This window comes from Chelonia mydas, chromosome 8 (assembly GCF_015237465.2).
Source record: "Chelonia mydas isolate rCheMyd1 chromosome 8, rCheMyd1.pri.v2, whole genome shotgun sequence".
In the NCBI taxonomy this organism is placed as follows: domain Eukaryota; kingdom Metazoa; phylum Chordata; order Testudines; family Cheloniidae; genus Chelonia; species Chelonia mydas.
Genome location: NC_057854.1, coordinates 55,629,993 through 55,906,954, shown reverse-complemented (window position 1 = coordinate 55,906,954; position 276,962 = coordinate 55,629,993). Strand labels below are relative to the sequence as shown.

General features: G+C 41.2%; 4 protein-coding genes and 1 long non-coding RNA gene across 17 annotated transcripts; 2 read left to right on the top strand and 3 right to left on the bottom strand.

The window, feature by feature from the left end:
* Nucleotides 1-110,072: 110,072 nt before the first annotated feature.
* LOC122461504 lies at nt 110,073-133,870 on the bottom strand. The gene is made up of 3 exons (XR_006283440.1): nt 133,806-133,870; nt 111,734-111,875; nt 110,073-110,741 (listed from the first exon to the last, which is right to left on the bottom strand). It is a non-coding gene; the product is annotated as an uncharacterized LOC122461504 (long non-coding RNA).
* PDC (phosducin) lies at nt 114,624-145,754 on the top strand. Its single transcript, XM_007056694.2, has 4 exons — nt 114,624-114,749; nt 141,867-141,944; nt 143,534-143,694; nt 144,735-145,754. The coding sequence occupies exons 2-4, from the start codon at nt 141,884-141,886 to the stop codon at nt 145,260-145,262; spliced, it is 750 nt and encodes a 249-aa protein (XP_007056756.1). The 5' UTR covers nt 114,624-114,749; nt 141,867-141,883; the 3' UTR covers nt 145,263-145,754.
* Nucleotides 145,755-147,161: 1,407 nt separating this feature from the next.
* ODR4 (odr-4 GPCR localization factor homolog) lies at nt 147,162-185,573 on the bottom strand. Of its 7 annotated transcripts, XR_006283334.1 has the most exons (15): nt 185,227-185,563; nt 181,562-181,686; nt 177,882-178,016; nt 177,344-177,439; nt 175,787-175,893; nt 174,292-174,328; nt 174,021-174,161; nt 172,980-173,075; nt 171,977-172,045; nt 169,820-169,948; nt 167,942-168,032; nt 165,359-165,544; nt 157,853-157,945; nt 151,519-155,098; nt 147,162-151,104 (listed from the first exon to the last, which is right to left on the bottom strand). XR_006283334.1 is itself a non-coding variant. In XM_037906947.2 (14 exons), exons 2-14 carry the CDS (start codon nt 181,658-181,660, stop codon nt 155,031-155,033), a joined length of 1,347 nt encoding a protein of 448 aa, XP_037762875.1. In that variant the 5' UTR covers nt 181,661-181,686; nt 185,383-185,573; the 3' UTR covers nt 147,162-155,030. The 7 variants fall into 7 exon arrangements, 6 of the variants coding, with proteins under 6 accessions (XP_037762875.1, XP_037762873.1, XP_037762876.1 ...); XM_037906947.2 differs by having other exon boundaries at nt 147,162-155,098; nt 185,383-185,573; XM_037906945.2 differs by having other exon boundaries at nt 147,162-155,098.
* Nucleotides 185,574-185,580: 7 nt separating this feature from the next.
* Nucleotides 185,581-259,463, top strand: TPR (translocated promoter region, nuclear basket protein). 7 transcript variants are annotated; one of them, XM_037906943.2, is made up of 51 exons: nt 185,581-185,939; nt 189,609-189,713; nt 190,319-190,392; nt 191,651-191,747; nt 192,115-192,218; nt 194,002-194,166; nt 195,057-195,149; nt 197,097-197,177; nt 200,637-200,724; nt 201,255-201,395; nt 202,116-202,207; nt 204,316-204,513; nt 205,144-205,251; nt 205,887-206,113; nt 211,230-211,393; nt 211,663-211,802; nt 211,897-212,045; nt 212,863-213,025; nt 213,606-213,740; nt 214,635-214,775; nt 214,947-215,115; nt 217,635-217,801; nt 218,915-219,067; nt 219,749-219,865; nt 221,329-221,532; nt 221,645-221,829; nt 222,322-222,469; nt 223,270-223,407; nt 224,338-224,469; nt 226,009-226,139; nt 226,536-226,746; nt 227,403-227,549; nt 228,015-228,213; nt 228,869-229,074; nt 229,905-229,966; nt 234,215-234,423; nt 234,718-234,990; nt 235,980-236,128; nt 237,180-237,263; nt 239,358-239,558; nt 241,115-241,246; nt 241,778-241,868; nt 242,535-242,719; nt 245,282-245,350; nt 245,830-245,921; nt 246,836-246,942; nt 254,238-254,333; nt 254,543-254,699; nt 256,427-256,545; nt 258,186-258,284; nt 259,247-259,463. In XM_037906943.2, the coding sequence occupies exons 1-51, from the start codon at nt 185,789-185,791 to the stop codon at nt 259,300-259,302; spliced, it is 7,104 nt and encodes a 2,367-aa protein (XP_037762871.1). In that variant the 5' UTR covers nt 185,581-185,788; the 3' UTR covers nt 259,303-259,463. The 7 variants fall into 7 exon arrangements, 6 of the variants coding, with proteins under 6 accessions (XP_037762871.1, XP_037762870.1, XP_043377044.1 ...); XM_037906942.2 differs by having other exon boundaries at nt 245,827-245,921; XM_043521109.1 differs by lacking the exon at nt 259,247-259,463 and adding an exon at nt 258,670-258,825.
* PRG4 (proteoglycan 4) lies at nt 257,994-276,674 on the bottom strand. The gene is made up of 7 exons (XM_043521110.1): nt 273,192-276,674; nt 271,499-271,582; nt 269,059-269,198; nt 262,252-262,408; nt 261,205-261,399; nt 260,860-260,985; nt 257,994-259,598 (listed from the first exon to the last, which is right to left on the bottom strand). Exons 1-7 carry the CDS (start codon nt 276,619-276,621, stop codon nt 259,489-259,491), a joined length of 4,242 nt encoding a protein of 1,413 aa, XP_043377045.1. The 5' UTR covers nt 276,622-276,674; the 3' UTR covers nt 257,994-259,488.
* Between the last annotated feature and the right edge of the window lie 288 nt (nt 276,675-276,962).

Here is a 276,962-nt window from a genome sequence, read left to right as displayed (position 1 = left end):
ATACCTCGGTGGGGCGAGGTGAGGGGGCGCGGGGGGGGGGGTGTTGAAGAGAGAACACAGGGGACTCAGAAGAAATACAGCCAAGCCTTCTGAGCCAATGCTACATTCAGAAAAGAGGAAGATATGAGTGGCACAAGTGAAAAGAAGGGGCCAAAACCCAGGGAAGGGAGAGCAGTGGTATAGAGAAGTTCCCACCCTACCTCTGGTACTTATGTGGCCCCATCATCGTAGTATCTGAGTGCCTCACATCACAGCCCCGGGTGAGGTAGAGCAGTGCTGTTATCCCCACTGTACAGATGGGGAACTGGGGCACAGAGAGACTAACAGACAGATTTTCAAAGGTATTTAGGCACCTAGTGGGATTTTCAAAAATGCCTAGAAGGTTAGGTGCTTTATAAAAAACCCACTAGATGCCTAGCTACATCTTTGGGTGCCTAAAAACCTTTGACACTCTGTCCTTAAGACACTGACCTGAGGTCATACAGGAAGTCCATGTTGCGGGGGGGAAATAGAATGCAGGTCTCTCAGGACTAGTTCCCTATCCACTGGACTAGCCTTTCTCTCTGCTAACTGCTACAAAAGAGTGGCCTTTGATGGATGGGAGCAAAACCAAGAAAGCCAGTTCTCTGAGACTTCAGCACACAGTCCCAAATGATTGGGAACAATGTCATGGTTGACAGTATCAAAAGAAGCACAGAGGTCAGGAAGGATGAAGAAAGAAAGAGAATGAGAGTCTAATGAGCAGAGAGCACTTAACCACCAATAAGTGGCAGGCTCTGTCCCAGGCTGGGCTGCAGAGGAATGCCTGCTGTGCAATTTTAGATTTTAACTGAAAACCATTTTGGTTTGTCATTTTTTGTTCTGAGTTTGAGAAGAGGAAGGAATGAGAAAGCGTCGTATGAGTATCAGATGTGATTATACAGCAAATTCTTAGGGTTTCAGCTGTATTCAGGCCAATTCCAGGACAAAGAACAGAAATTGCATCCACAGAGTCACTAAAGTTGACCATTATTGTCATGATTTGTGTTATTCACTGGGCACGACCTATGTGCTCAGCACTGTTCAGAATATGCTAGAAAATGTAGTCCCTGAGCCAATGCATATAAGATGTGTAACTCTTGATAAGATGGCTCAGATATTTAAGTATGAAGTGTATAGTTATTGACCACACATGTTATCACATGTTCACTGTGATGTTTATATCTATGAGTGGAGGCACTGATGGCAATAGAAGTTTTATTTGATTAAGGACTAGAAGATTTGACCCTCCAACTTTCTTTCAAGAGGAAGAGTTGCCCAGAGCTCCTGTGCCTGTTTATTTTCCTTTCCTGCCTGCAGTGGCCCTGATATACCTCAGAAGTCTTAATTTCTTCCCCAACTTTAAAACACTGAATTTTCTTGGTGTTTGATTTAAAATATTCTCCTGTTAAAACTGCAACTCAATCACTGGAGTGTTGTGTTTAAGAGCCTTCTGGAAAGTAATTCGCCTTTCGACAGAAGTGCAGTGTTGCCAACTCTCATGATTTTCTCATGAGTCTCATGATAATTATTGTTTTCTTTAAAGCCCCAGGTCCTGGAGCCAAGTGATATGTGATGATTTCAGCCTTCATTCTTACAGAAAAATGGAAGTTTCTAGCCCTTGTGGCTGTGGAGAAAGCTTCTAAATGTGACCCCAGTGCACCCTCAAGGCTCAAAAAGCAGAATGTAAATTAAAAGAACACCGAATCTATTATTTTTACATAATCTCATTATTTTAAAGCCAATCTCATGATTTTTAGTGAGCCTGATTCTTGATTTTTGAATATTTGGCTTTGGCAATACTGTGAAAGTGATTTGAAAGTGTCAGTTTCACTCCTGTTTAAAGTCATGTTGTAGTCTATTATTTGTAGTAGGGTAACACCCCTAGAGCCCCAGGCAAGTGCAGTATAAACCACGGGCCTTGCCCCAATAGGGTGTTTCCAAAAGTTAAATGATCTATTCCAAGCTTGATGAACTGAAAAAAAGTGATAGCAAGTAATCTAGGTTTTTCTACAATTGTTTCAATTGCTGTATTCAAGAGTTAGTAAGAATATACATTAATTTTTTAAAACTAACTAGTGTCCCTTAAGTGAATTGACACAAGATGTCAGAACAAGTATTAGAGCTGAGTGGGTCTAATATTTATTTAATTTTCTATTTTTATATAAGAATTAGAAATTATTATCTGATAGGAGCACTATAGCTAAGTAATCTGCAAAAAAACAAGAAAGTTTTCAGGTGCCTAAGTAGCCTTTGGAATCATGGTTAAAGTCCCACCCTCACCCCCCCTCGCAATCTGAAATGGCTCCCCTGCACACACCTTGATGGTCCCTGAAAACCTAATTCTGGGAAGAGAACCTTATTACCTTCTGATCAACTGGCAATCAATACAATTATTAACAACTATTATAAGGGGTCAGGCAACATCCTGCCCTTTGGGGATTTCAGCACTTATCCAGTGAAAAATTGTAACTCGAATGACTCAGACATGTAAACATGGATTAATCCCAACACACCAAAGTAAATGCAAATACTGCCTTTTTGCTTTAATTTGCCACTGACCACAGTAGCTGAAAGTCATTGTGACCATGAAGAAAATATCCAGAGATCTATCTAGGCCTGGTGAATATGATCATCATGCAGTCACATGAGAGGATAATGTGGGTCTTTTGCCGTAAACATGCACTTAATTTTTAAACATTTTCAGGTTTTGTTCATATGTTAGGTAAAGTTTCCTCTGACTCTTCCTCATTTTTGTAAACATCAGTGCCTGGAATAAACTCTGTGCAGTTCCTGCTTTCAGATTATCAAGTGTCCTAATGTTCTTTTGGATATATTGAGCTAATATCCAAGGGAGAATCTCAATTTAAAAGCTTTAGGCACTTCCAGTGTTATAAATAGGATTTATAGATTTTCAATTGCTTTTAAGTTTAGATTTCCTTCCACTTAGCCTTTGACATTTAGTTCCTTCTCACAATTGCACTTCTGTCACTCCCTGGAAAAAGCTCCCACAGCTATGGTGACTTAAAGGGATGAGTATAAGCTTCAAAGTTTGAAAGAGTTCCAGGATGTTCTGTAGTTCAATCTATTATGGACAGACATACAGAAAAGACAGGCACACTTCAGTGAAGGCTGAAGGGCACTTACTACAGCCTAACCCGAGCAAAGGTGAAATCCTGGCCCTGTTGAAGTCAATGAGAGTTTTGCTATTGATTTCAGTAGGGTTAGGATTTCACCCAAGACATTTTTAAACTTTCCGATCATAATTAAGCTATCCAGCTAATTTCCCACCACTACATAATAAAAGACCTTTCACTATGAACCAGTTTCTGTCACCTGTTCATTCTTAACTTTGTCCATATAAACCTTCAAGAACTATTTATTTATTTCCCATATGCAGTTCGGTCAAGCCAAGCCAACTGTGTTCTTATCAACAATGTTCAAGGCACGAAGACCTCTAGGAAGCAGAGTCATTTTGTAGTCCTCAACATTGTGTGTCATGGTTTGTGGCTGCCCACGCTGACATAGTGGACTGTCTCTAAAACACCACTGAAATTCTGCGGCAGCACAAATTCCGTGTCCGGTACAAAACTGGTTGAAAAGGCCAGAATTAAGGCCTTGTCTATACTACAAAGTTTTGTCGACACTCAAAAATCAGAAAAATAAGAACCAGAATGTCATGTTCACACTCGCTCCCTCTGTCGGTAAAGTGCGTCCACAGTTGGAGAACTATCATCGACAGTGTGAGCAATGCACTGTTGGTACCTATCCCACAGTCCAGCTCAACACCTTCTGTCAGTAGGGGTTGTGGGAAGGCAGAGCGGATGATGGTGCATCTTGGAACCAGGCTCAATGCTCCATGATGCATTGCTTTCTGTCCCAGCACCTTCCTTTCGTGGCCTTTTTCAATGGCCCTTTTTTGCTGTGCACCTGGCATCTTTGTGAGAAGGGACAGATCCTGCACTGCTCTCCTATGTTCTTGTGACAGGGTGCTGAGCAAGAACTGCTGACTCAGCCCTCTGTCACACCAGCTCCCATCAAGGGAAGGAAATTGGAGCTAGCTAGAGAAAACCTCCGCCTAATTGGGAAATGGGAGACAGCTGCCCGCCCAGTTAGCCCAGGGCTATATAAAAGGCTGGAGGAAGGAAGCCAAGGGAGGGAGCAGCTGAGTGATAGCTCTTCCCTCCTGGGTGCAGACACTAGAACTCAAGCTGTGTATGGTAAAAAGGTTGTGGGAGCACAACTCATAAATAAATGGCACCAGTGGTTATTAAATCCCAGGGTCTCCAAGTGACTTTGTCAGCACAGCAGGGGCAGGAGCCAAGAGTGCCCTGCAGCACGCTCTCTGGGATCTTGTGCCAGAGCAAGAGTTTGGCAGCCCGGAGGTGGAGGAAACCTTGCAATGGCTGGTAAAACAGCAGGAAGAGGTACAAAAAGCTATGCAAACCTTTCAGCAGTCCCACCAGTTGGAGAGGCAGGCCTTGCTTAGCTGGCAAGCTGAGCAGCAGAAGAGCCTGCAGGAGTTTATACAAGAGCAGGCTAGCATACAACAGCAGCTCCTCCAGGAGATGGTGAGTCCCATGGTGTGCGATGGCATTCGGGCACCGGGCTTAGGACTTTGTAAGATGGGCCCTGCAGATGACCCCGATGCCATCTTAGGCACTTTTGAGTGGGAAGCCATGGGGCATGATGGGATAGGACAACCTGGTCCCTGAATCTGGCTTCCTACCTGGCCGGCAAATCCCAAGCAGCCTATATGACCCTGAGTGAAGTACAGGCCAGGAGCTGTGACGTGGTAAAAGCAGCCATCCTCGATTGGGTGGGGCTGTCCGCCGAGACGTACCGCCAGAGGTTCCAGGTGGCAAGGTAGACAGGGGGTTTGCAGCCCTGGGCATTCGCCCATAATGGACTGGGCCACCTGATGGCTGAGACCTGACACCCAAACAGTGGGGGAGATCACGGATGTGCTCATCCTAGAACAGTTTTTACATGGCCTCCCCAAGAACATAAGGGTATGGGTGAGACGGCACCAACTGAGCAAGGTAGAGGCAATGGTAAAACTGATGGAGTATGCAGAGGCAGACTTCCCCAGGAAGGAGGAACGCCCATTTCAGGAAGAAGAAATAGGGAGAAAATCCAGGGAACTCCTGACTGGGAAGGGTCCAGATTAAAAACAGAACAACTGGGGAGCTCCCACTGTGACCAGGCTGCTCATCTGCTGGCAGTGCAGGTGACCGGGACAAAAAAAGGGGGACTGCCTGGACATGGAGTGTGGCTTCGCAGAGTTTTGTGGGTGGACCAATTCTGGAGGGCAGGGGAAGGGGCAGAAACTGACAACCATTCCCGTGATGGTGGGAAGGAGACCCCAGTGAGGCCTGGTGGACATAGCCTTGGCCTGTTCTCTTGTAAGGAGGGGGCTGGTGAAGCTGAAATGGATGCTTCCCGGTGCCAAAGTGAATTTAGAGTGCATCTGCAGGGATAAGAGGCAGTGCCCAATGGCCCAGGTGCCCCTTGAGGTCCAGGGCAGGTTCTGCTGGAAATGGGTCAGGGTAATAGAGAGCCTGCCATACCCAGTGTGGTGGGCACCAACTGGGACCCCTGCCCAAGAGGGAAAGGAGGCCAAGGGAGGAAGCCCACAGTAGAAAAAGGGGGAGACCCACTGGGGAAGGGGGAAGGGATCTCTGAAGCAGAAAACCCTAGACAACGGAGCCCTGGTTGGGAAGGACAGGAGAAGGAAAGGAGAGAGGATGTATCTGCCCCAGGACCCTCAGTGGAGCCAAAGGGCCCAACGGAACTCCCTGGAAGGGGAGCCTGGAAGATGAGATACAGGCCCCTCTTGACGGGTTTGGGAAACCTGAAGTCCTGGATGTAGAGCTGGGATTAAACCCAAACCCCTGTTGGAGGCAAAGGGGGACACACCCAGGGGTATGAATGGTGCAAGGACCTGTGGTAGCGGAGCTATGGGGGCATCCACCACTCACACAATGTGGTTTCTGTGGGTGAGGGATGGCTGAACCCCACAAGGAAGACCCAGTGGGTCACTGGAAGGACAAGGGAAGACTCCCCCATAGGGCCCTCCCCAGTAGGGGGAGAAGAGGACACGGACAGGTGAACCTGGTGGTTGGAGAAGTGGGGGAGGTGTGTGACAGGGTGCCGAACAAGAACTGCTGACTCAGCCCTCTGTCATGCCAGCTCCTATTAAGGGAAGGAAATTGGAGCTAGCTAGAGAAAATCTCCGCCTAATTGGGAAATGGGAGACAGCTGCCTGCCCAATTAGCCCAGGGCTATATAAAAGGCTGGAGGAAGGAAGCCAAGGGAGGGAGCAGAAACAGAGCAATAGCTCTTCCCTCCTGGGTGCAGACACTAGAACTAAAGCTGTGTATGGTAAAAAGGTGGTGGGACCACAACCAGTAAATAAATGGCACCAGTGGTTACTGAACCCCAGGGTCTCCATGTGACTTTGTCAGCACAGCAGGGGCAGGAGCCAAGAGGGCCCTGCAGCACCCTACTACAGCTCTGTTAACTGTCACAAAGACATCACAGATGGCAGTGCAGTTAATCATGAAGTTCCTAACTGAAGAAGATTCCCAGCTGCCTGACATGCTGTGTGATATGGATAGGAGCAACTTTAGATTGCTTTTGGCATTTACAGAACAGCGGCATAGGAAAGACAGTCGCTTCTGGGTTCAGGAAACAAGCACTGAATGGTGGGATCATATCATCATGCATGTGTGGGATGAAGGGCAGTGGCTACAGAACTTTAGGATGAGGAAAGCCACCTTTCTGGAACTGTGTGCAGTGCTTGCCCCAGCACTGCGGTGCAAGGACACCAAAATGAGAGCTGCCCTATCAGTAGAGAAGTGTATGGCAGTCGCTGTGTGGAAGCTGGCAACTCCAGACTGCTACCGATCAGTTGCGAATCAATTTGGAGTCAAAGTCCACCGTTGGAGCTGCGTTAATGCAGGTGTGCAGAGCAATTAATCACATCCTGCTATGAAGGACCGTGACTCTGGGAAATATGCGTGAAATAGTGGATGGCTTTGCACAAATGGGTTTTCCTAACTGTGGAGGGGCGATAGATGGCACACATATTCCAATTTTGGCACCAGACCACCTTTCAACGGAGTATATCAATAGGAAGGAGTACTTCTCCATGGTGTTGCAGGTGCTTGTGGATCACCATGGGTATTTCACTTACATCAACGTGGGGTGGTCTGGGAAGGTGCATGTATATTCAGGAACAGTGGCCTGTATAGAAAGCTATAAGCGGGGACTTTCTTTCTAAACCAGAAGATTACAGTGGGGGATGTTGAAATGCCCACAGTGATCCTGGGAGACCTAGTGTACCCCTTAAAGCTGTGATTCATGAAACCTTACACGGGAAACCTGGACAGCAGTTAGGAGCAGTTCAACAACAGGCCGAGTAGGTGCCAGATGACAGTGGAATGTGCCTTTGGCAGATTAAAGGCACATTGGTGATGCCTTTATGGCAGGTTAGACCTCAGTGAGGAGAATATTCCCATGGTCATAGCTGTGTGTTCTATGTTGCATAATCTTTGTGAAGCTAAGGGTGAAAGGTTTGCTCAGGGATGGAGAGTTGAGGCAGACTGCTTGGCTGCTGATTTAGAGCAGCCAGATACCTGGACTATCAGAGGAGCCCAGAGGAGGACAATTCGAATCAGGGAGGCTTTGAGGCAACACTTTGAAAATGAGAACCAGTAATGTATCTCTCTGTGACTGGTGTTGCAATGTTATATTACATGTAGTTTTCCTAGGAAGTAATGGTGACATCTAGGGCCTTACATTCCAGCAAGCACATGAATAAACTGCCTGTACATTGGTAGTGCCTGCTGTCTCAATTTGTAGAAAGCAAATAAAGATGAGTTACCATTCAAAATCTTTGCTTTTATTGCACAAGAAACAACACACACAAACATCCAAGCACACACAGATGCTTGTTGGGAAAGGAGGTACAAGGGAAGGGCAAACTTTCAGATCTGTGTAGGTCCGGCTATCATTATGAAAGTTATTCGAGGGGGTGGAGTGAAGGGAAAACCGAGAAGTCCCAGAAAGTGGAAAGGACTTTGTGGGCGGAGTTGGGAGGGTGGGGGGAAAGGGCATGGAAAAGAGTTCTGAATGTGCCGCAGGGAAGGGCGGGCATGGATCTGCTCAGTCTGCAGCATTATTAAGGACTTCAGCATCTGCATTTGCTCCTCCATTACTTTAATCATCTGCTCAGTAGCGTCCTTAACAAACTTCTGATTTTCTTTTCTGTCCTGCCTTTCAGCTTCCCACCACTTCTTGCGTTCTCTTTTCTCTGCATTGGAGAAGCTCAGTACCTCCCGGAACATGTCCTCTTTGCTCCGTCTTGGGAGCTTTCTTATCTGGCTGAGATGCTCAGCTGGTGTGTGTGGGCTGTTCCTGAAGGCCACATCTGCCAAAGCACAAGGAACAATGCACAGAAGCGTGATTGTTAAATTCACGCACAACATTGAAACATTTCAGTAAAATACACCTTTTGCAACATAACTATCACTTTATCACTAACCCTTGACAAGCACACATCTCTGCGAATGCCCAAAGCATGGTGAGTGCTGGCCAGGGAGGAGAGCCGCTCTACACAGGAAAAGAGCACTCACCCTGAAAGGGTTGTGGTACAGCCTGTGGTTAGATGTTTGGCTACAAGTGCTCTCCCTGTGAGCTGCCCCAGCTCTGCACAGACAGCCAGAACAGCAGACCTTGAGCAAACCACCCAATGACCACAAGATCCATTAAGGTACGAAGGCGATAGGCCAGGTTTATTGTTGACAAAGCACAATAATAGCACCTGGCAGACATACTACGATGATACTAAGCCCGTGACAATGGATGCAGCTCAGTGAATGGCAGGACTTTCCATTCCGCCCGTCAGCTGGACAAAGATACTCCCTCTGAGATACATCTTTATACCGTGATACAAACAAGTTAGCACGGCCTCTGACAAAGTTAGTTACTGCCCCATGACATGGCTAGTTATCATCTTGTACATGTTGGTTTGATTAAAACATTTCTATTACATACTGTCATCCTGACCTTATCTTTTAGGAGGGGTCAGCGTGTTCCTGTTATCTTTGGGGAATGTTTTTGTACTATCCTTGATATCGGGATGTTCTGGTATCACTTGATATCTGGATGTGTTTGCATGAGTACTCTGTGCTTAGTACTTCCTAGGAATGTGTATTTCTGCAATATCAGCCCTGTTCTTGACAGATTGTGTGAGCAGGTCCTGCCTCATACCAGGCCTCTGATACAAGGGCTTATGTCTCAGGCTCTCTTCCTACTACATTCCTCTGCTTTTTGTCTTTTTATGGAGAAGATGTTTGCCCATCATACAGCTGATGGACAGATGATCAGTGTGTTCCCATTACCCTGGGGAAATGTTTTTGTGCCATACTTGATATTGGGATGTTCTGGTACCACTTAATATCAGAATGTATTTGCATAAGTACTCTGTGCTTAGCACTTCTTAGAAATTTGTATTTCTGCAATATCAGCCCTGTTCTTGCCAGATTGTGTAAGCAGGTCCTGCCTCATACCAGGCCTCTAATACAAGGGCTTATGTCTCAGGTTCTCTTCCTACTACACAGTTGCCTAGAAAAAAAATTCTAAAATTCTCCCACATTTTTCCACAGGCAGGGGGTCATTCTAGCAGACATCTCACTGCTAAGGTTAAGCAGGGAAACAAGGGTACATCTAATACATGCTTGTGGCTTCCACCCGGCTCCCTATGCTGCTTGCCTATGTGCTGCTTTGGTCCCGGCACAAGTGATTGCCCAATAGCACGGGAAAGTTTCCTACAATGGGGGAAGGAACAAAGCTACTCTGCCAAGGAACCTTTGGCAAAGGATTACTGAGTAGCTCCAGGAAACTTTCCTGGAGATCTCTCTGGAGGATTCCAGTGAGATCTCGGCATGCATCAACACCCTGTTCCACCATACTGATTAGCTACACAGGGAAATGTCCAGCTCACAGAAACACAGACAGCCTCCCACATTTCTATGCCCTGAACCCACCTCCACACTACGCAAACCACACCCACTTACCAGGCATCTCCTCTCCTGCTTCTTGCTTCCCGGAGATCAACTGCTGAGACTGGCTAGACACCTCAGGAGTGGTGACCAGTTCCTGGCTGCCTACCCCACCGGACGACCCCGCCAGGAGCTCCACATCATTATCTAACTCCACCTCTTAATCAATGACTTCATCCTCTGGGTTAGGTCCTCTTTCCTCTGGCTTCAGGCCCGCCAAAGTATCCATGAGGCTCTTGGCAGTGGGGATGGGGTCGCCACCGAGGACAGCGTCCAGCTCCTTCTAGAACCAGCAGGTCTTAGATGCAGCACCAGAGTGACTGTTTGCCTCCTGCGCCTTATGGAACATCTGCCTCAGCTCCTTTATCTTCCGTCTGCATTGCAGCATGTCCTGATCATAGCCATTTTTGCACAAGCCTTGAGAAATGTGTCCGTAGCTATCCCAATTCCTACGGCTCAAGCACAGCTGGGACTACACAGCCTCTTCTCCCCATATACTGAGCAGATCCAATAGTGGTCCAAGCAGGAGAGCATTTGCTGTGATAACCAGTCATGGTCACCTGGGAAGATGCAATGAGACCTCTCCATGCTGAGGAAACAGGAAATGGAATTTTAAAAATTCCCAGGCCTTCCAAGGGGGAGGGGCAGAGGGTTGTTTGCCTGGCTGCAGGGCAGTGGAATTCAAACTGCTCACCAAAGCGGTCAAGATGGGCATTGAGACCAGCTCCTGGGGACCAATTAAAGCAATAAAATCAAGCATGGTGTCTACACTGGCACTTTGTTGACAAAAATTTAGAGGAAATAGACTTATGTCTCTCGTCAGGGTGGTTGTATTTTGCGCCAAAAATTGCATCGCAATGTGTATGCATTCACTGTTTTGTCAACAAAAGCTAGTGTAGACAAGGCCTACCACACATCAATTTAAGAGAGAAACAGGAAGCACAGGGGACCAGGTCTTATGTGTCCAAAGCACCTAGCACATTCTGAGTGCTCCAAATAACAACACTCTCCCCAAAATTATTCTCTGTGAAACAATATATGCATTATTTACTATACAAAATAGTTGCAAATTCAACACAGAAATATCATTCCTAAACCATATAAAGAACACATTAATTCAGTGGTTCCCAAAGCAGTGGCCAGTACGTCCCTCAGCCCGCACCGCTTCCAGCAGCCCCCATTGGCCTGGAGCAGAGAACCGTGGCCACTGGGAGCCGCGATCGGCCGAACCTGTGGACACGGCAGGTAAACAAACCAGCCTGGCCAGCCAAGGGCTTTCCCTGCACAAGCAGCGGGACAGGTTTGGGAACGACTGCATTAATTCATGCATTTTTAAAGTTATATATTCCAATTCTATTCATACACTAATAATTTTCCCTTCCAGCAGTGAATCACCCTATAATAAATTTCAACTACAATGATAATCATGGACCAGCCGTAAGAACTTAGTACTTTTTAAACCTACAATAAACATTTTATGAACAGCATATTTATTCACAGCTAATCAAGATCTCAGCTGAATAAAATCAAACAAAATAAGCTGGGCAGTGTAGAGTTGGTGGGATCTCTTAGCTAAAGATACGGCTTCTGTTTTCAGGTTTTATTAACTTCACTTTTTGAGGGTTTAATTTAAGCAATTTTTGAGTTTTATGTCACTATTCAAAAACTGAAGTTTTTCAGTGCTCTCTCTTTGTATACTATCATGAGTAATTGTGTTGTAATGTTCTCTTGTGCATTTTATCATAGCACTGTTTCAAACAGCACTACAGATATTGCACTAGGGAACCTTTAGGGCACACCAACAGAGTCTACATGGATCAATTAATGCCCAGCATGTTTATGCGCTTTAGAATATGTACTCCTGTAGTCCCCATTACTGCTCTGTATAAACAAGCCCTGAGATACAAGCAGCCATTTCCAGTCTTTATTGGATAAACAGTGATTTTTTTGAATTCAGGGTAATTTCATCAGTGATTATCGGTTAAAACTAAAATTAGAAGCCTTAACTGCAGATTACCAGAATTTTCAAGATTACAGGATTTTCAGAAGTAACTAGTGATTTGAGGACTTTTAACTTGAGGACCCAATTTGAGTCACTTTGAAGAGCCTGATTTCTGCCAGGTGTTGTTGATAGCCCAAAAGACCTGCTTCCACTGTCTAGTGGTTCCTTTTAAAATTAACAGCTACCAGCTCAAGTCCCAACCCAGACACCTGGGAAAAACTAAATACCTTCCCTGGGCACCCATAGTGGGCAACACTTCCCCTCTCACAAGCCCTGAGTCTGTGTGTATAACAAAGAAAACTCTGTTAAGGGGGAAAGGAACACGGCATTAATTTGGAAAACACATGAATGTTTATATGAACAGTAAATAAGATACACACATACCCCATCTCCACAGTACTTTGGGCAGTAGTTAGCACTCAGCACTTTTTGAAAATCAAGCCACCTAAGGTCACCTTTGAAAATCTTAGCCTGTTTTATTAAGATATGTATAATATAATAGGGAGTTTTAAACTATGTAGCTGGGTACTAAGTGTAGTGATTGTTAACACCCTTTCAATCTGAAATGTAGTTAGGGTGGAAATCTGGACCATACCCTCTCCCTCAATACAAGTTAGCAACATCCTCTGTAGCCATGCAGTTGTAGGGAAAAAATGGATGATGATCCTTCAGTGCACTCTGAATTTGGAATTCCGAAAGTTCAGCAGAGCCTTGGGAAACAAAACTCAGCTTCAATATAGCTAAAGGTTTTTATTAGACTTTAAATCAATCTGGATGTACCATAGAATGAAGACAGCTTGTGAACAAAATGTTAAACCTGAAAACAAATCACTATATTGTACCTCATCTGATGATCTTAAAAGCATAGATGCTGGAACTAGAGGTGTTGGGGGTTCTGCTGCATCCCCAGCTTGAAGTGGTTTCCATCATGTGCAGTGTTTACGGTTTGGTTTAATGGCTCTCAACACCCCCACTATACAAATTGTTCCAGCACCCCTGCTTAAAAGTGCTTTCCAAAACAGCCATTCTCACAGTCTTGTCAGATAGGTAAGTGCTATTTACAGACTAATAAACTTCAGGACAGATGTTGGTGGAGTTATTTAAGGCAATGGTGATTATGTGGCAGTGTTCCATATAGAACAATGAATCCCTGATTCCAAGTTTCCTTCTCTGAACATTAGACTACAAGCCAGATCAGCTGCTTTTCACCAGCTATGGATCTGGGCCCATGTTCTCAAATAACTCGAATTTTTTTGGGGGGTGGGTGGGGGGCAGGGCGGGGGAAAAGGTAATGGAGGGTCAGATGGCTATTAAGAGACTAATAATCACACATTCAATGGAAACGTCTTGTTCTAAAAGCATGTGAAACCTCATTTTAAAACACTGAAAATCTTTTTTGTAGGAGAGAAAGGAAGTTGGCAAAACTGTCCCACATTCCTTTCTCACTATTTTAAAAGGTTGCACTTCTCTACAGAAAATACACTTCTCCATAGAAAAGAAGATCTTATTCTGCATTGTAGAATTTTAATAGTTTCAGTGAATTATCACTGGATTATCAGTATGACTGGAAACTTCATTAAACAGCTCTTTCACAATCTGCTTGAGCAATACATCATTATCATCAACAAAATGCTGCAATACCTGAGAAGAAATTTTACTTTTACATTCTATATCTTTGCAACACGGTTCTCTATATATTTATTACTTCCTCTTAACAGTAGCTACTACAAATTGCTTTATTTTTACAGTAAAATTATATAAAAAGACTAATCTAAATTTTCCATGCAAAAAAACATATAATGCCACATACACTGATTTTGTATTTGCTGGATGTTTATTGAAAGCACTATATAATGCAACAATTAATCTGTAAAAAAAAATATTGAAGTACTACAACTTGTCTTGTTTTCATAACCTTAGGGTTCCATTCTCCCCTACATTTAAATAACCCACAAAGGGGAGAGGAAACTCCACCAGTGTGAAACTCAAGGAGTTTTCTTTGAATTCTTTCACCGGGAGAATAGGCCTGGTTTGCTCTAGGAGGGAAGACGCTGGTGGGGGCAGGGGGGCAAGGGGGAGATGGCCAATTTAATCTGTGGCTCCTCTGAGATTTACAAGGTTCTCAGGAGAACTGCAGGATGCTAGCATCTTCATGCAAGCATAGTAGTAATATTTCCAGGGATATTGCCGCCACAATTTTTCCCCCAGAGCTTTTAAAGCAGTGGCTTCATAATATGGAAGGAAAAGCAACACAGGCTGATACACCCGGATTACTATCACATGCATGGCTTTCCCTCATAAGTTTGGGTAATAGGAAGAAGAAAAGAATCCAGATGAGTCTAGCCTGTTTTCCCTACCATTCCCTCCCCATCTTCATGGAATTGGAATCTTACCTTGCTCCCAAGGTTGGGCTTACATGGGATGGGAAGAAGTGGGAAGCATATGTAACCCACACACCTCATGGGTGTGGTGTTCTGTCCCCCTCTAGTGGCACTGAGACCACTTAGAGATTAATGAGTCTGTTACAGCCTTAGCTAAGAGCCATGTGGCTTTTAGCTCATGCAGTAGAGGCTCATGCTCTAAGCTTCAGAGGTCCCCGGTTCAATCCCACCCGCCAACGACAGGGTCTGCAGGCGTTACATATACAGGCGAAGTGGTATTCCCCTTTCTATTGGCACAGGCTCTCCTTCCCATAGTCACAGAGTGGTGCATGTTCCCTTTTCCGATCTGGTTAGTATTGTTACCCCTTCTTCTGACACCAGAGTTTCATTCTGGATACCACTGTGGCCCTGCTGCCAAGCAGTAGCAGCTGTCCAAGGCCTTTTAGGTTGACTTTTCAGGAGGAGAGACTGAGTATACTTTAATTGTAACACGCTTTACCTATACATATATAGCAGTCCTGAAATGAGATGGTCAGACGGTACACAGGACAATCCCTTCTTTCGAGAATCTCAACCCAACACCCATGATTGTTTCCAAGGGAATTTACCTCAAGAATTTACTCTAATCAGAGCCCAAGACTCTCCTGCTGCTCACACAGCTCCCTCTCACCTGAAACTGCCTCCACCTAAAAGCCTTGCCTAACCTAAAACTAACCACCTGTCAGCCAACCAGGATGAAGGTGGTCTAGCCTAGTGGCTGGAGCAGGCAGCAGGCCTAGTAGCTGGGATCAGAGCCATTGTCAGTCAATGGGAGCCTAAGCCAAGGGTAAAACCAGATGGCAGAAACTGGATACCAGAGGCTAGGGTCAAGCTGGGGTCCATAGTAAGGAGCCAGAGACAAAGGTCAAACCGAAGGTCAGGAACTGGAGAGAACAGGGTAGAAGGCAAGGAGGGGGTTCAAGACAGGGGCAGGACAGAGGTGAGGCTGGGTGCAAGGCTGGAGCATCATGAACAAGGTAACACAGGAGCAGGCACAGTGGTGGGCATGAGCACTGTGAAGCCAACAAGTTGCTGCAGGCCCTGACTCCTGACACAACCCAGCATGTCTTCCCAGGAATCACATCTTGCTTGCACATGCTAGGAAAAAGATTTTGGAAGACTGCATGTAATAGTGTCACAGGTAAAGCCTGCCATAACAATACTTTCCATCATTAAATTCAATTCTATTTAGACTGAGTCTGTAATGTCTGATGGTACCAAATTATTCTAATTTATATCAGAAGATCCTACTCAAAGTTGTAATCTCCTTTACAAACATAAAAATACACAAAACTCAGGGATAAAGATCCTTAAAACAATAACCACATCCTTCAACCCACACATTCAAACAAAGTCATACAGTTTCAAACAGATATATGTTAAAGCACATTAGGGTGCCTTTAGTGTGCACCAGCAGGGTCTACATGGACTAATAAAAACTTATTAGTGCACTTTAGAAACCACACACACAGACAAACACACTAAGCACATTACACTACCACGTAGGCAAGCCTTTAAGCTCCTAAGTCATTTAGGCCCTTTTGACAATTTTACTCTAGGACCAAGACAAGTTACAGTAGAAAACAGGTAATTAACAGATAAGCCACAGAGAATTACTGACTAAATCAATAAAACAATAGAGGCTACAGGGTGGGGACTACCTGGCTGTGTTAGGGGAAGGAATTAGGTCACATAACAGGATTTCTACCACTAGCTAGTATAATTCTATGCAACAGTAATAGTGAAGTATTCTATTGGAGGAAGGAAAAGCCAATGACTGGACAAAAGCTGATATAAGCCTATAAGCCTATGCAATCATAAGGCAACGTAATTATTTTGGGTTCTTTGCTAATCAGCCTCTTGAGAGATGGTATTTTTCTTTCTTTCTTGACTACTCTTTGTGACTATTTTTCCAAAGATGCAAATGTCTCATGGTATGTATACAACATAATCATTTTGCAACTGTAAATGAGATTCTCAAACTCAGGGATATGATTTTAATGTTGTAAAAAATGCTTATGTAGCAGTCAACATGAAACAAAACCATGCAGTGATATTCAACATGGAAATATACATATTTCTTAAATAGGTACTGTCACGCAGTCTGGAATGGCTCATGACCGTGAATGCCTACATCAGGGCAGTCTGTCAAAAACAAGGCAGACACCCAAACTGGTGGAGTGTTCTATAATTAGATTTCACCAAACCAGTAACAAATGTGAACTCCTGGATCACTATAGCAGTCTTACCATGGAGTCTGTACCCTTCGGCTCTCCAAATTCTATCTTGCCATCCAAACAAAATGGACTTAGTGATAAATGGTCACTTACACCAAAAATCACATCATGTTCAGGTTATTTCCAGTCCCAAGAGACCAGTCAATTACCCCAGATCAATTGGTACTCTAGATCTTACACCAAAGACAATACCTGTAGCCAATCCTGTAACAAACTATCTAAAGGCTTATTACCTAGGAAAAAGGAATAAGAGAGCAAGCAAACATATACCATTGAAATCCTAAGAGTGACAGAGTTGTAGTGATCTGTCAACTCAAAGTGTCTTTCAGGGCAGATCCAAGGGTAAACCCCTGAGGATCTTTGCCTCAGTTTAGTCTCTGGTCCTGTCAGAGTTCAAACAGCAAAGAGAGAGATGGAAAATCTTCCCGTGACTTTGTTTTTATTTTCTTCATTCAGCTTCCAAGTCTACAGGACGAGCTTCCTTGCACGTAGCATTTCCCAGGTCTCATAGCACCATTAAACAGTCCTTTGTATTTAGATTTTCTTTCATGGCCCAATCTGATTTTGATAGTCCTTCTGGATGGGCAGAGAGAGGGGACGATTCCCAGGCCTGAGTTCAGATATTTTCTTATAGTGTGGATCACAGACACTGCAAGTGAGATTAATGCATGCAGCAATTTATTAGCACTTCATGGAGTCGAAACACTAAATACGTTCTTATAAAAAACTAACATCTATTTTGAGCAAAACCAAAACTAACATACGGGTGAACTGGTCTGGTCTCCAGCTATGAGTTTGTCAGTTCTTAGCTTATACCTGCAGCCTGGGCAAGAGCTGGCATCTGGCCTACCAGCATCACAGGTACATTTTGCAACATGTGCTTATTTCACTACAAACACAACAATATGCAACAGCAGAAATCTCCCCCACTCACACAGAGCTACGTAACCTCATTTAGCTCTGTGGAGTCCAACAATAAAGTGGAACAAAATGGATGGGACTTTACTCATAGCCCTTTTCATGTAGTCACTTTATTTTCAAAGTCTTTTAAGGCAAAAGTTGTCTTTTCACCAGTTACTCACAACAGGCTACCTCAAATAAATTCTGTCTCCAACATGGTCTTACCAACAAGATCTCAGTTTTACTTCTATCTGACCCCTTTGGCTCTAGCTGACATCAGCCTAATCTTGGCAAAAATGTATACAGTAAAAAAGTACCTCCCTTTGGCCCCTTACCACTGGCTCTACCGCTAATTACCTTAGATTGCAACTCCCTCAGGGCAAGGATCTCTCTTTTCCATTTGGACAACTCTCAGCACAATAGGGCCACATTCCAATTAGGGTCTTTGGATACTACCATTGTATATTTACATATATGCTTGAGGACATCCATGCGCACGTGCACACACACACACACACACACACACACGCACGCACACACACACAATGATATTATTAACTTCTGGCTGGCTTCCTTTATACAAGGTATGATGTCAGGAGTGCTCAGAGTAGGCCTACACCTATTAATTAAGTCAATTGGATATCAATTGTTTCCTTCAATGGGAGCAAAGTTTGGCCAATACTGAGTGCTTTTGAAAATTCCACCCATAATGTCCAAAGGCCATCTGGGGACCACAGATATGGAATGGTTCTTAATGGAGGACATCAGTCCTCCCAGTTATATTTAATTAAATTGAATTACCCTTTTCTCCTTTTGAGAGCTCCTCCAATTTACCACTCTAGTTTGAATTCACTATATCTAATACAGAAGCACACATTTAACTTACAACTTTTATGTACCAGGACCACAAATACTTCTGTCCAGACCAATGGCCTCCTGGAATACAGAAGACACTTGCAGGGTTTTCACATGCAGTTTCTTTATTTCCCCCTCTCACACCGAAATGGGAGAAGAAAGTGTGCAGACACATGGATCCTGAAGCAAAACACTGCCATGGGATAATGAGTTTTAACCTAAATTGCTATTATTACTCTGGTAGATATGACAAGAGGCCCTTGGTTGCTCTGAGATCAAACCTGGCTGAACAGCACTACTTTTGCAAGACATGCCATGATATCTGAATGATCACAAGCTGTAAGTGTGATAGATATTACAATCCCATGCAGTATCTTTTGGGGCCACTGTATTAAATTTATGAAGAGTTTATGTATGATTGCAAGTGTTTAATACATCTGTTATGTAACTACACTATTAAAAAAGAGAAGTAAATATGTTTCCCCCTTTTCCTGCAATTCCTCAAGCAGATCACCTTCCCAGTAACAAAAATATGATGGCTTTTGACTTACTATACTATAATTTGTAAAAAATTCCCTTTATGAGTTACACATCTTCATTTGTGTATCTCCTTTCCTCACCCAGATCAATTTCTTTGTCCAAATCCCTCTCCCATGTTTTCATCTGGACTGCTTTTTACTTAATGATCCAGTGAAAGATCTGAATTTTAAGCAGAGAAACAAATTAATTTATTTTTTATTGTTAACAGCTAGACTTTTTATAACACAGTAGAGTAATGGGATTCCTCCTCCTATGGAACTGTGGTTTAGTAAAATATGGACTGTCCTTGTAACAGACAAGCTTTCATACCCAGTATCTACACAAGAAAAGTGCCAAAAAGAGAATAGGCACTTAGAAATTTGGTCACTCTTTTTACTATACTCAGTGGAGGACAACTCCTCAGCCAGCAAGGCAGAATCTTTAGCCAGGTTCTTTGAATATTGACCTGAGCCTGAATAAGTAATAAGTACTGTATGATGTAATATGTTAACATTTTATTTTAACTTTGCTTCAATAAAAAGTTTATAAAAAAAGATATAAATACAAGGTAAAATTGGAGAAAGATTATTGAATATTTTTCATCACAAAAAAAGACCTAAAAATGGCAATTTCTGAATATACATGCTACCATATAATATTTTATACCAGAATCTTTCTGTGAAATACATTCATATGCAGCTTATTTCTTAGGCCTCAATCCTGAATTCAGATCCCTGCCCTCACATACAACCCCACTGACTTCGCTAAATTCCTTTCTTTTTTGCAATTCCCCCAAACATCGATCTTTCTCCATAGACTTTCTACTTTTGTAGGAGGCATCAAAGATCCAAAGAAAGAAAAGCGTGAACTTGTTGCCAAGGCACTGGACTGAAACCTAGAATACCTAGGTTCAGCTCTGAGCTCTACCACATACTCACTGTGAGGCAGTGGGCAAGTCAAGTAATCATTGTGCCTCAGTTTCCCACCTGTAAAATGTGGATAATGCTTTCTTTTTAATCCACACTTTTCTTCTTGTCGATTTACATGGTAAGCTCTTTGGAGCAAGAACTGTCTAATCAGATCTGTAGCCACCATAATAATACAAATAAATAATAGACATGGATATGAAGAAGAATAGCATCTAGAGTCACACTCACTTTTGATCAATTGCCCTGGATTCAGAGCAAAACTGATCCCCAGCGGGAGGTTTTATGCCTCTCTGAAGAATCTAGCACTGGTGGCTAGCAGACAAAGACAGTGGACTGGAAGCCAAATCTTGGGCCAAGTCACACTATACATTTTGAACATAAGTCCCTATTGAATCCCACTGAATTCACCTTAATTCCCTTTGAAAGTTCCAGCCTCCTAATAATGTTGCAGGATTGGCACACTTTTGCCACGATATTGTGTCAATGATACTGTGCACAATCTACGAGGTTTTTTCCACTATTCTTTATGATGACAAAAATAATCACTTGATCAGCAGTCATTGTTCCTAAAACATAATCCAGGAACTCTGCTCTATCTAATAAAGCACACACAAAAATTTGTCAGACTTGCACAATCTGTGGTTTACTATTACACGCTTAGTCACTGTACACGGTTATTTTTCAAGAATGAAATGATACCGTTACATCATTTACTGTGCTTTTCCACTACAAAATATTGATCATTGTTTGCATTCATTACGCCTACATTACAATGATAAATGCATTATTGTTGATCTTGCAGTGCTTAGTATTACATTAATCATTCATCCATTTTCACCATCAGCATAAGAGAAGAATATATATATATAAAGGTCAAATCCTTCCATCCAGCACACAACAGGCCTGATCAAAAATGCACTGAAGTCATTGTGTATCTTTCCAATGGCTTCAGTGGGCTTTGGATCAGGTCCAACTTATATACTGGGCTGAATGTTGGGGGCGGGAGGACCTTTCTTGGAAAAGTGGGAAAGGAATCCTGAGATTGCAGTAGCCCCGGCAATACTAATGCTTCCCTTTTGAAGGTGTTTGAGACCAGGACAAACAGTTCAATATGTGAAGCACCAGAAACTCTAGCCCCTCCCCTCTTCAGATTTGTCACTGCCCCACTCCCAAGATGGGCTTTACAGGCTGGCATGCATGGCACCATGCCCAGGGCTGAGCTCCATATAAAATGCATGCAGCCCTCCTAATCCATACCAGTTCTTCTGGCAGGGGAATCTGCACCCATAGAGAATGGGGTAGTATTGGTCCCCAAACACAGTCCATGTTTACTGCATTTGTATATCAGTGTAATTGTGCATTCTGTTTATTGTGAAAAACAGTGGTTGTTAAAAGCCCGTCTCACATGATACTCATTATTTCATTAAAAAATCAAATTCCTTCTTCATCTTAGAAATGTATATCAAACTAATAGTGAATCTCTATTCTCCCCAAGATACACTCATATATATGAGTGTATCAGCCATGTCACATGCAGAATACCCACTGAAATCAATTTGAGTTTTGCCACATGGGAGAATACCCAGGCTCATCAGCCCCCAGAATAAGTTAATGGTATTTAAATCATCAACAGAACCAGAAGGTGAATTTCCCACCAAGAGTAACAAAGGTGCAATGTTTGCCTGAAAACCTCCCCACACACAGGAGGAGTTGGGAAAGGGTTAAATGAATTCTAATTGACTAATGAAATCAGATGACCTTTAACCCCCTACCTGGATTTAAAGAAAGTATTAGTGGGTCTCTGAGGACATTGGCTGTGGGCTGAGCAATCCTGTGGGAGGAAACTTGGCTAAGATTTTCAGAAGCTTGAGAGATCTTAAAAGGGATTGATTTTCAGAAAATGTTGAGCGTGAGGCATTAGAAAATCAGGCCTGCGTGTAGTGTATCAAAAACCGGGCATCCAAATATTGGAGAGACCCAAAATCACCAGTCACTTCTGAAACGCTAAGGCCCCCTGAGGGAAGCCAAGTCTAGGGAGAAGCTTTGAGCTGTGTGTTTAATATTACCCTGATGACCTTTTGCTTTTAACATAGCCAAAACCCAGGAAGGGGTGAGTGAACTTTTCATACTGTGCTTATACAGCAGGGTGAGAAAAGTGCCTGCTCTCAGTAACTGAAAGAACATCTGCCCTTGTTATGGTGGTAGTCTACAGTTCACCATGCTTTCACCCTTCTAAAGATTTGAGTAACAAACAGACAAATCCATTTTTAAAACCCAATTAGTGTTTAAAACAAAAGAATTTTCCATGTAATCGTTCTTTCAAGGCACTGAAAAAAAATATGCTCTTCCAAAATACTATACATCTTTTTCTAATTGAGGAAATAAAGATATGCCATAATTAATACCCAACACATCATTATATCCCAATTACAGTGAATATTTTGCACTTACTGCATTGTAGTGTTTTTCACCTTTTCTTTTCTTTTACAAACAATTTTCCCCACAATGAAATAATATTTACCCAGAGTGCATCACATGGGTATTGTGAAGATTAAGCAAGAGCAAAGAGGTTAAGGTCAACATTTTCAAACATGTGCACCTAAAGTTAGGTGCCTAAATCTATTTTTAGGCACCTAAATAAGTGGCCTATCTTTCAAAGGTGCGGACAACCCAGAGCTCCCACTGACGTTTCTGTACTCTGAAGTTAATGGGGGAGCAGATGCTCAGAATCTTTGAACAATCAGTGTCTAATCTTTATTTAAATATCTAACTTTGGACCCACTTCTGTTGGTGAGAGAGACAAGCTTTTGGGCTTACACAGAGCTCTTTAGGTATAAGCTCAAAAGCTTGTGTCTCTCTCATCAACAGAAGCTGGTCCACTAAAAGATATAACCCCATCACCTTGTCTGTCTAATGTCCTGGGACGAATACAGCTACAACAGTGTAAATATCTGACTTTTCATAGTAAGTATAATTATTCTAGTTTGAATCAGAACGTTGATGCTGCACTTCCTTTCAGATTGTTTTAATGAAGAATTATAAATATTTTCTCTCTCATGAACACACTGTTCCAAAAACTACCATTGGACATGTTTTGCTTTTCAGAATCTTTGATAAGATACAATGGAAGTGTTTCATAAATCGCACTATATTATTCAGTTAGTCCTTCACAGCAACTTTGGATAGTGCTCTTCAGTAAAATTAGTGGAAGGGTTAATTCCTAAACTGCAAGATGCAGGGAGATCATTCCATATTATTTATTTTCATATAAATATGTTTGATCATGAGGCACCCATATCCACCCAATTAATTGCAGCAGGATAATTTAAAATACAGTGGTCTTTATCCTCCATTCACCTCTAGAGTTGTAAATCAAGAGTAACTCCTTTGAAATCAGTGGTGTTACACCAGTACCAATAATAGGAAAGTTGAGCCCAATATAATTAGTCAAACAATATTAAAGATAAAAATCAAATTATTGAGGCAACATTAAAAAAGGATTGGGACGGGTCATATGTAGGGGGAGACAGATTAAAACAGAAATATTGCTGAAAAATATCCTAGACCTGAATTCTGACTAACTTCCAGTAGGTTTGGATTTGGCACTCTCCCTTTGCTTACCCAGGGCTACTTAAACCCTGGAGTGGACAGTATAGATGGTGGACTAGATGATTTCTTCCAATTTATAAAAGTACACCCATTCAGAGCTCACTTAATCTTGTACCAAATGCATCAATGACAATCATAGCTACCGTGTTTCTATTTACTACATGAAACAATAAATACAGCAATCCTGCCTACTACAAAGATCTTCATTGCCTCTTTGTATTACATACAACGATCAGCTTTTTAAAACTTACTTAGTTCATGAACTCAAAAACACAAGAAATACTAGTCGGCAGTGTAAATGGGCACCAAGAAAAGTACTGGCAGAACATTTGTCAATACTAGGGTAAAAGTCAAACCTCAATCAAATGGCCGAATGTACTCTTGAGGAAGGCTCTAGAATGAGAACAGTGCTATTAGTTCACTTTTTACCTTCCACTTCTGCTTGAGGAAAGGGAAATGTCACATCTTCAAGGAAATTGCAAAGAGTTATAGGACATGGTGTCACATGTGCCTTGTCAGAAAAAAAGGGAAGCTCAAATTTCTCGTTGAACTGCAGTCTGGATAGTTTTCAGTGACCAAAGAAGCTGATGCAAGGTGTCTGATTCAAGTATGTTCAGTTAACATATACTACCATGGCACTATGTATGTATTACTATGTGAGTAATTGTCCAGATGCCAAATCTCTAGTCTGACTACGACAGTCCTACATTTTGGAAATCTCTTCTGCATAACTGTATTCACAATGAATTATGACTCATCTAAGCAGGAAACAATTATTTCGACCATCACACTGATCTATTGTCCTCCAGTATGGACACAGAGGTGCAGACCAGAGGGTTACATGTAAAGAAGCCTATGGCTGTCAGACATTGCTGCCAGAATCAGGTAGACACATAAAACTTGTGGAAGGCAGCAGAGACTGAACAGATGCCCTGCATCCAGAGGGTTGAGCAGAGCCCAGCCTAAAGGGAACTCTTGGGGACACAGAGCCAGCTCAGGTTCTTAAAGGACAGGAGCCTGAAGAAAGCTACTGCAGACTAAGCTAAGTGGTTTAGACAATGAGGAATGGTCTGGGAAGTGAGCAGCATACTGTGACCAAGGATTGGACCCAAAAGAAAGGGCTACTGTAAAGGTCAGTTACATACAGATAGGGACTGGGGTCGCCTTTTAGACTACCTGCCTCCACAGGTGGAGAAGCCTGCTTGCAAAAGTTGTGCAGGAAGCGCTGCAGCTGGGGTACAATGCAGAGAGGCCTCTAATGAGACACTCCATGGACTGATCTTGATCAGAAAACCTGCAAGTTACCTGCTTGCCTTTAGTAGAGGACTGATCTAGAAGAGGTAGCCCAGGCATTAGGCCTGGGGATCCTTAACCTCTGAACTGCCTCTAGGGACCAAGGTAGGAACCATTAGTTAAGCCACTATATCTAAGCCATTTGCAATCTTTCCATTTCTTGCCAGCACCAATAAAATATCCTTTCACTTTAGCCATTTGTTTGAGTGGCTACTGGGACTCAGCAAGGCTAGCACTTACAAAGCCTAACAACTGAAGCACCTTTAATGCTTGCCTCCAAGTTGTGATACACCTCCTGTCACTGACTATCTCAAGAGTTATGGAACATCACAGAACCAAGCAGTCAATAAGTATAGTACAGACTGTAGTATCAGGAAGCTGGCACTCTGCAGTGCTTAAAGTATTCTCTGCAGCAGGTTTCCCACACTTTCTGGGCTATTTTCTCCAGATTCTGGGCTAAAGCATACTGGCCCTTTTACCTAGCTAGTCATCATTGTGAGGTAGAAAGGGTAATTTCAATTGTTGGACACCAAGAAATTTTATTTTAAAAATTAATAAAAATATTGAGTTTAGAGAAACAAGAAATGGCTGGCCAGCTCTTACTAATTGTTTCTCTTATTGCCAACTCAGGCATGTCACAGAGTTCTTTTACATACCTTAGGGGACATCCTGATTATGACCAAGCTAATTAATCACAATTATTAACCATGGCCATTGTATTAAAGAGAGGAGAAGACAACATCAAATACCACAACACAAATGACAGAATGCAAATGATAAACAAACTTCCTTCAGGCTTTTTTAGATTCGCGTTAGTTGCTGGCATCCATTTGTTGGCTCCATTGGAGACTGGCTTACATGACACCTTCTGCTTTTGAATATGTAGTCTGTTTAATGCATATACCACATTTTAATTGCCTTTGTTCTTCTTTGATGGAAAAATCCCAGTTAGCTTTTTTTAAATTAGTGACAGGTTTCAGAGTAACAGCCGTGTTAGTCTGTATTCGCAAAAAGAAAGGAAGACTTGTGGCACCTTAGAGACTAACCAATTTATTTGAGCATGAGCTTTCGTGAGCTACAGCTCACTTCATCGGATGCATACTGTGGAAATTACCACTATACATACAGACACCATAAACAATAGCTCCTCCCACCCCACTCTCCTGCTGGTAATAGTTTATCTACGATGATAAACTATTACCAGCAGGAGAGTGGGGTGGGAGGAGCTATTGTTTATGGTGTCTGTATGTATAGTGGTAATTTCCACAGTATGCATCCGATGAAGTGAGCTGTAGCTCACGAAAGCTCATGCTCAAATAAATTGGTTAGTCTCTAAGGTGCCACAAGTCTTCCTTTCTTTTTTTAAATTAGTGGTTAACTTTTTCTCTTTATTCAGTCCATTCTCTGGGATATTCCTTTAATTTTGATCAAAGTTCAACAGAAAATGAAATTCTGTTTTCTATATCAGTTTTTAGCTCTCAGAATAGTCTTTTAAAATTAAATAGCTCTTAGAAAGCCTCTAGCTTAAGTTGGTGATTCTACATGACAATTTTTGGAATAACATTCTTGTGTTCCTGATTTGGGTGAAGGTTTGCTTATGTACTGATGCTAATTAATTAATTCTCCATTAATATAAATATTCTATACTTAAATGGCTTCTTCCATTAGTAATTACTTTAGCACGGTCATTGGATTTGTGGTTGGCACAAAATATTTTACCGTTTACACAGCAATAACATTAGGAACTTTGCTTTTAGCTAACATATTTGCAAGTATGCATTTCATGGGGGTGTTTGTCACTTCAACATCTAAGAAATAAAAGTTTAAAACATTTCCAACTCCACGTTTTTCTGTAAAGCTTTAAGAACAGAAGCAGAGGCCTTCCTTTAAAAAAAAAAAAAAGTGGGTATAGCCCACTTTACAACCCAGATTTATTGATCTGATAATACACCCGACATTCCTTTTTACAGTTAGATCTCTTCCCCAAACATGAATGTTTTACATGGTTTTATGGCCAAGAAGGTTATCTTCTTGATATTTGCTTGCCCTTGGAAGATAGAAACAGAAACCTTTTGGAATTTCTTCGATTAGCTTTAATATTTTGTATTATAACTACCTAAACATATGTATTGTATTTTCAGGCATCCTTGCTATAGCATCCTTGTAGCTACATATTAATATTCAGTAAAGGCAAAAAAAAGTTTGAATGATTTAGTATTTTTTAAAAAGTTATAATAATTTGATTAATATTATTTTTGCATCAATATTCAGGTCTGTCCACCAAATTACGCAGCACCCACTGACTTCATTGGGGGTCAATGGGCAGCCCTGGGCAGAACTCAGATTCCCATTGGGAGGGGATGGAGGGTCAAAAATGCACCTTCACTGGGGCGGGGGGGAAGACTTTCAAAATGGAAAGTTTGGGTTTTTCATTTTAAAATGACTATTTTGAAATTTTATATAAAATATGGTTGAAATGAAAAGGAACCATTTTCATTGACCCACAAAGACATTTTTTCAGAATTTCATTGCTCAAAAACTTTTGAAATACTGGCTTTCATCCCTATTAGAGACCCTTTTATTTAAAAAAAAAAAAACTCAACATTTATCATGGGATCAAAAATCCGTTTTCCAGTGAGCTCTACCCCCAAATGGTTTATTCTGTATTTTCTCCATCTGTTCCCAAACAGACTCAGATCCCTGGGAGGGACAAGGGCTGTGGGTGCTCTTCCCCAGTCCCCTGACATTTTTAATCATGGCCAGGGGGTTCTTTCTGCCCAATATGCCTCCAAACTGGGAATGTTTTTTGAGGCAGGCGAGCCATCTTGCTCACTTTGCCTTGTTTTATTGGGACAGTGACCATTAGAAGCAACTGCTGTTGCTCTATCTTTCATTGCCCCTGCCACAACGTACAGGTCTGCAGCTTTGTCATCACTGACCTAAAGGTAGCCTCAGTTGGTTGTTTTTTTGTTGGGTTTCCCTCTCACATGAGTGAGATAACACGTGATAGTTACCTCGCTGTCAAATCCTAAGTGGAGACAGGGCACTTGGTGAGACAAGGCCAGCACTTCCCCCATCCATGGTTGATCTCACCTAATTGACCTCACTGTAAAACTCATGTGCCTTGTCTGCACTACGATAGCTAACCCACATTAGTTAGGTGCATTATCGTGTAGCTGTGAGATGGTATTTTTACCTGTTAACCCAATAACGAGCCTCTCTCTGATATTTTCAGGTTTTGCATTCCCAAAAATCTCACTGTTTTCAGCCAATGCATGCAGAGCTCTTATAAAACATTCAGTATTTTCCCCTGGTTCTTGAATTTTCTGGTGAAAACATGCACTTTCATAAACCACATTTCTATGTGGTATAAAGTATGCAACAAACATAGTCAGAACCCTTTCATAGCTGTCTTTGGGCATGGCTACACTTTCAAATGTAGAGCGCTTTGAGTTAAACCAGCCTTCGTAGAGCTCAGTAGGGAAAGCACTGCAGTCTGTCCACACTGACAACTTCAAGCGCACTGGCGTGGCCACATTTGCAGCACTTACAGTGGCATTGGGTGTGGTGCATTATGGGCAGCTATCCCAGCATGCAAGTGACTGCAAAATGCTTTTCAAATGGGGGAGGAGTGGGGTGGAGTGTGACAGGGAGTGTGTTGTGTGTATGTGGGGGGAGAGCGAGCGGGTTTTTCAGGGGCTGAGAGCATGTCAGCATGCTGTCTTGTAAGTTCAGACAGCAGCAGACCCTCCTCCCATCTCTCTCACACACAGCATTCCACACTAATGGTTGCTTTGTCTTGGAGCAGATAAGCATGCCGGCTGTCAGAAACGGAGCTTTCAAAGGGCATATCCGCATTCCTACAGTGATTCAAAAACAATGAGAAGAGTGGCCACTTGACTTAAGGGGATTATGGGACATTTCTGGGGGCTAGGGCTCCATACAGATGTTACGCCTGCGGGAAGTGGGGACACATAGCTGCACAGTGTCCCAATGCTGAGGAGCCTACGCAGTGTAACCTGGGGAACTGGGCAGACCCATGCTCCCTAATCCACCTTGTGGGGGGTCTCACTAACCCCACATATGTACACTAGACCAGTGAAGCTAAATGGGGTAGAGACCACAGCACTGGTTGATTCAGGGAGTGCTATCACGCTTGTCTTGGGGAAGCTCGTGAAGCGTAGTCAGCTGCTGTGGGCTAAGCATACGGCGATAACATGCGTCCATGGGACAGTTGGTTCTTATCCCACCATCCCAGTAAAAATCGAGATTCAGGGGAACACCACTGAGGTAGCAGCAGGGGTAGTCCCTAAACTTCCATACCCAGTGCTCATAGGGAGGGACTTGCCAAGGTTTGGAGACTTACTCCTGGTAGGGGAAACGGAGAAAGGGGGAAGCCCTGAAAGTAGTGAGGCATCTATAGTAGACTGTCAACCCCCAACCTTCTCTGAAATATCCCCAGATTTGTTCTCCACTCCCAGACAGTGTAGAAAGATGAAAAGGGAAAGAAGGGCAGCTAAGGCCTTGGGAACCCGAATACTGGCCCAAAGCCAGAGGGTCACTCTCGTAGGTAGGCGGACCCGAGCAGCTGAAAAGGAGGCCACCCAGGAGGGAGAAGCACCTGAGTCTGACCCACACCCTAAAACCTCTGAACCAGTAGAGGCAACAGAGACTGGCCCCCTAGATCTTGGGCAGATTAGCCCCGGGAGAGGAAATTTTGGACGGGACTAGGCTGAAGACCCAAGGTACGACAACATTAGGAAGGAGGTGACCGAAATAGATGGGCTTCCCGTGGAAGGGAAAACCCAGGGACCAGGACCCTACTTCATAATGAAGAAGAATCTCTCATACCGAGTTGCACCAGTACAGGGGCAGAAGGTACAGCAGATCCTAGTACCTCAAAAACACCAGAATGCTGTATTAAGTCTGGCCCATAGTCATCTTTTTGGGGGGCATTTGGGGGTAGAGAAGACCCTGGCACAGGTTCTGTGACGATTCTTCTGGCCCGGAGTACATGAAGAAGTGCGGAGGCACTGTGCGTCCTGCCCGGAGTGTCAGCTGCACAGTACCCGTACCCACTTGAGGGCACCTTGAGTACCCCTTCCCATCATAGAGGTCCCCTTCAAGCGAATAGCCATGGACCTAGTGGGACCCCTGGAGAAGACAGCCCAGGGCCACCAATATATACTTGTCATTCTGGATTATGCTACTCGCTACCCAGAAGCCGTCCCCCTGAGGAACACGGCCTCTAAAATGATAGCTAAAGAGTTGGTGGGGATCTTTGCCCGAGTGGGGCTACCAAAGGAGATATTAACAGACCAAGGTACCCCATTTATGTCGAAGCTAATGAAGGACCTCTGTACTCTGCTCCACATACATACCCTGAGAACTTCAGTCTATCATCCGCAAACCGATGGGCTGGTAGAAAGGTTTAACCGAACCCTCAAGGCAATGATAAGGAAAGTGGTAAGTCGAGATGGGAAGGATTGGGACACCCTACTACCCTACCTTATGTTTGCAATCCGGGAGGTACATCAGGCCTCAACTCGGTTTTCCCCCTTTGAATTACTATACGGACGCCACCCCCGTGGCATACTAGATATTGCAAAAGAAATCTGGGAAGAGGAACCCAATGAGGGGAGAAATATAATTGACCATGTGTTGCAGGTGTGAGAACAGGGTAGCCCGGGTCACCCCTATTGTACGGGAACATTTGGAAAAGGCACAGGAGGCCCAGCGAACCCATTACAATCGCCAGGCAAAAGTCCGACAGTTCCAACCAGTGGATCGAGTGATGGTGTTGGTACCCATGGCAGAAAGCAAGCTTTTGGCCCAATCGCAGGGGCCCTATGAGGTGGTTGAACCCATGGGGGAAGTAACCTACAAGGTGCAGCAGCCAGGACGCCGGAAACAAGAACAAATTTATCACATTAACCTCTTAAAGCCTTGGCACCAATGAGAGGCATGTGTAGTGGCCCAAGAGACCCCGATCCAGGGAGATAATATGCAGGAGCAGATCAGGATATCCACTGATCTGACACCAAACCAGAAGAAGGAGGTAACTGAGATGATCAACCGATACCAGGATGTGTTTTCAACCAAACTAGGCCGGACCACCGAAGCATATCACCACATTATCACAGACCCTGGGGCGAAGATAATTTTAAGGCCCTATCGGGTCCCAGCAGCAAAAAGGAAGGAGATCAAGGCAGAGGTAAAAAGGATGTTGGAACTGGGAGTCATCGAAGAGTCCCACAGTCCGTGGTCAAGCCCGATTGTGTTGGTGCCCAAACCTGATGGCACCACTAGGTTTTGTAATGACTTTCACCGGCTGAATGATATATCCAAATTCGATGCATACCTCATACCCCGTATCGATGAGTTAGTTGACCACCTGGGCAATGCCCAATTTTTCACCACCCTTGATTTAACAAAGGGATACTGGCAGATTCCCCTTGCCAAAGATGCGAAAGAAAAGACGGCATTCTCTACACCAGAGTGTCTGTTTCAATATACCGTTCTTCCTTTTGGACTGCATGGGGCACCTGCCACCTTCCAGCGTCTTATGGACAAGCTCCTACGGCCCCATACCAGTTATGCAGCGGCATACCTGGATGATGTGATTATTCACACCCCCGACTGGGAAACCCACTTAGAAAAGGTGGAAGCGGTTCTGGACACGCTAAGGCGGGCTGGCCTCACAGCCAAACCAGCCAAGTGTGCTATAGGGCTAGCCGAGGCTAAATACCTTGGCTACATTGTAGGAAGGGGCATGGTCAAGCCCCAGCTAAACAAATTAGAAGATATCCAAAATTGGCCCCAGCCGAATCGGAAAAAGCAAGTCTGGGCATTCCTGGGTGTGGTGGGGTACTACCGACGATTTATTCCCCATTTTCCTACCAGAGCGAGTCCCCTGACAGACCTGATAAAAGTCCGGGGTCCAGACATGGCGAACTGGACAGATGCCGCAGAGAAAGCATTCATGGATCTACGGACAGCCTTCTGCAGTAACCCCGTCCTTATAGCCCCAGACTTCAACAAACAATTCATTTTACAAACAGATGCATCTGAAGTAGGATTGGAGCTGTCCTATCGCAGATGGTCGGAGATGAAGAACACCCAATCCTCTACCTCAGCAGGAAACTCCTCCCGAGAGAGCAGAAGTATGCCGTGGTTGAAAGAGAGTGCCTAGCTGTGAAATGGGCCATGGAAACACTACGTTATTACCTTCTGAGACGACGGTTTACCCTTGTGACCGACCATGCACCTCTCCTGTGGATGCAGCGAAATAAAGAGAAGAATGCAAGGGTGACCAGATGGTTCCTGTCCCTACAACCTTTCCAATTCATCATACAACACCGGGCTGGAAGCCACCATGGCAATGCAGATGGCTTGTCACGAGTACACTGCCTGACGTCCCAAGTTGCCCAACCCCGTAGTGTTGAGCAGAGGGGGGGGATATGTAACAGGGTCGGGCCAGATGGTTATAGGAGAGTAATAGAAGGCAGATATATTAGCCCCAGACTAAGTAGGTCCCTTTTCCCTGGGTAAGGTAACAGGGAAGGTTCCAGAACAATCAGGAACCTTCTGGAGACAATTAAGACAGGCTGATTAGAACACCTGAAGCCAATCAAGAAGCTGCTAGAATCAATTAAGGCAGGCTAATCAGGGCACTTGGGTTTTAAAAAGGAACTCACTTCAGTTTGTGGTGTGCGTGTGAGGCGCTGGGAGCAAAAGGCACTGGGAGCTGAGAGTGAGAACGCAGGTTGTTGGAGGAGTGAGGTGTACAAGCATTATCAGACACCAGGAGGAAGGTCCTATGGTGAGGATAAAGAAGGTGTTGGGAGGAGGCCATGGGAAGTAGCCCAGGGAGTTGTAGCTGTCGCACAGCTGTTCCAGGAGGCACTCTAGACAGCTGCATTCCACAGGGCCCTGGACTGGAACCCGGAGTAGAGGGCGGGCCCAGGTTCCCCCCAAAACCTCCCAACTCCTGGTCAGACACAGGAGGAGTCGACCTGGACTGTGGGTTCAGAAAAACGGCCAAGCTGAGGGCTGCCGTGAAGGTCCAAGGCGAGCAAATCCGCCAAGAAGCGCAAGACCCACCAAGGTGGAGCAGGAATTTTGTCACAGGAGACAACTTGATTTTAATACCTGATAAAGAACAAATCTCCAGAGTAGCTTTAACAAACAAGGTTTGGAAAGGAAAGGGTGAGAAATAAAGAACAGATCATCTGCATAAGTACTAACTGGTTATCTGTGTAAACCACCTAATTCCTTCGAAGCCTAGGTAACATCTGAGGACAGCAGCCCTATAGCCCAGAAACACCATATTGAGTTGTAGCATCTCTTAACGTTTTGTAATCACTTTACTTATATCCTCAGGGACCTCACTATCAGGGACTATCAACACCAGTGCAAATAAAATGTATGGAATGCCCCAATGGCATCTTCCCAGGAGTGTGCAATAGAACTCTCTTACATTCCTGCATGTTCTCTTCCACTGATCCTGCCAGCTATGTAGTCTATAACATTGCTCCAGTGTTTCTAGTTTTCTGGGAGATCTCCACATGAAGTGGGTTTTAGCCCATGAAAGCTTATGCTCAAATAAATTGTTAGTCTCTAAGGTGCCACAAGTACTCCTGTTCTTTTTGCTGATACAGACTAACACAGCTACCACTCTGAAATAAGAAGTTGAGTTTATTTATTTCCCTAAATCTCTGAAGTTTTCCTGCTCTCTCCTCTTATATCCCCTCTCTCCCACCATGTGATCTCCATAGTCAGAAATCAGACAGATTAATTAAATGAGACAGAATGGTAAATTTCTGCAACCAAGTCTTCATTGCTGATGTCACAACTCCAGAGTATAGACTGGGATTAGCCCATGTGGGCATGTAGAGAAAGAACACAAGAAGCCCTCCCTCTCATGCCTCTGCTTCTTGGGATTCTGTGCAAGTGGCCACCACCACCAGTCATTTCCATCTAATGCCTCACTAGGAAGATCAAATAACATGAGAGAGAAGAGAAAACTTGGAGACAGAGAAAAATTAATTAACTCGGGCTCTTATGTGGAGATCTCAATCCCTGTAGTTCTGCCAATGCAGCCCACCTTTTCCTTCCCAGACCTTGTCTGCTAAATCTACCTCACCCCACCCAGCACAGATTGAAATTATCGTGGGATATTTGCTGCTTGCATTCAAGTGTGATGTGGCATATGATGGGAGGATGGCTGACAGTTCTCAAGCCCCCAGGGGAATCAAGACACCTCCACAACTCCCTTTAGCAGGTCTGTGGGTTGGGACACATCACACAGTTCTCCCTATTCTGTTCAACAAAAAGCCACCATCCATTATTTCTCTAACGTCCTCCACAAATGTACACTCCAGTTCCCAAAAAACTCCCCTACCCCCTCCAATGAGACTGATATCCCCCAGACCCTGCTGGCCTGGAACAGGTGTTGAAGACAGTAGGGAGAAAGCTCTATGCTGTGTATTGCACTTTGCAGACAGAAGACTCAACTGATTGTCTTTGCAGAGGATCCCAGAGGTGCCTGAACTAGCCCAGGTTGCATCTCTAGCAGATAAGGTTGAGGAAAGTATTGGTCAGAAAATGGGCTACCTACTACAGCTGCCCTTTTCAGTTAAAAACTGAAAACACAGTAGCTGAACACCACTGAAAACTCAAAAAAAAAAATTAAATGAAAAAATTTCAAGGAAAGCAGACACCTTCCACATGGAAGAGGAAATGGAAGCAGAAAAAGAGGGAGCGGAAGAGAAAAGAAAACCCAAATGAAAAGTTTTGATCAAAAATTTCCAACCTTAGTCTACATGTGTAACACCACAAGCTGAGCAGAGCCAGGGTATGAGGAGCACACACTTTCAAAGGATGTCACAGCTCCACTGTGGCATGCCTTCCCCCACATACTCCCAGACTCATTCCTACTGTGCCAACTAGAATGCCTCTGAGAACTGTCACATTTCAGGAAGGAACACACTCTGAACCCTTGCCCCAACTGGCTCTGGTTGTAAAAGTCTCAACAGAGACCTAAGCACAGGATACAAGGCCTATTGCTGAGTGAAATATTGAAGATTTTACTTTGCAAAAAAGGCAATTTTCTTTCTCACTATGGGAGCACAAATACAAATTGTTTCTACCATTGCTGAGAAAGTAACATGCAGCTCTCTATTTCTTTTCTTTTAAAAAGCAGCAAACCCAATTGACTTTTTTCTTGCCTTTTTTAAACAGGTCTGGTTTGCAAGTTGCAACACTCCTTCAGATCAATGCCTAATTATGTCTGACTCACAGATGATGAAGCGAAATCAGCTAACAGGATCAAGAAATGCTGCATCTGCAAACAGTTATAAGAAAAATGATTTCTGTTCCATTTTTCAGTTTTTCCTCTACATTTTAAATCATGATAAAAAGGAAAGAATATTACAGATACTGACTATATTATTTGATAGTATTAGGTCAAACTTTCTTCACCTGGATGAAAAAATATAAACCATTATCAACTTCATTCTCATCGAGTCCCTGTCTTTTCCTCTCCGCTTTTCAATTAAAAATATAATACCTTAAAATGTCTCTTCTGTATACCTCTAAAAGTTAAAGCTAATATAGATTTGCATGCCAAAAGTGGTTGAAACCAATTATTTAGGTAATAAAGTGTATTGTTTTTCTAGATCTAACAAACTTTAACAAGTACTACTAACCCAGTGGAGCAAAATGGCATATGGTGCACGAATCATAGAATATCAGGGTTGGAAGGGACCTCAGGAAGTCATCTAGTCCAACCTCCTGGTCAAAGCAGGACCAATCCCCAACTAAATCATCCCAGCCAGGGCTTTATCAAGCCTGACCTTAAAAACCTCTAAGGAAGGAGTTTCCACCACCTCCCTAGGTAACGCATTCCAGTGCTTCACCACCCTTCTAGTGAAAAAGTTTTTCCTAATATCCAACTAAACCTCTTCCACTGCAACTTGAGACCATTACTCCTCGTTCTGTCATCTGCTACCACTGAGAACAGTCTAGATCCATCCTCTTTGGAACCCCCTTTCAGGTAGTTGAAAGCAGCTATCAAATCCACCCTCATTCTTCTCTTCCATTGACTAAACAATCCCAGTTCCCTCAGCCTCTCCTCATAAGTCATGTGTTCCAGCCCCCTAATCATTTTTGTTGCCCTCCGCTGGACACTTTCCAATTTTTCCACATCCTTCTTGTAGTGTAGGGCCCAAAACTGGACACAGTACTCCAGATGAGGCCTCACCAATGTCAAATCGAGGGGAACGATCACATCCCTCGATCTGCTGGCAATTCCCCCTACTTATACATCCCAAAATGCCATTGGCCTTCGTGGCAACAAAGGCAGACTGTTGACTCATATCCAGCTTCTTGTCCACTGTAACCCCTAGGTCCTTTTCTGCAGAACTGCTGCCTAGCCATTCGGTCCCTAGTCTGCAGTGGTGCATGGGATTCTTCCGTCTTAAATGCAGGACCCTGCACTTGTCCTTGTTAAACCTCATCAGATTTCTTTTGGCCCAATCCTCTAATTTGTCTAGGTCCCTATGTATCCTATCCCTACCCTCCAGCGTAACTACCACTCCTCCCAGTTTAGTGTCCTCTGCAAACTTGCTGAGGGTGCAATCCACACCATCCTCCAGATCATTAATGAAGATATTGAATAAAACCGGCCCCAGGACCGACCCTTGGGGCACTCCACTTGATACCAGCTGCCAACTAGACATGGAGCCATTGATCAACTTCAAATGGCAAACTTCGAAACGGGAATTGACTTTAACCAGTTGGCATTCTCTCTGGACAACTAGGCCCTTATTCTCATTTACATTAAAGTTTCTTTATGTTGCTCTGTCAGTGTAAAGAGTCCTTAAAGTAGGTGCACATGAATAAAATGGATCAGGCACATGCACAGTTCTAGATGAGAGTACTACTAAGGACTGGTCTATACTGGGGGGCGGGGGGGAAATCGGTCTAAGATACGCAACTTCAGCTACAAGAATAGCGTAGCTGAAGTCGACGTATCTTAGATCGACTTAGAATCACTTACTTCGCATCCTCACGGCACGGGATCGATGGCCGCCACTCCCCCCTCGACTCCGCTTCCGCCTCTTGCCGTGGTGGAGTTCCGGAGTCGACAACAGAGCGATCGATTTATCGCGTCTACACTAGACGCAATAAATCGATTCCCGATAGATCAATCACTACCCGCCGATCCGGCAGGTAGTGTAGACGTGGCCTAAGTCTTGGTCTGCACTTAAAACTTATACCAGTATAGCTACATCGGTCAGGGGTGTGACTGCCCCCCACCACCCACAAGTGGCTTAGCTATGCTAACAAAACCCCTAATGTAAACATAGCTATGGCGACAGAAGAGGTCTTGTGTCAGCTTAGCTAATGTCAGTCAGCAAGATGGTGTTCCTGCACTGCCAGAAAAGCTCCTTCTGGCTGTGTACATTTCATCTACACGAAGGGTTATGCCGGCACTGCTATGCCAGTATAGGCTCTGTAGTGTTGACATAATCTAAGGAAAGCCATGGAAAGAATGGCATGTCACACAAACATTGCCTCTGACTGACCCAGGAATAGCACTGATGGTCACCCAGTGCAGAGGAACTCAAGACCTGATCTATTAAGTTATGGAAATTTTTCATTAACTTCCATGTGTTTTCAAGGTGGGCTCCAAGTCCTCGCTCAGAAGGAAGGGAGTGTCTTTGAAGGAGAAGAATTTATTTTTTCAGTCAAATCCCCTACTTATGCCATACTAATGATATGTTTTGTTTCCTGTGAGTCACCTCAGAGTCTGAGGATAAAGGATTAAATGTAACGTGTATCAGGGGAAGGGCACATGTACATACACTTCTTTGTAAAGAATGGTTGTCAAGATTTTCTATTTGTTTGCATTCTTGTGAAAGCATTAATAAATTCTGTTACCTCCTCACTTCCACTTTGCATAACTACAGTGCCACTTGATAATGCACTAACCCTTTTTTATTTTAAAGGTTTAGTTGTTTTTTCCTAGGGGACACAGTGTAATGCAGCAGAGGGAAGGAGGGGACTGTGACTCAGGAGACCTAAGTTTTGTCCTGGCTCTACTACTGACGTGCAGGATGACCTTGGGCAAGTCATTTCACCTCTCTGTGCCTCTATCAAGCAAGTGGGACTAGTCAGCCATGGCAGGCAGTCCACCTAGGCGATGGAAAATTCTGATTTCAAACCAAGAACATCAAATCTGGCTAGCCAGTTTGTAAAAGCTGTGCCAATCATACACCTCTACGGGTCTGCCCTGCTGACTCTGGCTCATGGAACAAGATGAATCAAGCATATTTCAGAGTTGGTTTTTCTTAAAAATACCGGGACATTTACCCCACTTCCCTGACAAGCTATAAAAAGTAGCCTTAATGGAAATGAGAATCAGACCTTTGAAATTCAGGTCCTCATCTTACAAGTTGTTTTCCATAGGCAGAACCCACTGTAAGTCAAAGGGGCTTCTCACAGATGTAGGGATCCACCTACACAGAACAATTTGCAGGACTGGGGCCTTATTTTGTAACACATATGAAATCCGAGCCAGCTTGAACACAATGAAAACACATTAAACATGAACAGAAAATGTAGCAGGCATTGTCCAGGTGGTTAGATTTGCATTGGTAAGCCATATATATGTAAAATACTCTTGTTAGGTGGGTTGTTGTTTTTTTAAAACTAGGGAACGTGTTTATTATCATGTGCCTGCCTCTCCTATGCAAATATTATGCCACATATTTACTGACTTAGATAAGCTTTTCATCATCGTTACTGTGTAGTAACAAATCTCCCTTCCATTTAGACTGTGTATTCTTTATTCCAGTGAAGTAGCTTTTCCTAGTCATTTCTGAAGAAAGTATCAAATTCCCCTTCTATTATTTGCTAAGCTGCAATACATTTCCTTTCAGACTGAATTCTGATTCTCCAAAACAGGTTGATTATTTTAGTGACCCTTTAAATCATCATCCCTGGATAGAATATAATGTCATTAGGATACAGTAATTAGTCCATGTATAGTAAATACCCATTAATAACCATATATAAATGAGTTGGATGGCCCATGTAATGTAGTAATAGAACTGTGGTAAAGGGCATTTAATTAAAAAGTGAATAAAAATATAGGCCTAGAGAGACTTACACAAACCTGCATATGTTCCCATGAAAGTACCTGTCTGGTCAAGTTGGACTCCTGAACAAATAGATGTAAATCTGTGCTGAGTATCTGGGATTAAGAAGGAATCTCTCTTGGGTGCCAGTTGCTTGGTCATTGCCCATTGTGGAGATTCTTGCCCCTTCCTGTGCAGCATCTGGTATAGACCACTGTTAGAGACAGGGTATTTGCCTAGATGGAATGATCCACAATGGCAATTCTTAAGTTTCTATGTAAGGAAAGAAGTAGCCATTGCAGAGCATCGACCACTTGTATTCCACGGTCATGATCGTCCATCCCACTGAAGCCCCTGCATTCTGCAGCCCCCAGATTTTTCTTTCCATCAAAAGGGTCAAGCAGAGAAGTAATTTGGCTTGTGGTTACAGAGGTGCCAATTACTACAGTGATATCAACATCAGACAAGTGGTCCAAACCTCTGGCCCCACCACCAACGAGAAAAGGTACAACGTTCTCACAGCTATTACAGGTAAATACTGTACAATAATATGACTACTATTATCTGTACAGTCAAAACAGCTGATCTCTTCTTCTTTTACACTTACCCAGCCATTTACTCTTCCCTCCCTATACTTCTTTTGCGCCCAGTAGGGACTTCCCTGAGTATTTTTGCTTCATGAAAGAGTTTGTTTTTGTAAGAGATATCCAGTAGGTCCCCCAAGACAAAGAACCATGTACATGTGCATGCACATTTATAATTTTACACACAAATTCCTCTGCTAGAGCACTGAATTTGAATGCACTGAGCAGAAGGGGGGAGGGGACCGTGAAGGAACCATGTGTTAAAAGCAGTATTAGGGCTAAACAGTAAATAGCCTTCCTTTGGAGTCTCAGAGAGAAAGGAATTAAACTAGGGCTGTCGATTAATCGCAGTTAACTCATGCAATTAACTCAAAAAAATTAATCTCGATTAAAAAATTAATGGCAATCACTCACACTGTTAAGCAATAGAATACCAACTGAAATTTACTAAATATTTTTGGATGTTTTTCTACATTTTCAAATATATTCATTTCAATTACAACACAGAATACAAAGTGCACAGGGCTCACTTTATATTATTTTTTATTAAAAATATTTGCACTGTAAAATGCATTGCATTAGGTGAATTGAAAAATACTAATTCTTTTGTTTTTGTTTGTTTTTTACAGTGCAAATAGTTGTAATAAAAAATAAATATAAAGTGAGCCCTGTACACTTTGTATTCTATGTTGTAATTGAAATCAATATATTTGAAAATGTAGAAAACATCCAAAAATTTTCAAATAAATGGATAAGCTTTCATAAGTTACTTGATATGACAATATTGACAAACATTAAAAGTAAAATTCAAAGCGTCCCAATTACTCACGTTATTATTCGAGGGTGATACTCCATCACTGAGTTATTGAGGTAAAAACGTTTGAAGTACATTATTGTTTAACAGCACGATTAATCACATGATTAATTTTTTTAAATCGCTTGACAGCCCTAAATTAAACCATTTCACTCTGTCCCATCCATTCCTCCAAAATCCTGCAGGCAAGTCAGTAGAAACTTGAGACCAATGGTATCAAAAGCTGCTGATAGTTCTATTAATGCAGTGGCCAACAAGAATGGCTGCTACTCTTAAAAATGGAGGATTCCTAGAGAATAAACAGGAGAATCCTTCCTCACCAAAAAAAACACCCCTCTCTTCCACAATGCGAGCACTTACTGATTTTCTGCATTTAGCTATAAAACAGGTACAACTTGGGTATGACAGAGCAAACTTCCTCACTCTCTGCCCTACCAGTATAACTTCACCCTGCTCCAGAACGACCACTTCTCCAAATGAGGGGTCATTCATTCTCTTTACATCTCTCCTGAGACTCCCTGCACAACTGTCGGCGAATGCCATGTAGTTTGGTGGGTCTGTCCACCAGCTTGGGGACAACACAATCAGCCACACCCAACTCCATTTTAGCCTTCAAGAGAGGGTCTGTTATTCTTCTCTTAGACAAGCACAAAAAGTAACAAAAGTGATAGTCCTGAGCTAGACTGTTACTGCAGGGTCCTCTGCTACCCAGGAGCTCACGGTCCTCTCTGCCCTGTTGCAGCCTCCTGCTGCTGCTTAGGGAGGTGTTTGTCTCTCCTGTCCCTCCTTTTCTTACAGACCAGGGTCCTCATTGATATCTTCCAGGTGGGAATCAGAGCCAATCATTAGCTGCTGCTTAGTTGGATTTGCTGATTCCCAACACCTACCTCCTGGGTTTCTCCTTAGGCCAGGGCTTTCTGCTCCTGGCACCACACATCCTTAAAGGGGCAGACCGCCCTGCTGCATGCCATCTTATAAATGGCATCTTGAGATGTGGACAATTATATTAAACCTGATTATCACTAGCAATGAGCTTGTGTTGCACAGTCAAGAGTTGGATCCATATCCAAACTTTTCCAAGCATCCAATTATGTTCAGATCCAGGGGGTTTAGTTTAACTCCTTACAGAGTTGGGATCTAGATTTGAAACATCCCAGTCTGCAGGACTGTTCAAATCCAAGGTCTTGGGTTCAAATATTATTGAGTTGGGACACCTCCCAGCAGTTTGGATTGATCCAATCCCTTTTTATACAGATTTATTTCTCTTTATATCAACCGTATTTCATAGGTGCCCACTGATTTTGACTTCTAAAATCCTTGGGTCAGACTCTGCCTCCTGGGGACAATTCACAGAGTAACATACAGAGTAACAAAGCAGAATATGGTCTCTATGTGGGAACTGTTTCAATTAACTCACTAAAAAACTTGGAATAAACCCCACCTATTTTTAGTCCACACAAGTAAAAATGGTCCATTTGTGTGAAAACCAGTAACTGGGGTTTGCATCAGTAGGGTTGCAAGGTGTCTGGTTTTCAAATGGAACACCCGGTCGAAAACGGACCCTGGTGGCTCCAGTCAGCGGCACATAGGAGGCCCGGGGCTAAGGCAAGCTTCCTACATGCCTTGGTTCCACGTGGCTCCTGGAAGTGGCCACCAGATCCTGGTGGCCCCTAGGTTCAGGGAGGCTCCATGCACTGCCCTGCCTGAGTGCCGGGACCACAGCTCCCATGACCAATAGGAGCTTCGGGGACAGTGCCTGTGGGAACGACGGCAGTGCGTGGCACTGGGAGCCTCTTTGGTTGCCCATGCATCTAGGGGCTGCAGGGACCTGGCAGCTGCTTCCTGGGAGCCACAGTAAGAGCCACTGGGAGCCCACAGGCCCCTCCTGCACCCCAACTCCGTGCCCCAGCCATAAGCCCCCTCCTGCACCCCAAACCCCTCATCCCCAGACCCCCCTAGACCCCGCACCCCCAACTGGAGTCCTCACCCTCCTGCACCCTAATCCCCTGCCCCAGCCCAGAGCCCTCTTCCTCACCCAAACCCCCTCATTCCCGGCCCCACACCAGAGCCTGCACCCCCAGACAGAGCCCTTGCACCCCCCAACACCCCAACCCCCTGCCCCAGCCTGGAGCCCTCTCCCACACTGTGAATCCCTCATTTCTGGCCCCGCCTAGGGCCTGCACCCCCAGCCAGAGCCCTCACACACACCCCCACATCCCAACCCCCTGCCCCAGCCTGGTGAAAGTGAGTGAGGGTAGGGGAGAGCGAGCGATGGAGGGAGAGGGGAATGGAGCGAGCTTGGACAGGGCCTTAGAGAAGGGGCTGGGCATGGGCGTAGCCTCTGGGAAGGGGTAGGGCATGGGGCGGGATGGGGTGTTTGGTTTTGTGCTGTTAGAGAGTTGGCAACCCTATCCAGGTGACAATCAACAATATTCTGAACTGTGAGCAATATTTACTAGGTTTCCATCCCTTTGTCATTTTTTCCTCCCCCCAAAAAGAGAAAAGTGAAGCATGATTTGAATTACTAATGAAATGACAAGGAAAATAGCCTGGCACAGGAAATAACTTGGCTCTGGAACTAATTTATGTTGGAAATAATTTGAAGAAAACTAATCTTAAGTCAACTGTGGTGCTGTATCTCGGAAATGTTCAATTATTCAGACTATCTCAACTTTATTATCACTTTATCCCAGTGTTTGCTCAAACAGTGACTCTGTGGAAACTTTTTAAAAAAACTTAACATTCACACTGATGTTTCTGATAATTTTTTTTTCTTTTCTAAATGTCCTCTTCATCAGCGACTCTCCCCCACAGACCATTTCCTTCTCCTCCACCCCTGATTATGGGTACATTCTGCACGCTCTCTCTCTCTTTTTTTAAAATAAAGTGTTTTGCTGAAAACAATAGTTATTGGCAGGCACGTCAAAATAGGTTGTGTAGAGTTCAGAGCTGCAGTTACTGGACTGGATATTACCAGTTATCTCTGAAACGTCTCAAGGGGTTTTCTCTGCCTCATTCCCACATCATCTAGACTGAAATGAACATAATGGCCTACACACCCCTGTTTGAGAAATATGAGATAAGAAAAACCTCCGTTTATTGAATCCCTCCTTCAAATAAACAAATAAACCACTTTGTTGTAGGACTGCCTAAATCCTGCTTGCTTTACTCATGCAACTAGTTCTGTTGATGTCACACAAGGCTATGAAGCAGGATAGAGAGCACGTAGAAGCTCACAGCTTGCTTTGAATTATACATAGCTAGATCATGCCCACTCAGTGGGTGTGCCAAACTTATATTACAATTGTGAGTGATGCAACAAGGAAACCTGTAATGTGGGGAATTTTCCTCCAAATCACTCTTTCACATGTTAATTAGAAATTGTTTCATCCAGCCCCCTTCCCATACCACAAGGTTCAAGAATGTCCAGTAGAATTGTTCATCCTTAACTGCACAATATCTGCTACTACAACAGATATTTCCAAGGATCTCTGTAGTTTGAGCAGCTTCAATACTAAAGGCAGAATTTATTCCAGGGTAACAGCAAAATATTTTGTTAACAACATATGTCATCCTCCCCACTCTCAATTGTCTCTTCATGCCTCTAGGTAAATTCCACCATTAATGGAATTTTTCTGGGACAAATATGTAATGTTTCATGGTAATGCATTATGGCCCTAAGGGTCATATTACGGCATCCTTTTTGCTGCCAAAAGTTTGTTTGGGCAGTAATAATACTAGAGCTTACAACCGGAAGAGATCACCAGAACATCTAGTTTGACCTCCTGTAAATCACAGGCCACTAAACCCTCCCAGTTACCACTGCATTGAGCCCCAATAACCCAGATTAGTCTAAAGAATTACAGTCCTCCAGAGACTCAACTATTGTGAGCCACAAATGGAGAATAAGCAGCACTGAAGTATACTAATGCCAGAGGCCCCTGCAATGGCAGGGAATTTATTTTGTGAGATATTCACCAGATGATCCTAGCAAGTGACCCATGTCCCATGCTGCGGAGGACAGTAAAAAGTCCCTGCCAATCTTACCGGGGGTGGGGGTGGGGGGTGGGAATTCCTTCCCAACCTTGACTCTGGAGATCAGTTAGACCCTGGGCATTTGAGCAGCTGAGAAAGAATTCTTAGTACCACCTCAGAGCACTGGCCAACCCCATCCAGTGTCCCCGCTCCAGCTGTAACCATCCCTGATGCTTCAGTGGAAGAGGAAAAAAAAGGAAATATGTTGTGGGGAGGGGGTGTCCTTCCTAACCCCTGTGGGATACCAGCTGAAACATGACATTTAGAACATAAAACATAGGACCAAAAGGGACCTTTTGGGTCACTGATCCCAGCCCCCTGCCATAGGAGGCAGTCATGTCATACAATTCCACTCATAAATGTATCAAGCTCTATCTTAAAGCTAACTAGTTATTTGCTCCCACAGCTGCTACTTGCTCCTCTGATGGTTCAAAACCACTTTCTAATTTCCAGCCTAAATTTATTCACAGTCATTTTATACCTATTTGTTCTTGTGCCAACATTTTCTTTTAATTTAAAATAGCTTCAGACAACCTGGTGCTTAGCTTCTGATGTATTTATAGGGGGCAATAAGATCCTCCTCTCACAAAATAGGCTCTCCAGTCCACCGTTCTCTGCATCTGCTTCAATTTGAATTAATCTTTCTGAAGCACGGGTGACTAGAATTGTACACCATATTCTAAATGAGGTATTGCCAGTGTGGCATTAATACTTCCCTCCCACCATTACATTTGACTTTTTCACAATGCCCCACACAATGTGGCCCTGATCCCTGACTGGGACCACTATGTGCTACCACAGTACAAACAACAGGCACCCATCTTATACTCTGAACACCCTCACCCAGTTAAAATGGGATAGTTTCAGATCATTCTCCAACATAACCAAATAATGCAAATAAAAATTAAATCGTGAAAAAGAAAAAGCTAGCATGCATCCCTTCATTCCCAGTTTTGAAATGATGAAGGCATGGATAAATGTAGCAGAATTTGCATCTGACAAAGGATTGCACTTGCCAGACTCAACACAGATGGAAAAATGTCTCCTTAGCCATAACTGAAACCCGAGCATCCAACAGCAGCCTTCAATCTCTCCCTATCCCCTAAATTGTGAAACTTAATAACAAATGGCAGACTCACTTCCTATATAATCACTCCTGATTGGACACTCACAAGTTCTTCTGGCTGTTTCCCCTCAAACTACCAACATGATCTCCATCTTATCTGGACTGGTCCTCTGCCAGCTGGCTCTCATCTGTACCTCAGGCTCCAACACAGAATTATCCATTCCATTGCTCCAGGAGGATCAATTGAAATGGAGGCATAAAGTTAAGTATAATCCACATACTGATAATTTATTCAATGTCCCCTTAGTTATACAAATGTTAACTTGGCTTCTGATGGAATGGAAGGCTGCATCACCCCAGAAAACAGCTTCCATTGATCTGATAAGCAACAGCCCACAATGTGTTAAACCAATGTCCAAAGTGACTTTTCACGTCTACCTATTGCAGAGAATGCATGTGTCATAAATAGTCAGCTAAGGGTAGCATAAAATCCCTCCTTTACCTGTAAAGGGTTAAGAAGCTCAAATAACCTGGTTGGCACCTAACCAAAAGGACCAATAAGCGGAGAAGATACTTTCAAATCTGTGAGAGAAGGTTTTTGCGTTGTCTCTTTGTGTGGGTTCTCTCAGAGCCAGAGAGGGACCAGGGGCAGGAAAAACCACCTCTTAAAACCCTGCCTGAAATAAGATCTAGGATTACAAAAATTGTAAGTAAAGCAAGGAAAGGCGTTAGATTATCTTTCGTTTTAGCTTGTGAATTTTCCCTGTGCTAAGAGGGAGGTTTATACCTGTTTTTTGTAACTTTAAAGTTTTGCCTAGAGGGGAATCCTCTGTGTTTTGAATCTGATTACCCTGTAAAGCTACCTTCCATCCTGATTTTACAGAGGTGCTTCTTTTACTTTTTTTTCTTTATAATAAAGTCCTGTTTTTTAAGAATCTGGTTTACCTATTTGGTTGGTATATTATTCTCAAGCCTCCCCAGGAAAAGGGGTGCAGGGGTTTGGGGGGATATTTTAGGAAAAAACAGGAACTCCAAGTGGTCCTTTTCCTGAATTTTTTGTCTAACTCACTTGGTGGTGGCAGCAGTACCCATCCAAGGACAAGGAAGGATTTGTGCCTTGGGGAAGTTTTTAACCTAAGCTGGTAGAAATAAGCTTAGGGGGTCTTTCCTGTGGGTCCCCACATCTGTACCCTAGAGTTCAGAGTGGGGAGGGAACCCTGACACATGAAATTAAATTATTAGCTGCAACATCTAAACTTATCTCCATACTTTTTAATGTTTTCGTTCTATTAACTAATGTTCTGGTATGTTACTTGCTATAGCAGCTTTAACTTCTTTTTCCTCCATCTAAAACTGATAATAATTCATATATACTTTGTGACAGGGCCTTTCATTTTATTTTGCCTGTAAAGCATTATGCCCATCTATGGCAATATTTAAACAATAAATAATAGACAGGTGCCATTAGTAATAAGTCAGAGTTTTGCATAAGCAGAATTGAGGCTTTCATGAAATATAGGGTTTTCCTTTCAAAACAGTTGTGGCAGCTCAGTTAAAATACAGTAATGTGAAACTAAATAGCATATTTGTCAGATCGTTTTATTGTGCTTTCTTCTCCCAGACATTTTATTGGCTGACTTATTTTCAGAGTCTAAGCTTTCTAATGTGCTCTTTAATTTCTATAGTGTTCATAAAAATTTTAAGCCAACCGGTTCACATTCTATAAAATCAAACTGTCCTCAACACATTAGAACGGTATTTCTCAGTCTCTATCACTCAGCTATCAATGTTCCTAACAATCAGTTTTTGTCCATAACAGTCGGTCCTCCCCGGAACTATTATGACCCACTTGCTCTGGATGGAACCATTGTTTTAAAATACATGTTAAAAGAAAATTTTGAAGAAGAACGGAGAGCCACTTCCTTACCAGGAACCATTTTATAATATTTAGCACTCATGGGGGGTTTTCATCTCTAAGGCACCAATTTAGCGATGGATTTAAGCACATGCTTAACTCCATCCTTACTCAGCGAAAGCACTTATGCACATGCTTATCTATAAGCACGTGCTTAAGTGCTTTGCTGAATAGGAACAGACTTCTGAATCAGAGCCTACGTGCTTTTAAAAGGATGGCAAATATTATTCACAGTTTACAGACAGAGTAGCCCAAGGCACACAGAGATTGAATGATTTGCCACAGTTCATAAGGTAATTCACCTTTCTGGAAAAGCCAGCACACAACCTATGCACCACTTAAATCCCTAGAATACTGGCATATAGGCTTTATGCTGGCCTGTTGCACAGGGATGAATTTCATCCAGAATCTATAGCAGGGGTGGCCAACCTGAACCTGAGAAAGAGGCAGAATTTACCAATGTATATTGCCAAAGAGCCACAGTAATACGTCAGCAGTGCCCCATCCGCACCTCAGCGCCTCCCGCCTGCCAGCAGCCCCGCCAATCAGCACCTCCCTCTCCCTCCCCCACCTCCAAATCATCTGTTTCGTGGCATGCAGGAGACTGTGGGGCGGGGAGGGGCGAGGTGATGGAAAGGGGTGGAGTGGGGGCAGGGCCTGTGGCAGAGCCAGGGGTTGAGCAGTGAGCACCCCCCAGGCACATTGGAAAGTTGGCGCCTGTAGGTCCAGCCCCGGAGTTGGTGCCTATACAAGAAGCCATATATTATCTTCTGAAGAGTTGTATGTGGCTCTGGAGCCACAGGTTGGCCACCCCGGTCTATAGAAATGGCATGAACTATAAGAATACTTAATTTATTCCTTCTCCAAACTGTATAGTCCCAATTTTTCAAATGCTTAGGTTTATAAACTGCAATATTCCTTGACATATCTACATGCCTGCAACCTTAAAATTATGAGGATTTTTGTCTGTTATATAACTTTGTATCTCTAGTAACATCAAGTCAAGATGGTCAGGGATGCAACCCCATTCTCCAGGTGTCCCTAAACCTCCAACTGCCAGAAGCATCTGGCACCGGCCACAATCAGAGACAGGATACTGGGCTAGAGGGACCATTGGTCTGATCCAGTATGGCCACTCTTATAGTCTTTCATTCTTACTGTTCTGTAGAATTAAGTGTCATTAAGATATTAAGTACACAGAATGGTTTGTCAGTTGGCTTAATCAGGGAACTATTTAATGCTAGTGAGTATTATATTGGCAATGAGTTACTAGTAACAGGTTTGATACACAGAAAATCACCTCCAATCAGTAATATTTTTCTGTTAAATTAGTTGATATTACATGGGCTTGATACACAGAATCTGCTGTGTTACCGAGCTGCACAATTCCACAGCATTTCAGTTTTAATGAGGTATGTTTCAGAAGAACAAGCTGATGTCTTGGACTAAAATTACATGGACTGTTACATATTGCACTGCAGGTTTCTCTAAAAAGTGACCCAAGTGTGATCTGTTGAGCTCACAGCCTTTTACTGAGGTCAATCTCTTCAGATTCTGAAACTTGCCTAGTTCCAAACCCACACATCTTAGCACAAGAAACCACACGTTCTGGCATTCCAGTGGGAAACAACTGCTATGTAATCATCACAATTGCATTCAATAGCAAAGCAGTTACCTGAAGTCCATTTAAAGAGTGTTACTTATATTCCCGATCTCTGGGGTAATGACTCACTCTCTGCAGCCTTACCTGATTTGGAGATATTGATGAGATATATCAATTACTCTGAGAGGATCAAGATAGGCTTTAGCACTCAGTAACATTATCCAGTTTTGAAACAATATCTGTAGACAATTAGTTCACCAGAAACCATCAACCTGTTGTTTTTTTTAACTTAAGATAATCCAGCTCATGGTCAGGTTGGTGACGTGCAGAGCATCCCCACCAGCATTGGAAATGGTCTGTGCTGCTTCTTGGCTGGGCACACTTTTTATTGTTATGTTTTAACAATTTCCAAAAGAAAAAAATCAAGGCTCTTTACCAGCTGGAAAGGCCAGAAGGAGGTCAGCACAAAGGAGCAGAGATGTCCACTGCGGCCTGCCTGTTTGTAGGCAAATGCCCACAGATTTTGTGACTAAAACTCAATAAGCTACATTTCTGCAAACATTATGGAAAATTGCATGTAGTAACAAGTGGTTACACACCCAACAACCTAGCTATTTGCATGTTCAGATGCAAGCTGTTGACCATGCAAATGTTGCAGGTGCTATTACAGATGACTTCTGAAAATTTAGCCATAAAAGAATGTACCGAGTTAGCAAGTTGTTGCACAATAGACAGGTGTAAGAGCACCCAAGAAACTTCTACTCCCAGTAATGGGGAGGGGGGAGAGACAGGACTTTTGCCCTTGATTACAGAAGTAAATCTGGCTAACGCTGTACTTATGAAGTTCAAAGTAAATGAAACTCTTTTTCGTAGGATGCCCAGCATTAATTATACTATATTGACTGACATGTTTAGTCTAGAGAGGGGAAGACAGAGAAGGGACATGATAAGTCTTCAAATATGTAAAAGGTTCTTTTAAAGAGGACAGTGGTCAATTGTTCTCCATGTCCACTGAGGGTAGGACAAGAAGTAATTGGCTTAGTTTGTAGCAAGAAAGATTTAGGATGGATATTAGGAAAAACTTTCTAACTCTAATGATAGTTAAGTAATGGAGCAGGTTACCTCGAGAGGTTGTAGAATCCCAGTCACTGGAGGTTTTTAAGAACAGGTTAGACAAACACCTGTCAGGAAAGATCTAGGTATTCTTACAGTATGTCTACACTTGGACCTGCGAATGTGATTCCCAGATCTACTCACACTAGCTCTCATCAAGCTAGTGCACTAAAAAAAAGAGAATGTAGCCATGTCAGTGCGAGCTGCGGGACGTCATATACTTAGGGCAGCTAAGCCAACCCACAACTCATGCTGCCACAGCTACATTCCATTGTTACTGTGCTAGTTCAGTGACAGCTAGTGTGTCACCCTGAGGCCTGGTCTACAGCACAAGGTTAGGTCAAATTTAGCCATGTTAGGTCAATTTTATAATGAATGTGTCCACACAACCAACCCCATTCTGCCGACCTAAAGGGCTCTTAAAATCAACTGCTGTACTCCTCCCTGATGAGGGGAGTAATGCTAAAATCGACCTTCCTGGGTCGAATTTGGGGTACTGTAGACTCAGCGCTGTGCAATTCGATGGTACTGGCCTCTGGGAGCTATCCCAGAGTGCTCCAATGTGACCACTCTGGACAGCACTTTCAACTCTGATGCACTAGCTAGGTACACAGGAAAAGCACCTGGAACTTTTAAATTTCATTTCCTGTTTGGTCAGTGTGGTGAGCTCAGCAGCACAGGTGACCATGCAGTCCCAGAATCGCAAGTGAGCTCCAGCATGGAGCAAACGGGAGACACTGGATCTGATTGCTGTAAGGGGAGAAGAATCTGTGCAGGCGGAACGGCAATCCAGCAGAAGAAATGCTGATATATATGCCAAAATCACACAGGGCATGGTGGACAGAGGCTACACCAGGGACACACAGCAGGGCCGCATGAAAATTAAGGAGCTCAGGCAAGCCTACCAAAAGACAAAGGAGGCAAACGGTCGCTCCGGGTCACAGCCCCAGACATGCTGCTTCTGTGAGCAGCTGCATGGCATTCTAGGGGGGGACCCTACCAGTACCCCAACAATCTCCATGGACACCTGCAAGGTGGCAGCCTCACACAACATAGATGAGGATTTTGTGGATGAGGAAGAGGAGGAGGAGGAGGGGAATGCGCAGCAGGCAAGCAGAGAATCCGTTCTCCCCGGCAGCCAGGACCTTTTCCCCATCCTGGAGCCAATGCTCTCCCAGGGTGTATTGTTTCAGGACCCTGAAGGCGGAGAAGGCACCTCTGGTGAGTGAACATTTGTAACTACACTACAGGGGTTAAAAGCAATTGTTTGTAATGTTTGATTTGCCCTGAACAATTGGGATGCATTCACGGCCAGTACAGCTACTGGAAAAGTCTGTTACCGTGTCTGGGGATGGAACGGGAATCCTCCAGGGACATCTCCATGAAGCTCTCCTGGAGGTACTCCTGAAAGCCTTTGCAGAAGTTTTCTGGGGTGGGTTGCCTTATTTTGTCCTCCACAGTAAGACATTTTACCATGTCAAGCCAGTAGCAAGTAGTCTGGACTCATTGCAGCACAAAGCATGGCAGCAAATGTCCTGGGTTTTGGTCGCATTCATGCAACATTCGGTCTTTATCTTTCTGTGTCAGCCTCAGGAGAGTAATATCATTCATGGTCACCTGGTTGAAATAGGGGAAGTTTTGTAAGGGACCAGTAATCCCCTCGGTTTGGTGATCCCCAACACATTAGACCCCGGTCATGCTGGGCTGTTTGTGCCTGGCTAAACTAAATCATCCCTGAGAATAGCCATGTGAGGGGGGAGGGATGTGCTGTACATTCACCCCAAAACCACAGCTCCTCCTTTTAAACGGCAACCACAGCCCCTCTTTTTAAATGGCAAACCCAACCGGCATTGGTCGCTATGGGAAAGGAGGGCGCTGCAATTTGAAACCATTCCCACATGTTATGAAGCTGGAAGAAGCCAACCCCACATACCCTTTGGCTTACCATGGCTGCCTGGAAACCGAATTCTGTTGCCCAGCTGTGTGTGATGTGTCACCATACCAGCAGGCGCTCAATATAAAAGGCAAGATGCGACCTTGTATCTAAAACACATGTGCTGTCTGCTGTGAATTGCTTGATTCACTGTGAAAGAGTCCCCTTTTTGTTCTCAGAAATGTATCTTCTTAAAATCTACTCTCCCTTTTCCCCCCCTGCAGTTGCAAATGTTTCTGTGCTCCCCGTATCAACTCCGTCCCTGAGGTTATCGCAGATTAGAAGGCAAAAAAAATGCACTTGCGATGACATATTTTCCGAGCTCTTTCAGTCCTCCTGTTCCGATAGGGTACAGCTGAATGCATGGAGGCATTCGGTGGCAGAGGCCAGGAAAGTATACAGTGAGCATGATTGAAACACAAAGGAGGAGATGCTGAGGCTAATGGGAGAGCAAACGGACATGAGAAGGCATCTGGTGGAGCTGCAGGAAAGGCAACTAGAGTACAGACCCCCGCTGCATCCATTGTGTAACTTCCTGCCCTCCTTGCCAAGTTCCATACCCTCCTCATCCAGATGCCCAAGAAAATTGGGGGGGGAGGCTCCGGGCACCCAGCCACTCCACTCCAGAGAATGGCCCAAGCAACAGAAGGCTGTCATTCAAACAGCTTTGATTTGTAGTGTGGCTACAATAAGCAATGTGGCCTTGTCCTTCCCTCCTCTCCCACCCCACCCCATTATCAAATCCTTTGTACACCCGGGCTACCTTTTACTAGTCAACATTGTCAGTGATCTCAAGTTTTTTTTAATAAATAAAGAATGAATGGATTCAGAACAACAGGGACTTTATTTCCTGTGCCAGCTGTGGTAGAAAGCGGGGAGGGGGATTGGCTTACAGGGAAGTACATTCACCAAAGGGGGTGGGTTTGCATCAAGGACAAACACACACAACTGTCACATCATAGCCTGGCCGGTCGTGAAACTGGTTTTCAAAGCCTCTCTGATGCACAGCGCACCTTGCTGTGCTCTTCTAATTGCCCTGGTGTCTGGCTGTTCAAAATTGGCTGCCAGGCGATTTGCCTCAACCTCCCACCCCGCCATAAATGTCTCCCCCTTACTCTCACAGATATTATAGAGCACACAGCAAGCGGCAATAACAATCGGAATATTGCTTTCACTGAGGTCTAGCCTACTCAACAAACTGCGCCAGTGCCCCATTAAACATCCAAAGGCACATTCTACCACCATTCTGCACTTGCTCAGCCTATGGTTGAACTGCTCCTTACAGCTGTCCAGGCTGCCTGTGTACAGCTTCATGAGCCATGGGAGCAAGGGGTAGGTTGGGTCTCCAGGGATAACTATTGGCATTTCAAAATCCCCAGTGGTAATTTTCTGGTCTGGGAAGAAAGTCCCTTCTTCAGCTTTCCTAAGAGCCCAGAGTTCCGAAAGATGTGAGCATCATGCACCTTTCCTGGCCATCCCACGTTGATGTAGGTGAAACGTCCCTTGTGATCCATCAGTGCTTGCAACACCATTGAGAGGTACCCCTTGTGATTTATGTACTCTTTGGCATGGTGGTCCAGTGCCAAGATAGGGATATGCATTCCGTCTACCGCAGTTAGGGAACCCCATTGCAGCAAAGCCATCCACTATGACCTGCACATTTCCCAGAGTCATTACCCTTGATAACAGAATGTCAGTGATTGCATTGTCTACTTGGATCACAGCAGCCTCCACAGTAGATTTGCCCACTCTGAATTGATTCCCGACTGACCGGTAGCAGTCAGGCGTTACAAGCTTCCCCAGGGCTATCGCCACTCACTTCTCAACTATCAGGGCAGCTCTCATCTTGGTATTCCTGTGCTTCAGGGCGGGGGAAAGCAACTCACACAGTTCCATGAAAGTGGCCTTATGCATGCAAAAGTTTTGCAGCCACTGGGAATCATCCCATACCTGTAACACTATGCAGTCCCACCACTCTGCTTGTTTGCCAGGCCCAGAATCGGCATTTCACTATATCAACATGCCCCAATGCCACCATGATAGCCCAATTGCCACATCCCATGCTTTCAGGAATGCCTGTGTCCATGTCCTCCTCACAATCTTCCTCGTGCTGGCGGCTCCTAGCTACATACTGCAGGATAATGCTCACAAAAGCAGTATGCAGCTGAGCGGGCTCCATGCTTGCCATGCTATGGCATCTGCATGGATAACCCAGGAAAAAAGGCATGAAATGATTGTTTGCCGTTGCTTTCAGGGAGGGAAGGAGGGAGGGGAGACTGACGACATGTACCCAAAACCACCCGCGACAATGTTTTTGCCCCATCAGGCATTGGGAGCTTAACCCAGAATTCCAATGGGCAGTGGGGACTGTGGGGTAGCTACCCACAGTGCACCATTCCGTGAGTCGATGCTAGCCACGGTATTGAGGATGCACTCCACCGACCTAGTGCGCTTAGCGGGGACATGCACAATCGACTGTATAAAATGGCTTACTACACATCAACTTCTATAAAATCGACCTAATTTCATAGTGTAGACATGCTCTGAGTGTGAATCACACCAACTGTAGACATATTTATTCCTGCCTTGACACAAAACAAAACACCATGTCTAAAAATCCTCACCTCCAATAAGGTTGCCACTTTCCTTTCCACCTAATAACTCTTCAGCATTGTTTGCACTTGCGTATGTTGATCAGTTATATCTGGTTTCTTTAAAATGTTAGCTCCAAAGAAAAACAAAACAAAATAGGGTTATGGCTTTTTTAGCTACTTGTGAGTATAAAAAGACATGGAGGGATGGTTTGTTTATTTTTATATTAGAAATTCAGGTACTGTCTATCATGGAAGATACTGGTGAATGGAGAACTAATAAACCAATGACATAATTAAAGAGAATGAAACCTAGGGATTTTTAATTCTTACCATTTAAAGCCTTTGGGTTTTAGTTTGTTTGTGTAAACACCTAATGAACTTCAGTTACTAATTAATATTGTGGAGAAATTAAGTCTTTCTTAAAGATGCATCACGCATACCTCTACAATTAAAGGTCGGAAGGATCACAACACAGATGATCCAAGACATCCAGTAGGTCCCTCCAGCAAAACCAAGGAAGATCAGAATTCTCGTGATAATGTAAAAAAAATGGAGGAAAATAAAAATCAGGTCCTCTTTACATATCCTTAAGTAGCAAAAATGGGCACATGTCAGTTTTTAAAAAATTCTTAACCACTAATCTTAAATTCTGGTATTGTTTTGATATACCAAGTAACAAAAAGCCTTCTTTACCATGAGCTAAACTAAACAATCCCTTAAAGAATGTTATCTCTGTTGTTTCTTAAAGAGAGAGACATCAACTGTCGTGAAGTATAGCAAAGCAAACATCATGGTAGCTCTACAAGTCAATCATCACCAAAATGATCCGAGCGTTAGAGAAAAAGAAATAGGTAGTCATTTGCAGACATTCAGGGTGGTTGAGAAATTTGACATTATTACTGGGTGGTGGAGCATAATCTGACTTACCATTTAAATTCAGCCAGATTCAGAACTGGGGACACAAAAATAGTGTTAATTTAAGTCTACATCTGAAAATTGCTAAGCCCACAGGAAACAATGCAGAAAGAGAAAATGGAACCCATGCAGCTAGCATGAATATGGAGTGGTGGTTAGTGATGTGGTAGTGGAAGTTAGTTTCCAAATCAGTTTGCCCATTCATAAAGCCTGAAAAAGAGAAATCTCATGAAAAAGCTTGCCTTGGAAAGACTTCCAGCCTGCCTTGGAAAGATTTCTGGCCAACTGTTGCACTCCAGAAGAGGTTATAATAAAATTGAAGGACAGCCAAGCTTTCTGCTGTTATCTGAACATTCTGAAGCTCATCCAATACTTGGTACAGCAAAAATTATTCAGTTGTGGGGTAGAGGTCTCTTATGACTCAAGACCATACAGCATTCATCCCTAATCATCTGTGAGAGGTCCTCTGCCTTGGTTCAAGCAGCACCAAGCACTGAAAAGACTTCTTGATACCTATCTTCAGCAATTTGAAAGACACATCCAGGTGCACATCATCAATAAGTACAGGTCAAGTTGACTGAGCACTGAACTAGAACACAGGAAACTTGATCTCTATTCAGGTAAGTCATTCCCCTTCTCTCTCACTCAGGTTCCCTATATATAAAATGGAGAGAACGTAAAGTGACTGGGTTGTAAAATACTCTAACTCACAGGCCTATGGGAAGCTACTGTGTACAGAGGCACCTGAAGTTTGCCCAAAAAAGTCTTTACTGAACTGTAGCTATAATATTATGTTTGTAATCTTATTTATGAAGCATATAGAGATGCATGTATATGAAATATTTAAATTAACGTCAAGTTCATCACTATTGTTGCTTTCTAGTTTTTTCACCCCTTTCTCACCTTTTCATGGATCTAATTTTTTCTTTACATAACAGAGTACTTTTTCTTTCAGTTCCTTGATAAATGCTTCCAAGATGCCAACATCCACTGAGTAATCATAAAACTATATAAGCAGAGCCAGAAAAGATTCCTGAACAATTAAATTGGCCTCAGAAAGAACTCATGACCCCTTTTAGAGAAAGTTGGCAGCAGTACTGAGAAATGGAGCATCATCCAAGGGCGCTTGGCTGCAGTCTAAGCTATATTAAAACACGCTTTATGACAACAAATGACTGATTTGCCCACAAAGGACTGCTTGAATAACTGGCAGGAGTTCTGCGGAAGAGAAGCGTATTTTTAACTAGTTTAAACTACAAGTTTAGCTTGCCACATAGCCTGGACCATATTTTGCAGAAATATAGTTAGGTAGAAGGCATAGGATGCTATGATATCTAACAAAACCCTTTGCCCAGCCAAAGGCTGCACTGGCAACTCTCCAGAGTCCAGGCCGTGGTACTTAATTTCACTAAATGGAGATGACTGCAACTGCCCTCAAGTTTAGGAGAGATTTTGGAACAAACATCTCTCCATAAACATACAGGAAATATGGAGCCTTCCAGCAATATGGAAGGTCGCTAGTTCGATTTTGATGGAAAGTCATTTACCATCTGTCAGGTGTTCAATGACCTAGGTCAGTGATTCTCAACCTTTCCAGGTTTCAGAGTAACAGCCGTGTTAGTCTGTATTCGCAAAAAGAAAAGGAGTACTTATGGCACCTTAGAGACTAACCAATTTATTTGAGCATAAGCTTTCGTGAGCTACAGCTCACTTCACATCCGATGAAGTGAGCTGTAGCTCACGAAAGCTTATGCTCAACCTTTCCAGACTACTATAGCCCCCCACCCCACCCCCTCAGGAGTCTGATTTGTCTTGCATACATTAAGTTTCACCTCATTGAAAATCTACTTGGCTACAAAATCAGACATAAAAATACAGAAGTGTCACAGCACACTATTACTGAAAAATTGCTTACTTTCTCCTTCTTTACCATATAATTATAAAATAATCAGAATATAAATATTGTATTTATATTTCAGTGTGATACTTGAGCCTATTTTCAACTTGTGAGCCTCGTCTGAAGCCTGAGTCCCAGGCAGCAGGGCTGAAGTATGTAACTTAGCTTCACGGGGGGCCCCTGTGGCTTTGGGCCTGGGGCAACTGCCCTGCTTGCCACCCCCTAATGCCAGGCCTGCACTTGTGATCCCTATAAAACCCATCCCATAATCCCAGGTTGAGAAACACTGATCTAGATGAGTTGAGTACCTCCTGGAAGACCTTGGCGTAACCCTACGGGTATGCATACCCCTGGTTGAGAACCACTGCTCAAAGTGAAGCAAGTTGGCAATCTCAGTTCAGTTCTTAGTGATAGGATGCCAATGTCACCAGAACACTATCACAACAAGCACTAATGGGCATGCTTGTTGTCGAAAACCAAGGATTGAATGGATTGGATTTACCACTCAACACTAAATGTGGATGTGACATTACCCAGGGTAGAGTCTGGACCAATGAACAGCTGTGTCCCCTCAGTTCTCCAGCCTGGGGTGCCTTTTACACAGCTTTGCTGTGAGAGCAACCACTCCTGGTCTGCTCACACTCAGTCTCCAGCATATAAATTACTTCCAGATATACTGCAAGAGTGCTACAGCCAGTCACCCTTGTTACTCTGAAGTGTAATTCACCAACAAATTCCCAGTCCTAGACATTCCCCCAGAAATGTACATCTTGTACTGCCCAGCTCTCTCCTGATCAACATAAGCTCATATGAAGTCCATCATTTTATTAATAGAAAATGATATGCGCAGATTCTGTTGTCCCAAATGGAGCTCCCCAAACACTTCAGTCCAAACATACTGGTTTAGATTAAACAAAAAACAAGTTTATTAACTACAAAAGGTAGATTTTAAGTGATTAGAAGCAATGAAGCATAAAAATCAGAATTGGTTACAAGAAAATAAAACTAAATCAAAATGTAATGCCTAATTTAACAAGCTAGAGTGAATTCAAAGCAAAGGTCTTTCTTGCCACAGTTTAGAAGTGTTAGTGGCTCATTCTTTCAGTCAGGATCCCTCCCCCAATCCAAAGCTATTTTCTTTGTTCTTCTGGTGTTGTGGATGCCGTGGATAGAGAAAAAGGGAGGAAGACATGATTTGGAGCCTTTGTGCTTTCCATTTTATATTTTTCCTCTTCGAGGATTATCTCCAGCTGAGGTTCAGGAGACAAAGTCTGTGCGGATGGAAATCCCTAGTTGTTTCTTTGTCAAATTGTAAATCTTCATTCATATCCTTTTTCCTGCCAAAGACTGGCTACTCAACAGGGGATAGTCCATTTGATTTTGTTGACACCTGGCTGAGGTGTTGGTAGCCTTTTATCTCTGGGGAACTGGTTTGTGGCTGCTTTTAGTAATATCATATAGTAGAATCTTATAACTTTACTACACTGTTGCCACACATATTTTATCAGGACAATAATGATGAGCAAATTATGAGTTTTCAAATGATACCTCCCAAGGCATACCTTGTACAAGATTTATTATAGTGCTATAACCAGGGTGAGTATAGAGGTACAGACTGCCACAGTGAACTCTCTAGGTTAAATACCTTGACCGGTACTATTGCAAAGGAAGCCTATGTATCCCACTGGTCAGTGGGAGGTGTGTGTACCCCTTTGTGCCCAGCCTAGAGAAAATGGGTCTCTTATAGGCCCAGCTTGCAGTACCTGGATCTTTAGCACAAGCTTAGAGAGGCATATTTTGAGTTCTTGAGGTCCCTACTTCAATTCCAGGTGCGTCCGCCAAGCTAGTAGATATCAAACTTGCACTGTTTCTCGCAGTGCTGTAGCAAAATAGAGGATTTTATCCTCCATTGTAGTTTCTCTTACCTTTCTCAGAAATTTAATTCATTTTAATAAACATATGGGCAGATTAATTGGTGTCTAGAATAGTAACAACACATTAGATGAAATTTGCCCTTTTTCTGTTCATGAAGTATCTATAAAAATACCTTATTAAACTTGGTATTTATCAAATTTGTTCAATAGTCAATAATATTTGGGCTATATATTGTCTGTGAACTGCTTATATTACATATTCCCTCAAACATTCAATACTTGGAATTTGTTTTTCGAGTCTTTTCTTTTACACTAGTTATATAGGTTGTTTGTTTCTGTTCCCTGATCTGATGACCTAACCTTTATAAACTTATTTCCACCTCTGCCAGAAGGAAGTTTTCTTTCATTCCAAAACAAAATTTAGTTTTTTGATTAAACTAACCTCAGTTAGTGATCCATCAAATGCACCAGGCTTGTTATTCCAAGGGGATCCTCTGACACACTTCAAACCAAATGCACTGCTTCAGGGAGAATAAACAAACAAATTGGTTAACTATGAAAGATAGATTTTAAGTGATTATAAGTCAAAGCATAACAAGTCAGGTTTAGTCAAATGAAATAAAAGCAAAACATATTCTAAGCTGATCTTAACACTTTCAATGCCCTTACAAACTTAAATGCTTCTCACCACAGGCTGGCTGGTTGCCCTTCAGCCAGGCTCTCCCCTTTAATCAGCGCTTCAGTCTCTTGGTGTGGTAGATGTAGGTGGAAGAGAGAGGAAGACTACGACAAATGTCTCTTCCTTTTACCATGTCCTTTCTTCCCTCTTGGCTTTGCTCCCCCCTTCAGAGTCAGGTGAGCATTACCTCATCATAGTTCCAAACTGACCAAGGGAAGTGGGGTGACTCCCTCAAGAGTCTAATAGATTCTTTTGTTGCTGCCTAGGCCAGCATCCTTTGTTCCTGTAGAGCTGGGCTGGGTTTGTCCCATACCTGCCCTGATGAGGTGTGAACTGCCTCTCTGCTCTTGGAGAGTTTTTGCCTGGGCTTGCTTTAAGCCATGAGGATACATTTTCAGGCTCATAACTATATACATGAAATTATAATCTATAACGTTACTATAGCATTACTGTAACAATTACTATAACATCACTATACCAATAATGCTCAGTGCATCATGAGCCTTCCGAAGACATCCAGCATGACAGACTTTGCATTGGATACCATACAATCATTTTATAAAGATGAAGATGGGGGTGTACGGTGTTCCCCCGAGGTACAGAGTGTCACAGTGGTTAAGCACTGGAATAAATTGTCTAGGAAGACTATGGAATTTCCATCTTGGAGACTTTTAAGAGCAGGTTAGACAAACACCTGTCAGGAATGGTCTAGATAATTAGTCCTTCCACAAATGCAGGGGACTGGACTAGATGACCTCTTGAGGTCCCTTCCAGTTCTATGATTCTATTTACTTTCCAACAGGTGACATTCAGCATGCTGACATCAACATACTGACCAGTAGCCTTGCATAACTGATACACTCGTAAGAAGTCCTCATCTTCAACTATCCCCACACACATATCCCTCCTGCCTGCAGCTAAAACTTGGAACATGTCATAACATAGTCAACAGTGGTGCCAGAAGAACAGGAAACCAGAAGGCAAAGAGCCAGAGCCAGCAGCCAGGAAAAAGAGCAGAGAGACAGACAAGCAATTATTTTCAATTACTCAGGGTCTGTTTCTGCAAACCTTACTCACACAAGCAGCCCCACTGTGTTTGAGAGTAAGTACTACACTTGAGTAAGGGTTACAGAATCAGGCCTATAGGAAGCATGCTGTGAATTTCTCATCAAGTCTGCTGTTTGTATTTTTAGTAAGTCTTTTTCTGCATTGTTGCTTCAAGGAGCAAAGTTCTGTTGAGCACTGGCATCTCTCCCTGAGAGAACCAGCGATGGGGTGGAAGTGCAGTCACTTGAGCAGAGAGGAGAATTCCAGACCACCCTGTATCTTGGAAATCTGGTCTCAGGCCCAGAGCCGTCTGTCTTTTTCACAAACTCTCATTGCCCTCTGAGGCCACTGCCTCTCCCTCAGTGCACCACATTCCCTCTTCCACAGGCAGAAACCCTGGAACAGGATAGTGTTATTTCAAGGCCTGTAAATGGCTTCCTTAAGGCTGGGGAAAAAAGGGTTCTGAAAAAATAAACAGATAAAACTATTAAGTTACTTGGCTTTACTCAGCCAAGAAATCTAGCAGGAAAAGACTTTCCTTGAGAGAGATCCCAGCATTTTCCATTTACTGACAGACAGAAAATATCAAAAGAGTAACTTTTCTCATATTATATTGCTACTTCCACTTGCAATGCTGGCAACCATCAGGAAGTGCAGAGGTGTGTGAAAAATGGAAATGTAACTCCCATTTAAAAAATAGAACTAACACATTTGTCTGAATGGCAGAAAAGATTCCATTTGGGTTCAGATCTGGTTTTGGTTGGTTTTTAATTTATCCAAACAGATTCACCTATTCCTATTTAATCATTTTTGTCCAACTGAATGCGGAAATCTGTAATCCTAAATAAAAGACTAGTAAAGGAAAGACTTGCTTACTAATATAAGAATGAACTTGAATAGACTGTTAAGAAAGGCACCCAAGAGATAAGTTAGAGAAAAATCTGTGGTGGAAGTTGTTTTATAGACTGAAAAAATGAATGTAGTACAATCCTGCTTGTCTGAAGATTTCGGAAGATTCCAATTATTGGGTGATTCTCCCCAACAGACTTTTAAGTGTGTGCAAGGTTAAATGATTCTGAGTGTACACCTCAGTGCCAATCAGCTACCCCAAGGCTATTTGCTTCTGTAATTCTGACTTCAAAGAGTTGCTAAGAACTAGACGGCTAGAATTTCCCTCTTGTGGTGGTTTTAAACTCCATAGGACTGGAGATTTGGTTTTGTGAAGCTCCTGAGTTCTGTATAATTGAAGCCCTAGCTTTCTGCAGGTTAGCAGCCCCATAGAACCAATATATGTGGGGGAGGGGGGGTAGTTCAGTCCTGCAAAACTCTTATGCATCACCTGACTGAAGCTCCAGTTATTCAGTCAAACTTTGTGGGACTTTTTGCATTAAAGCGATAAACGTTCTAAGGCTAATTATCTGGCTAATACACTATGAGAAGGTAGCTGGCCAGTGGGGATTGCTGATATGTACTTTATTAGAAACCTTTAACTCAGTTGTGCAGGTAGCTAGTCTATGTAACTATGTAACCACATTTCTGAGTTCTAAATTAACTGAAACCACTCAGGAAAAAGATCTGGCCTTTACTGTAGACAGTTACATTAAAATTTCTAGTCCACATGCAGCAGCAGTCAAAAAATGCAAACCAAAATGTTATTCAGATGTATAGAGAATGGGAAAAAAAGTATTAATGAAAATATTACAATTTGTTATATAGACCAATGGTTGCTCTCACTTCAAGTGCTCTGTTCAGTTCCGGTCCCCCCATCTCAATAAGGAATTATACCAAAAACATTTTAGAACCCAACATAAATTGCATATTATCAGAGATTATTAAAGCAGCTCATCCCGTCCAGCTGAAAGTTTTCAGTAGAGTTCAGAGTCTTCATACTTCAGGAAATAGTCAACAGATGGGCCTTCAGTGAAGTGATGGCTTTTTATAAGTCCCTAGGAAGAGAATGAACTTGATCCTAACCTGAGATACTCAAGTATTCATCCATACCTATTTTTGAATAACAACAAACAGCCTTAGAGGATTTATAGAGGGGTTCTTCAGAAATATGTACTAGTACCACACTATGGTCCTGATCCTGCAATGAGCTCTGTGCAGGCTGCTGGATTCACTGCAGCAGAGAACCTTGCAACACAGCCTCAGCGTCTCAGGTGAGAATCTAATCCTCCCAAGGCCTATACTTTCATGTCCCAAAAAGTATTGTTTGTATAAGAGAAGGCATAATGTAGTGATATTTATATATGGCGATTTGATAATTTATAACCAATAGATAGATTGCTTTTTCCCCCTCCTGTTTCAGAGATTTGAGGCTCTTTACTTACCTACCTCCCCTTCCCTTTCCGTTTTATGTTGTTCTGCATTCTAACATTACAGCTAGCTCTGGAGACCACTGTTGTCTAAAAGAGTTCAGAATAGAGAGCTCACAGTCCGTATTTGGTGCTGTACTAAGAGGAGAAAGCTCAGTTAAAGCACATTCAATTGGACATTAAAATGTGGAATCTATTGCCCTTTTTGTAGGCAGCATCAGACACTGTTCATACAGCCTGCTCCCTGGAATCATTTCAACATTCTAACAATCCAAAAACAACAGAGACATGTCCTGAATCATTCAAGTTGAGGCAAAATAAACAGAATCTTACATAAAATAAGAAAGTCCAAGGGAAAGCCAGCATGAGTAGTAAGTAACCTTTTGTTTATACAACTGAACGCTCCTTGACCAAACATTTCTTTTCGATTAAGGAAAGCTAAGAAATCAAAAACAGATGTCTAAGACTCGATATGACCTTATTTCCTGTTGAATACTTAACTCTGTCTAACAGTTCTCTGTGTCATTCTGCTGATGTTCTAGAGTGCATTTACAGTAACCGTATTCACATGGCAGTGACACAACAGGGAATCTGAATGTTTGATTCAGTTTCAATTATGGAACATTTTCTACAGCATGCAGTGTAGTGTCGTGTCTGATCACGTATGGCAGTGTAAACCATCCATTTACTACTCAGACTACTTGCGCCTCATACTAATTGCGCACACTACCAACTACTCATAGTACTTGCACCTCTCTCACCCCAGAGGAAATTAAGTAACTTTCAGAAAAAGATCCAGCCCTTTTCAAAGGTGACATGTTACTCTGCAAGCTGTTAGAAAAAAATATCACTCTGTTTACACTTAACTCTGGATTAAGTTAACTGAGTGAAAGTTTTAATTTAGTTTTTAATTAATTTTAAATTTATCCAGTTTTCTAAACAGGACTAGTATAGTGGTGTATTCATTGGATACTGTGTACTATAACATCAGTAGTGCAAGTAGGGCGGTACTCTCCAGTACACAGTACTGGCAAGAGATTTTTAGCGAGTATGGGGTACTGGAAAGACTTGGGGCTAGCCCCCCACCCCCATCCGGGGAGGGGGGCTGCTTTCTGCTCCTTAAAGGAGCAGAACACTGCTAGGGAGGTCATTCATTCTTTATATGTCTTTAACAGCACAATACATATGCTAACAAACTTAAACAAAGGCCTTTTTTGAGTTTGTTAGCATATGTGTTGTGCTGTTAAGTTGGTCAGGAGTCCTCAAGACAGAAGGGGGGGGCGGGGGAACGGAAGGAGTTTAAACAGTGTTTTTTACTCTGTTTCTCCCCATTGGTCTGAATTATCTGTGTCATTCATCTCAAAGAGGCAGAGGGTCACAGATTTGCAAACCTAAAAACCTGTGTTATGCTTTAAACCACCTCAGCACATACAAGGTTTATGAACATTAAAAAGTTAACTGCAAAGGAACACTGAAGCCCATTAACCTGAATGTGTGCCAGCCAGTATGCCCTCACTGATTAAAGGTGCAGTGACACCCGAACAGCTAAAAATTAACTTGCCCTTTTAGGCTAAACAGTCATATCACTGGCTCCATCTCTCTTGTTACATAACAGATAACAAAAATCCAGTGGGGCTTGGTGGTGCTAGCACATAGGGTCTCAGATACATGGTGTGATTTTTCAGAATCTCTTTGGGGAATAGTCATGTAGGTGAAATAGCTGGTACTTATGATTATACTGTTTCTATGCATGTATATTCATCTTGGTATCTGAAGTTATGAATATTAGCTATGTTCACTGCGTTTGCTCCTGTGGTAATGTCCACAAGGTATTTAGCCAGCACATGAAGAGACAAGTCAAGTTGAATGGTCCATTAAGGAACACTTAGCACACAGTGAACCCTGGAAATTGCCCGTCTACTCTTAATGGACTTTTTGTGAACATTCTAACTGGAACATGGGTGGGGGTGATGGACATGTAACTTGCCCATGTGACTCCAAACACCATCTTTCACAGATTTCCCTTTATTTGGCACTTGGCAGAAGCTAAAAGGCCCTGGCCTGGAAACATCTCAATTTTGCCTCTTTCCTACTCCGGCCTCTTTCCTGCTCCAACCTCTGGATATATACTAATGGGAGCATTCTAACCAAGGACTGAGGACTTTAAGGTAATCTGGAGCCTTTATATTTCCTTGATCCTTTGCAGATGGACTTATGAGTTATATAAGACTGTTCTAGCCTCACTGATTGCCGATTTCCCCCTTGCAATGGACAAAGATCAGATGTCTGCTGACTTTCGCACGAGTCAGCAGCCTTTGATACCTGTGGTATAAGGAACATGGCCCTTGCTTGAGTGGTTTTGTTCTTTCCTCTCCAAATGTCAAAGCCTGTTCCCATTGAACTCAGTGGCAAAACTCCTTATGATTTCAATGGGAACAAGATTTGGCCCCAAGAGATCAGAGAATGTGAGTTTGATCAATTATCTGTCCAGAGACAGTTCTCCTGCATGTTCTGCCAGGCTGATTTTGGTTGCCCCTCCTGTATATCATGCTGAGGAAAATAAGAAAACAATTTGGGCTGTAGTTCTATCAAGATGTACATGGCACACACACTTCTATGCCTCTTTTCCATCAAACCCAGATGGCCCAGCATCTTGGCTTCCCTAGTGCCTGGCGGAGAGCAATACTTAGATAAAGGCAAGCTGGCAGAAGCTTAGTTTGGATATAAGGGAGACACTAATAGTGTGTTAAGGGAAAGTGAGGTGATTGTCCTTCCTATCCTTCTTTAAGAAATTTTCAATTTGGGGTGCTGCTGAATCCTCAATGACACCTGGAAGTACAGGTGGCACCAGGGGCCCAAAGGGTCTGTTAAACAGATGCAGTTGTAAAATTTTAGACAGGTAAGGGGGGTGTTGGAGAGGATGGGAAGAGCGTGGGGGCCCCGGGCTGGGCAGAGTCATGTGGGGAGGTCACATGCCCTCCCATGAGTGCAGTACCGTCAAGAAATGATTTCTACTTGCACCACTGTCTAACATCTAAGCCTATATTTATAGTGTCCTTCACAGAAAGTCACAGGACATTTTACAGCACAGTATTATATATCATACAGTCTGTGATACTGTGTATGTATGCAAGGAAATGTGAGGAAAACTCATTAAAGGGAAAATTCTGTCCAGAGCAGAAGCCCAGCACTAAGTCCTTTGCATCACTTCAGTCCCATTTCGGTCCTTAATGGAGTATAAGTCGGTCTTAAGTTATGCACAGGACCTTCCTTACATTGATGAATTTTACTCTACACCTAGTAAACCAACCATTTAGCATCACAGTACTTCCAGGCTCCCTGCTGTGGAGTCAGGAGCTGACCCCCATTAGAGCCAGAACTCCTAGGCTCCCTCTCCATGGCAGGGAACCTGGAAGCCCTGACATGGTAGGGCTGCTCTAAAGCCAGAGAGCCTGGTATTCTGGGGTCCCTGGTCTCAAGGCAGTCCTGAAAGCAGAGCTACCCCAGAGCCATGGACCCTGGAAGACCAGGCTCCCTAGCAGACTAGCAAGTTGGCAGGGATCCACTGGAACCCTGCCTTGGTTTCACCAAAAGTTTATCAAACCAGAGATATTTCCAAACAACATTTTAGGTTCAGCACATTTGCATTTCATCAGAAATTTTCCAGCAAGCTGTAATCATAAGCAGCCAGTACTTTTTTCAGTACTTTAAACTGGCAATATCAGCACTACCCATACCAGGAGCCTATAGATTGCAGAGGGTATGCATATGTACAGGAGCTGGTTAGAAAATGTGAATAAAAAACGGAACATGTCAAAAATTAGTTTTACATAAAAATTCAAAATTGTCAGAATTTCAATTTCAGAAAATTTCACTTAACTCTAATATTGACTACAAGAATTATTTTAATATGTTTCCCCCAGGAAGATTATCATTGAACAAAATGTGTGCATCAGTAATAACACTTGGCACATATGTAGTGCCTTGTTCTAAAGATCTCAAAGTACTGCTGCCCTTTTTTGACCCAAGCAGCTAGTCAAAATTTGGGGCCCTGTTGGGAGCAGAAATTGGTGATCGTCAAGTATTCTTTAATGCATTTTTTTTTAATTTACAAACATACAAAGCCCCAGCTCTCTGAATGCAGAAGAGATCAAATAGCAGGAACCAACTTCTTTTGATCACACCAGGAGCACCCCCAATCTAAAAGCCTCCTCCCAGGTTTCTTCCAGAGTTAGCCAACCTACTTTCAGCTGCTCCTTCAGGCTGTCTCCATATATTTTCAATTTTTCTGTGTGTTCTCTCTCACCCCACTCCATGCCACACAAAAACACACCCCTGGTTGCAATACCCAGTCACAACCTCCACCAACCTGGTTCCAGTTTCTGGACAGACTATTAGGCTTTGTTTTAGGTGAGGCTCCTTAACTTCTCTTACAACTGTCTTAAATGGGCATAAATTCAAACTTATACATCAGTTTGAATGAGGTTTTAACTCAGCCCACAACAAGGTTTCACCCAACTCATAATTTATAGTCAGTGACAAGCAATGTCTAAACTCTGCTGTGAAGTATCATTTTCCTTCTTTGACAAAAGAGGAAGCTGGAACACACAGATCATAAGCAATTTGAGGAGGTCATACAGAAGTCTGGCAGAGGTAGGAAGAGAACCCCAGATGACAAGACTTCCCCTCCTGCTCTGACTCAGCATTCATATACTAGCTGGGAAGCAGGTGACAGGACCTGCTACATCAGGTCTACACTACTCAAAGTTTCTCATCGACAGGCTAAATCCTCAGGCAGCTAGCTAAGTTGCATTGATAGCTGCTTTGCACTACTGGAGAGCAACACAAAGCAGCCAGAGCATTAGGTAGAATTTGTATCTGTATACTTCCACACCTTGTCTTATCTTATGAGCTGACGCATTGAAAAAAGGAAAGTGAAGGCGTTTATACCTTTTGATTATCAGCAATGAAGAGAAAATTGGCTTTCAAAAACTGAACGAATTTAGTACTCTGGCTAACTCTGTCAGTTTTTCCCCCATAAGAGCTTTGGCCTGAGTCACTGGAATGAATTATCCCCTTCCCTAGGTTTCAGAGCCCGAGCTCCAGCCTGAGCCTCAACGTCTGCATAGCTATCATTAGTGCAATAGTCCAAACCTCACAAGACTGAGTCTGCCAACCCAGGCTCTAAGACTTGCTACTGCAGACTGCTACTCACTATGCAGACGTACCCTAAGGGTACCCACCCACGTAGCCCCCCAGCACAGGTATAAATAGCAGTGTAGCTGGGGAGGCATGGCTTAGGTGAGTAAGGACACACCTGAAGGGCATGGGTAATAGGCAAGTACATAACGTACAGGCTCTCTACTCATCCAAGCCGCACCTCTATTTTTAGCAGTGTAGTGTCCCACCTCTGGAGCCTCTCCCCTCCACAGGAAAAGACTCCGGCAGTGGGGGAAAGGGAAGGCAGCGGGGCAAGGTTCTGCCAGCTCCCTACAGCTGGAGCTCTTCCCCGTAGCAAAGAAAGGCTCCAGCAGTGGGGAAAAGCACTGGTACGGGGTATTCCCTCCTGTCTCCCCCTGCCAGAGCCTTTCCTCACTGCAACAAAAGTCTGCAGCAGCGGGAAACTGCTGAAGCCTTTCCCTCTGCTGGAGTCTTTCACGGACACGTGTAGCTACACACTGCAGTCTGTACACAGCTTGCTTTTCACTGAGACTGCACGTGCACTACAAGCACCGACACGGCTATGTAGCGCAGACTTAGCCTAAGGGTCTCTGGGACCCGAACTTATGGACTTGGTGTTTCTAAGCCAATGCTTGAGTATCCACACTGCATTGTAAATTTGAGTTTACAATAGCTGGATCTGGGTCTCACAGCCATGCCAATGCATCCATACTACACTGCACAGACCTTCGGACTCAAGACTGCGGCTTGACCTGCATCCACACTGCACAACGACAGGGCTTGGAACAGAGTCTCAGCAGGACTCGGACTCCGACCCATGTCCTGAGTGCTTGCCGACCCAGGCTGGAATGACTTGTGTGTGGATGGAAAGGAGGCTTGGTCCCAAGCCTGAGTCAGAGCCCGGGCTTAGCACACAGTGCAGACATACCCTAAGAGCACAGAACTTGCAGCCCTGGGGAAGGGGAGGACTAACATGCCTTTGAGCTCCCCGCACATCCTCCCAATCCTGGGCTGCTCTGAAGGCTGCACAGGCCCTTACCATAACTTGGCCTGTCTATGTTACTACATCATCCAAGGCCACAACACTGCCTGGAAATGCCACAGCCCTGGGTGGTGTGGCCCTGTCCCTAAGGTGCCTCTCCCACTCCCAGCACGCCCCCTACACAGAGACTTGTAAGGAGGCCTCAGAGGGTCAGCCAAAGGCTGTCTTCACTGTGGGAATCCTCCCCGAGCTGGATACAGAGCTTTTTCTGAATTATTCATGCCCTTTACCCTGCGGTAAAAGAGCCAATACACCCACAGTACATCAACTCAAAATTTAGTTGGTCCCTTCACTGATTCCTTCATTCCCCAGCACACAATTACTTTTCTCAAATGCAATGATTTTTTTTAAAGAGAATATTTCCTCTTGAATTTCCTTTTTCTGGCATCATCTGCTATAGAGCAATTTCACAATCATGAAAAGCATATAAAACTCCAAAGGTGTTCTGTTTCCTTTTTTAAAAAAAGGGGGGAGGGGTTGCATCCACTTTAACCTTATGACTTTGCAAATGCATTTGGCTGCACTTTGAACCCCCTTCACCAGGTGTGTCCCAGACTCCCAGCTCTCCCTGGGTGTCAGTGGAACATTCAGGGGAGACAAGTAGCACAGTATGTAACTTGGAGGACCAGCGATTAAATTGTTAAGTGAAGCGATCTCACCTAGCACTGGAAGCCAAATCTAAGAATGCATTGTCATTCAAGCTGGCTAACATCTTGTCTGCTTACTTAGAGACAATTACGTGGGAAAGAGTGGCTTAGGTCAGGGCTTTTTTTTTTTTTTTTTTTAAGTTAATAAACATTCTTCAGTCTTTCCTGCCCATCCACTGTGTTGTCACTAGCAGCATCATAGTAACAATGTGCAAAACAGGAAATGGGCTGCCAAAACAGTCAGAAGAAAAACATGAATACTAGGCAAGCAGACAAATATGTCAACAGCGGAATCCCAGGCTTGGATACTATCTGGGCAAAACTTTTCATCCCTTATAATAGAATCCATTTATTTCACAGTGTAGTAACAATTATTCACATGGCATTTTAATTTTGCTTCACTCATGTGGAGCTGATTTTCAAAGGTATTGAGCACCCGCAGCTCCCATGGACTTTAATGGGAGTTTGTGGGGGTGGTCAAACCTCTGAAAGATCAGCTTGATAAACCACACTAATTTTAGTACTTCAGGTTCTTCATATCCCAGCAGAGGGAGATTGTGCCAGGTTTTAGACATATGTTTGAAATGTGTCCCAGCTGTGGTTTCTCTCTCCCCTTTTGAAGTCCCCTTCCCTAACAATCTGTTTATAGAGTTTTTAATGCTATGGGGTTTGGGAATTGTTTGTTTGAATACTGACTTCACTCTGCCTGGTATCATACTTGCAAAAGCACCACTGACAACTTCCGCCTACCAGCCCCCTCCTCTTCCCCAATCCTAAATGCCATAATTCCATAAAATGTGGTCTCGCTCCTCACTGGTCTTAATTAAGCTGTGTTATGCTCCACTTGCTGTTTTTATAAGGCACATCCATTCGCCACATACTGCATCAACCTCTCTAACTAGGTCTGGACCCCGCAATCAATGCTGGAAGTGCAATTGCACCTAGTGACAGCTACTGCCTCCCAAATGTCACAATTCTCTCTCTCACTCACACTCTCTCACACACACACACACTTTGGCATTATTTTTGGCTGAAGTGCCTAGAGCTTCACCCTTCTGTTATCCATTCATTAGTGAAAATGCATGATTGCATAAACTCAACCCCAAATATTTTCTTTGTATCATTTAATGGCTATACCCTGGCAGAACTAGCTCAGTGCCCTGGGTGCATCAAGCATTCTACCCTAAAGACTCCCTGAGCAATCATTTTGTCAGCTTCTCAAGGAAGAGGAAAGTGTCACTGACACAGAACATAGTTATTCCATGGAGGTCTCTGTAGGAGTGAGTGACAGCAGAAGATCATGCATCTTTTATGTATAAGGAGGAAAAATTGTTTCTGCAACCTTTCTGCTTTGTGAATTTCTTCTCTTGTATGCAGATAGTTGCCTGGACTCCTAGAAACCACTGTGATGTCATTCAGCTGTGGCCAATCCCCTGCCGTCTCGCTAACCCACCTCTGGGGTGCTCATCAATTCTAAAATTTCTGCAGGAGATAGCAGGACACTCATCTGGGACTCCAATTAGAATAATATGGTGCTTTCTAAATATCTGGCTGAATTTGGAACCAAGAAAGGTTTCATTTAGCTTAATATCACTGGTTTGGGGGTTGCTCAACTGTGCAGCAGATCACAGGAAGTCCAAAAGCAGTGAACCCAAATAGTCTCTGCACCCATTCTGAGATAATATAAAAATCCCAGTTTGACTCTGTTTTGCAACACCATGATGTTGCAAGAATGGCTGATTAGAAAACTATTTCCATTTTGCGAAAGATTTTGAGGTTTCCAAATTTGTTTTCATTTCGACATGGCACAAAATCATAACCTTTCGAAATTTAGCACACACACACACTAGACAGACACCTACTCCAGAATAGCCGATAGCCTGGTGGTTCAGGCACTCACCTGAGATGTGGGAGAACCAAGCTCATTCCTGCTCTACCCAATTGTCTATTCTGTATTGGGTGTCTGTCTCTCATGTTTTGACAAGAAATTCCATCCTGGACCTGAGCAACCTTCCAGATGAAAGTTTCAACTAAACTGATACACTTATACAAAAAATTTTGGTTTCAGTGAACATGTATTTCCCAATAAAATGTTTTGTTGAAATACTCTTGCCCAGCTCTACTTGCAACTTTCCACCAATACATGAGGAAAAGAATAGTTTCATTGTGTATAGACCGCTTAATGATACCATTATTTTGTTGCTTTCCATCTCAAAGTTTGAGACCAACTGTTCAAGAATAAAATACCTGAAGCCAACCATCTTCTCTGCAATTGCATTTTTCCCTCTTCATCCCTGAAATGATAATTTTTGAACTTTTTGCTGGAAAATTGTGTGAAGTTTTGGGGAACCTGAGATTCATAGATTTTAAGACCAGAAAGATCCACTGTTTTGATCATCTAGTGTGGCCTCCTGCAGGCCAAAGAACCTCACCCAGTAACTCTGCCTCAAGCTCATGACTGCTGTATGACCTATACCAGGTCTTTTAGAAAGACACCCAATCTTGATTTAAAGACTTCAAGCGATGGAGGATCCACCACATCCCCAGGTAAACTGTTCCAATGGATAATTACGCTCACTGATCAAAAATAAGCACCTTATTTCTAGTCTAAATTTGTCTAGCCTCTGCTTCCAGCCATTGAATCTCTCTTTGTTTTCTTCTGCTAAGAGTCATCTATCAAATACCTCTTTCCCTTAAAGGTATGTGTAGACCACGTTCCTGTCTCCTCTGACCTTCTCATGGATAAACTACACAGACTGAGATTCTTAAGTGTCTCATTGTAAAGGCATGTTTTTCCAGACCTTGAATAATTCTTGTACTTCTTCTCTGCGTGCTTTCCAATTTGTTAACACCCTTTTAGAACAATGAACACCAGAACTGGACAGTATTACAACAACTGTTTCACAAATGCTATATACAGAGTTAATACCACTTCCCTAACTCCTATTTGATATTCCCCTGCTAATACATCTAAGGATCACATTCGCCCTCTTAGCTACCGCATCTCTCTGGGAGCTCATGTTCTTTTATTCTATCAAAATGAACTACATTTTAGGAAATGGTTTTAACTTCACAATCAATGGGACTAAACCTGGCAGTTTAGCAAAGCTTTACTTCAAACTCAATGGCATTTAAAGAAACAGCCTTTTGGGATAAGTGAGTCAGCATATCCATTGCTGCCTTTGCTTTTCAGCTTCAGCAATAAGAAAAAGACTTCCCATATAATTTACCTATTAAAAAAATGTATAGTATGAATTGAAATGTCTAGGGAAGAAAGAGTGGGTGACTCAAGTTGTGGGCTACTGAAACATGAATCTTATTTTAGAACTGTTTAAAAGAATTATTTTTTTTATTTTTTGATAAAAGGGACAATATTTTCTCCAAAAAATCCATTTTTTCAATCTGTTCTCTGCTACATACTTTTCCTCCAACTTAGCCCAAGTTGGAAGTAACCAAAAGTTGTTATCTACCATTCGTTTGGGGACCTACATTGAATGAACTGGTGATCTTAGACCAGTATATGCACATTACCAAAAATGCCATCACAATCAGCATGCTTATTAACACTCTCAGTAGAAAGGTCAAGGATTGACTGGCCTTGAGAGATGAATCCACTCCAAGAGAGGGGTGAGCCTTTTTTTTTTTTTTAGTGTAAACATATTTTAATATCACTGAAATTATATTTGCATCAATATTTATAGAGATCCAAAACTTAGATGGGCTTCAAATAAATAATCTTTTGAAAGTAAACGGTTACATAGTGGCAAGCACAATTGGGGAAACTTACAGGGCTACTGCATGAAGACATAGTTCTTGTAACAGAAATGCTCTTTTCCCCACTTAGATAAAATTATTACCGTAACACTGAACACTAAACTGTCTGAATTTGAATTCAGGACTCCAATTGAAATTGATGGGGCTTATACATGCATGCATCCAAGGAGAGAATTTGGAAGGATTGGTTGATATGGTGAAAAATAGTGTTAAGCATTTTAGTGACGTCTTTACTACAGGTTTCAGAGTAACAGCCGTGTTAGTCTGTATTCGCAAAAAGAAAAGGAGTACTTGTGGCACCTTAGAGACTAACCAATTTATTTGAGCATGCATCCGATGAAGTGAGCTGTAGCTCACGAAAGCTCATGCTCAAATAAATTGGTTAGTCTTTACTACAGTATATATGGATGATCATTTTGCACACGAGCTGATTCAGACAAAGCAACTGCCAGAAAAGAAGCCAACATGCTGAAGCTTCACATAAAATGAAGTTCAGAATTTGGTTTTTAATGACTTCCCAATCCAAGATTAGTGATTGCTGTAGGCCTGGTATGAATTATTACACACTTGCTTATGGGGAATGAGTAAGAAGAGGCTGTACTGAAGTGGGAGCCCCCTCAGGAACTTTGGCTGACTCAGCAAGAATCCTCTCTGGAGCTCTGTGAGAGGGCATACTACAGGAGTAGTTGCATTCCCAGCCTCACCTAGCCAACATTGCTGGCTGACGCAGAATGGGAGGAAAGTACCATCGCCCCATCTACCTCCTTTCCTAGGGCATAGTGCCATCACTGAAAGGAGCCAGCAACATTGCCTGCAGGACTGTGTACAGCCCTTGTGCAGGGCTCCAAGTTGTGGAGAAGAGAGAAAATTCTTGCATCCTCTTCCACCCTGGCATAACTTATCCCTACTTGATAAACCACATATGAATTTTTGCTTTCACTAGAATTGATACATGCCAAAGCACAAGTAATGACACAAAGCAATTCAGATTGTACATAATGCAATAAAATGTTGCCTGAATCAACGTATGAGTTGCCATACCTTAAGCCACAAACTGGAAGAACAGCAGCATGCCTTCTCCAGTCTTAGCTCCCAGATCTATTTACTCTGGAGTCTAGACTAGATTCTACACGAGGATCCAGATTCTCATATTTAATCACTATATAGAAAAATAAATCAATATTATGAGACTGTCTTCTGTTTGTGGGATCCATTAGCACTGAAAAAACTATCAATAATTTCTCTGGCATTTTGTCCTAGTTTTTACCATCAGTAATTGTTTAATGACCTCATGGAATAGAATATAAAGGATATTCCACACATTTTGCATAGAAGTCTGGGTAAATACATCCAGTATTTGACTGGATAAAATGCAATGGGCAGTCAGCACCATCTATTGGTGTAAGAGAGGAATAATAATTATATTTAGAAACTCTGAGGGTATATCTATACTGCAATTAAACAGGGTCCCAGAGCGTGGGCTCCAGCTTGAGCCCAAACATCTAGACCGCAATTTTATAGCCCCGGAGCCTGAGCCCAAGTCAGCTGACATGAACAAGATGCAGGTGTTTAATTGCATACACCATACTGATAGGTGTTATGAAAGAAGTCACTAAAGGGTGAGAGAATTCATATTAAAAGAAACAGGTTGGTACCTCAGTAGTATTGGTATGTATTGACGACTTATAAACATGTGTTATATGTACAAACATAGAAAATGACATTCCCTGCCCCCAAGAAACTTACAAACACTGTATAAGGCAAGACAATTGGTCTGGGGTGATGTGAAGTAACAAAAATACGTATAGATCTTAGACAATCAGTGTTAATAAGATAACATTAATTAGAAGCCCCATTATCTGAAAATGTCAAAGGTTGGATCTTAACTAAATTTCTATTTTAAAACTACAGGAGCAAATTCTGCCTTGATTTACATTCCTTGAAATCTCATTAACTTCAAATGTATCTGCATAGGATATAAGCCAAGGCAGAATTTGGTCATTAAAACACAATGAAGGATTTTTGTGTGTGGTGGGTGGAGAATGAAGTTTCACCCACAAAAATTTGCTGTTCTTTTCATATCTTTGCAGTGTTTTGCATTGCCAGGAAATCTTTATAAATTTTTTATGATGTAATACCACACAAAGAGCCTCACTTTTGCTTGAAATGCAGACCTTTTTCTACCGATGAGAGAAGATGGCAACACACTGTAAAAGTGTGTCACATTGCTCTCTAATGACTAGTGGGGGATGAAGAGGAGGTGGGCTGAGGAGAAGGCATGGTATGGAGAAAGAGGTGAGGACTAGTTGAGAAGGGGGAGACTGAGGAGAAAGAAAGAATTGGCTGGGGGAAAGAAGGGGCTCGTTCTTTGAGAACCCATGGTTCCCATTCCCAAGTACTAGGAGGGCAAATTGGGATCGCATACAGCTAGAGTTCTGCCTCCTCTCCCTGGTCCCATCACCCGTTGGCCCCTACTCTCAGGGCTGCAGCACCTCCCTTGCTTCTATCTAACCGGCTGGTCCACTCGAGGTTACCCAGTAACGAAGTTACTCTTTTAGCTCATGAATTAGATCTCTGGGTTGCAGTACTGAAGATACCACATTTGAACCGAATGGGGATGTTCTTACAAAGACAGGATAGGAGCATGAGAACAAAAAAACATATACAGTTGTAAGCAGTGTCAGGATGAGCTCCACCCTGACATCTGGTGGTGAGGTGTGGCAAGTTGTGAAAAAAAAAACTTCAGGGGCTGATCTCATTTGCATAGGCACACCCACCCCGCCTAGACTGAGGCCATAGCTGCCCAAATGGTCACTTCGGCTGCTGTGGGATCCCCAGTGTCTCTGTTATTGGGGCAGGAAGAATAAATTGTTATTACCCTGATTAGGGGAACTGTGCTTGGAACTGTACTTGGCCTTTTGCTATGATGGAGGGACTCACCATCAACTAAGTAGCACTCGCTAGGCAAGGGTCATGGGTTCCAAAACTGTGTGAATGGAGAGAGACTTGAGACAGGTATTAGTACCTGGTGGTGTGGGCCCCTTTGTGAGGGCCTGAAGCACCAATTGCACCTCTGTCTCTCTCCACTGTGGAATGTCAGAGCTAATTTTGGGTCTATTAAGAGTCTTGCTACAGGTACTATGCTGCATTCACTTTGGCCTTATGGTGCACCAGCACTAAGGCCCCCACTACTATGAGCTGAAATCACTGAGCACTGTGTCAAGTAGTGGGGAGCCGGAAGATCTAGACTGCAGTCGTGCTGTTCGTGAGACGGTGAGCTGTGCAGAGCGGAGCCGTTCGTGAGACAGCGAGCTGAGCAGAGCTGTTTGTGAGACAGCGAGCTGTGCCGAGCAGAGCCGGTCGTGGTGGAGCGGAGCCGTCCGTGAGACAGCGGTGTGTTTGTGAGACGGCAAGCTGTGCAGAGCGGAGCCGTTCGTGAGACAGCGAGCTGAGCAGAGCTGTTCGTGAGACAGCGAGCTGTGCCGAGCAGAGCCGGTCGTGGTGGAGCGGAGCCGTTCGTGAGACAGCGGCGTGTTCGTGAGACGGCGAGCTGTGCAGAGCGGAGCTGGTCGTGGTGGAGCGGAGCCGTTCATGAGACAGCGGCGTGTTCGTGAGACGGCGAGCTGTGCAAAGCGGAGCCGGTTGTGGTGGAGCAGAGCCGTTCGTGAGACAGCGTAGCAGAGCAGAGCCCTGTGGGGCAGTCAGCTTCAGGACACGTAAGGTGCCCCTTACCCCTTTCCCCCACACACAGGCACATTTTACCCAGACTGGGGGAGTAACACTATGCAGATGAACTTTTGAACTCTGGGGCTGGACCTTTTGGACTTTGGGTGATTTGTGGATTGCTGGACTCAAGAGACGTTTGGGTGCTGGGACTCAAGAACCCGAGGGAAAGGGGCATGCCCCAATTTGCTCGGGGTGGTTTTTTTTTTGCTCATGGGTTGTGTTATGAATCCTGTTGGTGGTGTTTCCCCAACATAATGCCACATTGTTTCTCTCTGTTATTAAAAGGCTTTTTGCTACACTCAGACTACGTGCTTGCGAGAGGGGAAGTATTGCCTCTTGGAGGCGCCCAGGGGGGTGGTATATATTTGTCCCAGGTCACTGGGTGGGGGCTCGAGCCGGTTTGCATTGTGTTATTGGAATGGATCCCCTAGATATTGAACCCGGCCCTTGTTGCTGCCAGCTCTGATGGGCAGAAGGGTTACACAGTTACTCCTCAGTTAACATTGTAGTTCTGTTCCTGAAAAATGAGACTTTAAGCAAAATGATGTTCAGTGAATCCAATTTCCCCATAAGAATGAATGTAAATGGGAGGGTTAGGTTCCAGGGAATTTTTTTTTTTTTTTGCCAGACAAAAGACATCATATACATTTTAAACAAGCACTTTAATACGGGTATAAGTTTTAAACAAACAATTTAATACTACAATTATCATTGCTGAGTATGAAGCTTGGTTGAGATAGTGGAGTCAGAGAGTGGAAGAGGGTGGATTGTGCAGCTGCTCCTCTTGCTGTTCTTGCGGAAGTTTCTGAACTCCAAAAAGCACATCTAGAGATTGTTGTTTTGCTTTCCTTTTTTATTTTCCTTGGTAAATTTCTTTATAGCAAGTCATTAGATGACCAAATCCCCTAATCACTTTGGAGCTGTCAGGATCGTCATAACTCAGGATTCGCAAGCCAGCCTGAACCCGCCTCTTCTTCTCCCCGCCCCCACTTTACTCCGCAAGCTGCGTCCTCGCTCCTCCCTCCTCCTTCCCCTGCCCGCGGCAATCAGCTCATTTGCAACGTTCAGGAAGGAGGGGGGAGAAGCGAGGACATGGCGCGCAGGCTCCCCCTCCCTCCCCTATGCCACAAACCAGCTGATTGCCGTGGGCAGGAGGCAGAGGAGGGAGGGGGAAGGAGCGAGGACGCAGTGCTCAGGCTTCCTACTCCCCTTGAGTACTTTGGTACTCAAAAAGTGCTGTACTTTTGAGGACAATGTGCTGTCTTTTTCATACATAGTGCAGAGATTCAGCAGCTTAACTAAGGGTAAAATTCAGTCTTAACTATGGAACTTTAATGACTGCGTCCATAATATAATGCTCTTTCAATGTTCAATGTGGATGAAAGTGTGCAAGACCATTCACATCACTGAAGTAATTAAAGGGGGAAATGGAGTAATATTCACTAATACTGATGAGCACTTACTCACATAAGTAGCCACAATGGGACTACTAACATATGTACTCATCAGGATTGTACATTCAAGACTACGTGGGTTAAGTGTTTAAGAATTTCAGCCTAGACATAGTTTACACATTAGTGTAACATAAGAATAAAATTTCAGCCTGGAGTTAGCTAAACAGAAGAGATGAGTGGCCTATAATATTACTGATACCCATTATATTTCTTCTTAAAGGGTCAACATCAAGAACTTTGGCATTTTTGAAACAGGAATGTAGGAATTGCCACACTGAATCATACCAATTGCCCATCTAGTCCCCTGTTTGATAGTGGCCAGTACTGAATGTTTTAGAGAAAGGAAAATTCTGATGTGGGCAACTATGAAATAACTCACCCAAATGAGAAGTTTCTTCCCAATCTCCTCAATTAAAGATTGGTTTATGGAAGACAGGAAACAATATATTTTGATTTCCATCTAGATTTAAATTAGGGCTGTCAATCAATTAAACAAATTAATCTCAATTAATCATGTGATTAAAATATTAATCATGATTAATCATGCTGTTAAGTAATAATAGAAAATTATTTACATATTTTGGATGTTTTCTACATTTTGAAATATTTTGATTTCAATTACAATTATTATAGCTGGTGTTGCAAGATATTTACCTGTCAGCTATGCTAAAGATTCATATGTCCCTTCATGCTTCAACTGCCATTCCAGAGAACATATATCCATGCTGATGATGGGTTCTGCTAGATAATGATCCAAAGCAGTGCGGACCAACGCAGGTTCATTTTCATCATCTGAGTCAGATGCCACCAGCAAAAGGTTGATTTTCCTTTTTGGTGGTTTGGATCCTGTAGTTTCCACATGAAAGTGTTGTGTTTTTAAGACTTCTGAAACCATGATCCGCACTTCATCCTTCTCAGATTTTGGAAGGTACTTCAGATTCTTAAACCTTGGGTCGAGTGCTGTAGCTATCTTTAGAATTTCAGATTGGTACCTTCTTTGCATTTTGTCAAATATGCAGTGAAAGTGTTCTTAAAATTAACAACATGTGCTGGGTCATCATCTGAGACTGCTATAACATGAAATATACGGCAGAATGTAAGGTGAGATTTTCCAAAGTACTCAACTCTGATTCCAAAGTCAATGGAAAACTTCCATTTACTACAAATCTGCAAGTGGAAAGGGATATAAAATAAACACATCTGATAACTTCACTTAACCTGTCAGCAACAAAGCTATAACATTTAGTTTCCCACTGATATGTTATAGCTCTGACAGAAATATTACAAAAATCGAGCTGGTCAAAAAAAAAAAAAACAGTAAAAAAATTTCACAGTTGAAAAAAATTTCCTGTTTTTAACATCTTTTCTAGATCAATAATTTTTTTTCTAGATCAAAGTATCTCCAGTGTGTTGTAATGAAACCATTTTTTTCATTTCAAAGTTTTTGTTTGCTTTGTTTATTATTTTTTCTGTAGGAATGTTTATCAAAATAGATACATTTTCTAAAACATTTTGTTTTTAACAGATGTGGCATTTGTCATCAAAAAACTTTTCTATAAACTGAGTTGTATTATATTCATATTCACTCTAAGAAGTGCATCCTTCATGTATTGGCAATTCATACGCAGAATTACTTATATAGCTCGTTTAGCAAAGAGGGGTTGAAAAACTGACCAGTGTGTAAATTCCCTGGGCCCTTGTCTATTCAATAACTACTTAAAAAAAAAGCCAGGGTGTGCGACATTTTCAGACCTAGGGACCTTTAGCAACTGTGGGGAAGGCAGGGCGAGAGAGAGCGAGAATGGCTTGATGTTCATAGAGTCATGTGAAATCCATGTACTTGCTTTTGGTGGTTCACTTTACTGATAAACTATGACTTTAACGGCAGTGTAGTCTTGTCCTAAAGATCTGGTATATGTTTCAGTGTTGGGAAAGACATTTTAGTTGTTAAGCTTGCTATTCCCCCTTTAAATTCCATACACTCTGTTCTAGTTGGAGAAATGGTCTTCCTGTAATTTGTCTAATCCTTTTGTCAGCTACTTTCACTTCTGGCCAATTCTAGCTGATATAAGATCTTCTCTATGCCTTTGCTGGTTCTGGGGAACTGAAACAGGTCAGAATAAAAGAGTTTGAAAAAATGTAGATTTTTGCAATAATTATTAAGAAATTGTCTGAATTCCCATTTAATAAACATATTGACATGAAAGCATTTATGCCAAAACCCTTTGTGAAGTTTTTGAGAATTTCTAGTTAACCTCACTGTTCTTGAGAAGGTGTTTCTAAACTTTTTCCTATATAATCTCTGCAGCTTTGCTTTTCATCAGAAACTCATACTGCACAAAGATGGATAAACATTATCCCCATTTGTAAAATGGGGGAAATGAGGTACAGGGAGAGGAAGAGATTTGCCCAAGGTCACACAGAAGTCTAAAGCAGATTCAGGAATAGAAGCTAGGTCTCCTAAATTCCAGTAGACTGGGTTTGTGCACTAGATGCTCTGCATAATTAAAAAACCACAGTCATCACTTTGTATGTCGTAGAATGACAGCTTTTCCTTTGCCTTTTTTTGTTAAATAAATGTACATAACTTCCTACTTGATGTTGTTACGAATTATACCTGATAGGACAGGCACACAACTGCTGCGAATTACACCTGGTAGGACACACACACAAATGCTACGAATTACACCTGGTAGGACACACACACAAATGCTACGAATTATACCTGATAGGTCACGCACAGTTCAAATCTAGGCTGAGGCACATAAACAAAGTCCACAAATGCAGAGTTCCCAAAAAACACCAAGTTTATTACGCTCGAGCGTGGTGCCCTCCTGCTAGCCAGGAGGGGACCCCGAATACAGATTATACAAAGGTTATATACTTTTAACAATGTAAACAGTAGCTGTAGCAGAATTAATGAATATATTAGAAGATAACTGTCACTGATAAGATTGCTATAATGTAGCACTCTCATAAACCTAACGAGAGGAACCATTTTAAAACCAGAGTTCAACACTAGCACAAAGTCAGAGTCTTGCAGTCCTTATTCAATGAAAAATGTCATTGGTGTTAAGTAAGATGTCTGCATGAATGGGGAGGTTCATGTGAATACAGACTGCAGGAGTGGGATCAGAATATATATGTATATGCTTATATTTTGTTCAGGTAACTTAGAAGTTACGGAATATTTTAATTCAGAAGATTTTTTCCCCCACCCATTTTTAATTCAAGTACAAATAACTGGAATTGTGACACTTTCATCAAAAGACTAAGTGTTGTTTGATATGGCACGTTCTAGACGTTAAACATTCAAAATGAGGAAAGTGTTATTCAGAGAGTCTGAGTTGATTCCACCCAAGCAATTAAAGTTCATGTGATCTTGAATTTTTTTCTTTATTACTATTCAACTGAAGTTTTCTTGTTCTGACTAGTCCATTTCCTCCTTCTCAGGTATTACTCATAACTGCTTTGCTGCAGTCTCCTGGAGAAACTCCCATATCCCTGTTTCCCAAAGTTTGTGCTAAGATTTAAAAAGAGTTTTGAACCAAAACCCCCAATTCAAGCACTCTTGAATTTGGATCAAGAGCCAAGCTTTGCAGTTAGGTCTAAAAGGAGATTTTAGACTGAAGTTAAGGAAAACAGTAAGTTTGTGGAGAAATTACTTCATACAGGGACAGAAAAGGGAAATGCCTCTGGCAAACACTCAAGGAAAGACAATCAAAGGCCTCTGTGGGCATTTAAAACATGCACATTGGGAAACAAAGACTGATGGGAGCCAATTTCCTCCTTAGACTGAGTAGCAGTTTACACATTTCATGCCAGTGGCCACACTCAGAGTTCAAAATGCTGCACAATCAACCCAGGCACTACAAGGGGTGCTAAGAAAAATTAAAATGCATAAAATGATCTAAAAAGTTCATTTTCTGGATAGAGGCCTTCTCTACACTGGCATAATACCTGTAGTGCTCATAGGTTGACCAGATGCTAAATACAAAATATCGGGACCGCCGCAGGGGGAGTGCCTTTTCAATTGTTACACTCACCCGGCATGTTCGGCGGTGGGAAATAAATCTTGCCGATGAAGAAAGAAGTACCCACCGCCGAAATGCCACTGAAGACCCGGACGTGCCAGGTGAGTGTAACAATGGCACTCCCCCTGCCTGTCACCGCCGCCTAAGAGGGAAAAAAAAAATAAAGACGCCCAAAACAAAATATCGGGACAAACGGCGTCCCGACCATACTTCGGTTGGGACGTGAGACAAACTGCTCAATATCGGGGTAGTCACCCTAAGTACTCATGGCTTGTACCAGTGCAGTTTCCCCAATTTCAAACTGGAAGGAAAAGCAACACACCGAGTCAGTTTAGACCAGTGTACATCTACATCAGGGGTTTCCACTCATGTAGCTACATGAGTGGCTAAAATAGAGAGAGAAGGCTTTAGATGGGCTAACAAAGCAATGGTAAATAGACTCGGTTCTCTTGAAAACTCTCATTCTAAAAATTAAAACTTGACAATTTATTGGGGTGTTTAGGCACACAGAAGATCCAAGAACTGTTGGAAAAGACCTAACCCAGTAGAACCCTATGACAATCCACTTCCACCAGCAGAATGCCTATTAGAAAGATACTGTTTCCCCAAACCCTAGTATTGTTCATTTGGCACATAAGCGTGACAATGAGGAACAAAATTCTGAATTTAATGAAACACAGATTGGCATGTTCCCAGGAACAGCAATCGTAGTTTTGCCAGCCATGCTGGAAAACATTTTCAGCCCCAATGCCCTCCAGATGTTGGTGCCCTGCTCGCCCACACCCAGGACCAGCCTGAGTATACCCAGTCTAGCACTTTGAGGTGGAGTCTGAAATGTAAAAATTGCACTGAGTCAAAAACCAAGTTTCATAAACTTGGCATTACCTTGATTGTCATTTACACTACACAGCTAAGGGTATGTCTGCACTTTGAGCTGGAGGCATAATTTCCAGTTCAGGTGGACATACCCACACTAACTTTGATCGAGCTAGTGCATTGGAAATAGAAGTGTAGGCTGCAGCAGCACAAGCAGCAGGATGGGCTAGACCCCAGGTATAATCCTGCCTGGGACCCTGGGCATATTCTCAGAGCAGCTAGCCCATTCCACCATAGCTACACTTCTATTTTTAGCACACTAGCTCAATCAAAGCTAGCGCATGGGTCTAGTCAAGTTGGAAAGTACACCTCCAGCTCGAAGTGTAGACATACCTTTTGAGTTGTCAGTACTGGACATGTCAACCCATACTAGCTGTGTTCTAGTAGCTCCCCTTCTAGCAGCTAAATCACAGAGAGGTTTAGGCGTCTCTGGTCTACACTACGGGGTTAGATCGAATTTAGCCACTTTAGGTCGATTTTAAAATGAATGTGTCTACGCAACCAAGCCCGTTCCATCGATCTAAAGGGCTCTTAAAATAGACTTCTGCACTCCTCCCCGGCGAGGGGAGTAGCACTAAAATCAACCTTGCTGGTTCGAATTTGGGGTAGTGCAGATGCAATTCTACGGTACTGGCCTCCGGGAGCTATCCCAGAGTGCTCCAATGTGACCGCTCTGGACAGTACTTTGAACTCCGATGCACTAGCCAGGTACGCGGGAAAAGTCCTGGGAAATTTTGAATTTCATGTCATGTTTGGTCAGCAGCACAGGTGACCATGCAGTCCTCCCAGAATCACAAACGAGCTCCAGCATGGACTGAAAGGAAGACACTGGATCTGATTGCTGTATGGGGAGAAGAATCTGTGCAGGCTGAACTCCGATCAAAGAGAAGAAATGCTAATATATATACCAAAATCACATAGGGCATGGTGGAGAGAGGCTACAACAGGGACACACAGCAGTGCCACGTGAAAGTTAAGGAGCTCAGGCAAGCCTACCAAAAGACAAAGGAGGAAAACGGTCGCTCCGGGTCACAACCCCAGACATGCTGCTTCTGTGATCAGCTGCATGGCATTCTAGAGGGGAACCCTACCAGTACCCCACCACTGTCCGTGAACACCTGCAAAGGGGGAGTCTCACGCAACAGGGAGGAGGATTTTGTGGAGGAGGAGGAGGAGAATGCGCAGCAGGCAAGCGGTGAATCCGTTCTCCCCAGCAGCCAGGATTTTTTCATCACCCTGGAGCCAATACCCTCCCAAGGCGGGATCCGACCCGGAAGCCAGAGAAGGCAGCTCTGGTGAGTGCCCATCTGTAACTACAGTACAGGGTTTAAAAGCATGTATATACTGAGCGTTTTGAGCTTTTTGTTATTGCAAATGACATTACAGAAGAGAAGAAGGTGACAATATTCTTAAGTGTTGTAGGGGCTAAGACCTATTCTCTGCTACGCAGCTTACTACACCCTGTTAAGACTGAGACCGAATCTAACATTGACATTGTGGAAATTCTGGGGTCCCATTTTTCTCCAAAACCACTGGTAATTGCTGAAAGATATAGGTTCCACAAAAGAGACCAAAAAGAAGATGAAACAGTTGTACAATTTGTAACAACTTTGAAAAAGCTTGCGGAACACTGTGAATTTAAGGAGATACTAAATGATGCCCTACATGACAGGATAGTGTGTGGCCTGCACACACTACCTAAACGGAAGTGCCTATTGACAGCAGCTCAGCTGACCTTACAGAAGGCTGTTGATTTTGCAATCTCCATGGAACTGGCTACAAAGGAGGCGCAATCCATCGGTGCATCCCCTAGCGTGCATAAGGTGTTACAAGAACCTATCCACAAAACTGTGGGGAGTTAGGAATGTTAGTGCTGTGGTAAGCCGGGTCACCATGCCTCAGAATGCTGGTGTAAGGAGCTGGTGTCTCGACACTGTAGCAAAAAGGCACATATTGAGTGTGCCTGTAAACAAAAGAAAAAGAGGCCTGTGGTCTGGCCAACCAAAAAAGGGAAATCTGCATACCCTAGAGCAGACCCAGGATGACTAAGGAGACACTTCATCACAAGAAGAAGAGCCACTCCACGTTTTGTCTTTAGCAGTGGGCTCACATGAATACTGGGTAACCCCGTTGTTGGACAGCAAACCCATATGCATGGAACTGGACACCGGTGCAGCTGTCTGGCTGGTCTCCGACACTGTGTATAAAGAAAAGCTACAGCATCTTCCGCTTAAGGCAATGAAAACTGTTCTGAAGACGTACACAGGAGAAGCTGTGCCCATGTTGGGCACTACTAATGTTAAGGTGGAGCTCAATGGACAGACTGCTAAATTGCCACTGTTTGTGGTGAGAGAAATTACCCAGCCATAATGGGTAGGTCTTGGCTTAGGAAGATCCAGCTGAACTGGGCAGAAGTGCACCAAATGACGAAAGAAGAAACGAGTCTGACCGCTATACTAAGGAAACATGCTGCTGTTTTTGGAGAGGATCTGGGAAGTATGAAGGGAATCATGATCTGTGACATTGCACACATATGAAATCAAATTTCAGAAATCCACTCTGTACGGCAATGTGTATGGTCTCTCAAGACTGTCTTTGCCAGTCAAACGTCAAGATATTGCCCAGAAGGAAATCTTTTACTTTGAACAGGTAGAGAATACACGCATCGCCACTACTCAGGTAAAGAAGGCAACTCGCATTGATCCAGGATTGTCCCAAGTTATGGACCTGGAGATGCATGAAACATCTTGATGAACCTCTCCAGTCTCACACAACTATGGGGAGGGCTGCATTATTTCGTCCTCCACAGTAGGACACTTTACCAGACCAAGCCAGTAGCAAGTGGTCTGGACTTATTGCAGCACAAAGCACGGCAGCAAATGGTCCTGGGTTTTGGTCACATTCAAGCAGCATTCGGTCTTTATCTTTCTGTGTTAGCCTCAGGAGAGTGATATCATTCATGGTCACCTGGTTGAAATAGGGGAAGTTTTGTAAGGGAACAGTAAAAGGACCCCATTCATGCTGAGCTGTTTGCATTTGACTAAAAGGGATCATCCCGGAGAATAGCCACGCGGCCTCGGGAGGGGTGAAGGGATCATCCCAGAGAATAGCCATGCTGTGGGTGGAGGGAGGTGTGTGCTACACATCCACCTGAAAACCACAGCCCCTCCTTTTAAATGTGAAACCCAACTGGCATTGCTTGCTATGGGAAAGGATGGCGCTGCAGTTTGAAACCATTCCCACATGTTATGAAGCTGGAAGAAGCCAATCCAGCGTAACAAAAGGCTTACCATGGCTGCCTGGAAACCGAATTCTGATGCCCAGCTGTGTGTGATGTGTCACTATGCCAGCAGGCGCTCAACATAAAGGCAAAATGCGACCTTATACCTAAAGCACATGTGCTGTCTGCTGTGAATTGTTTGATTTACTGTGAAAGAGTCTCCCTTTTGTTCTCAGAAATGTCTCTTCTTAAAATCTAGTCTCCATTTTTGTCCCCCCCTGCAGCTGCAAATGTTTCTGTGCTCCCCGTATCAACTCTGTCCCTGAGGTTATCGCAGATTAGAAGGCAAAAAAAAATGCACTCGCGATGACATGTTTTCCAAGCTCTTTCAGTCCTCCCGCTCTGAAAGGGCACGGATGCATGGAGGCATTCAGTGGCAGAGGCCAGGATAGCATTAAGTGAGTGCAAAGAGCAGAGGCAGGAGGTGATGCTGAGGCTAATGGGGGAGCAAACAGACATGATGAAGTGTCTGTTGGAGCTGCAGGAAAGCCAACAAGAACACAGACCCCCACGGCATCCATTGTATAACCACCTGCCCTCCTCCCCAAGTTCCATATCCTCCTCACCCAGACACCCAAGAACGCGGTGGGGAGGCTCCGGGGAACCCACCACTCCACTCCCGAGGATAGTCCAAGCAACAGAAGGCTGTCATTCAAACAGTTTGATTTGTAGTGTGGCTACAATAAGCAATGTGGCCTTGTCCTTCCCTCCTCCCCCACCCCACCCCACCTGGGCTACCTAGTCAGTTCTCTCACTTTTTTTTAAATTAATAAAGAAAGACTGTATGGTTTCAAAACAATAGTTACTTTATTTCCTTTACCAGCTGTGATCGACCAGGGGAGGGTGGTTGGCTTACAGGGAATTAAAATCAACAAACGGGACGGGTTTGCAGCAAGGAGAAACACACACAGCTGTCACAACATAGCCTGGCCAGTCAAGAAACTGGTTTTCAAAGCCTCTCTGATGTGCAGCGCACTTAGCTGTGCTCTTCTAATCGCCCTGGTGTCTGGTTGCTCAAAATCGGCCACCAGGCAATTTGCCTCAACCTCCCACCCCGCCATAAACGTCTCCCCCTTACTCTCACAGATATTATGGCGCACACAGCAAGCAGCAATAACAATGGGAATGTTGGTTGCGCTGAGGTCTGATCAACAGAGCCAGTGAGTTTTTAAATGTCCAAAGGCACATTCTGCCACCATTCTGCACTTGCTCAGCCTATTGTTGAACTGCTCCTGACTACTGTCCAGGCTGCCTGTGTATGGCTTCATGAGCCTTGGGAGCAAGGGGTAGGCTAGGTCCCCAAGGATAACTATTGGCATTTCAACATCCCCAACAGTAATTTTGTGGTCTGGGAAGTAAGTCCCTTCTTGCAACTGCTTGAACAGCCCTGAGTTCCTAAAGATGCGAGCATCATGCACTTTTCCTGGCAATCCCACGTTGATGTCAGTGAAACATCCCTTGTGATCCACCAGTGCTTGCAGCACCATTGAGAAGTACCCCTTGCAGTTTATATACTGGTTGGCAAGGTGGTCCGGTGCCAAGATAGGGATATGTGTTCCGTCTATCGCCCCACCATAGTTAGGGAACCCCATTGCAACAAAGCCATCCACTATGACCTGCACATTTCCCAGAGTCACTACCCTTCTTAGCAGAAGGGTATTGATTGCCCTGGCTACTTGGATCACAGCAGCCCCCACAGTAGACTTGCGCACTCCAAACTGATTCCCGACTGACCGGTAACAGTCAGGTGTAGCAAGCTTCCACAGGGCTATCGCCACTCACTTCTCAACTGTCAGAGCAGCTCTCATCATGGTATTCCTGCACTTCAGGGCAGGAGAAAGCAACTCACAAAGTTCCAGGAAAGTGGCCTTACCCATGCAAAAGTTTTGCAGCCATTGTGAATCATCCCATACCTGCAACACTATGTGGTCCCACCAGTCTGTGCTTGTTTGCCAGGCCCAGAATTGGCATTCCACTGTATCAACCAGCCCCACTGCCGCCATGATGTCCCAATTGCCACAGCCCGTGCTTTCAGGAACGTCTGCATCGATGTCCTCATCAAAATCGTCCTCATGCTGGCGTCTCTTAGCCCGGTTCTGCACATATTCCAGGATAATGCGTGAGGTGTTTACAATGCTCACAACAGCAGTGGTGAGCTGAGTGGGCTCCATGCTTGCCGTGGTATGGCGTCTGCATGGGTAGCCCAGGAAAAAAGGCGCGAAACGATTGTCTGCCGTTGCTTTCACAGAGGGAGGGAAAGAGGGAGAGGCGACTGATGACATGTACCCAAAACCACCTGCGACAATGTTTTTGCCCCATCAGGCATTGCAAGCTTAACCCAGAATTCCATGGGCAGCGGAGACTGCGGAAACTGTGGGATAGCTACCCACAGAGCACCGCTCCGTAAGTTGATGCTAGCCACGGTATTGAGGACACACTCTGCCAACTTAATGCGCTTAGTGGGGACATACACAATCGACTGCATAAAATCAATTTCTAAAATTTGACTTCTATAAAATCGACCTAATTTTGTAGTGTAGACATACCTTAATTATTTCTAAGCAACTAAAAACTGATTCTCTAGCTCAGGTAGCAAAGACTCATGCTTCTGGATTGCTCAGTCCTGGATTCAGTCTCCACTGACAATGCTACCAAGGGCATCATCTATGCTGTATAGAATGCTATGTCAGTCAGAAACTTACAAGCTGACAACACTGCTCAATTATCGTTGAATTTTGTTTTGCAAGGGTTATCCTTAAGTAATCGGTGATAAAGTGGAGATGGTGTGCAGTGTTACCAGTATTTTGTGCTTGGATACATCTGACAATCTTGATCTGACTCATTGCAGGAAGCCATACCCCAAACCTGGAATGCATAAAATAAATTTACGCAAAGATTAAAAAATGCAAAGGAGTGTCTTGTCAGGGGGAGAGTGGGTGTCAGGGCAAGTGAAAACTCCTTGTTGTTACCTAGTTATGAGATAAACAGAAAAATGTTTGATCAAAGGAAACAGATGGCTGTATTTGATAAATGTGTGGGTGGGACAGGGGTTGAATGGATTAATAAACTAAAAGTGCCTTCAACGCAATTATTGAAATGGAAGTACTGAATTGCTAATAAAAAAAGTAGTTTAAGAACACAATGTTTAATTATGGATTACATAATAAAGCAGTCTGAAGAAGATATGGGAATTTCCATCTTCCACCCCCTACATGCATTAATTGCCTGTTTTACTATCAATTAAGGCCTATAATTAATAGTTCTAGGCCAAGAGTCAAATATCCATTAGGCTGCATAAAAGGAATGACTAAAGAGACAGCTATTGCCTATATTGGTGGTTCCCAACCTTTCTGACTAACAGTTTAGCCAGCAAGGACTTGATATCGGATAACAGTTTAAACTACTGAAGTCTTAATTAAGGCTGTTCAAAGAGTAGAACTAAAAATCTAAGGGTGGCCATTGAGGTAAATTTAATCACTTCAAAAAACTTTTTAAAACAACTTTTAAAAATGGGGTTTGTGTCCAAAAAGACCCTGCCACCTTATCACATTTCCTCTTGCTTTAAGAGACCCTTTGGAAGGTGACCTATAATCTTAAATGGGAGTGAACGATTTACAGAAGCCAGATGAACATCAATAAAACCTTTTCTGGGGCAATCCCCCAACAAGAACCAACTGCTCTCGTGTACCACAAAGTGAGGAGAGGAGCAAAGAAATACAAATTGGAGAGAATGGTCTGTATGTAAATGTCCACAGTTGTATGAGCTCTTAACTAGAGCTGTGTGAAGAATGGATTTTTCAGTTCACTGGCAATTCCAGAAAATGGGAAGAAAATTGCTTTGGGACAAATCACAAATGAATTTTTTGTGCTTTATGATTTGCCAAAATTAAAAAAATAATTGATTTTGGATTGAAGCAAAAGTTTCATTCAAACCTCCTCTAAATGTTTTGTTTTCAAACATTTTTTTTAACATTTTTGAAATTTTAAATAAAACTGAAGGAAATTTCTAAACAAAAAATTGTTTTGAACCAAAAAATAAATAAAAAAATAAATCAGAACACTGTTTCAAAAATGTTGAAAGAAAGCATTTCAATTTTTTTCTGATTTTGTGGGGGGGAGTGAGGAGGTTGTAGGGGTTAGCTGAAACCATTTGCCAAAAGCGACACAAATTCGCAAAATATTTCAGTGTCACCAACTCTGCATTTTGTCCTGAAAAATGTTTTGGTCAAACAGTTTCACTCAGCTCTACTTTTATTTTATGTTATTAGTTACCACCAAGTGAAGATCCATTCACTTAGTATGGGGTCTCCAGACTCTGGTCACACTATTACCCTGAAGTAACAAAGTTCAAGGCTCTTCTGTTCCACACCTTTTCATAAGGATGTGACCACCTTCCAGTTTGTTTATATAAAACCATTGCCAATATCACTTTATCACATCAGACCACCAGTACAGTAAGTTGAAATAAAACCTCCTTTACACAATCCATGGAAGCAAGTCGTCTTAACCTTAAACCCACTATAAATTGTTTCCAGTCAAAATATTTTAGAAAGGAAATCACATCAGCCAAGATAGTCAAACACGAAGTTCTCAGTATGGAATTTTTTACACCTTGAATTTCACCAGGGAAACGTATCCTGGAGGAATTAATCAGTTTTATGGAAAACGAACAATAAGTCTGAAAATATACTACAATGGGTTGTGATTCACAGCTTATATTACTAAAGTGGCACTGTTTATTTAAAGCCATGATAAAGTGCACAGTATGATGAAGGGTATTGCCCTGTCAAAATAAGAGACTCATAAAACTCATCATTTGGTATGTTTTAGCTCACTACAATGAGCTGTGAAGGTTTATGTTCGTTTTATGTCAAAAACATTTGTTACAATGGGAGACTGTGACACATCCATAGAGGCTGTGAGTTCCATTATCCCACAGAGGTGCTCAAACACCAGGGCAATGTGTGTGGTAGGAAAACTTGGATAAGAAAAGGATGATGTAACAGAAATAGTTGCTGGAGAAGTCACCTCTTGGCCACAGAAATCTTTTTTCTAGAAATTCAGACACCTAGTCTTCTCCCTTCAGGACCACATTAACCATTAAACCCAGGTATTGGGCATAGAGATTTTGTGGGTGCCATTTGGAACAGTCGGTTAGACGGACAGCTTAGCCTAAAAGGGGAGCTGCAGCTATGCACTGACTTGTCATGGCGGAGAAGCGTTGTGCTGGCCAGCTAGATATGAAACATAAAAAGAAGTGCCAGATGGAGGAATTGCATAGTCACCTGAGGAGACCCATCCCTGAAATGAAAGGGCTGCTCTTCCAGGCTACACTAGCATTCATACCGTCGCTACCTCTGGTGTGGAGCTGTACAGATGGGGAACATAAAGAAAAGTGCTACAGTAGAAAAAATCATTTACACCAGCAGCAACAACAAAACCCTGCTAACATGCAATGGCCTCACCATTTCTGAGTCTACCCAGCACCCAAGTTTGTCATCATCCAGGTAAATTTAGTGTCTTCTTGTATATCTGTGGAATCTGGATGAATATTCTTATGATGAAAGGACAATATGGATTCTACCATTACTGTATTAGGAACTAAGTACTCATGGTCTGCTGTGAATTCTTGCAAAAATATCTGAGCTATCCACATTGCTCATCATTCAATGTGTGTTCAGTAAACATCTTCAGGGTTGCTGGTGGGGGTATTTTTATGACCCAAAGGACCCATTTTAAGTATTGGGCTGTAGCAAGGAAGGCCTTCACTTGAGCGTCTGGGCCCAAGTCAGTCATGATGTAAATAAGGACAACTCCACTGAACTCACCGAAATTACACTTGCTTACAATAGGACTGAATTTGACCTGTACCTCAGAACATAGTCTAGCATTATAACTACCTAGACAAGCTTCCATGCTATAAGCCTAGGCTAGCTATACATTTTTTAGCTATCCTCAACAGATGCACTCTTAAAAAGTGAATTGAGTCTATAACATTTGCTCTACAGACATTTCAGGGCTCTTGAAAGCAAAATGCAACGTTACTGTATCTTAGCTAGGGAAAACATGTAATTGTAACAACAAAAAAGGCCATGCAGTCCAGTTTACCTATGCACTCTGGAGTTCCTCCGGTGTTAACTGGAAAGTGTAGGACGTTGCCTTTCTCGGTTGCTTAGACAAAGCTCATATAAGGGTATATCAGTAAACTCCAGTAGACCACATAGATCCAATCTACTTTAAGATTAAAAAAACATCTAAATCATATATTAGGAGTAGCTTCTTGCAGAAGCTAATCTTTACACTCAGAAAAGTGTAAATTTATGACTGAACTTCCAAATTTATTTCAATTTTCACCACTAAAAGTGTACAAATGTATTTTTTTTAAAAGCTATAAAATATAAGTAATCAAACTATCTATATAACCACAATATAACCATCATCACTGGGTATACAAAAGGTTGCATTTAATATTAAAGTTAATTAAGCCTCACACAAAGTAAGAGGGAAGTAAGTATTATCCCTATTTTACTGATAGTAAAATAGAGGAGCAGCAAGGATGAGTGACACATAAGGCAGTGACAGAGCCAGAAATAGAATCTGGATACCTGGAAATGCATTCCCCTGTTCTAATCACTAGACAAACAATGCTCGACATTGAACATTGAACACTAGGATTGGTGTTTTCCATTAAAAAAAAAAACACTATCAGGATTTATAATTGTGCTAAAAAAACAACAGCTTGGCTGTTAAAGTTATCAAAAACTAAACTAAATGCAAATTTAACATCTTCCCTGCTTTTTATAATCCCTACAAATGGCTTTGTTTGATAAAAGTAGATTTTTTAAAGATACATATTGCCAATAAGCCCATTAATTTTTTGCATAGGTGTCAGACAATACAATCTCACTAACTCCAGGCCCAGGTATAATAACTGGGATAGGACAAGAAGACGAAATGTCCATAGTGAAATGCACCCTAAAAGACCGAATTTGACTAGATGTCCCTTCAATGAAACAGATTTTGCTGAACGGACTAAGATGAAGTGACATTCATAGCCTGACATGCTGTTCTGTTCTCTTTCAATTGCTGCTTCAAAACACAGCCAGATCATGAAGCACATATGAACAGCAGAAGTTAATTCTTCTGTGTAACCAATGGATGGTTTCAATTGTTAACTTGCTGTGGAGGTCTATCGTCAAATCCAGCAGTGCCTGCAGAGTGGAAGTAGTAGGTACCCAGCCATGAAACCAGCACATGGCACATGCTGCCAGAAGGAGTTTTCCCTGCTCCTGCAGTTCCTGGCTATGTGTTGCATATATTAACATGCGCACTAGCAGATTAGAGGGCCAGATGCTCCCTTTAAACCATACATCCCAAACCCTTGAAGACATAGTGTACATGGCTGGCACACTATAATGAAATTCTACCCTGAAGGATCCCTAAGCCCTATGTCTACCCTAAGCCTCTCTTTGCCTGCTCTTACCCTTGCTTGTGTAACAGCACAACAAAGAGAAAGACCAAGCCCTTGATCCCAAACAATCAAATGCTTCTCTGCCAAAAAAAAAAAAAAAAAATCAAACAATCTCCAGGCAATAAACCAGACAATATATATATATATATATATATAAAAAAAAGTCAATACAGAAGGATCCTGCACAGTTCACATATCGAACAAGCAAGTACTGGAGCAAATTAAAACAGGGGTCAAGGATCAGCACACATTTTCCTCCAAAAACAATTGCTACTCTCTGATTTTAATATATAAGAGCTCAAGACGGCCTATTAGAAGAGCAAAAAGTTGTCTTCTTAAACTAAGTGCCTATATGTTCATAGTATTTATTCAGGAAATCATTTAGCTATTCAGGTCTCAGATTCTCACTCTAAATTGTCATAGCTGTCTTGACTTCATTGAAACTAATGTTAATTTACAAATCTGAGAATCTGACTCCCAGTCTAAAAAGCTAACTAAAGAATAGAGCTAGAAGAGTGCTTATGCTAGGCAAGAGAAAAAAGGTGTAACTGTTAGGTTTTCAAAGCATTTAAATGTTTGTCTTATTTCACAGACTCAAAGTCATGGTAGGTTAGCAAGTACAGACGAACATAAAAATAGACATTGTTATTTTCCATATATTGAATTTTACAGCTAATAGAATGACTCCCCTTTTCTTAACTAGCAGAGAGAAGAGTGTCTTTATTGGAGGCGACCCCATTTATAACTAAAGAGTCACATCAAAGAGTTTTACTCAATATATTGCATGTTGCTTCTCTGTGTTGTTCAACATTCATACATAAGCATTATGGAAAAATTAGAAGGGGCTTATTCCTAAAACTGGAAGTCTTATTTTCTTCACAGGGTTTGCAATAGTTCACATGAGTTAAAATCCCTGCAATGGAGTAGACACAACAGCTGCAAAGAGGAATATTGTGCCGACATGGCCTGCTCTTTTGTTAGTCCACATATCTTCAATTAGTAACTGCAGAATGATACGTCATTTGGAGACAGACAAGCCACGTAGACATGACTGTACAATGAGATGCTCTATGCACTCACTTTTTAAAATAAAGGTCAGTGCATGCGGTACAAAAAAAAAAACCCAAAGGAAAGCATGTCCAACATTTGACATTTTGGGGAGCAGGGAGGGGAGAGAGTGGTTTAGAAGATTTCCACCCAGTCACGCATCAATCTAACAAAGACAGAACAGAAAACATGGCACTAGTCCATTTGATGATTTTGCCTAGCAATTATCTTTTCTTTTGATAGCCTGCTGTACTCCAACGCTTCACAGCTGGGAGCTTTCATTACACAGAAGTTCCACAAGCTATCAAGTGCCTCCTTTGAAAAGAGCCATACAATCAGTTTTGGGAGTTTTTCTTATCCTTTAAATATTTATATTGGAATAACCTGCTGAAATGTAAGTGTATATACTAAAAACCTTGCAACTGGAGAGGATAACCAATTCCACTTCTTTAATTTCTCCCTACCACAGCAAGAAAACAAGTAGAAACCAAAACACACTGCTGGACAGGGTTCAGAATTAAAACATTGGAACACGGTAATGGTTCATTTATTTCAGTACCAGATAGTGGTTTATCAGAGTTTTTGTTTTGGAAGAAGTCCTGAAATATCTTCAGTGGGGTTAGATGACTCAGAGAATGCTTGCTAAGAACCGGACACCCTTATGCCATTTTATTATAAGTAAGGTTACGTTTATATCACAGGGTCATGGAAGTCACGGAATCCGTGACTTCCAGAGATCTCAGTGACATTCTCTGCTTCAGCCCCAGAGGCCGAGGGATTGGGGCTGGCAGCCAGCAGGGCCCCAGCAGGGTTCCAACAACAGGCAACAGCCTCCTCAGGGGGCCCTCCTCAGGGTTCAGGAAGGATGGGGTCGGGGGACACCTCGAGTGAGCATCTGGGGGTGTCCTGTTTTCTCTTTGGGAAATATGGTCAACCTGCAGATCCCAGATGGCATGGAAGGAGGGGGCCCCCCCTGCAGCTTCCAGCTACCGCGGGCAGAGAGGGAACCCCACAGCTCCCAGCCACCACAGTGGTGGGTGAAACCATGGAGCCACCGTATCAAAAGTCACAGACAGGTCACAGCTGTTTATTGCCAGTGACATGTCCGTGGCTTTTACTAAAAATAACCATGACAAAATCGTAGCCTGAGTTATAAGTGAAGATACAAGACAAACTGAAAAGTGTAAAAATAAGATGTAATCCACATTAGAAAAGAGCACAAGCACTTTTGCTCTAAAAAAGAAATGGATTTACACTGCAATGACTAAAATGAAAGGCCTTTCTCATGAGAGAAAATTCATTTTATCTGCTGGAGATGCTGCAGCAGTAGCAGAAGGTTGTGCTAGGCTCACCACCCCATTTGCATGGGCCCCAGATTGCACAGCAGAGAATGTTTCCTGGACCCCAAATCTAGATAGACAGTAACCACCAGCAGCCCAGCCATCACCCCCAGCCCAAGCCTTAGGAGAATGCAAGAGGCCTCTGATGGAGACACAGCTATACTAGAGAAGAAGTAGGTTAGCCTGAGAACTACCTTCCACCTTCCCTCCCCCTCACATGCCAGTCCCTGGACTAAAGAATGACTAGTAGTGTGAGGAGTGTAGGGAGAGTTGTATGTAGCACCCCCCCCAACCAAGTCCCAGCTCAGGAGCCATAATTCCAGAGGTAAAGCCTGAGCCATGGTTAAGCAGAGACATTCAGGTCTGCTGCCAGAGATGCGTTATCATGCCTTCATGTCACTCTACCATGAGCTGCACAGATGTAGACTTAGGAAGGAAAATAAGGACCCTAGAATATTGGCTGATTGCCACCATAGTTGGAGAAGAAAAGTGAGTTGGAGGGAAAATAGGAGAAGAAATTTAGGGTATTTAACTACAAAGAAAATAATTTGCTGAAACAATTGTTTTCAAAAAAATGAAATAGATTAAAATGTAACAAAACTGTATAAATATATAAAAATAGGGGGTGGTCAGTGGCTGGGGAAGGATAGGAATTTAGATACACATGAGCTGGTAGGATGTTCACATGACATTCACCTGACAAACCTAGAGTAACCATACTATCTTTTATTGTTCACTGGTCCTTCCTTTCTCCTATTTCCACTCCTCCCTATTGTTCACTAAAATCACCTGTTGAGCCATGTCCAGTTTTTAGGCCCCCAGTCCTGCAGTAGAATCTAGTAGCACTGACCCCCTGCTTCTTCATAAAGACTCATTGGGTACAATGGGGCTTATTCTAGGTTCAGATGTCTATGCTAGTAGATCGACTGCAGAATCAAAGTCTAAATATAGAATGTTCTTCCTCTGGGAAAAAGTCTTATTTTAATACCACCCTATAATTATGACCAGGGGATTAGTATTTGCATTGATAATATTACTCAGTGAATTAAGTAATTGCTAAGATTAAAATGATTGACTCATGTAAACCTTCTGATAATTTAGATCATTGTATGGCTGTTAGGATCCTGTTATACAATACAACACTGCTATTTCATAAGCAATGGTTTTGATTCAAAGTCGGAAGACTTGAAATTCAGTTGTGAACTGAATTGATGAGAAATTCAATATAATGTTGCAGTGAAAGCTTTTATCCCTTTTTCATATGGCTTTAGGTTTAATCATTTATATAGGAAGATTCCTGTTCTGCTACGCTTAGTGTTTACACAACAAAATTCTTTCTCCTCACATTAAAACCATCCTAAAAACAATACATGAAAGAGTTTACACTGTCTTAGAGACTGAGTTCTCATACTGCTGGAGTCACAAGCAAAGTCACTTTTTAGATGGCTGCCACCAGAATAGGGCTCAGAAATAACTTTTAAGTGAAAAACATTAGGCCACAGTACAAAACTCACCATTCTAGAGCACCCCCATCATGGTACACTGTGGTGCTGCAGCCATTCTACCTCAGGTTCCCCACCAAGCTCTTTGACCTACTCCAACCATAGATATGACTCAGCCTTCTGGCCAACCCACTTTAAAGAGTTCAGCCTCTTCCATGGCAATGGAGTCCTTGGATAAACAAACAAACAAAAAAACACACAAAACAAATTCATCTTTATCCCAGCCAGGCTTAGCATCCAGCCCCCTTCCTTATATGCGAGCCTCAGCTGCAACAACCTGTGTGAACACCCACCAACAGGCACCTGGGCTTAGGTCTACCCAACAATCCAGTCCACGCACACCCTTTTATAAAGGGCCCCGGCCAGCCATAGCTCTCAGAGAGCTCCTTGCCCTCAACCAGGTAGGAGCAGTCTGTCCACTGTCCTCCTCAGTCAGCCTTTAACTGCTGGGCTTGCTTTTCTCAAGTCCACTACCACTACTTAGCACAGGTGTAGCAGAACAGAGCTGACTGGCCTTTAAAAGGGGCTGGCCACATCATTACAGCCACATTCTCAGCTGGTCTAAGTTGGCGAGCTACACCAATTTACACCAGCTGGGAGTCTTGTTCTTTATTTTCACATATATTTTGTCGATACCATGAAGTACTTCTTGCCCTATTATTTTTTAATCTGCTTTGCTGACAAAAATGGACTGTATCCTTTGCAAGACACATAGAACATGAAGAAAGGAACCCGCTTCTATGACAGGTTTATCTCAGATATTGCACCTTTTTGGCTCAGACAGCAGCACACTTGTCTATGGATCCTGACTGTCCCTCTTGAGTCTTATACAGGACACACCTGTTTTGCATTTATATAACAATTTCCATCCAAAGACCCCCATGGCTCATCTTAAACAATGAATTTTAGTTTCAGCACCAGTGAGATAAGTAAATACTATACTGTCATCCCCATTGTACAGATGGGGAAAGAGAGGGCTTCTGTACACAGTGCATTAGTGCACACCAGGTAGGGTATAAATTCTAGCGCACAAGTATGTCATGCACTAAGTGGCCGTGTGGCCCCCACTGGCACACACTAAATTTTGTTAGTGAACATCAAAGGACCCTAGGGAACTTTTAATGTGTACAGCAGAGTCCCCACAGTCAGTTAGTGCATGACATGCTGATGTGCACCAGAATTTACACCCCACCTCGTGCACATTGACGCAAAGCATCAGCAAGCCCTAAAACACAGATTGTGGTATGCCCAAGACTTTGTTGAAAAGAAACAGAAATCGCCAAACTGAAAAAGTTTGAGGAAAAAACAAAAGAAAATTCAAGGACTTTTTAAAAAAAAAGAAAAAAAACAGGTATATTTTAAAGTCATGTATGAAGAAATTGTTCCAGCTCCAAAGAGTTTGCTACTTCTCCTGTGTTTTCAGGGTGGGAGAACCTCATGGTATTTTGTGTTTTGAAAAGCAACGACTTAAGGATATGAAAATATTCCATGATACAAAGGGATAGACTTGTTGACCCATTAGGATTTCCTTCCTATGGAAATGAGTCTGTGATTATATATTTAAAGATATCTGTGTGCATTGCCAGTTTTTTCCCCCATTTGCGTTCAAAATCCTCCTAGCAGACTTGGATCTGAATCACATTATGACATACACCACTAAATTAGTAGCTATGAATAACTACCTCTTTAATGTCTGCATCTAAATCTCAGTCATTTCTACTTTTTTTCCTCAGACAGGTTCCACTGTCTTTAATGCCCAATCATTAAAAATCAATCTGTAAAGGGCACCACTCATGCAAAATCCAAGAATCAGCATGAATGATCTGATTAGAAAATACAGCAGATAAGAAAGAATCTCAAAGATGTCTGGTAACCGTAGAAGATACTTAAAAATTGGACAATTATTACAATGGACATGACTCTCCCTGAATCAGTCTGTAAGATCCATTGGTGACCAGAATTGTACATAATATTCCCAGTGCCTTGTACAATGACGTTAATATTTCTCTATATCTACTGGAAATGCCTCTCCTGATACATCCTATGGTCACATTTGCCTTTTTAACTATCACATGGCTTTGGTAGCTCAGTCATCCTGTGATTGACCAGCCCCCTCAGGTCTCTCTCCTCCTCTGTCACTTCCAACTGATGAGCCTCCAGATTGTAGCAGAAATGTGTATAACTAGACCTTAAGTGCATGACCTTGCACTGTGTGCTATTGAATTTCGTTCCATTTCTGTCACCCCAGTCTTCAAGATGGTCCAGATCTTTCTGTATAATGTTCCGATCCTCCTCTGAATTGACGATGCCTCCCAGCTTTGCATTATCAGCAAATTTCATAAGCACACATTCCTACTTTTTGTGCCAAGGTCGTTAATAAAAACACTGAATAAGATTGGTCCCGAGACCAATCTTTGAGTAACTCCACTAGTAACCTCCTGCCAGTCTGATAATTCACCTTTCAGCACAACCCTTTGCCTTCTCTCCTTTAGCTGGTTTCTTATCCACCTTGCAATTCTTGTACTGATCCTCATCTTCCTTAACTTAACTGTGGCATGGTGTCAAATGCTTTACTGAAGTCCAAGTATATTAGATCTAATGCACAGGTTAGACTGGCATGAACTACCTTTGGTAAACCCATGTTGTATTACATCCCCTTTACAAGTTACCTCCTTTAATTTAATTGTTCTTTCCTTAATATAATTATTCTTTCTTTGTGAGATCTTTGGGCCAGGGACCATATCATCCTGTGCTCATTCATCCATTCAGCACCTACAATTATAACAATTAACATAATAAATCTATGTGTACCCCATGATTTTAAAGTCTACTGAAAATGCCCTGCATTGTTTGAGTTCTGCTGAGAAGGTTCAGAAAGAACTGGTTCTGATTTGCTTCTGAACTCTTCACCCAGCCCTGCTTATAATGCCACTTAGTCTCTGTATACATGATGAAAAAAGGTGCAAATAGTTACCAGCAGGCTTCTGAATCATGACATAGTGAAGCTAGTTATTGAGCTAACTCAGTTTCAAAAAGTACCTTTTTTCCTTTGTCTAGAAATACCTCTAAAAGAAAGTATTTTTTTCTCACTGACAATTGCACAGCTGGCTTTGGTAATTTATTGTTTAAATCTACCTTATGGTGCACACACTGTAAATGCTAGGCTGATAGCACTTGGGAGATTAATGAAAATTCTATAGATCTAGCTGCACTGGCAGCATCTTTGGTCCAACAATAATACTGTCCCTTGCACTTATATAGTATTATTTATCCAAGGATCTCAAAGCATTTTACAGATATTAAGCCTCATAATACACCTATCTAACCTGTTTATGATGCATCCATCACCATAATATCTAAGTACCTACTATCTGAGGATGAATAAAGTTAGGGACAGAGATGTTGACTGATTTGGCCAAGTAGATACGGTAAATTATGAGCAGAGGTCAGAGTAGACTTAGGAATCTAATTCATAGTTCCCTACTCTAACTGCTAGACAACTCTCCCTCACTGTTCGTGTGAAGGGCAGTGATTTTAATACTTGGAAATAAAGTAGTAGAGAGACTATGGCTGTGTCATAAAGGTTTCTGGGCTTCACTCTTGCCCACTGTCAGGAAATAATCTGGTGCCAGTTTATCTGAGGGCCAAAGTGAACCATAGATTTGTTACCAGTTACAGGAGGTCAGTAGAAGCATATCTAACTAATTAAGAAAAAGTCAATACATCTTAGTAAGACTGCCCCCTTACAACTAATAAAGCTGAATGAAAAAAAATTAGAAGTGAATGAGGTGCCATATGTCTAGACATGAAAACTTATCTAAATCTCCCCTGTGCACATATTATTACAAAAGTTTTAACAAGGGCCAACTATTCACAGGGAAAAAAATGTTTTTACTACTTTTTTCTGTTTGTGAAAATGTTGAGTAGACTTTGTTTTTCCATTGATTTATTTATTATTTACAATCATTTGAACATTTCATGTGAACATATATCATCCTGTGGATGTTTTGTGATCTTTCATTTCCATTATTTCTTTGACTATTAACTATTCATTTAGTGTTGTGTGACTGGTCACTTAAATCACATTTTGTTCCTGTTATCTGATTGGAATGCTGAAACATCTATAAATAAAGGAGGGAAATAAAAGATATAGAGATGGCTACACAAGCACTTCTGATGTGAACCTTCCCACTAATACATCTCCAAAAGCATTTAGTGCACTCTGCTTTCTGCAAACATTCTTATGGAACAAACAGTCATTCATAGAAAGTTCATAGGAAATTAATGAAAATATCATCAAAGCAAGTTCACAGCTTTTATTTGAAAGAGTTTTCATGAATACTTCTGGACAGGATTCAGCCAACTCTCAACTCTCAGGATTCAGATATTACTGGAAAAGTTTTCATTTTATCAACAGACCTTGGGCCAATGACTTCAGAGTTGTCCCAGGGCAGAAGCCAGCCCTTGTGGAGCATGTCTACACTGCAGTTAAACACCCGCAACAGGCCCATGTCAGCTGACTCAGGCTTTCAGGGCTCGGGCTACAGGGCTGTAAAACTGCAATGTAGACATTCAAGCTTGGGCTGGAGCCCAGGGTCTGGGACCCTCTCTGCTTGCAGGGTCCCAGAGCTTGGGTTCCAATCTAAGCCCAAATGTCTACAGTGTAGACTCTGCACCAAATTTTACAGCGCCACAGCCTGAGCCCCATGACACCACTTCAGCTGTCATGGGCCAGCTATGTGTGTTTAATTGCAGTATAGACATACCCTGTTTTCAGGGGCTTAACACTACACAGCAACCAGCCATGCTGCATGGAATGATGCCAAACACCATGTTTGAGTGAGCTATTGCTGTTGTGTTAACCAGATGGCTTCAGTTTCCAGAACTGATAATGCAGCGCTTCATCCAAGTGCTACATGCACTTCAAATTTCAGTTTAAAATCATTTTAGATGGTTAGCTGAACTGCTACAGGCATCAGTGACTGATGATTTACAAATCCATTTTGGTGAGGAATTGAAGGAGGGGAATCCACAAGGTTCTGATGTCACTTACTGCAGAAGAACAACTGGAAAGAACCTTAATCAAAAAAACATATTTCTTAGGACTAAAACTGTGTTCAGGTCAGGCCAGGCATCGTTCATTTCAAACATCATTTAAAAGACACTTGTGAGGGGATTTGAGAATATAAACTATATATTCTAATTTTCTTGACAGCCTTGAGTGATTGCTCATACCACTTCTGGGACAATGAAATCAACCACATTGTCAAAACAAATGCCAAGTGTATAAGGATTTTATTTTCTTAAAGCATCTTCGATAATCACTGACAAGTATTTATGCTATTTATAGTACCATGATGCTATGGAGCACTTTCATCAGTAGATATCAAATAACTTTACAAAGGAGGCAAGTATCATTACCCCCCATTTTACAGATGGAAAAACTAAGGCACAGAGAGTGAAGTGACCAGCAATCCAGTGGCAGAGCTGGGACTAGAATGCAGGTCTCCTCCTGAGTCCCAATCCAATGCTGTATCCACTATAGTATTATAAGCATGTATACTGTAGGTATTTATACCACTTTTTCAATATAATACTTTGCATTCCTCTTTAGAAAAATATGGTGAACTATCAAGAAGGATTCCATGCATTTGCATTTCAATTTTAGAGGGTTTTTTCCCCAAAATTAAAGGCAGGTTTGATATTTTAAAGATCATAAAAATCAGAACCAAATCATCTGTCAACAACAAAGTCCCATATTTTTAATTTAATCACTTTTGTGGAACTTTGAAAATTTGATCAAAATAATTTAAATAAGAAAATTGTGATTCAGAAGTCAGCAGAAGGAGATATGAAAACAAATAAAATATTCTGAAACTTACATTATACTCCTTTCAGAGTAGCAGCCGTGTTAGTCTGTATTCGCAAAAAAAAAAAAAAAAACAGGGGTACTTGTGGCACCTTAGAGACTAACCAATTTATTTCAGCATAAGCTTTCATGGGCTACAGCCCACTTCATCGGATGCATAGAATGGAACATATACTAAGAAGATATAGATATAGATATATACAGATAAGTTGGAAGTTACCATACAAACTGTGAGAGGCTAATTAGTTAAGATGAGCTATTATCAGCAGGAGAAAAAAAACTTTTGTAGTAATAATCAAGATGGCCCATTTAGACAGTTGACAAGAAGGTGTGAAGATACTTAACTTAAGGAAATAGATTCAATATGTGTAATGACCTGGAATTGTCCATTTTAATGGCAAACACTGACCTCTATAGGCAATAAGTTTACACATGTAAAATTACTGCATACAATGGCTAATACACATCCTAGGAGACAAAAATATACTCCGTATAATCATCTGATCAAATCTGAAGACAAAAACCATCAAAATCAAACATACTCAGCAGCAAGTTGAAAACTTTAGCAGCAGCAGTGTATTTCACTGCAATGGGTTTGATTACAATCAGAGGTATTTCAGACTGAAAAGAACTGGCAGTATTCAGAGGCAGTGATGTTAAAAAAAAAATACTAATGCGTTTGATTTGCTCGTGCTGGTAAATTGTACCCCTCCCTGCCACAAGAGATACTGAACTCCTAAGGAGGGCAGGTGACGTTTACAGTACCACCATCACCACTGTGGGAAGACTGTCAACTTGAGTGAAATTGCTTCACAGACCCACCAAAACTGCTAAAGCTGGCTGTCCATCTGAGGCAGCACTGGGCTGTGGTGGAATAAGACAATGCAGCACTGTGCTGAAATCAGACACGTAAGCAACATTGTTCTGTTTGTTCCTCATTTTAATCCAAATGACAAAGACCAGAACAGACTGAACTTTCCTGGTTGGCTCCATGTCAGCTTCTATGACAAGCATCAATCCACAATTATTGAAACAAAGGACTATTTGGGCTAAAGATAGACAGCTACAGTTTTCAAAGTGCTCTTACAAGTAGAGAAAACACCCATTAAAAAGCACAGCCTGAGATCAGTTCTTGTAATAATTTCTCTGTGAGTGTGCCAAGCATTCTCCACATTGCTAGCCATACACATTAATAGAACTCATTGATATTAAGACTGTACTTTATCAGAAATATTGAAATCTCCTCAGAAATAAGAAAGGCCAAACTAGATAAAACACAGCAGGAATTAAGAGTACTCACCAGCTAGCGAAGAGGTAGTTAGCTGTAGCCAATTGCAAAATGGCCTCTTTAGGGCTACAGCGGTTTCATTATGCCAAATTTAAAGGACCAGCCACAGAAAAGCATGCAGGGAAAAAAAGTTCCTCTAAGATGCCAATCCTTCCCTAAGGAGAGTTAGTATGAAGTAGGTGATTACTAAAGAAAACTGTAGCTGATATGTTAAAAGGTCTTAGCTCAGTTTCTCATTTTGTGCCTGCAGTTTTCAGTCAATTGCCAGCACTAATTATTACACCACAAAGTAAAAATAACTAGCTTATTTCCCTTGCCCAAGATAAGTAAAATTCAAAAAATAAATTAACAGTATAAATGAAAACAAGTACATTTTATATTAAAAATGTGTCTAGCTTCCAGTGTTTTAGTAATACTAGTGAAGACATTTGCTTTTGCTTTTTAAAAAATATGGTTTTAAATTGGAAAGTATCTGTTTAGTAGCTCCATGTACCACTGTGCAGTAAAACTCAGAGGGGCTGCAACTACCTCCCCCAAAATTCTGCTTGACAAAACCAGCCTGAAGTTTTATTTTATTGTTTTCTGATGTTGTACACAAAACCCTTTTGGTTTTGACCAAAATAATTAACCACAGGTTGAGCTAATCTTGTTTTTACTGCCATTGAAAACATACTTAGGCCTTGATCCTCAAACTAGGTAAGCAGATGCCTATACCAGAGGGATGTTCTCAGAGGGCCCAGCCCCACCCCTCTTGGTCATAGACTGATGTTACTACAAATTCACAGTCAAAGTCTCTCTAGTGGGAGTAGAGGGGAGGGGGGCAGAGGTCATAGGCTTTCTGGTGGGAGAGAAAAGGTCCTGACCAGTCGTGATCTCTCTAATGGGAAAGAAAAGAGCAAGGTTCTGGACCAACTGCTCGCATCCCAAAATCCCAGGCTGCCATCTCCTGATGCTGTCTTCTCCACCTCTTTCATTTCCACGACTGCTCTAGAAGGTGAGATGCAGCAGCATAAGCTGTACAAGCAGGCCCAGAACCATAGGTAATTACTAGGACACCTACCCCATGTTGAAGCCTGTGTTGTCACAACGTCACTTTGCCAGTACCTGAGCTAACTCAGATAAGTCTAGCTGCAATTGCACTCTGTGATTGCAGTGAAGACATGTGCTTAGCCTTTAAAGTTAAAAACAACCCAGGTAAATAAAAGATCAACTCATATCTACTGTGTGCCACCTTGAAACTACTTTTCTACTTTGTTAATAAAGTTTTCCTTTCAATTTCCTTTTGTAGGCAGAAATGTATTTGGATAAGTCTAATGGTGTTTTGGGATTCAATTGGTAATGAATTCCTGGATAGTATTAAAATTAATAGCAAACAACATATTGTTTTACCAACCTGATTTCATTCTTTGATGAGGTTACAGATTTGGTTGATAAAAGTAACAGTGTAGATGTTGTATAGTTAAGTTTGTGTAAGGCACCTGACTTAATACCACACTACTTTTTGATTAGTGCTGGGAAATTTATTTATTTATTTTTGTGTTTGGCGAGCAAAACAGAAAATCAGGGAAAATATTTGGTTCGGTTCTGAAAATGTTTATAATTTGTCAACAAATGGGAAAAATCAATTTCAGGACTGCTTCAGAAAACCACATCTCCATCTGAGTCAGAAAAGGGATTGTGACTTCTTACTTCCTCCCTCCCAGCAGAGGGCCTTAATTGTCAGGCTATAGAGCTGTTATAAATATAAAGGGAAGGGTAACCATCTTTATGTATACACTGCTATAAAATCCCTCCTGGCCAGAGGCAAAACCCTTTCACCTGTAAAGGGTTAAGAAGCTAAGGTAACCTAGCTGGCACCTGACCAAAATGACCAATGAGGAGACAAGATACTTTCAAATCGGGGGGGAATAAAGGGTCTGTCTGTCTGTGTGATGCTTTTGCCAGGAACAGTTCAGAAATGCAGCCTTACAACTGTTAGTTAGTAAGTAATCTAGCTAGAAATGTGTTAGATTTCCTTTTGTTTAATGGCTGGTAAAATAAGCTGTGCTGAATGGAATGTATATTCCTGCTTTTGTGTCTTTTTGTAACTTAAGGTTTTGCCTAGAGGGATTCTCTATGTTTTGAATCTGATTACCCTGTAAGGTATTTACCATCCTGATTTTTCAGAAGTGATTCTTTAACCTTTTCTCTAATTAAAATTCTTCTTTTAAGAACCCAATTGATTTTTCATTGTTCTTAAGATCCAAGGGTTTGGGTCTGTGTTCACCTGTACAAATTGGTGAGGATTCTTATCAAGCCTTCCCCAGGAAAGGGGGTGTAGGACTTGGGGGGATATTTTGGGGGAAGACGTCTCCAAGTGGGCTCTTTCCCTGGTCTTTGTGTAAGACGTGTGGTGGTGGCAGTATACGGTTCAAGGATAAGGCAAGGTTTGTACCTTGGGGAAGTTTTTAACCCAAGCTGGTTAGAATAAGCTTAGGGGGTCTTTCATGCAGGTCCCCACATCTGTACCCTAGAGTTCAGAGTGGAGAAGGAACCTTGACAAGAGCCATTCTTGTGCTTGTGTGCTTTCTTCAGCCTAGTCAGTGAATAACTAAGTACTGATACAAAGTGCAGCAGCTTCAAGAGCAGACCATAAGAACAGAATAGCTTATAACCTCTTGGCCAAGAGGCTTGCTTGCATGTCGCCGAAGACCTGAGTTCAAGCTGACTATTTAAGAATTTATACAATGTGAATCAGTTTCAAGAAACAAAACTAAAAATAACTTGTAGCATAGTGGTTAAGGCCCTCCCCTGCTAGTGGGGAAGTGCTGAGTTCAAGTCCTTCCTCCACAGTAAGGAGTCCATCCTGGGTCCCTCAAGCAAAGGCACTACACTAAAGGGAGAAATGACACCATTTTCTGAAGCTGGACCTGAAAAATGTTCCCCAGCTGAAACTAATCAGGTAAAATTTGTAAATTGTTTCAGAATGACTGAAATTGCATTTTTTGGCAAATAAATTATTAATCTGAAAAAAATTGCCCAGCTCTAATTTTGATTGAAAAATTAGCATTCTGTCCCATATTAATAATACACATATTAAATGGATTAAGAACTCACTGACTGACAGATCTCAAAAAGAAGTTGTCAATGAGGAATAGTCATCAAATATGGGTCTCTGTAGTGAGGTACTACGGGGATTGGTTGTGACAGATATGGCAATTTCCTACAATATCTTTGGAAAATCTTACTGAATTAAGTTTGTGTGTCATTGTGGGCCACTGACTGTATTGTATTTCATGCGGGAGGGTGACCACAGCTCCTCCAGGAACTAAGAACAGTGAGGCATGAGTAGGCAAAGTCACTTGGGTTATAACACCTCTAGAGAAAAAACATCACCTGCAGAGGCTCACAAATACTAGTTCAAACTGGATTCTCCAGAAACCTACCAACAAATAAGACTTTTTGATGAAGAGCCTGAGTTTAAACTGATCAGGGCCTCTATCTGATGCAGCAAACGGACAAGACATTCTATCCAAGGGGGCCCCCCATCCTTTCTGGAAAAGGGTCTGGAAAATTTGGCCTATTGAGGCCCCATAAGACTGATGTGTGATCGCTGGTAAGCCATTAGCCTGGGTATAGGAACCTCAATTGTTTTTATATGTTTTCTCTGTAATGCTTTCACCTTAAGAATAAATGTGCTTGCCTATAAAGATCTTTGTGGTAACTGAAAACTGCAGGCAATTACACTGTTCATAGCTTTCAAAGAGAAAGCAAAGCACAGATGTTGGCCTGTTTAGGCAATCTGGCTTGCTGGGAATATCACAGTATAGGCATGGAACTGTGCAGCTGGGAAAACTCATTTCAGGAGGGGGAGAGATGTAGGTCTCCACCCAAGAGAAGTGCTTGCTGAAGAGCTGGAAGCCTAGAATGGGTGGTCTTAGTGGACCATGAGGGCTAAATACAGGTGCAGCTGACCTGAATTGTGACACGGGTACTTGACCCGACACAGGTACTTGACCCGACGCCATTCAACATTTCATCAATGATCTGGAAACAAATACCAACAAGAACCAATGGCAAATTCACATCAGAAATCCTATACACATATTTAACAGTGAGGATGATTAACCACTGGAACAATCTTCCAAGGGAAGTGGTAGATTCTCTATCTCTTGATGTCTTCAAATCAAGATTGGAAAACACGCTTCAGCCAAACAAGTTATGCTTTAGTCAAACAAACACAAGTTATGTGGCTCAGTACAGGGGTAACTTAATGATGCTTACTGGCCTGTGATATACTGGAGGTTAGCTACATGATCTAATTGTCCCTTCAAGCCTCAAATTCTATGAATCTATTAAAAAAAAAAAAAGCAGCAACATTAAGGCTATTTTCTTGTTTGTTATTTATGCAGACTAGAAATTGCCTGGCTTTCTATTCAGTAATAATTTTGGAACAACAACAGAATGAATATGTAGGTGATTTTTTATGTTATGGAATGAGGGAGAAGTCATATTCTTCAGTAATATGAAGTGTTTGTCCTCCAGATCAAGTGTCTATCTGTATGTTGCATTGAACAGAGGCTCAGCGTAGCTTACGTTATGAGAAACTTTCATCAGGTAGAAGAACTGCCTCTTTATCTACTATGTTGTTTGTCTTGCTTTTGCCTTTGGAATTGGTCTAGTAATGTCTGTGTTCCTCTGCTTTTTAATATGATCTTCCATTAAAATTCAATAACTGTCCCACAGAAGTAAAATCTTTCACACAAAAAGTGGAATAAATGAAGCATCTGGAGTCTCTCAGGGCATCTGGGAGGGAACAACAGGACATAGTTGTAGCACTTCTGAATTTTCCTGAAAACAGATAGAATTACAGAGAAACCAGAGCAGGTGTTATCTTCCATACTACAACCCATACAAAGAAAATAATGTAATGCTACAGCCCACACAAAGAAAGTAATGCAATGCTAAAATAATTACAGTGATATCTCTATGGGGAATAAGTACATTAAGACTGAGCCTAACCACTAGTAGCTAATAAAGAATTCAATTCCTTGTAACCCCAGACACATTAGCTCCCCTACGGGATTATTTTACCACCACGTGGGCAGAGGACTTAAATTGTTTAAACCAGTTTGGTCCAAAAACGCACCCTTAGTACTCTGAGGTTAGCCTGTGGAACAATTGTACAGGACTTCCCCAATTTTAACTGATTCCTGTCCATCGTTATCACACAGGACCAGCTTTAAGATACAGAGCACAGACTGTGGGATGATTCTTGGGGGCCCTCAACTTAATGTGGAGTCGCATCTTGGGGTCACCAGAAGCCACTGCTACAGGAGATGAGGAAACCAGTTGTTTGTGCTGGGGCATACACATAGTTGTTAGTGGCACAGAGTGACAGTTTATGGCTCTGTGTCTTTAAAGAAAAAGAGAACAGACTGGGAATAGAGAGAGAGGAAGTAAAAAGAAAAAGAATGAGGGAAGGCACAGGAGTGACTGGGGCTGAAACTGCAAACGTTGGAGAAGGATTCTGACAGTGCAAAGTAGTAGTTTGGGTGTGCTATGCCTAAAGATTTAACCTGGAACAATAGAATTAAACTGGTCTTACTGTAAAACTAATTCAGTTTGCGTTAATTATTTAGGTCACTTTAATCTAAGCAGACGTTAGTAAAATTATATAGTGATTGACACACCCTCTATGTCACTGCAAGAACATAAGAACAGCCATACTAGGTCAGACCATGGTCCAGCTTGCCCAGTATCCTGTCTTCTGACAGTGGCCCGTATCAGAGTTTCAGGGGGTTTGTACAGAGCAAAGCAATTATAAAGTGAGCCAGCCCTACCTTCCACTCCTGGCTTCTGGTAATCAGAAGTTTGGGGTTGCATCCCTGAGCATCTTGGCTAGTAGTCATTGATGGATTAGTCCTCCATGAATTTATCCAGATCTTTTTTTGAACACAGTTTATTTTTGGCCATCATGACATCCTACAGCAAAGAATTCCATACATTATTTATGCATTGTGTGAAAAAGTACTTCCTCTTATTTGTGGTAAATCTGCTGCCTATCGATTTCCTCAGGTGACCCCTAGTTTTTGTATCATGTGAAGTGGTAAATAACTCTTCTCCATTCACTTATTACACACTATTCATGATTTTATAGACCTCTATCATATCCCCTCTTAGTTGTCTCTTTTCTAAGATAAACAGTCCTTATCTTTTTAGTCTCTCCTCACATGCAAGCTGTTCCATAACTTTGATCATCTTCGTTGCCCTTCTCTGGACCTTTTCCAGTTCCACTATGTTGTTTCTGAGCTGGGACAACCAGAACTGGGCATAGTATTCAAGGTTTGGGCACACCATGAATTTATATAGTGGCACTAGGATATTTTCTTTCTTATTTTCTATTCTTTTCCTAATAGTTCCTCACATACTGTTAGCCTTTTTGAGCTCTGCTGCACATTGAGTGGATGTTTTCAGAGAACTATCCGTGGTGACTCCAAGACCTCTATCGTGGGTGGTAACAGCTAATTTAGAACCCATCATTGTATATTATAGTTGGGATTATTTTTTCCAATCTGCATTACTTTGCACTTATCAATGCTGCATTTCATCCGCCATTTTGTTGCCCAGTTTTGTGAAGTACACGTAGAGAGAACAGAAGAGAAGGGAGCCACCAACATTTAAAAAGCACTCCATAAGCATTTGCCAAATAAAACAGCGACAAGATTTTCCAAAAAGCTTAGCACCCAACAGCTCCCACTGTTCTCAATGGATATGGACATCAGCAAGCCATGGTAAATTGTGTTGGACCACCTTTATACGCTGCAAGTGACATTCAGAAGTACTATACAGCCAAACAGACAGAGTTAATTCACCCCACTGACTGTGCCCATGTTTCTGCAGCAAATGTTAGTAAGGTCACCCACATACTCCCTAAGCACAGAAGCCTAAGCAAGGACATGAAAGGCAGTTTTACTCAGATGGGCCTGGTTCCTGCAAGGTGCTGAGCGCTCTGGCTGCAATCCTTCAAACCATTTAAATGCCTGCTTAACTTTAGAGAGACAAGGTGGGCAAGACAATATCTACTCCTCAGTCATATGTGCACCTTAGGCAATCCCATACAAACAAACAGCTCTTAAGCCTTTTACAGGAATGCTTCAAAATGCTGCATCTTACAGTAGTGTTTTTAAAAGGCATGATATTGCAGTCCTTACCCAGGTACCAGTCCCATTAAAATCAGGCTCCCGGTGTTTTGGACCTTTAAAGCAAGATACTACAATATGTTTTGTAAAAGAGACAGCCCATGAATTCATTTCACACATGGTAGTGACTTGGCCTCAAGTAACCACTTTTTCCTGGCTAAATAGAAACCTATCCAGATTTCTCCAGAGCGTTTTAAATATGCCATCTCCTGAACTACGCAATAAAAAAATGAGATGAGGGAATGGGTTTTCATAACAACATTTTTGGTGGCCTCAGAGGGCGGCCACCAACTCTTACTGGTGGCAGCTCTGACAAATCCGTCTCTCTGTCCCGGCCCCCCATGGCCCTTCAGTGAGAGCCTGCTCCAGGGAAAGTGGGTTGGGAACTCACTAGATGCACGCGGAGTCCCAGGCTCCCCGGGCCCTGGCCAGGCGGGAGCAACCTAGGGGAGTGCCCCAGAGACCAAACTCTGCAGCTGCCTCCAGCGCCATGCCCACCGGCCCCACATGTCTCCAGAGGTGCTGCCCAGAGCTCCCGAGGAGGCTGCACGGTGCAGCGGCACCAGCGCAAACACCAAGGCAGCACATCTCGCTGCCTTTGGTAACATCTATTCAGGAGCAACAGCTAGGTGCTGCAGGGAGAGGCCACTGCTTTCCCCCCCACCCCAATATGCACCTATGCTTTGGAGGCTGTCATGGCCACAAAAAAACGCACTGGTGGCCCATGCTGTTAAGGCACAGCCCTGCATTGGAATCAGAACCACAAGGGAGCTTGTGGGAGGACTGAGCTCCCAGAGGCCTTCATAAGAAGGGGAGACGGAGCTATGGCCCTGCCTCCTCCCTTTAGGTTGCACAGAGACAGCCCCCAAGCACAGAATCTGCAGTTATGGCTGACTCTTACATGAGCCACATATGGGAAGAGGGTCTTTTTGGTATACCTCCTATCTACCCCCATGCACCAAGTAAAGGCCAGGGCCCCTGCTCTTTGATAGATACCACAGTCTGTATTTTCAGTGAAAGTTATTCTTACACTTCACTGTTCATTTATACCACATAAGAGATGATACTTCATTTTGCATAATGTAAAATTTCTCTCTTTCAGACTTGGAGCTCTCAGTTTTTTAAAAATTAACATCTAGGTCTGTATTACTATAACATGACTTCTGCAGATGGTTTTATCATATGTATGAACAGGGTTCAGATAATAATTCAAACCAATTTGAAACCTAACAATTGTTGTGATAGAAGCTGCTGGTATTGTGCCCCACACAGTGTCTATCATCAATATGTCTGCCTTAGACATTTATAATACACCTCTCATGGCAGTATCAAACTGCCATCTGTAGCTCTTCTTTAGTCTGGGTTGGTTTTTCTGTCCCAATTATATCTATATACTAAAACCTTTAAATCCATCTCAAGCCTGCAATTTCATTGGCCCAGTCTAATGAGCAGAATTTGCTAATTCCCTTATGGTAATCCTATTACCTGTCAAGAGCTATTTCTACAGGGGTCATCATTATCCAGAAGCCTAAATCTGACTCCAGATCTACCTATCCTCAAGTGCAATCCCACCAGTGAGTCACATTCTCCTCTGCTACAAGCTATCAAGGACACTAGTCACATTGGAAAATTGGAGCTGAGCAGCTGATCTTAACAGGTAAAGTCTTTTACATGTTGATACTTTTTAGAGTTAATGTTAAAAGGGGAGCAAGATATGATTTTACAATACTTTGTGATAGCTGTAGAGGTGTATTAACATTATGCTAAATGTTTTGCAAAAGATAATTGCTATAGAACTTCATCACTCAGAAAGAGTTTGTTAGGTATCAGAGTAAGGTAAAGCTACTGATATCAAAATTAATACTAGATTTGTACTTATTCAATTACCAGATTTTTTCATACATTGAATGTACAGTATACAAGCTTGTTGTATAGTATAGACTGTCACAAGTTGTGCAGTGAACAAGCATTGGCCTTGCTTACAGCATGGACTATGACAAACTGTTCAGGATAAGTTCTAGATGGAACAGTTTTAGCAAGGAATAAATCTATTAGATGCCTGACTCTGTGAGGTGCCAGCTATGTTCTGGGATTAGCTGTGCATCTATCAATGGCAGCAGGATTGACTCCTATGTCTCCCTGTTTTTTAATACCTTTTATGTTCCTGGGGTGAAATCCTGGCTCTACTGAAATCAATAGGAGTTTTGACATTGACTTCTGTGGGGCTAGGATTCCACCCATTGTGTTTTACTGACCTTAACTCCACACTACTTTAAAATGAGCTACAGAAGGGTGAATACATGTCATTCTTTTACCCCCATGTATATATAACCCCCATGTTCCTTTAGGGGCTCTTATGTTTGTGGGGAAGCTCTTTGTTTTTGACCCCGCAATGTTTTCACACCAAAATTTTCAAACCTAGGTTTGAAAGTTAGGCTCCTAAATCCTTGTGTTAGGTCTGAGGACCTGCAGCTCCCATGACTGCAAATTAGGTCACTTCTATTTAGGTGCCTAAATACAAATTTAGCATTTAACTTTAGGCATTCAGGTTTGAAAGTCTGGGTCCCGTGCTCACAATTTAGTAACATTCATTATTCTTGTTTTATTTTGCTGTAAACTCATAACAGACAAAACACATTGGGCTAAATTTTTCCCTTGAGCACACTCCCTGCTACACCATTAACATTAATGGGGCTACGAGAGTGTAACTGAATCATATGGTCCATTGTACATAACGATAAAGAACATGTCTCAGATTAAATACGTGCTCCTGCACATGTCAATGGGAGTTTTGCCATTGATTCCAGTGAGAACAGCATCTGGCACGTATTTTTGTATGGCTCCATTTGTATATCCAGAAGGAATTGCTGTACAATTCACCATTTTCTAATGTCTCTCTCGATATATGTAAAGTTCAGATCTGCCTTTTCTAATTGACATGTAACTAATTATTAACATTGTGTACTGTTGTGACAAAGATAATCTGATTGGCATCATTGTTTTTCTCCTTAATGAGCAACTTTTGACAATGCAATATCCACATAAAATATACAAACTTAACAAGTTTTTAAATTTATGTAGACTACTGTGGGAATTTCTATCCACAATCAAAATAACTTATCAAGCAGCATCTACTGAGTATGTATACAAAGGAAATACACAGCCCCTTTAAATCAATACAGTCAAATCCATCTTTGAGTCAGGTGTGGGGTGTGAACAGAGGGAAAAAGAATCTTCTCACACAGAACTGACGTGTAAATCCCAAAGCTCTTGTTTTAAGCAGAAGCACAATTGCAGGTCAGTGGAACTTCTTTCCACAAGAGTTTTGGCTAACCACAATCCTTGCATTGTCTTGCCAATGGAAAGAGGAGAAAATTCATATTTCTTGATACACAACTCATTAGTATTGATGAAACTTGGTAAGGCAATCAGATATGGTGATGGACATAAAGAAAAAACATAGATAGAAAATGTACATAAAATGTTCATCCCAAGTAAAAATATGTATAATGTCAGAAAGCGATCAAAGGAAAATTAGACTATATAAAGATTCCCTTGCAATACAGTTTTCTACACAGTATAATTCCATGATACAATTCTCTCTAGCTGGAGTCCCTAGACCATGAATATTCCATGAATGAATAATCAGATTATTCTAAACACTCCTAAGTAGCCAGGAAATTTGGAGGTAAATGTACCTGATAGAATATTTGCTCCATTATGCTCAGTTTATTCTCTTTCATGCATCATCAGCAGTGATAGTAATTGTCTTTCTCATCAAGAACTTTGCAATCAAGTGCTTTGAAATGTTTACTGCTCCTAAAAACATTTGTGCAGTTTTCTAGTTTGGACAGGTTGAACAATATCAGAACTTAAAATCATGTCAGTTACCCTCTTGAATTTTTTCCACCCACTTCAATTGTTAGCTATTAGCAGCTGATTTCGCACATGCTGCTAGAGTTATAGATTAATCCTTCCTCCCATTTCAAAACTGGGATGTTAAGCTGATTTCATATGTTATAAAGCAGGGGTGGGCAAACTTTTTGAGCCAAGGGCCACATCTGGGTGGGGAAATTGTATGCAGGGCTGGGGTGGGGGTTGGGGTGCAGAAGCGGGCTCAGGACAAAGGATTGGGGCAGAGGGAGGGGTGCGGGTGTATGATGGGGCTCAGGGAAGGGGGCTGGGGTGGAGGAGGGGTGCAGACTGCAGGAGGGAGATCAGGGCAGGGGTGCAGGAGAGGTGCAGGGTGTGATGGGGCTTAGGGCAGGGAGTTGGGGGGCAGGGTGCAAGAGCGGTTCAGGGTGCAGGCTCCGGCCCGGCTCCGCTTACCTAAAGTGGCAGCGGCGCACACCAGGGCCAGGACAGGCTCCCTGCCTGCCTGCCCTGGCCCCACGCTGCACTGCTCCAGGAAGCAGCCGGCACCACATCCCTGCGCAGCTCCTGGGTGCAGCAGGGCACAGGGCTCCATGCGCTGTCCTTGCCGCGCTTCCAGATATCTCCCCCAAAGCTCCCATTGGCCTCGGTTCCCCGTTCCCAGACAATGGGAGCTGCAGGGGGCAGTGCCCGGAGGCAAGGGCAACGCAAGGAGCCCTCTGCAGCCCCCCGTCCAGACCACAGGGACGTGTTGCCAGCCACTTCTGAGAGCGGCGAGGGGCCTGTAGCACCACGGGGGGCAATCCCTCAGGCCAGATCCAAAGCCCTAACGGGCCAGATGCGGCCCATGGGCCATAGTTTGCCCACTCCTGTTATAAAGTATTAATTTCCACTTCTATAAATAACATCATTCTGAAATAGAGTGCTGAATGAAAGAATGGAGTGGTGAATGAATGATGTGGTTTAAAGGTAAATTGTCATGACTAAAGATGATTGCTGTATAGCAGCATATGCCATTCTCTAGTTTCCAGTCATTTACAGCATTCGTCTCTAGCTGCAATGGATCTTGAAATCGGCACTGTTTTCTCTGCCTGATAATATTGTTTTTATCACTGGTACAGGACTGAATACATTTATATATTTAATTACAGAGTGCTGAAAAAGCCTCTGGCAGTGCTTCACATCTTAGAAATCCACCTGGTTTATTTTTATCTTCATCTGTGCCGCAAGGGTTTTCCTGTCCTGAAAGCTGAATTGCACTATTTAAAAAAAAAAAAAAAAAAAAAAAAAAAAAAACCACACACCCCACACACGACATCCTGTGAAGAAAAAATGTTAATCGTTACCTGCATGGCCCCATCTCTGTAGTAGGGTAGTTTTCAATACCAGTTGTGCCAGCAACTACACAGACAGGTCAATTTGCTTGTCCAGATAGCTAACATTATAGAAGATTATAATTCATTTGTCCAAAGGATACTTCCGGATTTACTGTCAGATCTCAAGATGGTGTCCACCTCAAGACCTAGAAGGCAGAGGAATACTGCATGAAAAAAAATGTTTTTTCACTTTCCTCCCTGTCTTTTAGGCAAATGGTCCATTCTGACTGTTTACAGATGGTCAGTGGTATTGAGAAGGCATAAAAAAAAAAAGCCATCCTCAAGCCATCCTCAGATTTTTCTAACAATCAAGTTAGCTTTTATGAACAGACAACTGTAACTTGTTTTTGAGTGCAGTCTGCCTGGCAACGTGACTTACTTGTCTACATTCCTTTTTCTCCTGCCTCTTTTGATTTTGTCCCACTTGATAATTGGGTAGGAGTTGAAATCATGATATTTTGTGGGACCAGATTGTTTTGGTGTTGGATTCCAGCTGCGTTGGCATATAGTGTGCTAGGAAGATGGGAGCTCAGCAAAATTAGAAAGATATCTGTAAGGGGGGACTGTTTTATTAATAGAGCAAGGTGGCAGGTTTGCCTGTGTGTTATGGATGGAGGGTTTGGGTGGGTGTACGTGAACTCTGCAGTCTGCTTTGTAGTTTTTTAATGGGCACCTATTTGCATGCTTTCAATGACCACTTCAGAGTGACTGACAAGGCAGAAAAATACTGTTGTAGGCTTGGAATATGGTGGCCTCAGGGAAATGGCTGTGGCAACGTGGGTTCCTCTATTCCTATGTTAGCGGGTAATGAGACAAGGGAGGAGAATACAAGCAGCACAAGATTTAATATTGAATGTAAGCCATGTTTAAATCTCTGTTAAATTCAATACATGGTTAATAATCATCAACAAAAAAGCATCAGACTTACTTACTTGTTCAATAGGAAGAAAATTGAAAGTTAGGACTAACCATATTTGACATTTATATAGCATCTTTTATGGTCCTAATGAGGATTTCTTGACTAAATGAGGATTTCTTGACTAAAAAGATGAGTAGTGGGTAGTGAAGAAAGGATCAATGTCTTTCAGTGATCAGAAAAGGAGGACTTGTGGCACCTTAGAGACTAACCAATTTATTTGAGCATAAGCTTTCGTGAGCTACAGCTACTGCATCTGATGAAGCTTATGCTCAAATAAGTTGGTTAGTCTCTAAGGTGCCACAAGTACTCCTTTTCTTTTTGCGAATACAGACTAACACGGCAGCTACTCTGAAACCTTTCAGTGATCAGATTCTCAGATTAATTTTATAATACATGCCATCCAGTGGAACCTATTTAGAGAGAAACTTTTCTGGTGAAGTAGAATGAAAGTCACAAATTATTTCAATGCATATGTAATGTGAAAATGGTGCTACCTCTTTGCTTAGAATAAAGTTCTGTGAGAACAGACTCCACTATAGAGGGCTCCATGGTAAACCAAGCATGTACTAAATCATTCCATTCCCTGTATCAACCATTTAAGTGGAACAATGAGGAGGACAAATTTGAGCCCTGGCAGGTTAATCTATGAAGAAGAATCCTTTAATAAATCCACTTGGGAGGATTTTCCAGTCAGGCACTAGAGGTTAGTCCTTGTTAATAGCATCTATTAAGACATTTATTGTACGGGTTAGAATGTATATATGTATGTGTGTGTGTGTAATATATATTATGTATTTTAAACAGACAGACAAGGTGGGTGAGATAATATCTTTTATTGGATCAACTTCTGTTGGTGAGAGAGACAAGCTTTTGAGCCACTGATACAACAGTAAATTTTGCAGCTGTAGAATTGTGGAGAAATTCAACTGCTGAAATCTCCTCCCCTGAGCTCTCACATGGCCAGGTGTAATAATGAACTATGGTGAGTGCTAGACCAACACAGTGCACTACTCTCTTCTGCATGGCTCAGTGATATGATCTGCCAGCCCCTCTTATCCACTAGTGGAGGGGAGAAAAGTCACTGAAACCAGCTCTGCTGCCTCTGGAACACATGGTTTGGGAGAGAGTAAAGGAGAGGAGAGAGAAAACAGACATGCCCTTGCAACCAGAAGAAGGTAGTGCTCTGCACTCCCCGCAGATCAGCCAATAAGAGGAGACAAAACTGCCTTTTTTTTCTCCTCTCCAATCCTAGCACCCAAGAGAAGGGACCCAAATTCTGCAGCAAGATCCTGTGATTTCTGTATTGCAGCAATATTGCATTCTGTTGAGAATTTAATTTTCTGAGGCAGCATAAGATGCCTGGGTAAATGTTCCAAACCAGAAGTTCCCAGTGGATGAAATTCTATCTGGAACATTTCATTCATTTAGTATTATGTTCACTTGAAACATGAGTGTGCCTCATTAAATCTCACACTGCCATGAAATATTTTGGTTGATCTCAGAGGTCAGTACCTCAGGAATCAAGAGGCCTTGGGGCGTCATCCAGGGCTGTTCCTGTGACGTAGTTACAATATTTATCTTTACATTGTACTGATTACACTAATAATCATCTACTTGAGATTTGTTTAAAAAAAAAAATCAGTGACTAGAAGGAAATTCACATCTAAGTACTAGTGTCTATTGTACTGGTGTGCCACGTCCGAGAGAATGAAATGACCCATCCCCAAAAATGCTCACAGTAAGAGTACAGGACCTTTCCTGTGTTCCTTTCTTTTCCTCCTCACTTATCTTAAGAAAGAATAGGTAGACAGTCTTCACCTGCTAGCATCCCATGGAAAGGTGTCAAGCCCCTCCTCTTGACTTCCCTCCTGTTCACAGGGTGGGGGAGGATACTGATGGAGTCCTGCTAATTCACTGCAGCAGGAGGGCTCATTAAGAGGTATGATATTATTTATTGACTCCTACCAGGATATAAGGGTGTTAGGCTCTGGACTGAACAGTCCTCTAAAGAGGAGGCCTAGAAAGAAGCAATCCTAGGAAAAAGACTTGCCTGGAATTGGTGTTCTCTTGTGAATGGTCTCTTTGTAAATAAAGTCCAGTTGCAGGAATGGGGTGAGTTTTGTAGCAGGGTGCGAAGGCACCTATTCACACAACTGCCCTTTTCTCCTACTTAAAGGGAAGCAAACTCCAAATTATGTAGAGTGAATGAATGTTTCAAAAGTGGGGTTTGCTGGGTGAAGAAGGGAGAGAAGCACTAGTGTTTCTTTTCTGCCTTCTTCTCTTGCACCTGTGCTCCAGCACAGCTGCTCCTCAGTTATTCAAAATAATTGAGCCTCTGGAGGGGGAGCCATGGGGGAGACCAGGTCACTGGAAAGTGGTAGTTGGAGGGGCAAAAGCAGACAGGCTTTACTGGGGATATGAGGGGCTGCCAGGGATAGATGGAACCTGTTTGGGATGAGGCACTCAAGAACAGCTTTGAAGTACAGCAGGAGAAACCAGGGAAAGCCATTGCTTTCTCTGTCCAATGAACTGCCTGTGGCTCATCAAGGAGAAATCCCACTGCTGAAAACAGGAGGTCCCCAGAATAGGTAATAACTGCATCTGCAAAGAGGGAGATCAGGGGCCATTTCCAATTGATAATTAAATTTAATGCAAAAAGTTAACAAAATAGGACAGATGTGGAGCTGAGGTGCAATTTAACTTAGTAATATTGAGGGTTGCTGGGGTTTTTTGGGGTGGGGCTTTAAATGGAGCAACATGCTTATGATAGAAACTCAGTTGCAACCTTAACAATGGAGTGGCTTCACAAACTCTATAATAAATAAGAATAGATTCAGAAGCACTTGAGGTTTCCCTCATAGTGAGTTCAGCATCCTCCATGGGATGTGATTTCAAGAGACTGAATTCTTTGTCATGACTTATCTTTTGTTCATTAAGGGCCAAATCTGATCCAAAGTCCATTGAAGTCAGTGGAAGGACATCCATTCACTTTGATGGGTTTTTGGATGAGCAGCTTTACTTTGGAAAATCTGGCCACTTAAAACTATGGATTTAGGAGCTTAATGTTTAGGCACCTAATTTTGAAAATCTTGACCTACACCCAAAAGGGGCAGAGAGCCTAGAACCCTAGAGAAACCTCACATTAGATGTCTGGAAGTGAAGGCTATTTATATGTTTGAAGGCCATTCTGTAAATCCACCATTGCTGCAAAATTGTAATCTTTCAGCACTTTCAATTCTTCATTGCAGAGTAACCACAGTCTGTAACTTTCACCTGTTGCCCCTTTACAAACCAGATGTTACTCTTATTTATTGATATGCTATGAACTAGGGAAAAGTAGCTATTTAGTATTTGTGGTCAGGAAAATAGGGCTCATGGGATAAATCTGAAGGCTTTTAAATGATTGAGATGTTGGAAAAGATATACAGAAGACAAGGGTAAATTATTACCTGTAGGATAGGCCAATGGTTCCAAATTCATGTTTCGCTGGTAGTCCATGTATCATTTGTTGGTGGTCTGCAGCAAGATGGCCAGTCACATGGTATTGGCTCTCTTCTATGTTTCTAGCACAAAATCACATTATAAGAAGCTAGAAATATATTAAATACCTTCCCAATGTCACATTTCCTTGTAAGCAGTTGTTGTGGTGGCCACAAGGTTGTCATGTGATCATAAATGGGAAAGAAGGTGATTTCTCCTATTGCATGTGGGAGGTGTATTCAGATGTGGCTCACACCCTGAGACCCCTGACAAAGAATGTTGTGAAGGTATGGTAACACCCACTTGAAGTCTGCCAGCTCCTGGAACTCTGAACTGAGCCTCTAGCCAATCCTACCCTTTGATTGTAGCAAGAATGGCTACCAGATACCTCTGACACCATTTCCAAGTATGCTTGGAGTCAAGGGTGAATGGACTTGAAACTCCCGTGGAGGCCAGTAGGGAGGCTTTTGCACAGGGTGATCTGGACAAGTAGTTTTTTGGGCCAATGATGAGCCAAGGTGAAGCTCAGGCTCTGAAGTCCACCCTCCTTCCTAGGCTTCAGAGCCCAAGTCGCTTCAAAGCACTGTCTCTACAGCTATTTTTAGAGTGTTAGTGCATGCCTTGCTAGCCTATGTCTGTCGACCTGTACTGAGAGGCTTGCTCCAAAAATAGTGTTCAGACATACCTTCAGTGGGAGGGCACAGCTTGACCCAGAAACAAAAAGACAAGGTTCAGTTTTAAGCACTGAGTTTGGGATTTGAGAGAGAAGTGAAACAGGTCAGGGAGTCTCCGATTAACTCTCCCTCCCCACAAAGAGGGTCTTTGAACTGCTGTGGGATCTAGTACATGGGTCAGGCAGTTCCAACCCTGAGCAGGAGAGCAGCAACCAAAATGGCAGAGACTCCAGACCAGGGAGCTGGGAGAGGAACCTCCCCCAGTCAGGGTCAAAGACCTTAGTAAGGGGACCCCTTTCTTTTGTTTAAGCCAGCTAATATTCACAGTGCTGCAGCACTCATGTCTGGACTCATCCTCATCAGACCAACTGCCTAGGAGAGAGCTGGGAGTTAGGAAGAGTTGTGAGTGTTGGGAGGTGGGAACTTTTGTTAATATTTAGTGCCTATTAGTTAAACCTAACCCTTTCCTTCTACAGATCTTATTTTCCTGCTCCCAATAAAACCCTGCTTTGTCAAATTGTTATTTTGGGATGTGTAATTTCGTTGCTGGGGTTTGTGTTGATGTACTTTATTATTTCTTATGTACCGAGTTTTATAATCCTTTCCAGCCCAAGTAGCATTATTTTATGTTGGGTGGTGGCAGCAGGCATCACACAAAAGAACCCAGGCCAGGACCCAACCAATGCAAAGAGAGGGAAGAAGCCACTCCATGTAGCAGGCATCAGGGAGGAAGCTTGAGGGGCTATTGTAGCATAGAAATGTAACTTACATGTCTGTAATTTGATCATTTATTTCTATGCCATATTGCTCTAGTGCAGCAAAAAGTTACTAGAAATGTTTTGTTATAAGGATATGCACATGGCAGCTGTTGGCAGATTGACAGGTCAACAAAGGAGATTCTCCTTTTTCTTGTTGTATATGCTGATTGATTCCATGACTGCTTAAGCCTAGTTAGCAATGGTTAGCTGCGTCTCTTGACTCAAATACAAAATATACAACTGTTGCATAAACCATCCATTGCAGAAATCACTTGTCTTCTTTAAAATCTATACATAGTTGGATTGGTCATTCCCAGCAAGTGTGCAGGGAGATATTAGTTTCCTGATGCCCTCTCCAACGCTCTGCTGGACAACCTGAACAGGGGAAAGCAGACAGTGCTCTGGAGAAGGGGAGTTAAGAGTTCTGACTATATTTTTCTAACTTGACTGCCTAAAGTTAAGCAAATAAACCCATATTTAGGCATCTACAGAAAAGTTTGGCCTGATTTTCAAAGCACTTCACTGAAGTCAAGAGAAGCTGCAAGTGCTCAACACATCTGAAAATCAAGCCAGGTATTTAGGTTAAATATGAATTTTGATTCTGGTCTTTAAACACCTAAGTTTGAAACTTTTGGGCATTCTCCTTTTGCAACAAATAGACATTTTCTGACCTCCAACCATATGTTTTCCCAGTACAACCACCGCTTTAAAAAAAAATGCACATAAAAGCAGTTCAGAGTAAGGAATTGATAAGTAAAAACTGGATTTCCTGAAAGAATAATGGATCAGAATATCCAAATAAATGAATATATCACCACCATGGTAACAAACATTTTATTGGAGCCCTGGTCTCCAAAATTTAACTCCTTTAATTTCAAGGGACACCATTTAATGCACAGCATGGGGCTTCATTAAATCAAGATTAAAAACATCCCTATTAATATTAACCAAAATGTTTCTCAGAAATAAAACAAGTATTTTTAAAAATCAACATTCTGTTCTAGGTGCACAACCCAAATACAACAGCATTGTTCCAGGACATGATCTCCAGAAAGTGAAACTGACTGATAAAATTTCAAGCTAGTTTAACTTTTCAAACTGAGTGAAATGCAGAAAGTATACATACATAGCAAATTACATATTTGATCATTTGCCTGTGCAATATAAAATCTATGTGCACATGATAATGCACACAAAATTGTGTGTGCATAATTGTAGGCCAAGTTTTGAAGGTTTGGTCCTAAAGGTATCTGAGTAACATCTGAGTACCAGATAAAGATTTTTTTGTAAAATGATATGATTTTTAACCTAGTAGAATCCCTGGAAGTCTAACATTGTCACTTAAAGTGCTTAAATTGACTTGACATAGCTTTAAGGATCAGTGAAACTTTGAACTGCATCTATTTAAAATGTTTCCATCTCACCATATGAGGAATTACATAACGCTTCTAATCCGGATAAATTGAGTAATCCACTAACCCTCTCATCAACCCTGTGATCTGTAGTGAAGTTGACAGCTTTCTACGTCAGCCCATCCAGGTTTATTTATTTTCTTCCTGCAACATGATCATTTCTTTAATCTGACAAACTCCTGCACCACTGCATTTTGCAACATTTTTAGATGTGGTGGTCTGCAGACTACATTCTGTATGAACATGATTATAGTTTGGGCTACTTGTGTGTACTTAAAAAGCACATGCAATTTTGTGCCTCTCATGGATGCATTTCACTTGTAGTTAATACAGAAATGAGTATTTGGGGCAATGTTTCCAAACCTGAGTTCCTGAATGCATATTTAGGCTCCTAAATATAAGTGGTCTGATTGTCACTGAAGTCAATGGGAGGTGCAGGTGGTCTGTACCTTGGACTATCATTAGTCACCCAGGTCTGAAACTGTCAACCTTACCTCCCTAAATACTATTTGCATATGTAATTATGATAATACATGCATGCACAATAGGAAATGCATGTGCAATTCAGTATTGACTTGGAGTGTCCCCATTTGAAAATTTGGCTCATGTGGTTTTGGGTCATATAATATGTATTTATTTAGTCATTGGTCTCCTTGTAAAACTGCAAGCTTTTTAACAGCAGCTACAGCTAGTAAAATAATGAGTTAACAGCCTCCTGTAAGTTGTTATAGTCATCATGGTAGTAACTACAGGATGGATCCTCTATGGGCTGAGCACTCTCTCCTTGAGTCAGCAAAGCATTCAAGCACATCTCAACTTTAAGCATGTAAATTGGGCTCAGAACCTTGTAGATCAAGCCGTGAGGGTCTAATCCAAAGCCCATAGAATTCAATGGAAAAGCTCCTGTGACATCAGTAGGTTTTGGAGCAGGCCCGTTGGAAGTTATGATACTAATGGCAGCACTAAGAGGTGTATCCTCCCTCCTATCTTGTCATTGAGTGCAAAAGGTCTCAGATACAGAGTAATCTAGTGGTTCTGCTGTATTGGGAGGGGAGAAGAAAAAAAAATAAAATCAGATTTTAGTTGTCCACACACTGGGTGCAGGATATCCTGTGGAATTTAGCTCTATGCTAGGTCTCTTCATGGGGACCCCTTGGGGCAAGATAGGCAGAGCCATCCCTTGGGTATGGCAAATCGGGGTGACCGCTCTGGGCCCTGTGCTTTGGGGGGGGGCCCCATTAGCCAGTGTGATTGGCTGGCAAGGTTGGTCCCAGAAGTGCCAGAGTCATCACTTCTGCCCCACAGCCCGCATCCGCATAGGGACGGTCCTGAAGATAGGGGATGGTTGACCACTGATGACAGAGGCAATAGCCACTGTTCCATGCAGAGGAGAGGTGTGAGGGCCATTGTAGTAGATCCAACCTCAGTGATGGAGCCGTGATCATGTAGTGTTTCTGCTGCTGCTCCATGGCCTATTGGGAGGATTTCTCTTCCCTGTCCCCACAGCATCCACCCACGCAGTTGTCATTGGGCCATTTAGTGCCCTGGATGAGGTACACCATATGTTGTGATAGGCATGCGTAGGACCCCTAAACCTTGAAAGGTGTGCTGTGGAGCTGTTGATCATCAGAGCAGTGGAGATATGTCTCCAGGTTTTGCATCTGTTGTTCTGGTAGGGTCTGGTGCCACTTTGAGTTGATGTGTCCTGGACTGTGGGAAGCTTGCTTCTGATGAGCTTGGAAAGGTTGGGGGGTTGTTTGAAGGCCAGAAGAGGGGGTTCAGGAAAGATTTCAGAATGTGGTCCACTTTGAGTATGTAATTGTATAATGATACTCAGAATGGATTCCAGTATGGAGTGGTAGGTGACAACAAGGGGTGTGTCATCAGAGGGGATTTTATTTCTGTATTGAAGCAGATTCTTTCAGGTATTTGGGTGGTCCATTCCATGGTGTGATCTACTTCTCTGGTGAAGTGTCCTTGTTTGGTGAAGGCTGTAAGTGTGTTAAGGTGTATAATCCTGGATTTTTTCCTTGGAGCATATTCTTTGGTATCTGGAGTGCCTGGCTGTAGATAATAGATTTCTTGGTGTGGTTACTGGATCTGTGAAAGTAGGTGTGGTGATCCGTGGGTTTCTTGTATCTTGTTGTCTGTAGGGTTCCATTGTTGGAGTTGATTGTGGTGTCCAGGAAGTTGATGCTAGTGTGGGAGTATTCTAGACAGGAGTTTAATGGATAAGTGGTGTATTGTTGAAGTTGCAGTGGAAATATGAAAGGGAGTTTAGGTCATCTGTCCAGAGGACGAAATCAATGTATATCATTGTTTTCTGGTGTGTTTGTCCAGAAATTCTCTCTCAAGGCGGCCCATGAAGAGATTGGCATATTGGAGAGTCATCCTAGTACCCATGTCGGTTCCCATGGTTTGGACAAAGTATTTGTTGTTGAATGTAAAATTGTTCTGTGTGAGAATGAAATGCATGAGTTGGGTGATGAGTTTGGGGTGGATATTTGAGTGTTGTCCATTGTCTTGTAGATAATTAAGGCAGGCAGCAATGCCATCATTGGAATGTTAATGTATAGGGAGGTGACATCCATGGTGGTAAGGATGGTGTTCTAAGGGAGGTTGTTAATGTTGTGGAGTTTCTGGAGGAAGCTGGCACATTGTGTGGCGAGTGATTTGAGGATGTTTTCTATGAGTCCTGATACTCATGTGGTGGTCACGATGTCATGTGTGGTAGCCAGATATGATGGGTCTGCCTGGGTTCCTTTGTTTGTGTATCCTGGGAAGCATGTGGAAGGTCCCTGGGGTTGAAGGTCCCTAGGGTGAGGTTGTAGAGTGTCTCTGAAGTTTTGGGGGAATGTTTTGCTGCTATCCTTAAATTCCTGGGTAATTTGTGGTATAGGGTCTTCTCTGAGTTCGTTATAGTAAGTGGTGTCAGAGACTTGTCAGTTGACCTTGTTAACGTAATCATCATGGTTGAAGCCTACAGTGGCACTCCATTTGTCTGCTCGTTTGATCACTATCTGGTAGTTGCACGTCGGACTGTATAGCTGTCCTCCCGGCGGTGGAGAGATAATGGTAGATGTGAGGTTTGTTATCTTTTTCTGAAGCAATCAATGTAATGATGAAGAGTGGTTTCGTCTGCTGTGGGGTGTCCAGTCAGATGATTCTTTTTTCTTATGACTGTCAGCGAGGATGTGGTAGTTGTGGGTGATGTCATCATTGTTGTGAAAGAATTCTTTGAAGCAGAGTCAGGTTCTAGGTTCTGTGATGGGGCAGAAGTTCAGTCCCTTAGGAAGTATAGATAATTCACCTCTGGTTAGGGCAGCCTTGATAAACTGATGATGTTGGAGTGTCATGTAAAGTCCATGTGGTGGGTCCTGGTGCCATGGTTTCTCTCAGAGGTGGTGGTGTGCGCTTTGTGGAACTGTTGCAGTGGTTCCACTTTTTGTTTTTGAGTTGGAGGACTGTCATCAGATTTTTGATGGTTGCTTTCGGTTTCTTGCATGATTTCCAGGTAAGTTGCCTGATCTTTTTCTTCCAGTGTGTGGGAGCATATGATGATTTCTTGTTTGAGCAGGTTTCTTCTCCAGTATGTGAGGTGCAGTAAGTGGGTTCCTCAGTTTTTCTGAAGTCCTTCTGCAGATCTGTTCACCACATTTGGAGTTGTATGTAGTGGTCACAGCATTATAGATAATGAGACCTGTGGGGATGATATTTTGTTTCTTGCATTTGCTCAGAAAGTAAATGCTGCCATTAAATTTTGCTTCCTTTTTCTTCCTGCTGTGGAGTTTCCATTTCAGCTGACAAAATATGATATCTTCATTGCTGTATTCAGTGTTGTTGTAGCCAGGTTGGTTTGTTTTATTTTATTTTATTTTTTTTTTTTAAACAAAATGCCTAAAGTTTTCAAAATCCAGAAATTTTCCATTTAGTTGAAATGCTTTTTGATATTGAAAATTTTCCTTTGAAATGTTTTTTTGCAATCAGCTCTAATGATGCATGGTGGTACTAACTGGCACTTATTTGGGAGGCATTACTGGTACTTGTTTGTCAAAACCATTAATTACACAGTAAATTCCATTTAAATAAAAGGATCATCCTCATACCAATAAAACCTTCCCACCAGCACTTGTCACCTGACATTCTATTATTTTACATGCCTGTATCATCTCAGGGTACCTCAGACACAGCTGAAATAACAGTCCTCACTGTGGAGTCAAATTTGCCATCATATAGGCCAAGAGCATAGCAGGATTCCTAAAACAAGCGGACATTTATATGGATAACAGAAACATCCAGAGTTGGTGTAGCAAGAACTCTAAAAACAGGGATTTTGAAATGGATATGAATGTTTATGCTTCAGGGTATAAACCAATATATCTACTGGGATTAGGAAGAAACTTTTCCTGGGGACAAGTTAGTTTATAACTGCCTACAGGAGGTTCTCACACCTTCTGAAGCCACTCACAGTGGCCACTGTCAGACACAGGATACTAGACTGAGTGGCATGGCAATTCTATGTTCCTAAGAAGTCCAGGGTCACTCTATGACCACAAACTAGGAAAGACAGAAACAAGGAAGCTTGATAATAGAGTGGATTCACTGGAGATATGAAACCAATTCTTTTAAGAGTAGATAAGTGAAATAAAGAATGGTGGTCTCACCATTCTCCTTATTTGTCAGAGCACAAAGACACCTTACACTTCATCATATTTGGCAGCCTCTGCTCAAAACAAACCAAGACACTGCTGTTACGGGTCTCGATTCAAGGTGCACAGGCAGAGCCTACACTATACATAGTTTAAATGGTGTTCTTATGCACTTCCTCATTTTCAATAGCATTGGCTTCACTCTCAGATTTTGTTTTTAAAAAGAAGCGGGAAGAGGAGTACCAAAGGATAAAGAAAGAAGCTTCTTCTCTAGGGATCTCCTGACCAATTCTCTCAGGCCTAGGAGCAAGAGCGGTGAACTCCTGAGGCCTAGGTTAACCTAATCACAGTTAACCACAAGGCCACTGGGTCAACTCAGGTTTCATGGGTTTCTATTAATAGGTTTTCTTAGTATATGCATGATAACTAAGGCTGTGTGTTTGTCATGGAGGTCATGGATTCCGTGACTTTCCGTGGCCTCTCTGACTTCTGCGGTGGCTGGTGCACCTGGCCCGGGGGTCAATTGAGTAGTCCCCGGGCCAGGTGCACCAGCCACTGTTGGGGCACACTCTCGGGCCCCCCTAACCCCCAGCAGCAGCAGCAGCTTTGGTGTGAGGGAGGCTCAGGGCTGGGGGTTCGGGGTGGTGCTTACCTGGGGGGGGTCTCCCCAGAAGGGCAACAGGCCCTCAGCTCCTAGCTCCGCCCAAAGGCACCGCCCCCACAGCTCCCATTATCCATGGTTCCCAGCCAATGGGAGCTGCAGAACCAGGGCTTGGGGCAGAGCAGAGGCAGCACATGGTGCTAGGAGCCAGGTAGGGAGCTCCCCCAGTCCCACCAACTGCCCCCCAAGTACCTGCAGTGCTCCCCCCGGGCCACAACTCCCCTCCCCAGCACCCATGGCGTTTCCCGCCCCCCCCCCCCGGACACACCTCCCTCCCCTGCTCCTGCGGTGCCCTGTCGTGCTCCCCAGCTTCCAAAGTGCTCCCCAGGATGCCCTCCCAAGCTTCCCCACCCCGCCAAGTTTTAGTCAGGGGTATACAGTAAAAGTCATGGACAGGTCACGGGCCATGAATTTTTGTTTGCTGCCCGTGACCTGTCCATGACTTTTACTAAAAATAACGGTGACTAAAATGTAGCCTTAATGATAACTCTTTAGTCCATTAACCGGGACTGTCAGTTACTGCAGTCTTTGCTACAGCGCTGATAATTTAAATATAATATTGAAAGCAACTAAGTTTACTTCAATAATTGGTTAAAAAAAATGCTGTTAGGGCAGTGGTACGCAAGCATTTCCAGTCACACACACCCTGTTAATGGAGTCTGTCCATGCCCTCCCTCCATTACTTCCCAGCCATGGCTTCCTCAGCAGCAGAACTTGGGCTGAAGGCAGAGCTGGGGGCGAAACTGGGGATTGGGGAGGAGCTGGGCTGGGTGTGGATCTGGTCTGGAGGCTGAGCAGGGCTGGAAGCATGGTGCTCCCTCACCACCTCCCATGGGGGCTCATGCAGGCTTGGAGGCAGAGCAGGACCAGGAGCTGAATGGGGTTCAATGAAGAGTGAGGCTGGGATGCAGCTGGTCTGGGGGTGGAGTGGGGCGGGGCTGGAAGCACGGCAATCCCTCCCTGCCCACCATGGGACTGGCCCAGGCTCCACTGTGCATCTCCCCTCCCCCAAAATGTTCCGATGTGCCCCCCTATGGAGGCCCACCCCACAGTTTGGGGACCACTGCATTAGGATGTTCATCCTAGGACTTATATTGCCATTGAATAAACAGACAGTACTACTGTAAAAGCTTCAGTGGTGATGTTAATATTGGTCCCTTTTCCATGCTGAGTAGTAAATAAGCAGTTACAGTGAAACCAGTGAAACTACATGCATTGTAAAGTTGCTTGCAGTGGTGTTTTAGCTGTGCTGGTCCCAGACTGTTAGAGAGACTACGTGGGTGAGGTAAGATCTTATACTGGACCAGTGAAGAGCTCTGTGTAGCTCAAAAACTTGTCCCTTTCACAAACAGACGTTGGTCCAATAAAAGATATTACCTCACACCCCTTGTCTCTGCATGGTAAAGTACAATTCAATGACTAAGGGTGACAAAATCAGGCCCTTAACTAGTAAAAATAGGCTTTTCAATATTTACATTACATCTCTTCAGTTATGTGTGCATACACATTGGCCTTGCAGTGTCTGAAAGCATCTGTCTTAATTCCTGTATAAACTGGATTTACAAAGATGACTTGAAACAATTATTTCACTTTCCTGGAATGTAGTTCCTGCTGTCTATTTTAGGTGCTTCATTACCATAGTATCGGAGTACCTCACAGTCTTTAACGTATTTATCCTCACAACACCCTCATGAAGTAGGAATATATTGTTATCCCTATTTTACAGGGGGAGAAATGAGGCCCAGAGAGGCTCAGTGACTTGCCCAATGTCACACAGGAAGACTATGATGGCAAAAGGAATTGAACCCAGATCTCCTAGGCTACAGCCCTAACCATTGGACCATTTTGTGTATCAGGACACCTACCTACAATGGGCCAGTCACCTTCCATCTCCACCATGTTCTAATCCTATCAAAGAGGTTTCTAACATTACTAACATAGAGTATCAGGGTTGGAAGGGACCTCAGGAGGTCATCTGATCCAAACCCCTGCTCAAAGCAGGGCCAATCCCCAATTTTTGCCCCAGATCCCTAAATGGCCCCCTCAAGGATTGTACTCACAACCCTGGGTTTAGTAGGCCAATGCTCAAACCACTGAGCTATCCCTCCCCTCAAAAAGAGACCAACCACTGGCCTCATCTAGGAACAAAAACATAGCTAAAGCAAATCTTCTGATACATATTTAAAACCCCAGTTACTCTACAGCATTGATGGGCCATAAGAATAGGTAAATTGCTCTAGAAATATATTCTGATACACAGCTGAAATATAAAGTTAACGTTTCTTCTGAGAAATGTTCCCCTGTAGTTTAGAGGCAGAGAGATATTAGATTTGATGTCAAAAAAGGGACAAAGGAATATATATTAATCTAACAAATACTTACAATACATGTTTAAATTTATTTCTATTAAGCATCTTTGAAATAATTTACAAATAAGCATTCTTTCAAAGAATATATGGCAGGAATTGAATCATGCTTTATGTACAAGATATTATTAAAATATAAATCTATACCTTTTATGAAAGTCCACCAAAGAGACCATCAGAGAGACAGGCAGGTCAGAAAAGAAATTTCTTAGCTATGTGGCAAATTGCCGGTACGATTATGATGGATCCCGTGCTTCCTGTTCTTGGGGCAGGGGTGTTCAGGGCACAGTTTCCTGCCCCTGAACTAGGGTATCTACTGTCCCACTAGTAACCCAGAGAAGGGTAGTGGAGAGGGAGGGACCCAGGCCCACCCTCTACTCCAGGTCCCAGCCCAGGGGCCCTAGGGATAGTGGTAAACCACTTGAACTAGTGCTTCCTTATCCTGGGCTACTTCCCTCTCCTACTCTTCAGCTTGTGGAGCTTGCTTGCTTCCTGCCTGCCTGCCCGCCTCTCTCTCTCTGTGCACAAGCCAGGTGTCTTTTTACCTAGGGTCTTGGTCTTCTAGCCGGCCACGGCACTTCTCTAAACTACACTCTGCTCCAACTCCTTCAAACTACTCTCTGCTCCAACTCCTTTTTCTAGCTGATTGAAGCAGGGGAGTTATCAGGTGACTGGCTTCAGGTGCTCTAATTGGCTTCAGGTGCTTTTAATTAATTTATAGAAAACTTTCTTCCCTCTACAGGGAATAAGGTTTCTTCTCATCTTGGGACTTACATATCTCTTCTATATCACTCTCCTGCTGCCTTCTGGCCATGCTGTATTACAGCTAAAATTTATTTAAAGATAAAATCAGATATATAAAGAAAACAAACATCATTAAGTACTACTAATATTCAGGAAGCAGTGATGTATCAGGAATATTAGAATCTAGTTATCTACCTTCAGAAGATAATTTTTTTTTATTATTGTATTATTATTGTCCCTCTTCAGCTGAGCAGCAGCTTAAATTCAAGAACTCACAGGTCAGTCTCCAATTTAGAGCAGAAATCAGTGACATGAAGTCAGGTATTTTCTTAATAAAATTTGTTTATTTACAAGATGTACACAAGTCCTGTTCCCCTGAACAGTGGTAGGAATAAACTGTATGCAGACAGCATATTTTGAGGGAATCCCAGGTAAAGAACCATTGCTTTGTGCCAAGAAGCTGGTATCCTCTCTCCAGGGCTCTCAGGCTAAAAGCCAAACAAAAACTGATTCCTTCCAGGAACCAAAGCAAAAAGTCCATCTTCTGAATGCTTAACACATAACTATGTTCCAGTCCTGGAGTCTGAAATCTGGGAAACCCTGTAACTCCACATTGTCTCTCCAGACTGCATGGTCTTACTGGGTATGTTTAGACCGCAGCTGGGAACATGTCTCCCAGCCTGTGTAGACAGACCTGCGCTAGCACTGGTCAAGCTAGCATGCTAAAAAATATGGTATGGCCATTGTGGCATGGGGAGAGAATTAAGTGGCTCAAGAGTAAGTAATGGAAAACCAGGAACCAGAACCTCACCTCAAGCAGCTTCCTAAAATCATGCTTGTTTTATGAGGAGTTTGGCCAGATGCTGAGCACTGCACCCAGCACTGAGCCAACCATGGTGCACGATGACCTGGTCAGCCAGGATGGTGCCCTGCTGGGCTCAGAATGCGGCATGGGGACTGTTGGGAGCCAGCAGCAGGCACTGAGTGGGGACAACGAAGTCACTCTATTGCTGAAACCGCCTCCAGAACAGGCTTTGGAGCAGGAGCAGCCGCAGCACATCCTGGGTTCGTACTCAGAGGAACTGATAGTACCCTGCCAAGAAACAGCCCGCTGTGAACCCTGCAACAGACATGGACAGGACAGAAGCCACCCCTGAGCGTGGTAAGTTTCTGGCTCCATTTTAAATATTTGATAATACAGTAATAGGAGGAAATAGGATTTCCACTCTATGACTCAATGCAAAAGTTATGAGAAGCCTCAGCTAGCAGCGTGTATCCACGAATAGCAAATTGCATGCCACTGGTGTGGCTCCCCTTCCACTACCACATGCAGTTCAAAAAGGTGACTGGGAAATGCAAACCGGAAAAAACACCTTTAAAGTGTATTTTTACTGGAAAGGCACAGATTTTTGCTAGGGCCATTCCTGTTCCTTAATTGCCATATCTGTAAGTATGCTGCTCTGTAACCATTCTATGGTGTATTGAGCCACCTAGAAACAGTGGCTCCAAGAAGGAACTCCAGATAGTTAGCCACATTTTGGGGAAGGGCATATTTTCCGGGGCCACCTCAATAGCTGACCAGCCCACACCATTCATCAATGTGCTGTGCAATCACTATACATTTGAATTCTTCTGTTGCATAAACTGCAGGTTTCACACCAGCAGCTTGGAATATCATCTCCCTTTGCCAATAGGGCACCACAAGAACTGTTATGTCTTCCAAAATGTGGAAGGCCTGAAATGATAAAAAAAAAAAAAAAAAGCGTTGGTAGCATGGCAACTGATGGAAGCCTCACCCCATCCCCTCAAAAAAACCCTAAGTTTTGCAAAATCAATAAAGCAGTTTTGCATTTTTAATGTACCATTAATTTTTATGTACCATTGTGCCTGCAATGCTTTTGCTCCAATTAACTAAGCTGTGTCCAGGGATCTTCTATTGTTTGAAGCATCCTTCTCGCAATATAGTGTAAAAGTATCGTTTTCTGTCCTTGAAATTCCACAAGGATCTTTTCTGTGCTCCTGCAGTGAGCTATTTGAGACAATAACCCTCTGTATCTTGTCCTGGTTCCAGGCCACTCAATCTCTACTGGCTCCAGGACCTCCACCCTGCAGCTAAAGGTTGGGCCAACGTACCTTCACAGACTGTTCCAAAAGGAAGCATTTCCATGATGAACTTACAATTGACATTCTGGAGAGGGCGAACAAGCAGGTCCAGTACCAAAAACAGAAGGATCTGGGGCTAGAAGAAAGGCATGCAGCAAGGAAAGAGGAAAGGCTCAGGCTGGCTGCACAGCTTGAGGACAGGGTTTCAGCACTGGAGCAAGCACTTCCTTCACAGTTCCTGGAACAGGAACAGTGGCTAAGGGAGGAGGACAGAGCTCAGCAGAAAGAGCTGTTTGAGAGGCTCATATCACTAATGATTGCAAGAGTAGCAGCTCCTGCTGCATCATCCACATCACGGACTGATTCCCCTGCACACTACCCTGTGCTGCAGTCCAGAAGCAGCTTGGACATCTCCATGGCTGGGTAGTGCATGTGAGTGGGCCCCATGAGTGGCTGGGCAGGGCAACCTTGCCCCTATAGCCCTCCCCATTGACCCTCTCCCCTGTGGATGCCTTCACCTCTGTCCCACAGCAGCACTTGCCTGGCAAATGGGGGAAAGAAGGGAAAGGAGAACCGGTGGCCAGGGTCCATGCTATGGTAGGGGTTCTGTCTTGTAACTGGTTTCACTTGTTTATGCACTTTATTTTATAGTGGTTTTTTTTCCCCCATAAGGTTGTGTTGTCACTGGTGTGATAGTGTGGTAATGACAGCTGGCCTGCCTGGCAGTGGGTGAATGTTGTACTTTTCTAATACATATTTATAAACAACGGGGTTTTTATTTCCTCTGGAAAGCTTATTTCTATAACTGCTTCACATCATATGGTGTGTGTTCTAAATAACAAAGGTAAACACATGATCAGGGACCATTGGGAATTAGTATGCACAGAGTAGGAGTACTTGTGGCACCTTAGAGACTAACCAGTTTATTTGAGCATGAGCTTTCGTGAGCTACAGCTCACTTCATCGGATGCATAGATGAAGTGAGCTGTAGCTCACGAAAGCTCATGCTCAAATAAACTGGTTAGTCTCTAAGGTGCCACAAGTACTCCTTTTCTTTTTACGAATACAGACTAACACGGCTGTTACTCTGAAACCTATGCACAGAGTGTCGCTCAATACAGTTATCTATAGCAATCCATACTTCAATCACTTCCTTACATCAATCCATACTGTGAATAACCCCTTTCCCCCTATTTCATAAGTGATCACGTCATTCAAAAATACACAGCATGGCACTAAAATTCTGAACCCCACTCCATCCCCCACCAATCAATGACTCCCATACCACCCTCATCTCCCAAGCACATTCATATAGGTACTATTCCCCACTTCCATTGGACCATGCAAGTCCATAATGTGGAAGCACAAAGCATGCCTGACTTCTGTTGCCCGGGCAAATCCAGCCCCAGTAGCTGCACTTTCTGGTTGAGTGTACAGATTCAGCAGCCCCTCACTGTCATGGGTCCATCCAGGGAGAAATGGTTCAACTCTCGCTTCACAAAGATTGTGAAGAGCACAGCAAGCCATAATAATAGAAACAGCATCAATGACACCAGCATGCAAATGGGTCTGTAAACATCGCAAATGGGACTTTGAGCTGCTGAAAGCACATTTAACAACAATTCTGCACCTGCTGAGAGTTTAATTAAATTGTCTTTTGCGAGGGTCTCTGAAATCAGGATATGGTTTCATAAGCCAAGGCACAAGGAGATATGCAAGGTCCCCCAGAATAACAGTGTGGACAGTCTTTTGGTGGGAATAGCGTCCCAGCCTGTCCACGAATGTAGACTCCTGATAGGTAGAAAACCCATCATGAACTTTTCCAGTGCAACCCATGCTGATGTTCATAAATTGCCCTCTGTGGTCCACAAGGGCCAGCCTAACAGTGGAGTAGTATCCTTTGCAGTTATGTGCTCCTGGAGGAGAGCAAACTATGGGCACATGAGTCTCATCATTGGCCCTAGCGCAGTTTGGAAACACCATTCTCTCAAAGCCAGTAATTACTTCAGGAATATCTTTTATGGCCACCACCTTGGGGTAAACCACATACCTGATCACCTCAGAAGCCTCCGCCACCACTTTACCCAGAGTCAGCTTTCCAACACTAAATTGGTTTGCAATGGACCTGTAGCAGTCTGGGGTAGCCAGCTTCCAGACGCTATGCCAACCCACTTCTGGACCAGCAGGGTTGGCCGCATGCATGTTTCTTTGTGCTATTCACAAAGCTCCAAAAATGTAGCTTTCTTCATGCTAAAGTTCTGGACCCACTGCTGGTCATCCCAGGTCTGCATGACAATGTGATCCCACCAGCCTATGGCCTTGCTTCAGAAGCACTGGTCTACATAGAGGGCTATATCAAGTGTACTGAGAAGCATCAGACCGTTCAAGTCTGCCATGCCTGGGTACTCCTATTCCTCTGCTTCCTCCTCCTCCAGCTCCATCATAAGCTATGACAGGTGTCTTTGGTGGTTCAGAAAATGCCACTGAAATGTCCATCAGCACCTCATGGAAGCTCTGCCAATTTCCTGACATAAGAGTGCAAGTGCAAGCCAGAGAAGTTCTTCAAAAGGTGCCTCCTCCACGTTTCTGGCTCTGGTAGCTGGGAGTGCACTGAGCAAAATGACTCCAGGCAGGCCATTCAAACTTCCTGTAATGTACAGGGTGGATAGTCAAGTTTTCCTGCAGTGCATCATGGTCAAAGGGCTAGAGCGGCCATGTTTCAGGTGGGCACTAGGGAGTCTGGGATATGGTTGTTTTGACTCAGGTCTGAGTGCTGCAGTGTGGACAGCAGAGCCCTAGATTTGAGCCCGGGTTAGAAAATTCTTAACGTAAAGTTAACAATCAGTGTAGATGTTCAAGCCCCGGGTTCTCTAATCCAGTGTCAGCTGACTCGAGTCCCACTAACCCTGGGGTTACATTGCAGTGTAGACATACCCGAAGTGGCCATATTTTCAAAAGTGTCCACACCCAGCAGTTCCCACACCCTTCTGCAGAGTAGCTCCTATTGGCAGCTGCAGAGTGCTCAGTACCTTAGAAAAATCTAACCACCTCACTTAGGTGCCTAAATGTGAAATCTTCCCTTAACTAAATTCATTCTCACAATACTTGGCTAAGGTAGGCACGTAAAGTTCTCCCACAGTGCACCAAGGTCTCAGAGTGAGTCACTAGCAGAGCCAGGATTACATCTCAGGAGTTCCTGGCCCTCCATCCCAGGCTAAGCTCACTAAACTTCTGTGTTATGTTGTTCGTTGTCTTACAACCAAACCACTTAAAATGATGTGAAAATACTTTTCGCGGTACTACAGTGATTCAGCTAATTTTCTGGGATGCATTATGTACAACAGACCAATAAAATATACTTTCTAAAAAACACAGCATACTTTGATGCCGTTATGCAATGTTTCCACTCAAGCTGCTTTACTCTTGTTGTGGTCAACTTTCTCAGGTTCAAACCTGCAGCAGCCAGGAAATCCACTTAACTGTACTATTTGCTTTCCTTCTATTTTTTTAGATGCACTTAGGGCCAAAAACAATGGAAAAGCAAAATCTACATAAAAGGGATCCACATTAAAAACCCTCATGTTTTTCTGATGGAGCAAAGGATGAAACCTTGGCTCCAGTAGCTTAGCTGCTGACATAGGCATTAGAGACCGCAAATGACTGTCCTGGGAGGGATTTATAGATGCATTTCACTACTACCCCTTTATGGCCTAGTGGATCTACACAGTAGTCATATATCTCTGATATGTTCGCTATTCTCTGTTCTACTGGAGGGCATGCAACAGGATGTGGAATTCACTTTCAGAGGGTCCTGTGAACAGTTGACCACAGTATTTATGCTACTTTTGGACCTACATAGTTCACAGAATTTGGCAAATAAAGTGAGCAACTACAGAAATACAGAAAAGGAATCAATTTCACAGTAATTTGTATCTGCATAGCTCTATCATATACTACAGGCGGTATTTTAGTAATATCATACTTCATTATCCGCTTCCCTTCAACACAGAATCAGAATGTTGCCCAGGTACCAGTTTGAATAAATTATTTGCACCAAGAATTTTTGCCCTGAGGAATTTATCACCACATTTGCTAAATTACCTCCACTTGAAACATACACACAAGCAGCAGAGTATCCTCCTTAGTATCCTACTATGCTATTTTACCATGAAAAGCACAGATTTGTTACAGAAACATTGGAGTTGGCAAAAATTAAGGTGCATTTCTTTATGAACACTATCTAAAATGAAAATCACTCCATTTTTACTTACCATCAGCTTTTTAACTCTGGCATTAATTACCTGGTCAAAATTTAACAACATATTTACTTGACAGTGACTTTGCAGAGCTGGCTTTGTAGCAAAAGCCAGAGAAAAATATTCTCATAGGACACAAGAACAGGGCAAAGTATCAAGTACCAAGTTATATCTGTAGAGAAAAAGTGGGAAATAAGACTAGACAGAATGGCATCTTCATTTCTCTGAGTTTCTGACATTGGTCTTTTATGTGGAAAATGCTTATAGCTCAAACTCCATTTACAGTTTTTGAACAGAAGGGAGCAATGTATGACCTTTCTACTAGAGGGAAGATGAAAAGGTTCACCTCAAAGCACATAGTAGCAATTAGGTTGAATAATATGTCTTGTCAGCATTGGGTAAGTAAACAGATGAATTAGGAATTGGTACCTTTACTATTCCTATGTAAAAGTGCTAGTAGGTTCTCAGTGCTCACAAAAGTCACAACATTTCTGTTAAAAAAAAAAAGTTTTGCCTTTCAGGAAAAAAAAAAAGTATACTGCCCAAATCAGCTCATTTTGCAACCCAATGCCCCAGTCTTATCCAGTCACCTTGTACCACTCTGGCAGTGCAAAGTAGTCATAAAGTCAGCGTATCTGTCTGAGAATTCTCCATGGAAAGGAGAATCCTTGCATGGAAGAGAGTGATCATAGTGCTCCTATACACACACACACACGCACACAAAAAAACCAAGTTCAGGGGACATGACATGGGGGAAGAGACATCGCTAGGTTACCTCACTGATTCCCAGCTGACCATATGGCCCCTGAAGCGGCTTTAATTTACAGCAGGAACCAGCCAGGTCCCCTGACAGCTCCATGATTGAGGGAGCATAAAAGTGGCATAAAGCCACCTTTGCCTCATCTTTCCCGGCATGCAACAAGTGCAGCCCTGCCAGGTCAGAGGATCTAGCCCTGGATATTTAAGAGATATCGGTACAGACACAAGGTATTGAGGTTTGGCTCAGTCGTCTCTAATAAACTCTGAAAGTGCAGGATGGAGAATGTATTGCATAGGAGCTATTTGGTGAATAATTCAGAAAATAAATATGATTGTAGGAATCAGGATCCATTACTGAATGGTTTTCAAACAAAAATGGGACAAATTTGCAATGAGTATAATTCCAGCAAATTTTACTACCTCTGTTCTTCTCTAGATTACTCATATTTCCTGCTGATTTATGGGACACAATAAGATTTAGGAAAAGGAACACCCTCATATTTTAAATTAGCCTGGGTTCAGACACTTTTAATAATGCAGACTGATATGTTGTCCTAATTGCTTTTTATGAGGTTAAGAGAACTATAATTAAATTAAGATTGCATACGCTTTAATTACCGACTTGGAGCTGCACTGATATCTAAAAGCAGCAGGAAATTATACATTGTACTATAACCAGCTGTAAAACTTACAACTCATCTGTCATGTTATTCATTATTTTCTGTGTTGACTCTGTCGTTTTAGCCAACTGAGTGACAGTTATGGAAGAGCAAAAGAGTGCCAGTTTGGAACAAGATTTTGAAGGGCAGGCTACACATACAGGTAAAGAAACAAAGTTAAGGGACATTGTTAAAAATTAATCCATGTGGAAGCCTGTAATTTTAATTTGCTGACTGGAATTCAGAATGCCTTGCACAGGTATATTCAGGTATACCCAGGATCAAATGAAAACATTTTTATGACTAATTCACACCCCTCTTGACTGGACAGGTTACGCAGGGTTGAATTCAGATCCAGCCTTATTGGTGCTTGAAGCAAATGGCTGCACAGGACACCAAAGCAGCAGTGGCGTTGTTCAGTGCAAATTTGATGTAGGCTACTTTGCCTCAGTCATTAACGATCTCCTTTATTCCTTTGTACTGAAAACAGCTGTAACCCACTCGCACTGGGTTATAAGTTTTCAGTCAAAAATGACGAAGTCTGGGAATCTTGCTTCCCATATGTCTTTGCCAGAGACATTAATGCCTCCTAGTGTGACAAGCAAAAATGTAAAGTGAAATCTTAAAGCTCTCAATTTGTTTGGAGGAGAAATCTTTGCTAAAAATTCATCCACAAGCCCTTTTGTCATAGCATAATATATACATTAAAAACTTTAAACCATCTTTGGTTGGATCCATTCTTCTTTTCTTTTTCCAGTGTCTACTGACTATTGTTTATGTGAGTGCTGTCACTGTACTCAGGGAGCATGGAAACATATGTTCTAAACAAGCTTGTTTTTCTCTCTGTGCCCCAGATGTTCCTATGTACTTTCCTTCAGCCCTACCCCTTGCAACACCTCTTCTTACAATTCCTTCCCAAATCAGCACTGTTGACCTGGGCTGAGATTTCAAAAAAGGACCCTAAAGTTAGAAGCCTAACAGGGATATAGTAGCCTAAATAAGTAACCTGAATTTCAAATGTGCTGAGCACTCAAGATCATCCATTGAGATATTAGGAGTTTCTGGGTGCTCACCACTTTTGGAATTCAGGGCATTTATTTAGACTCCTAATTGTTGGTTCCTGTTTTTGAAAATGTTTAGCCTAGATCTTTTTCCCATCTTATTGGGTGGCACATGCTCTCTTTTTACGTGTGGCTCTTTAATATTATATTTAGAATCTTTGGTCTCAAAGATCATGAAGTTAATTGTTTAATTCACAATTATAAAGCAACACACTCACCGAATGCAAAAAGACCCCACCAACTAGCAGTTTAGCTCTGAAGGGAGAATGCTTGACATTTTTGAATTTTTGGTGCAAGTTCAAATTTCACTGAACAACCACCACATACCACCCTGAAAATTTAACAAGTTTTCCTATGATATTTTTTTCAACTAGCTATAGATGCAGTTTTTGGAACCATTTGACATTTTGAACCAGTAACATTTTCAAAATATTTTTTGCAAAATGTTTTACTGTTTAATCAACCAGCTCTAGAGAGTAGGATTTGATTTTAGTTCTGTAATCAGAAATATTTCAGCATTGACTGAGACATACATTTCAATGTCATAGATATGGGCTATAAAGTCTCAGTGTTATGACCTCTTGTTTTGCAGTGCGTATAAGGTCTTTAAAATATGCCCTGTGTTCAAAGATACTGTCTTTCTGAAACTAACAAACAAAACCAAATAATTACGGATCTTTATCTCTCCTAGGGCCCAAAGGTGTGATCAATGACTGGAGAAAGTTTAAATTAGAAAGTGAAGACAGAGATTCCCTTCCTTTGAGCAAGAAAGAGATCCTCAGACAAATGTCTTCACCACACAGATCTCTCAGTAAAGATGATAAAGACACCAGAGAGAGATTTAGTCGTAAGGTAACAAGAGAAAAGAAAACATAAGTGAATTAATGATTCTGTACAAAACATGAAAACAAGAAAAATGCGGTATAAGCACAGGAGAAGCCAGAAACTACTGAATTTAATTGCCACTGGTTCCAACTTCCTTTGTGTCCTTGTACAAATCACTTAACATCTCCATCTCAGTTTTCCTCAGCTGCAAATTGGGACAATACTGAACTACCTCTAAGTGACATTGTGAAGTCAATGTTTATAAAGTATGTTGAACGTGAGAAGGACTGTGTGTGATACATGTTAGCATTAGTTGCCAAAATTTAACTTGGGGCCTATTGAAAGCGACAAGGCATTTGAATTATTATAAATAAAATACAGAGAGATCATGAAGGGGCAGATTATGCTATTCTTGCCCACACTGAGTAGTATTTTGCATTGCAAGTAGTCCCACTGAAGAAAATGAGACTACTCACAGAGTAAAGAACTACTTAGTAGAAAGATGGAAGCAACTGACTCAAAACGCACATGAAACAGAACACACCACTTGATCCTGACAATCTGGCCAACTGTTGACCAGTGCTGCATCTTCTACCCTCAATTAAGGTTAATGAGAAGACTGTGGTGAGATAATTCTCATGGTATCTAGCTGTCTCAGATTTTTTTCCCTCTTGTCAATATGGGTACCATGCAGAGACTGTTCTGATTGCCTTGGTAAATTATTTCCCCCTGAAAATAGATAAAGACCAGGGGTGAAATTCTGACCCTATTGAAGTCACTGGCAGAACTCCCACTGACTTTAGTTGGGCCAGGATTTCACCCAATGTGTCCTTGCTGATATTATTAGATATGTCAGTTGCCTTCAGTACCATTCACGTGTACACCCAAGTAAAGAGAGATGGGGTTTCCATTCAAAGGCTTAATTCCTCTCTCCAAGATTCCCCAAAGGGCAGTTTTGCACAATTATTCTTCTACCCAAGGGTCTTATGTGGAACATCTTGTTCCCCTCCTTGTTCAGTGAATATATAGATCCATTCAGTAATATAATGCTCTCTTAATATTCACAGATGAGTATGCAGGAGTATGAGCTCATCCATGGTGAGCAAGAGGATGAAAGCTGCCTACAAAAATACCGCAAACGCTGCATGCAGGATATGCATCAGAGGCTGAGCTTTGGGCCCAGATATGGCTCTCTGTATGAGCTGCAAAATGGGGAACAGTTCCTGGAAGTCATTGAGAAAGAGCGAAAAACCGTCCTGGTCATCGTTCACATTTACGAAGATGGCATCAAGGGCTGCGAGGCGCTAAACAACAGCTTAACTTGCCTTGCTGCAGAATACTCCACAATGAGATTCTGTAAGATAAAGGCATCTAACACAGGTGCTGGAGACCGTTTCTCAACTGATGTGCTCCCAACCTTGCTTGTCTACAAGGGTGGGGAGCTTCTGAGCAATTTTATTAGCATTACTGAACACTTCAGGGAGGAATTTTTTGCTGTGGATGTGGAATCTTTCCTACATGAGTATGGGCTGCTACCCGAAAAGGAGATTCCAGCACTTGGAAATGGCAATACAGATGATCAAGATATTGAATAATTAGAGAGGGATATAGCCCTTCATTATCTCCTATTTCTCCATATATTGCAATTGGATCTCAGCAGAACCCATGATCATTTAGAGAAGCCTGTGTGCGCTCATTACTTTATACATAAGATATACATATATAAATATTTCTTAACTGTCAGTACGTGAACTTTATTTAAAGCACATCTAACAGGCCTGTACATATTTGTTCCTATGCAATCTCCACTAATAACAAAATTAGGAGAAAATGCAGGTGACAATAATAGGTTTTAAATTAGACACAGGTCTTAAAAGGTAATTTAGGCCAATCCTGGGCCCACTAAAGCCAAAAGAAGGTTAGCATCTAATGTCAGTCAGAACAGAATCAGGCCCTTCTAAACTCCTTCTTCAGTGTATGTAACTCCTGCGGGAATTATGCGCCAATGCCCATGTGCAGAATTTATGTCACTGCAGATTTTTTTTTTTGCTTCCCCACAGAAAAATTGCTTTCTGAGGGGGAAGCCACAAGAGCAGTCACGCAATTCCCCCCCTCCCCAGTAGTATGTTTCAGGTGCCCAGGGCAGCTGGCAGAGAGGTAAATCATTGTGGGGCAGGACTGGGGAAGACCCAGTTGGTGGCTCCTACCCTGTGCCAGGCTCAGCTGCTAGTCCTGGCTGGGCTGGAGAGGACAGGACAGGACTTCCTCTTCCCCTGCATGGCCTCTGGGGCTGGGTCAGACCCACTCTCAAATTTCTTCCCAGGCTGTAGGAAGCTCTGCAAACTCCACCCCCAGCGCTTCCTGCACCCATCACTCCTCAGGTGCAGGGGGAAGGATCACTGTGCAGGGGGAGGTCCCCCATCTACCCAACCCCCATGCACCAGACCCTCCTACAGAGCCTCACCCCCCCCCCCCCCGACCCAGACCCCCTCCTGACAAGCCCCACTTCCCTGATACCACCCCAATGAGCCACCTGCACCAGGATTCCCACCACCCTGAGAGCCAACCAGCTGCAACTGGATCCCCACCCCACTAAGCCCCACTCTCCCAACATCTGGATTCCTCCACAGCCTCCCAGACCTCTCTACCAAGCTCTATCCCTCCCACACCATGACCCCCTGGTTGAGCCCCAACCACCTTCACCTGGACCCCCCCTGCAGCATCCCATTACCATTGCACCCAGAACCCCCCAACAAAGCACCTGTGCAGCCAGATCCCCCCTGCACACAGATCCCCTAGGGAACTGCCCACACCCAGATTGCCCCACACAGAACCCTCTCAACCCGCAGTTGGACCCCCCACACTACACCCCTCCACACTTGGACCCTGCCTGCATCTGGCACAGAGGGGCAGGGCCCTGGGGTGTTTCTAGGGCAGGCCTGGTCCTTGCGCTGTATGAGGGTTGGGTGCAGCCTCACTGCTGAGTCCATGTTCCAGGGGGAGCTGCAGAGTGATCTCCCACCTCTGTGCAGCCAGTGATCTGTGCTTCTCAATGCCATGCTGGAGCTGCCACATTTATTTAACAAATAAAATGTGCAGAAATGTGCAGAATTTTTAATTTTTTGGTGCAAAATGCCCTCAGGAGTAGTTTGTGAAAAAATTAAAAAACCACCCTACACATCTACAGCAAGGACAGGACTATACGCAAGATCACCACATGATTGAAGTCATTTGCAAAACTCCCACTTATTTCAGTGGGGCCAGAATTTCACCCAATAACGTTAAAGATAAATCAGTATCTGGGCTGTAAATGTTCACAAGTTACATACATAAGAAATATAGGGCACAGTGTTAAATATTTGGTTTTGTATTTAACTTTTAATAATTGTGAAAATATGGATTAGCTCATTGCTGAAACAATATCTCTTCTTGAGAAAATAATATCACAGATGCTTAAAGTTTGCATTAACAAAGAGGTTAATCAGCTGCTTTCCAGTATAGTGTTGTAGCACGTTCTGACCATTGATGTTGCTTAGTTAAAATATTTGTGATTCCTGAGCAATTATATTTTGTGTTTATGTAATTAATATGAATAAAGCTTAACAAAGAATCAAAACTTCAATAACAAATATGAAAGTCATTCATAAAATGTACCTTAATGATCCTTATGAGGAACTACCAGAAAGGTTTCCAACTCGTTAGAAAAAAAGTTCACCAAACTCAAATTTTGAAACATGTTATTAAAAAAGGGACATGTGGGGAACAAAGAGGCTGTTTGGACTAAAGGAATGCAGGGTCAATGCACACAACGATTTGTTCTTTCTTTCACTGAGAAAAGTTCCTTATGTTTTATAGTTAAAACCACTTAAGAACGTCAATTATGGCACAAAATACAATGAAACACAAGTTGCCCATTTGTCACATTTTGATATTACTCATTGGCATGGTTTGAGGCCGAGTAGTTTGATCATTACTGACACCACCTCAGGTTATTAAGACTTACACATTTATCAACCTAGCTTACATTTCACCATTGCTACTGTTTGCTAGCTTTTTGAATTTTATTCACGATGGATAACAAAACTAGGCTAGTAAGTTTCCCTTTAGGGTCAAGGTCAGATCAAATGCTCCATGTGCAGAATTCCAGTTGATTTTGATGGGAGCTGAGCATGTAGATGTCCATTAATCCTCCTAATCTTAGTGCCCCAGCCACATGCAGAACATTCATTGGCACAACTCCAACATCAACTCCTTGATTTGTTACTGTTCGAATATATTTTTTTCTCACTTGCAATCATCCAGAAAAACATTACATATGAATTCAAAGTGACACCCGATGAAATGAGCTGTAGCTCATGAAAGCTTATGCTCAAATAAATTTGTTAGTCTCTAAGGTGCCACAAGTACTCCTTTTCTTTTTTGCAGATACAGACTAACACGGCTGTTACTCTGAAAAGTGACACCATTTGCCTATAGAGCAATACAATATGGAGGTTTGCAAAACATATCCTTTTTAAACTTATTTTGAACTTCAAACTTAAAATATGTTCCTTTTTAAAATAAAAGACATTCAAATGGGGCGTATGCCTGGTTTAGGTAATGCTGAAAACCCACTTCGCCATTAGACATGCTTTCTGGTAATATTCATTGCAAGCCAGCAGGCAAAAAGCAGACTTCATTTCAAAAGGAGGGAGGGAGCTAAATAGAGAAAGCAGCATGTAAGTGCATTACACATATTGATAGACAGATAAAACACTTATCACACAACATGAGATTCATGAACTATATAAATAAGTGACGGTTCCCTAACTTTCAAACATAAATCCACTTGCACTCCCGTCTCAATCTAAACTACTATTTAGACTATTTCACACTATAAAATGATTGACAATTTTCTTTTCAACCTAGAACTTAAATGACACAATGCTGAGACATGAATTCTCCAAGAATTGTCAAGTATAGCTGGTATTTTACATTAGTCAAATCCTCCACTATGGTGCTTGGTGGAATAATGCAGGCAGCACATGGCTCTTTCAAAGCAGCCCCTTTCTGTTCTCTGCCCCCTCACATTTCCATCCCTAGCTAAAAGTAATCCAGCTGATCTTATGTAACATTTCTATTCCAGTGAGTAGGGGCTTGGTGTGGTTTTTTGGAACAGTTGCCACCTGAAGGGGCAAACAATTACCACCAGGTATTGGGCTCTTTCCTCTTTAGCTGTAGCATGAGGTGAATAATTATTATCCCATGCAGAGTGGTGGTGGTGAGAGGGAAATGAATAAAATACTGATCTGTGGCACAGAGGAGAGAGAACATAACAGTGAAGGGAAGGAAATGATCATTTCTGATGAAGCAGCACGCTCCTTTCCCCTCCCATCCAACACAAAAATAAAATATAAAATAAGTCAGAAGCTGCGTCCATAGCTGGCTATAGGAAATAAACCACCACATTTCAACTTAAGAGGCAGATCATGAGTGCTTCAGCAGGATTTTCCTGAGGATTCCTTTAACCCATAACTATCACAATGAAACATCCATGTGGTGCCATTGCAGCATCCAAATAGTACTAGCAACAACACTCCACAGAAGGTGATCATGACTTACCAAACTTAAAAGCAAAGCTTTGATCACAGCATTAATCAACATTTCTCCAGGAAAGAAAGACTCACTGAGAGGCAGGATTTGAGTCACATATTGTAAATCATTGCATACAAGATTCTTGAATGACAAAGAGTAAAAGATTTAATGAACCCATGGAACAAAACTTCCTGCTATCTATAGCCCCAATCTGAAATTCACTGAATTCAATGGGAATCCGTCCATTTGCTTCAATAGGCTTTGGATCAGGGGAAATAAAACTAGCATCTTTGGCTGCGTGTACACACTGGTAAAAATGGGACTTGTAATTCACATCTGGTGTCACCCCACTGGAGTGAGCAATAGTAGACGCTAGCGTAGACAGAGCTCAGGCATTATGACTGTTGTATCACTCAGCCCCGCCATAAGCAGTACATCTGTACCAGTGGAAAATTATGGATCCTAGCATACACAAGTCCTCTGAGGCCTAAGTTCTTCTCTAGGTTTCACCAGTTTAACTTTGTTGATTTCAGTAGTTACCCATGTACTTTAGCATAAAATTCAGCCAACAGCTATATAATGTACAATAATTTGAAGCCACTGTATTTAAAGCAAAACTGCCAAACCAACGAAGATTAGCATGTGACAGGCAAGGAAAAATAAATAAAAGATTTATATAGGAGTATGGATCAAGGTTTTCAAACCTGCAGTGCCTAAACGTACATACCTCTGTACAATAATTGGCCAGGTTTTCGTAAGTGTGGAACACCCAGCAGTTCCAACTGAGGGCTTATTATTAGATTTTTTTTTTCCAGATATATCAGTGGAGACAAGCAAATGAATATGTAGGTCTCACCTGAAAATCTTCATTATAATTCAAGTGAGGGGGACCTCAGATTTCAACTGGATCCTTCAGATCCACTATATGCCTCATAGTGAAAGGTTAGATCTTGCAAGGGCGTAGGCGTGAGAAAGAGAGAGAGAGACAGGGAACCACTAATAAATAGTCCCTATCACTTTTGTTTTATTCTCAGTCCTGACTTCTTCCTCTTTTTAAAAATGCCCATTTCCCTAGTTTCTTAGGCTACTATAGTTAGTAAGGCAATTGTAGCGTTAATGCTAAAAAGCTAAGCAATCTCCCTTCCCTTGTCCCCACAGTTCTCAGATCACATTCCATCTTTCTGTAGTGAGAGTTGCAGATAGCCCACAGAGAGGCAGGCAAGGTCTGTTTCTTACTTCACCCACTGTTTCCTAAGGGCAGGATGTTTGCTGGGCTCAGTTCTTGTGGAGATGTTAACTGAATTCGCAATGTTTGTTGGAGAGGTTTTTATTAATTTACTTCCATTAATTCGTCAAGGAGCAAAGTATTAGGTTTTCCCTGCCCATTGCTCAGAAAGAAAGAAAAAAACTTCAAAGTTAGCCTTGCATTATACCTGGTGTTTCACCTTAGGCTATTTCAATTCCTCAGTGTCCACTCCCAAATCTTAAACATATGAGTCAGGCTTTGCTAAATCCATTATGCACACTTTTATTAAAATAATTCATCTGACAACACCAAGCACACTGTCAGCACTCTCCGCATAAAATAAAACAAATCTAGGTGATATATTAAATAAGAAATAAACATGTGGATAAAATATGGTCCACTTCCAAGCATCCATGGAACAGCAAATATGGCTAAACTCTGAATTACGCTACAAGTGGCGGCTGGCAGCCAGATTGCAGAGCCACTATTGGAATGTTGCATAATAAAGTGAGTTCTTGGCTCAATAAAATACTCCTCTGCTGAATGAGACTGTGATATCCTCAAATGCCATATGCTGAGGCTTTCTACATCCCCACCTCATTTTTAATGGCTGGATTCTGAAAATAAATGAGCAGAGAATAATTATGTCTTAGACTTTCCCCACTGAAGATAAACATTAGTATGTCTGGGTGCACATATGAAGGCACATTAGAAATTTTGAACTTAATAACAAATTCACTTTTATAAAGAGAGAGGGGGTGCTTCATTTTTTTCAGAAACAATCCTTTGACCTCATACTTCACCAACTTCAGATACGGATTTTTTCCCCCCAAAATGGAGCACTCCTTTTATTATTCATTTGCAATATTACTTTCAAAAGGCTGCACTGGCCATGTTAATTTGAGGCAGATCTGGAGTACAAGAAATCCCAAAGAACAAAACCTTGATACAGAAATAGCCACCTATCCCTGCCACTGCATGATTATTCCCTAGAGTACATCATCTATTGCTTCATTATTTTCAGAACTAACCTTCAATAAATGCATTTTCACTAAACAACTTCAGTAAAATCCTAAATCACAATACTGATCATATCCCTCAACCTATGGTACCAAGGAGAACATTACTGGTACAGGAAACTCTTCATTCGACTGAATTATTTGAATTCTTCACCATATTCTTTAATCCTTCACAATTCTGTAAAAATAAAAGAGGATTTACACACAAATTTGTGTGGGATAAAGGTAACAAATTGATGGGGGAAAAGTGACAGAGTTGCAATTTAGTTTTTTTAGGTGCAGGAGAGATGTGAACTTCAAAGTCTATAAAGAATTATTTAAATGCTCTGACTAGACTTCGCTAGGTCAGTCAGGGACATGAAGAGATGTGATCCCAGACTGGCTGGGCACTGCTATGTTGAAGCCCCTAGGGCATATGCAGTTATATCAGCAAAACCGCATTTTTACTGGTATAATCTGTTTTGCTCATGGTGGGGGGGAGGGGTGCCAAAAAGGGAGTGGCGGGACTCAAAGAAACACTTTGCCTGTACACTATACCAGTTTTCTTATACTGGTAAAGTGCTCCTAGTGTAAGCATGCCCTAATAAAAAGCATGGTGACATTAGAGTTAAGGAGAGAGGGTTGATCTGAGTAGAAAAACAGGAGCCATGAACTCACTAATTCTAATCCCACCTCCAATATTGACTCCTTGTGGTGTGTCAGGCTCAATTTCCCCACATGTAAAAATGGGGATAGACTTGTATACTTCAGACAGATGTTTGTGAGGAACATTTATTAATTACTCACTAAAGCTTTGTTTTGGCATTTCACATACAATAACAGTTTACCAGTCTCAGAGTTCACCATCTATGTAGGCAAAATACTAACAAATGTGGATGAGAACAACGTACAAAGCATGTAAATGAGCAGTTACGACAGGTATGGAGCAGACTTGTTTATACATATACACAATAAGAACAGTAATAAAATATTTTCACATTGTCTAGTTTTAATAAAGTATTCAGAAAAGATCACCTCTCTCTTTTTTATTTAAAATGCTATATTTTGACTAAGTCATCACAATACCAGCCGGTCAACAATTAACATATTTCACAGATTACTATTTTAAAAGAATTAACCTTTGCAATATGACTTATCCCAAAAATACACACATCGCTCTTTATTAACAAACCTGGGCTCTGGCCGACTATGAGATTTATTTTTGGCAGGTGAGAAATCAAATGCCAAAGTCAAGGACCCCTACTGGAGAATGCCCTGGCAGTCACTCTTTTCCTTTCTTGAGTGCCTCCACTGTGTTCTCAACTGAGAGACCCAGGGGAGAAAAAGAGATAACTTAGGTACCAAAGTCCAAGGTCCACCTTCTTTTAGCAGCCAGAAGTGGGGAAGGAATAAAGTACCTACTCATAACTAGGAGGACAGACTGACTTCTTCCTACCATTCTCTCAGGAGACAGGAACAGACTTGTGAGGAGCAGGTTTTTTTTTTTTTTTAAATTTCAAAAAGTCTTGAGATTGCTGAACCATACCTGCCACTATTGATTTGTCCCTGGCTCATTAAGAAGATACTTTGTCATAATTCTATTTTGCATCTGATGAATCCATCAGATTTATGTCAAATAGCACATATTTGCAAAATAAATTTGCTGCAGGAGGGCATCCCTGCACTTTGCTATAAGGGGCCTTGTTTTCTTCCTCGCCCTTCCAGTTGCTCCATTCAAAACAATGCAGTGAGAAGAAAAGAGAGTACATCAGAGAGGCCACCACTGCCTAATACAGGCCTCAACAATGCTCCAAGTCTGAAATTTAGCCTTTGGCCAACAATTAAAAAGAATTTCTATAATGTTCAAATTTGGTGTGTTAATAATGCTTAATGAAGACAATGCTTTTTATAGCTGCCGTTTACTCTAAGAGTCAGTCTAAGCTTTTCTTGATCTTTAGCAACACAGCAGTAATTGTACAAATCTGAACATCAAATTTTTCTTTTACTGGGTTTATTGTTTCCAGAATATAAAAATCAAATGAACAGGCGAGGTATTTTAACATTATTTCATTTGCAAGATACCTTTTATTCAAAGTTTGCTAATATTTTATGCTTGATTATGCTGTAGGCTCAAAGCTTTCCGATTTCTTCCTGCAATTTCAGTACCTTTGCATATAAACTCATTAAGCTGTAGTTACAAAGGTTAAATACCGTTCAGTCTGGTACATATCAGTTTATATAGTTACTTGAACTACATGAATGCCAACAACTTTTGTATAAAAGTGATATTTGTGAACCTTGTGTCAAACATTTTTCCTTGGAAAGCAATAATATACTTTAAAGATAGCACAGACTTACCTCTCTTATTCATATCTTAAAAACCTTAATTATTTATCAGCCTCTAAAAACTTATAAAATTATTCACGCCTGTCTCCATATTTGGGATTTGAATATCTGGGGAATTATCAGATATATCTTTCTTAACGGAAAGAGGGGAATTGAGTCAATCAGGATTGGATGGATAAGTCAGATCATGATGAAAAAGGAAGCATTAATTTCTGTTTATGATGCTTGAGCTAAGATATTTATATAGTGTGTGTTGGCCTAAAATGGGATTTTGGGGCTGCTACAAACTATTTGCATATTTATTACATCAGTTAACCAACCTGATGCACACAGTAGCATAGCTGGGGGGAGCGGCCGTTCGCCCTCTGAGCACAAGTGGCGCCTGTTTAATTTATAGGGGCCTTTTTTAATTTTAATCACCCGGTGGTGCTCCGGGTCTCCGGCTCGGCAGGGGCCTTCATGCGCTCCGGATCCTTGGCAGCATTTTGGCCTTCAGTGCTGCCGAGGACCCGAAGCGCCACCCGCTGAGTATAAGCGGGTGGCACCTTTTTTAATGTCCACTGCCCCTGTTCGCTCCGCCTAGCTACGCCACTGGATGCACATGCTTTAACAAAAAGAATATATGGAGTGAAAATCTGGTGCCACTGAAATCAGGGTTTTGCCACTGACTACAGCGGGGCCAGGGTTTCAATCCTTGTCTTTTTTTTTTTTTTTTTTTTTTTAAATACTTAACAGCACTTTAGCCCATATCAATGTTAAAGGATTCCTTAAGGCAAGACCTGTCATAGTAAATAATTACAAAAGGGCAAACGTTAAGATCCAGCAACCTTGAAAATGTCTCTTGAAAAATACAGTTAAGCTTTTAACAATGAAATTGTAATCAAGTAGCTGGGAAAAGGGGTTTTTTTTTTTTTTCTTCTTCTTTTTTTAAAGAATTCTTCCTGGAAAATAATGCTATTTTACAGGCAATTTCCATCAATGATATATACCTTTAGTTTCCTGGATATCTGATCCACCTACAGTATTTGCATGTTAAAATAAGATGAATAGATCACTACAATTAGAACACACCTAACTGGTGTATTTTAGGCAACATGTTTAGTTGCTATCATATGAAATCTTCGAAGCTTCCACCTTGTATTAATGTGAATATTGGTCAGTGTTCCCATGATGATTAGACTGCTTCTTTTGCTTGGAGTCTAGTCACTGAAGTAATTAAAGGAGAAGGTTACTGCAAAGATTGCAACTGCAGCTGCTATTGCTACACCTAAAACGACAAAGGAAAAAATACTTCCATGAGTGAAGAGGAGAGTACAATCACCGCAAGGCGGGGTGTGAAGAAAAGGAAGAGTGGGAACAATAAGAGTCATTTTTAACATTGCTGAGTAGCACTACAATGCCTAAAGATCAGATTGTATTGTTAGTCATAGAAATTCATTTTACAAGACAATCTACATAAATAATTTTTCAAAGTTCTTCAGAGATTCAATTAATCATAAACTCTACTCTTATGGGCCAAGTCACCAAAAGCCTAACGCATTAACTCTACGTTATGGCTTGATGATACCAAACTGACTCTCAGATTAAAGGTTATGGATAAAAGGGGCACAAACAAACTTAAATAATTCCAATACATGAATTAAATGTTGTTTCAGATACTGCATTTGCCCCAAGTCCCATGGTCAGTTTTTGTAGTTTTACGATCACATTTTCCTATGGTTTTAAAATGTTTCTCCCCAGTGTTGTTATGCAGGAGATATATAAACATGAGCAGGGCAAAACTGGCTAAATGTTGAGAGGAAAGGACTGTCATATGCACAAAGTAAACAAGCAAGCAAACAAAATATATATATTTTTAATCTCCAATTTACAGAAAACGTAGGTGTTACTTGTAAAAATATTAAATAAAACAAATGTAATGATAAGTAGGCTTTAAGTTGGTGTTGTAGTTGTTCCACTGACTAATCAAATACCAAGTATAAATCCACATTTTAAAAAGGAAAGATTTTCATCAAGATTTACTACAATTTCTTTGCTCACAGGTTGATGTCTGCACCAGGGACTATAATGCAATGTTGATTGAGGAAAGACTTCTATGACGGCTGGAATTCATTACCAAGGTAGCACAGCTCATCCTTGCAAGCAGCATAGCGATAGCCGCATGAGCACGGCTATGAGCTAATTCATATATTCATACAATGCACCTTGGAAGAAGCCACTTGCCTGCTCTCACTCTTTCTTAATTGTCAAAAGAGAGGTTATAAAAATGGTGGCTTCCCAGAAGGCAATAGGGCTACCTCAGCCACTTGTTTTGAGGGAAGTTTTCCTTATTATCTGTTTTGTGGAACTTAGATCTGGTTCTGATTCTGAGATATGCTGATCACCTACAACTCCCGTCTGGGAAAATATTTTTAAAAAAGACGATTGATGTAATATTTAAAATCCCTGCTACTATATTGGTTTTTCTGATCAAGATTAAAGCTTCTTTTCAAATATCACAAATGCCCCATCAATATTTCATTATTTGCTTTGGCCTTTATCCAAAATGGACTTTGGACAAAATGCTGAACACTTTGGTCCTGATGTGGCAAAGCACATACATACATATTTAACTTTAAGCATGAGAGTCAGATGCCAACAGGACTACTCACATCCTTAAAGTATGATCTTAAGTGCATGGCTAGATCAGAGCCAGAGTGCCACCAATCCGGTCCAGAAGTTCATCTATGCAGATACCATCTGCTGTGGGCTACAGGCTCCGACCTTCTCTGAGCTGGAAAAGATCCTGCGTAATGATGCTGCAAAGCTGGCCGACTACTATAAGACATGGTGCACCTTCAGTCTAGCACCAGCAAGATAGTCTCTAACATATTCCACCTCCACATGCCAACATTAAGAGGGAACTGAACATTATAATGGATGGCCAGAGGCTGAAGCATATCCAATTTACTTAGGTGTGACCCTTGACCAAACACTGACACAAAAAAGCCACCTGAGCAAGAAAGCAGTGAAGGTCAAGACATGCAACAACCTTCTCAGCAAACTGGCAGGTTCTTCACAGAGAGTAGATGCTCAAACCCTAAGGACCTCAGCCCTTGCCATTGCGTACTCAATAGCAGAGTGCTGTGCATCAGTATGGAGATGATTGGCAAGCACCAAACTTGTTGATGTGCAACTCCTCTCAACCATGTGCATCATCACAGGAAGTCTCCGACCAACTCATCTTCCATGGCTTCCAGTTCTGAGCCACATTGCTCCCCCACACATCAGGAGGGAGACTGCATCTGGTAAGCTGCTTGAGAAGGCATGTGCCAACCCAAGCTTGCCCTTGTTCAACAACCTTTTTAACCCACTAGCTATATATCTTTCCTCACAACACCCACTGTGTTTGAGGCTGCCATGCCAGGACGTGATAGCGGAGTCCCTGTGGCGGGAAGACTGGTGCTTAATATCAACCACCAATCAGTTCCTTGTCACAGACCCTACTGCTCGCCTGCCTGGCTTCGACCTGGGCCTTTCTTAACTGATTCCGGACTGGCAAAGGCCTCTGGTGCAACCAACTAGCACCGCTGGGGTCTTCAAGACAATCGAAGCTGCAGCTGCATGGCAGAGCAAACAATGATACACATTGTAGAGAAGTGTCCGCTAACCAACTTCAGCAGTCAGCTCCACAAGCACCACTTGGCCACTAAGCATGCTATTGCTTGGCTCAGCTCAGCGAATACACACACACACACACACACACACACACAGAGTAAATTGCAAAGCTGAGCCTTTGAAGAGTGAATCAAATAACTCTTCCCCCCCCCCGCAAATCTCTGAATTTTTAGCAAGCACATAACGTTTTGGCTTAAGCCCACTGAAGAACAAGTCACCTTCCCCACTCCCTCCATTTACTAACTCTGTGCTTTAAACCGTAAACTAAATTATGCCGTTTACTATATCCTCACATCCTGAAAATACTACCAATATTGTGGGAGCAAATGACTGTGCCTTAATGGGCTTACTGGAGGTAACATACCCATGTTTTGTTGAAGTTTCGATAGCAGCGTTGCTTTTGTCAATTGTATCTGTTGCATGTCATCTGTGTTGTCGACAGGTGGATTTATATCAACTGCACGAAATTGAGAGATAAGTTTAGCAAAACCAAGTATTCATTCACAGTTTATAAAACACACCTATATTTTGCAATTACAATAATACAAATAGGACATTAAGTTTATAATTCCTGATCTGTTCTACCAGTGGACTATATTGACCATTTTGTATTATTATCAGTAGTAATGAGGAACCTGTACTGAAACTTGTGCTATTCAACCTATTCATCAATGATCTGGAAAAAGGGGTGAACAGTGAAGCGGCAAAGTTTGCAGACAATACAAAATTATTCAAGATAGTTAACTCCAAAGCAGACTGCAAGAAATTACAAAGGGATCTAACAAAATTGGGTGACTAGGCAACAAAATGGTAGATGACATTCAATCTAGATATGTGTAAAGTAATGCACATTGGAAAAAAACCACACAAATATATGATGGGTTCTAAAATAGCTGTCATCACCCAAGAGAGAGATCTTGGAGACACTATGGATAGTTCTCTGAAAACTTCTGCTCCAAGTGCAGCAGTGATCAAAGAGACATACAATAGTATGTCAAGCATTATTATGAAAGGGATAGAAAATAAGACAGAAAACATCATGCCACTATATAAATCCATGTGCACCTTGAATACTGTGTCCAATTCTGGTCACCCAGTCTCAAGAAGGACACAGGAACTGGAAAAGGTCCAGAGAAGGACAACAAAGATGATCAAGGGTACAGAATGGCTTCTATATGAGGAGGGTCTAAAAGATTAGGGCTGTTCAGCTTAGAAAAAAGAGACAACTGGAGGAATACAGGGGAGATTGAAGTCTTTAAAATCATGAATGGTGTGGGGGAAAGAAAGTGTTATTTACCCTGTCATACACACAAAAACCAGGAGTCACCCAATGAAATAGGCTGCAGGTTTAATACAAACAAGAGGAAGTACTTTTTCACATAATGCACAACCAACCTGTGGAACTCATTGCTATGATGTTGTGATGTCCAAAAGCATAACTAGGTTCAAAAAGGACCTTGTTAAGTTCATGGAGGATAGGTCCATCAATGGCTATTAGTCAAGATCATTAAGCACTCAACCCCATGCTCAAGGCAATCCTATACATCTGATGACCAGGAGCTGGGAGTGAAAAATAGTTATGGATAACTCCAGGGGGAGTGTACAGAACGGCAATTATGAAGCTCTGGTATAGGCCACTGTTGGAGACAGGATACTGGGGAAAATGGACCGGGTCTAGTATGACAGCTCTTACGTTCTTATTAGTAATAGCAGCAGCAGCATAGCACCAAAAGAATGCTAAGGGCTTTGCAAACCAGTTAAAGGGACAAAAAGGTAAAAAACTGTGATAAAGCATTTAAGTGACTTACATTCCTAAGGCCCATTTTCAACAGTGACTTTGACACTTAAGAGCTGAAGTCATTTTTCACAATGTTTCCCAGAACCTCTACTCCAAGAAGTTTTAGAAACTCAGGGCTAGAAGCTAAGATTTAAGCACATAACATTACTCACTTAAGTGGTTCCATTTAAGTCAATGGAACAACTGGGAAAACTGACATGAGTAGTTACTCAGGTACATAATCGTCCACAGAATTGGGTCCTAAACTGGGGCTTTACAAGAAGAAACTAAGTTATTTTTTCTTAGAATGAAAAACAAACCTTCAGTTTTGTTTGTTATACTGCACTTTATGTCCTTGTGCTGTTGAAATGCAAGGCTGCATAGAGGTTTTTTTTTTTTAAATCATGACCAGAAATAGTTATAAAGGAGACCATAAAAACCAGCATTTAGATGTGAAAATATTTAATCTATTATTGTTACTGGTAACACCTAAGATTAAGTAATAAAGAGATTGGATGGGGGGAGGGGGAAGAGGGGATATCTTTTTTTGGTTTATTTTGTGCGTTTGACGGAACTTCATGTGTAGTTAGTTTCACCCATCCCCATCTGGATACCTCTTATCACTGTGTAGAAAAACTCCAAAATAAAGAGAAAAATTTTAAAATTGGGAAATCTGACTGTAAAACTTCCATTAAAGATGGGAATGGGAGGTGGTGCTCAGGGGCAAAGTAATGTCTGAAAGTACTTTTCACTCATTTTTTAAAAACTGGGTGGGTTTCAAGTTGACCGTGCCTCTCAATGCATTGTCCTCTTGTAAATACATTGAGATTGTAACTAATATTACTTGTTAAATACACACACACACACACACAGAACAAAGCATCCATTAACCAATGCAAAAATATGGCACATAGGATTCCCAAACATTGAGGTCCTTTATTTTTCCATAGAACAAATACAGCCCAGACAGTGGAAATAAAAATTTCTGTATACGTCTTTGTCTGTGTATTTTAATTCTGGCCAATTTTTGAGACCGGGAGAATAATTTAGAATCCAGTCCTGTGTCTTTGCTAAAAGTGCCAACTGTTTGGTGGACACTTGTCCAGTTATAATTAGATTGAGCTCACTAACTGATTTCATACATAGAGGAAAACACATTGGCAACTGTTGACTTAGGCTGGAAATAAACCACTGATCTAAAATTGAAGGGTTCTGTATCCCAGCCAATTAATGGTACTTTCAGAATATGTGAATTTTCCCCCTCAAATATAAAACACAGTTTCATTACTTACTTTAAGCATACACATAAAAATTCACCCAGATTGCTTCAGGTGTGCAACAAACAAGTGACATGTGACTACATGGGGTGAATCTATTACTACTATCTGCCAATGGTGCAAGCAGGGGCTTCTATATTGGCCTTTTCTGTAAAAGTGAAGTTCCACCGGATTTAATCTGGGAAAGTTATGCCTAAGTGTTTTTTCCCCCACAATTATGTTTCAATGTGTTCTTGTACCAGAATCCCTAAAGGATGGCCTTGTTCTATCTAGAATAAGATTTTCTACCCAGCAACTAATAATAATTTTAAAAATCACTTGTATTAAGGAGGAGCTTTGAGCACCAAATGATTTCACATTTCTAAGTAATATACTCTTTAACTCGACCCAATAACTTAATCTTTTAATGAAAGAACAACAACAACAACAAAAAAGAATTTACAGCCAATTATCAGCAAATGTAAGGAAATGGAGACTGGAATCTAAAAATCATAATACAACCTGTTGGTTGCTGGGTAAATATCTGGAAATTATTGACCATTAAAGCGGGTATAGCATTCAAGTTAGTAGCATGAGGAAGATGAAAATGTATTGTTGAGTTGCAGCAACAAAAAAAAAAAAAAAAAAAAAAAAAGCCAGTACGATCCTAGCCTGCATCAAAATAATATATTATGAACATGACAAGGGAAATTATACAGTGAAATCTGTCTTAAGCAACCACTCAAGGGACCAAAGTCAATTACTCACTGGAGGTAGCAGTTCAACACAGGTAGAACAGAATTGGACTCTGTATGTTTGGAGATACTCTGGGGTTATCTTCTAACACATGCTTTGCCTAACGGAGTGGCTTTTCACACAGGTTTCACTGCACCATCGTATCATAGCAGGGTATGGAGGCACCACTTGCAGTATTATGTTATGCTACAATATTATGGCTTGGCTGTTATAAGTTACTTTTTGGATTAAGTCCATACATTTTACAGATGTAGAATCTAGATAAGGAAAGTTTTACTTTGTCAAAATATAAACAGAACTCCACATAACTGAGGCTGCCAGACCCATTCATTAATCATCTAGGAATCACTGAGCAATACAAGGCATTGCCCTCTGTCTCATGCACCAATTACAGAAATTGCTACACTTCCAGAAATACTTTCACCATTTTATCACCAGCTATTGAAGTAAGTTTAAACAGGATCTGGGTTGATCAGATGGGTGGCCAGTGTATCATCTGAGATGTCTCATATATGGCTAGCTTATGAAATTCTAACGCCATATAACTTACACACAAATGAGGTCATTTAAAAATCATCCAAGCTGTCTCCCTTTGTGAAAGCATGTCTCTACATGTTTTTACTCCAGAAACCGATAGCAACTAATGAATACAATTGCTTAGCAACTTATTTAATGGGATGCAGAGGTTTCAAGTGCTAATCAAGAATAAAACTTGGATAATATTTCATTTACTACAACTACAGTTACCAGAAAAAATACACATGCTCATCTATTTACAGTCTGTGTAGAAATCTGCAGTTCAAATATTACAGTGAAGAAAATTTGATATTTAAGAACCTGTATTGGAAAGAAAAGCTAGAAACAGTGTTCTTTCTAAATATATATTTTAATAATAGTTTCAATTTCATAAAGTTCAGAATTTTGCATTCACAAAAAACATCCTTTTTCAGTCAGCATTTAAAAATCTTCATAACTCTGGTCAGGGTAATGTTGCTGGGGAGGGGGGAAAAATCACCCCCATCAGGTTTATATGGCTCTGTGATGGCATTCCTACAAGCACAGTTATCACATTGGGGGCTGTTACTCTTGAGAAGGACATTAATGCACATGGTTCACAGGATGGATTAGAAAATAAATAAATAAAAATAAATACCTGTTCTTCGTAGTAACCCAAAGAAGATTAAAGCCTAGGACACATAATGCCCAAATCTAAAGCAGCACTGATATAATGCTGTGTACAATTGTCTAGTGCAGATGCTTTCTAATGCCAATACTCTCTGTCCCTGGCCTTCGCCAGACCTTAAACTGCCTTACAAAGAACAAGTGAACAATAAGAGATTACGGCCACTAAAATTGTATTTGTGTTTACCTACTCAATGTATTTAATTTGTTGGTGCCAGAAGCTAGGATTTAGTGAGGCCACTCGCTAATGCAAAGCTTTCAGTTGCTTATGTCAAAGCCCTGGAGTACCTTGGAACTACAATCTGAGAGTTGCTTATACTCTTCAGATATGACTGATTAGTTCTTCTTACTATTTTCCATTTAAAAATTTTAAAGACTGAACCATTGCAGTGGGTCATTAGCATGAGCTACAACGAAAAGATATAGTGAAAACGCTTTTGTGACCAGAACATGTGGATCTAGTATACAAATAACTACTGTATGTAATTCTTAAAAATATGGCATTGTTCTGTGTGTTTTGAGTAAAAAAAAGTTTAATATCTTCATATGGTTAGGAGAGAATCAATATATGAAAAGGATTTAAACTAAAATAGTGTTAAATAGAATCACGTAACCAAAATGTAAGCAGATTTTTCACTATTAAAAGTAATGAGCATATTTTTAGTAGACATGTTTTTAGAAATATCTATATTGTGTTACAGTAATTGAGACATTTTAAATGGAATTTTAGAAACGGTCATATTTTCATCAAAAACAGGTTTCTAAGATGTCTAACATTATGAGCATTATCTTAAAAGAAAGGGTCATGTCAAAATTCACTGCAAATGTTAGCATTAACTCTCCATTGTTGCAGCACATCAAGTTTTAGGAATGCATGCTTAAGCTCTGAGAAACAAGTGATGCTATTCAACTGAAGACCAACCCTTCACATGAAAGATATCTCAGGGAAATTCCAAACTTGCGTTATGTCACAAAAATCACATAAATAAACTGCTGAGAGTACTGCTATGTGAAAGTACACAAGACCCACCTAAATTTAAATTACTTCTTGTTTCCTTAAATATTTAAGTCTTCCTAGTCAGGCTGACAGTTAAGCTTCATTTCTAAATTAGCAAGATAGACAGTCCCCTCAGACTCTCCAGTCTGTGATTCTATGTTAAGACTGGTACAGTGACCCAAGAGTTCACATTTGTTACTGGCTTGGTGAAATCTAATTATAGAATATAACACCAGTTTTGGGGTGTCTGCCCTGTTTTCCAACAGTCTTCCCTGAAGTAGGCACTCATGGTCATGAGCCACTTTGGACAGCATGACACCTTCATTATAGCTCACCTACAGTATTCTGTTAGCTGTAATATTATTTTAACAAAAACAATGTTAGTGTAACACCAGTGGGTTTTTTGGTTTGCTTTCATTTTAATTTTTTTATAATTCATCCCTAATTCATCCCTGTGTACCGCCACTGAAGTGCATTGATTAACACCAGGGATGAATTTCACTCATTATTTCCAAAGTAGTTGAAACATGGGGACCTCAATTAATTTGGAACTGATGGAGGAGTTTCTGGCTAGTAATGAAATTCACTGAATAGAAATATGGAACTCATCACAAGAAATGAGCACAAGAAATCACATTCCAACCTACAGTCAACTCTACAGCAACACTTCACATTTTCCTCTTCAAACATATGCAGGTTTGAAGCAGTGAAAATGATATTAGCTATGATAAAACTAGAAAAGTATTAAAATGTTTTTGACTTAAGACATTACAAAATCATAGAATAAAACTCCTCTAACCATATTGGGGGAAGAGGATGGCGGGGGGGGGGGGGGGGAGAGAATAAGCATGCCTCAGATATTAAGATCTATTATGGGCTATAGTTTCCAACCACAACATTTGATTATCTCACCTGGAAAGGGATAAATTTTTTCCTTATGAGTTAGTAACTGCTGTCAGGTGATACAGGAGTGAAACTCTATATAGCTAATTATACCACAAAATACTTCTAAATTTTAAAAATAGAAAAGTATGAAAAAACACTCATAACTGGAATACAAAAGTTATATACAGATAGAGTGTTAATTATGATGAAAAAATAGTTATTTAGCATGCAATGGAATTCCATGTTAAATTAAATGGAGAGCACTCCCCCCACCAAAAAAAGTCTTGCACAACACATTTGACACAGACAAATTAAAACTCAGAATAATGAGATAAAGACCCCAAACAAAACTCCCAACAAAAATGCTGGAAATACATTTTTACATTTACTGTGAAAACATTTGTTTTGATGAAAGCATTGTTCTAGTTAAAATATTAAGCTACTGAGCAAGTTCTTGACTAAAATATAAGAGGTCAGAAAGTTCATATGTGGTGCAGTTTTTGTCTCAGTCTTTAAGAAAATCTATTTATAAATTCCTCATGAAATAAGGTCACCAATAACTCAACACACTGCAATCATGGAGTTTTAAATTAATTACATTAATTTCTTGATGAAGCCTTGTATATTGCTACAATAAAAGATTTAAGATTATTTTCGCATTTTTGTGGGTTGTGACTAAATTACCAACATTTTTGCCATCTTACCTTGAACAACGCTCTAGATAGCTGAAGTGCTGATATATGACACAACCCATGAGAAAGCAATAACATATCAAGTAACTCTTTATTATATACAAAATATGGCAGCCTTAAGCATCATATTCCTGTAATATAAAGTAAGTATATTTAAAGTATAATTACACTAGTATACACAAGAGGTACAAGATACGAAGTTAGCCAGATTTAAGCCTTGATGCATTCAGTGTAATGTAATGAACCACAATAAAGTCTATTGGTTAATTTATCCGTAATCCCAGTTATAGTCTAATTTGGTTCTTCACTCAGATGCTATATTTACCTGTGTTTATTTCCTCGGCTATGTGCATAGCTTCCCCATGCACAACTTGATCCAACATCTCAGTAAAACGCTCTTGGATTTCGCCAGCCGTTTCATCTCCAAATTTATAATCACACAGCATCACATTTGATCCAGCAATGGAGGCAAACACTCTGTGAGGCAAGGCATGAAACTCTCTCTCAGAATCTAGAAAGAAAGGGAAAGGAAATACCATACAAAAACTTGTGTAGCTGTGGTAAAAGACATTTCAATAATCAGCATACATTGTACAAACAGTTGTAAACAGGACTGTCCAAGGCATCATGTAAAAGTCTGATTTCAAACATTTCCAGCCTAATTGTTACTGTTTCATGTAAGTTCTAGCCATGTATATTTGTAAATGGAAATTATATTCCTACTAACTAAAACTTTTCATATATTTTTCACATAACACTCTCTTCAGTGGTCCTTAGAAATAGCCAAACGACCTTAAAAATTATTCTGAATTGAAAATGTTGACCAGGCCCTTTATCACTTTAGAAATGATACAAAGAGCACTCAGGAAGGTTGGAGATAAAGGAATTGATGCATGTGCCAAACAGTACACAATTTCAGCATCATAAAGGATATCAAACAATTAGTTATTGTTTTATGTAGTTAACAGCCATGGAGTATAAGTGCCACCTAAAGAGAGAATGGAAAACTGCATGCAAATGATAAAAGCTACTCCTGCCATATTCCCCATTTTGGATAATGTTAGCTAAAATAATATTTACAATGAGTTTATTTCTCAGTACACATAGCACCATAAACATAACTTAATGTCATCTAAAGTAGATGAAGACGACTATATGGCAGCATTCAATTTTCCTTTCAGTTAGTCAAACAGTTACTCTTTATGTTTTTTAAAAAACAAAAACACCAAAAAAAAAAAAAAAAAAAAAACCAAAAACCAAAAACCCACACACCCAAAACATCACAAGACATTTTCCTCCTCTCCAACTTAGCAGATATTAGGTAGGAGAAATTAACATTTCACACAGCTGACCACATAGCGTTTGTCATTTTAAAACATTCCTTTAAAATTATTATACAGTATGAAGGATAATGAATGGATATAAACTGGCCATCAGGAAGTTTAGACTTGAAATTAGACAAAGGTTTCTAACCGTCAGAGGAGTGAAGTTCTTTAATTGATCATTAATTGATCTTTAACTATTCACGGTAAATAGGCCCAATGGCCTGTGATGGAACGTTAGATGGGGTGGGATCTGAGTTACAACAGACCATTCTTTCTTAGGTATCTGGCTGGTGAATCTTGCCCACATGCTCAGGGTTCAGCTGATTGCCATATTTGGGGTTGGGAAGGAATTTTCCTCCAGGGCAGATTGGAAGAGGCTCTGGGGGTTTTTTGCCTTCCTCTGCAGCATGGGGCAGGGGTCAGTTGCTGGAGGATTCTCTGCACTTTTAAGTCTTTAAACCACGATTTGAGGACTTCAATAGCTCAGATAGGTGAGAGGTTTATTGCAGAAGTGGGTGGGTGAGATTCGGTGGCCTGTATTGTGCAGGAAGTCAGACTAGATGATCATAATGGTCCCTTTGGATCTTAATATCTATGAGTCTGATGGATAATTTAAGCATGAACCAACTGAGATAGTATTGGTATACTAATTTGGTTTCACGGTTTGTAATTATATTAAGATACAAAGTTCACTATTATGGAGAATACATGTATGTAATGAAAACAATTCTGGCCCTGAAATTAATACAAACCCAGATAGCCTTGCAATTCATTCAATATGCTGAGCTGATATGCAAGATACATACCTTTTTCTTTAAATGTAAAGTGAATTTTGTATATTATATATATATGAAACCTCAGAGGTAAAATACTGGAGATTAACACTACATGGGCTACATTTGTACATCTGGATAGGAGCATAACAATTCCCATACTGGCTCAGACCTGAGGTCCATCTAGTCCAGTATCCTGTCTCTAACAATGGTCAGCATAAGACGCTTTAGAGGAAGGTGTAAGACTCCTGCTGCAGGCAAATGTGGTATGGTCTGTCCTTCATGTTAGGTCTCCCCCAAATCCCTAATAGTTAGGATATGGATAATTCTTTTTTGAATCTTGCCAAGTTCGGTATATTGTTTATTTCCCTGTTGGGTGTGGACATCACAAAAATAATTGGCTGATTCTGACTAAGTATCAAAGCCCTTCTGTATTTGAGATCTTGATGCTGAGTCCATGACTATGGGGTACTGTACTGAGGGTCAACTATGCCAAGAAGGGAATAAAGCGGAAGTTTAATTTACACTCAGGGCAAGAAGGTATTTAATAAACATTATGGGGGAAAATGCAGGCCAAAAGAACAATGCCTGAAGTTGAACGAAATCCTTCTGAAGTGGACAGCTGAAAAAAGAGGCAAAGGAGTGACAAGTAGAATTTATGCTGCCTGATACACTTTTGTTTCCTTCTAACTACACCCAGATTTCAGTATTTCAGATTGAATCCTGATGACTATCAGTAAGGAACTCCAGGAAAACAAAAGGCAAATTACATTAGAAAAAGATAATTTGCTTTCTTCTCTAGTCTCCTACTTTTTTTGGCAGGTGCCTCATTTATAAGCAGATCTTCAAACAATATTTCACAACGATCAGAGAGTGTGTTTATTATATCCCTCTTCAAAGCCTGCAAGGACAAAACAAAACACACACAATAAACACAAATACCTTGCAAACTGGCTGACGTGGTGATTACCAAGAAACAACCATAGTAAAAAAAAAAAAAAAAAAAAAAAGTCTGTTTGTCCTGTGCATTTAGGCCAACTTAACCATAATATGCATTAACAAAATCAAAATATAAAAAACAGGAATAAAAAATAAAGCCTGACAAAGGGAACCTAGTACCAAAAAAACAAAACTTTCCCCTTCAGTATCCTACCATAATAATAACAACAAATCATCAAGAAGTGTGGTTTTGTTATTATCGGCTTGTTTTAAATAAGCTTCAATATTGAAAATAAGCATATGATCAAACTCAGGAGACTGGGTTATGTTCTTGGCTCTACAACAGATTTCCTGTATCTTCTTGGCCAAGTTACAGGCTCTCTTTAAAACTTTCCTAATCCCACAATGATTTTAAGAAACCTAATTCATTAATGTCTGAACGGCTTGGCGCGCCACACACAAAGCTGCAATAGAATAATTAGGCTATCGAGACAAATACTGCTCTCACATATGCTCCTCCTCCATTAAAAACCATTCCCTCCACTGAAACTAATCAGAGTACAATATAGCCCGTTACTATAACTGGTCTGTTAAATAAAACTGTTTTATGCAGTTAGGGGGTTTCCTAAACATAACAGAAGTTATCTGTTTATGGTGCTTTTTAGTTATGCAAAATGCTAGTGTGATTTTAAAAAGGTGTTGCCAATCAAAAGTTAGTAATGTTAAATTTATAAAACCTGCTTCATCAAGTCACAATATTCTCTCTGTTGCGTTATTGATTTTTATGTATTTTTGTTATGAACATTATGAGTGAAATCTTGTCTGCATTAAAGTCTGTAAGAGTTTTGCCAGTGTTCAATGGTGCTCGAATTTTATCCTTTGTCTTTAGTTTGGCTATGTCTACGCTAGCTCCTTTTGTCGATATAACTTATATCACTCAGTATTTTTATACGAAAAAACACCCTTCTGAGCGACGTAAGTTACACCAAGAGAAGCGCCGGTGTGGACAGCGCTATGTCAGCGGGAGACACTCTCCCACCGACATAGCTACTGCCGCTCGTTGGAGGAGGTTTAATTACGTCAGTGGGACAGCTTTCTCCCATCGGCATACAGCAGCTACGCCGCTGTAAGGTCTCTAGTATAGACATAGCCTTACTCACTAACAGAAATGGGAGATTATATGCACAATTTCAAAACATGTGGTCTGTTACCATGCAGAAGGTTGCAACATGGAAAAATACTGACTGTCATGTTCAGTACTTTTTTGGACAATATTAGAAGTGCAGCACGACAACAGAAAAGATCACTTTGATTTAGAAGTACTACTCCAAATACATTTCAAAAGAGTAACTGGAGTATCTAATCTGCCTACATTTTTCCTCTGGCAAGTACAAGAATACGTAACATACAGAAGTCATTCCTTTAATTTTAAGAAAACTTTACACCAAGCATTACCACCACTAGACTAAGAGAAAGTTAGGATTTCTTAGGAGGACAAAAACAACACTAGTAGAGATCTAAAATGAACTGCTTCTAAATAAAATTAAAAACTTTTTGAAAAATTTATTTTCTTGAACAATAAAAAGGACTTCTAAAAATTCCAAACTATCACTCTAGCTGTCTGGAGTTCAGACTTTTTGGAGCCCAGTTTGGACCTCTATTATCCCACCAAAGGCAAAGGCAGAACAATAATTTTAGGGTTCTAGTAAAATATTTGGGAAAAGCAATGAAGGAGAGTGCATTCAATACCTGAATAGCATCTTTAACTTTTGGCTTGTTATTATGGATGTAAGCTCTGCATTTCACAGCACCTTTAAGATTAATGGAACCACTGCAGACTTGCACCATTGCTGCAGATTGATGGCCTGAACTCTGGGACTGAAAGATAAACACATTTCAATTATAATGTTAGCTATGCATCTGCAATATGGTCAGTCATGAAGCCACTACAAGTTTCAATTAACAGCACTTAAACATTTTAAGTACTTGGTAAAATGTGTGTTATTCTCCCCTCACAGTTAATACCTTTTAGCAAGTAACTTAAATATGAAGCTCCGTCTTAATAGTTTTGTCCTTTTCCAGTTGGTAAATTCTTTAAAATTTGCTTTTCCAGGAACTTATAATTTCTTGCAATTAATGTATTTTATGTTTACTTCTCATCAGCATGCAAATAGACATCAATGGTGATGCTAGCAAGGTTGTGAAAATAGCTCCCTCAGCTTGTTTTTGAAGTTTGGTCACCACTGTTTTAACTGAAAATAAAATTAATTCTATAGCCCTAGAATGTGTAAAATGCTTACATTATTTTTAAACAGCCTGTTGCTAATATGAATACAGTATCTTCCCAGTAACCTCCCTTGTACACTACTTTTTGAAGCCTTTTTTTAAGTGACAGAAAGTTTGTCTACTTACTAATACAGTAAGTATAATCTAGAATATCTACGTTGTGTTGTTTGAGTATTTTACTTAAAGCAGAGTCATCCATCAGTCCTATAATTAATTAGGAAGACATATTTTTATCGGGTCATATTTGGAACTAGATCAAAGCTAATATCCATGGAGTCCTTACCCTATTTTAGGGCAAACTATAGTGTTTCTGTGGCAAGAGGGAGACCATTATGGAAATCCCTTCAGTCCGATATTCTCCTTTGACTACATTCCAGTATAAACAGTATTGTCGGAGACCAATAGTTTGACTGTAAACATCTGCCCTTTGCACAGAGCATAAATGGGCATGTCTCACAAGAAAAATAAATTATTACTATTTTGATTACATTTAAAGATGTCATGAACTTTGTGTAACCTTCAACAGGCCAGTTGGGCTCTGATCACACAAACTATTTGAAATAAGATGCTTTTTTGCACCTTTTTTTTTGGTGAGTAAATTAAACCTCTGAAACAACTCAACTAGCAACATGATGGATTCTTCATCACCTACAGTCTTTAAAATCAGAATTGGATGTCTGTCTAAAAAGGTGGTTCTCAACCAGAGGTACACTTACGCCTGAGGGTACTCAGAGGTCTTCCAGGAGTACATCAGCTCATCTAGATATTTGCCTAGTTTTACAACAGGCTACATAAAAAGCACAAGTGAAGTCAGTACAAACTAAAATTTCATACAATGATTTGTTTATACTGCTCTATATACTATACACTGATATGTAAGTAAAATATTTATGCCCCAATTGATTTTATAATTATATGGTAAAAAGAAAGCACGCAATTTGTCAGTAATAGTGCACTGTGACACTTTTCTATTTTTAAAGTCTGATTTTGAAAGCAATTAGTTTTTAAGTGAGGTGAAACCTGGGTGTATAGAAGACAAATCAGACTCCTGAAAGGGGTACAGTAGAAAAGGTTGAGAGCTGCTGTTCTAAAAAATATGCGCTCTAGCTCAACCAGAAGGTATGGGCTTGAATCAGAAACCACTTGATAAAAATGCTATGGTCTGTGTTACACAGGAGGTCAGACCATAGATGAACACAGTGGTCCCTTCTGGCCTTAAGATCTGTAAGCCTTTTTCGTGCAGGTGAACCCATATAGCCACACAAAGCCCCACTGAAATAAATGGAGCCTGGTAGGTGCAGGATTCTGCCCAACATGAGCAGTTTACAGAATTTAACATCTCTAGGCCTCAGTTTCCCTCCCCTCCAACTATACTGTATGATCCTCAGGTGCTCTATCAGGACCCGATACTTCCACTGAAGTCAATAACTTGGATAAGTCCCTACATACCAGGATTATATTAATTTGAAAAAGAAACCAAACCTATAGTGGGAGGAGTTGTTAAAAAAAGACATTTTCAATTTTTACATCATGCCCCTTTTTTAGACTAGGCATCTGAGAACAAAGCTTTATGCAATACTGCACTGAACCTTACTGGCATTTTCCACACACAATGCTTACCAATTGCGTCAGAACCTTCACATCAAAGGGTTGAATACGGTGTTGAATATTTCCTCTTGAAGACTTTTTCTGAGATAAAAGGAAAAAATGGTATATGAAATATACAGAACACATATCTGTATCTACCATACCTAGGTGCTCCACTGGCCTATAGCACCGTAGTACCAGTTTGTAGATTTTAGAAAGAAAATTGAGATATGGAAACCACCTTAAGGACACAGTTAATAAAAAGTTAGGAATCTTTGGAAAAAATTAGTAGTAGTGGTTTTAGTACCAAAAAAAACTGCACAGTTTTAGATGATCTCATTGAAATCTTCTTGAGTGGCTCACTCTTCACCTCTAAAAACTGCAACAGAAATAAAGCTGTTGAAGTCACCCATAAAAGTCAATCTAATCTTCAGCATATGGGCAGAATTCTTTTACACCAGTCCTCCCTAACTTATCCTTCTTTTTACTACTTCCACAATCATCCCTTTTTTGCTTCAGGGACAGGTGGAGAATAGGCAGCAGGTTTAACGCAAGCAAAAGGAAGTATCCCCTCAGACAATGCACAATCAACCTGTGGAACTCTCTGTCAGAGGATGTTGTGAAGGACAAGACTATAACAGGGTTCAAAAAAGAACTAGATAAGTTGATGGAGGATAGGTCCATCAATGGCTATTAGCCAAGATAGGCAGGGATGGTGTCCCTAGCCTCTGTTTGACAGAAGCTGGGAATGGGCGATGGGGAATGGATCACGTGATGATTACTTGTTCTGTTCACTCCCTCTGAAGCACCTGGCATTGGCCACTGTTGGAAGACAGGATACTGGGCTAGATGGACCTTTCATCTGACCCAGTATGGCAATTTTTATGTAAGAGAAAAGCAATCCTTTATATTAATTACATGGCACATGCCAGTTAGAAGTAAAATATTCTACAGAAGACCTTTTAGCCACTAATATTACCATACCAGACATTTTGAGTGACACATCGATATTAATTCTATGTTATACAGCACACACCTGCCCTTCCAATAGCTCTGTGTCATCTTCTTTAGCTTGCCCGTTGATCAGAAAAACACCTTCCTCTATCTGTTTTGCCCACCGGGTTAATCCGTTCTTTAAAAACCAAAAATACAGAAAGATTGTAAGTATATATTTTGAGAAGAAAGCTTCTCTAAAAAGAAAAAGAAAAGGAGTACTTGTGGCACCTTAGAGACTAACCAATTTATTTGAGCATAAGCTTTCGTGAGCTACAGCTCACTTCATCGGATGCGAAAGCTTATGCTCAAATAAATTGGTTAGTCTCTAAGATGCCACAAGTACTCCTTTTCTTTTTGCGAATACAGACTGCTACTCTGAAACCTCTAAAAATGAACTACACTTTTGGTTGAATATTGCCACAAAACCCACCAACACTCAAACTACTGTAATGCACGTTTAAATCATTAACCAAAGAAAGAAATTAAATCCTAACCAAATTTCAGACCTCTCATCCAGCTGCATTATACTGATAGACAACATACTACTCACAATACACCTCTTAAATCTACATTTCCTAAAGTAAATAGAAATATTAATTTTAATCTTTATTGACCTAAATATAAAGCTAATTTGCATAACCACCTATATGGAAGACATGACATGTGGATTTTGTTTTTCCATAAGATGGGGTGGGGCTTATTAATAGTGAATGGGCAATGAGAACACCCCATTTTCAAATCCTATCAAAACCAGACCCTGCATCAAATGAAGAGAAAAAGGAAAGTTGTTATCTTCTTTACACACTCCTAAAAGTGTTTCTTAATAATTTAAATAAAATAAATACAGGAAAATAAAAATCTTGAAAGATTTCTCTCCTTATGCTTTTTTATGCTTAATGCAGCAAGTGAATTGTGCATAAGGAACTTATTACCTTATAGATTTAACTGCCAGTAACAAATCATTAATTCTATTCCCCTACCTACTCCATATTTTCATAACACATTATTCATTTCTAAGCAGTACAATTGTATGTACAATATTAAAGGAGTAAGAAATAGTGTATTGTTATTGTTTAGTTACCCTAGTATTTTTCTCTAGTTCATAGCTGACTGATGTAGCAGAAAGTGGGATGTGGATATTAACATTAATTGTGCACTCCAAGGATAGCCAGAAGGCAGACAGGCCACTTTGGTACTTCCAGTCTGCTGGCTTAGGTGAACTCTGGGAGGAAAAGACAGGGTTTTATTTTTAAGGTGTAGTAAATATAATGGCTTGATACAATGTTACAAATGTGAAATAAAATCTATTTCTTCTGAACTTTATAAATCTTACATACAGTAGTCAATCTTACCTTTGGATCTTGCATATCATAGGTTCGACAAAGTATCCTTTATTAATTAAGGAAAAAATTAAGTGAAATATGCTTAAAAGGAACAAATAAAAACTAAGGAACAAAATAAAAAACAAATATTTTAAATTAACTTATAATTTATCATTTACATTCACTATCTTCTTATTTTCCAGAGCCAAGTTTTCAATATTGTAGAGAATGTTCTCACACTGATGGGAATAAAAAAAAAAAAGTTTCACCTGTAAACTACAAGTATTACAGAAATGATGTGCCTGCCTTTCAAATATGTATCAACACTGATTAGCTATCCATATGAATAGCTATCAATGGTGATATGTATTTTATACTTGCAAACCCTGATGTCTCCCATATTTCTCTAGAATTCTGCTCTCTCTCTCTCTCCTGGCCTCCTCCAGAGCAATACTTCTCCCCCATCAATCTGTTGAGCCCCAGTTCTCCATGATCCTCACCTGCACAGCTATTTCACTGACTTACAACATTCTTCCCACCATGCCTGTTACTTCCCCACCATAATCAACCTTTAAACTATTTTTTATTATTACAATTGCAAGTTACAGTGCCACAGAGAAAGACATCAGACGTTATTTTGGGTGCCTTTGATATTTAAAACAAGAACATCACTTTTACAAATTAAACGTGGGAGTGAAGTAGCGGGGCATGGTGAGAAGTAGCAATATGCACAGAGAGTGCAAGGGAAAACCTGAAGATGCTGCTGGGAAGAGGCTCTCCTTTCTGATGAACCATAAGTGGTTCATTAAAATAGATCTCCACTCCCTTGTGCTTCCCCATCCAGGCCCCTCCCTGCTGATCACCCTCTTTTTCCTCAACTTCCTTCCACCAATAGAAACCCCTGTATCTTTCTCCTCATTCTGAACAAGTGTATAGCCTTCAACTCCAACAAGAAATATAATACAGAATAGTGTATTAGTGTAGTGTACTAATACAGAATAGTGCACTAGTGTAACTTCTACATGAAAACTACTACCAAATGACTTTTATATGAAAGGGTGATCTCTAACAGAAAAACATTCTACATTTACTATCTGCAATCAGACACCATACCTCACCTACTTACATGAATCATACAAAAATTAATATAATGTAATTTACCAAGGACACACCAACCCTACAATCATTCAAAATGCATGCCCATATAACCAGTAAACATGCTCAAAGTTATGGCTGCACATGGTTGAGCAGAGTGAAGCTGGAGAATGTGGTCTGTGAATGGTGGAAAGACAGTAACTGAGCTTGAGCAGGGGAACCGATAAATTGAGTGCAGAGTAGATGCCTTGCTTTTTATGATGTGCGTTGTTGGAATATCCATCCGAGCAACCCTTGACACAAAGGCAATAAAGATTTTTGGGTGGCAGTAAGTATACAGTTAGACCAGACAGATTAGATAGATCCTGCACTATATTATATTTTAATACACTGTATCAAAAGACATTATATTTTTGCTATAGAAGGATACTTCTTTGTAGCAGAACAAATGTGAAGAGCCACTCTGTCAGAGACCTCCTCCTCAGTAAAATTCCAGAGCCTCTTTTTAACTACAGACTTTTCTACTGAAAAAACTAGCTGAAGAAGAAGGAAAAGAACGTTAAGGGATTTTTCTTCATAGCACAAACAAAAATTAATGCAAGTAGTTATTGTTGCTGAAAACAGCTCTGTATTTCAGTTTTAAAACAAAACAGCATGTCATTTTCGCTACAAGTCAGTTTCTCAGCTGTATAACACTTTGTAATAGAACCAAAACGGGAATATTTGCAAATGCACAGGCTGCAAATATATAAACTGAAACTGATGGAAAGATTTGTGCAAACCCTTGGGTACGGTCACTGCCACTCTGATGCCAGCATCCATTTTCCAAGGACCTTATGGCTTTTAATTATAATCTAACATGAAATCTGACAGTCTGAAGGTTGGCTCATCTCAGATCATTCCATTTTCAGATGGTACAGGAACTAAAAATACGTTTTAAGTTAGGTTGGTGCCGCTGTTAAATGTCTGAAACATCACATATGAAAGACTCAAGTGCTGGAGATGATGTTAATAAAAATATCTAATATGCAGACTTTACATTGAACAGCAGCTTTCTGTACATGCTACAGTACAAAGAAGCACAACCACTATCACACAAATCTTCAAAACAAGAACAAAAACAAATCTACTGACTTAAGTTCATTTTGCACTTTTAAAAAAACCCTTCATAGACTTGTTCATGCCCCGCTCATAGACCTGGTTTCTTTCTTCACCTTCCTCTTCTCAGTTCCTCAATACAATCTGACTTCATTCCCTGCAGCTTCTGATATTTGTAACAGCTTTCTCATAGCTCTCCATCTCATCAACTCTCTCTTCAGACCACATCTGAAAACTTAAAGTCTCATTTGCCTCCACATTTCCAGTTCCCACTTCAAACCATTTAACTCTGTGAGACAATTTGGAAGACAGTTGGTATGAAAAAGAAAATACATCAAATAAAGTTATATAATAATAACAGAGATGAAAGAATTACTTTTATTTTGTCTTTTGCCACATCTTAGCTAAGTTATCTACACAAGTCTCTGTCCCAATATTGAGTAACAATCATAATGCTTCCACTGATATATAGGTTACTATAAGTGGGACTGGTAGCACTGCCACATATAAAAGCTGCCCCACACCACCCATTTTAAGAGCTTCTTTTCAGTTGCTTATAGCTTTGTCAAGCTTTAATCACTGGGACTGAAATTTTATATGCCTGGTGTCTGCCTCAGGCTGAATTTTTTTTTGAAAAATTTTAGTCAAATGGTTACAGATGTTTTCAAGAATAATGTTGTTGAAATATATATAGTTTTGCCCATGTTGAAAAATTCAAGCAATCTTTTACTGCAAACCATTTATCTGGTATATTTTTGGTCTCCGTTTCAGATAATCCAGTTAATAAATATAGCTAAGACTTCAGTGATAGAAAATTACTCTGCTGCACAAATTAAAAAAAAATAATAATAATCCAGCTCCTTCCTGTGGACATTATCTACCCACTTACCTTGCGCAAAGCATTTTGGATGTCTTTTGCCAGTTCTGGAGCTGCAACAATAAATACACCAAGAACTAGCAGTCCTCCAGGGAGCATTCTAGACAACTTACAAAATAAACAGAAAAGCAAATTATTAATTACTATTATGATTATAAAGTTCTATAAACTATATCACTTGGTTTACTATTTTTTTTTTTTTAAAGGTATTGGAACACAGATGTAGAATAAACTGCAAGACTAAAATTAGCAAGGCTATTTCTCAACTTCACAATCCCTTAATTTAAAAATACTCTATTCTTCCATTTTATCATCATATATTTCATGCAAGTTTTGTGCTCAAAAACTATAGAGCCACCTGCATTTTTGGAAAAGACTACTTTTTAATATTGGTTGTAGTCGGGTAAGGTTTTGATCAATTAACAAAATCAGTGCCATCAAAGGACTCATGAGAAGACTCTTTTATGCATAAAAATTAGGATTTGAAGTTCAGAAGAATTTCAAAAACTTATTTGTTACAATAAGTATACATCTTCTGAAAGTGTTTTACCTGACTAGCATGTGCTGTTACCCATTCTTCATCAACGTCAGCCAATTTTGGATGATAATTTTTGTTGCTTTCATTTTGCTCTTCTCTTGGAGGTGTTCGAATAGCCAGAATCACATAATCTCTTTGTGGGGAACACTTTAGGGGGGAAAAAAAACAAAACAAAACACAAAAGACTATCAGGTTGGTATCGATTTTAAAAGAAAATCGCAATGTAATATATAGCACATTTTGAGCTGCTGTGTAGTTCATCTCTATAATGCTCCAGGTTTTGGGGTTCGTTTTTTTTAAAATCGCACATGGAAATATTTTCTCTCCCTTGTCTTTAACTCTTAAATGAGCTCAAAGAGGTAAAATTTAGCTCTAAAAAACATTTAGAAAACGTAAGTCTAATAGATGTTTGGCTTTGGTTTTTTGGGTTCCCCTCCCCCAAACAAAAACACTCCCTTGCAGTGCTTGCAACCCAAACACTGCAGTACTGTGCTAGTGCAGGAAAACCTGTAAGTGAAGTTTACTAGATTGTTAATGAAAATAAATAGTCTATTTTCATTTTCCAAACCTAGAGAAATAAAAAAAAAAGTCAACAGTGTAAGTAGTGGTAAGTGATTTTCTTTTAAAAACTCTCCATTTTTAATAATCTCAAAAGTAACTGGTGATAGTAAAAAGTTGTAGAAATAAGTTATATTACTTGAGAAGCAACATATCATGTAATTAAAGAGATTATTATGCTCAGTGCATCATTTTAAAAGTCTCATAACTCCAGTTTCCTCATCTTTCAACACCTCACCTATTTACCTGCAAGGCTGTTCAAAACACAGTTCACCCCCCCCACCCCCCTGCAAAAAGTATAATGGGAGCAAATACCCTTGCTCACCCAGATACTCTCCTTGTGCTCTATGGGTACGTCTATACTGCAATCATGGGGTGTGACTGCAACTTGTATGGACATACCTGAGGTTTAATCTAGCTAGCTCAGGTACCAGAGCAGTGAAGCCATAGCAGCATGGGTAATTACTAGAGTGGCTAGCCTGCGCTAAAGCCTGTGCTGTCACAGTTTCTTTGCTTTGGTACCTGAACTAGCTAGATTAAAGCTCGGCTACGTCCATAAGAGTTGCAATCAAAGCCCATGATACCGATATAGACATATTCTAAAACTACGATACAATTTTCCCACAACTTCAAAAGACAAAATAAGGTCATCTTTGGCCAGAAATCAAGCATTGTACATTTCAGAGAGATCGAAGTGAGAACAGAGGCTTAGATTATACCGGATTATTCAAATTTAACAATGGCAGTTGCTGCCTCTACCAGCAAAGTACATACAATGACCCGCAAATTTGATGCTGTCTATCCTTCACATAAGTCTGTAATGAAGATGTATGTATAATATCTTTGATAGTTATCAACTTTATTGCTGAATCCTCTGCAGTATATGAACTTCAAGTGGAACAGAAATGGATGCAGATTGGAACACTTTTCCTAAAGGTGAGCCGACATGCTGTGTCCTTAAAAGCACTAGTGTAAAGAATGTAAAGCATCAGGACATCAGAACAACCAGAAGCTGGCCAAGAACACAACTTAGAGGGCTGCAGTTTTTTTCCAAGAGGATTCTAATTTGTTTCATGAAGAAAATGAACAAGACCACTAACCCGAGATCCAGAAAGAAGAAATAATCTATAGAAGTAACTATTAATTGTATTGCAATGGCAGCTAGAGCAGTTGTTTTCAAACTGCGGGTCACGATCCAGTACTGGGTTGTGGAATGTAAGGCACTGGGTTGCAGTTACTCTGCTCAGCACCGCCGACTGGGCCATTAAAAGTCCCATAGGCAGTGTTGCCCGGTTAAGACTGTTCTGACACTGCACTATGCCCCGGAAGCAGCCAGTAACAGGTCCAGCTCCTTGGCGGGGAGGCCATGGGGCTCTGCGCGCTGCCCCCGCCCCGAGCACAGTGCCTCAACCTAGGAGCCGGACCTGCTGCTGGCCGCTTCTGCGGTGCAACGCAGTCTGCAGTGCCAGGAAAGGCAGGAAGCCTACCTTAGCACCCCTGCTGCACTGCTGACCAGGATCCGCCAGAGGTAAGCCCGCACCCCAACCCCCTGCTCCAGCCCTGACCCCTCCCAAACCCAGAGCTCCTTCCTGCACTCCAAACCTTCATCCCTGGCCCCAGCCTAAAGCCCTGACCACCGCCCACACCCCAAGCCTCTGCCCCAGCAGCCCCACAAACCTGGAGCCCCCTCCTACACCCTAACCCCCTCATCCCAAGCCCCACTCCAGAGCCATGATTCCCTCCCGTGCCCAAATCCCCTGCCCTGAGCCCACTCCTGAACCTCAAACCCTTCATCCTCAGCCCCACCCCAGAGCCTGCACCCCCCAGCCCTGATCCCCTCCTGCACCCCAACCCCCTGCACCAGCCCAGAGCCCCCTCCCACACCCTGAACCCCTCATTCCTGGCCCCATCCCACAGCCCTCACGCCCAACCCCAACCCTCTGCCCCAGCCCTGAGCCCCTCCCCCCTCATCCCGGCTCTGTTGGATCGTGGGCATCAACAATTTTCTTCAACTGGGTCGCCAGAAAAAAAGTTTGAAAACCACTGAGCTAGAGGATCCAGTCAGAGACCAACACCCCATTGTGCTAGAGACAATACATACAATTTTTTTTTTTTTTACAAGGCAGTCCCAACCCAAAGAGTGTACATTTGAAACATATGATGAGACAACAGGCAGAGAAAAACAGAACAAATAGGAGAAGGACAAGGTAACAATGAAAAAACAACAGATTATTAGTTTTGGGCATGACAAATGTGGGAGAAATTAAAATGGTAACATATATTGTTACGTTAATTATTCACAAATATATAAAAAGTGACACTAAAAAGATCTGTTTACATAAGCAGACACTTTTAAAAACAGTTGCTTTAAAAGTCATTGTCAAATAACTCCAGTGTGTTCTAGATCCCTCCAAATATTAATGACAGGACACATTTTCAGTGACAGTTGAATGGCTGGTAACATTTGCTGTCTGTCATTCTATTACAACTGGGTTTCACATTGATAGCAAAACATGAATGAAAATACAGAACAGAAATGGGAGATCAAGAGTCAAAATGTTGCTACTATCACCTTCACAGTCTCATTTCTACTATATGGTTTAATACCTGAAGATATATTCTCACTTCAATAAATGCATGCAACTCTTAACTATATTCCAGACTACTTGGGAACACAAGTTCGAAATGCAGCAGTGTTATCTAAGCCCTTAATTCTTTTGGAGGTGCATAAATGTAGTTCCATGCCATTTACTGTATCTTTCAGACAAGACTTCAAAAATGAAGTCTCTAAGTGTTCAGCGGGTACCATGGAAGCTTTTATAAGCATATGGTTTTGCCCTGATGTCCTTTGTCAAAATATCACCTTCCTGTCTCATACAAGTTCAACATTAATGGTGTAGGATCAAACCCGTAACCTTAAAGTCAATGGGAGCGGGATCAAGTCTGTAGCTTGATACTGATGTAGGGTGCAAAACTGCTCAAGTCACTAACACAGGTTCTTCACCCTAGCGTCTACATAAAGAAGTGTTACCTTTGAATACAGATTACAAACCCTATATGAACACAGTGTTAATTTGAGTTACACATCCACCTTACAGAAGCCTATTCACTTTCATATAGATTTAAACACTTACCTGCCCTATCAACAGGCCAGTGACACAAGCCTTTGGCTTGGTGCTGAAGTCTGAAAGATACTGTCCAACAGCTTCTTCCACAAAATAGCTTCTGCCCATTACTGCAAGTTTAGTCTAATTTCCATCTATAAAAAGAAAATATATTATTCTACTTCTACAGGTACTTAACCCAAGAACATAAGGCATAGCATGGTAAATGTGCAGAAATAAAAAGGTCAGAAAAACACCCTGAAAAAGTGTTAGTATGACAGTGACCATTAACAAAGTTACAATGAGCTTTATACCTGTAATAGCTTCACTGTTCTAAAAGTCTCTCTATGGCACAGAAAGTATACTCTTTTATTCTTAACAGACTTGTGTGAAAAAGAGGTGTTTTAAATATGGCAACATAACTGTGAAATTGGCACATCAAATATCTTAATTTAAAATGTAGGGAAAAATAATTTATAAGTTATCTATGAAACAACCTTCAACTCTTAATGTTTTAGGAGTAGTTCACTTCCAATTGTTCACTCACACATTCACAATTCTCACATAGTCAGACCACTAAGCTATGATCAAATACCTGCTGCCTAGAAAAATGAAAGAACAGTTCTGCTCAGTTACATTCTACAATATTTACATTTTGCAAACATTCTTTCATTTCCCTTCTTCAGACAGGACTTGTTTTTTAAGTCACTGTGAAGTCTGTCAAACAGGCCCGTTTTACACCTTCCATTTGCAGCTTAAAAAAAAAAAATTTAAAAAAAAATTCCCTGAATGCAAAATGTAGGACCTGGACATATGGGGAGAACTCAGGGGATTCTTTAGCTCTCTGTTTCCCCCTCCCACCATGCTCACGTACCTCAATTCGACTCGCTCTTTCCAAAGGGACTAACTAAGAAGTCCAGATCTATACTACAGAGCTGAGGAGCGACGCTCCAGCCCCCAAGAGCTTTGAGTGCAAGGTGCAAGCAGACAGGGGGTTACAACAGGATCCACCTCTCTTGACTCAACCACAGCGAGAGCCGCCAGCTAGTGCCCCAGAGGGGAGACATTTCCCGTTTAAAGAAAAGGAGTGCTTGTGGCACCTTAGAGACTAACCAATTTATTTGAGCATAAGCTTTTGTGAGCTACAGCTCACTTCATCGGATGCATACTGTGGAAAGTGTAGAAGATCTTATTATATACACACAAAGCATGAAAAAATACCTCCTCCCACCCCACTCTCCTGCTGGTAATAGCTTATCCAAAGTGACCACTCTCCTTACATTGTGTATGATAATCAAGGTGGGCCATTTCCAGCACAAATCCAGGGTTTAACAAGAACGTCTGGGGGGGGGGGGGGGGGGGGTCGGCGGGAGGGGGAGTAGGAAAAAACAAGGGGAAATAGGCTACCTTGCATAATGACTAAGCCACTCCCAGTCTCTATTCAAGCCTAAGTTAATTGTATCCAATTTGCAAATGAATTCCAATTCGCAAATGAATTCCAATTCAGCAGTTTCTCGCTGGAGTCTGGATTTGACATTTTTTTGTTGTAAAATAGCGACTTTCATGTCTGTAATCGCGTGACCAGAGAGATTGAAGTGTTCTCCGACTGGTTTATGAATGTTATAATTCTTGACATCTGATTTGTGTCCATTTACTCTTTTACATAGAGACTGTCTAGTTTGACCAATGTACATGGCAGAGGGGCATTGCTGGCACATGATGGCATATATCACATTGGTAGATGTGCAGGTGAACGAGCCTCTGATAGTGTGGCTGATGTTATTAGGCCCTGTGATGGTGTCCCCTGAATAGATATGCGGGCACAGTTGGCAAGGGGCTTTGTTGCAAGGATAGGTTCCTGGGTTAGTGGTTCTGTTGTGTGGTGTCTGGTTGCTGGTGAGTATTTGCTTCAGGTTGGGGGGCTGTCTGTAGGCAAGGACTGGCCTGTCTCCCAAGATTTGTGAGAGTGTTGGGTCATCCTTCAGGATAGGTTGTAGATCCCTGATGATGCGTTGGAGAGGTTTTAGTTGGGGGCTGAAGGTGACGGCTAGTGGCGTTCTGTTATTTTCTTTGTTGGGCCTGTCCTGTAGTAGGTGACTTCTGGGAAGTCTTCTGGCTCTATCAATCTGTTTCTTCACTTCCGCAGGTGGGTATTGTAGTTGTAAGAATGCTTGATAGAGATCTTGTAGGTGTCTGTCTTTGTCTGAGGGGTTGGAGCAAATGCGGTTGTATCGCAGAGCTTGGCTGTAGACGATGGATCGTGTGGTGTGGTCAGGGTGAAAGCTGGAGGCATGTAGGTAGGAATAGCAGTCAGTAGGTTTCCAGTATAGGGTGGTGTTTATGTGACCATCGTTTATTAGAAGTCACCTACTACAGGACAGGCCTAACAAAGAAAATAACAGAACGCCACTAGCCGTCACCTTCAGCCCCCAACTAAAACCTCTCCAACGCATTATTAAGGATCTACAACCTATCCTGAAGGATGACCCAACACTCTCACAAATCTTGGGAGGCAGGCCAGTCCTTGCCCACAGACAGCCCCCCAACCTGAAGCAAATACTCACCAGCAACCAGACACCACACAACAGAACCACTAACCCAGGAACCTATCCTTGCAACAAAGCCCCTTGCCAACTGTGCCCGCATATCTATTCAGGGGACACCATCACAGGGCCTAATAACATCAGCCACACTATCAGAGGCTCGTTCACCTGCACATCCACCAATGTGATATATGCCATCACGTGCCAGCAATGCCTCTCTGCCATGTACATTGGTCAAACTGGACAGTCTCTACGTAAAAGAGTAAATGGACACAAATCAGATGTCAAGAATTATAACATTCATAAACCAGTCGGAGAACACTTCAATCTCTCTGGTCACACGATTACAGACATGAAAGTCGCTATTTTACAACAAAAAAACTTCAAATCCAGACTTCAGCGAGAAACTGCTGAATTGGAATTCATTTGCAAATTGGATACAATTAACTTAGGCTTGAATAGAGACTGGGAGTGGCTTAGTCATTATGCAAGGTTGCCTATTTCCCCTTGTTTTTTCCTACCCCCTCCCCCGCAGACGTTCTTGTTAAACCCTGGATTTGTGCTGGAAATGGCCCACCTTGATTATCATACACAATGTAAGGAGAGTGATCACTTTAGATAAGCTATTACCAGCAGGAGAGTGAGTTTGTGGGGTGGGGGGGGTGAGAAAACCTGGATTTGTGCTGGAAATGGCCCACCTTGATTATCATACACATTGTAAGGAGAGTGATCACTTTAGATACGCTATTACCAGCAGGAGAGTGGGGTGGGAGGAGGTATTTTTTCATGCTTTGTGTGTATATAATAAGATCTTCTATACTTTCCACAGTATGCATCCGATGAAGTGAGCTGTAGCTCACAAAAGCTTATGCTCAAATAAATTGGTTAGTCTCTAAGGTGCCACAAGCACTCCTTCTCTTTTTGCGAATACAGACTGACACGGCTGTTACTCTGATTTCCCGTTTAGTCCCGTCATCCCCGCCCCGCAATTCGGCCTCCCCCTCCCTCAGCTAGGTCAGATACCCACCGCCCTTCAGACACATTTGCCTCTCCCCGAGCCAGGTCAGATTCCTGCCTCCAGGGGCCGGGCACCTTGCCCCCTTCCCTCGGCGAGGCCAGCCCCCTACACCCTCTGCAGCCTCCCCTGCTTACTGGGCAGGGGCACCAGCTTCTCTCACAGCTCCCAGCAGAGATGTGTCCCACGTGTCCACCTCACCAGGCTGCGCCTCTGCTCCCGTCTCAAAGAGCGAGCTATCAAAGCGTAGGTTGATGACGTAACCGAATCACTGGGCCCAACAGGAGACAAACCTATTCGCGGGCGGATGGGCGCCGGATGTTTCTGCCCATCAGGGTCCGCCATGTTCTGTGTGGCGGATGTAGCTGCACCTCTTCTTTGCTGATCCAGTCGCTGCGAGACGACGAACTCTTTACCGCTAACCAACCAAGACGCCTCTCTGTGAGTTCACTCGGTCTAATCAGACAGGTTGGGACGCAGTGCCTCACTCAACATGGCGGACAGGACGCTACTTCCGGAAGCTTTTCGCACAGGCGTTCGGTTTCCGGTGGAGAGTGAACACTACGTTTCCCATGGCGCCCGCTGGCGGGCGGCTAATGCGCATGCTCCGTGCGAGCCGGGGAGGTGAGGGCGCTGCGCTGTTTCCCTTCCCCGCGGGCCGGAAGGCGGCAGAGAAGGGTTGGAGAGGCCCGTCCCAAGATGGCGGCGGTGCTGCAGCAGGTCCTGGAGCGGGCCGAGCTGGCCAAGCTGCCCAAGCCGGTGCAGGGGAAGCTGGAGCGCTTCCTGGCCGATCAGCAGAGCGAGATCGATGGGCTCCGAGCCAGGCACGAGCGCTTCAAGGTGGATAGCGGTGAGTGGTGGTGGGGAGCTGGGCATGAGGCGGCGGGAAGGGACAGTGGCGGGGGCTGGGAAGGGCATGGGAGTGAGGGGTGATATTTGTACGGTGCTGTCCCCGCTGGGCTGCTCCTGCTGCAGGATCCGGACCTGAGTCTGCTGCCAGGCGGGTGGGCCGGGGCCCTCATAGGTGTCACGGGCCGGGGCGAGGGCAGGCCCCCCGGCGCGGCGCTGGGCGCATGATGCTGTCCTGCACCGAGATTCACCATCACTGAAGTACGGGAGGGACCGAGTCTCGAGTTGTGCCTGTTTGGCGGGAGGTGGGCTACAATGGACACTGGCTAATCGTCATAACCGAGTCCGAGCCAAGAAGCAAAGGGATAGTGCCAGAGGCAATGTTGCGTGGAGGTCTCATGTTGCTGACATGGGCTTTTAAAATATCCCCCATGGCTTTTACATCTGTATAATGGCAGTGTTTGAATATAATGCATTTGTTCTGTGAGGCGGATTCCTTTAAATTTTACATCCTTGATTTCCAGCTTGAGTTTTCCTTGTGTCACAGTGTTTGTAAACCACAATAGGAGCCTGTTCTTAATGTGAAGTTACAAGTTATTACTTTACATTAAAACTCTTAAAAATAATCTAAAGTCAAGGGGGATGTACATCCTACTGGAGATTCTTTACCTGCTCTCCAAGTTAGCCAGATGCTTGAGGAAGAGCATCAGAGGTTTGTTTGGTTTACACTGCAAAAACGCACCTGCTACAGTGGGTCTACAGGCCTATGGCAATAAAAATAGCCATGCAGATATTCCCACTTGGAATCTGAGCCCTAGAGAGGGATTGGGTTTCAGAGCCTGAGCTCTAGTGGGAACGTCTACCTGGCTATTTTTAATGCTGTAGTACAAACCTGAGTCTGTAGACCCAGGCTCTGAGACTCACTGCTGTTTTTGTAGTTGTTTTTTGCAGTCTAGACATCCTCTGAGTGGGCCCAATCTAGCAACATTTCCAATAAACTCAATGTTTGAGGCTTGAACCTTTCCAGATAATCTGCCATTGCTTGAAGCAAGCCTTTTAAAGGATGGATTGGCGATGATCCGTACAACACTTTTGTTTCCTGAGGGCTGTAATACTAATCCAGGGTTTTGGGCTATCCGGTGGTCCCATCTGGCATTAAGCTCTTAATATTTTAGAGACAATTACATTATTGATGATATAATCTTATTGCCCTGGGCCCACTCAGGAAGGCAACATCGTGGCTAGAACAGAGGATGGGGACCCAGGAGACCTGGATTTAATATCTGGCTCTGTGACTGGGTAACTTTGAGCAAGATACTTCCCTTCCTTGTGACTCAGTTTCCTTGTTTGTAAAATGACATTAATAATACCTATCTTTGTAGAGCAATTAGAAATCGGACAATGAAAAGTGCTGTCTAATAAGAGCTAAGTATTAGGGGATTGGAGTGGGAGGCAAGAGCATTGTTTAATAATTGAGCATAGGTAAAACAAAGGGTAGAGTCAGGAGTTCATTTCTCAGCTAGGCCAAAGATTTCCTTTGTAAACTTGCCCTTAACTTCCCTATACCTCAGTTTTGCAATATTATAATAGGAATAATATTCCTGCCCTGTAGTGATATTTTTGAACTTAATTCATTACTGGTTGAAAATGTTTTGTGATGCTTTATTGGAAGACTGTAGAAGTATTACTTATTAACATTTTCATAAACAATCTTACTCAATTAAAACTTCTAATCTTCCAAGTGTTTATTGTGGAATTTATCAGTTTAAATAGGCTAGTGGTTATCTGTAAACTTCAAGATTTTCATATACATGCTGGTGGAACATCATTATTTGAAACTGATGTAGTTTAGACTGAGAAAGGTTTACAGTACATATTAAGAAAACAGCACTTAGCAAGAAAGATTAGCAGACTTTTAGATGTTATTCCAAGAAAATAGTAGCATCACCAGAAATATTATCTCAGATATTTACAAAGCTTTCTGGAACACTAGAGAAAATCTGGTGTGACTTTTATTTCAGTTATAAAGCAATAACCTTTACAGTGTTACTTCTGGTTGTGATATTTTCAAAGTCCATAGTGATGTACCCATACAAAAAAGGTTCTTTATCAGAAATCATTGTGGTTAACAGTTTTCCAAGTTAAGACTGTAAGAGCGAATTTACACCCAGTTTTATACTGGTTTAATTGTATTGGTTTAGAAATAAGCTATCCTGGCATAAGCACTTTTGTACCAGTATAACTGACCACACTAGGGAATTGCACTAATTTAGCTATATGTTGCTAAACTAATACACTGAAATCAGTCCAAAAACTGGAGTAGATCAGACTTTAGGGCAGTGGTCACCAACCCGTCAATCATGATAAACTGGTCGATCCTGGAGCCTCAGTCAGTCGATCGCAATCTCCAGGCCTCTAAAAGTCCAGAGGTGCAGTGGGGCTCAGGCAGGCTGCCTGCCGCGTCTGGCTGCTGGTACGTCTCTGCAGCCCCTGGGCGGAAAGGCGGCTCCACACACTACCCCCAGCACCGTCCCCGCAGCTCCCATTGGCCGGGAAGCAGGGGCAGCACTTGTGGGTGTGGGCAGTGCACGGAGACCTGCTTCTCGCCCCCTGGGCTGCAGAGACGTGCCAGCAGCCAGCCGTTTCCAGGAGCAGGAGTGGTGAGCCCCAGTGCACCACCTACGGGGAGCTGCTTGTGATAAGTGCTTCCCAGCCGGAGCCTGCACCTCGCATCCCCTTCTGCATCCCAGCCTGGAGCCCCCTCCTGTACCCCAAACTCCTTCCCAGAGCCTGCACTCCTCTCCTGCACTCCAACACTCTGCCCCAGCCTGGAGCCCCCTCCTGTACCAAACTCCCTCCCAGAGCTTGCAGCCCTCACCCCCTCCTGCATCCCAAAATTTTGCCCCAGCCTGGAGCCTCCTCCTGCATCCAAACTCTCTCCCAGAGCTTGCACCCCCTCACTCCCACACCCCAACTCCCTGCCACAGGCTCAGCCAGTGCACACCCCACAGTTGAGAATGTTACACTGATTATAGATCAAAAATCTTTCAGGGATTGTCACAAAACCACAAATGACACTAATAAAAAGTAAAACTCATGAAATGTCCAGTGGATTCTATGAGATTAGGTGCAGTGTGACGATGTGACCCCTGCAACCAAACTCCCTCCCAGAGCTTGCACCCCTCACTCCTGCATCCCAACCCCTTGCCCCAGGCTCAGGCCAGAGCCTCCTCCCACACTCCGAACCCCTCTGCCCCAGCCCAGAGCTTGCACCCCCTCCCGCACCCCTGCCCCAGCCCGGTGAAAGTGAGTGAGGGTGGGGTACAGCAAGTAACGGAGTGGGGGGGAATGGAGTGAGTGGGGCGGGGCCTCGGGTGGGGTCGGGGTAGATCCTGCATTGATTTTAAATTCGAAAAGTGATCTTGTGCGTAAAAAGGTTGGAGACCACTGCTTTAGGGCAATGCACTTGGAGAAATATAAAACACATCTGACAATAGTAACAAAATTATTAAAACAGTGCTTAACAGTAAATAGCACTTGGCTTAAAAAAAATGTTTTTTCTTCGGGGTCTACTGAAAGCGCATTGTTTCTAGTTGCATTTTCTGCTAGATATGGTTCTCTAATAAAAGCTGATTATGAAGTAGTGTCAACATAATGTGTTTTTCTGCAGAACAACAGTATTTTGAAGTGGAAAAGCGTCTGGCTCAAAGTCAGGAGAGACTTGTAAACGAGACACAGGAATGTCAGACTCTCCATCAGGAGCTAAACAAACTTAGTAAGTATAGCTACACATTGATTAGCAGATTGGAAAGTTTTTTTTCTGCTTACAATAATTAAATCTTTTGAACTTATTTTAAAATGCTTAAAAATCTAAATAAGAAAGAAAAATCTGTCAACCAAGCTTCTTTCGTTTCATAGAAGTTAATTGATATTTTTGGTTCAAGTCCCTGCTTTCTACAGGCTTCTAGTCTGTTTTACTGGAGTAAACATTTTAATTACCATCTACTCAAGGAGCTAAGGGTTAGATTCTACAAACTGATGTGTGCAATGCACTTGCATTCCCATAAGGGTCAGGTTGCAGGAGCAGGCCTGAGACAGTGATATGTTAGTGGCTTCTCTGATACTCCTTCCTCTGAGTACTGTTTCCAGAAAGCAGATGAGTAGGGATAAAACTACTTTTGTTTTTAATCACAAGAGTACCAATTTGGTCAATGGCTTGTATATTGGATTTTTAATTTGGGGAAAATTTTTCTTTTCTCAGTTTTATATTATTCTAAAGCAGGAACATGAATTTTACCAACTGGATATAACTAATGCACATGTTCTGTTAATACCAAAAAGTTTCCTTAATTTTCCCTCCTTGTCCCTCTCTCCCCACAGATGAGCAGTTGAAATCATTGAATGAGAAAAACAAAGAACTTGAAGTGGCTCATGATCGCAATGCAGCTGTCCAGGTATAGGAATCACTGAGTATGCAAATGTAGCAATAGATAGTTGAAAGGCTTTAGAATTTAGGGTGCATGTTTTGTTTAGAGTCTTGACAATCAAAAGCTAGATCTGATCCATTCTTCAGGTGGATAGCTTGGTGCAAATAATGCCTTGTCTATTCAGGAAAGTTGTGCTCTTCAAGTCCCAGTGCAAGCTCCAGTGTGGACATTCTTATTTCTGATTTAAGAGTGACTTACTTTAGCATATCTTAAACGTGTTCCCAACCAAATTAAATTAAACCTCAGTCTTACTTTAACAAAATAAAAGTTTCTGCACAGGGGGTTACACCATTTTAATAAAATTGGTTTCAAATTAATATTCTGGGTTCAATCAGTACAACTATCTTGTGTAGACCAGCCCATGCTATTGATGGCTTTCTTCTCAATTTCTTTTTTCCCCACTGGCCTTTTGATTAGTCTGTGGTTAATAGCATGTGGCCTAGTTTGTTCACCGAATAAAACCAATTCAGAGAACTAATGTTGTGACTAGAGTACCTTTTGCTGATACCACAGTTCTGGTTCTAGGATTTATCCTTAGGCACATTCAGAACAAGTTTTATTTGTGAGTTTGGAAATCCATTAGGACTCTGAGCCATTTCTTCTGCTTTTCTAACAAAGAAGAGCTGTCTCTATGCTTACTGGAGTCCAGAGGAAAGCCGTCTGTCTTGCACCTGTGAGGAAATCTCTATAGCAGTTTAGTAGCAAAAGCAGGAGTAAGAAAACATCACTGTTCAATAAACAATTCTCCTAGAGTGGCTGATATTTCTGTTCTTTTTTTTCTTTTTTCTTGGACATGTTCCGTTTTGGAATACTCTCAATTTACGTTTAAAGGTAAAGAAGGTGTTATCCTATACCATCTCAGATTGAGATTACATTTCATAAACTAATCAGGGCTATGGGATGAAACCTCCAAGAAAACTTCAGGGTGTTGCAAGAAGTGATGTTGGTTCTTCCCTCTGTGTCAGAACTGAACAGATGCCCAGCACGGTAGTGGAAATCAAAGATGGACACAAGATTCCAGTTTGTTTGTTTCAGTAACTGAAAACTTGCTTGAGCAGTTAAACACCTTCCTGTGTACTATATAGTAGGATTGCTTTCACATACACATTAAAAGTGGTTAGGATGATAACCTCTGCTTACTACAGCATTTTCCCTGTATGATAGTAAGTTTAAAGAATGACCATGACTCTTAACATAAAACTGGTACTTTTTTTTTTAATTGAAGATTCAGCTTACTAGAGCAAAAGAAGAATTGGAAGGTGAAAAGAGAGATTTGGTTCGAACGAGTGAGAGACGCTCTCAAGAAATTGAACACTTAAATGGTATGACCAGTAAATATGCTAAAACCATAACTGAGTTTACACCTGCTTTGGGAGTCAGACTTAAACCTAAACTCAATAATGGTTCATTATCCAAATTTGTATGGGTAACTCCCATTAATAGATCAGTAAGGAACAGGAGTCAGATTGGTAGAGGAAAGTGGTGGGGAAAATGTAAGTGCAAGTCAGGAAAAGCCCAGCAGCGTGCTAGGTGATATTTAATTGTACGGAGACACATATTGACAATTGCTAACAGTCTTCTCATAAACTGGTAGCCTTCATTTCTAAGGTACTAAATCTGATTTATTCACAGTAATAACTGATACTGTTTTGAATGTTTGACATCTTACATTGTCTCTGATTTTCCTAGAGGATGTTAAACGTCTAAATGAGAAACTTACGGAAGCAAACACAGCAAAAGTGGAGCTACAATTAAAGCTGGATGAGCTTCAAACATCGGATGTCTCAGTGAAGGTAAGTAGTGTTTTTCATGGATTACTCTTGTCAGTAGTGAGAGTTCCAGTTACTTACATTGTAAAGACATTAATTAAGTAGGTATCAATAATAAGATAACCACATGTGGTATAAAAATGGGTCTTCTTTCAAAGGACACAGGCAGACGTCTTTGTCATAGCAGGAAAATGTCATTTGTAACCTTCCAATAGGCTTAAACTGTTGAATTTTCTATAATTCATGCAGACTGGTCTTACTCTAGGGCTGCCAATATCCATGAAATCAACTTTCTAGACTTCATTCCTGGTTGTAGTGATAATGCTCTAGTGACTGATCCAAGCTGTATTCATTTTCTTACGGAAACAATAGTCCTACAGAATTCTAAATTAACTTCCAAAGGCGGTGCTAGGAAGTTTGACCTTGTCAAATGACCGCAGTCATTTATCTTGCTAATATATATTCCTTACTCATCCCATTGATAACCTTATGATCTTATCTTTTATTTGGACCAGACTAGAGTCCTCATAACATACATCTAGTTTTTTTTATTTCATTTGAAACTGGAACAGTCAGTTAAATAGACTCCCAAGAGAGCCATGTTAAAATACTATTTGTCTGCATTTCATGTTGCTTCTCTTTAGTAGTTCAAGGTTATGTTAACTTACGCTTGTGCAGCGCTACATTGGCAGCTGTATCAGTTCCCTTCCAGGAGATTTGTAGGGAATTCATATGGAGTTTCCTAGATATTTCTGGAGAACATCCCTAGCTAACACAATGCAGCTTTTTGTTCCATTCTAGTAGTTGGAACACTTACAGAGGTTTGAATATGCTACTCCTTACAAGTAAATGGGCTTTGTCTTTTAGCACAGACAGTTGTGTTTCTAGGTCAAGAGGTCCTTGGTTTAGTCTCCAGGGACCTGTTACACATGGATTCAGCCAAATGACATGAATCTGTATTTGGCTTACTGAAGTTATGAAACGTGAGTGTCTTCCTCACTCTTCCTCAGTATCATTTTGTCTCTGAGTGTTTCTGTTTGAGGCACTGTAACCTTCATATAGTCAAACAAGTAAGCAAACTACTGCTGTTTTGTTACGACTATGGTATTGGCACATTGACCCTTTTGATACGTTGGGGCTTATATGTGGTGTTTAGCCGAGTCTCTCCTTAGACATCTTCGTCAAGCTTTTAAGTCTCCAGAAGTGGGGATCTGTTATAGCACTGTATTTTAATTTTCTTTTTCCACATCTGTAATTCCTGTTTTTTAAAGGCTGGGTCATATCTTTTTTTGTTTGTGTCAAGCATAGCACAATGGGGTCCCAAGGCTAATTATGGCCTTTGACCCCTGTTGAAACTTAAATGGTAAATAATATGTTACAATAGTTGTTCCATGATGATGGACACATTTTTTGCCTTTAATGTGCTTTCTATCTTGTACCTGAAAAGAAGGGGTAGGTTTATGCTACCTATTGAAGAGACAGGTTAACAGTCTTAGAATTCCAATGCCAGAGTCATTATTCTTATTCATAAAATGATAGCAAGGATCCAGGAGTAGGCATATGTCATGCCTGAATTGTTTCCTGGAGCCTGAAGACAGGAAAAAGAAGACCATTTTAACTTGGTGAGACTCATGGATGCACGGCTATGCATGGGTGCATCATTAGCCCCAAACCTGAGCTAGCTGCTAACACACACACACACACACACACACACAATTTGTGAAGAAGTATTGCACAGAACGTAGTCTTGTTATAAGTGCTAATTTATTTAGTTTTACCATGCTGTCTTTCGCAATTTTATTTTTAGTATCGTGAGAAAAGGTTGGAGCAAGAAAAGGAATTATTACAGAATCAGAACACTTGGCTGCACACTGAGTTGAAAGCCAAAACAGATGAACTCCTGCTTATTGCCAGGGAAAAGGGAAATGAAATCCTGGAGCTTAAATGTAGTCTGGAGAACAAGAAAGAAGAGGTAAAGTAGTAAATAATAATAAAAATATTTTTTCTAAGTAATTTTGAAAAAGAAAACAAAATTTAGTCAAGATACGGTAACAATTATCTGGAGTCTATACCCCTCGACTACTTGAGTGAGGAATTTTTGTAGCACTGACACTCTTCACTATGGCTTGACTTCCGTGTAAAGGGGAAATGTAATGTACATTCTCGAAGTTTTGGGTGATGTTATGTTTTAAGGTAGGGAATTGTGCTTTTTTTCCATTATGTGCTTTGGTCCCTTATAGTTTGCAGGGAATGAATATATTGGTATGGACATCTAAAGTAAGGTAAAGCAATTGAAGATTATTTTTGTAAGATTAGTGATGATAAATTAGAAGTAGCGGAAAGTACAAGGTGTAATACAACAGTGCTAGTGGAAAATACACAGAAATACAATTTGTTGCTAAAAAGAATGTTTGTTTTTTAAAATACACCTCTACCCCGATATAACGCAACCTGATATAACGCGGGTTTGCATACAACACAGTAAAGCTCTGACAGGCTGCTCTGAGCAGCGTGTTAAGGGTGCCGGGCTGGGCCGGGGCTGAGGGGTTGGATAAGGGGCAGAGGGTCTCAGGGGCGGTCAGGGGCTCCCCCCTGCCAGGGTCTGGGAGGCAGGAGCTGTTGGGGGGGGGGGGGGGGGGGGGGCGCAGTACCAGAGTGGCCCAGGGGAATAGTGGGGGGCTGGGAGCCGCCCGCTTTACTTCCCTCGCCCCAGCCCCAGCCATGTTGCTTGGGGGAAGGGATCCCCCCCCGCCCCCGCACTCACCGGCAGCGGCGGAAGAGGAGCAGCCCGGCCCCAGCCTGCTCCACTCCGCCAGCTCCCAGCTGCGGCGCTCTGGTGTTTAATATCTGTTGTTCACACAGGTTTCCAGAATGGAGGAGCAGGTAAACAGCTTAAAATTGTCAAATGAAAATTTACAGAAACATGTGGAAGATCTTTTGACTAAATTGAAGGAGGTAAGAAAACCTTTTCTAAACTGTAATCTAGTGTGGCAGCATTTAAGATAGCTTCAGTATTTTAACTAGAAAAATTAAATACAGTACTACCCTAATCTGCCCCACTGTACTAAGGTATTGTTGGGATTGCCAATCTATAGAGGGGAGGGAGTTTACATTGCAGGCTGCAGTGTCCAGGCAAAGCAGGAAGGACTCCGTTAGGGGGAGAGTATTAGTTTTAACTTACTACTCTTTCTTTGAGCAAAGGTGGGTGGGAAGAGGATAGAAGTTTAAGAAAGCTTTCACTTATTGCCAACAGCTTCCAGCTTCCAACTTTTACAAAAGTTCCATATAATTTTTTTTTGAACTAATATTCGCCACTCAAATGTTACAGCTTTTGGAAGTGTATGAAAGCCTAAAAATGAAATTGAACTGGCATATTTTCATTCTCCATGCTGAGAGAAGTGCAAAGAGTAAAACTAGTACTCCTTTTCTTTTTGCGAATACAGACTGACACGGCTGCTACTCTGAAACCTGGAAAAAAATGTAGAACAAACAAGATCTCTTGATTCTTTTGTAATAAGCCAATAGCACATATGATTGAAACATTGATAAAGAAATGTAAAAGTGTTCTTTTAATGGTTTGTGCCACAGCCTGAATTTTGCTTTTTCATTTGTATGTATCATTTATGTGAGGAATCATGTTTTCTCAAATGTAAATTAAAATTGGCTGGTTCTGGAAAAAAGTCAAACTTCTGATGGGGAAAAAAATCTCATTCAGTAACTTGCCCTTTTCCACATTATTTGGTCTGTACTACTGTATATCTGAGGAAACATTTTTTGTTTTTGAACTGTGTATTCTAACAGCCACAGTATAATTCTTAAACTTATAAAAACCTCACTTTGAACATAAGAACTGCCATGCTGAGTCAGACAAATGGTCCATCTATCCCAGTATCCTGTCTTCCGACAGTGGCCAGTGCCAGTTCTTCAGAGAAAATGAACAGAACCGGGCAATTATTTAGTGATCCATCCCCTGTTGTCCAGTCCTTGTTTCTGGCAGTCAGAGGTTTAGGGAAACCCAGAATGTGGGGTTGCACTGCTGACCATCTTGGCCAAGAGCCATTGTTGGACCTGTCTTCCATCAATTTATCTAAATTTTTTTTTAATCCAGTTATACTTTTGGCCTTCACAACATCCCCTGGCAACAAGTTCTACAGGCTGACTGTGCATTCTGTGAATACCTACATGTTTTTTTAAAACTTGCTGCTTATTAATTTCATTGGGTGACCCTTGGTTCCTGTGTTATGTCCTTATTTACTTTCTCCACACCAGTCATGATTTTATAGACTTCTATCATATCCCCCCAGTCATTGTTGCTTCTCTAAGATGAACAGTCCATCTTTTTAATCTCTCCTCATGTGGAAGTTGTTCCATCCCCTTTATCGTTTTTGTTGCCCTTCTCTGTACCTCTTCCTGTTCTAATATACCTTTCTTGAAATGGGACAGCCAGAACAGTATTCTAGTTGTAGGTATACCGTAAATTTATATAGTGCCCTTATATTTTCTGCTTTTATTTTATTCCTTTCCTAATGGTTCCTGCTGTTCCTTTAGCTTTTTTGACTGTTGCTGCACATTGAGAAGACGTTGTCAGAGAACTAGCCACAATGACTCTAAGATCTTTCTTGAGCGGCAATAACTAATAACTAATTTAGAATCCATCATTTGGATTCAATTGGGATTGTTTGCCAATGTGCATTACTTTGCACTTACCAACACTGAATTTTGTTTGCCATTTTGTTGTCCCGTCACCCAGTTTCGTGAGATCCCTTTGTAACTCTTTGCCGTCAGCTTTAGACTTAACTGTCTTGAGTAATTTAATATTGTCTGCAAACTTTGCCACCTCACTGGCTTGAATTCAGTTGAAACAGAACCAGTGCTATGAATTCATGTTTTTTTATTCATCAGGCAAAAGAACAGCAAGCTGGTATGGAAGAAAGATTCCATAATGAACTAAATGCCCACATAAAGTTATCTAACTTGTACAAGGTAAGTTTGGGGATGTTGGATACATTCATATTAGAATTATATGGAAGTAGGTCCAGGGTTTGGAGTGTGGTACAGATCAGGCTATTTTCCCAGAGCTATATTTCTGCCTATATAAAGTGTTAATGTGAGATGGGAGGATGGTTCTCTTCCATAATCCTCCAAAGTCCTGTTTAGTTTCTTCTGGCCAATAGGATAGTGATTTTTATCACATGCATTTTCACTAAAAGGAACAGATCTCTCAAAAACTTCATAGACAGCATTAGGACACTATGCATAGATTTGCTCTGACATGTTGAAAGAAGGATATGGGAGAATAAGCTTGGGTTCATAGAATAACAGAGTTGGAAGGGATCTCTGGAGGCCATCTAGTCCAACCCCCTCCCCAGAGCAGGACCAATCCCAACTAAATCATCCCAGCCAGGGCTTTGTCAAGCCTGACCTTAAAAACTTCTAAGGAAGGGGATTCCACCACCTCCCTAGGTAACGCATTCCAGTGTTTCACCACCCTCCTAGTGAAAAAGTTTTTCCTAATATCCAACCTAAACCTCCCCCACTGCAACTTGAGACCATTACTCCTTGTCCTGTCATCTGCTATCACTGAGAATAGTCTAGATCCATCCTCTTTGGATCCACCTTTCAGGTAGTTAAAAGCAGCTATCAAATCCCCCCTCGTTCTTCTGCAGACTAAACAATCCCAGTTCCCTCAGCCTCTCCTCATAACTCATGTGTTCCAGTCCCCTAATCACTTTTGTTGCCCTTCACTGGACTCTCTCCAATTTCTCCACATCCTTCTGGTAGTGTGGGGCCCAAAACTGGACACAGTACTCCTGATGAGGCCTCACCAATGTCGAATAGAGGGGACCGATCATGTCCCTCAATCTGCTGGCAATGCCCCTACTTATACACCTCAAAATGCCATTGGCCTTCTTGGCAACAAGGGCACACTGTTGACTCATATCCAGCTTCTCGTCCACTGTCACCCCTAGGTCTTTCTCTGCAGAACTGCTGCCTAGCCATTTGGTCCCTAGTCTGTAGCGGTGCATTGGATTCTTCCGTCCTAAGTGGAGGACTCTGCACTTGTCCTTGTTGAACCTCATCAGGGTTGGGCAGTTGATGTGGCCAAATGCTTGAAATGACCCTAACTTTTTAGGTGGTGGTAATGATGGTGTTATATTTCACACTGCATTTAAAATCTTACATTGCTCAGCTCAAATCTGCTATTTTACTTTATTCTACAGATTAAGCAACACTGCATTTAAAATAATAGAGGAAGTATCTTACCTACTGTATGGAATTTCCTTGTATTGTAAATGTGTTAATCATGATACAGGGAAGTGCTCACTAACCAATGGTCTTAATCAATGCCTGTGCAACCTATTTTGTAGTCCTGCAATATTCTTGTGTATGGCTCCTAAAAGTCCACTGAAATTAATAGTGCCACATATTAATGTTATAGTTGGGAAGTGAGCAAGCTGGTGCTGTATTAGCCTGGAATAATTCAGTACTAGGCTGAAAAGCTATCACAGTCTAGGATTTAAAGTTTTACCTACGTAAAATTGAATGTGATAGAAATTAGTGTCTTGCAAAAACATTCAACTAGAATTGCAATGTGATAAACGTGAGCTGAAATACCTCCAGATAATAGTAGAGTTACCAATAACCTTTTTGTAATCTACTGGACTACCATCCTACACATGTAATTAGTCAAGGAGCTGACTGAGGAGGTATCTGACCCATTAGCGATTATCTTCAAAAAGTCATGAAAGTTGGGAGAGATTCCAGAGGACTGGAAAGGGGCAAATATAGTGTCAATCTATAAAAAGGGAAATAATGTCAACCCCGAGGAATTACAGACCAGTCAGTTTAACTTCAGTACCTGGAATGATAATGGAGCAAATAATTAAACAATTAATTTCCAAACACCTAGAGGATAATAAGGTGATAAGTAAAGTCAGCATGGATTTGTCAAGAACAAATTGTGTCAAACCAACCTAATAGCTTTCTTTGACAGGGTAACAAGCCTTGTGGATGGGGGGAAAGCGGTCCTCAACTGTTGCCAAAAAGCAAACATCATTCTGGGATGTATTAGCAGGAGTGTTGTGTTCAAGACATGAGAAGTAATTCTTCCACTGTACTCCACATTGATTAGGCCTCAACTAGAGTATTATGTCCAGTTCTGGGTGCCACATTTCAGGAAAGATGTGGTTTGTTTAGTGTAGAGAAGAGATGACTGAGAGGGGACATAAGTTTTCAAGTTCATAAAAGGTTGTTACAATGGGGAGGGAGAAAAATTATTCTCTTTAACTCCTGAGGATAGGACAAGAAGCAATGGGCTTAAACTGCCCTTGCTGTAATTTAGGTTGGATATTAGGAAAAGCTTCCTAACTATCAGGGTGGTTAAGCACTGGAATAAATTGTCTAGGGAGGTTGTGGAATCTCCATCATTGGAGATTTTTAAGAGCAGGTTAGACAAATACCTCTCAGGAATTATCTAAATAATAAGTCCTGCCATGAGTGCAGGAGGACTGGACTAGATGACCTCTCAAGGTCCCTTCCAGGCCTATGATTCTCTGAATTATATGTATGTGTATGTATATTTATATTTAATAATATATAAATAGAAGTTTGCTTCTATTTTTAAGTATGAAAAAATAAATATTTGCTTAACAAGGTTCATTATGCATGAGGTTTTTATGAAAACAAATTTTGTTTACAAGAAAAATCTACAAAAAATTTAACTGGCCTCTAATTTTCATGTCACAGTTTTTGAGTGTCCATCTTATATAGGGCCGGATTTGCAGAGTTGCTGAGCATCCACAGTGTTTATAGACTTCAACAGGAATTGTGGTTTCTCATCATCTCTGAAAATTAGATCCTAGCAGTCTAAATCTGGGCATGCAAAATTAGAGGCGAGTTCTAGAGACGTGTGGGCCTTAATTTCTTTCTGCTTCACTTGCTCTCCCTTTAAAATGGAGGATAATGTCTTTTCACAGGAGTGTTACAAAGCAGTAATTCTATTGTTTGTACAGCAAATCACACTGAGATCCTCAAAAGAAGGAGCTATTCAAGTGAAAAGTATAGTATAAATACTAACTTGCCAAAAACATTTATATCTAAGAACGAAACCTCATACTTTAGAAAAAGTTTATAAATTTGATTTTTTTTATAGAAAGCCGGGCCCCTAAAAATACTGCTGAAATGCAGCCATGCAAACATGTTAAATAACTTTGGTTATGTCAACAACTGACCATTTTCCTCTAAAATGGGGAGTTAGCACCTGAATTTCAAGACCCTTCATTACAGTATTGTTGGGACTTACACTAAGGGACAACTGTTTCCAATTAGAGTAATACCTTGGTGTGTTACATATTTATACCAACATCTTGTTGATTCCTCTGAGGAGCTACCTTATTTGTAACTGTTCAATAACAAAAGATGAAATAATACACTTGTATTTAGAGTGCTGCGGATGATTCAGAAGCAAAGAGCAATGAACTGACACGAGCAGTAGAGGAGCTGCACAAACTTTTGCAAGAAGCAGGTGAAGGTGAGAAGCTACTTGTAAGAGCTGCATAGTTTTTAATGGTTTTGTTTTCTGTTCCTGTTTAGTTAAACAGTTTCTGAGTAAAAACACCCCCAAAACAATGACAGTTACGAAGGAAATTTTTTCAATATTCATCTGTGGGAAATGTTGTTAAAATGTCACGTTGAATTGTTTTGTAATAGTTATTTTATAACTTTAAAAAAAATCTTCGTACATTCCTATGATATCTGAATGTACTTGTAGAATTTTCTTAATGTTATTGTGATTTTGAGAAGATATAATTTCTGCAGAATGTTTTTAAAGAAATTTGACCTGTATCATCTTGTCATTCTCATTATTTTAGATTGGCTTGTCCTAATCTTGCTGTTTAATTTTTAGCCCTCTTCTGTATTCAGCAGAACACCAGTTTATGCTTTCTTTCTAAGCTGAATGATTTAATGTCCTTCTCAGAGGACATTTAAGAAACCTTTTTAAAGATACTTTTGTATACTTCACTCTCTTTAAAGAGAGAAAAAAATTATATGTAATTTTAGCTAACAAAGCAACAGAGGATCACTTGGCTGAGGTGGAGGAGTCTAAAACTGCAATGGAAAAAGAACTGAGAGAGAAGATTAGCAAGTTAGAGAAAGAACTGGAGAATGCCAATGATTTACTTTCCGCTACAAAACGTAAAGGTAGGATAACATTTGAACTGTTCATAAGTGCCAGATTTTATATATGAAGTAATTTTCAAAAAGGGTTTTTGCATTGCAATTTCTAAACCAAATAAGTGCACTAAATCTTCATCTTAAAACATATGATAGTATCTAGGGACAATATTATGTAGCAGAGATCAATCTAAATATATCTGCTAGAGTCCAAATACCAGAGAAAACCAGTTACTGTTGTATTTTGTTTTAATTTTATAAAATTTGGAAGGTAGCACTTTTTTTTCTTCTTGCACTCTACTAGAGTGTCACATGTAGTTTGGCACAGTTGAGCTCTGCCAGCCATTGTATTTCAGGGGCATCCCTGCTATTTAAATTGTTCGTTTACATTTTGTGATTGAAGACTCAAGAGTCTGACAATGAGATTGTCTGAACACTTATAACTAGATTGGACAAAGCGCTATAGAATATATTATAAAGAACAATTTTGCACTAGAATTAGGTGTATTTTATTTCTAATTTCTAAGATTTTAGAACCACATGGAATTTTTTCCTAGTCGTTATTTTTGAGAAGGTTCATAACACCATATTTGTAATGATTGTTGTCTGTGTACAGTATGTGTGTTTGTCTTTGAGCATATGTGCATAGTATTTGTGTACTAGAAATAAAATGTAAGCATCTGTGGAATACTTTCTCTCTATTTTATGTATGATTTGACATATGTTTTGGGGTTTTAACTTATCCAGGAGCCATACTGTCTGAGGAAGAGCTGACAGCCATGTCTCCTACTGCTGCAGCAGTAGCTAAAGTGGTGAAACCTGGAATGAAGTTAACCGAGGTAGGTAGAGTTAGTTTATTATAAATTGATGACTCAAAATCCATTTATCTATTTGGGCCTTTGACTAAAATCTTTCTTACAACATTAACAACATGGATACAAAGTATTTACTCAAATGTCCCTGGCCCTAATCCATCAAAGCACTTCATCTCTGTTACACTTTAGAGGTTCACTCAGAACAGTAAGGGTTGTGTTTACTGCCTACCCTAAACCCTGGGTGCTTCTGTGCTCTGCGGCTTTGGCTCAGAGTGCTGACACCATCAGCCTGCTTACAGCATAGTGACCTTACCCTGACTTCCACCAGCCTGGTTACCCCTTGCAGGATGACACCAAGACTCTTCCAGTCCTGAGTCTCCACAGAACAGTCTCTTTTGTACTACTCAGCTCCTCTCACTGTAGCACTCACAAACTGTATCAAGTTCACTGCTCCTTTAAGAGACATTACACAGCACCAGCCTATTAGTTTGGCTACGTATTTTACTCTTCAATTTGAAATGCCGCACTCATATGGTTGTGTAATAATACAAGATTAAGTTTATTAACAAAGAGCAGATATTTAAGTGGTGCCAAGTAGGAGGAATTGAGATAGTAATGGTTACAAACGAACAAAGGTAAAAATATGCTTCTAAGACTAAAATCTAACTTAACAGACTAGAATCTTTTTCATTCAAAGTAGTTTTTTCACCACAGTCATTCTTCCAGGATAGCTGGCCAGTCTCAAGCCAGGACCCAACATAGAACCCAGAGTCTGATTTCTTTATCTCCTCAGGTGAAAGATGCTTTCTCTCTTTGCTCATATTCTCAAAGTTTATCTTTGGTTTCAAAGTTAGGAAACCTTCCTTGCAGCTCAGGAAGCTGATGCCATGTTAATTTTTGCAGTCTCCTCCTCCACATCATGGCTTATCTACCCCAATTGCTAGTTCGGTTGCTTTGTTTACCTTTTGTGTGAATATACTTCAATTGTCTCTCCTTGCTCAATTTACATTGGCAACACCATTCAGGCAGGTGGAACCACATTCCTTTGTGCCTTAAACCCTACCTGCCAAGCACATTTTCAGAGCATATTTCCATCACAAATTTACAACTTTTCATATATCACCCTGCACAATATTGTTAATGACCATCATGTTACCAGTTCGCATTTGATACCTCACATGACACCAGTTAGATACGGACTGTGATCACAGTGAGTTGGGGTACACTTACCCAGTCAGGCCTGCTGAGACTAACTGTTAGGTACCAGGGAGCCCCTTGGCTCCTGGGATGCTCTTAGGGTCACAATCACGTGATCTCAGTCAATGGGTTTACTCACATCCTTAAAGTTAAACACGTGCTAAAGTGTTTTGCTGGATCAGGGTCTTAGTGACTTTAAAAAAGCACTAATGTCAAGGGTTTTTTTTGAAACAAAAGGAGAGAGTGTTTCTTCAGTCCTGAAAACGTCGTATCCAATCACACATGAATCTGGTCATCATTTTATTTGTGCACACCAGTTTTGTACAGTAGAGCTTTTCCTTCTGTCACCATCATAAGGGATGCTCAGAATGTGTCAAAATACACTGAACTTTAAAGTGTTCTCTATGATGGAACTAATTGTACTTTTGTAGGAAGAATGGATTTAGTTGTATAAGATTTTTTTTCGTCTTTCTTTTCTCGTTCTTTCCTTTTCTCCAACCACTGAAGATACTGGTTCCAAAATGAAACTTTTGTTTGCTGCTAAACTTGGTATTGCTAAGGTTTTTATTGCTTGATCTGCCATCTATGAATTTTGATCTATGTCAAATATCTAGTTAGAACATATTTAAGATTTGCCCTATTTCATTTTGTGTAGAATTACATTGCTGTAGTTACACTAGAACTTGAAAAATGGCAAATATTTAACAATAGGGACGATAACATCACAGAATATTTGCATCATAAACTAATATAAAGCTTAAACCAATTAGTTATTCAACTCAGTGAATGCAGTTGAAAAGATTACCTGAATATAAAATGTGTTACAGAATGTGATGTAAAACATGTATATCAAATGTGTGAAATAGTAGTCATTAAATAAGTGTGTTTTGAGGTGACTGGTTACACTTTTAAAAAAACATGTTTTCTTGACACAGCTTTACAATGCGTACGTGGAAACACAGGATCAGCTACTTCTGGAGAAGCTGGAAAATAAGAGAATTAATAAGTATTTGGATGAAATAGTACAGGAAGTGGAAGCCAAAGCACCAATTTTAAAACGGCAACGTGAAGAGTATGAACGGTCACAAAAAGCTGTAGCCAGTTTGTCTGCTAAGCTTGAACAAGCTATGAAGGTCAGTGTGGATATTAAAAAATAAATTTGTAAACATAAGTGAATGGATTCTACTAAATGATGTGTTGTGCAAAAGAAACTTTTTTGTGTTTTCCAGTTCTTGAGTGGTTATGGACAAGATTGTTCATGATCTCTGTTGCAGTTCTAGAACAGTGTGTTTACCTGTAGTCTTACGACCTTCTGTGAGAAGAAAACAAATTTATAACTAGGGCTTTACATATTTGATCTTAATTTGCAAGGGGGTACCAAAACAGGGAATTAATGAGTAACTAAACAAAATAGGATTTAGATTTCCAATTCCAATTAATTATCATGGAAATTGGGTTTCCAAATCCTTTAGGCAGCTTTGAAGAATCTCATCCTATAATTTTAGTGTGTGACGTTACAAAAACTAATTAAAATATAATTTACAAAAGTAATGATTTGGTTTCTTTTCATTTTGATTGTGGAAAAAGACACTCAGACTCTAGTCTCAAATGAGAAAACAAATACTTGGTTGCCTTGAGGCACAATAGCTGTATTTTTTTACTAGTTATTTCACCGTATTTGGCATGATCACTGTAGCAGGAAGTGTTGATCAATTCTGAGTTTGTAGATGTTTTATATAAAAGTTCATTTGGTTTTTTTATAGGAAATTCAGCGTTTGCAAGAGGACACTGATAAAGCCAATAAGCATGCTTCTGTACTGGAAAGAGAGAACCAAAGACTGGAAATACAAGTGAAAGACCTTTCACAGCAGGTTAGAACAAATATTACTCATTTCTTTTTCCTAATACAGTACTGGAGTGCTCTCACTCTTGTTAACTCAGTGATCAGTTGCTCTATTATACATTCTGAGATTGACTTTGTGAAGTACACCTCTGATGTTGCTGATGTCCTTAAAAGCATTTCCCTGGGACAGTGTACTATTTCCGTTTCTGTTTATAAAATTAGATTAAGTTCAAATTATCAAAAGTTGAAGTCATCTTTGGGAGAACATGATGCATGTCTGACATGGAAAATTCCAATATGAATTGGGTTTTGTTCGTGTGGGAGTGGAAGGTCAACTGATCTAAGCACAGGATTGTGAACCAGGAATACCTGAGTTCAAGCTCTGGCTCTAACATGGATTCTGTAGCCTTGGACAAAGGACTGAACCTCTATCTCACTGTAAAATGAGGGTAACTCCTACTAACCTCAGAGGGCTTTAGTGAAATTTAATTCATATTTGTAAAGAAAACTCTGCTATTCAATTTTAATTCTAGACAGAATACTTTATAGAAAGTTAGAAAATACAGAACTTTCAAGTGTTTTGCTTCTAAACAGTTTGTAAAAATACATTTTTAAAACCAAATGTAAGTTACAGTTTTATAACCTCTGAATGTTCTTTTTCAGGTGAGAGTGCTTTTAATGGAACTTGAGGAAGCCAGAGGCAATCATGTAATTCGTGATGAAGAAGTGAGCTCTGCTGACATCAGTAGCTCTTCTGAAGTAATATCCCAGCATCTCGTCTCCTACAGAAATATTGAGGAACTTCAGCAGCAGAATCAGCGCCTCTTGGTGGCTCTTCGGGAGCTTGGGGAGGCTAGAGAAAGGGAGGAACAAGAAACAACTTCATCTAGGTAAACGTTCCTCCTTCAGCAAAGTTTTCATACTTGCCAGTAACATGACATGAAAATAAAGGGCTTAATCTGCAGCAAGGTAGATTTAGGTCAGTTATTAGGAAAAACTTTCTAACTATAATGATAGTTAAACTCTGAAATAAGCTTCCAAGGGAGGTTGTGAAATTCCCATCATTGGAAGGTTTTTAAAATCAGGTTGGACAAACACCTGTCAGGGATGGTTCCTGGAAAACAGGGGGCTGGACTTGATGACTTCTTGAGGTCCCTTCCAGCCCTACATTTCTATGATTGTATGTTAAGCAGAAGAATTTTAATATTTTAATATTAATTTACTTGAAAAAGCGATAATTATTTTCAAAAGCATTAGTCACCAAAATTTAGGCTGCAGATTAAAATTGTTGCTAGGCTTCATATTGCATCTCTTCTTTTTTCCACCATTTTTCAGTTCAACCCACACAAACCTTGCTGCCTTCTATATATTCACCAAAACTTTGGCACTTCTATAACTTCTCGAAATGGTGCTTCACATTTTCCAAACAGATAAATATGTTGATGGATGAAAACATATGCCAAGCCCCCTGTCTTAACTTGTGCCTTACATGTGTGTAATAGGAATTGCATTGAATACTAGGTTTTTAACTTTGCCTAAGGATTTCCTTATTTTGTAAAAGAATGTTAATCTATTTAGGCAAAGTGAGTTTAAGGTTTTTGGGGTGATAGTGTCCCCTTACTTTATTTTTTAATAGTTACTCTTCGTAGTTGATGACTAATAGTTGATTTGTATTGTCACCAAATGATTGGTGAATAAAGAGTTATAGTTATATTATGGCTCAAGTGAGTGGCTGCAACTTCATTCGTTGGGCTAAATTTGAAATGGCAAAACCCATTACCTGGAATTAAAACTAGTCCAACGTGCTTATGTCCTCAAACTGTGACCATAACATACAAGTCCCTAGCAGACTCCACCCTGTGCGATACATTTGCAACTAAATTCCCCCAACCTACCCCAATTTTTGTTTGAAGAAATGTGCGTGAATAAGGGGCTGCCTCTAAATTGTTCTTGGTGGAAAAGGCCCTTTCCCATCTTGCCATTCATAGAATCGTAGGACTGGAAGGGACCTTGAGAGGTCATCTAGTCCAGTCCCCTGCACTCATTGCATGACTAAGTGTTATCTAAACCAGCATTTCTGAACTGTGGCCACCAGGGGTTTTTTGTGCGATCGCAGCCTTCTGGGTGGTTATTGATGGAGGTTGCAGGGGGAAAAGCATTGGCCACTCTCTGGAGAGACAAAAGCTGGAGAAGCAGGCAGCCAGTGAGTTCCCCACTTTCCCAGGGGAGGTGGGGTCAGGCTTCAGCCCTGAGGTGGCAGGCTTTAGCCATGGGGCTTTGGGCTCCGTTCCCCAAGCTCATCACCTCTCCCATCACCTCTGACCCCCGCTGCCTCCCCTGGTGCCCCATTGCCCTTGGCTCCCGCTGCCTCCGTACCCGCTTCCCCATCCGGGCTCAATTTGTCCCCAGATTGCCAGGGCTGAGTAAGTCTGCTGTGAAAAGTGATATTTGTGTGTTTGTTAATATCACTTTTCACAGCAGATTTAGTAGCTAGCTAATCTAAATTTAAAAAAAAAAAAAAAGAAGAAGAACGTGCAAAGCACCTTATTTGTGTTTCTATTCTGTTTAGGTCCAGTGGAGAATAGAGACAACTGTACATTATTTTTATTATTGAGTCTCCAAAAAAAAATCCTACATAAATAAATTACAATGATTTGGACATGTATGTGCATATTGGTTTGTTTTTCCTAAAGTTAATTAAGTGTTTTAGGAAAAATTGCACTCTGAAGCCACCAAAAAATTTGTTGAGAACTCCTGATCTAGACCATTCCTGACAGTTGTTGGTCTAACCTGCTCTTAAAAATATCCAACGATGGAGATTCCACAACCTCCCTAGGCAATTTATTCCAGTGCTTAACTACCCTGACAATTAAGAAGTTTTTCCTAATGTTCAACCTAAGCCTCCCTTGCTGCAATTTAAGCCCATTGTTAAGAACAATTTTTCTCCCTTCTCCTTTTAATAATCTTTTATGTACTTGAAAACTGTCATCATGTCCCCTCTGTCATCTCTTTTCCAGACTAAACAAACCCAGTTTTTTCAATCTTCCCTCATAGGTCATGTTTTCTAACCTTTAATAATTTTTATTGCTCTTCTCTGGACTTTCTCCAATTTGTCCACATCTTTCCTGAAATGTGGCACCCAGGACTGGATACAATACTCCAGTTGAGGCCTAGTCAGTGCGGAGTTAGCAGAAGAATTACTTCTCATGTCTTGCCTACAACATTCCTGTTAATATACCCCAGAATGATGTTCGCTTTTTTTGCAACAGCGTTACACTGTTGACTCATATTTAGCTTGTGGTCCACTATAACCCCCAGATCCCTTTCCGCAGTACTCCTGGGCAGTCATTTCCCATTTTGTGTGTGGAACTGATTGTTCCTTGCTAAGTGGAGTACTTTGCATTTGTCCTTATTGAATTTAATCCTATTTACTTCAGACCATTTCTCTAGTTTGTCCAGATCATTTTGAATTACAATCCCAGTCTCCAAAGCATTTGCCACTCCTCCCAGCTTGGTATTGTCTGCAAACTTTATAAGGGTACTCTGTATGCCATTACCTAAATCAGGGGTGGCCAACCTGAGCCTGAGAAGGAGCCAGAATTGACCAATGTACCAAAGAGCCACAGTAATATGTCAGCAGCCCCCCATCAGCTCCCCCACCCCGCTCCCAGTGCCTCCCACCTACCAGCAGCTCCACTGATGAGTGCCTCCCCGCACCCCCCGATCAGCTTTTTCGTGACGTGGGGGGGGAGGGGAGGAGCGAGGGCAATGCAGGCTCAGGGGAGGGAGCAGGAAGGGGTGGAGTGAGGGCAGGGTCTGTGGCAGAGCCAGGGGTTGAGCAGTGAGAACCCCCCGGCATATTGGAAAATTGGCACCTGTAGCTCCAGCTCTGAAGTCAGTGCCTGTACAAGGAGCCGCATATTAACTTCTGAAGAGCCGCATGTGGCTCCAGAGCCACAGGTTGGTTACGCTGATCTAAATCATTGATGAAGATGTTGAACAGAACTGGACCGAAAACTGATCCCTGCAGGATCCCACTCATTATGCCCTTCCAGCATGACTGTGAACCACTGATAACTACTCTGGGAATGGTTTTCCAACCAGTTTTGCACCCACTTTATAGTAGTTCCATCTAGATTGCATTTCCCTAGTTTGTTTGAGGTCATGCGAGACAGTGTCAAAAGCTTTCCTAAAGTGAAGATATACCGTGTCTACCGCTTTCCCCTCCATCCACAAGATTTGTTACCCTGTCAAAGAAGGCTATCAGGTTGGTATGACAGGATTTGTCCTTGACAAATCCATGCTGACTGTTACTTATCACCTTATTGTTTTCTAGATGTTTGCAAATTGATTGCTTAATTATTTGCTTCATTATCTTTCCGGGTACTGAAGTTAAGCTGACCACTCTGTAATTCCCCGGGTTGTTCTTATTTCTCTTTTTATAGATTGGCACAAAATTTGCCCTTTTCCAGTCTTCTGGAATCTCTCCTGTTTTCCATGACTTTCAAAGATAATTGCTAATGGGTCAGCTATCACTTTAGTCAGCTCCTTGAGTACCCTGTAGGATGGATTTAATCAGGCCCTGGTGACTGGAAGACATCTAAAGTGTCTCAGTAATTTTTAACTTCGTCTTTCCCTATTTTAGCCTCTGATCCTTTCTCTTTTTCACTGACATTCACTATGTTAGATGTCCAATCACCACCAACCTTCTTAATGAAAACCAAAACAAAGAAGTCATTAAGCACCTCTGCCATTTAGCACCTCTGCCATTTCTACATTTTCTTTTGTTTTTCCCCCCTCTTTGAGTAATGGGCCTACTTTGTCCTTGGTCTTCCTCTTGCTTCTAATGTATTTGTAGAATGTTTTATTGTTATCCTTTATGTCTCTAGCTAGTTTGATCTCATTTTGTGCCTTGGCCTTTCTAATTTTGTCCCTACATACTTGTGCTATTTGTTTATATTCATCCTTTGTAATATGACATAGTTTCCACTTTTTGTAGGACTCTTCTTGTATTTCCTGGTTAAGACAGGGTGGTCTCCTGGTTAAGCCAAGGTGGTCTCTTGCCATACTTCCTATCTTTCCTACGCAGTGGGATAGTTTCCTCTTATGCCCTTAATAATGTCTCTTTGAAAAACTGCCAGCCGTCTTCAAATCTGTCTCTTGCCTCCATAAAGTTACAGGTGCTTTGAAACTATGTGAAGAAAACCTAAATAATAGCAAAACCTCCAAACCTGTGGCCTACACATAGTGGATGCTCATGGAAGGTGAAAAAATCCCATCTCTTAAGCGGGTCCGTGATATGGGGACCAATGCCAATCAGCCAAGGCCTAGAGCAGTGGTGGGCAACCTGTGGCCTGTGGGCCACATGCAGCCCATCAGGGTTAGCTGATTGCAGGCCACGAGACATTTTGAGGACATGGACCGTCAGCAGGCACAGATCCCCACAGCTCCAAGTGCAGGAATTTATTTCTTTGTATTATCCAATTTATCGCCTGTCAGTATATGTGGGAAGGGGCACCTAGCCAATTGACTGGCATATAGCCCTCCCCCGTCTTAAGAGAAGGGAATCTCCATTTCCCCTGTCAGATTAATCAGTGGCATAGCGGGACATATTTTGTATTTGCTAAATGAATTGCATATGTTTCTATGTTGTCAGTTTAACAAGGTACTGTAATTGTACCCAAAATTTAAAACAACTGAGAGCTCAAATAAGATGAGCAATAGGATATCTGCCAATATGTGACTCTGACTAAGCCAGGCAGTCATGTTTGCTCACTTTTTAAAAGAAAAATTGTTCAAGTCCAAGGGCCTTGTCCAGTCCATGTATCTTTGCTCAGAACTCCCAGTGATACTAATTAAAGTTCCAAGGATGGACTAAACAGTTTTGAAGGCCTGTTGTGATTAAATAGTTTAAATGCTTCTGTAAAAATGCCACCATGGCTGCTAATAATTGCTGTCTAAATACAGTTAAAAAGAAAACAAAATCCTGTCTTTTCTCTGTTTCAGAATTTCTGAGCTGCAGAGTCAACTTGAGGAAGCCATCCATGAGTTAGAGAAACTGCGTGAAGCACGTCATGTTCAGCTGCAGCTTGTAGACTCTATAGTTCGTCAGCGTGATATGTACCGTGTACTGTTAGCTCAGACAACTGGAGTTGTCATTCCAGTGCAAGGTTAGGCTTGTGTTAGCAACTCATAAGTTTCCACATGTCAAAGAACTTCACAGTAGTTGATAGCTTTCTAAAATGATGCATAGAGAGGATTGGAACCTTTTTTTTGTTGGTCTATGTTGTTCAGTGTTTATCGTTAGATGGCATATGGAAAATATGAAATAAGTTTTTTGCTCTAAGAACTCCTAGCCTTCCCAACACCAAGTGACTGAGATTCAATCTTCTGTTTGTATATTTGGTGGTTTTAAAATGTAGTTTTTATTTTTATAAAGCTTCAAGTATGTTGCCAGAGGAAATTTCTTTTACATCAACCCCAAAACGTTCAAGTATGCCTCAGGCCATGTCAACTCCTGCTCCAGTGTCAATGACTGAGTCAGTAGAAGCAGTAGAGGCTAAGGCTGCACTTAAACAGGTAAACTGTATTTTTTTCGTTAAACATTTCAAATAATTTGTTTCTTTTTCACCTTGTAATCTTCTTAACGATTGTTCCTTAATGCTTACTGTAGCTGCGGGAAGTTTTTGAGAACTACAGAAAAGAAAAGGCAGAGAATGACAAACTGCTAAATGAACAAAATGAAAAACTTCAGGAGCAAGTCACAGACTTGCGGTCACAGAATGCTAAGATGTCCACCCAACTTGAATTTGCCTCCAAACGGTAATTTGGTGTTTATTACATTTCCAAGTAGAACTCCATTTTCTTGTCTTACATGTGAGAAAACAAGCTAATTGCTTGGTGTTAGACTATATAGCATGTTTGTTGATATGAACTGCTAATAAAAATACCAATGTTTCCAATTGAGTGAGAAGGCAGTTGCCGCACACCGGCAAATTTAGGTGCATTGTTACCTGGCTACTTTATAATTCCGTAAAAAGCCCAAAATGGATAGCATGTTGCTACTCCAAAAAAAAAAAAAAAAAAAAGTGCCAGTATTACTTAATCCAAAGTGGGAACCCATAATAAATTCTTTATTTAAAAACAAAAACCAAGATATCCAAGAAGGGAACAACCCAAACATGAAACTTTGGATCCTTTATTTGAAATACAACTTTCTGGGTTAAAGCCAAAGAGAGAGAGAGAGAGAAACCTTATATTTTTAAAGCCAGAGGAGCTTCAACTAGTATTGAATAGAATAGTCAACTAGCCTGTCAGTGGAAGAGAAGTCTGTTTAGCTTGTGTTAATTGGTCGTTATTTAAGAACTAGCCCTACTTGCATGATATTAACTCAAATATTCATCATATTCAGAAACTTGATAAGAAATAGACCAGCACTTTAGAGAAAGCTATTTAATTTGCATTTACTTTTCCAATTCAGCTAATCTTTTACAAGGCTAATATCTCTGTAAATCATGCTTCAAACTGGTACATGTAAACATAGCATGTTCATGCGAGTGTATGCACCCACCTTGTAATTCAGTGTAAGTCATTTAACTCAGGAATATAAAATACTTTTTTTTGTTTGTTCCATTTAAAGTTATGAGATGCTGCAGGACAATGTTGAGGGATATCGTCGAGAAATAACATCTCTTCAGGAGAGAACGCAAAAGCTCACAGCAACAACTCAAAAACAGGAACAGATAATTAATACAATGACCCAGGACTTAAGGGGAGCTAATGAAAAGCTGGCTATGGCAGAGGTGATTGTACAACATTTTCATGCAATCTGTATTCGTACACACTTCAAATTTAGTATAGTGACACAGTAGATTTGTAGTCCATTGTCTTGAAAACTGTTAGAATTTGAACCAGTGCTTCACACCACCTGAAATTTCAGAATTCAGTAGAATCTAGTACTAAATCTCTTAAAACTTCATGTCTTGTGAAAACACTGGCTGTTAAAATCATGTCCATGTTGGAACATGTATATGTGAGATATTTTGTTGACCATCACAAATACTTAGAGACTCAGTAAACTGTTCTAAGGGCTGTTGTTTTTTTTTACTGATGAATAGAGTGAAGCTTTTGCTTTTGGTTAATGTTAGTCGGCTAGCTAAAGTTTTGTAATTCTAAAACGTATTTACTTTGTTAAATTTCACAAATTTAAGCCTGGTTACATTTAGAAGAGTACTTGACTGGCTTTGGTTACTTACCTTGATTATGTTTATAATGTTTGTTTTTTCAAGAAGTTATACAGTAGGTAAATTTTGCCCAAATTAACTAATGCACAGATTTGCTGTTAAGATGCTAAATTTTCATTTGTAATCTGCTCTTTTAAAGGTGAGAGCAGAGAACTTGAAAAAAGAGAAGGATATCTTGAAGATGGCTGAAGTTCGTCTGACTCAGCAACGAGAATCTTTATTAGCTGAGCAAAGGGGACAAAATTTACTGCTTACTAATCTGCGAACTATTCAGGTATAATCAAATGCCATCTTTTTTGTTGGATGCAAAAACCATGTGAACTGGAGAGAGTCTTTTCAATTGATAACACTAAATGTGTAACACTTCATTTTGTCAGATCTTTCAGGAATTAGTATGATGACTTGGCATGTTCTATTCAGGGCTTTAAAAATACTGATGAAAATAGCATGTTTCAAGATATTATCCAATGCCTGATGAAATCATTGACTTCAATAAGCATTGGATCAGGCCATTAAACAGCAATCATTGTTTCAAGTCACAAATAAACATTCATTACTTGAATATGTTACTTAGCAATTTCATCAGTGAGCAATAATACTGTTATCAGTATGGGCTTCGTTTTTGTGCACTTTTCAAAAGACAAGGAATTATTCTCCTTCCATTGATGATATAACCATTAAAATGCAACTGACTGTAAATTGTGGATCAGATCAAAAAAGTGGTTACTTGTTTCATTAACTCTGACAAACTTGATTCTGGTGACTGCCTGACCTACTAATTTTGTTTTCCTGTTACACTGATATGTGTTTAATACTTCATTCATAAATAATTGCTTAAGATAACATTCCTAACAAATTCATCTTTAATGATGACTGAACGCTTGTTTAGTAACACATCTTTTTTAAAATACATTATGATTGAGTTATGTAGTTACAAGAAAAATTTGGCAGGCAGTATAAACTCGCTTTTCATGGCGGTAACAAGTTCTGCTGTGTTAGTTGTAACATCCTGATACAGCATATTGTGTGGTGCATAATTTTTTGTGTGTGTCCGGGGGGGTGAGGGTAACAGGAATGGTGTGGAGTTAACTCATACTAAGTGATTAGGATTTCTTCACTTGTCTGAATTGTTCCACATGGTAGCAATCACATTTCGTGCTTTTATCAGGTGATATTGGAGAGGTCTGAGACAGAGACTAAACAAAGACTCAACAACCAGGTAGAGAAACTAGAGCGTGAGATATCCCAACTAAAGAAGAAACTAGAGAATGAGGTGGAACAAAGGCATGTGCTTACCAAAAACCAAGATGTGAGTACTTGTAAGCAATTTTTTCTAATTGGTGTTTAAGGGAAAAATAAATGAAATTGCTTACCAGCTTACAAGATCTGCTTAATCATTACATTGTTGTCTTGTATTAATTATGTTGGATTTTTATGCAATGTGTCAGGTATTGCAGACTCAAGAACACTGCCTTTACAGGTTCATCTGTTGGATACTAAGAGACAACTTGAGACTGAAATGAACCGTCACCTTAACACAAAGGAACTGCTGAAGAATGCCCAAAAAGAGACTGCCACATTGAAACAGCAGCTGAATAATATTGAAGCTCAGTTAGCCTCCCAGACATCCCAGCAGGCTCCTGGTAAAGGTAAAGAGAAATGGTGATTTACTGAAACGTTTACCAGTTTGAAAGCTGCCCAATGAAGGAGGAGACTAGAGTGAGTTATGTCCAGTGTTGTGTGTAAATCTAGGAATATAGTCTCTGAAATCAGAAAACCCCATTCTGATTACTCCAACATGTTCAGATACAGTTTGACCAATATGAGGTATAAAAGAATTCAGATGGACCCGACTTAAAAATAGGACAAATGAACAGGCCTCCTATGTAGACTTGAAAGCTTACCTTTTATGTGAAATGCTATTTCTTAAATACATCTGATCTTATACTTCCTCATCCTCATCATCTAAATTAATTGCTTAGACCTCGGTAGTGTTCTTAGGGTAATGGGTGGAAATTTCTGAACTTGCATTTTATGTCATAATTGCAATGTAAGATTGTGGGTGAAATCCTGGTTCTGCAATGACTTCACTAGGGCCAGTGTTTTACCTTGTATCTTTTAAAGCGGCAGATTTTGTGATGTGTACTTTCAACAGGTAGCAACTAACTTTTTTAAAAGCCCTGTTTTCATGTATGCTTTAGTTGTGTGTTTAAGATGCAAGATTTTATGACGTTTTGATTATGAATTTATTTTCATTTGTTCCACTGTGCAACATTTAGAAAAACATATTAATATTTTTAGCAATAGTTACAGATGAGAAAGCACTTACCTCATGAGCTATTGCTTTTTATTTAATGCTTAGGATTTTCTAAAAGAAAAATCCTTTTGGCTTGAAATTTTTCATGTTTGTTCTTAGCCTTAAAGGAAAACTTCTAATTCATTGGAAAATAATTTGGTTTGACTGTGTTTTAAAGAAATTTATGAATCTTGAAAATTCTTACTTGTTAAAAAAAAAATTTTTATTCCTCTATTACCCAAAAAAATTTTGAGTTTAAAAAATGTTCAAATTTAATGTGTACATTCTCCTCCAAATATGAAAGGGAACTTTATGTTTTAGAAGAGATGGTAAGATTATAAGTAGAGACACATGAAATTTGTTAAAGCTTTTTATAGTTTTTCATTTAGTTTTGGGAAATTTTGTGTTACTTTGTTTTAGCCATCCCAACAGGAGTATTGGAGGGTCCTTCCATGGAGGGGTAGGGGGCTGAGGAAGTTCTCATGTCCCGTGGGGGGTGGGAGGCCTTGTGGGGTTTCAGGGTGAGCCCACCCAACATTCACCCTGCAGCAGCAGTTTTTCTTGCCCCATGGGGCTGAGTCCAGCTTCCCGTTCCAGGCATTGAGCCCTGGTGAACAGGGTTACAGCACCACTCAAGTTTTGCCTGGCCACCCCTCCATGGCAGTAGGAGGGCAACAGGGCCAAATTTAAGCAAATAGTACTGCAAATTTGGGTTACGACACCACTCACTCAGATTTGGCCTGGAGACCCCATCACGTCATGACAGAAAGGTGGCTGGGCCAAGCCTGAGCAGCACTGCCACCCCATGCATCAGGTCACAATGCAGGGAACTGGGCCCAGCCCTGTGGGGCAGGAGCCACCCTTGCAGGGTGAGGTATTGGGTGGGAGGACACAGTTGCTTTATTTTCTTTTATATACGTTTTTCATTTTATTTCGTGGGACTTCATATTTACAGAAATCACAGGGCTCTAATTATAAGGCTAGTCTTACCAGACTACCCTCGTGTATTGTCTCATCTCACTTCTCCCTTGCAGCACCACAAAAATTAATAAGTACAGCCAGGGTAATATCTGGTGAAATTAAGTTGCTTCCTGTGAAAATCACAAAGCAATGTCACTGCTCATCTTATCTTCAGAAGGTATATCTTGGACATAATTTACATCTTAAAGACTAGTTTATAAATTTATGATTTTGTGACAAAGTTCCTCCTCTACCTTGGTGGGTCTTGCGCTTATTGGCGGATTTGCTCGCCTTGGAGCTTCACAGCAGCCCTTAGTTTGGCCGTTTTCGTGAACCCACAGTCCAGGTCAGCTCCTCCTGTGTCTGACCAGGAGTTGGGAGGTTTGGGGGGAACCCGGGCCCACCCTCTACTCCGGGTTCCAGCCCAGGGCCCTGTGGAATGCAGCTGTCTAGAGTGCCTCCTGGAACAGCTATGCAACAGCTACAACTCCCTGGGCTACTTCCCCATGACTTCCTCCCAACACCTTCTTTATCCTCACCATAAGACCTTCCTCCTGGTGTCTGATAATGCTTGTCCTCCTCAGTCCTCAAACAGTATGCATTCTGAGCTCCTAGCGCCTCTTGCTCCCAGCTCCTTATACGTGTACCACAAACTGAAGTGAGCTCCTTTTTAAATCCAGGTGCCCTGATTAGCCTACCTTAATTGATTCTAGCAGCTTCTTGATTGGCTGCAGGTGTTCTAATCAGCCTGTGTGTCTTAATTGTCTCCAGAAGGTTCCTGGTTGCTCTGGAACCTTCCCTGTTATCTTACCCAGGGAAAAGGGACCTACGTAACCTGGGGCTAATATATCTGCCTTCTATTACTCTCCTGTAGCCATCCGGCCCGACCCTGTCACAATTTTTATATCTTAGGACAGCCTAGTGCAAATGAGGATGTGGATGATCTTGTTAGTCGACTAAGACAAGCTGAGGAACAAGTTAATGACCTGAAGGAAAGATTGAAGACTACTACTAGTAATGTGGAACAGTACAGAGCTATGGTTCTTAGTTTAGAAGAATCCCTTAATAAAGAAAAACAGGTAAGTGTCAATATGTTTAGCCATTAACATTACTTGCTAAATATAACTGTACATCTTGGTCATATTTTTCACTGTATTAGTACTCTTACTTATGAGGAATTCTGTAGCCTGTGTTGTTTCATGGGATGTCACAATCAGAAGCAAGTATTTTGCAGTGCTTGTTAGGGTCTTGGGAAATTATACCATTCCTTTTCAGTACTTACCGTAAATAGTTTCAAGCAAACTGCACATTCAGTCTTCCTGCATACTTTAATGCCCATATGTTAATATAACTGAACTGTAAATTTGAGGGAAGGCTGACTCTTTGCCTGACTGTCTCCAAGTTCTCTACTAGCAAGTGACCTCAGCCCTCACAAGACCTTTGGAAATGTAGGCATTGCATATGAATCAGATACAATTTATGTATACATTCTAAATAATCACTTTTTATCCTAACGGATTAAACTTTTCAAATATGTGAAAGAATACTTTCTAGGCACACTTCAAGCATGAAGGCAAATAACCACATCCTATTTGTAAAAAAACATCACTGCCTAAACTGCAAATGCAGCCCAATGTTATAAATCGTCTGTGTGTCTTTTAGATTCTTGATTTGTCAAATCAGAGAATACCCAAATAGAACTTTGATTACTGGACAAAATTATCGTTTTTACTAAAATTGTGGCATCCAACAGATCAAGTACATGTCACTCTGTGTCCAGCATCCAGTACTCTTCCCCTCCAATAGTTACTGCAAACATTTCATTGAGGCATGAGTTTTATAAATTTTACAAACTTTAATATGTAATAAGATATTTCAGCTGATATATATCCAAACCTAGTTATCTGAAACTATGCTCTTCAAAAGTGCCCCCGGTGGGATGTTGAAAATATTCTGAGTGATTCAAAAATACCATTAGCTATAATTTCCAGTGTCCCCATGACATTTGGCTAACTGAGATTAAGATTCCATTTTTTTGGCTTAAAATGAATATTGCATGAATGTGAAACATAAAATGTGAATCTTTATAAGGAAAGTATGGAACACAAGCAGATCTCATGTACCCTGTAGTGTGTGTGGATCTAAATTTTTACTGATGGCTTGACCTTTTTGACATTACTTTTTTTGTGAAGGTGACAGAGGAAGTTCGTGCAACTGTTGATGCACGTTTGAAGGATTCTTCTGAGTATCAAGCCCAGCTAGAAAAGAAACTGATGGAGGCAGAAAAGGAAAAGCAAGAACTTCAGGATGAGAAACGTAAAGCTATAGAGAACATGGAGCAACAGGTATAGAGTGCTGAATGTTCACCTTCCTTGTGTCTACAAGAATATGTTTGCAGTTAGTCTTTAATTGTAGTTTTCATTTTAACTTCTATGCAGAAAAGGAAAGCAATGCAATCTCCAATGCTAATTTCACAAAAGGATTTACAGGAGTGTAACTGAATTAGAAGGATGCTATATTAAAATATATAAATACATATATTAAACTCTTTATCCACTCAGTCCTTCACTGTTTGTCTTGTCTTATACTTTGATCAGTGCTTGAAGGAAATAGCATTGTCACACTAGCAAAACCAAGCTGCGGTGTTTGTTTATGTATACCAAAATTAGGGCATCCAGACCCTTTAATTTTTCCATTTTATATTTGGGAAATGGCTGATTTTCTTCCTGTTGGAGTTGAAATTAACAAGACTGCTGTGCAACCAGCATCACTGATGTGAACTCAGCTGGGAAAGCACAGTTACCTATTTCTGAAAACGGAGCTCGGAATACCTGAATTCGCACAAAAATGGCTCTATTACGTTGTTAAGCCAAAATCTAAATTTCACCAGATTATAACCATTTAAAATTCCTCCTTTGCCTCTAAATTATTCATATCTTATACCTCTTCATGTTGCTTCTTTTAAAAACTGTGTTATAGTACTTAATAAATTACACTGTCTGTTCAATTTTATTTCCTTTCTATAGCTATCTGAACTGAAGAAGAGCCTCTCTAATGTGCAATCTGAAGTCCAGGAAGCTCTTCAAAGAGCAAGCACAGCAATAAATAATGAACAGCAGGCCAGGCGTGACTGTCAGGAACAGGTAGGTTTTGGTTTTAGCTATAAATGGCCAGATGAAGTTTGATAGCTTTGTCTCTGTCTGGAGCCAAGGATGAGTTTAATTTTCAGTGCAGTTGGTCAGAGAAATTAGTGGAAATAGAAGGGTATTACAGGAGCAGTTCGTCCATTCCTATGACATGATTGTTTCCTAGACTGCATTTCCTGGTACTTCATTGCCTTGATGTAATCTAAATTTTAAATAACTGGAGTGTTTAATTAAATAGACTTTTGAATATAAAATTCTGCACTAGTATAAGGCCCCAGTGTGGACCTGCCGCGCGGGAGATGCGCCCCTCTCTTGGCCCTGCCCAGACGCTCTGGAGCTGCTGCGGCCAGGAAGAGGTGCCTCTCCCCCAGCCCTGAGCTACTGCAGCAAGAGAGGTCTGGGGGAGTCCTCTCTCCCCACCGCAGCCCCGGGGCAGCCTGTACCCAAACCCATCATCCCCGGCCCCACTCCAGAGCCTGCACCCCTACCCTCTGCCCCAGCCCTGAGCCCCCTCCCACGCTCCGATCCCCTCAGCCACACTCCCACCACATGAATTTTGTTATGTGTACCAATGTGAAGGTGATGTGTCAAACATCACCTCCATATTGGGGCACATAACAAAATTCATTCAACACGTGGACGTAACAAATTAGAGGGAACACTGACTGTGTGTGTACTTAACTGATCTTAATGGATTCTTTCTTAACTCTCCAGAAGAAGGTGAAAACTAAAGTTCTCACCCATATATACTAGGGGAAAATTTCTTTCCAAACCCAATTCTGACAATTACTTAGAGTGCATGCTAGCAGCAATAACTGTAGCAAAACATTTTTGCCAATACTCTGAGAAGATAAGTTTGGTGTCAAGTAACTGCTGGTTTTTACAGTGAATCCTAGTCATGCTTATTTTTCTACATCTGAGAATTCCAATAACTCTTTCAGAAAACTCAATTGTGTAGTTAATCTAGACTGAGTGTTTAATTGCTGGGGATTTTCATGTGTCAGATAATAAGACTGAGTCAATCTTTTGCTGGTCCTTCCCCCCCGCCCCTTTTGTATTTACCTCTCTCTATAGTTGCAATCAGCAGAAGTGCTTGAAAAGCTCCTATCCCTCTCGATGCAGAATTTAAAGGAAGAGGGCTGGTGAAAGGGCATATAAAAGGGGTTTTCATCCAGCTGGTTGTCAGTGTTAATATTTAGGAATATATTCAAATCTGCATATCTGTTTTCTCAGGCTTTTGAGAATCACATGGGTTAAGGGATAAGGACACTTTGAGGAGGTGGCTTCGATTTTATTTTTGGTGGCTTATTTTGTTTATCAGGATTGATCTACAAGAGAAGACAAGTCTAATATTGGGAAATTTCCCTTTTTGTATTTATGTAACTTTTTAACAAGTATGGAAAGCTATGGAGGGTATGTGACATACTTGAAGAAATAACAAAGTACACTGTTTCTCACAGGCAAAGATCGCTTCAGAAGCTCAAAATAAGTATGAGCGGGAATTGATGCTTCATGCTGCTGATGTTGAGGCCTTGCAGGCTGCTAAAAGTCAAGTTGCTAAGAATTCAGCAATAAGGCAGCAGTTAGAGGAAGCTACTCAGAAAGCTGAATCTGCACTTCTGGAGTGCAAAGCCTCATGGGAAGAGCGGGAGAGAATGTTAAAGGTAGGATTTTTCTGGCTCCAGTGACTTTTCTGAAGTGTATAGATATCTGTAGTGTTCAGACCTATGCAAATTAAAATTCATCATGACCAAACAGAAAAATATTCTGTTGTAGGGTGAAACTTCAAAGCTTGGGTCTCGCTGTGAAGACTTAGAAAAACAAAACCGATTATTACATGAGCAACTGGAAAATCTAAGTGACAAGATGGTGACCTCTGTGAAGGAAGCCATGCCAAGTGCATTGAATGTTTCTCTTAATGAAGAAGGCAAATCACAAGAACAAATCTTAGAAATTCTCCGGTAAATTTAATCCTAAACTATTTTCCATAGTCATTGTGAGTAATTTCAGTTGCTGAACTGGTTAGTTCATCTTCATTTTCTTTTTTGGAAAACAGAATATTTCAAAATTAAAGTGGATTAATTTTTAACTGGTATTAGCTGCAGTGACAGCCTTTCCCCTGCTTCAGTAGCAGCAGAGATAGGTGGAATTGCAACTGCTGATTGGTCCCAGCTATCATATGGAAAAGATGTAAGGCAGAGACTTGTCTGGAGGGCCTGGTACCTCCTGGTAAACGATGGTGCCAAGAACATTCCACAGAGTGACACCTTCCCAGAGTAGGATCAAGTGTTCTTGTTTCCTTTATTTATTGGTAGATATATGGATTTGCTTTTGGGTCTCTTTGTCCAACTGCCATTTTTATTTTCTTTTAGCAGCTGGCCTCATTCTGACATGGGTGTCTAGATTTAAATTTCCTTCTTACACTTAATTTCAAATTACCCCCTTTCTTATAGATTTATACGCCGAGAGAAGGAGATTGCAGAAACTAGGTTTGAGGTGGCCCAGGTGGAGAGCTTGCGTTATCGTCAGAGGGTGGATCACCTGGAAAGGGAGCTCCAGGAGTTGCATGATAGTCTGAACGCAGAGAGAGAGAAGGTGCAGGTGTGTACATGAACTGTTGGTTACACTTTCAACAACTGGCTGAAATGTCTTCCTCCTTATTCATGTCTTTTCCTACTTCAACTGGGTACGTCTGTGCAGCTAGGAGTGTGTTTCTGAGCTTGGATAGACAGAAGTACTAGCTTAGCTCAATCTAGTTTGCTAAAAATAGCAGTGTAGCCGGTGATAGCACGGGCAGTGGCTCAGGCGACCAGTCAGAGAAGCCAGCCAGATCCCCTGCGTATGTACTTAGGCAGCTAGCCTGAGCCACCATCTGTGCTACCCTCAGCTATGCTGCTATTTATAGCAGTATTTTTAGAGCTCTTTTTGAGCTAGCATGTATCTGTCTACCTGAGCTGGGAAGCATGCCTGTCATCTGCATTGTAAACATAAGCTAAAAGCTAAGAAGTGTGCAAGAGTCCATTGTATTTGGAATGGGATTGATATTTGTCCAGTTGCACTATCTTTGCTCCTAGCCCCATGAACTTGCTTTCAAAAGCAGGATAGCAATTATGCTTCGAGAACTTGTTTTAACATGTATAGTTGTGCAGAACAGATATTTAGGAAGCAGTCAAAAGAAATGTTTGGAGAAGTGGTACAGAGAATCATATGGGGAAGTCTGCTATTTTCAGGGTTTTTAAACAATATATTAATTTCTTCATCTAACTCTTTAAAAAGTTTTTACACGACTTTATGTACACAGTGATAGTTTTCTAAAGTCTAATACCAATGAACGTTGTTTGAATGTTTATGTCCAAAGAAAGCTAAACCAGTTATGTGGATGATTTTCTTTGACCTAACAGATAACAGCAAAAACAATTGCTCAGCATGAAGAACTAATGAAAAAGACAGAAACCATGAATGTATTGATAGAAACCAACAAGATGCTGAGAGAAGAGAAGGAGAGACTAGAACAAGAACTACAACAAATGCAGGCAAAGGTTAGTGATGAGACTTATGCACAAAATTCTCAGACACTCAGTATTTGAAGGAGAACTTGAATGAATCAACATCTGGGTTTGTTAGAAGTATAACATATCGCTAATTGCAATAACTGCATGCTGTAAAACTTGATTATAAATAATGTGGGGGACAATCACGCTACTGAGAGGATTTTCAATATAATTAAGATGTCAGAGGACAAGGTCCTGTTTACTATACAGAAAGTTGCAGGCAGCTTTAAATAAAGTAGAAAATCAATAGTTACTCTTGATTAACAATATGCCGTTGATCAGGACACTCATTAAAATAAAAGAAAGATAAAGGGATGGGCTGAAGTGGTGGGCCACAATTTTATTAACTTAGCACTTCTGCCGAGTGTTATAGGTGGCCTATCTCACAGACCAGGAATTTAATGGTGTCCAGTGTGATTTACAGGGCTCCCACTCCCATCATGTAAGCAATAACTCAGGGTTGACCCTCATCATCTATCCCTAGAACTCAGCTCACTTCTGAATCTTCTCGTCCTCTTCCCCCCCACCCCCATAAAGCTAGTAGAAGATATTAAGAGGGACCGCAAGTTGTTTTACGCCTCCTCTTTTACAAGCACAAGGTCCACCAGTGAAATCTTGAGTGTCATTTACTTCTGGGAGTGCTGCACCTTTCAGACTTTATCTGCACTGGCCAGTGGAGACACTCTCGAAAGGGGTTTAAATTGGCCTTTGTGCTCCACCGTCGATCAGCTTTCCCACTTCTCCCCTGGCTGGCCAGTGGAGAACCCCAGGAGGAGGAGGGCCCTAGTCGTGGCCTTCTCAGGCATATGCTCTCCCATCTGTCCTTCTGGGCTGTACATCACTCTGCCAGTCTGACCAACATCCCCTCTGATCCCCCAGTGAGATGGGGGTATATTTTAACACCTGATGATTTTCCAGGTGCGTAAGCTAGAGGCAGACATCCTACCTTTACAAGAGTCTAATGCTGAGCTAAGTGAAAAAAGTGGAATGCTTCAGGCAGAAAAGAAGCTGTTGGAAGAGGATGTCAAACGTTGGAAAGCCCGGACCCAGGTGAGTGCGTCTTTTTACAGAGGATGTCCAAATGAAAGAACTCAAATGCTGGTAGATCAACCCCATCTCCTGAAAAGTGGTGGAAGACTGAAATGAATTTGATTTGTGAAACATCACCAGTGAATATGTATTAAGAAGGCTTGAATTTGTTAGGATAACATGAGTTTGCCTTGTCACTCTGCCTGGTATAGGACACAGCTAAGAGCGCCAATCTGAGGTCAGACTGCCAGAATACAGGGCATATACCCCAGGCTGGTGGTGTATTCTATCCTAAGACCTCATCAAGCCGGTAACAAATGTGTGCTTCCAAATTACCATACTAGTTATAATGGAGCCACAGACAGTCCCCTTAAGGCCCTCTAGCCCCTCATGCGTCACCCAGACAAACCATTTATCTGTGATAAATGATTATTAAAACCAGAAATAACATATATTATAGTCTTCCTGTTCCAAAGAACCCACCACTTACCCCCGGATCAAAATATACTTCAGGATCTCACTCAAAAAACATGCTTCAGCCAATCTTTAGTAACTAACTAAAGATTTATTCATAAAAAATGGAAAAGAAGAGTGATTAAAAGGTTAAAATGAATCATATATGTTATAGTTGATATCAGAGTTTGTAGATCAGGATAATAGCACTGATGTTAAATCGGCCAGTTTGTAATTAGTCTCTCTGGGTTGGGGGTCTTCAGTCCATTGTTTAAAGCTTTCCCTTTCTTATAGAAATTATAGTTCAGAGATGTGGAGCAAGAAAGAGACAAAGAGATAATGTCATAGTCTCCATTTATATTCTCAGTCCATGTGCATGGAAAGTTAGTCTCAAACATGGAGTCAGGGATCACATGTTCTGCATGCCCTTGCCGATTCATGAGTCGTCTATTGTCTACATGCTCTCTAAGGCGTAGTTGGAAGGGGCCTACTGGAAGAGTTGATTCTCCTTAATGGTTCATCAACCATGGCTGACTGGTGTTGATGTAAATCTGTCTTGTGGGTGTTACCCAGGAATAAAACATGTTTAAGATACAAACACAGAGCAAAGATTCATAACTTCATATGCAATGATAATACACGCATATTAACAGGATAACATTGTTCAACAGATTACAACTTTTCAAATAAAAACAATGCAAGGAGTCCTTGTGACACCTTAGAGACTAACCAGTTTATTTGGGTATAAGCTTTCGTGGGCTAAAACGCCATAGTCTCTAAGGTACCATGAGGACTCCTCGTTGTTTTTGCTGATTCAGACTAACACGGCTACCACTCTGAAACTTTTCCAATGATACCTTTCAAGGTATACTTTCTTTGAGATTTATCACAATTGTGCAACAGTGGTGATACATTAGTGGTTATACCTTAGTGTAAACATGGTCATCTTTTTTCATACAGTATCTCATGCCTAACTTAGAATGCAGTTCTAAACCACCATTGACAGAGCACAAAAGCAACAATCACCAACATGTATAGATTCTGTAGAATGAAATGTGTTTTCTTTTTGCAAGAATCAAGACTAATCAGATTATAAATATCTTTCAGCATTTACTGAGCCAACAGAAAGACTCTGATCTTGAAGAATATCGGAAACTCCTTTCAGAGAAGGAGGCGAATACCAAACGCATACAACAGATGAGTGAAGAAACAGGCAGGCTTAAAGCAGAAATAGCAAGGTACAGTATAAGGAAACTTTTGGAAAGTTCTGCATACTAAAGGTCAGTTTTACTATGTAATATTTAAAATAAGACCACATTTGGAATCAAAACTCCTAAATGCCCCTATATAAGTGTTAAGCCTTTGGTGTGTGTTCAGCAATTTAATGCCTTTTATTCAGTAGTTATAAAAAGTGAAGTGTTAATTTATTTGGAAACAGGACATTTAAAATAAGTAGCCAAATGACTCCAAATTTAACTTTTATAATTTGATTTAGTGTGGGTACTTTGCTTTGAATATATATTCACTCATGGTGAATTATGACATTACAAAAATATAGCAATATCAAAATGTACTGACTTTGTTTATCTCTTGGCAAGATCTCATGCATCTCTTCATCCAATTTTGGTGTTTAGATCTAACGCATCTCTGACTACAAGCCAGAATCTGGTCCAGACCCTCAGAGATGAACTAGCTAAAATAAGAACTGAAAAGGACACTCTTCAGAAGGAGCTAGAGAATAAAGTGGCTGACATACAAGAAAAAGTCAAAACTATAACACAGGTCAAGAAAATTGGGCGACGATACAAGACTCAGTATGAAGAGCTGAAAGCGCAATATGACAAGGTAGATGTAAATTCTGATTATTTAAGAAATTGAATAGTGCACTCTCAGCAGAGTCTTCATAGGTATTACTATTTATAATATCATTACTTCTGATACCAAAACTTGCCTATAAAATTCTGGCTTTAACTTTGAAATGTCCAAAGAATAATATGCTGTATGTGCAAAAAAAACGAGGAGTCCAGTGGCATCTTGAAGACTAACAGATTTATTTGGGCATAAGCTTTCGTGGGTAAAAAACCCACTTCTTCCGATGCATGGAGTGAAAAGTACAGATACAGGCATAAATATATATTGACACAAGCCTGTATCTGTAATTTTCACTCCATGCATCTGAAGAAGTGGGTTTTTTACCCATGGAAGCTTATGCCCAAATAAATCTGTTAGTCTTTAAGCTGCCAGCGGACTCCTCGTTGCTTTCGGGTACAGACTAACACGGCTACTCCTCTGATGCTGTATGTTGTTTGAATGTGAAGCTCAGCTCTTAAGGGAGCATCATAATTCCTTTCTGTATCCTGCTTAGACCATTTCTGATGATCAGTGCCCGTCTGGTGGTGTTGTGTATGGAAGTGATAACTTTCTACATCTGATGGCTCCTTTTTAAAAAACAAAACAAAAAACGTACAACCCGGACCTGACATCAGTTTGCAATGTTTCAGGTGGTTGCTGAGACATCAACTCAGTCTTATGCTGAAGAACAAGAACAGCAAGCTTCGGTCCAGGAAATACAAGAACTGAAAGAGTCTCTCAGCCAGGCTGAGGTAAAGACAAAAGCCCTGGAGAATCAGATTGAAAATTTACAGAAGGTAAGAAGAGAGCAATATTGTTAGTTTCTACATATGTTTTGAAAGCACTTCACAGGGTACAATGAAGATTTGTTTGTAAAGTATGTGTTCTGTCTCTATCTCTGTTGGAGGAGCTGGAGTTTTATACCACTGAGAACTTTTACTACACTGGACCCTTGCTAGAACACAGGGTTCGGGATCCATGCACGGTACCGCATTAACTGGGGACCGCATTATAGCGGGGGCCGCGTTACCATGGATCCCAATTTAAATATTTAAATTTGGGATCCATTGCCATGACCGCGCTATATGCAAATCTGCGCTATAGCAATGAGCGCTCTAGCGAGGGACCGCTGTATCTTAACTAAAGTGACTAGTTAGTATCTCAGCTCATTGGGCTGTGTTTTGTGTCTGACGCACTCACCACCTAGTTTTAAGGTAGCTTATTATAGCTGGTAGCTAAATTATCTCTTTTTTTTCCTGCAGACTATAGCAGAGAAAGAAAGTGAAGCCAGAAGTCTTCAGGAACAGATATCTCAGCTACAGTCAGAACTTTCTCGTCTTCATCAAGATTTGCAAGAGAGAACTACACAAGAAGAACAGCTCAGGCAACAGATAACTGAGAAGGAGGAAAAGACTAGGAAGACCCTGCTGGCTGCCAAGCAGAAAATTGCACAGTTAGCTGGTAAGCTACTCTACTCTGCCTTAAGGGATTTCCATTTTTTTCATTGGTTTTATGGAAAAGCTTCCTGGGCTGAAACCCTGGAGAAAATGTGAACTTCTTGGGTAAACGTTAGTGAGAAATTAACTATGATGTAAACCATAAGTTTCTAAAATTAAACTTTGAATGCAGCTGTTCCTTGGGCAGGTTTTTCAGCTATATACAGTTAGTTATGTAGTGTTGGAAGCTGTAAAAATGTTTGACTTGGTATCAGTTGAAATGGCCAATAAATAATCTGAGAGTTACTTTAGATGAGTCAGAGGATATTGTCCTTGCTTAGCACCCAGGTATTTATCCCACGCAACTTACCAGTACAAAGGACATTCCTTTCTTTCAGCAAGTTCAGTGTTAATCAGGAAGAAATGAAACTACTGCTTTCTGATGGTTGGAGAAAACATACAGTCCTTCGATATTTCAAATTTACAATTGCTAGTCTTATTTTCAAAAAATCACACAAGTTATCACTAAGAAATAGTTTTATCACTTACAATGTGTTAGTACACATAGGTCTCTGCTTAAAGTACTTCATTAACTTATAAAAGCAAACAGACTTTCAGTGCACAAAGACTTGGTAGGCAGTTTTACAGTGAAGAGACTGAATGGTTTGTTACTTGATTAGGTACAAAAGAACAGCTGACAAAAGAAAATGACGAGTGGAAACAAAAGAGCAGTGCATTAGAAGAGCAAAAGACTGAGTTGGAGGTGCGGATGAGTGCACTCAAATCACAGTATGAAGGTCGCATTTGCCGCCTGGAGAGAGAGCTAAGAGAGCAACAAGAGAGGCACCATGAACAGCGAGATGAGCCTCCAGAGTCTACTAATAAGGTAACGTACAAGATATGTGAAGCTTTTGTTAGCTGTTTTACCATTTGTAGTGAAACGGAATAGTCTGTGTCTAACAATGTGTGGGCTTTGAGTTCACAGTAACGGAGCAGTTGTGAATTAGAATAGTTCCTGTGTGGTGCCCCTTCCCTTATACCATATCTCTGATAGCAGGTGGAAATTCAACAGACACAACTTCTTCCCATGGGGCTTCCAACCTTTTTAATCCCCAGAATAATGCAGCTGGAAACCCGAAACAGTACATACCACCTCCAGTTTCCCAAAGCAAGTTGGTCTTGGAAGGTAGAGAAACAGCTGTTCAGAGCATTAGAAGTTAATAACAAAAAATCGTTCTGGTTGGGTTCAAACTTTCCACTGCTAACAAAAGTATATAATTGTTTTACTGACTAGGTTTCACCACAGGAGTAGTTCAAACATTGCTCCTCTTGTTGGCTCTGTCAGCAGTCTTATTTGCATATACAATATGACAGGACTATCGTGCTAAAACTTTGAGCTTGCATCCTGGTCCTACAGTAAATATAGTTCTTTCCAATAGAACAGAATTAGTCAGTACTCTTTTTGGCTGACTAAAAAAACTGCATTATCAAGGGTATCCCAGAAAATACTTGACTTCCTTGAGCAAGCTCAGAATATTTGAGAGTAAGCATGGAACTGGTATTCTGCCAAATCCGTAGTTGAAACAATTGTAATTAAAGAGATCTGTCTACTGAAGTAGTAACCAAAATTGCATTTTTGGATTGTTTTATAGAGCCTGCTGGCTTAATATTTAGCTATGGAAGCATATAATTTACAAAAACACTTACGTCTAATAGGTTCCAGAACAGCAGAGGCAGATCACACTCAAATCTACTCCAGCCTCAGGTGAAAGAGGAATGTAAGTTGTGGGTTCTTTTTTGTCTAGTTGTTATGTCTATATTTTTTGTTTTGAACTGTAGGAACGAATTAAAGGCTTTTGCATTTAAGAATTTTTTAACAGCTTTTGGAAGCTACTGACTGCTAAACGCTAACACTGAGCTATGGACTAACTGAATCTAACCAGTTAAGTCATTTACTGCTAAACTGTCATATTTAGGTACACCGTGAACTTGAAATCTAGTCCATTTGAAAAATTATAAGCGGTTTCAGGTACTACACCAGCCTGTGAAGATGTATAATCTTTATGGCCTATAATCTGACATTTCTGTTCTTGGAACAATTTTGATCCCAGGTGTTCTTGTAACAATGCTACACATCTTTGATTTTTAAAATTCTGGTATCCCTTTGAAATGAAGTTCTGATCTTGAGAAGTGACTGTAAAAATCACTGGCATCATTCTTATTCAGCAGATATTCTCCCTCTGTATTGAGCCATATCAGTTGACTTCAGTGACAAATATAAGACTGTGTCCACACTGCGCAGTCGGTGCTAAAACTTTAGTCGTGCAGGGGTGTGAAAAAACACCCCCGAGAGACAAAAGTTTTAGCACTGAAAAGCGCCAGTACAGACAGCGATTTATCTCCAGAAGCTACACAAATTTCCAGTTAATCACATCTATCAAGGATATGGGGTTGTGCACAGGACATAATTTGCCCTGCAGAATAATCTCTTCTAGCGGTGATATGCAAGAATGATAATTGTGAACAAAACTTCGAAGGTAGCTGTTGATTATGGAATCATAGGTATGTAGGGCTGGAAAAGACCTCGAGAGGTCAAGTCCAGCCCCCTGCACTAAGGCAGGACCAGGTTAACCTTGACTATCCCTGACAAGTGTTTGTCCAACCTGATTTTGAAAACGTCCAGTGATGGGGATTTACAACTTCACTTGGAAACCCCTTCCTAATTTAACTACCCTTGTAGTTTTTCCTAATATCTAACCTAAATCTCCCTTTCTGCAGATTAAGCCCATTATATCTTGTCTCACCTTCAGTGGACATGGAGAACTAATCACCATCCTCTTTATAACAGCCGTTAACATATTTTGAAGACTGTTTATCACGTGTTCTCTCTCTCTCTTCCCCCTTCCCCCGGTTGTCTTTTCTCTAGACGTAAACATACCCAGTTTTTTTAAACCTTTCCTCATAGGTCAGAATTTCTAAACATTTTATCATTATTGTTAGAACATAAGAACGGCCATACTGGGTCAGACCAAAGGGCCATCTAGTCCAGTATGCTGTCTTCCGACAGTGGCCAATGCCAGGTGCCCCAGAAGGAATCAACAGAGCTGGTAATCATCAAGTGGTCTACCCCCTGTTGCCCATTCCCAGCTTCTGGCAAACAGAGGCTAGAGACACCATCCCTGCCCATCCTGGCTAATAGCCATTGATGGACTTATCCTCAATGAACTTATCTAGTTCTTTTTTTGAACCCTGTTATAGTCTTGGACTTTACAACATCCTCTTGCAAAGAGTTCCACAGCTTGACTGTGTGTTGTGTGAAGAAATACTTCCTTTTGTTTGTTTTAAACCTGCTTCCTATTAATTTCATTTGGTGACCCCTAGTTCTTGTGTTATGAGAAGGAGTAAATAACACTTCCTTATTTACTTTCTCCCCACCAGTCTTGATTTTATAGACCTCTATCATGTCCCCCCTCAGTCGTCTCTTTTCCAAGATGAAAAGTCTGAATTTTAATCTCTCCTGATATGGAAGCTGTTGCATGCTCCTAATCATTTTTATTGCCCTTTTCTGAACCTTTTCCAATTCCAGTACATCTTTTTTGAGATGGGGCAACCACATCTGCATGCAGTATTCAAGATGTGGGCGTACCATGGATTTATATAGAGGCAATATGACATTTTGTTGTCTCATCTATCGCTTTCTTAATGATTACCAACATGCTCTTAGCTTTTTTTGACTGCCGCTACACGCTGAGTGGATGTTTTCAGAGAACTATCCACAATGATGCCAAGATCTCTCTTGAGTGGTATCTGCTAATTTAGACCCCATCATTTAATATGTATAGTTGGGATTATGTTTTCCAATGTGATTTATTTGCATTTATAAACATTGAATTTCATCTGCCATTTTGTTGCCCCGTCACCCAATTGTTGCTCTTCTCTGATCTCTCCAGTTTATTCACATCTTTCCTAAAGTGTGGCACCCAGAACTGGACACTACTCTAGCTCAGTGCCGAGTAGAGCAGCACAATTACTTACCATGTCTTACATACGACATTCCTGTTGATACACCCCAGAATGATAAAAGCCTTTTTTGCAACTGCAGCCATTGTTGATTTTTTCAATCTGTGATCCACTATAATTCCCAGTTACTTTTCATCAGAATTACTGCTAGTTATTTGCCATTTTGTATTTGTCATTTGATTTTTTTTACTTCCTAAGTGTGGTACTTTGCACTTATCTTTATTGAATTTCATCTTGTTGATTTCAGTGCAATTCTCTAATTTTTCAAGGTTGGTTTTGAATTCTAATCCTGTTCCCCCAAGGGCTTGCAACCCCTCCCAGCTTGTTAAAAGAAAAGGAGTACTTGTGGCACCTTAGAGACTAACAAATTTATTTGAGCATAAGCTTTCGTGAGCTACAGCTCACTTCATCATGCATCCGATGAAGTGAGCTGTAGCTCACGAAAGCTGATGCTCAAATAAATTTGTTAGTCTCTAAGGTGCCACAAGTACTCCTTTTCTTTTTGAGAATACAGACTAACACAGCTGCTACTCTGATCCCAGCTTGTTGTCATCCTCAGTAATAAAAATACTGAATAGTACCAGACTCAGGGCTGCAGGATCCCTGTAGATATGCCCTCCCAGCTTAAGTATAGTCTTTCAACCAGTTATGCTCTCACCTTATAGCAGTTTCATATAGACTACATTTCCTGAGTTTGCTTATGAGAATGTTGTGGTAACTGTGTCAAAAGCCTTATTAAAATTAAGATACATCACATACAGGTTCCCCTGATTCACTAAGCCAGTAATCCTGTGAAAGAAGGAAATTAGGTTGATTTGGCATGATTTGTTCTTGACAAATTCATGCTGTCTGTTCCTTATAACCCTCGTATCCCCTAAGTGCTTACGAATTGTTTAATAATTTGTCCCAGGTACTGAAGTTAGTCTGTCTGGTCTATAATTCCCCGGGTCCTCTTTGTTCCCTTTTTTAACAATAAGTACTCTGCTTGCCTTTCTCCAGTCCTTTGGGACCTCACCCATCCTCCTTGAGTTCTGAGATAATAATTGCTAACTGTTCCAAGATGGCTTCAGCTAGTTACTTAAGCACTCTAGGATGAATTTCTTCTGGCCCTGTTGAAGTTAATACATCTAACTTATACAAATATTCTTTAACCTGATCTTTCCCTATTTTGGCTTGCATTCTTCCCTTCTTGTTGATAATATTACTTGTATTGAGTATCTGGTTACTACTCTTCTTTTTAGTGAAGACTGAAGCAGAATAGGCATTAAACACCTTAGCCTTCCAAATGTCATCTCTTTTATTTGGTCTCCTTCCCCACTAAGTAGAAGCCTACACTTTCGTCTTTCTCTTGCTCTAAATGTATATGAAGAGCCGCCTCTTATTACCTTTTGTGTCCCTTACTAGTTGTCATTTATTTTGTGCTTTAACCTTTCTGAATTTGTTCGTACTTGCTTGTGCTATTCTTTTGTACTCCTGAGCAATTTGTCCATGTTTTCACTTTTTGTAGGATTCATTTTTGATTTTTCAGATCATTAAAAAGCTCCTAATGGGGAAACATTGGCCTCTTACTATACTTCCTATCTTCCTTTGAATCAGGATAGTTTGCCATTCTGCCTTTAATGTTGTGTCCTCCAGAAGTTGCCAACTCTCCTATATCCCTTAGATTTTCTTCCCTTGGGACCCTGTCTTCCAGTTCTCTGTATTTGTTAGTCTTCTTTTTGAAGTCCCCTTATTCTGCTGCTCTCCCTCCTTCCTTTCCATAGAATCATGAAATATATCATTTTATGATCACTTTCACCCATGTGGGCATCCCACCAAGTCTCTGTGATGCCAATTAAATAATAATTTAGCTTAGATACTAGTACTGTGCCATGATCTGTTTTAAATGCTGTTGTGAAACTTTTCTAAATCAACATTTGATATTGTGTTAGAAAACTGAATTTGATACACTTGTAAGTCTGACCCCAACTTTGTTAGCACAAATAAAACCAGTGTCCTATTTCCAGTGCTAGCACTTCTGATCCACCAACAGCAAACATTAAGCCAACGCCTGTTGTGTCAACTCCAAGTAAAGTGACTGCTACTGCCATACCTGGGAGTAAATCTACTCCAAGAGCAAGTATCCGTCCAATGGTTACTCCTGCTACAGTTACAAATCCAACCACTACTCCAACAGCCACAGTTATGCCTACAACACAGGTGGAAACCCAAGAAGGTAAGTGTTCTAAATAAAGGACAACTATCTAAATTAAACTAACCTTAAAAGGACACCTCTACCTTGAAATCTAGTCAATTTCAGAGTTAAATATAAGGTCTTGTATTCTACCTGACCTTGAATCCCCTTGCTAATTTGTTGTGCTTTTACAGTTTTTACAGCTTTAAATCAGTTAACAGGTCATACATGAGAAACATTAAATCTCACTATCCACTGCTTTCTCAAGTGAAAAGTAATGTGAACTGTACTAGATAATGATAAGCCAATTAAAATGTGCTACCATTTGCTTTCCAGCTATGCAGTCAGAAGGACCAGTCGAGCATGTTCCAGTCTTTGGAAGCACAAGTGGATCTGTACGCTCCACCAGTCCTAATGTCCAGACATCTCTCTCTCAACCCATCTTAACTGTTCAGCAACAGACTCAAGCTACAGCTTTTGTGCAGCCCACTCAGCAAAGTCATCCTCAGATCGAGCCAGCGACTCAAGAGCCACCCCCCACCATTGTGGAGGTCGTACAGAGCTCACAAATAGAAAGGCCCTCCACTTCCACAGCAGTGTTTGGTACAGGTTGGTTTCATTCTCTAAATAAACATAAAGGGCCTAATCTCATGGTGTGTCCAAACCACTACAGATCCTCACTGAATCAGGCCATAATGCATATAATAGCAGCTGAAGGCTTTGTGTGCAAATTGTGGGGTAGGCTTTCAAAAAGACTGAGGTCTGGCCTACCTTCTTGCACCTGCCAAAGTATACTGTTTAAAAACTGTGACTTAGTACACTTCTAAAAGGTATCCTAGATGAAACAAGAAGTGAATGTTCAAATGTCTGTTCAAACTAGTGCTGGATGTTAAATCTTGTTCGCTACAGAAAAAAGCAGGATCTCCCCTCATGCGCGCCTCTATTTCCTCGATCTTGCTTTGGTATGAGGATTCAGAGTTTAATATAAAGGTTTGGCTTGAAACTTTATAAATGACTACTGTAGGAAAGCAAACTAAATCAACTGAACTGAACACATATTCTGTGATTGTACGTGTACTTGCTTCAAACCCATTTAGGCCTTAGATGGCAATTTTTAAAAAAATTAGATCTTACTGCTACACTGGGCACCTATCGTTATAGATGCTTCTGTTATTTGCAAAATTTATCCCCAAAAGTACCCCTTGTGGCTATTTTTAATTGCCTTTGCTGGTGCCTACGGAAATGTTAGCAACCATGTTCTGTCAGGAACAAACTCCTGAAAAATGAACAAAAGAGCTGAAGCAAATAGAATGAGTTCAGTTGTGCCCTTAAGCTTAGATCTGGGTTCTGATGGAATTTGAATAGGGGCCAGTTTCACAGAGGGGAGCCTGCAGCTCAGAAAGTTCTGCTGCCAGTCCCAGTGTTTACAACCCCAGGAGCAAACCGCAAGACACTCCTATCCAAGTGCCAGGGTTGAGTATAGAGCAAGAGGCAGTCTCTGAGAGAGGAAGCTGAAATTATCTGGGTTTCTGCCAGTTTACTAAACCCTCTTTGTGTGCCATAATGCTCTTGAAAATAACACTGAGGACTCTTTCAAGTTTCAGCTACCCCAAGTTCTTCTTTGCCCAAGCGTCCACGAGAGGAGGAAGAGGATAGCACAGTAGAAAACTCGGAACAAATTTCAGAGGAAACAGTGGATATACCTCTTCCAAAGAAACTGAGAAGCATACAGAGAGTTGGACCTGAGGTTTGTAAGAATGGAAATACTTCCAGTGAATTACGTTGCCCTGTCCAGGATTTGAGATTGGAATAAGCTTTTGATGAGGAAACTGAAACAGGATCCTGTTGCAAAAGCTTTTAAAATTCTGTTGCTGGCAAAGTCAGTCACCTTTTGTGAAAATGGTGATTGACAAACTTGTTACCAGTGGTTCTCAACCAGGGGTCCGAGGTCCCCTGGGGGGGGGGGGGGGGGGGGCCGTGAGCAGGTGTTGGAGGGGTCCACTAAGCAGGGCTGGCACTACACTTGCTGGGGCCCAAGGCAGAAAGCCAAAGCTTCACTTCATTGGGCTGAAGCCCAGGGCCCTGAGCCCCACCACCTGGGGCTAAAGCTGAAGCCTGAGCAACAGCTTCATGGGGGCCCCAGGCAATTGCCCTGCTTGCTACTCCCTAACGCTGCCCCTGGCTTTTATATGTAGAAAACCAGTTTTTGTGGCACAGGTGGGCCATGGAGTTTTTACAGCATGTTGAGGGGGGCCTCGGAAAGAAAAAGGTAGCAAACCCTTGCTCTATACCATTAGAATAGCCTACATCTTGAACTTCCAACTAAACCAAAGTTATAGCATTTAATGGTAGGGGCTTTGTGTTAAATAGTAGAATTTTTATTAGTTTAAGGGGAACAGTGTTAACTTGAAATCCATGCAGTCGAGCTTAGCAGTATTTTGAATAGGCCTGAAAGGAGTGAGGTGGGTGTCAGGAAGGCAGGAGATGCAGAAATTGAAAATGAGCAATAAGCCCCTGGGCAAGAGTTTTAGCAGTGTGGACAGAAAGAAGGCCAGGTCTTTGAGTTATGGAGAAAGAAGCAGCAATATTTGGACATGGTCTGAATATTCAGATGTAGCGAGAAAACAGAATTTCATATGACACCTATGAGGAGATGTCAGAAAAGCAGAAATATGAGGTTGGATGGAGAGAGGCTAGTCAGCAGTCACAAGGTAGGTATTGGGCATTGGTGTAGAAATGGTAGTTAAAATTGTCTGTCTGACTGGCTCTCTTATTATGAAAAATATATGGTTTTTCAGGAGGAAGTCACGGCAGAAGAAAGCACTGATGGTGAGGTAGAAACTCAAATTTACAATCAAGATTCTCAAGACTCCATTGGAGAAGTAAGCAAAAAAAAATTAATTTTAATTGTAGTATGAACAGCCCTTCTGTGCAAATACCACTTTAGTATTTTAACAATTGCTGCAGTTAACATTGTATATCAATCTAGTCACTATTAGAAAAGCATTTGTTGATGGTAACATCTTTGTGAAAAGTCAGTCATAATTTAGAGATTTGTAATGGAAATCAGTTTGTAAAGATTATAACAATTTTTAGGGCTAGAAGTTTCATTCAGTGTATATTTAATTTTGATTGCGATTTTCACCTACCTCCATAGATAGTACTTCACATTTTCAAAGAACTATATAAACATTAAGTACTACCACTGAATTATGTAGTAATTTTACTTACGGGGGAAACTGAGACATTGGGATTGAAGGAGTCAGGATTGGAGTTTGAGAGTTCTAAATTCTTAAATTTCTTGCTTTGTTCCCACAGACTACACTTCTGTGAGAACAAAGAAAGAAATTTAAGAATTTATGGCTTTATGTTGCAGAAAGATTCTGTGACAAATCGTTGAGCAGGTTTCAATCAGCAAGGAACTGGGATGGATCATAAGAGTGTAGGCAATGAAGGCAATGTCAGTAGTTCTGTTCAGTACCTTAGACTTTCCTTTGTATTTATTTAGGGCCAGATTTTTGGCTCTCCTGAAATAAGTAATTGAAATTACTTGTGAAGACAAAAAATTAGAATTAAATTTCTCTTCCTACCGCAAAGAAGTAATTCCATAACTCATACCTACATCTGTCCTGATCGGACCTTACATTCTGGTAGGGAGTGGATTTTCTCTAACCAGTGGAGAATACTGTGTCCCTAAAATCAGGGTTTTTTTTCTGTAACTTTACACATACAAAAGATGCTCAGAGGTTGACTCTCATTTAACCCCCAGATATCTCTACCTCCAAACATCTTTGAATGACCTATTCTAGAACTCAAACATGATTATTGCAGTCCAGTTAGTTCTATTGCTGAGCAATCAAATACAAAGGAACCAAGTCACTTAGTATGCAGAAATATCTAGAACTAGTTCTTGCACTTAACAGTCATGGGTGCTGAAATGTGAAAAAAATATTCTCAATCCAAAAAAAAAAGTGATTTCCAGTATCTGAAAACAGATGACTATTATCTGAACATCTTTATCCAGATTTAACAGTTCTTGTTCAAATTCTTTGAGGATTTTCATGAGCTGCAGTTTTTGCTGAATCAAACTAGAATGATGTACAACCTTTTTAATAACTTTTTGTAGCTAGCTAGCCAAGTGATGGACCTAAAGCGTTTCATTCAGTCTGGAGTAGCAGCAGAGAAGCCTAGAGATCTCTCTTCCATATCAATGGAAAACTAACTTTGCCCAAGGTCCCGGCTACATTTAATCTTTTTTAGATGGGTGTGAAACTGGTTAGTGGCATGGTCAAATCCAGCCATAGTTTGTGTCCGCACACAACTTGATTAATACTCTGTTGATATCTGTGACAACTAATGTTTTTCCGTTTCCAGCAACAGATTCTGCTTCTGCTCTGATTGTCATCTCACCACCAGTTGGGCATACTACTCTTTTGCATGTTGATGGGCTCCTCTAACAGAGCTGTTGTAATTGATTTGGCCAGTTCTCCTTTCTCACAGCTGTATGTGTATTAGGGTACACCAGCGTACATTACACACATGCTTCCAGCGAGGCTATATTTACATATTCTCTGGGCACTTCTCCTTGTTCAAGCACTATACCCAGATTGTCCCAGAACGCATCAAAACAAACACAATTACCATCTTTGGTAGGTGTGAATTCATGTAATTGCACGGTTTGTGGACCCAACAAAAAGCAGCTGAGTGGACACAACAAAAATGTGATTGTTGCAACCAGCTAAGAAGAGCGTCACAAACAGATTACAACAACACAGATGTAGTGTAGAGTGGACCCAAATCTGATCTAGGTACTGAACCGCGAGTGGTGACATAGCTGCTTTTAGCAGCACTTGTGGAGGGATTTAAAAGTCAAACAGAATTGCAAATTGACTTAATATCTCCTGTGGCAAACATTTTTAAAAACACACATATGAAGTATCACTTTTATTTTAGTAACTTTCCTTTACCTTTTAAAGGGGGTTACCCAGGGAGAGTACGCTCCCATGGAAGATAGTGAAGAAACCTCTCAGTCCCTCCCAATAGATCTTGGACCTCTTCAGTCCGATCAACAGAATACCTCGTCATCCCAGGATGGTCAGTCCAAGAGAGATGATGTCATTGTGATTGACAGCGATGACGAAGAGGATGATGATGAGGAAAATGAAGGCGAGCAAGAAGTATGTCTGGCTTATTTGTAGTTTGTGATCATCAATATCTTTGTGCAAATAAACAGCTCATCCTGCGGGTGGCTACCAAAAAGCAATTAAAATGGTTTCTTTTTTTTTTAAGACGAACTCACGATTTACAAATGTCTGCTGTTTAACAGTAAATATAGAAAAGCATATGCACTCTTAGAAGCTCTGTGCATCCATTTACCTGGCTTGAGCGGAAGTAAAACAACGCATTTTTTTCATTGATGCAGGAAGAACTAAGCACACAATTCCTGTTAATAGGAATTCTGCAGTTATTCATACAGCTGGACATTTAAATTTATTTACTCAACTCAGCTTGATTTTTGAACTGTTGTGAAGTTGACTGAAGCACTCATTTATATAGTGAAATGCCTCTGCTAGCCAGGCTGTGGAGAGGTTTTCAGCACAGAAATAATTTTGAAATAACTTTTAAAAAAAAATTCCTTTCCTTAAGTAAAATCCTCAATATTTCTTGCTTCACACAAAAAAAAAAACAAAAACCCAACCCCACAGAATATATCACACTGACATTACCAAATACCTTGAGTTTTTCTGCTATTAATGTAACTTATTTATACAGATAAAACCTCTCTAGTCCGGCACCCTCAGGACCTGCCTGGTGCCGAACCACAGGAGGTCAATGCAGAGTGCCAGCGGGTATCCATAGGCGTGGGAAGTAGGGGTATGGGGAGTGCTGCAGTACTCCCAGGCTTTGCGCCCAGCATGGCCCCCCCATCCGGGGATTCCGCTGTCACCTGGGGTCCCAGCCACTAGCCCCACCGCCTAGGGGCTCCGATGCTCGCCCCAGGTCCCAGACGCCAGCCCCTCGCCTGGGGTCCCAGCCACCGGCTCCAGTTCCTCCCCCTCCCTCCCGGAGCTTGAATGCTGCGAATCAGCTGTTTGCAGTGCTCCGGAAGCACTGGGAGGGAGGAGGAGGAGTTGGTAAGTGCGGGGCCACCAGCGCATGGGGGGGGAGAGGGAGGAGCTTGGCACCGGTGGATGCTCTACACCCACTAATTTTTCCCCATGGGTGCTCCAGCCCTGGAGCACCCATGGAGTCGGCACCTATTCCGGACCACGGAGTGCCGGATTAGAGAGATTCAACCTGTATTAACACAGTGCCCTGAGACCCCAGTTAGAATCCTGGCCTCAAGATGCCAGATGCTGTACAAACATATACAATGAGAGAACTAGCTTGAAGCAGGCATATTTTAATTAGTCATTGTATAAACTTTCTCATGCATCTTTGTCACTGCACGTTACTTCAGGTGACAATAAAATTTTTCACTTGACCTACAACAACATTTGAAGTTTGTATATGCCTACAAATGAATTCTTAACATCTCTAGAAAGAGACCTTTAGAGAAAATCTGTCTATTCATAGCACACTACAAAATGATTTAGCCATTCTCTAAAATGGCGATAATGTTAGTAACCTCCTTTGTAAAGGGCTTTGAGATCTATAGTTTGAAAAGTACTGTATAAGAGCTAGATATTATCCTTTTGAGCTTTTCCTAAAGCTGTGTACGTTACATTTGTAGGATTATGAAGATGAGGAAGAGGAGGATGAAGATGATGATGAAGATACAGGAATGGGGGATGAAGGTGATGATAGTAATGAAGGAACCGGGAGTGCTGATGGAAATGATGGATATGAAGCAGATGATGCTGAGGTAAGTAAGAGTAGCAACCTTTTGTAGGCATATGCGATCTCCTCAGGTAATTGTGATGTTGTAGCTTGTTCGTATTGTAATCCACATGTTGAGAAAGGAAAACCTTAATTTGAGTTGATCCAAGTAGATTGGATTTTGTAGTTAGGTGATAAATATAGTTCATGTTGCAACTGGTTTTCTTCTTGAGTAAAAAACTTTTTAATGTGTGGAAAGGTTGGATAATACAAAGTACAGGACACAGCATAAGCTTTGTAATACTAGACTATGGTAGCTGTGAAGCTAGCTAAGTTTAACTCTTAACAACAAATGTTTATTAGTTGAAACATATTGAACAAACGATATTTTGATATAGATAGGTTTTAAAACTTGTGTTAATGTATACATGATTGTTCTTTATAACTATGTACGGTATATAAAATTTCTTTTAAGTTTTCACAGATATCATCTTTCCTATATTAGCTTTTTCTGTTCTCTTTCAATTATTGGCCTGGGTGGGGTTTTGCACTGAATCACTGTTTTATGAATTTTTAGGGTGCTGATGGTACAGATCCTTGTACAGAAACTGAAGAGAGCATGGGAGGTGGAGAAAGCAACCAGAGAGCAGCAGACTCTCAAAACAGTGGTACAATTAATCTCTATCTCTACAGTCTCTGGTTATGAGGGGGGACATGTGCAAGCCTTTTGAGTTCTTTCTGTTAAAACATGTATTTTTGAATTTGAGGTGGAAAAGATAGGTTTACAGGAGCCTACAGGGGTGTGCTCCAGTAAAATTCCATAAGCTAAGTAGCACTGGGTGTGTTCAATATTTGTATGGAAAACATTACTTGCAGAAAGAGCTGTTGATGATTCAGTAGATGATCCTCTTCCCTCTGAGTCACTGGTGAACAATTGCCTATCATGGTGCTAATTGGTTCTTTAACTTGTAGACATGCTGTCTTTCAAATGACTTTTTAAATCCGGGCACTGTTCAGTTGTCACTGTTGGTCAATTACTGCTTTTTGCAAGCGTAGAAATGTCTGCTTTAGCATGTTAATCTGATTTTCAATTTTGGTATACGTTCTGTAAGTTTTTATTACAGCTTCATCTCAAACTACTCATGCTTCAGGATTGATTCCATTTGTGTGGTGGGTGAAGTGACCCCATATTCTCTATAAAGTATTACAGTATACATCAATTTTTTAAAGTTGTCATACTTTTGTCATTGCAACTAGGGTACTGCCTGAATTACTCTGGTCATAGATTTGTGGAGTACAGTGTTTTTATTGTGTGATATTTCCTTGCATTTTAGGCGAAGGAAGCACAAGTGCTCCAGAGTCAACTTTCTCTCATGAAAGTTCAAGAGAACAGCAGCCAACATCTGCCTCAGAGAGGCAGGCTCCTCGGCCACCTCAGTCACCACGCAGACCACCACATCCTCTACCCCCACGACTGACTATTCATGCTCCACCCCAGGAACTGGGACCACCAGTACAGGTAGGAAATTACTCAACGCTTTAGAAAATTAAGGAAACTACTTAATTATGTAGCTTTTTGTAAATAAGTTGTTAGTCCTGTGTATTTGGTCCAACTGTATTACCTTTATATGGTGTCTTACAAAAAGGAAACATTCAGATATTAATTGGAACAGCTGAGCAAATTAACAAAAATTTCTCATCTCCTGAAATATGGCAGTGATTTTACTTACTAGTTGTACAAGTGAAATGACCATTCAAAGCAGTAAGGCAATAGTGATGGGTGTGTATCTTGAAATGATTATACCAACACTGTTTCAGTTAATACTTGTCAGTATTTCCACTCTAAAAGCAGTTTTTGAGAAGTTTATAACTCAGCAGGATCTGGCTCAGATTTTTATTAAATATTCTTTGTCCAGATGCAGGTGTGGCATAAGGAAACTCCCACTGTCTTCTCAGCTAACCTTTTTGTGCCTAATGCCTCACATGTGAGCTGTATGTGACACTTTAAGATTCTACAGAATTTTAAGCTTTCATTTAAAAAAAGAAAAGGAGTACTTGCGGCACCTTAGACTAACAAATTTATTTGAGCATAAGCTTTCGTGAGCTACAGCTCACTTCATCGGATGCTGTCGCTCATGAAAGCTTATGCTCAAATAAATTTGTTATTCTCTAAGGTGCCGCGAGTACTCCTTTTCTTTTTGCGGATACACACTAACATGGCTGCTACTCTGAAACCTGTCATTTAAAAAAAGAAGGTTTTACCCTTATGGTTGCAAAAAGAAACCTCCTGATTGTGAGCTAATTCTTTATAGCCCTCTTGTTCTGAGAGGTGTGCACTGTTCCAATTTATTTCTATGGGGTGTTTATCTCTGAACCCTTATGACAGGTTACATGTCAACATTGTTAACTATTCCACTTTACCAGAAACTTCAGCTAACATATTTATATTTCCTGGTTGGACCCGGCTGTGGGTAAGGAAGGTTGGAAAATGGATGTTTTTAAAAGCATAGTGCTACACAAATGAGTCCTACAGTGTCACAAGATCTCTCCTTGATTTTCAGTGGATAAGCTCACCCCATGCATGAGGTGTGGAAAATGTTGCTGCTAGTGAGAACAGAGACAATGATTTCCCCGGCATCATCATCTCTTAAAAATCAGGGTTCTTCTCCTCAGTGTAGCCTGATGGGGAGCTGAATTGGAAACACAAGCAGAGTGGGACGAGGAGCAAGACCTGTGCTCAGCTAGGTACATATAATAACACCTTCCAAATTTCAAATCATTTCTGCCCCAAGAAAGAACAGATAAAAAAGAAGAGTGGAGAAAAAATAAAGACCAAAAATCAAAAAGTGCAGAGAGAAAAAAGTAGCACAAAGGAAGGATGGGATAAAAGAGGTGGGATAGATAGGAGAATGGGGAAAGAATGGAGAAAGAAGACAACAGCATTCATGGTTGGAAGTTGAAGCTAGACAAATTCAGGCTGGAAATAAGGCATACGTTTTTAATGGTAAGAGTAATTCATCATTGGAACCATTTACCAATAGTTGTGGTGGAGTCTCCATCACTAGCAATTTTTAAGTCAAGATTTAATTTTTTTTAAAGATATGCTTTAGGAATTATTTTGGGGAAATTCTGTGTCCTGTGTTATACAGGGCAGATAGATGATCATAATGGTCCTTTCTGGCCTTGGAATCTATGAATCTGTATGGGACCTTGCATATTTTATTACACTGAGAAATGTTGAATGCAGCTGTCAGTAGACTTCTACTCGGTCTGCCTTAACTAGGTCTCCTTGAGAGTTGGTCTGCACCGTTGCCTAATTGGTTTGAGAATTTGTTAAGTGGTGAGCTGTGCTGAGCATGCTTCCTCCACAGTCCAGGGAGCACCAAGAGAGAGTTGAAGAATGAATGCCAGAAGTTTTGACAGTTCCGTGCTCAGAACTTGAAATTTTTTAAGTTTTTTTTTTTTTAGGGGGAAAAATTAAACTGACCTTAATAGTTCTAACTTAAACACAATTATAATCGTTCATAGATTTTTCATTTGGTTTGTTGTGCTCTTTCAAGATATTATAGTATGGTTTATAATATTTTGTTTATTTTCCAAAGACCTTTCTGTGTGTGATGAAGTGCACAAAAAAACCCTCTGAGCACTTTTCACTAAATGCTGAACCATTTGTTTAGATTATACTAAAATTGTGTCTTGTGAAAATGATTTAAATGTCATTGTACTGCAACACTCGCCTCACACACTCACTATTTCCTCATTACTTAGAAAGAGTTCCTATATTAATTTTTCCCCCTTTTTGGTGTAACATTGCCCCATTTTGTAAATTAGTTGCTTCTGCATGATTCGGGATTGTTTTAAGTATAGGAATTAAGTGCATGATTAAATATATCTGGAATATGGCTTTCACTAATAAAAATATGCTAGCTGGTTTTGTTAATCAAGTCATGCTTTTGGTAGAAAGCCAAAAGAATTTCTTTATTTACCATTTATCACTAAACTTTATTCCTGAACATATTTGCATATGGCTAGACTCCCCAGGAAACATTTATACTACTTTATTCCTCCTTTTACCATAAAGAGAATCCAGATGACTCGGAGACAGTCAGTGGGACGTGGGCTTCAACTAACTCCTGGTATAGGGGGCATGGTAAGTAAATGGCAGACTGCTCCTAAAAAACCTTGAATGAGAGAGCACTCTGAACTTTGTAGTCTTATAACACTACAAGAGCAGTAAAGAATTCCTTGGCTGTTTGTGTAAGCTTGCAGATAGGTTTAATCAAGCGGTGGTTTTTCATGTTAATGGTACTTCCATCCTTTAACTTATTCCAAATGTGAATACTGGGCAAGGTATATTAAGTATAAGATGAAGCTAAAAACTCTTAAGAATCTGGGTCAGTTTAGACACAGCCAATATTTATTACTATTTTTTAGGAATCAATCTTTTAAAATACTTTTTTATTTTCACATTGGTTCCCTTCACACTGTTGACTAGACAAATAGTGGTTAAAGCTGTTAGTCTATTTTTTTGGGAGGGAACAACCTTTGTAGATGAGTTTTATTTAGAAGCAAGCAGAGTAGGAATAATGAATATATTTTAGCTTCTGATCTTAATATTTTTTTCAGCAGCAACACTTTTTTGATGATGAGGACAGGACAGTTCCAAGCACCCCAACTCTTGTGGTACCACATCGTACAGATGGATTTGCAGAAGCAATTCAGTACGTAGAAGTCGTAACAAAAGCAAGTGCTATTGTGTATTTCCCTTTTACTAACAGTTGAATGGTTCTTTGCTTAAAGGTAAATGGAAATAAAATGATTTAGTGATTGTGTAGTAAGATACTAAATAGCATTCCATCTACTAGATGGGTAGGAGAGAGAGTCACAAATATTGAATTGTTTGAACCGTACATCATAAAATGGAGTTCAGAAAAGTAAGTTTCTGATCGCATTCCAATCTAGCGAAACCTATTTGTTTAAAAAGTCATACAGTTAAATTACTAGGGCAACAGTGGGTTATCGTGTTTCTTTGAGCTCCTCTTTTGCACATTCACATTAGTGCTATAAGTGACAAAAGCATGTTTTCTCAACGTTGACTATGAAGATCAGTTAAAATATACACAGCAAGCTGCTGTGGAGAATTAGTTGTGTAAAGCCATAGGAGCTATTTAAACGTTACAAAAAGAAAAGGAGTACTTGTGGCACCTTAGAGACTAACCAATTTATTTGAGCATAAGCTTTCGTGAGCTACAGCTCACTTCATCGGGTGCATCATCAGTATGCTCAAATAAATTGGTTAGTCTCTAAGGTGCCACAAGTACTCCTTTTCTTTTTGCGAATACAGACTAACACGGCTGTTACTCTGAAACCTGTCATTAAACATTAAAGTATTCATTGAAAGTGATTTTACTATTTTCTTACTAGTGGAGTATTTTTTGACCATATCATTTTGACGCAGATGTAATGGAGTAACTAATTACTTTGGATAATGCTGATAAAATTAAATGTTATCTATGCTTGGCTACTAATCTTATTTGTATAATCGATAATTTGTTTTCCTTATTCAATTAAAATAATTTTATTATAGTTTTTAGTTTATTAAACAGTTTTTACAGCACATTCTGCATCTTTGTAGTTCCCCCCAGGTTGCTGGAGTTCCCAGATTCAGGTTTGGACCTCCAGAAGATATGCCACAGACTAGTTCCAGCCACTCAGATCTTGGCCAGCTTGCATCACAAGGAGGTAAATCTATGTAATACCTTTGTTTTATGTTTGTAAGAAAAAATGGAAACGGCTTGAGAAACTAATCAAGCTTGGGTAATTGTCATCTCCGTTCCAACTATATCCTTGTCTGTGCCTCTGTGTAGTTGTAGGAAGGGTAGAAGGACTAAGGAGGCAGAGAAGATGTTTTGCTTATCTAGCACTGTTAGCTTTGTCACTTGTAACTATATGCAGCTTAATGTAAGGATGCTGGACTGCTTAGGCTTGGAAAGATTAGATTTTTTATCAGTAAACATAGGTAAATGTCAGTTTTACCATACATACACAAACCAATGAAAAAATATTTTCATTGATGATAACTGACATTAAAAGATAAGCAGCATTTTTCTTACTGAGAACTTAGTTTGTTTGAAGGATGTTTACTTTGTATATTTTGACATGTGATGTTGACAACTTTTTGTGCTTTCATGTTTATAAAGCTTTAACGTTTCTGAATCTTAACATTTACTGTTGTTAAATAATTGCCTTACCCTGCACCTCCATAATTTCCAGCAACTGTGAAAATATAAATTAATATAAATAAAAAGTTGCTTAAATAAACATGGATATTATCTCTTAAAATTATAAAATTAATTCTGCTAAGCCGATGTTTAGGCATTTAGAATAGCATATACAAATATTAGGAAAACTAACACTAACGCAGTGAAGTAGGTAGCTTGTTGAGCCATTGTGTTGTCATGCAGAGACTGCCTGCGTCACCGTATGTGACAAATTGAAATTTGATTTCACTAAAGCAAAATTAAAACACACACAATTTAACAGATGTTTTCAAATTGTACAGCATACAATTCTCTAGCATGTCTTGATGTGTGGCTCTGTCAATCTTCTCACCATTGGTTCAGGTGTGTCAAGATCTATTGTACTCAGTAGATTAGCCTCGATATCCCACAAGAAAGTTCTTGTTACTGTCACTCTCGTGTGTATTGCTGTATCTGGGCCTTCCACGCATAACTTAGGAAACATTAATCTGTTGCAGAGACCAAATCTCTACTCCCCATCTTACTTTAAACTATTTCCCAGTTGGATTAGTCTTTGCTTTCAGGAGGGATACTGTTAAGCTGTGCTCTAACTTCATTATTACAAAGCTTATGTAAAGGAATAGGGCTGGCATTGTGTTCTTGAAGGTAGCTGGATAAAGATGAGCCTGAATCTGTGACTGAATATGATAGCCCATTGAAAATGCTTTCCATTCCTATGAGCTTGAACTTGGGGATGTCCAGCGTCAGTGTGTTCCTTGTGATCGCAGCTGTTGTGGCAGAGTACAGAAGAGAGCAAGTCTTTGAGATAGATAGGCCCTTGTCCACTATGATGGCGGGCAAGCAATTGCTCGTTCTTGTCCTTGCTGCTGTTCTGCAGCAAGAAGTCTCCCTTCCATGCCTTCCTGGCAGCACAGAAGCAACTGTAAGAGATCTGCTAAACCACTCATTGTAGGGGTGGCAATGAGCAAGGTAGCGGATTGAGAAGAGTCAGAAGCAAAACGGAGAGAAGATCAAGAGCTGAGGACAATAATATTTTGTTGAGAAGTACAGCACCATCACTAAGGGTATGTCTACACTACGAAATTAGGTCGATTTTATAGAAGTCGACTTTTAGAAATCTATTTTATACAGTCGATTGTGTATGTCCACACTAATCGCATTAAGTCGGCAGAGAGCGTCCTCACTACCGTGGCTAGCATCGACTTATGGAGCGGTGCACTGTGGGTAGCTATCCCACAGTTCCCGCAGTCTCCGCCGACCATTGGAATTCTGGGTTAAGCTCCCAATGCCTGATGGGGCAAAAACATTGTCGCAGGTGGTTTTGGGTACATGTCATCAGTCGCCCCTCCCTCCCTGAAAGCAACAACAGACAATCGTTTCGCGCCTTTTTTCTGTGCAGACACCATACCACGGCAAGCGTGGAGCCCGCTCAGTTCAGCTCACCGTCACCACTGCTGTTGTGTGTCCTGGATGCTGCCGTCAGCAGATGGTGCAGGATGACTGCTAACCATCATCATCAACTTCCTCTGCAACTCTGCTCTCCTGCTCTTGTAAATGAGTGTCTCAATAGCAAGTTTTTCCATGTTGTCGTCATCCATCGTTTCTGCTGCAACTCTGCTCTCCTGGTGCCATGAATCCACCTCGCAGGTCCTCTCGTCGTTCTGTATAAATATCTATTCTTGTGGCATCCGTTGTCATCCACTGCTTCCGCTACAACTCTGCTCTCCTGCAGACGCCATACCACGGCAAGCATGGAGCCCGCTCAGCTCACCGCTGCTGTTGTGAGCATTGTAAACACCTCACGCATTATCCTGGAGTATATGCAAAACCGGGCTAAGAGACGCCCATTTTGATGAGGACATGGACGCAGACATTTTTGAAAGCACGGGCTGTGGCAATTGGGACATCATGGCGGCAGTGGGACTGGTTGATACAGTGGAACACCGATTCTGGGCCCGGCAAACAAGCACAGACTGGTGGGACCGCATAGCGTTGCAGGTATGGGATGATTCACAGTGGCTGTGAAACTTTCGCATGGGTAAAGCCACTTTCCTGGAACTCTGAGTTGCTTTCCCCCGCCCTGAAATGCAGGAATACCAAGATGAGAGCTTCCCTGATAGTTGAGAAGTGAGTGGCGATAGCCCTGTGGAAGCTTGCTACGCCTGACTGTTACCGGTCAGTCGGGAATCAGTTTGAAGTGCGCAAACCTACTGTGGGGGTTGCTGTGATCCAAGTAGCCAATGCAATCGTTGACGTTCTGTTATCAAGGGTAGTGACTCTGGGAAATGTGCAGGTCATACTGGATGGCTTTGCTGCAATGGGTTTCCCTAACTGTGGTGGGGCGATAGACAGAACACATATCCCTATCTTGGCACCGGACCACCTTGCCAACCAGTACGTAAACCGCAAGGGGTACTTCTCAATGGTGCTGCAAGCACTGGTGGATCACAAGGGACATTTCACCGACATCAATGTGGGATGGCCAGGAAAGGTGCATGACGCTGACATCTTTGGGAACTCGGGGCTGTTCGAGCAGCTGCAAGAAGGGACTTACTTCCCAGACCACAAAATTACTGTTGGGGATGTTGAAATGCCAATAGTTATCCTTGGGGACCCAGCCTAGCCCTTGCTCCCATGGCTCATGAAGCCGTACACAGGCAGCCTGGACAGTAGTAAGGAGCAGTTCGACTATAGGTTGAACAAGTGCGGAATGGAGATAGAATGTGCCTTTGGACGTTTAAAAGCATGCTGCTGCTGTTTGCTGACTAGGTCAGACCTCTGTGCAACCAACATTCCCATTGTTATTGCTGCTTGCTCCGTAATATCTGTGAGAGTAAGGGGGAGATGTTTATGGCAGGGTGGGAGGTTGACGCAAATGGCCTGGTCGATTTTGAGCAGCCAGACACCAGGGTGATTAGAAGAGCAAGCAAGGCGTGCTGTGCATCAGAGAGGCTTTGAAAACCAGTTTCATGACTGGCCAGGCTTTGGTGTGACAGTTGTGTGTATTTCTCCTTGATGCAAACCCGCCGCCTTTGTTGATTTTAATTTCCTGTAAGCCACCAACCCTCCCCCCTTCAAAATAAAGTAACTATTGCTTTGAAACCATGCATTCTTTCTTTATTAACTTAAAAAAATGAGATAATGGACAAGGTAGCCTGCGTAGGGTGTGGGAGGAGGGAAGGACAAGGCCATATTGCTTATTGTAGCCACACTACAAATCAAACTGTTTGAATGACAGCCTTCTGTTGCTTGGGCCATCCTCTGGAGTGGAGTGGCTGGGTGCCCGGAGCCTCCCCCCCTGCGTTCTTGGGCATCTGGGTGAGGAGGGTATGGAACTTGGGGAGGAGCTCAGGCAGCTGTACAATGGATGCTGCGGGGGTCTGTGCTTTTGTTGGCTTTTCTGCAGCTGCACCAGACGCTTCATCCTGTCCATTTGCTCCTCCATTAGCCTTAGCATTGCCTCCTGCCTCTGCTCTTCGCGCTCACTTAATGCTTTCCTAGCCTCTAATACTGAATGCCTCCATGCATTCAGCTGTGCCCTATCAGTATGGGAGGACTGCATGAGCTTGGAAAACATGTCATCGTGAGTGCGTTTTTTTTCACCTTCTAATCTGGGATAACCTTAGGGATGGAAATGATAGGGGGAGCCTAGAAACATTTGCACCTGGGGGGAGATAAAAAGTGAGAGTAATATTTAAGACGATACATTTCTGAGAACAAAAGGGAGACTCTTTCACAGTGAATCAAGCAATTCACAGCAGACAGCATGTGTGCTTTAGGTACAAGGTTGCATTTTGCCTTTTATATTGAGCGCCTGCCAGTATGGTGACACATCACACACGGCTGGGCAACAGAATTCGGTTTCCATGCAGCCATGATAAGGCAAAGGGTACATGGGGTTGGCTTCTTACGCATAACATGTGGGAATGGTTTCAAACTGCAGCACCATCCTTTCCCATAGCAAGCAATGCCAGTTGGGTTTCACATTTAAAAGGAGGGGCTGCGGTTTTCGGGTGGATGTGCAGCACACACCTCCCCCTACCCCACTGCGTGCCTATTCTACAGGATGATCCCTTTTAGCCAAGCGCAAACAGCCCAGCATGAACGGGGTCCTTTTACTGTTCCCTTTCAAAAATTCTCCTATTTCAACCAGGTGACCATGAATGATGATCACTCTCTTGAGAGTAACACAGAAAGATATAGACCAAATGTTGCTTGAATGCGACCAAAACCCAGGACCATTCGCTGCCATGCTTTGTGCTGCAATGATTCCATAACACTTTCAGAGTACCTCCAGGAGAGCTTCATGGAGATGTCCCTGGAGGATTCCCGCTCCATCCCCAGACGTGCGAATAGACTTTTCCAGTAGTTGTACTGGCCGCGAATGCATCCCAATTCTTCAGGGAAAATCAAACGTTAAACACTATTGCTTTTAAACCCTGTACTGTAGTTACAAATGGGCACTCACCAGAGGTGCCTTCTCCAGCTTCAGGGTCGGGGATCCCGCCTTCGGAGGGTATTGGCTCCAGGGTAATGAAAAGGTCCTGGCTGCCGGAGAGAACGGATTCACCGCTTGCCTGCTGCGCATGCGCATTCTCCTCCTCCTCCTCCACAAAATCCTCCTCCCCGTTCCGTGAGACTCCCTCCTTGCAGGTGTTCATGGACAGTGGTGGGGTACTGGTAGGGTCCCCTCCTAGAATGGCATGCAGCTGATCATAGAAGCGGCAGGTATGGGGCTGTGACCCGGAGCGACCGTTTTCCTCCTTTGTCTTTTGGTTGGCTTGCCTCAGCTCCTTAACTTTCATGAGGCACTGCTGTGTGTCTCTGTTGTAGCCTCCCTCCAACATGCCTTGTGAGATTCTGGCAAATTTCTTCTTTTTGATCAGAGTTCTGCCTGCACAGATGCTTCTCCCCATACAGCAATCAGATCCAGTGTCTCCCTTTCAGTCCATGCTGGAGCTCATTTGCGATTCTCAGGGGACTGCATGGTCACCAGTGCTCCTGAGTTCGCCACACTGACCAAACAGGAAATGAAATTCAGAAGTTCCCGTGGCTTTTCCTGTGTACCTGGCTAGTGCATCGGAGTTCAAAGCGCTGTCCAGAGCGGTCACAGTGTAGCACTCTGGGATAGCTCCCGGAGGCCAATACCATTGATTTGTGTCCGCACTACCCCAAATTCGACCCACCAAGGTAGATTTTAACGCTATTCCCTTCACCGGGGAGGAGTACAGAATTTAAGAGCCCTTTAAGTCGACGGAACAATTTTAAGAGCCCTTTAAGTCGACGGAACGGGATTGGTTGTGTGGACGCATTCATTTTTAAATTGACCTAATGCAGCTAAATTCGACCTAACCCCGTAGTGTAGACCAGGCCTAAGATAAGCTTTGCAAAAAAAAAATTTGCTAAGGGGTTGCATGTTTTATAGCTTGTGTAGGCAGAGCTTATTGCACACACCAGGGGCTCCCTGCATTCCTCCAGTCCTCCTATAAGCTTCCTATGTGCCACTGTCTCATCCTTTGTTTTCAGGGACTCCCTGCAGTTCCCTCAGTCTCCTCCCTGCCAGGTGTTCTGTATGCCCTGCATTCCTCTTTCTCTCATACAGACTCCTGGTATGCAGTGGTTTTCAAGGTGTCTGGTTTGTGCTAAAGAGTTGGCAGAGGCTTCATGTGTCCTCAGTTTTCACCGTTGGAGTTTTTCAGTTTTATCCAAAATCAACAGGGTGGCCATTGATGCCTAGAACGTTCCCTGGAAATTTGGAACTGATTGAATTCAGGGTTCAAAAGTTACTGCATTACATACATACAAACACAAGAAATGCCATCAAGTTGAGTGTAAGGCCTTCACAAGCTTGGCCAGTGAGACATTTTCATAATTGCATAATTACCTAGTGCCTGTCTCTTTTCATAGGTTTCAGTAAGTTTAGGGGAAATTATCTCATGTCAACGAACCTGGGTACGTCGCAGCACAATATTACTTTCTGGCCTCTTTGGCAAGACTTGGCTCTAAAATGAATTGATCTTGGTTGAGATTCTCTTGCAGTAGTAAAAGTCTGACAGATTTCAAGTAAAAAGTAAATATCATGGGATCTTCCAATATACATCTGAAAAGGATATGACAGTTTAATCGAGTGGGAGTGAACCAAAGCTTAAAGGACGGTTTGTAATTGGGCTGTTTTTAAAAAAAAAAAAAAAAAATTAAAAAAATAGAGTAAAAAATACCCAGATTGCTCAAAGCTCCAGACTACTACTGTTCAACCTTAAATTCTGTAAAATAAATTTCCCATTACTGAGGGACACATTTATTTTGGAAATAACTTATCTTTGTTTTAAGTAGCTTAAACTAAATTGCATATGTACAACTAATAGGATTTTCACTCGTAGAATTGAAAAAAAAATTCCAAGTTGATCAAAGGAAGCATTATCTAGTGATTAAAGCTTGGGTCAGTCATTAGAAGATAACCTTGGACAAGTCACTTAACTCATCTGAATCTATTTCCTTGTCTTTAAAATACAGATACTTATTTCATGTGGGAGTTTGGTTTATTTCATTAATACTGAAGAACTTTGGCTGAAGGTTCTACATAAGTGCAAACTAGGTTTACTCTTGAGTATTCTCAATTACTTAGTCTCAGTATTTAAATACAAACCAGTAGATTACTTCGAGGTTGTACTAGGACTTGTACTGTACTATACTAGTTGCCTTCAGATAATTATATAATTTTCTGCTGTCTAACATGCTTTCACTGCATCCGTTAATACCAAGAATTGTGTGTTGTAGGTTTAGGAATGTATGAAACACCACTCTTCCTTGCCCATGAAGAAGAGTCTGGTGGCCGCAGTGTCCCAACAACTCCACTGCAAGTTGCAGCACCAGGTGAGAATCAGTATTGCAAAGTGTAATGACAAAATTAGATGCTTTGACTTCCGAACAAAATGTATATTACTGTTGTTATGATGTTTATTGCTATGGTGAAAATATTACTGCAGACTGAGTTCTCATAGTACCCAATATTTTAATAAATTGCGTATAAGTACAAAATAACCTTCTCTCTTAACTGCTTTTCCTGATTTTGTTTTTTAAAGTGACTGTTTTTACTGAAAGTACCGCAGCTGATCCTTCAGAGCATGCTTCTCAGTCTGTTCCAATGGTGACAACGTCCACTGGCAGTTTATCCACTACTACTGAATCTGGAGTGGGTGATGATGGGGATGAGGTTTTTGTGGAGGCAGAATCTGAAGGGTAAGATACACTACTCAGTGGATTAAGACTTAATTCTGTATTTGAGATTTAGTTTTACATGCTTTCATTGCATTTCATTGTTTGTGTGTGTCTGTTGTCTGTTAAATCTTAGCTCTATTGGTCCATAGCAGGGAGGGATCACCAGCATTGAGTGGTTTCCTAAATTAAGTGTAAAACTAATCTGGTGACCTTTTGCCTCCTTCAATACCAACTTCTTCTTTTGGTCTCCCTGTATGGAACTATATTCATCTTGAAAACAGGATTAGTGTGGCTACAGAAAGAATGACTCCCATCTGAACTGGAAATTACTTTATGGTGGAAGATGTTCACAAGGTAATCCACTTGCAGTGGAAAACAAGAATTAAACTCTGAATCAGAGGCTTATTTAACCTCTGGCACTGGTAGTGGGATCTAGAATTTCTAGACATCTCAAAACGGTCACAGCTCATTGTCAGATTTCCTTTTTTCCGAACAACTTAATTTCCTACTTTGCAGAAATAACAGAAACAAAATGTAAATCTTTTAAAAGAATATAAACCCTTTCTGGACACCCAGAGCATGAGTGAGTTGGGCATGCATTTCCTTGATAAATGGATTGATGCAGTGGCTCCCAAAACGGGTCTGCTGAGCACTTCAACTAACTTGTGGAACTGTTACTATAACCATAGTGAAGTATCCGTCATACTTTACTCAGTGATAGTTGGAGCCCAATCCAGGACTGTCAGGCTTTCCAGAAGCTTTTTTTTAACTTTTTTTTTTTTAAGCATCTCTCTGCTCAGCTGCTAAACGCTTTTTTCTTTTGTGTGTGTGTTGTTTGAAGTTCAAGTGTGATCAAAATTTGGAACACCACCAGAATTAGAGACATACAGGACAAAAACAAACTAAGAGTGACCTGGAGAGCTGTGGGGCTTTTGTGGGGTAGAATTTGATATTAACAAATGTAAAGTCCTGCACCGAGGCAGGGGAAATAAAACAGCATGAAATGGGAGTTAACTGGAGAAAATACAACCAAACAGCCCCAGAGATTGTCGAAAATGATTTTATTTTTATTTTGTTAATTCTGCCCTCAGACTTCTGTGTAATCAACTGACCTAGTTCTCCTTGGAAAGCTTCCATTGGACTCTGTAGAGTGCTCTTTAAGATAGCTGTGTTATTGTCTTTCACTGTCTTGGTACTGGCTTTTTGAAAAATCATTAATCCAAGCCTTTTAGGTATTGCACTGAAAAGAACATTTTGGGCAAAACTCTAGGAACCATCTCTTTTTTCCCAGCCTTTACATTTCATATACCGGATCATACTGCATAGTCTTAATGGGTTCCATTTAAATTAAATATTTACTTCCCACTGACCTCTGTAATACGGGGAGCAGATTGGTGTATAAGTTCTTCCATGGCACATGGTTTTACTCAAGTCCACCCAAGTAAACTTCATTTTTTTCTCCCTCATTTTTCTGATCTTCTCTGCAAAGCAGTCACCCTGGTGGTGTGCAGTGGATGGGTAGATGAGTGCCAAAGAGGATTTATCTGCCTTTTTATTTTTAAAATACTAATATCTCTAATATCTGGTAACAAGGCAGAAAAAATGCAAAGTGTGTGTGTGAAAGTACCCATAGTAAAACAAAAAATCAGTTTCCTGTAAAATTACAAAATTATCTGTGCTCTCAGGGGATTATCAGTTTCTCTTGAGTTTTATCACCATTGTTCGACATCTGAATTTTTATGTTCCAGAATTACATCAGAAGCTGGTCTAGAAATTGATAGCCAGCAAGAAGAAGAATCTGTTCAAGCATCCGATGAGTCAGACCTCCCTTCTACCAGTCAGGATCCTCCTTCCAGCTCATCAGCAGGTATTGGCTTCCTTCCTAATGCAGATTGCTTCATACTGTTTTGTAGGATGTTTGTACCTCGAGCCTTTTCCCAGTGCAATACATATTGTTGGCAGTGGAGACCAGACTAGGACCAACTATTCTGAACAGTTAATGTCCCTTCTGAAGCATAACTTTAATACCTATTATTGTCTCCATAGTGGGTCAAAAAGAAACTGAGGTTAATGCTGTGGCCATTGTTAAGAATACACTCAACCTTCTCACCTCTTCCCAAGCTGTGTGTTGACAGGCTGAATTATGAGTGAATTTTAATCCTTATGGCAGCATTGTAGTAAGATAGGGTGGCAATTTGTAGGCAGATGAGTGGCATTTATCCTAAATATGGAACTTCTTCCACCATAAGTGTTTAAACTTGTATTGATTTTTGTTCTGTATGAGTTGATAACATGGATAAACCTTTAAGACATCTGGGTTGCTTATAAATAATCACAGGTTTTGCTAAAACAGTGGTTCTCAACCAGGGATACTCGTATCTCTGGGGGTACCCAGAGGTCTTCCAGTGGGTACGACAACTCATCTAGATATTTGCCTAATTTTACAACAGGCTGCATAAAAAGCACAGCTAGCGAAGTCTGTACAAACTACAATTTCATTCAATGACTAGTTCATACTGTTCTGTATACTATACACTGAAATGTAAGTACAATATATTCCAGTTAATTTATCTTATAATTATATGGTAAAAATGAGAAAGTGAGGAATTTTTTTAGTAATAGTGACACTTCTTTACGTGTGTCTGATTTTGTAAGCAAGTACTTAAGTGATGTGAAACTTGGGGGTATGTGCGATAAATCAGACTCCTGAAAGGGGTACAGTAATCTGGAAAGATTGGGAGCCACTGTGCTAAAATATCCCTTTTAATAAGTGAAAAATTACAAGTAACATGATGGGCATATGAGATGCTTTATTCTTTTGTTAATCCATTGGTCTACCAACCATTAGTCTGTCACTCCATTTTGAAATAAAATGGACATGTGAATCTTTGGAGAGTTTGACATTTTTTCATCTATTTAATTTCCTTTTCCATTTGGTGAGGGCAACAGACTGTGAGTACCTGGACTGTATTTTTGTCATCGGTAACTAATGGAGATATTTTGTTTAGTTTTTCTTTTTTAAGAGAAGTTTTTAAAATACCTTGAAGGATACTCACTTCAAAAGAGAAAATTTTAGGGTCAGATTGGGAATCTCTTCCTGGAGTTGTGATTATGTGCTTCAGTGGGACTACTCTTGTGAGTATGGGATTCAAAATTTAGTCCAGTGGAACTTTTAAAAGGGATGTGATGTAAGCAATGCAAAAGTAAAAGGGATTGTAATTAGGTGCACTTGGTCTTTGCTGCATGTAATTTAACCCAGCTAGTGAGTAAAAAAAAACAAAACAAAAAAAAAACAAAGGAAAACACACACACTTGTTCAATCTGAGGCTTTATTATTATTATTATCTGAGAAGATGTTAATGAAATATGTTGCACACTCAAGTTTTTAAAATATGAAAGACAAGTACAGATGTACGTTAAACTTAAGCGATGGACTCACTAACAGTTACAAATTATACTGCAGTAACAATCTTATACATTCTTTCTGAAACTCTTCCTTCTCTACAGACACAAGCAGTAATCAGCCAAAGCCTTTCCGGCGTGTCAGACTTCAGCCACCAACATTAAGAACTGGTGTCCGTGGTCGTCAGTTTAACAGACAGAGGGGTAAGTGACTGTCAATGTTATAATTATTGTGACTATGTATGTACTCTTTCAAATAACCTCTTAATTTTCTTAACCCTTTTGAAACTGGATATCTATAGTGCCACCATAAGTATACATGATGAGACACTGAATAATGCAGAGTCCCTGCCCCACAGAGCTTTCAATATATATTATCCAAAGCATTCATTTGGCTGACAGGCAAAAAGACTACAGAAACCATCCTCCTTCTGGAGCTCCTGGCTCTGATTTTAGAAGGCGTATAAATTGCAGTAGATTTTAAACTTACTTTTTTTTTGGTAATTTATCGCTAGGACATAAGCTTGATATGATACAATTCTGATCTTTAAGATTACTCCTAACACAATTTTCCTATTTCAAATTTAAGATTTTCGTTGAGATGATGTCTGGAATTACTATGCTGCTTTTTAAAGAAAATTAAATGATTGAAATTACAGAAGCTTATTATGTTAGTATTCTCCAGATTTTACTTTGATTGCTACTAATGATTAACTATAACAGCCCCCACATTAAAAAAAACCCTACCCAGATTAAATTTATTCATCAACACAAATATTAAATATTCTGCATGATTGGTGCTAGTGCTGATATGTCTGTTAACATTCAGATGTTGTGGATCTAACCATAAAAAATGTACTTATAGAACTAGAAGGGATTTCCAATGCAATCCCATCTATTGTCACACATTAACCAAAAGGGTGGCTGGTGAAAAGGGAGGGTAACCCTCTCCACCCATAATTGAGCATGCTGTGGTTGTGACTCTTCTCACCCATGGAATGAAAGTCCACATAGTACCTCTTGGTGCTAGGCCATCACAGAGACCGCTAACAGAATATTCCCCTGCACACTCATCTCATCACCAAACAAAGTAGCAAACTGACCATGTTTGATTATTGGAGTGGGGAAGAGTACTTGCATTAATACTCGTCTCTTTCCCTACACAGGTGTAACTCATGCAATGGGAGGCAGAGGAGGCCTAAACAGAGGCAATATTAGTTAAAAGTTCTGTAAAGTAATTGAAGCTGTGTCTACAGACTGTCAGATTGGGTATTGTTGCTTTAGTGTAATGATTGCAGCGCTAAAAGCAGCATTTTGTACGTAGATTGATGTGCGCATATTTCAATGTCTTTATTAATAAAATTAGACAAACTCAAATTAAAATGGCTTCTTTCTTTAAAATCCGGTCTTACAAATCATTTTTAGGACACTTATACCAGTCCTTGGATACTGTCTGCCCAGTCTGAGAGGTAACTGATCTTGCTATTCTGCTGGCCACATCCACGTTGTAGTATTGATCTGCAATGAGAGAAGTGCAGTTTGAGTGGAAATTAAAATTCTAGATCTAGGAAGTCTTTAGTACATAAAAAGCTCTTTGATTAATGTGCTGAGTTGACATCAGATGCCTCTTTCCCTTTTTATTGTCACTTTGGCAGAACTGGTACATTATATCACACATGGTGCACATGTAGTTGAGAGAGAGGCTTTAATATCAGTTTCCAGACGAAGCATTTCATTCAGACATTTACTCTTTTTAGTCACCCAAAAATGAGTATTGACAGTTATCAATCTTACCCTATAACAGTTATAGCCAGCTAGCGCCTGGAGAACTGTGCCACTTAGACCAGTCACAGTACCCCATTCTTATAAAAGCAGTTCCCTTTTTAAAAAAATATATTGGCAGCTTTGTCAAGTCTCTTGACAAATACTACTTTGAAGCTTTCACACTATTCAGAGTTATACTGGAACATATGATCTTTTTTTGAATCTCAAACACAGCTGATTCAAATACACTCAAAAATCCCAGAAGACATTCTTCACAGTTGTAAAATTGGGTGCACTTGAACAGATAGTGTCTTACACAACTGAACATCCCTCAGCTAAAGACTTCAGAGTTAAGGGGAGAAGGTTCTTTGTCTCTGCTGTCTCATGCTCAGTTGTATTCTCTGCCAGCACTTCTCTGAAGGGTCTAAAGAGTTTAAGCCTTTTCTTAAAATAAAACTGTAAAAGTGGCACCTTCATATTCCACAGGTGTGCATTGTCTCACTTATTTCATAGGCAAGATAGGAATTGTCATAGTGGATCAGACCAGTGGTGGTCCTAGTGCAGCATCCAGTGCTTTAGAGGAAGGTGTAACAACAAAATCCTTCACTATGCTGTTACGGGATACTGCCCAAACTGAAGTCAGTGGCAAAACTCCTTCCACTTCAGTAGTGCGAGGATTTCATTCTTGAATGCTTTATCATTACAATGACCACTCCAATAGTCGTTATCCCTATAAATGTCCAATCCTTTTTTAATCCTATCTGCCTGACATCTTGTGGCACTGAGTTCCACAGGCTAGCTATTTCTCTGCCGATCATTTTAAGTAGAAACATCCATTTATTTAGGGATTATGGGTGAAGCTTGAGTTATTGCCATTTTTTTAAGCCTGAACCCTAGTACTTATTAAACTTCATCTTGGAAGTTCTCTTGCAGTGGAAAGGGTAGGTAACTTCACATTTCAGAAACCTACACTTGCCTTTGAGTTTTGAGCTAACGTGTTTTAGCTTTAACTTACCTTTAGAGAAAACATAGTAGTCATAGCCATCTGGCCTTTTGTAGTTAGGTATTGATATAGCCGAGTGAACTGTTTTTGGAAATCCTCTCCAGTAAGAGTTTATTTTAACCTCATGATGTAATATTCCTGCCGACAAGAAAATTGCTTTGTTAGGAAAATATATTAAAACATGGGCTGTACAAAGCTGTAACTTGGGGAGAGAAGCTGAAAGAGAGAACTGCTGCTAGGATGAAGAGATTTTAAAAGCATACATTCAAGAAGTTGAACAGATGACAAATGCTGTTCTTCAGAAACTATTAATTTTAAAATGAAGATAAAAATCATTTAACATTAAATATAACTGACCGGATGGATTATGGTTGATTCTGAGAGTGTGGTACATGACTGGTGTGCGGTACATGATTGCTGATCCTACTGCACGTTCAAAGCGTCTCCTCTTGATCACAGCTCTGGGTGTATAAGCGGGGTACCTAACATATACTTTCTTTTTGCACTTTTTGGCTGGTTCTTGATTGTAGATATAATGTTGAACGCTGCCACCTGAAGCAGAAGTTTATTCCAGTCGTGAAAACAGTTGAATCAGAAATGTCATTAGTATCCTAATATGAACTTGCTAGGCTGGGAAGATAAGAGCACCTTTTAAAATGTGCCCAAAGGCTATTGAGGAAACTTTCAGCTTGAAATGCCCCAAAATTACATATATAACTTGGAAGTATGATGCTAACAGGACCTAGTCCTAACATTTGTTTACTTCTGTGCGTAGTTCTGTTAAAGTCAATGAGACTATCCATGGTAGTAAGCACTATTCTGAGTAGAGTGAATGGGATCAATCCCCTTGAGAAGAAAAGGTGAAATTGTAGGGCACTAGCCTGATGCTGCAGGCTTATTGCTTGCATAATTCCCATTCCTCCTGGGAGTGGAAGTAAGGGAAAGGATTGCAGGATTGGGTCTATTTTACTTGCCTATCTGTTTTAATCTGAATAGCTCCTTCAAATGTTCCTGTGTAGATGCTATACCATTCAAATAAGATAAATCCAGTGCTTTACAAGGAAAGAAACCATGACTGCGAAACAGTTCCATACATAGATATGTGCTGATTGGTCTATTTCAGGCCTTACCATGCCTCTTAACTTGTCATTGGAATAGTGTTCAAATGATGGTAAAACTCTTCCTCATAACCCTATCCTGAAAAGTATTTAAACTTCCATGATCACTTTGGCATTCAAAGGCTGTATCTGAAGCCTCAGGTTAGCTCAGGATTTTCTGGTGCACTATGTACTATTGTCATCACTTTTTTGTTGCCAGACATGCAGTCTTACTTGAAAATGGAGCAGTTTTATTCCCAAAAGAAATAAGCTGAATACTACTTACATCTGTAGACATGAAACATACCTCTCTTGAAAAAATACACAGATTCTGGTCTGTTGTTGTGCTGTGCTACTGAAAGAACTGCTACAATTTTCCCACTTAGTCCTGCAAATCCTTTTGCAATTTGTTTGGGATAGCCCACATCCTTCACATCATTAGTGAAACGCCAGTATTGGGAACCCTGAGGATTTAAACAGAAACTTTTACTTAAGGAGAAAAAAATGTCCATTGCTCATAGGCTTCAATGTAGACTACACAGGGGATTATGAAATCCACATCTAATTACTATACATTATAAAACTGGCCAAAATAATTACTGGTATATCCATCAAAAATAAAAATTAATGTCGCTTATGTTGAAGAGAGATTACTCCGCAGGCTCCTTAAACCTCCATTAGTACACAAACCTTTTCACCTACCAGCAGCCACTTTACTTTTGCGATCGCTTTAGCTGAGCTAGGGGGACCCCTCTCTAAGTGCTGGGCTTTCTAGAGAGTCCATGTAATACAGCTGCTATTTGACGCTCAAAATCACTTCCACCCAAACTACCAGACTAATCTGTTTGCAAGGTCTGCAGATTTTAGTCTGGCATGGTAGGCTGAAAACTGCTTCTAGAGTCTTAGCCTTGGTCTACGCTGGGGGGGGGTGGAGGGGATCGATCTAAGTTACACAACTTCAGCTATGTGACTAACGTAGCTGAAGTCGACGTACTTAGAGCAACTTACCGTGGTGTCTTCACTGCGGGGAGTCGACTGCTGTCGCTCCCCCATCGACTCTGCCTGTGCCTCTCGCGGCGCTGGAGTACAGGAGTCGACGGGAGATCGCTTGGGGGTCAATTTATCGCGTCTAGACTAGACTAGACCAGGTGGGTAGGGAAGACATACCCCTAGTAAATATTTATATTACAGTAATGTCTAAAGGCCCCAATCAAGATTAGAACCTTATTGTGCTGGGTATTGTACAAACACAGAAAAAAGGACAATTGCCTCCCTGAAGGGGTTTCGCACTTGTGACGTTAGCTAATTAAAATATGACCATGCAAATCATTGCTGCTACCACTGTTACATAATTGCAACCAGGGTGGATTTGATTTAAATCACTAGTCAGGAAGACCATTTAATCACGGATTTCTACATAAAAGTGCATTCTTCATTGTTATAACCTTAATACATATTCTTCACAACTCAGAGATAGATGTAGGTTTCATTTTTAGAAGGCAGACACTGTACACTTTTTAAGTGATTTATTTTGAAAACTTTTCAGATTAGTTTTACAGCTATATCAGAAAATGAACGATTGTTTAGCTATTTCATTTACCAAAGGTAATTGAAGCAGATAGTTTACCGCCCAATGACTTCATAAATATCTCCATTTCACCAGGTTAATCATTAATATTTGGAGGATTTTCTTGTCACGCTGTATTAGGAGGAGAACATCACCAGACAGACATTTAAATTGTTTTATTTAACTAAAACGTTATGTATTCTGGATTTTTTTCTTTAACAGCAAACATAATACAGTATTTTAACAAAACAAGCATATGAACATTCAAGTTTTTCTTTGTTGCACTATTTGTATTTTGTACGTATGCCTGTCTTACCCACTGGTAGAGGAACTACGTTAAAATATTCCCAAACTGCTGCCATTATAGGTTTTCCCCTCTAGTGAGAGAATGGTGTGGTAGATCTCAAACCAGTGAAGGCTACACTCAGAAAGACCTCAAGACTTCTGGAATATGCTGCTCAAACAGTTTCACTTTTGTTTCTACTACCTGTCCCTCCCTTCTCACATTTATCTCCAGACGTCTTCTTGTCTAGATCTATTCCACCCCCAACAATCTTCTATTCGTTGAACTTTTTGAAACTTTCCACTTTTAGAGAAAGGTAAGGGATTGACTCTGTGTACACAAATTTACAGAGGGACAATAGGGTTGAGGTCTGTTATTTCTCACCTCTATATATTATTTATTTTAAAACATTTTTTGCTGTTAACGAGCATGTTATCTCTGGAGACACAAATCCACAGTTTGAGAACTGCAAATCTAAGCATCTCTGATGGTATCCGCTAAACTGAACACTGAGTCCACTGGGTAGATAGAAAGATTAACCTAAATAACCTATACAGAAGCCCCTGGAACTGCATAAGATTGGATCCCTAATCCATGAACTATTGGAACTCATTTACAAAACTTTTCTTAAACATTGCATGAATACATTGTCTCATACTATAGAATCCCTATTCCATGATGAGATATCTTTGAGCTATAATGTATTTTAATTAAAACTATCTTCAGATAGGTTTTTCCTCAAAAAGCATTTTATTAAAAAATCTGATTTTTTTATTTATTTTTTTTTAAATCATTGATTTGTATCCACCCGGATTTCAACAAATCCTATACAAAGTGTGACACATGGCCAGAAAGGGTTACGCATCCTGCAGGGTAATTGACCCAGAGTCAACCTGTAGAGATGCTAGAAATGGTAATTAGGGCCATTTCATGGTAAATAGGCTAGAACTTTGAAATGCAAAGCTATATTGTTAGAAGTTAGGGGTGATACTAATTGTATGTGTACACTCATAAATGTTAGCCATGTAAACAGACAGTTCCTGTCTCTCACTATATAGCTATTGATTCAGAGATCAAAAGGGAATATTAACATTTAGATTAATCTTGGGTGCAATAATGTCATTGTCTATATGTCTCTTTAAAGTTTGTGATAAAATGCTTAATGGATAAATTATCTTATGTTAATCCATGTAGTTAATTACCAGTGAGGTTTAGGAAACGGAAGGTTACATCAAAAGCCCATTGTTCACCTAGGACTGTATGATCAAATGGCTGCTAGAAAACTGTATAAAAGACCTTTGGGTCCCAATCCGTTTTATCTCAGCTCTGCTTGAAGCTTCATGCAGGGGAAGCTTAAGCCACAAGGCTGAGATCCCAGTCCTGACTGGACCACCCTGAATATAAATATTGGACTATAACCTATGAACTAATTCTGAAAGAACTCTTTGCAACTACAAAGCTCACCATCTCTGCTATACATTTAATCTCAAGAATTGTACCTATGTCTGTATGTATATTGATCTTTTAACCATTACTCTTTTCTTTTTTAATAAATTTTAGTTTAGTTAAGGATTGGCTGTAAGCGTGTATTTGGGTAAGATCTGAAATATTCATTAACCTGGGAGGTAATGTGTCCAATCCTTTGGGATTGGTAGAACTTTTTTATATGATTAAGATTTTCAGTAATCCTCATCATATTTGACTTGGGTGTCTGGGTGGAGGCCAAAGAATGGATTACTTCAAGGGAAGTGTGGTTTTGGTTTCTGGGTAACCAGTGAGGTATTATAGAATTTGTTTTGTGCTGGCTTGGTAAATCTAAGTATTGGAATGTCCACTAACTTTGAGGATTGTCTGCCCCATTCCTTGTAGTTCACACTAATTGAGTAACCTCGGTTAGCTCCCCTGGGACGCTGATCACAACATTAAAGGCACAAACAGATGAAGGGATTGGGATATAATATAAAAGCATATGAATACGGTGAAAAATTAGTATAGCTTTGTTAGGTATATGTAATGCAGATTTTCAGGGATAGGGGGTGCAATTAAAAACTTTCAGGGATCCTAGAGAGCTTGAGATGGAGAGGAAGAAGATCAGGTGAAAATAGCATTGAGGATTCCCCAACAATGAGTTGAAGAATAAACAATTACATTTTATTAAGTAAGAACTTTGTACAACTAATTTTTGCTCTCTTTCATACAGCATTGTGCCTTCCGCCGAAATAAGGAGAGAATGTAGCAATGAATTCAGATTTTATGTTTAACTCAGTATTTTAAACTACTCAGCTTAAGGAAACAAAACACCAACGGTTAGCGCCACTGTAATCATTAGCCTACTGGAACATGCAGTGCATTTCCAAAAAGGTGCTGGTGGCTGCCAACTGTGCCAGATAAATTACACTTATGATAAAACCATGTGCAGGGTTGGGGGCAGGGTTGGTTCATGGCATTATTAACATTTTCCCTGCTGTACTATTTATGTCCCCCTCCCCTGACTGTTAATGGTGCAGGAGGTCAGAGACTGAAGCACAGCAGCGGCTGCTTTCCCTTCACTTGCATCATAAGGTGACCTGAAAGAGTTCAAGGCTGATCCATGGGCACGTCCTATGCCTTCCATTAGAGTTCTGGTCAAAATTGTGTGTGAGAGGAATTTTCCCTCCAAAAAGTTTAATCAAAACTGAAGCTTGTTAGCAGGAAGCTTTGATACCCACAAATGTGGATTTTACTGGGGTAAATTTTTAAATAAGTCTTTATTTCAAATTGACATTTGAAACAGTGAAAAACTTTAGATTTCCGTTTTTTTTTTTTTTTAATAATCTCTCCCCCCTCCTGTCCCTGCCCTCACACTAACATTCCTTCCTTTTGAATTAGTTGAAAAAAGGTGGGGGAAGGATCTTGAAAATCCTTAAATTGAAAATGGGAACTCCAATTTGCTGGTTCCAAAAACAAACATTAAGTTAAAATGAAATAAAGCTTTTATTTTTTTGAAGTTTTCTGCTGAAAACCAACATTTTGACCAAACAATTTCAGACCAGACTTTTTCCTTGAATAGCTCATAGGAGAGATTTCAGCTTTCCAACCAGCCCAACCTCTTCTCAGGTCTTAAGTCTGGACCTTTAGAAAGCAGAAATGTAGGAAGAATTAGATAGGTATTCTGCTTTTTCCTCCACTGATTTATTCCCAACTGTGTGTGGACCTCATGACCACAGACTCTGTGTCGCAGAGGAGCCATTGCTAAATGAAAAATGCCTCTTTAAAAAACGGCATTGTAGGGATCCATCTTTGAAATTTTATATTTGTATTTAATCGCCAGCTCAAATTTGCTCATTTGACAAGTAATGTTTTTCTTAACTGCCAGTCCTCTAACCTCATTCTAAGCTATAAACGTCAAGTGGGGTTTGTGTGTTTTCCTGCTTGTTCATCACCAATAAAAAAAACTTTGGTTCAAATTACACCCTGGCATACACCTGTGCAACCATAGTGCTTTCAAATTATGCTCTGTAACACCTGTGAAATTATATCAGTCAAGTTACTGAGGCTTCACAGAAGGCTGCAGTTTGAACATATTGAACAGTTCTATTGATTCACAATCCAATTCACTCCCTTAGCTGCATTGGCTCTGCAGTACCTGCAAGATTAAAAAGTAGTGAAATCTTAGGCTTTGTCTACACTGGCAGTTGAATGACAAAAGTTTTGTCTTTCAGAGGTGATAATTCCCACCCCCAAAAGACAGAAGTTTTGCCAATGACAAGCACCTGTGTGAACAGCTCTTTGTTGGCAGGAGCACTCTCCTGCTTAAGGAGCTAACTCATTGGGGATGCAAGTTTTTTGTCATCAGGAAAGCCGGCCGACAAACAGAGGCTACACTGCACCTGTGTTGCTAAAAGTTGTGCAGTGTAGACGCAGCCTTAGTTTTGTTACTGCAGTAAACAGAAGATTCAAAATACAAATGTGCCAATTTGTTGAGTAAGAAGCTTCTGTTCATAGTACAGTCATGCTTACTCTTTTTACTTGCTTTGTAGGAATTTCTTGCCCTCCAGTGGGAATTGCATCAAACAACACTGAGTACTTTGATACTCCTTTCCTGTTAGGAGCAGTTTAAAAGTACCAAGACTGCACTTTACATAGTTGTGCTTGTCACACAGCAGATGGCTTAAAGAGCAGGCATCCCCCACCCATATCCATTGTTTGTTCACATATAACCAGTACTTAAAGTGGTCTGAAATCACACCCACCCCCATCAATTAATTCTTCCCCCAGCCCTCCCATCAATCCTGAGATTCTTCTCCACCACCCCTCCCCAACTCCCAGGCCTGGGCCTGTAGCAGGATCCCTTCTGTCACCTTCCCAGGCTCAGTGTTGCTGGAGGGGCATAACAGAGGAGCCATCTTTCCCTTGCTCATAGGAAGTGAGGAGGTGCCTTGAGCTGCTGGGCTCTTTCTGGTTGCCTTTCTCTTCTGTGAAAGTTGGTGTGAAGAGCTCTGCCAGGCTGCTGTACTTCAGCAGTCAGACAGGCAGGCAAGAGGAGAAAGCAGCCATTCTCCAAGGGTTTTTCCTCTGGTGGTACCAAAAATGTGCACACCTCAGCAACCTTCTTAGAAATTCTCTTTCCCGGCTCTGTGGCCCAGTGCACTTTAAGGACTGTATATAACCTACAAATCATAGGAAGAGCACTGCATTCTCTGCTGCAAAGAGGCTTTTTGTCTTGTCATAGTATCTGGGATCATTCTGCCTGTTGCAGGTTCTTACCTCAGATATAAAATGTGGCAATAGAAAAGGAAACCCTGTTAAGGCATCAGTGGGAGCCTGACTGTCACAGCCCCCACACAGCTACAGCTTGTTAATTCTAGTATATTCTTGCCATGGTTTTGGTAGTCAGTTTTATATCTATACAATGAGTGTTTGAGCACAGGAAAGGATCCAGCCTGACAACTCTGAGGACTGATATTCTCTGGCTATAGAATGCATACAATACAGGCCACAGCAGCGAAAGCTACCCTCTGTGGGCTCACCAGCATCCTCTCCAACTGCCTTAGAAGGGTTAATTCAGTCTGCATGTCCCTTCCGTCCTTGACCTTTTCCATGAGAATGCCAACAGGGATACTCGTTAAGGCAAACTGGGCAATTAGACTGGTGTGTTGTCAGCTGAGCTCATGAACCTTTTTCTTTACTATTACATTTTGCTATACAGCCCTTCATTGTTTTTTTCATTTGAAGAGGTGTCTGTGAAGTTAAAACACTCAAACTAAGCAAGATAAATTCCCTACCTTAAAGAAGAAAGTTTTGCCGTCACAGTTGCATCTGGAAAAGACAGTATCAATGGGGGATGGAATACCCCACCCCTCAGTGATTTTACGAGGGGACGCTGTTGGCTGCCTAGATGAATCCAGCAGCCAGTAGTAATGACCTGCAAAATAAAAAATAGCACTAGCCCTGAAAACCCTCACTGACGTGCACCATTTTGCCCCTACATAACCTTTATTTTTTTAAAATAATAGTACAGAAAATGCCACATATAGAAGAATTCTAAATAGTAGAAGCAAGGACCACAGAGCCACCCTCTTCTCTTTGAAATGTCATAACAGCCTCTCCAAGTGTTGACTCCTGCAAGGCTGAGTGCCCAAGGTAACAGAGGTGGCTCAGCACCTAGCAGGATCAGACCCTCCATATAATTACAGTGCCTGGAGCCCAGAAGCATCTGCTGGAAAAGTAACATTCAGCAAGCTTGTGGGAGGAGGACGACACAGGAAATCTGCCTACTCTAAATCTGCCTAATCTGAGAGCAGCGAAGTCTGTGCAGTGCTGCTGGGACAGAAAAGAGGAGGAAGAGTTTGACTGACTTGACAGAACAGCCAACCACAACCCCAGAATATCCTTTCTGTGGCTGGGATCACCTAGCCACATGCATGAAGAGTGCACAGACAAACTGTTTGGGGAAAGGGCTAGATGGTGCTAAGCCCCTTTGTTACTCTGCATGGATTAAGAGACATGCAATCTGCATTGGCTTCCCAGAAAGAGGAACTGAGCCATCTTGCAGCACCCAGCTTCACCGGGAGGCTTTATCCCAAGCTAGCTGTCCCCAAACAGCTGAAGTACACAAGGCTTTGAGTGGAGAGAAGAGCCAGCCCTTCCCTTCACCCCTCACACTTGTCAAGCTACATATTACGATCAGCAAGGAACTCTCAGTTTCCACTATTCAGGAGGGGAGGCCTAATTCCCCACCTGCACTATTAGGCCTCATCAAGGCACCTGGCTTTGAGCAGCCTAAGTCTTGGCTCCTGCCAGAAGGTGAACTGTCTGCACTGCAATGAGATAACACCACAACAGTGAGTACTGTCTGTGCTACATGTACAAAAGGAATCAGTGAGTGAAGGCCTAGTCTGGAGCAGTATTTTGTGCTTCATGGCCAGTCAGGCTCCTGTGAGGTCAATAGTTTGTGTTGGTGACACCAATCACCCAGATAGTAGTAAGCAGAGGTTTACTCCAAGGGCTATGGTAGATTCCTGGGCTGCTCTCAGTTTTTATTATTATGTTCTGTTTGTGGGATGCTAGTCACATTTAATTATTAGAGGAGATATGATTGTTTTGAGGGGTAGAGTGTCTAATTATTGCTGTAGAGTTATTTATTTGGATATTAATTGCCTTTGATTTCTATGCCTTTCTATCTCTGGCTCCTATCTATATCCCTTATTTTAACTCTACCTTTTTCTCTGTTAATTTCTTAAAGTCATCTGGTCCTTGCTTCCTATAAAGTTTTAATAGTTGTTAATGGGGCTGTATGTTCATGTATTCCTCAAACACTAAAAGCAGGCAGAGTTAACAAATTAGAGAAGGGAGCAGCAGTGGGAGTGGGGAAGTTATTAGTGGAGGATGGAAATTGGGAAGGGTGAGGGTGAAGGCATGAATTGGGGATCTGGGGGACCTGCAGAGAGAAATTTCCATGGCTTTTCTGCAGCCCATATCCTACTTAGCACAATAAAACTGACTTGTGTGGTTGTCCCCAAAGTTATGCATCATTATCCTAGCTCCCATTCAGTACAGTAATGCCTATGTGTGTTTATTTTGTTAAGCAGTTTATTTTTTACACTGATGCCAGAGCTGGTATTACAGGTAGTCTGCAGACTCAGGTAGACATTCCTGTATCAGGATTTGTCTTACACTACAGGGGACATTCGATCTAAGCTACACAATTTGAGTTACACGAATAGCATAACTCATATCGACGTAGCTTAGATCTACTTACCGTGGGGTCCACACTACACTATGTCAGCGGGAGATGCTCTGCCGTCGACTCCCCCTACTCTTCTCGATCCGGTGGAGTACAGGAGTCGACGGAAGAGCGATCTGCAGTTGATTGCTGCTTGTCGATCCCTCAGTAAGTGTAGACAAGTCCTCAGTTACATTTGGAAGGTTTACCACTATAAGGGCTAGATAATTTTTTGAATGAAATCTTAGATTCTGGAGCGTAAACATTGCAATAATTTAACAATAATGTGCCATATGCACCAAAATAAGTGTCTGGTAATTACGTTATAATGGGTCCCTGTCTGTAACACATACTCTAAAATGAACCTCTGGAAGTTGAACTTAAATGGACAATAGCCCAAATATATATTATCTGGTCATTAGGAAAGGCCAAAAAGTAAGTACTTAATTAAAACATAAGTGAAGGCATGAAAATGATAAAAATCCCAGTAGACAACTCACCTCGGAATACAGCTAATGTTCCATTTGGTAAAGCAACAATTCCATCTGCTGGCTTTCCGTTACACAAATTCTTAGCTTGTTCATCTGGTACAAAATAATTAGTTTTTTATTTCAATGAAGTTGAAGCTCAAAGAATAGTTTAAAATGCCGTAGGATTGTTAGGTAAGATAAACCTCTTATTAATGGAACAGACTCTTAGTTTCATTATTTATTGGAGTGTGCATAGGGAAACCTATACCGTATATTCATCAACTTATTACATTATAAAAAGGCATAAAAGTAAAACTTCGAATAAGAATGCTACAGACAAGCACCATTCCTTCTTCTTGTTTGGGACTATTCAGGAACCAGAGTTCTGATTCCTATATTTATGTTACAGATAATAGCAATTATTCATTTGAGATATGTTCTCCAAAGTTTTAACCTTGATATTTGTTACCAAAGAATATAAAGTCTGATACTTTTATAGCAATCTATAGTTTTCTTTTGTTAATATTTGGAGTACCTGCATTTCAGAAAAAAATTTGGGTAGAATTGTAAGTATACCATAATAAATAACCAAAATGAATTAGCTCTCACATAAAACTCTTATTTAATTCTGTGTCCATTTCCTGCCTGTTTAGTGGATTGCTCTTCTTTGTTTAAACACTATCTTTAAAAACAATGCCTATTTGAAAAAGTCTAAAAGGACTGAAATATTGTGCATTGGGTAAATGGATTTAGGTCAGATAGGAACTGACTCAAAGTGTTGTCCAGAAATCTCGTATAGAAATTTGAAAAAAGAATTTACCTCTTCTGTTTTGTTTTTAATCAGCTTCTCACAGTTCTCTGTACTCTGGGTTTTAGCTGGGAAACTGAAAAACTGCAGGAAATTTTCAGTCCTTCATAGTATATTTGCGCTGTCTCAAACCAAGAGGTTCTGAAAATATTTTTCTTGACTCCTCATTCATTCACATAGATAGAGCAGATATAGATTTAGATGCAGATCCTCAAATGTATTTAGGCATCTAGCTCCCATTGATTTCAACTCTCCATTGGCTTGCACCTCATGCCGTCATTCACACCAATGAAAAGTGGATGCAAAACCACATCAGAATTCTCCATTCATAAGTGTGAATGAAACAGACACATGCAGTGTTTCCTGTAGCTCTTTTTTTTCTTAAGGATGAGTATATGTGTAGTTTAAGTTATGTAATCATAAAGGATGGGTGAATACTCTAGTATTTAAAAAATATTAGGTCTAGTGGTACCTCGTTGTAGCAAAATATTCAGGAATATGTGAATTTGGAAAACTGTTAAAGGAAAATAATAGGGCTAAAATTTTAATTAAAATATAGTGGATAGTAAGGGCAAGAACAATATTGCAGCTGGAAAGTGTCCTGGGGGTTGGGGGATGTCTTGTTTTTTATTGTGGGTATCTGTGCAAAATGGCTGCCAAATTAGGTCACATGACTAATAATTGAACTCTAGCCAATGATTTGCTGGAATACTTTCATGAGACTTGGAAATCTCTCTCTAGCCTTATTCCTTGACCCTGTTTTGATTTACACGTTCCCTGGTACTTACGGTCAAAGTTCCAAGTAATCTCTTCAGAAACACATGGTTCCTGAAATGGAGACATGCTCTGGCTATCTGAGAAATTTAGTTTGTTCATCCCTATAAATATAAATGTTACAATTGTAAAGAAATATACCTTTGTAAAATACAGTTGTGTTGATCTTGTCCTGTAGTTTGGAGTCTGTGTGTATAGCGGGGCTTCTTTCAGGAGCTTTAGTTGAATAAGATATTGATGAGTATGTTTTAGTGGGGAAATGTGTGACTTCTCTTCTTTCTTCAGTCCTTGTGGTTATGAATCCGCTTGGCAAGGTGGAGGTATGATGCATATCCTTCTCAGCTGTAAGGATTGACGACACTATTGTATGTTTTACTGAAGTATTTGTGTTCATTGCTATTGGACTTTCCTTGGTAATCTCTTTATCTGAAACAAGATCAATGCTGGTATTAGTTGTAACACCATGTGATGTTTCTTGTTTTTGAGGGATAGCTGAATTAGATTTTGTTGTTGTCCATGTTACTTTCATAATGGTCTCCAACCTGTTGTTTTCATCATTGTCATTAGGATTAGGTGTACCTCTCAGTGGAGCAATAGAAGTTGTGAATGAGATTGCTGGGTAGTCTATAGAGTTAACTTGTTTGGAAGAGGTAGGATTTTGATTGGGTCCCTCATAGGGAACAGGAGTTTCTTTAGGGTTTTCTGTGTTTCTGAGAGGGAAATTACTTTCTGGAAGAGTGACTGGACTAATTGTAGTGGGACTTGAATGATCTCTATGTTTCTCCTGCTCAGGAGTGACTGGATGGGTAGCTGGTTTCTGAGCCAAAGAAGGGCTGATGAGAATCTTGGAAGTTTGCAATTTTTCAGTTAGAAATTGTGTTGTGTTTTTCTGGGTGGTAGTATCTCTAGTGTATGTATTTTCAGAGATGTCTTTGGTTTCAGTAGTCTCCTTGGAAATGGAAATCGCTGTAGATCTTTTAGTAACCATAGAAGTTTCTTTTGTGGTTTCAAAATGGACTTTTGTTTCAGTGAGGTCTTTAGGTTGAGAGGTAGTAAGGTTTATGGGTTGAGTAGCAGTAATTTGTATCACAGACTTAGTGTTTTTTTCAGGTTCAGTGGTGGGTTTGGCAGTGGCTTTTACTGGTGGAATTTGAGTGACAGTGGTACCAGGTTTATCTTCTGTTGGTGACACAGGTCTTTCCTGGGAGCCTTTAGCTGTAGTGGACACCTCTTCAGAGACAGTCAGTGTTTCTCTAGTGACAGTACTGGCAGTTGTGTCTATTTTACCTGTTGTAGTTGCCTGTTTATCATCAGAAGCTTTTTCTTTTTTATCCTCTGTAGCTGTCTCTTCGGTAGCAGTTGTTACCTCTTTTTTATTGGTAGTAGAGGTGTCTCTAGTGACAGCATCTGTTTCTTTTTTATTTGCCATAGTTGGCTCTCTGGTAACAGCAGTTATCTCTCTATTATCAACTAGAGTTATCTCTTTATCAGCAGCAGTTATTTCTGTTGTATCACTTGTAGTTGTCTCTTGGAGAACAGTACTTATCTCTTTGTTTTCATTCACAGTTTTCTCTTTGGCTGCAGTAGTCATGCCCTTTGAGTCCTCTGTAGTTCTCTCTTTGATAACCGTGGTTAACTCTTTTTTCTCTTCAGTTGTTGTTTCTTCAGTAGCTGTAGTTTTCTGTCTGTTATCTACAGTCTCTTCTTTATCTGCAGTTGTCAATTCTATAGCCACAGTTGTTACTTCAGCAGCAGTAGGTGTCTGTTTAGTGGTAGTTTGTGTCTTTTTAGCTGCTGCTGTTGTGTCCAGTTTAGCTGTTGTCATTACAGATGTTTTTGCTGTAGTAGTTGTTACTATTTTAGCTTTAGTTGTTACAGTCTCTCTGTGTGCAGTAGTTGTGGCTTTATCTGTTATCATTATATTGACTTCAGCTGTAGTAATGTCTTTTTTATCTGCTGTTTTGTCTTTTTCATCTGTTGTCATTACAGTCTCCTTGTCCACAGTAGTTGTGTCTTTTTTACCTGTGGTGGCTAGAGTATCTTTAGTTTCTGTAGTTGTGTCTGTTTGAGGTGCTCTTGTTACAGTCTCCCTAGCTGCTGCAGTTGTGGCTGTTTTAGCTGATGTTACAATCTCTCTGTATGCAGTAGTTGTGTCTTTTTTAGTTGTTAAGTCTTTTTCATCTGGACTCAATATAATCTCTTCACCTACTGTAGTTGTGTCTTTTTTAGCTACTGATGTTACAGTGTCTTTAGCTGCAGCAGTTGTGGCTGTTTTAGCTGTCGTTGTTACAGTCTCTCTCTCTGCAGTAATTGTGTCTTTTTTATCTGTTGTGTCTCTTTCAGCTGTAGTCATCACAATCTTTGTGTCCATGGTCGTTGTGTCTTTTTTACCTGTGGTGGTTTTGTCTCTTTCATCTGTTGGCAAGTTTTCTTTGTCCACAGTAGTTGTATCCTTTTTGCCTGCTGTTGTTACAGTGTCTTTAATTTCTGTAGTTGTGTCTGTTCCAGGTGCTCTTGTTACAGACTTCCTCGCTGCAGTAGTTGTGTCTTTTTTAGTTGTTAAGTCTTTTTCATCTGGAGTCAGTATAATCTTGTCATTTGCTGTGGTTGTGTCTTTTTTATCTGTTGTTTTTACAGTGTCTTTAGCTGCAGCTGTGCCTGTTTTAGCTGTTACAGTCTCTCTCTCGGCAATAGTTGTGACTTCTTTATCTGTTGTGGTTATTGTTTCTCTAGTTGTTGTAGTTGTTGTGTCTTTCTTTTCTGTTGTTCTTACAGTCTCTTTGCCCAGAGTAGTTAGGTCTCTTTCATCTGTTGTCATTACAGTATCTTTAGCTACAGGAGTTGTGTCTTTTCTGCGTATTGTTTTATCTGTTGTTGTTCTGCCTTGCTTTTCTGTTGTTGTTATAGTCTCTTTACCTGCAGTAGTCATATCATTGTTATCTGTTGTTGTCTTCTCTGTGGCTGCCGTGGGTGTGACTCTTTTACCTGTTGTCATTGCCATTTTAGCAGCACTAGTTCTGTCACTTTTAGCTGTTGTTGCTTTCCTAGCTTCAGTAGTCATCTCTGTTTTAGCTGTTGTTACCTCCATAGCTACAGTAGTTGTGTTACTTTTATCTGTTGGCTCTTCAGCTGGTTTTGTAGTGTATTTCTTAGAAGTTGTTGTTGTCTCTATCACTACAGTAGTTTTTTCTCTCTGAGCTGCGGTCATCCCTTTAGCTGTAGGAGTTGTGGCATTTTTCATAGCTGTAGTACTTTTGTCTTTCGCTTTAGTGACATGAGCTGCATTAGTTAATGCTGAAATCTTAGCCATACTTGTAGTAGCAGGTTGCATGTTGGTCTTCGGACTTACTGTCTTTGTAGTATTCATTTTGAAGGGCATAGTAACTTTATCTGGCTGGGAGGCAGGGCTCTGGCTAAAACGTTCCTCTGACAAAGGAGCTGCTGTTGTACCTTTATTTCCTTGTCTTGAAATTTTTCTGTCAGGATGCTTTGCAGTAGGAGCTGGCCTGGTACCCACATTCTCCAATCCACTGCCAATCTCCTCAGAAATCTCTCTTATTTCATCAGACATAGCAGTCCTGGATGAAGTTCTTCTGTTTTTTGAGTCTTGCTCTACAAGAAGTGCATATCAAATTAAAGCACCGCTTTTTATTTTCTCATGTTTATGCATCATTCTAGCATTAGTTCTTTTGGATTTAACACAGTCACCACTCATGACACAGTTGGAAATAGTTGCAACTCTTGTGACTTGGAACAATACCTTTTTCAATTTTTTTTCTGTCGGTTGCACTGGTTTAACTTAACTCGGTTTATAACCCTATGTGGTTGGTGCAAAACTTTGTGGATATCTTATTTCAATTTAAACCTGGCTTTTATCGGTTTAGCTTCATTCATCAAGAGATAAGGAATCAA

Excerpts from the sequence above, each read along its gene's own strand:
- PRG4 (XM_043521110.1), bottom strand. The coding sequence starts at position 276,621 with ATGTCTGATGAAATAAGAGAGATTTCTGAGGAGATTGGCAGTGGATTG. Across the intron at positions 269,199-271,498 it reads AACATTAGCTGTATTCCGAG|GTCATTACTACTGGCTGCTG; the intron begins GTGAGTTGTCTA and ends TTTATTTTGCAG. Across the intron at positions 261,400-262,251 it reads TGTGTATTTTTTCAAGAGAG|GTGGCAGCGTTCAACATTAT; the intron begins GTATGTTTCATG and ends CTTCTGCTTCAG.
- ODR4 (XM_037906947.2), bottom strand. The coding sequence starts at position 181,660 with ATGGGCAGAAGCTATTTTGTGGAAGAAGCTGTTGGACAGTATCTTTCA. Across the intron at positions 172,046-172,979 it reads CAGAGCTATTGGAAGGGCAG|AAAAAGTCTTCAAGAGGAAA; the intron begins GTGTGTGCTGTA and ends CTTTTATCTCAG. Across the intron at positions 165,545-167,941 it reads TGAGGCACCTGCCAAAAAAA|ATTCTGAGAGAGAGTTTCAT; the intron begins GTAGGAGACTAG and ends CTTTCTTTCTAG.
- PDC (XM_007056694.2), top strand. The coding sequence starts at position 141,884 with ATGGAAGAGCAAAAGAGTGCCAGTTTGGAACAAGATTTTGAAGGGCAG. Across the intron at positions 141,945-143,533 it reads AGGGCAGGCTACACATACAG|GGCCCAAAGGTGTGATCAAT; the intron begins GTAAAGAAACAA and ends TATCTCTCCTAG. Across the intron at positions 143,695-144,734 it reads GAGAGAGATTTAGTCGTAAG|ATGAGTATGCAGGAGTATGA; the intron begins GTAACAAGAGAA and ends TAATATTCACAG.
- TPR (XM_037906939.2), top strand. The coding sequence starts at position 185,789 with ATGGCGGCGGTGCTGCAGCAGGTCCTGGAGCGGGCCGAGCTGGCCAAG. Across the intron at positions 214,776-214,946 it reads TGCTTACCAAAAACCAAGAT|GTTCATCTGTTGGATACTAA; the intron begins GTGAGTACTTGT and ends CTGCCTTTACAG. Across the intron at positions 229,075-229,904 it reads CTCCAGAGTCTACTAATAAG|GTTCCAGAACAGCAGAGGCA; the intron begins GTAACGTACAAG and ends TACGTCTAATAG.